The sequence below is a fragment of the Platalea leucorodia genome (genome assembly GCF_965183815.1).
Source record: "Platalea leucorodia genome assembly, chromosome: 28".
NCBI lineage: Eukaryota > Metazoa > Chordata > Aves > Pelecaniformes > Threskiornithidae > Platalea > Platalea leucorodia.
The window spans coordinates 1-267,500 of record NC_138850.1 but is presented as its reverse complement, the minus strand read 5'-3'; the positions used below and the strand labels follow the sequence as shown (position 1 = coordinate 267,500).

At 57.2% G+C, this 267,500-nt stretch overlaps 27 protein-coding genes and 1 long non-coding RNA gene across 87 annotated transcripts; 9 read left to right on the top strand and 19 right to left on the bottom strand.

Moving 5' to 3' along the window:
• Positions 1–5,468: 5,468 nt before the first annotated feature.
• Positions 5,469–15,937, bottom strand: LOC309601012 (E3 ubiquitin-protein ligase TRIM7-like). Its single transcript, XM_082333763.1, has 7 exons — positions 15,092–15,937; positions 14,199–14,294; positions 13,640–13,870; positions 11,439–11,461; positions 10,855–10,970; positions 9,960–9,995; positions 5,469–6,918 (listed from the first exon to the last, which is right to left on the bottom strand). Exons 1-7 carry the CDS (start codon positions 15,836–15,838, stop codon positions 6,404–6,406), a joined length of 1,764 nt encoding a protein of 587 aa, XP_082189889.1. The 5' UTR covers positions 15,839–15,937; the 3' UTR covers positions 5,469–6,403.
• Positions 15,938–19,747: 3,810 nt separating this feature from the next.
• On the bottom strand, positions 19,748–21,144 carry LOC309601051 (uncharacterized protein; the record flags this gene model as incomplete). The annotated part of the gene is made up of 3 exons (XM_082333885.1): positions 19,748–19,902; positions 20,334–20,453; positions 21,096–21,144. The coding sequence occupies 3 exons, from the start codon at positions 21,142–21,144 to the stop codon at positions 19,748–19,750; spliced, it is 324 nt and encodes a 107-aa protein (XP_082190011.1).
• Positions 21,145–53,507: 32,363 nt separating this feature from the next.
• On the bottom strand, positions 53,508–58,856 carry LOC309601030 (E3 ubiquitin-protein ligase TRIM39-like). Its single transcript, XM_082333838.1, has 6 exons — positions 58,390–58,856; positions 57,276–57,371; positions 56,340–56,570; positions 55,601–55,623; positions 54,750–54,865; positions 53,508–54,104 (listed from the first exon to the last, which is right to left on the bottom strand). The coding sequence occupies exons 1-6, from the start codon at positions 58,807–58,809 to the stop codon at positions 53,590–53,592; spliced, it is 1,401 nt and encodes a 466-aa protein (XP_082189964.1). The 5' UTR covers positions 58,810–58,856; the 3' UTR covers positions 53,508–53,589.
• A 4,000-nt stretch (positions 58,857–62,856) lies between these two features.
• LOC309601029 (zinc finger protein RFP-like) lies at positions 62,857–66,725 on the top strand. The gene is made up of 7 exons (XM_082333837.1): positions 62,857–63,288; positions 63,970–64,065; positions 64,423–64,653; positions 64,845–64,867; positions 65,155–65,270; positions 65,463–65,492; positions 66,036–66,725. Exons 1-7 carry the CDS (start codon positions 62,869–62,871, stop codon positions 66,548–66,550), a joined length of 1,431 nt encoding a protein of 476 aa, XP_082189963.1. The 5' UTR covers positions 62,857–62,868; the 3' UTR covers positions 66,551–66,725.
• A 415-nt stretch (positions 66,726–67,140) lies between these two features.
• On the bottom strand, positions 67,141–73,738 carry LOC309601061 (E3 ubiquitin-protein ligase TRIM39-like; the record flags this gene model as incomplete). The annotated part of the gene is made up of 6 exons (XM_082333893.1): positions 67,141–68,267; positions 69,249–69,364; positions 69,906–69,928; positions 70,869–70,988; positions 71,445–71,555; positions 73,700–73,738. The coding sequence occupies 6 exons, from the start codon at positions 73,736–73,738 to the stop codon at positions 67,747–67,749; spliced, it is 930 nt and encodes a 309-aa protein (XP_082190019.1). The 3' UTR covers positions 67,141–67,746.
• Positions 71,440–90,639, bottom strand: LOC309601060 (uncharacterized protein). Its single transcript, XM_082333892.1, has 16 exons — positions 89,991–90,639; positions 88,359–88,454; positions 86,781–87,011; positions 86,108–86,130; positions 85,600–85,715; positions 84,857–84,920; positions 83,122–83,182; positions 82,046–82,255; positions 80,493–80,792; positions 79,164–79,613; positions 77,997–78,089; positions 76,981–77,211; positions 76,710–76,732; positions 76,268–76,383; positions 75,602–75,631; positions 71,440–75,114 (listed from the first exon to the last, which is right to left on the bottom strand). The coding sequence occupies exons 1-16, from the start codon at positions 90,405–90,407 to the stop codon at positions 74,519–74,521; spliced, it is 3,057 nt and encodes a 1,018-aa protein (XP_082190018.1). The 5' UTR covers positions 90,408–90,639; the 3' UTR covers positions 71,440–74,518.
• On the bottom strand, positions 83,700–84,880 carry LOC309601042 (butyrophilin subfamily 1 member A1-like). The gene has a single exon (XM_082333864.1). It carries the CDS (start codon positions 84,700–84,702, stop codon positions 84,046–84,048), a length of 657 nt encoding a protein of 218 aa, XP_082189990.1. The 5' UTR covers positions 84,703–84,880; the 3' UTR covers positions 83,700–84,045.
• A 4,134-nt stretch (positions 90,640–94,773) lies between the features above and the next one.
• Positions 94,774–104,648, top strand: TRIM41 (tripartite motif containing 41). 2 transcript variants are annotated; one of them, XR_014230514.1, is made up of 8 exons: positions 94,774–95,906; positions 97,589–97,684; positions 98,122–98,352; positions 99,054–99,076; positions 99,698–99,825; positions 101,109–102,225; positions 103,260–103,370; positions 104,243–104,648. XR_014230514.1 is itself a non-coding variant. In XM_082333750.1 (6 exons), exons 1-6 carry the CDS (start codon positions 94,977–94,979, stop codon positions 101,624–101,626), a joined length of 1,926 nt encoding a protein of 641 aa, XP_082189876.1. In that variant the 5' UTR covers positions 94,774–94,976; the 3' UTR covers positions 101,627–103,166. The 2 variants fall into 2 exon arrangements, 1 of the variants encoding a protein (XP_082189876.1); XM_082333750.1 differs by lacking the exons at positions 103,260–103,370; positions 104,243–104,648 and having other exon boundaries at positions 101,109–103,166.
• On the bottom strand, positions 103,251–107,970 carry RACK1 (receptor for activated C kinase 1). Of its 2 annotated transcripts, XM_082333860.1 has the most exons (9): positions 107,741–107,970; positions 106,746–106,917; positions 105,979–106,126; positions 105,543–105,638; positions 105,264–105,374; positions 104,657–104,797; positions 104,135–104,245; positions 103,729–103,801; positions 103,251–103,269 (listed from the first exon to the last, which is right to left on the bottom strand). In XM_082333860.1, exons 1-8 carry the CDS (start codon positions 107,847–107,849, stop codon positions 103,736–103,738), a joined length of 954 nt encoding a protein of 317 aa, XP_082189986.1. In that variant the 5' UTR covers positions 107,850–107,970; the 3' UTR covers positions 103,251–103,269; positions 103,729–103,735. The 2 variants fall into 2 exon arrangements, with proteins under 2 accessions (XP_082189986.1, XP_082189985.1); XM_082333859.1 differs by lacking the exon at positions 103,251–103,269 and having other exon boundaries at positions 103,660–103,801.
• On the top strand, positions 107,948–126,204 carry LOC309601013 (uncharacterized protein; the record flags this gene model as incomplete). Of its 35 annotated transcripts, none has more annotated exons than XM_082333794.1 (46): positions 107,973–108,069; positions 108,309–108,800; positions 110,001–110,575; positions 111,109–111,166; positions 111,480–111,500; positions 111,778–111,798; positions 111,895–111,915; positions 112,022–112,042; positions 112,325–112,345; positions 113,639–113,659; positions 113,942–113,962; positions 114,416–114,436; positions 114,724–114,744; positions 115,015–115,035; positions 115,235–115,255; positions 115,369–115,389; positions 115,799–115,819; positions 116,432–116,452; positions 116,555–116,575; positions 116,865–116,885; positions 117,261–117,281; positions 117,411–117,431; positions 117,529–117,549; positions 117,679–117,699; positions 118,087–118,107; positions 118,547–118,567; positions 119,208–119,228; positions 119,681–119,701; positions 120,200–120,220; positions 120,488–120,508; positions 120,855–120,878; positions 121,220–121,240; positions 121,584–121,604; positions 121,706–121,726; positions 122,091–122,111; positions 122,373–122,393; positions 122,643–122,663; positions 122,959–122,979; positions 123,394–123,414; positions 123,707–123,864; positions 124,000–124,020; positions 124,131–124,151; positions 124,795–125,050; positions 125,316–125,336; positions 125,436–125,456; positions 125,693–126,204. In XM_082333794.1, the coding sequence occupies exons 4-46, from the start codon at positions 111,154–111,156 to the stop codon at positions 126,202–126,204; spliced, it is 1,761 nt and encodes a 586-aa protein (XP_082189920.1). In that variant the 5' UTR covers positions 107,973–108,069; positions 108,309–108,800; positions 110,001–110,575; positions 111,109–111,153. The 35 variants fall into 35 exon arrangements, with proteins under 35 accessions (XP_082189921.1, XP_082189920.1, XP_082189919.1 ...); XM_082333793.1 differs by having other exon boundaries at positions 108,309–108,897; XM_082333764.1 differs by having other exon boundaries at positions 108,309–109,466.
• Positions 126,205–128,717: 2,513 nt separating this feature from the next.
• LOC309601027 (E3 ubiquitin-protein ligase TRIM7-like) lies at positions 128,718–132,509 on the top strand (the record flags this gene model as incomplete). 2 transcript variants are annotated; one of them, XR_014230515.1, is made up of 8 exons in its annotated part: positions 128,718–128,820; positions 129,539–130,000; positions 130,431–130,526; positions 130,610–130,840; positions 130,953–130,975; positions 131,383–131,498; positions 131,593–131,732; positions 131,995–132,084. XR_014230515.1 is itself a non-coding variant. In XM_082333834.1 (8 exons), exons 2-8 carry the CDS (start codon positions 129,584–129,586, stop codon positions 132,507–132,509), a joined length of 1,458 nt encoding a protein of 485 aa, XP_082189960.1. In that variant the 5' UTR covers positions 128,718–128,820; positions 129,539–129,583. The 2 variants fall into 2 exon arrangements, 1 of the variants encoding a protein (XP_082189960.1); XM_082333834.1 differs by having other exon boundaries at positions 131,673–131,732; positions 131,995–132,509.
• Positions 132,510–133,359: 850 nt separating this feature from the next.
• LOC309601016 (uncharacterized protein) lies at positions 133,360–140,205 on the top strand. 4 transcript variants are annotated; one of them, XM_082333803.1, is made up of 6 exons: positions 133,360–133,455; positions 134,078–134,948; positions 135,218–135,331; positions 136,341–136,440; positions 138,193–138,297; positions 138,484–140,205. In XM_082333803.1, exons 5-6 carry the CDS (start codon positions 138,219–138,221, stop codon positions 140,118–140,120), a joined length of 1,716 nt encoding a protein of 571 aa, XP_082189929.1. In that variant the 5' UTR covers positions 133,360–133,455; positions 134,078–134,948; positions 135,218–135,331; positions 136,341–136,440; positions 138,193–138,218; the 3' UTR covers positions 140,121–140,205. The 4 variants fall into 4 exon arrangements, with proteins under 4 accessions (XP_082189929.1, XP_082189928.1, XP_082189930.1 ...); XM_082333802.1 differs by having other exon boundaries at positions 134,078–135,331; XM_082333804.1 differs by lacking the exons at positions 133,360–133,455; positions 134,078–134,948; positions 135,218–135,331; positions 136,341–136,440 and adding an exon at positions 137,150–137,191.
• A 2,012-nt stretch (positions 140,206–142,217) lies between these two features.
• Positions 142,218–150,328, bottom strand: LOC309601059 (uncharacterized protein; the record flags this gene model as incomplete). The annotated part of the gene is made up of 7 exons (XM_082333891.1): positions 142,218–143,698; positions 143,805–143,949; positions 146,145–146,169; positions 147,017–148,301; positions 148,525–148,631; positions 149,046–149,123; positions 150,033–150,328. The coding sequence occupies 7 exons, from the start codon at positions 150,326–150,328 to the stop codon at positions 142,218–142,220; spliced, it is 3,417 nt and encodes a 1,138-aa protein (XP_082190017.1).
• A 28-nt stretch (positions 150,329–150,356) lies between these two features.
• On the bottom strand, positions 150,357–156,248 carry LOC309601031 (butyrophilin subfamily 1 member A1-like). 2 transcript variants are annotated; one of them, XM_082333839.1, is made up of 7 exons: positions 154,554–156,248; positions 154,165–154,249; positions 153,632–153,979; positions 152,642–152,923; positions 152,429–152,533; positions 152,109–152,129; positions 150,357–151,219 (listed from the first exon to the last, which is right to left on the bottom strand). In XM_082333839.1, the coding sequence occupies exons 2-7, from the start codon at positions 154,235–154,237 to the stop codon at positions 150,690–150,692; spliced, it is 1,359 nt and encodes a 452-aa protein (XP_082189965.1). In that variant the 5' UTR covers positions 154,238–154,249; positions 154,554–156,248; the 3' UTR covers positions 150,357–150,689. The 2 variants fall into 2 exon arrangements, with proteins under 2 accessions (XP_082189965.1, XP_082189966.1); XM_082333840.1 differs by lacking the exon at positions 150,357–151,219 and adding an exon at positions 151,228–151,741 and having other exon boundaries at positions 154,554–156,245.
• Positions 156,249–157,410: 1,162 nt separating this feature from the next.
• Positions 157,411–161,760, bottom strand: LOC309601023 (butyrophilin subfamily 1 member A1-like). 2 transcript variants are annotated; one of them, XM_082333826.1, is made up of 8 exons: positions 161,371–161,760; positions 160,838–161,185; positions 159,848–160,129; positions 159,635–159,739; positions 159,315–159,335; positions 158,928–159,020; positions 158,775–158,807; positions 157,411–158,285 (listed from the first exon to the last, which is right to left on the bottom strand). In XM_082333826.1, exons 1-8 carry the CDS (start codon positions 161,441–161,443, stop codon positions 157,756–157,758), a joined length of 1,485 nt encoding a protein of 494 aa, XP_082189952.1. In that variant the 5' UTR covers positions 161,444–161,760; the 3' UTR covers positions 157,411–157,755. The 2 variants fall into 2 exon arrangements, with proteins under 2 accessions (XP_082189952.1, XP_082189953.1); XM_082333827.1 differs by lacking the exons at positions 158,775–158,807; positions 158,928–159,020.
• A 1,755-nt stretch (positions 161,761–163,515) lies between these two features.
• LOC309601022 (butyrophilin subfamily 1 member A1-like) lies at positions 163,516–177,818 on the bottom strand. 2 transcript variants are annotated; one of them, XM_082333825.1, is made up of 9 exons: positions 176,191–177,818; positions 175,795–175,879; positions 169,043–169,390; positions 168,053–168,334; positions 167,840–167,944; positions 167,520–167,540; positions 165,270–165,290; positions 164,871–164,903; positions 163,516–164,384 (listed from the first exon to the last, which is right to left on the bottom strand). In XM_082333825.1, exons 2-9 carry the CDS (start codon positions 175,865–175,867, stop codon positions 163,861–163,863), a joined length of 1,407 nt encoding a protein of 468 aa, XP_082189951.1. In that variant the 5' UTR covers positions 175,868–175,879; positions 176,191–177,818; the 3' UTR covers positions 163,516–163,860. The 2 variants fall into 2 exon arrangements, with proteins under 2 accessions (XP_082189951.1, XP_082189950.1); XM_082333824.1 differs by having other exon boundaries at positions 167,840–168,334.
• Positions 171,731–183,139, bottom strand: LOC309601017 (butyrophilin subfamily 1 member A1-like). 10 transcript variants are annotated; one of them, XM_082333813.1, is made up of 10 exons: positions 182,566–183,139; positions 182,170–182,254; positions 181,358–181,705; positions 180,368–180,649; positions 180,155–180,259; positions 179,835–179,855; positions 179,460–179,552; positions 179,308–179,340; positions 178,631–178,818; positions 171,731–172,414 (listed from the first exon to the last, which is right to left on the bottom strand). In XM_082333813.1, exons 2-10 carry the CDS (start codon positions 182,240–182,242, stop codon positions 172,073–172,075), a joined length of 1,485 nt encoding a protein of 494 aa, XP_082189939.1. In that variant the 5' UTR covers positions 182,243–182,254; positions 182,566–183,139; the 3' UTR covers positions 171,731–172,072. The 10 variants fall into 10 exon arrangements, with proteins under 10 accessions (XP_082189939.1, XP_082189934.1, XP_082189937.1 ...); XM_082333808.1 differs by having other exon boundaries at positions 180,155–180,649; positions 182,373–183,139; XM_082333811.1 differs by having other exon boundaries at positions 180,155–180,649; positions 181,358–181,700; positions 182,373–183,139.
• On the bottom strand, positions 174,465–175,227 carry LOC309601053. The gene is made up of 3 exons (XR_014230520.1): positions 175,154–175,227; positions 174,863–174,960; positions 174,465–174,540 (listed from the first exon to the last, which is right to left on the bottom strand). It is a non-coding gene; the product is annotated as an uncharacterized lncRNA (long non-coding RNA).
• A 237-nt stretch (positions 183,140–183,376) lies between the features above and the next one.
• On the bottom strand, positions 183,377–192,436 carry LOC309601021 (butyrophilin subfamily 1 member A1-like). Of its 5 annotated transcripts, XM_082333819.1 has the most exons (10): positions 192,315–192,436; positions 191,751–191,828; positions 188,796–188,880; positions 187,987–188,331; positions 186,997–187,278; positions 186,541–186,645; positions 186,221–186,241; positions 185,840–185,932; positions 185,687–185,719; positions 183,377–185,196 (listed from the first exon to the last, which is right to left on the bottom strand). In XM_082333819.1, exons 2-10 carry the CDS (start codon positions 191,775–191,777, stop codon positions 184,667–184,669), a joined length of 1,521 nt encoding a protein of 506 aa, XP_082189945.1. In that variant the 5' UTR covers positions 191,778–191,828; positions 192,315–192,436; the 3' UTR covers positions 183,377–184,666. The 5 variants fall into 5 exon arrangements, with proteins under 5 accessions (XP_082189945.1, XP_082189946.1, XP_082189948.1 ...); XM_082333820.1 differs by lacking the exons at positions 191,751–191,828; positions 192,315–192,436 and adding an exon at positions 189,192–190,891; XM_082333822.1 differs by lacking the exons at positions 191,751–191,828; positions 192,315–192,436 and adding an exon at positions 189,192–190,891 and having other exon boundaries at positions 187,987–188,326.
• LOC309601035 (butyrophilin subfamily 3 member A2-like) lies at positions 192,010–196,811 on the bottom strand. The gene is made up of 6 exons (XM_082333848.1): positions 195,182–196,811; positions 194,786–194,870; positions 194,237–194,584; positions 193,034–193,528; positions 192,714–192,734; positions 192,010–192,347 (listed from the first exon to the last, which is right to left on the bottom strand). The coding sequence occupies exons 2-6, from the start codon at positions 194,856–194,858 to the stop codon at positions 192,130–192,132; spliced, it is 1,155 nt and encodes a 384-aa protein (XP_082189974.1). The 5' UTR covers positions 194,859–194,870; positions 195,182–196,811; the 3' UTR covers positions 192,010–192,129.
• Positions 196,812–196,946: 135 nt separating this feature from the next.
• LOC309601026 (butyrophilin subfamily 1 member A1-like) lies at positions 196,947–203,232 on the bottom strand. 3 transcript variants are annotated; one of them, XM_082333831.1, is made up of 9 exons: positions 201,562–203,232; positions 201,167–201,251; positions 200,358–200,702; positions 199,368–199,649; positions 199,155–199,259; positions 198,835–198,855; positions 198,454–198,546; positions 198,302–198,334; positions 196,947–197,812 (listed from the first exon to the last, which is right to left on the bottom strand). In XM_082333831.1, the coding sequence occupies exons 2-9, from the start codon at positions 201,237–201,239 to the stop codon at positions 197,289–197,291; spliced, it is 1,476 nt and encodes a 491-aa protein (XP_082189957.1). In that variant the 5' UTR covers positions 201,240–201,251; positions 201,562–203,232; the 3' UTR covers positions 196,947–197,288. The 3 variants fall into 3 exon arrangements, with proteins under 3 accessions (XP_082189957.1, XP_082189958.1, XP_082189959.1); XM_082333832.1 differs by lacking the exon at positions 198,454–198,546; XM_082333833.1 differs by lacking the exons at positions 198,302–198,334; positions 198,454–198,546.
• Positions 203,233–203,327: 95 nt separating this feature from the next.
• On the bottom strand, positions 203,328–207,883 carry LOC309601024 (butyrophilin subfamily 1 member A1-like). Of its 2 annotated transcripts, XM_082333828.1 has the most exons (8): positions 207,561–207,883; positions 206,752–207,096; positions 205,762–206,043; positions 205,549–205,653; positions 205,229–205,249; positions 204,842–204,934; positions 204,689–204,721; positions 203,328–204,199 (listed from the first exon to the last, which is right to left on the bottom strand). In XM_082333828.1, the coding sequence occupies exons 1-8, from the start codon at positions 207,631–207,633 to the stop codon at positions 203,670–203,672; spliced, it is 1,482 nt and encodes a 493-aa protein (XP_082189954.1). In that variant the 5' UTR covers positions 207,634–207,883; the 3' UTR covers positions 203,328–203,669. The 2 variants fall into 2 exon arrangements, with proteins under 2 accessions (XP_082189954.1, XP_082189955.1); XM_082333829.1 differs by lacking the exons at positions 204,689–204,721; positions 204,842–204,934.
• Positions 207,884–209,715: 1,832 nt separating this feature from the next.
• LOC309601036 (butyrophilin subfamily 2 member A2-like) lies at positions 209,716–211,695 on the bottom strand. Its single transcript, XM_082333849.1, has 2 exons — positions 211,077–211,695; positions 209,716–210,587 (listed from the first exon to the last, which is right to left on the bottom strand). The coding sequence occupies exons 1-2, from the start codon at positions 211,558–211,560 to the stop codon at positions 210,058–210,060; spliced, it is 1,014 nt and encodes a 337-aa protein (XP_082189975.1). The 5' UTR covers positions 211,561–211,695; the 3' UTR covers positions 209,716–210,057.
• A 3,813-nt stretch (positions 211,696–215,508) lies between these two features.
• On the bottom strand, positions 215,509–220,200 carry LOC309601058 (uncharacterized protein; the record flags this gene model as incomplete). The annotated part of the gene is made up of 4 exons (XM_082333890.1): positions 215,509–216,859; positions 217,194–217,391; positions 219,119–219,194; positions 220,177–220,200. The coding sequence occupies 4 exons, from the start codon at positions 220,198–220,200 to the stop codon at positions 215,535–215,537; spliced, it is 1,623 nt and encodes a 540-aa protein (XP_082190016.1). The 3' UTR covers positions 215,509–215,534.
• Positions 220,201–232,237: 12,037 nt separating this feature from the next.
• On the top strand, positions 232,238–242,247 carry LOC309601019 (butyrophilin subfamily 2 member A2-like). The gene is made up of 12 exons (XM_082333817.1): positions 232,238–232,271; positions 234,240–234,445; positions 235,329–235,445; positions 236,075–236,422; positions 237,333–237,614; positions 238,254–238,361; positions 238,815–238,835; positions 239,218–239,238; positions 240,057–240,077; positions 240,422–240,442; positions 240,781–240,813; positions 241,486–242,247. Exons 3-12 carry the CDS (start codon positions 235,346–235,348, stop codon positions 242,121–242,123), a joined length of 1,593 nt encoding a protein of 530 aa, XP_082189943.1. The 5' UTR covers positions 232,238–232,271; positions 234,240–234,445; positions 235,329–235,345; the 3' UTR covers positions 242,124–242,247.
• Positions 242,248–246,246: 3,999 nt separating this feature from the next.
• On the top strand, positions 246,247–248,332 carry LOC309601083 (uncharacterized protein). Its single transcript, XM_082333915.1, has 2 exons — positions 246,247–247,046; positions 247,249–248,332. The coding sequence occupies exons 1-2, from the start codon at positions 246,260–246,262 to the stop codon at positions 247,995–247,997; spliced, it is 1,536 nt and encodes a 511-aa protein (XP_082190041.1). The 5' UTR covers positions 246,247–246,259; the 3' UTR covers positions 247,998–248,332.
• Positions 248,333–253,664: 5,332 nt separating this feature from the next.
• LSM2 (LSM2 homolog, U6 small nuclear RNA and mRNA degradation associated) lies at positions 253,665–256,874 on the top strand. The gene is given in 6 exon segments (XM_082333748.1): positions 253,665–253,717; positions 253,826–253,893; positions 254,736–254,766; positions 255,194–255,244; positions 255,246–255,254; positions 256,640–256,874. Coding segments are annotated over 6 exon segments (288 nt in total). The 5' UTR covers positions 253,665–253,714; the 3' UTR covers positions 256,766–256,874.
• Positions 256,875–258,832: 1,958 nt separating this feature from the next.
• On the top strand, positions 258,833–266,497 carry LOC309601057 (valine--tRNA ligase-like; the record flags this gene model as incomplete). The annotated part of the gene is made up of 8 exons (XM_082333889.1): positions 258,833–258,910; positions 261,048–261,108; positions 261,636–261,934; positions 262,839–262,923; positions 263,835–263,935; positions 264,150–264,277; positions 265,000–265,164; positions 266,416–266,497. Coding segments are annotated over 8 exons (999 nt in total), but the record flags the coding sequence as incomplete, so codon positions are not given.
• Positions 266,498–267,500: the final 1,003 nt, after the last annotated feature.

The following is a 267,500-nucleotide window of genomic DNA, read 5'->3' as shown; positions in this document are numbered from 1 at the left end:
TTTTCTGCAGAACGGCTCTCTGCAGCGGCCGCTGTGGCGTTTGGGTGAAGGAAAAGGAAGTTTTGCAAAAAACCGTCATAAGCTGCTGCTTCCACGACGCTGCCTTCATCCTTGGCTCCAGCACAAAAAGGTAACCTGCCGATAAAGATCAAACGCGGGATTTCTTTTCTCACAGCCCAACCGGTGGGAGATGCGTGATTCAACTGGTCTGGCTGGGGTGAAGTTGCAAGATCCCTGATTCAAAGGAAAGGGCAGGAATGTGGCCCCAAGGGAGGGTAGAACAGGAGGAGCAGTTTAACGTTAGACGGGCTTAAGCAGCTGATTCTGACTGTGGGACCTGGCTTAGGTCTGATTAGCAGAACCAGACACTGATGCTCCTCCAGAGCCAGGTGGGCAAATAGCTCCTCTCGGCCCCAGACAGCCCTGATGGCTTTCCCTGATTTATTTGCAGGAGGGTTTGGGGTGGGATGGGGGTGAGAATGGGATGGGGATGGAGGTGGGGCTGGGGCTGGGATGGAGAGTGAGATAAGGATGGGGATGGGGCTGGAGATTGGGATAGGAATGGGGATGGGGATGGGCTGGAGATTGGGATAGGAATGGGGATGAAGATGGGCTGGAGATGGGGATAGGAATGGGGATGAGGATGGGCTGGAGATGGGGATAGGAATGGGGATGGGGTGGGGATGGGAATGAGGATGGGGCTGGAGATTGGGATAAGAATGGGGATGGGGGTGGGCTGGAGACTGGGATAAGAATGGGGATGGGACAGAGGCAGAGATGGGGATGGGGATGGGGATGAGGATGAGGATGGGGATAGGGATGAAGATGAGGATGGGGATGGGGATGAGGATGGGGATGGGGATGAGGAAGGAGCCGGACAGCAAAGCAAGGCGCCAGCAGCGCCTCCCGCAGGGTAGCGTGGCCGAGCGGTCTAAGGCGCTGGATTAAGGCTCCAGTCTCTTCGGGGGCGTGGGTTCGAATCCCACCGCTGCCAGGATCTTTTTCCCCCTCCTTTTTTCTCTCCATCTTCCCCTTTATCACCCCATTATTCCCCCTTCCCTTTCCCTCCTCCTCCCCAGGCAAACCAGGCCACCTGCTTCCCCTCCCTCCTAGTCATCCCCGTCATCCTTGAAGAAAAAAAAGCAGCGCGTTGGTCCAAAGTTTGAGCTGTGGGTTTGGTGGTTTTTTTTTTTTTTTTTTTCACATCAGTCGAATCATTTTTTACCCACCAAGAACAGGGGAGGGGGAGAGGAAAAAGAAAAAAGGAGGTGTTTCTGCCCGGTCTCGAACCGGGGACCTTTCGCGTGTTAGGCGAACGTGATAACCACTACACTACAGAAACCCACGCAGGGGGCTCCCCCCTATAACGCTCTCCGCGGTCTCCTGCACCCCAGCACCAACCGAGGGGATTAAGGGGGGGGGGGTTGACCTGTTTTATCCACGTCTTCCCCCCCACTTGGCTGTTTTGGGAGGGAAAAACACGTGTGTAAGCTCCTGTGCACACACATGGCCTGTGCGCGGACGAGCGACGCTCGGGTCCCTAAACCGAGGCCAGTAACATCACGCTCAGGGCGGAAATAAAGGGGGGGGGAAATGAATTTTTGCTGCTCAGGATGAGAAATCAGCAGCTGGCGCAGCCAAAAAGAGCCGCAGGATTTGGCTGAGCTGGGAGACTCCCTGCTGCAGGGTGTAATGGAGGTTCAGCGGGTTCAAGAGGCAGAAAACCACTTGTTTTTTGCATTATTTCTGGCCGTAATTGTATTATTTCTGTGCAGTTTCCACCTTCCTGCAAGGCTGGTGGTGGCGGGGGTGTGCGCACAGCCATACACAGGCACTGGACTGCCCTTGATTATTTTTTCTGTGCTTTCGCTTGAGTAACTTAATATTCTTTATTATTCCCTATGGACTGCTTGGGAAATAATTAATAGTATATCCCTTTGGGGAAGAAGAGAGGATTATAATGCAAGTTGCAGTACCTCTTGCTCATCCTTCTTGGGCAAAGCTGTTAAAATGAGCCAGAGTTTTGTGTGTTTCTCTGGGGGGAAAAAGAATTTATTTCTCTCGCTTACCTCTTGTCCTGCCCTGGATTCACCCCCGCTCCCGAACGATTTTTATTTCTAGAGTTATACACAGCAGGAGCTGCTTATTCACTGTTGCTATTAATAATTTTTTTTTTCCATGGGGACCGAGCCAAGATCAGCACAGGAGAGGTAACAGCCCACGAGGGAAAGATCTGGAGCGTTTCTGCGTATCCACAGCTTTTCTGCAATGGGAAACGCCGAATTTACGCCGCTGTGCACAAACCGTGAGATTTATGCAAAAGCGGAGGCCCGGGGAGGCTGCCTGCAGCCATCGCCGCTTCTTTGCCTGGTTTGGGAGGGTGACGAGAGATGTGAGCAGGGAAGGGCTGATTTACAAGCCACAGGGAAACTCAGACGCCTGAGCCGCGCAACGGCACAAAGGAACCTGGTTTTTCTTTTCCTCCCTGCCGTGGGTTTTCCCAGTGAGCTGCCGAGAACGCTGCAGCTGGGATGGGACTTCAAAAAGCTGCGGAGGGAAGGGGAAATAATTAATTAAAATACTTAAAATCTTTATTTAAAAAAAAATATATTATTTAAAAAAACACCAAATGGGAAAAAGAAGGAGGGGGGGAATAAAAATCGGGCTCGTCCGGGATTTGAACCCGGGACCTCTCGCACCCAAAGCGAGAATCATACCCCTAGACCAACGAGCCGCGCTGCAAGCGCCTCTCCCGGTGCGGCTGTCGGTGCTCGGAGCGGGTCCGGCCCGGCCCCGGTCCCGACCCCCCCCGGCCGCCGCCCTCAGCTCCCCCCGCTCCCGGCGTGGAGGAAAACGATCGCGTTTTTGGGGAGGAAAAGAGCAAAGAAAAGGGCTGAGGCCCCAGCGAGATTTGAACTCGCGACCCCTGGTTTACAAGACCAGTGCTCTAACCCCTGAGCTATGGAGCCGGCACGAGGAAAACCCCCTCCGTGCTGGTCACCAGGGGGGAACCCCAAAACTGGCCGCATCGCCCCCAATCCCATCGCCCCCCAAAATTTGTCCTAAGCACCACCTTGGGCCAGCTGCGCTAAACACAAGGACAAACAGCAGCAGCGAGGAGCATGGCACAACCAGAAACCCCCGGTGCACCCCTAAACCACCAAAAACTGGGGTTCAGCCCCTACGCTGAACCACCACAACAGTCGGGGCTCAGCCCTTGGCAACTCCAGCATCTTTTTTTTTTTTTTTTGCAGGTGGTTTTGCCAAAATACAGGCAGCGAGGAAAGCCCCGCGTTGCTGCCGGCATGACCCGGGTGGTGACGCCCCTCTCTCCCCGCTAAGGCTGTCTAAAGGCAAAGGTTGGCTCGGTCTTTATCTTCAGCTTTTTATTGCAGCCCTGGCTTGAGGAATATGCAAATGTTGGGGTTGTGTTTAACATAAACAGATGTGGGGGGGGAAAAAACCCCACCCCAATACATGTGCCTTCACCCCAATATATATGTGCCTTCACTTAAATGCTTTCTTTAGACTGAAATACCGAGCAGCACAATCCTTCAAACCCCAATTCTGATGTTCTCCAGCCCGTTGGGAATAATAAACAGGAGAAGAGGAGCACAGGTAGCACCTTCACATTTTATTTCCCGCACGTGGGCTCGGAACCGTCTGGGAGGTTTCAAATCCGCTCAGGGGACGTTTTTTGCTTCCTGTGGTTTGCAGAACCAGCATTTCTCACGTACAAACAAGACAAACACAAAGTCCTGACATAAGAAATACCACATCTCCTGCTAATGCCTTTCTTATTCTTGGGGTTTTCTGTTTCTTTATACGATTTCTACAGTGGCATAGCTTCAGCAATGGATGGAGCTTAGAAAATTCAGGCATTTTGCTCACCTGTTCACAGTTTGACCTTTATAAAAGTTGCTGCAGCTTTAAATAATGTGGATTTAAAGCCAAACTCATTTAAAAAAAAGAAAAAAGTAGACTCTCAGGATAGGAAACAACCCACCAGCTGACAATGGAGACGTTCATGCCTAAATCAGTCACCCCCAGCTCTTTTTATGACTAACGGCATCGTAAATTCACCTGATCCTGCATTAATGCATCTCATAGGAGATGGATTGTGCGTCATCTCCAGTAGCTACGCCAGATTTCCGTTATTTGGGACAGAGCCAAGGGCTCAGCTGTGCTCAGAGAAAACCTTCAATGATGCATGGGAAGATACACCTGTAAACCTGGAAAAATAAGCACCTCTTCACCCAGTTAGCAACATAAAGATGTTTTCTTATGGATTCATTCCACTTCTGGTCCGTTTGGGTTTTGATGTCACCCTTTGCACGGGTCTAAGGTGGCCTTCGATAGACCACACATCTTCACAACCCAGGGCACAAGCTGGTGGAGCAATTGAAGGCGTTCAGGGCAACCACCCATCTGCACGCACGGGATCTGCGTGCCCTAGGAGGGGACTACAGCGTTTTCATCTTATTCTGCTGCCGTGGCGTGGATTTACTGCAGAGAAGGGGTTTAAAAACCCTAAAATGTAGGAAATGCACTTGTTCAACCCACAGTTTCTCAGCACTGGGGTTGAACAGGGGTTTGGCAGTAGGTTTGAGCACATATGAAGATCAACTATGCATAGAAATGTCTTTCTCACCTTAGAGCTGGCCAGGAAATGTTGTTCATAATTAAAAAAAGCTTTTCCCCTCCCCCATATTTCCTAAAGAGGTTTAACATGTTTTCTAGAAAAGGTTAAAAAGCCGCCCAACAATACCCAAAACCAGAAACCATATTTTTTCATCACTTCGGACAATAATACGCTTATTATTTTTTAAAGGCTGCTTTGTTTTGGCAAAAGCAACAGCGAACGAAGCAAGCCGGGTGTTAAACGTTTGCTGTCTTGGCGAAGAGTGAGGATTTCCAGGAAAAGAAAACAGAAGACAAAGGTAAATGGGTGATTTTGCTGACAAGTGAGCAGGAAAGAGAGCCTGAGGAAATACAAGATTCAGCACCCGAAGTCTACATTACTATGGGCAAAGCAGGACAGCCTTGAGGGGTTGGAAACAAGATCTTCTACGTAGAGGGGACCGCAGGAGGAGTTACACAGGAGCACCAAAATTCAGAAACATGGGTCTTGCTCACATCCAGTAGGACAAACACACCTGAGCAACATTAACATCTGTTGCTTCACAAAAAAAAAAAAAAAAAAAAAAGCACCTTTCAGCCTTTGCCGGAGTAGCAGCAATACCTCCCTCCTGCCCAGAGGAGCCACGGACAGAGATCTGAAGCACAGAGCACTTACACGAGCTGATGGAGAGGGCAACCAAAAGCCCACAGCATCTCTTCAACCCCAGCTTGGCTCCAAGACAGGTCAGATCTTGGTGGCCACATGGTTTAGATCACCTGGGACAGCTCAGGCCACCATCTCAACATCACAAAAATGGCCTTTGGAGTACAATTATTACCCTAGATTGTAGGAGCACCAGCTGGAATAAGCAACCAGGCACCCACCCTTCATTGGGGACCTTTCTTCTCAGCAGGAGCAAGAGGCAAAAAGCCAGGAACTCCAGCTGAGACTCTTATAACCCCTCACAGAGCCCAGCACGAGGGTGTGAGCATCCTCACTGAGCATCCTGGCTCACTGAAATCCAGCCACTCTCCAGGAGCAGTTAATAAACCTAATTACCTCCTCCTAAATCTTGGAGGAGTGAAGGCACGTGGGCAGGGTTTCTACTTTTGGCACAGAGGTTGCGACTACAGTTTGTTGGGAGCAACAGCATAATAAAACAATGGGAAAATCCCCATTAAATTCACTTCAGGGGGAGCAAAACTTTCTAATTTGGTTTCACTTGATCAAATAGAAAGGAGCTTTGCCTGTTCTGGCTTTGGATGGATGTCCAAAGTGCTCTGCTTGGTGTCACTCCCTTCACCTTTCCCCCAGGACATTTGCCCACTAAACATGTCATTTTTAAGTCATTGACACTTGTTGAAGGGGTGGAGGGTCCACTCCAAAACTTCCCACTAGCTCTAATATTGACCCTTAGACCCACACAAGAAAAGAAAAAGACCCATCCGTTATCACTTGGAGCCACAAACCGACTACCGGTGGTTTCCTTCTCACTGAAGAGGTGAGTTGGTTCAGAGATGGGTTTAAGATGGTGACCACAACTTTCTGGGGATTGCTGATGATTGCAATAGCTGTGCTCTGTTTTAAGCTGATCTGAAGACCCTCCTCGTGATCTTTTTCCCTGACTACCTGGTTGCCCATCTATCAGCTATCTGCCTGCCTATGTACCAACGAACCAGGCTGCATGGTTGATTTGAGAGTCTCTTGTGCTCATCACTGCTGTCCACGCACCATCCAGTGAAGACCGTGGAGACAGGTCCTCAGCGAAGCCCATGAGAAGTCTCAGGAGCAAAGTTTGATGTAGGTAACAGTGGAACAGACTGAAAAGAGAGGGAACACCTTCTCTTGGAAGGCGACGTTGAAGGTGAAGATGTGCTGCATGTTGTCAGCGTTGTAGAAGGAGACTTCTTCCCCTTCGTAATCCAGGTACACCCTGACCTTATTGAGTTTCTGGCTGAGGCACAGCGGGGTGCGTTGAGGCGAGGTGACCGCCCAGTAGCGACCTCCGTTTTGCTGCACTGCCCAGATCCCTTCTTCGGGGGAAAACTGCGTCAGACCTTTCCTCCTGACGGACTCCTTGGCCACGCCGAAGGCCCAACCGTCCGAGGCCCCCACCTCCACTTCCCAGTAATGTCTTCCCGACTTGAAGCCCGTGGTAGCCAGCACCCGCGAGTTCGTGTCAAATCTCTTGGGGTTATCGGGCAGCTCCTGTTTCCTACAGCCCATCCTCACGCTCTTGAGGTCTGCAGAGAGGATGAGGAGGTGGTTTGCCGAATCAGGGTCCAGGGTCAGGTCCTCTGTTGATGACAGCAATGACAGCGATAGTAACTCAATAAGAATTTTAACAGTTGAAAGCCCAAGCTGGGGATGTTTTTATCAGTTGCTGAACCACATCCCAGCCTCAAGAACTGCTCCTCTTCAGCTCCCTGGACAGTCTGTGGTGAAGGAAAGCCAAGTTCACCAAGTTCAGACATCGGTTTGGCTTTGAGGTTCTTGAGATGCCTCCTCTCACCATTGACTCTGCAGGAAGCCTGGAGGCTTGGGGCTCATTTCAAGAGGAGTAATTTTCGATGTTAACAAATATGCTGCTTCTCTCTACCAGCACACAGGGACAAGCCACGTGTGTGAGAAACTTGGAGGTGGGTGAGGAAGGTCCCAGTTAAAGATCTGGGATAAGCATCTACCTCACCTTTTCACATCCTCACTAGGGTTAAGCCCCACCAACTGAGGGTGAAGAACACCACCACAAAGCAAATCATGGTACGTTAAGGACCAAGATCCGGTTCAAAATGTCCTAGAGGGAGCCCTACAACCGTGTTGTAGTCTTTGGCTCTTTGATCAGCTCATGATCCTCCAGCAACGCCACCAGCCAGCACCCCTCAAACGCTGACCGGGGGGACTCATTTGTCCTCCCACGTTGACACCCCAAGTCCCTTCATGGGAGGGCAAAACTCATGCTGCTGCTGCTAAGAAATGGGGTAAAAACAACAACATAGGGCCATTAGGAGCAAAGAACATGATAAAACCACATGCAAATGATTAGCACTATATACAGTAAAAATGGACCTTAGATCGAGACTTTTTTCCCAAAAAAACTGATGTTTGTTTTTCTTTTTGTTTCTGGCTCATCTGATGTACAACACACAAGATGGGGTACACACACCCCTCAGATCATAAATTGCTGAGTACCTGTCCCCAAAGTACCCCATGATGACAAGTCCTCATGGAAAGCCATGACCTAAGGGCATCTTTACACACCAGATCACATCTGGGCAGCCCAAAAGAAACATGCATGTAGATGAAGTTTGATACTAACATCTTTTCCCCTTCCAAAATCAGGCTCAAAGGAAACAGTGAGCACGTTAGTGACCTCAAATTGTGGTTGTAGTCAGCAAAGTTGCCATGAATGAATGAGACCCTTTGGGGGAATCTAAGATGGGACCTTCGGAGCTGAAACGTGTTGGATACAGCACCAGAGTTTATTTAGCTAAAGGTCTTTATGTTCTTTCAAAATGCATAGATTTGGGCCTGAAAATTGCATATGGAGTCCAAAAAGACCCACGATGGGATCGAAAGCTTCATGTTGTTTCACAGGGGTCGAAAAAGTGATAGCAACCACAGGAAAGGGTAGGTCCTTTTTTCCTTTAAAACTTAAGCACCAGGTTCCTCCCCAAAACTGGGAGTTTGGCTTTAAAATAACATCTCCTGCATTTTGCACTGTTATATCAGACCAAAAGATAAGTCCTTTCCAAGTGTCCATTAGCAAAAGTTAGGGGAAATGGGTTGGATGAGCAAATTTCCTTGATGCCCATCTTATCTTTAAAAGGTGTTTTCCTTCCCTCCTCTTGCATCTCCAGCTGCTGGAGTCATTAAGATTTGGGTTTGAGCTTCGACTCAGCTGCAGGGGCTGTGAATGATGATTTGGCTTGATTTTAAAAAAAAATAATATGACTCCAGGAGCTCAGGTGTCATATAAAAAAATAAAAATAAGAGCATTCAAAGCTCTTGGAAAAGATGAACTAAGGCAGTCAGAGGAGTGGGATTCAATGACTGCTACGAGGGGTTGGCCGGTCCCTTCTTCACCCCTTGATCCCCCAGCTCTCTGCAGCATAAGCTGTGGCCCAATCTGCTTTCAGAGGGTTTGCTGGTATAATGCACCAGCCAAGTTATACCTCTACACATGCACACACACCACCATGGACATGCAGTGAGGGTCGTTTTGCCATTTTGCTTTTAAACGGTGGTCATCACCCTTTCTGCTTTTGCTTTGCCATCCCCTTGGCATTTTCCAGAGGTGTCTGGGGATGTTTGTGAGCAGAGTCTGGCCCCTCTAAGCTGGATGGTCCTCGGAAAGGATCCAACCTGTGGCTCGTCCTCCTTTGCCTTCCCCAAGGGGTCTGCAAGCCCCATGCTGAAGACCACCAGCTTAAAAGCAAGAAAAAGCCTTCTCTTCAAAAAGAGGGCTCTGCTTTGCTGGGGTGACTCTGGCTGCTCTGGGCATGGCTATGCAACCTTCACACCACGGGAGCTGGAGCTGGAGGATGGGGGCAGATTTTAACAGCATCTGCACCCACCGCAGTGCAAAGTCAGAAGGCTCAGGCTGGTGTCAGAACCACTGCAGAGCCCATCACCGTGGTTTCCCGGCCCGCTGGCATTCCCCTGTCCTCACTGCTGCTGGTGAAGCAAAGCAGAAGTTCGTCCAGCATTGAAAGAGCCAACCTGGGCTGGTTTTGCCGGTTGCAAATTCTTGACCTCTCACGTGAACTCACTCCTTTGCCAACCCAGGAGAGCCGGTGAGCAAGTCTTCTCCGGCATGGCATGATCTGAGAGCAACCGCCTGCCCACAGCCACGATTTCAACAGCTTTCCACAGAATTTAAGTCATCTGACTTTGCACTGGAGCAGATTATGGAGCGCTCACACCCTCCATCCCAAACCCTGGTGGAAACAGGAGCCCGACCATGGGCCACAGAGCACATCTGGCAGACTTAAAGCAGATTGTGACTTGAAAGGGTATGAATCCATTTTTGGGTTCAAATATCTGTTCTTTCCGTTCCGCACTGTAGTTTTGTTAAGTGTAAACAGGCAGAAAGGACCTAGCTTAGCTGTCAGATCCCCGGCGTCAGCTAGAAAAATCGTCTTTTGACTCTCGAACTGAGCAGGCTGGATCTGGAAATCATCGAGAGAGAAGAAATTAAAAAAAAAAAAGAAATCTAGAGTGCCTTTTTTCTTTTTTTTTTTCCCCCTCTCTTTGGCTTTGCAAAGCCAGCTTTGCAAATTACAACCACAATTTAAAGTCTTTGCTCCAGGGCTCTACGTCTTAAATATTTTCCTTTTACCTTTTTCACCTCTTCCCAGTTCATCTTGCAGGTTTTCTGAAAAGAAGAGACAGGCAAGTAAATGGCAACACCGAGAGCGCCAGAGGGAACCACAAAAATCCCCTTTATGGGGACATTTACACCCACACCACATTGCCAAAGTGCCGCCTTTGCCGGCATGGGACTCGACAGGCAGCAAGAGCTGAGGACGGAGCAATGCCAGCTCCCGCCAGCTTGTGCAATGGGGACAAGCAACAGGGGAAACTTCTGCTTTTTTTTTTTTTTTTTCAATTTTTAGCAAAAAAAGCCTTAAAAAAAAAAAAAAGCTTCTCAACATCAAGAGAATGCAGAATTTCTTTAAGCCTTATTTATCGTGCCCTGCCATATTTTGTTCTCCTCGTTGTCTTATGGGTTTCAAGCTTTTTGTACAATACTTTAAGCCTATTATTGCTCCAGGGCATAGTTTGCATTTAGGGATTTTCTCTTCCAGATCTGCTTTCTGGTGTTTGCTTCCTTTCCAAATCCCTCAGCACCATCTCATGGCTTTGCTGCATTACTGCAAGGGGTTGGTTTTTAAATGCAAAGCTTGGCTCTCCCGGCCTCAAACTATTTGGGATGTGAAAATTGCAGGCTTTATTGCACTAAAATCGATGTGCCAGATTCAGGGGTTTCCCTCTTTAAAAAAATCCTGCATCTCCTTCACTGGCAGCCTGACAGAGCGAGTCTCCTCCTGTTCACGCACATCTCCAGAAGTCCTTTCCAACATAATTTATTCTCCTATTTCGGGACTGCTGGCCAGGCATGTGCTAAGGGACTGCAAGACATCCGCAGCATCCCCAGCACTCCTCATCCCTTTTCCCCGACACCTGCTAAAGGCCAGGCCTATTTTAAACCTCCCGGGTTCGTTTCCACGTACCTCTGAATTTCTTTAAGACTTTCTCAAGGACGACGGTCTTGAGGGAGAAATTGCAGATGTGCATTTTCATATCCGTGCATACCGGCACGGGCTTCTGGCACTTCACATCATCACTTCTGCAAAGGAAAAAATAAAAACAATAAGAAAATCATTGCTATTCCCCTTTTTTTTTTTTTTCATTTGCAGTTGGCAGTGTGCAATGCTCCCACCCCGTCCCGCTGTTGGAAAGGGTGTCTGTGCTGGGTTGCCCTCACTCAGCTGCTCCTGTTGCAGCTTAAATTTCATTTTCAGGGCTTAAGTGGTGCCTAAACCGTTGCCCTGGGTGAATTGTGTATCAGGCAAATAAGATGACTCGGGGTTTCTGGTCTCACTTGACCTTTGAAGAAACTGCCTAGTAGGAAAGGACTTTGTGATAATGCTAAGTTTTCCAAGAAGCTGGAAGAGACCCAGGGCTTGCACCGAGTAGGAGGCAAGCTCTGTCTACCCCGGTGCCTCCCTGGGCATCTGGACTGCAAACACTGACCTTTAAACAGTGCTGGTGGGAGAAAAAAACATGAAAGAAGGGGAGAAGCAGCACTCCATACCTGCTTATGATGTTCATCACGTCCTAGAAAGGAAAAAGAGAGACTGAGTGAAATCCCTGTGCAACGTGTGCTACATCTCCCCTGGCTCAGACAGCATGAGAGCAATTCCCCTTCAGCAAACCCAGCCAGGGCAGCCATCCCTTATGGCTGCAACACGCAGGCACGGATCCATGCCTCAAGTGTTTGCTTTCAGCTTTGGAAAGCCACAGTCCCACCAAATCCCACCCAAATGTCTGCAGCAGCTAAAGACCCAGCTGCTTCTGAGGGGAACCAAGCCTCCCAGATGCTCCTGTGCGCAATACTCCAGGTTTATTATGCCCATAGAGTCATGATGTGGTTTAGGTTGGAAGGTGCCTTTGGAGGTCTCTCATCCAACGCGCTGCTCAAAGCATGCCAGCTTGCCCAGGGTGTGTTAGGAGTATCTTCTAGAGTGGTGGTAACAAAAACCTCTGTTTCCTATTCCATTATTTGATCGCTGTTGTTATGAACACAGATGTAGGCATCTGGCAGCCTTTGAGATGCTCTAAAGATCTCTCTGCTGGTCTCCCACTTCTGAGAGGGTCCTATCAACCTGTTCCATGTGAAGTCTTGAGATACAGAAAGACACCTGCAAGTATCCACCTGCCTAAGAGCCAAAGGGGCATCATCTACCGTAACTTGGCCACCTAGAAAGCTGGCATTAAACTTGCGCATCTATGTCTCCACGATATCTGGACTGCCATGGTCTGGTCACCACCAAGAAGAGTTTAGGGTGCCTCCAACAGGTGATTCATCCCACCCTGGGATGCATGTCCTGACAGTGGAAATTATTTGCCCTCAGGAAGGGTAAATTATGGAGGTAAATTATAGGTTAAAATATCTATAATAATAACTAGTTGCTACGTGGTGAAAATTCACTGAGAGGAAGCCCATGCTTAGTCCAGTCCGTGCCACCATTAGCCCTTTCTGATGCCTTTAAAATAATGTAAAGAAGAGCGTAAACTGTGGCGAGTACATTGGATGTGATCCAAAGGCGACACAAAGCCATACCCATCTCCCACGGAATGGAAAAGGACTCTGGAGCTGACTAAGGGTTTCCAAAGTGGCCTTTTAAAAAAATATCCCCTATTGTTGCAGGATCATTTCTGCGCGCATTGACGAGGGCTGAGCAAAGACCACGTGAAATGAGTTTTCACCCATAGCCAAGTACTGAAACCATCTGCAAATATTTGCAGTGCTTTCACTGCTGCCTGGGAGGGAATTTAACTCTGTAGATCTGTGTGCACCAGCAGCTCAATCTACTTAGTTTAATCAAAACATCCTCAACTAAAAGAAGGTCACCCATCTGCCATTCAGTGGGGGACAGGACTGCTTGATTTTGGGATGGGCAGCTCGGGCTTGTTTTCCAAACCTCACTTCATCTGCGAAGGAGATTTGGGTAACAGGGAGGGCTGGATTGGCTCCAGTTTCTTTCTTTGCAATGCAATCAATACCTGGACTCCATCTGCTCTCTCCCTCATACTTTCCAGCTTGGTTAATAGCTCGTTTTGACTTGAAAACCCAGCTCTGCTTTCAGGTCCCGGCCAAGCTTCTGCAGCCAGGACTCCACTGAGAAAACTGGCAAGGAGCCGTGTCCTGCTGAGCTCAGCTCCACGTGCCTCTATGCTCAACTCCATCCCCAGCCCTCACCAACGCCTGCAAGCTGGAGGAGTGGACATCTGCGACTTCGCATGCTACAAACCTTCAGCGTTGCAAACCCATCAAGACCTGGATTTGCAAAAGGAGTTGCTTGATTTAAGGATCTAGCCAGTACCGCTGTGGTGGCTCTTCATGCAAGGTCTAGTTCAGCTTTGAACACCTTGAAACAGGAATTTATGTGTGCTAGAAAGGTCCAGGCAAATTCATGGAAGAAAAATTTATCAGAAAAATTTATCAGAATTTATTTATTATAAATAATAAAATTATTTATTATTAAATATGAAGAGCACACCTCTGTGTCAGGGTGTTCCTGAGCCAGAGATAGTTGCTGTGTGTCATTGCTGGCGTAGCAGAGCTCAGGGCACTCAGACACTGCCAAGCACCATCTGCTCATTAAAGGTGTGGGGGGGAAAAAAGGACATTTATCCTCAAAATACGTCTACAGGATCCAGAAACACATTAAAAAAGGATGAAGAAGGGTCATGGCTCAGACCTGAAGGTTCATTTCATAGCAAACATCTCACCTTGAGGAACTCAAGCATGGGCTGCTGGATTTTCTCCTCCAGCTCCGTGATGAGCTTGTTGAGGAGCGTGATCTCCTTGGAGAGGTCGGTGATGTTCTCATTCTGCCTCTTGGCAATGTTCTTCTCCATCTTCTCTAGCTGTCCCAAGAGGATATGCTCCTGGTCATGCAGGAACTGCCGCAGCTTCTCAAACTCCAAGAGCAGCTTCCGCCTCTCGTTCTCGATGGTTTTCTGGGAATGAAACGCAGTAAAAAGGGTTTTAAGCTGGTGCAATGATTTTGGGGTGGAGAGGGGCCACCTGGTGACTTTGGAGCACCTGCCAGTGTCATTGCTGCTGCTTGCTGGCTTGTTTGTGAGACTGGGTGCCTTCAGTTGGAGAGGGGCGAGGGGACATTGCGTGTGGCATGCCTGGACAAAAGCCTCGAAAAGGGGTGGGGATGGGAGAGCAAAGGCCATGGGCAGTTATTCCACAAACAGCCGTTATCTTTGTTTTCCTCCACACATCCCAACCCGGACCCGTGTCCCCACCACCCCAGAGCACTGCATTGCGGGCACGCACCAAGAGCTCCTGGGTTTTCTTATCATCATTCACTTTAAACTCCAGTAGCTCTTGCCTCTCCTTTTTCAGGAAATCCAAGCGTCCCTGGATTTTCTCCTAGGAACAAAGAAAGAAGATATTATTGGATTTTCTTTCATTCTTTCACTGCATTATTCTGCCTGTGCACGGTTTGTTCTTGCAGCCGTGCAAAGACAAGCAGGATTGCAAGAAAAATTCCGGGGCCCTCTCACCGGGTGAACATGCTGGCTCAGCTCTGCCCACGCGCACCCAGACACCCACGTTTGCAACCCCCAAGGACCGCCACAAGCTTGCACGCATGCAGCGAGCACAAAGAAAGGAGACAGAGGATGCCAGGGGAGGGTACATGCGCTGTTTTCATCGGTTGCTGCTACCACCTCCTCTGCCTTTGCTCTTGGCACAAACAAAACTCAGCCTGGCTTCTATCAACTTATATTCATCTTTGGATGCTTGCCCAGACCTAAAATAGATGTGGGTGTTTGCTCCGTCACCTGTTACCCTACCGATAAGGTAGGTGCCCGCAGGTAGTGTTTGCAGCGTGATGTTCGTTTGGCTCAAACCCAGGGCTTTTGCAGGAGCTTGCACGGGAGAAACTGTGTCTCGCAGCCTCCTGGCTGCCCTGTGTTTAATCCCACGCTGCAGAGATGACATGAATTCACGAGAGGGTTTTGCATATCTGGAGGGCGTTTTCCAGGTCTTTGGAAAGCTAGAAAGCAGCAACCAGCTCTTTGCAGGGTGGCTGAGCCCAAGGCTGAGCATGGGAAAGCTGGGCGACCATGCGGGGACTTGAGCACAAACATATGGCACAACGCGTGTCGCCAGGAGGCAGAAAGACCTGGGGGGGTCTCAGGGCGGACAGACAAACAGACAGGTACCTTGTACTCCTCGGATGCCTCATCAACGGGTACCACGGCATGCGGCCGGTGCTCCCGGGACCTGTCGCACACCACGCAGATGGTTCTCCGGTCATCCTTGCAGTAGAGTTTCAGGGCTTCCCTGTGCTTCGCGCAGAGCCCATCCTCCTCGGCACCCTTGGCCCCGCGGAGGGTGAACTGGCTGATGATCTCAGACATGTTCGCCAGCTGCCGGTTGGGTCTGAAGCTCTTCTGTTGGAAGACCTCTCGGCACTGCGGGCAGGGGAAGTCCATCTCTAGGTCCTTCCAACTCTTGATGATGCACGCCCGGCAGAAGTTGTGCCCGCACTCAATGGACACAGGGTCTTTGAAGAACTCCAGGCAGACGGAGCAAGTGGCTTCATCCTGGAGATTGCCAGGCAGAAACACCGCCGCCATGGCCTCTCTCCTGCGGGTGAGGACTGATTTCACCGGGGCTGAACACGGAACATGAATGCTTGGCATCCAGCCCCAAGTGGGCGTTCCTCTTCCGGGAACGAACCCGCTGCCCGAGGTCACTTCTGCAGTGTCTGGTTTCTTTAAACTGGTAACAAAGACCTCAGCATTAGGGGACAACACATAGGTGGAAGAAAAAGAAAGCAGGAAGGTTCCTGCCCTTTGCTCCCCCACAAATCCTGGGTTCCCTGTCTTTTTTTTTTTTTTTTTTTGCAGGAGGGAGGTGGCAAAAGGGAAATCGTTTGCGATATGGCCACCAGATCTGGGTCTCATTGCTTTTGGCTGACCTGGTGCTAAATGCAAGATCCGAGTCCTCAGGCTTGTGTTTAACAGCTGCTCTAGGCTACGATCCAGGTAACCATCTGAGCTCTTGTTAAAGACCCATTTCACCCTGGAAGCTTCAGCTGGGGACTCAGATGACTTGGTTGAGCTCCAGGGCTCAAGAGGGGCCATAAAAAGCAATGGGAGAAGGGGAATACACAAGGATGCAAAGCCCATATCAAGATCTGGGGGTGAGTTTCCCAGATCCATAAAGATTAACCTCCGGATTGGGGTCCTGCATCTCAAAGCCACTGTTTGCCTTCCAAGAACATTTTGTGCAGCTTTGGAGGTCTTGCATTAAATAGGAATGATAATTAATATATGAGGACTTTTCTTGGCTGGGGTTTGTCTAGAATATGATTGTCTCCACCTGAGCAGGTCACCAAAGCTCTTGTTATGGACAACAGAGATAAAAGTGAGTGACAGTCATCTAGTTACTGGGGGGGGGGGGGCACATTACCATCAACAGAGAAATGTAGGCACTTCTGGAGTGTGATTCATCTTCTCCTAATGAGGACTTGAAAACAGATCGAGTGATCCTATCCATAAATGCCCAGTTGATCTGACATCTCCAAGTTGAGCTTTTTCCCTTGGAGACATCTGGTGCTAAGAGGAGACAAATCCCAACCCCAGAGGTTGTACTGGAGGAGTTATATGAGCAAAACAGTCTTGGTATCCTGATGCCAGGGGTCTGCAAAGGGTTTCTGATTTGTAGTAGGGGTTGTGTTCATCCCGATACCTTTGCAGCTGGGGAAGAGACTGAGGAGGGGTATCCATCCTCCACTTGAGCCTCTCTTGTAACTTTAAAACTTTTCTGGCATTTGCGTATTCTAGCATCTGCTAAACAGGAGCATCAGACTTCTGGATCAGCAGAAAATGCATGCCTGACTTGCTCATTTGGGACTGGAAATGAGCTTTTTCAGGTCAGTTTAAATACAGTTCTGGGCTTGGAAAGGAATCCCTCATCTTCTCATAGGAAAATAAAATCTGAATACCAGTGCTTGCTATGACCCACGTTAGTCTGTGAACAGAAATAACACAGAACAAATGACTCAGGCAAATAGCAGAATATATATATATTTTTATATGTATATATTCACACAGACTCATATATAGGTGCATATATATGTACACACATATATCCCTATATATGCAATATATATATATCCATTTATATGTACACAGTTCCCTACAGAAAAGGAATTTTTCTGCAGACCACCACTTCCACCTCTGTGCATATTTATCTACCTACCCCTGCTCATATACATTGAGATATAGATAGATATATATATATACACACATACACACCCCATGCCCTATGGAAGGGGAATTGTTTTCTCTTCCACTTTCCATTTCTCTTGATCTGTAAATAAACACAAACTATGTATTTTTCCCATGTCGTGCACACATTTTTCATCACATCTCTGCAGAAAGGAAGAAGTGGTGGCCTATGAGCTGGAGAGAAATCCACACGCTGTCCGGAGATGCATAAATAGCAAAGAACAAAAAAAGCGTGAGACACCTCAACAGAAACAACGGGCAGCCCAGTGGGAAAAGCAGGAGAACAAGGTGGGTAGAAGGGGAAAAAAAAAAAAAAATATATACAGATGACCTCTGGACAGACGGACAAGCACATCCCACCGCCCTCCCTATGCCCCTAGCTGACCCCGCGTACCTCGGAGCAGAGGTGTAGGAAAGGGGCATCCTCCCAAATCGCCCGACCTTTTGCATCGGGAGGGTGCTAGTGGGGGCCAGGTGGGGGCCGAGCCTGGTGGCCGAGGGGTCGAAGCGGGAGGCAGCCCGCGGCAGTCGCTCCACCATGCGCTGACGAAGGAGACCAGCTCGAAGCCTGGATGCCTCTGACATTTCAGCGCCGCTCAAGCTCCTGCTCCTTCCCAGCCCTCGGTTGCCCCATTTGTCCCCTCTGTCACCCCCCGCCCCATCTCACTTACCATTCCTTCCCCTCCCCCATTGCATCTATCCTGGGCACCCACCGATCTCTCCTTCCCTCCTCCTCCTCCTCCCGAGCCGCTCTGGCTCTGCTCTCCTTCTCTGTGCCAAAGCTCTTTTCCCTGCCCAGAGCCAGGATCGCATTTCCAGCACCTCCCTCCACCTGTCTCCCAGCCCAGACCTTCTCCACAGGACCTCTGCAGCCCTTTAATCCTCTCCAACGCCCCATCTTTCCCTCCAGAAGAGCAGGGGCTCAGAAAGGAGTGAAGTTTTTCATCCCTCCTCCAAAGCCATCAACGAATGATTCATCTCCCAGCTCATATTTGGGGCAGCACCATGCAAAGAAGGGCAGAAACATCTCCTGCAGGAGGTCTCCCACCTGCCATGGGTGGCTTCTTTAGGTGAGGAGAGGTTGGGACATCCAAAACAGGGAGGAGGGGGAAAAAAAATTCAACCCCAATAACATGGTTATTACCTGCAGGACTGGCTTTAGGTACCAAACCATCCTGGGGTTGATCGTCCTTTGAAGTTTTGTCCTATGTTAGGTGAGCCCAAGCACGTTCAGGCTCTTGTGCCTGTGTTTCCAGGTAGGACACGTGCAAGCAGTCACTGTCCTGGAGCTCCCCCTGCTTATCCCAATACTGGACCCAGCTACAAGGCTGGATGGACAGAGATTTGGGCTCAGTCCCAAAGCTGGAAGGGGTCTCCTCCAAGCTTCTCATTCCAGAAACAGGTTGGAAGTTGAACCTGGCTCCAGAAGACACCTGTATCCACACAAGCAAGCAGCCCCTACAGCCCCAAGCCACATAGGAATCTCTGTAGCCATCAGTTTATCTGAAAAAACAAACTCCTCAGGGGGTAATAATCAACAGGAATATCCCTCTGCTGCCCAGTGCAGCAGACAGGATTTTATCCTCATTAAAAAATATAATCTCTTATCTGGCTAAATAACTTCTTGCAGCACTGAGCTTCCCAGCTACAAATGCCTCAGACAAAATAAACCCTCTTCCACCCCCACCTTGTGCTGCAATAAGACAGAAAAAGTCCAAAATACCCATTTTCCCTAGACCACAGAGCGACAACAGCAGAATCTCCACCTCTACATGATCCCCACACTTTACACTCATGGTTTCTCCTCCCACCATAGACATTTTGCCCTCAAAGATATGGGTGAGCCTTAAAAAAAGCTCATTTATCTTAAAACTGCCTGTAATGAATTGCCCTCTCCTCTTCAGGGCCTTTGGGCTGCAGGCAGCAGCTACAGGTGCCCTGACCTGATAAGCTGTTCCTTTAGGTTTCATCTGAAGTCAACAGCAGGAGTTTGGTACCTCCTGAAGGACCATTTATTGTCTGCATTAGATGGATGACTCAACTTCTGTTGACTAGTAAGGGAATTTTGGGTGAGCACGGGTGAAATAAATACCTAATATCTGTTAGATATACATGTCCTTTATTTCTCTTGGCTTCCAGCAGCTCCCCGATGATCTCCTTTGCGACCCTTGGTGAAAAGTTCCCAGCAAAAAAAGTTCCCAGCCCTGCACAGTAGGAAAAAATGGGATGCAACCAGGGGAAAGCACCTTGGCTTGCCCTTGGGGTTTTAGTAGCAGGATTATGTTCAGGGCCACAGGCTGCTTCCAGACCACCAGGAATGCTGAGTCTGAAGAGCTGTTAATAGGAGCGTCTGTCTGGAGAAGGAAAACACGCACACGAGCCAAATTCAGCTGCCAGTTATAAGCCTGCGGGTTTATTGCTAGAGCTGAAACAAAATCAGGCCAGATGGGGAGCCCCGCAGACAGAGCGGGTCCAACCATCCTAATTTAAGGTGATAATCGTTCAAGATTAAATTTAGGACTCATAGCATTGAAATGGCTGGACCGCATCAGCAGCCCTGATTCCTGTCCCCGCTGCAGGCTAGTCTGTGGGGTCCTCATCCCACTCCTCATTGCAGAGGTCCGTCTCGCAGCAGGAATACCGGGATGTCAGGCGGGACTCTGCATCGGATGCCCGTTCTCGGCCGCAGTTCATCGCGGAGGTGCAGCCTTGCTGGTAATAGAGGGTCACCCTCCCTGCAGGGGTGGTGGGCAGAGAGGGAGCATGGTTAGAAGAAAGCAGCACTAAACTAAGAAAAAAATCAGTGGTGGACTTTGAAGTTACCAGGTGAGAAACCGGCCCCTTAAATAGCACCCCCAAATGAAGTCACACCTTGCTTGTTTTAATTAGGAGAAAGAGCTAAGTGAGGCATGTGCACACAGACAAAACTCACATGGCTTCCTTGGGAGACAGAGTCCCTCCTTTGCCTAAAAGGGGCTTTCTTGAACCATACATAGGGCAACCTCCATCAAGAGAATGAATTTGGCCCCTTGCGTTAGCCCTTTCCCACATCAGGTTCATCATTCCAACCTCATTCATTCTGCAAACCAATTTGGTTTTCCAAAGGCAAGGACAACCCCCACTGAACCAAAGGAAACACATGGTTTTCACCCCCCCAACTACGTACCCAGGGAGGTTTTAATGATGGCACATTTCTCTCTCCGCTCACAAGTCGTTTCGTTCGCTCCCCGGAAACATCCGACGAAGGGGATCTTGTACTTGCAGACTTTGCATTGAAGAGCCTCAACTGCAGGAGACGGAGACGAGGCAATGAACTTGGGGCTCTGTTCTGCAGAGCCATGGGGAGTTTTGCTTCAGGTGTCCCCACAATAAGATGGGGTGATCCCAGAGAAGATGTAGAGCCCACCAGGGAAGGGACCAAGCGTCACCTTCACTTACAGACCTGGTAATGAGAGCTCTCATCTGTAGGGGAGAGGCAGATGATGCCTACGGACACTTAACCCTTCTTGGCGGAGCTTTACAGACAGACGTGGCCTTAGGTGAACAAATCAAACTACAGACCCACAGAGAATAAATGCGGATGTGGGCTCTGGGGTGGGGTTCATCCAGCTGCAATGGGGTTCATCCACAGCAAGACCATCACAACATCTAGCCCAGGATCCAGCAGCCTACAGCTGAAGCTCCTGGCCCAGAGGAGGTCTCCGTGGATTTAATAGCTCCCCTGGGAAGCGAGTGGAGAGAAAAATCATTTTCATTCAAGCAATGATGAAAACAGTTGCAGAGATTCCTCTCCACTGACTGTAGACTCAGAGCAGATGACACCCAGCTCACACTGCAGACATCAAGAGCTTGGCAAGACCCATCCAACCACCATCAGTTGTTCCCCTGCCCTTTATTAAATCCCATTTAACTGTGACCCTCCACTTACCGACTCCGACGCACAAGACAAAGGTCAGCCCCACAAAGAGCACCTTCATCTTGGGAAAGGGGACAGATCCTGACCTCCCAGCTGCACCTCAGCCCAGCACAGGGTTTCCTATGAAAGAGAATGGCTCAGGCAGTTTATGAATCCCTGTAATGAGTTTCCTCAGCGATCAGCCTTCTAGCAGGGGGAAAAAACCAATCAGGCAAAAGCCGCACAGTACAGATGCTTGTGAAGTCCCTTTTGGGGCAAAACAAGTAGAGAAACTTGAAGCACATTATTAGACAATCCTCCGGTACCTTAAAAAGCTGAAATACAGGCAATTCCACCTTTCTGCTCTATTCATTTCAATAGCCATGCTTTCGAGGCAGAAATCTCCCAAGTGAATAAAATCATTTTATGAGGAAAAACACCCTCACATTTCTTAATTTCCTAAGATGCTCCCACCTCTTGCTCAGACATAGCACGGGCAATTGTCTGTGCCAGAAGCAGGCAGGTTTGGGGCAAAGGGGAAAAAATTTGAACGCCCAACGTGGGGCTCGAACCCACGACCCTGAGATTAAGAGTCTCATGCTCTACCGACTGAGCTAGCCGGGCTGCCAAAACATCCCTCTTTCCATTATTTTTCTCACCAAAAGTGTAAATTTGATGCCAATTTAGAAGAATGCCCAATTTTGTGAGTAGAAAAAGAAGGGTATTCCAATAAGTGGAAGTTCTTCCCTGGGAGATTTAAGAGGGTGTGTTGGGATGGTGCCAGCAGAGACAAAACACAGAAGGAAGACACAGAGGAGTCCCAAAGCAAAACCCCAAGAGAGGGTCCCTTACCAGACTCTGCTTTCCCCTCCGAGGTCCGAGCATCCACCGGCCACGTGTCCCCGCTGCCTTTATTCCTCTCCTGCGCTTGGGCTGACCCAGGACCTGAACGACCTCGGAGCCGATGGGGGATATTGTTTGGTGGGAACAATGCTTCTGCTCGCACCTGGGCAAACACAGCTCCTTACCGAGCCTGGACAGACCTTCCAGAGCATGGAGTCATTCATTACATGGGCAAGTCTACAGGCTCTCAGGCCTTTTAATCTCTTTGTGCAGAGAAACACCCCCAGCTCCCAATTTTGCAGTCAACGCAGGGTTAAATCTGCAGGAAAGACCCAAAGAGGCAGAGTTTATAGACCCACGAGTAAGCCTTTAGCTGCTTGTGAAGGCAGCACCTTCACAAGCCCCCTTTTGAGACCAGCTAATTTGGGGTTTCTTCCACAAATAGCACCAATATCGGGTAGAAGGATGTGCCTCATCCCATTTGGGGGTCCTGCCAAAAAGCAAACCCTCCCTTCTCTATCCCCCTCCCTGTTCAGCATCGTGTTTAATCACACCGATTTATCCCACTGGGTGCAGCTTTTCATGGAGCAGAGAAGAGAATAAAAAAACCAAGGGATGCAAAACGTTCACCTGATCCTGGAGCCCGTTTCTCCTAAGCTTGCAAGTAGGACTTTGCGTAAGAGAAGAGTTTCAGCACTTCCCATTCTCTCCCCTCCTTGCCTGTATTTTTCTTCTTTTGATTTTCTTATCCAGCCTTTCCCTCAGCTGAGCTACTCCGTGCATGGGACCTGGAACAGCCAAAACATGCTCTTCCCATACCCCTTCAAGGCAAAGACTCCTGCGGACCTGGGTTGTTGGCTTCCTTTAAAACACAGATGGATGGCAGAGCCGTGTGAACCGCTCCGTTACTCCATATGGAGCAAACAAGCTTGTGCCATGGCCTTGATGGGACACACGTAGCCGAAAGCCAGTTGACAACCCCCGTGGGTGGATGCTTGCTTAATACAACGAGAAGTGCTCCAAGAACCAACACAACTCATGGACCACACGTGCTTGAGAAATATGGCTCATAACAGAGCACAGAGGCTGGTGTCCACAGTCAGATGTCTTTTCTGGAGGGTTTAAGCTGCATGGTTACGGCCTTAAGTAATGACATGTTTAATTACGACATGATTCCAAGAAACCTGCCTAACTGCTTCAAGTTATTTCCAAGTCCTTTGGCTTCACCTGTACCATAAACACAATGTTTATGCAGCTGTTCTGGTGCTGACAGCACAAATACGGACGATACCCACATTTTCTCAAGCATGAAGCCAAGCTCACCTCCTCCAGACAGCCAGAGCCAAAGAGCAAGTGGATGAAGTTCCCAGAGGGTTGGGTCCTTGCATGGCTCCAACGCACGTCCTGGTCCAGCCAGCTCTGGAGAGAAGCGTGGTGTAACACACTCCCAGTCTGCAGCTCAACTTGTTTTCATGTCTGCTGTGCAGCACTGTTTGCCCTGCTCTTACACGTGGTGCATCCGCTGTTGTTGAGCAAAAGGCTTTGGTCTAAATCAAAAGGGATTCTGTCAATCTATGGCATTAAATATAAGAAAATAGGCTATGAAATATTTTTTTTTTCCTGTGTTTAGAAGCATTGTGCTGTAAACTGAAGAATGTGGGTTTCCTGGGATTTATCAGGCACTTTGAGAGCATTTTGGTACTGCAGGTAACACCCTGCTGTTCACCTGGGGTTGGATTTGCTCCTATTTATTACCCCGTTCCAATCCGGAGAGGTTCACACGGCTCAAAGACTGCATAAAGCAGTAATAAATAACAGTGTTAGGGCTTGAGATGAGAGCAAGTAGGAATCACTCTGCAACACTAGAGGTTGAAGGAGAATTTAAAACAGAGACAAATGATGGAAAGGGTGAGAAAGAAGATAGATGAGAAGACATTTTTCCTCCTTTCAGAGAAAGAGAAGGCCACCCTGACTCCCTGCTCCATCCTGCGTGAAACAGCCCTAAAATTTTTGCCAGGAGGAAGGGGAAAAAAGTGAAAATAAAAGCAACGCCCAACGTGGGGCTCGAACCCACGACCCTGAGATTAAGAGTCTCATGCTCTACCGACTGAGCTAGCCGGGCGCTGGTAGGAAAGGGGATGGTGCAGCTTCTGAGCAGCAGCCCAGATGCGGGCGGTGCAATGGGCGGGGGGGGGGACTTGGGGAGGGGTGGATCGGAATCAGGAGGGAGAGCGCAGCAGGAAAAGCTTCAGGCTCCAGGTTTGTTTTGTTTCTCCTCCTGTGGCTGGTGGAGTGCCAAGTGCCCTTTGGTCTGCAGCCAGCCAGGCTCTGCACCCACGCCCGGGCCACCAGGCAGCGGGGGAGGGCGGGCGGGGGTCGGGATGCTGCGCATTGCGCGGCTGGTTCCGCTAAATTTAAAAAAAAAAAAAGGGGGTAAAAAAACGCTTTTCCCTGACCGGGAATCGAACCCGGGCCGCGGCGGTGAGAGCGCCGAATCCTAACCACTAGACCACCAGGGAGCTGCAACAGAGTCTTTTCCCCCCGGCTATAGCGCCAGATACGGGGGCACGAAAGATTTGGGTTGCACTCGATGCACAGGAGGGGCTCTGCTTGTTTTCCCCCTCCTTCCTTTAGCAGCTAAATGGTAAAATCTTCCCGGACCACCAGGTCCTTGCGTTTACCTTCTGCTGCCGTCCAGCGGTCGGCCCTTCTTGGTGCCTTCTCCAACACCTGGCACTCCAGAAGTTACCCCAGAAGGGTCTTGCAGCCACTATATGACTTCTTTCCCCTCCTCCTGGGGACACCCTGTCCCCAAAGACATGGCGTTTCTCTCTGCTCCCATTAGAACTGGAAGGTCGTCCCAACTTTCCAGCTGCTGGATTCATCTCAATGCATTTAACTGGGTGGAAAACACCCCAGAAGCCACAAGTTCCTCCATTTCTTGGGTGCGACGTAGGGCTGGAAAAGAGCAGATTACTGGCATCTCAGTAGCTCTATAAAAGGTATGCAGAGCCGTGGATGATGATGTTGCTGCAAGGGGATCAGTCTGATCCTTGGGATTCACGAGAATTTCAGATCACTTACTGATTTTTCCTGATTTTTAGGCATCTTTCCCATGTTTGAACACAGTTCAGTCATTACACGGGCCTCTCTCTCCAACTACTGCACACAGATCTCCTAATTTTACAGGGAAGTCTCCATTGTCAGAAGGGATTCACTTCAACTCCTAACATGCCACACTACAGGTAGCATTATATCAGCACACATCTGCAAGTGGAATAGAAATAAGACTGGAGGAGGATGAAAACAGTTCAGCAGAAAAAGTGCTGCCGTTTCCTTTGCCAGGCTTTTTATATCTGAGTTTTTGGAAGAATGGAAATATGAACAGCAAAGAGCTTTAACAAAAGCTACAGGGCGATGTAGGTCAGCAGAGATGCAGCAAGGAGGGGAAAGCCCAGATTTAACGACAGTGGGTTCTGCTCCGGAGAGTTAATTGAATGTGGAGCCTGAGATTTTGGCTGCTATTCTAGGTCATGTCCCAAGAACAAATAATTCCATCCAGAAGCAGGAATGCATGACTGCAATCTCCCCCTCCACACAGACGTATTTTTTTCAGCTCATTCGTGGGCTGAATGAATGCAAAATGTTTTGGGGGGAAGGAAAAAAACTCATTGCTTGCTTTTGAACGTAGCAGAATCATCTCTTTGGGTACAAAGTCCAGGAATGGAGCTGAGCCATGAGACAAGCATGGGAAGAAACTCAACCTGGACAAGAGAGAGGCTGGATGGGAGAGTAAAGATGCAAGAGGAAGAGCTGAGAAATATTTAAGTAATATTTAAGTCAAAGAAAGAGCAGCATCCCAGGAACAAAACCAACGTCATGCAGGGACAGCACCAAGTTGTTCATCATCATGCAGCAGAAAAACTCTACCCCCTTGGCTGGATAATTCCCACCCTGGGCTCTCTATTCAGAGTCCGTCCCATGGTACCTGAGCGAGGGCAGCTGGGAAGGCTGTGGGCAGGAGGCAGGACTGAAGGCAAGCTGGGAATGCAGCCCGTGGGGTAGATCAGCAGTATTCATGGCCACGCATGGATACTCCTCCAAGGCAGCTTGCAAAAGGGTGAAATACTCCAGGACTGAGCTTAAATAGAGCCCCTGGACCATGGGCAGGGGGTGGGGGGTGCCAGGTGGGGCTCTTCAGGGCCGTTAATGTTCGTTAGTGCCCTCAGTTGGGCAGCTGGTCTTTCCACGTTAGGAAGAGGAGATGCTGGTCCCCACGGGCACAGCAGTATCCCTCTGTGTGAGCTCAGGATCTGACAGCACAGAGTCTTCTTTATCTCTATCTAAATGGCTGATGGAAAAAGATGAGATTTGATGAAGCCGCAGGGTGTAAATGCAAATTATTCCTCTCTTTCAGTGTAGAAAGCAAATGCTAAAAATTATGGATGTAAAAAAAATGCTGGGATGAAGCAGTCATCCCAACCCCTCCATATGCAAGTGGTCTCAGGTTCAAAACCACCCCAAAATCACCAGTAAATTAAATCTCAAAGAGCACATGGGTGTCCTGTATAAGTGCATTGGGGAAGGGTGGGAAAGGGTAAAGGAGAGGGGAAAAAAGCCTAAAAACTGTGTTTCTGCCTGGTTTCGAAGCGGGGACCTTTCACGTGTTAGGCGAACGTGATAACCGCTACACTACAGAAACCTGAAAAGGGGCCTCCTGCGCATCCCATTCCCGCAGAATGCGGAACAAGCCGCCTTTCAACCCATTCGACTCAGCAACACTGATGCTACGTGCACACCTTGGCTCCTTTTTCCCTTAGCCTCACTCTTCTCTTCTTTCACTCGCCTTCCAGCAACAACAAATGCAAAAATTCCTCCCGCACCCTTTCCCAACACCGTCAGCCATCCGCGCTTCTTCAGCAGCTCTTCAGGCTCCTCGCACCAAGGCGCGCAACATTTGGGTGAAGGGCTTGATTGGGTGAACAATGCTCTAAAGGAGCTGCTCTAAAAGCGCCCGAGAAAGGCCAAAAGAGCTGTTTCTGCCTGGTTTTGAACCAGGGACCTTTCGCGTGTGAGGCGAACGTGATAACCGCTACACTACAGAAATGGGGCCAAGGGGCCCTTTGGCACCATCTCTGCAAGAGGGGGAACCCCCTCTTCCCCAGCGGGTGCTCCCAACCACCCCACAACCCTCGGAAAAATGCACCCCTTGCCCGCATTGCTCCCCACACCCCACACCACAAAACCACTGGCCTTTACCCCATTGCCTCTTCTCAGCGCTCGACGGCTCATGGAGCGGCACCCCGAAACAGGGACCTGCTCCGCTAACTGCCAGGGCTTTGCACGCTCCGTCCCGCGTTTGCCTCACACTCAAAAGGCCCTCCGCTCAAATCCGGGCACAGACGGACTCATCTTTGTCCGCAAAACACAAAGAAACACAAGCCCCTTGCTTCTGCTGCCCCAGCCAGAGACAAGACGTGTGTGCCCTCATCGGGCATTGCACCTGATTTGGGATTGGGTTGGGTTCCTCCATGATAAACCCCAAGCGAAAGACAAGGGGTCAGTTCCGTTGCTGAATACGAATGCATTTTTTGCAAGAATCAAAGCGTTTCTACGGATATTGCGCGGGTCCCTACAGTTGTCGATGTAGGTGTGCATCGTGATATAGAAAATTCTGTTTTCCGTGGGCTGGGAGCCCTTCTGACGTTTTGCTTTGCAGCCCTGCCGCGCTGCGTTTGGAGGCACCGTTTTGGTGAAGGGCGTGCCTGGGTGAACAGTGCTCTAAAGCAGCTGGTGTAGAGCCAGCCGAGAGAGGCCAAAAGAGCTGTTTCTGCCTGGTTTCGAACCAGGGACCTTTCGCGTGTGAGGCGAACGTGATAACCGCTACACTACAGAAACCTGAAAAGGGGCCTCCTGCGCATCCCATTCCCGCAGAATGCGGAACAAGCCGCCTTTCAACCCATTCGACTCAGCAACACTGATGCTACGTGCACACCTTGGCTCCTTTTTCCCTTAGCCTCACTCTTCTCTTCTTTCACTCGCCTTCCAACAGCAACAAAGGCAAAAATTCCTCCCGCAGCCTTTCCCAACACCGTCAGCCATCCGCGCTTCTTCAGCAGCTCTTCAGGCTCCTCGCACCAATGCGCCCAAACAAGGCGATCCCAACACCCCACGCTTTGCGCACGCACAGCCAATTCCCCAACTAAAACTCCACCTGCAGGGACACAACGCACCGCAACAACGCCCGCCCCACAGGTACCCCAAAAAGCACCAGCACCCGGCAGCCATCGCTTTGCAAGGGCCACCGCCAACGCCCCTTCTCCCACTGGCCAAACCCCGGGCAAAGGACGCTCCCCTGTCACCCTCCCCACACAGAACCACCCAACGACTTGCACAGCTGCGGGACACGGAGGGAAAAGCCAGGAAAACCATGTTTCTGCCTGGTTTCGAACCAGGGACCTTTCGCGTGTTAGGCGAACGTGATAACCGCTACACTACAGAAACGGGGCCATGGGGCCATTTGGCACCATCTCTGCAAGAGGGGGAACCCTCTCTTCCCCAGCGGGTGCTCCCAACCTCCCCACAACCCTCGGAAAAATGCACCCCCCGCCCGCATTGCTCCCCACACCCCACACCACAAAACCACTGGCCTTTACCCCATTGCCTCTTCTCAGCGCTCGACGGCTCATGGAGCGGCACCCCGAAACAGGGACCTGCTCCGCTAACTGCAAGGGCTCTGCACACTCCATCCCGCGTTTGCCTCACACTCAAAAGGCCCTCCGCTCAAATCCGGGCACAGACGGACTCATCTTTGTCCGCAAAACACAAAGAAACACAAGCCCCTTGCTTCTGCTGCCCCAGCCAGAGACAAGACGTGTGTGCCCCCATCAGGCATTGCACCTGATTTGGGATTGGGTTGGGTTCCTCCATGATAAACCCCAAGCGAAAGACAAGGGGTCAGTTCCGTTGCTGAATACGAATGCATTTTTTGCAAGAATCAAAGCGTTTCTACGGATATTGCGCGGGTCCCTACAGTTGTCGATGTAGGTGTGCATCGTGATATAGAAAATTCTGTTTCCCGTGGGCTGGGAGCCCTTCTGACGTTTTGCTTTGCAGCCCTGCCGCGCTGCGTTTGGAGGCACCGTTTTGGTGAAGGGCGTGCCTGGGTGAACAATGAAGAAGGTGCTCTAAAAGTGCCCGAGAAAGGCCAAAAGAGCTGTTTCTGCCTGGTTTTGAACCAGGGACCTTTCGCGTGTGAGGCGAACGTGATAACCGCTACACTACAGAAACCTGAAAAGGGGCCTCCTGCGCATCCCATTCCCGCAGAATGCGGAACAAGCCGCCTTTCAACCCATTCGACTCAGCAACACTGATGCTACGTGCACACCTTGGCTCCTTTTTCCCTTAGCCTCACTCTTCTCTTCTTTCACTCGCCTTCCAGCAACAACAAATGCAAAAATTCCTCCCGCAGCCTTTCCCAACACCGTCAGCCATCCGCGCTTCTTCAGCAGCTCTTCAGGCTCCTCGCACCAAGGCGCGCAACATTTGGGTGAAGGGCTTGATTGGGTGAACAATGCTCTAAAGGAGCTGCTCTAGAAGTGCCCGAGAAAGGCCAAAAGAGCTGTTTCTGCCTGGTTTCGAACCAGGGACCTTTCGCGTGTTAGGCGAACGTGATAACCGCTACACTACAGAAACGGGGCCAAGGGGCCATTTGGCACCATCTCTGCAAGAGGGGGAACCCCCTCTTCCCCAGCGGGTGCTCCCAACCTCCCCACAACCCTCGGAAAAATGCACCCCTCGCCCGCATTGCTCCCCACACCACAAAACCACTGGCCTTTACCCCATTGCCTCTTCTCAGCGCTCGACGGCTCATGGAGCGGCACCCCGAAACAGGGACCTGCTCCGCTAACTGCCAGGGCTTTGCACGCTCCGTCCCACGTTTGCCTCACACTCAAAAGGCCCTCCGCTCAAGTCCGGGCACAGACGGACTCATCTTTGTCCGCAAAACACAAAGAAACACAAGCCCCTTGCTTCTGCTGCCCCAGCCAGAGACAAGACGTGTGTGCCCTCATCAGGCATTGCACCTGATTTGGGATTGGGTTGGGTTCCTCCATGATAAACCCCAAGCGAAAGACAAGGGGTCAGTTCCGTTGCTGAATACAGATGCATTTTTTGCAAGAATCAAAGCGTTTCTACGGATATTGCGCGGGTCCCTACAGTTGTCGATGTAGGTGTGCATCGTGATATAGGAAATTCTGTTTTCCGTGGGCTGGGAGCCCTTCTGACGTTTTGCTTTGCAGCCCTGCCGCGCTGCGTTTGGAGGCACCGTTTTGGTGAAGGGCGTGCCTGGGTGAACAATGAAGAAGGTGCTCTAAAAGTGCCCGAGAAAGGCCAAAAGAGCTGTTTCTGCCTGGTTTCGAACCAGGGACCTTTCGCGTGTTAGGCGAACGTGATAACCGCTACACTACAGAAACCTGAAAAGGGGCCTCCTGCGCATCCCATTCCCGCAGAATGCGGAACAAGCCGCCTTTCAACCCATTCGACTTAGCAACACTGATGCTACGTGCACACCTTTGACCCTTTTCCCCTTTTTCTCACTCTTCTTTCACTCACCTTCCAACAGCAACAAAGGCAAAAATTCCTCCCGCAGCCTTTCCCAACACCGTCAGCCATCCGCGCTTCTTCAGCAGCTCTTCAGGCTCCTCGCACCAATGCGCCCAAACAGGGCGATCCCAACACCCCACGCTTTGCGCACGCACAGCCAATTCCCCAACTAAAACTCCTCCTGCAGGGACACAACGCACCGCAACAACGCCCGCCCCACAGGTACCCCAAAAAGCACCAGCACCCGGCAGCCATCGCTTTGCAAGGGCCACCGCCAACGCCCCTTCTCCCACTGGCCAAACCCCGGGCAAAGGACGCTCCCCTGTCACCCTCCCCACACAGAACCACCCAACGACTTGCACAGCTGCGGGATGCGGAGGGAAAAGCCAGGAAAACCATGTTTCTGCCCGGTTTCGAAGCGGGGACCTTTCGCGTGTGAGGCGAACGTGATAACCGCTACACTACAGAAACCTGAAAAGGGGCCTCCTGCGCATCCCATTCCCGCAGAATGCGGAACAAGCCGCCTTTCAACCCATTCTGCTTAGCAACACTGATGCTACGTGCACACCTTGGCTCCTTTTTCCCTTAGCCTCACTCTTCTCTTCTTTCACTCGCCTTCCAGCAACAACAAATGCAAAAATTCCTCCCGCACCCTTTCCCAACACCGTCAGCCATCCGCGCTTCTTCAGCAGCTCTTCAGGCTCCTCGCACCAAGGCGCGCAACATTTGGGTGAAGGGCTTGATTGGGTGAACAATGCTCTAAAGGAGCTGCTCTAAAAGCGCCCGAGAAAGGCCAAAAGAGCTGTTTCTGCCTGGTTTCGAACCAGGGACCTTTCGCGTGTGAGGCGAACGTGATAACCGCTACACTACAGAAACGGGGCCAAGGGGCCATTTGGCACCATCTCTGCAAGAGGGGGAACCCCCTCTTCCCCAGCGGGTGCTCCCAACCTCCCCACAACCCTCGGAAAAATGCACCCCTCGCCCGCATTGCTCCCCACACCCCACACCACAAAACCACTGGCCTTTACCCCATTGCCTCTTCTCAGCGCTCGACGGCTCATGGAGCGGCACCCCGAAACAGGGACCTGCTCCGCTAACTGCCAGGGCTTTGCACGCTCCGTCCCACGTTTGCCTCACACTCAAAAGGCCCTCCGCTCAAATCCGGGCACAAACGGACTCATCTTTGTCCGCAAAACACAAAGAAACACAAGCCCCTTGCTTCTGCTGCCCCAGCCAGAGACAAGACGTGTGTGCCCCCATCAGGCATTGCACCTGATTTGGGATTGGGTTGGGTTCCTCCATGATAAACCCCAAGCGAAAGACAAGGGGTCAGTTCCGTTGCTGAATACGAATGCATTTTTTGCAAGAATCAAAGCGTTTCTATGGATATTGCGCGGGTGTCTACAGTTGTCGATGCAGGTGTGCATCGTGATATAGAAAATTCTGTTTTCCGTGGGCTGGGAGCCCTTCTGACGTTTTGCTTTGCAGCCCTGCCGCGCTGCGTTTGGAGGCACCGTTTTGGTGAAGGGCGTGCCTGGGTGAACAGTGCTCTAAAGCAGCTGGTGTAGAGCCAGCCAAGAGAGGCCAAAAGAGCTGTTTCTGCCTGGTTTCGAAGCGGGGACCTTTCGCGTGTGAGGCGAACGTGATAACCGCTACACTACAGAAACCTGAAAAGGGGCCTCCTGCGCATCCCATTCCCGCAGAATGCGGAACAAGCCGCCTTTCAACCCATTCGACTCAGCAACACTGATGCTACGTGCACACGTTGGCTCCTTTTTCCCTTATTCTCACTCTTCTTTCACTCGCCTTCCAGCAACAACAAATGCAAAAATTCCTCCCGCACCCTTTCCCAACACCGTCAGCCATCCGCGCTTCTTCAGCAGCTCTTCAGGCTCCTCGCACCAATGCGCCCAAACAAGGCGATCCCAACACCCCACGCTTTGCGCACGCACAGCCAATTCCCCAACTAAAACTCCTCCTGCAGGGACACAACGCACCGCAACAACGCCCGCCCCACAGGTACCCCAAAAAGCACCAGCACCCGGCAGCCATCGCTTTGCAAGGGCCACCGCCAACGCCCCTTCTCCCACTGGCCAAACCCCGGGCAAAGGACGCTCCCCTGTCACCCTCCCCACACAGAACCACCCAACGACTTGCACAGCTGCGGGACACGGAGGGAAAAGCCAGGAAAACCATGTTTCTGCCTGGTTTCGAACCAGGGACCTTTCGCGTGTGAGGCGAACGTGATAACCGCTACACTACAGAAACCTGAAAAGGGGCCTCCTGCGCATCCCATTCCCGCAGAATGCGGAACAAGCCGCCTTTCAACCCATTCGACTTAGCAACACTGATGCTACGTGCACACCTTTGACCCTTTTCCCCTTTTTCTCACTCTTCTTTCACTCACCTTCCAACAGCAACAAAGGCAAAAATTCCTCCCGCACCCTTTCCCAACACCGTCAGCCATCCGCGCTTCTTCAGCAGCTCTTCAGGCTCCTCGCACCAAGGCGCGCAACATTTGGGTGAAGGGCTTGAGTGGGTGAACAATGCTCTAAAGGAGCTGCTCTAAAAGCGCCCGAGAAAGGCCAAAAGAGCTGTTTCTGCCTGGTTTCGAACCAGGGACCTTTCGCGTGTTAGGCGAACGTGATAACCGCTACACTACAGAAACGGGGCCAAGGGGCCATTTGGCACCATCTCTGCAAGAGGGGGAACCCCCTCTTCCCCAGCGGGTGCTCCCAACCACCCCACAACCCTCGGAAAAATGCACCCCTCGCCCGCATTGCTCCCCACACCCCACACCACAAAACCACTGGCCTTTACCCCATTGCCTCTTCTCAGCGCTCGACGGCTCATGGAGCGGCACCCCGAAACAGGGACCTGCTCCGCTAACTGCAAGGGCTCTGCACGCTCCGTCCCACGTTTCCCTCACACTCAAAAGGCCCTCCGCTCAAGTCCGGGCACAAACGGACTCATCTTTGTCCGCAAAACACAAAGAAACACAAGCCCCTTGCTTCTGCTGCCCCAGCCAGAGACAAGACGTGTGTGCCCCCATCAGGCATTGCACCTGATTTGGGATTGGGTTGGGTTCCTCCATGATAAACCCCAAGCGAAAGACAAGGGGTCAGTTCCGTTGCTGAATACGAATGCATTTTTTGCAAGAATCAAAGCGTTTCTATGGATATTGCGCGGGTGTCTACAGTTGTCGATGCAGGTGTGCATCGTGATATAGAAAATTCTGTTTTCCGTGGGCTGGGAGCCCTTCTGACGTTTTGATTTGCAGCCCTGCCGCGCTGCGTTTGGAGGCACCGTTTTGGTGAAGGGCGTGCCTGGGTGAACAGTGCTCTAAAGCAGCTGGTGTAGAGCCAGCCGAGCGAGGCCAAAAGAGCTGTTTCTGCCTGGTTTCGAAGCGGGGACCTTTCGCGTGTGAGGCGAACGTGATAACCGCTACACTACAGAAACCTGAAAAGGGGCCTCCTGCGCATCCCATTCCCGCAGAATGCGGAACAAGCCGCCTTTCAACCCATTCGACTCAGCAACACTGATGCTACGTGCACACGTTGGCTCCTTTTTCCCTTACTCTCACTCTTCTCTTCTTTCACTCGCCTTCCAGCAACAACAAATGCAAAAATTCCTCCCGCACCCTTTCCCAACACCGTCAGCCATCCGCGCTTCTTCAGCAGCTCTTCAGGCTCCTCGCACCAATGCGCCCAAACAAGGCGATCCCAACACCCCACGCTTTGCGCACGCACAGCCAATTCCCCAACTAAAACTCCTCCTGCAGGGACACAACGCACCGCAACAACGCCCGCCCCACAGGTACCCCAAAAAGCACCAGCACCCGGCAGCCATCGCTTTGCAAGGGCCACCGCCAACGCCCCTTCTCCCACTGGCCAAACCCCGGGCAAAGGACGCTCCCCTGTCACCCTCCCCACACAGAACCACCCAACGACTTGCACAGCTGCGGGACACGGAGGGAAAAGCCAGGAAAACCATGTTTCTGCCTGGTTTCGAAGCGGGGACCTTTCGCGTGTGAGGCGAACGTGATAACCGCTACACTACAGAAACCTGAAAAGGGGCCTCCTGCGCATCCCATTCCCGCAGAATGCGGAACAAGCCGCCTTTCAACCCATTTTAGCTATCAGCACTGATGCTCCACACACACCTTTGACCCTTTTCCACTTATTCTCACTCTTCTCTTCTTTCACTCGCCTTCCAGCAACAACAAATGCAAAAATTCCTCCCGCACCCTTTCCCAACACCGTCAGCCATCCGCGCTTCTTCAGCAGCTCTTCAGGCTCCTCGCACCAAGGCGCGCAACATTTGGGTGAAGGGCTTGATTGGGTGAACAATGCTCTAAAGGAGCTGCTCTAGAAGTGCCCGAGAAAGGCCAAAAGAGCTGTTTCTGCCTGGTTTCGAACCAGGGACCTTTCGCGTGTTAGGCGAACGTGATAACCGCTACACTACAGAAACGGGGCCAAGGGGCCATTTGGCACCATCTCTGCAAGAGGGGGAACCCCCTCTTCCCCAGCGGGTGCTCCCAACCTCCCCACAACCCTCGGAAAAATGCACCCCTCGCCCGCATTGCTCCCCACACCCCACACCACAAAACCACTGGCCTTTACCCCATTGCCTCTTCTCAGCGCTCGACGGCTCATGGAGCGGCACCCCGAAACAGGGACCTGCTCCGCTAACTGCAAGGGCTCTGCACGCTCCGTCCCACGTTTGCCTCACACTCAAAAGGCCCTCCGCTCAAATCCGGGCACAGACGGACTCATCTTTGTCCGCAAAACACAAAGAAACACAAGCCCCTTGCTTCTGCTGCCCCAGCCAGAGACAAGACGTGTGTGCCCTCATCAGGCATTGCACCTGATTTGGGATTGGGTTGGGTTCCTCCATGATAAACCCCAAGCGAAAGACAAGGGGTCAGTTCCGTTGCTGAATACGAATGCATTTTTTGCAAGAATCAAAGCGTTTCTACGGATATTGCGCGGGTCCCTACAGTTGTCGATGCAGGTGTGCATCGTGATATAGAAAATTCTGTTTTCCGTGGGCTGGGAGCCCTTCTGACGTTTTGCTTTGCAGCCCTGCCGCGCTGCGTTTGGAGGCACCGTTTTGGTGAAGGGCGTGCCTGGGTGAACAGTGCTCTAAAGCAGCTGGTGTAGAGCCAGCCGAGCGAGGCCAAAAGAGCTGTTTCTGCCTGGTTTCGAAGCGGGGACCTTTCGCGTGTGAGGCGAACGTGATAACCGCTACACTACAGAAACCTGAAAAGGGGCCTCCTGCGCATCCCATTCCCGCAGAATGCGGAACAAGCCGCCTTTCAACCCATTCGACTTAGCAACACTGATGCTACGTGCACACGTTGGCTCCTTTTTCCCTTACTCTCACTCTTCTCTTCTTTCACTCGCCTTCCAGCAACAACAAATGCAAAAATTCCTCCCGCACCCTTTCCCAACACCGTCAGCCATCCGCGCTTCTTCAGCAGCTCTTCAGGCTCCTCGCACCAATGCGCCCAAACAAGGCGATCCCAACACCCCACGCTTTGCGCACGCACAGCCAATTCCCCAACTAAAACTCCTCCTGCAGGGACACAACGCACCGCAACAACGCCCGCCCCACAGGTACCCCAAAAAGCACCAGCACCCGGCAGCCATCGCTTTGCAAGGGCCACCGCCAACGCCCCTTCTCCCACTGGCCAAACCCCGGGCAAAGGACGCTCCCCTGTCACCCTCCCCACACAGAACCACCCAACGACTTGCACAGCTGCAGGACGCGGAGGGAAAAGCCAGGAAAACCATGTTTCTGCCTGGTTTCGAAGCGGGGACCTTTCGCGTGTGAGGCGAACGTGATAACCGCTACACTACAGAAACCTGAAAAGGGGCCTCCTGCGCATCCCATTCCCGCAGAATGCGGAACAAGCCGCCTTTCAACCCATTTTAGCTATCAGCACTGATGCTCCACACACACCTTTGACCCTTTTCCACTTATTCTCACTCTTCTCTTCTTTCACTCGCCTTCCAGCAACAACAAAGGCAAAAATTCCTCCCGCAGCCTTTCCCAACACCGTCAGCCATCCGCGCTTCTTCAGCAGCTCTTCAGGCTCCTCGCACCAATGCGCGCAACATTTGGGTGAAGGGCTTGAGTGGGTGAAAAACGCTCTAAAGGAGCTGCTCTAAAAGCGCCCGAGAAAGGCCAAAAGAGCTGTTTCTGCCTGGTTTCGAACCAGGGACCTTTCGCGTGTTAGGCGAACGTGATAACCGCTACACTACAGAAACGGGGCCAAGGGGCCATTTGGCACCATCTCTGCAAGAGGGGGAACCCCCTCTTCCCCAGCGGGTGCTCCCAACCTCCCCACAACCCTCGGAAAAATGCACCCCTCGCCCGCATTGCTCCCCACACCCCACACCACAAAACCACTGGCCTTTACCCCATTGCCTCTTCTCAGCGCTGAACGGCTCATGGAGCGGCACCCCGAAACAGGGACCTGCTCCGCTAACTGCCAGGGCTTTGCACGCTCCGTCCCACGTTTGCCTCACACTCAAAAGGCCCTCCGCTCAAGTCCGGGCACAGACGGACTCATCTTTGTCCGCAAAACACAAAGAAACACAAGCCCCTTGCTTCTGCTGCCCCAGCCAGAGACAAGACGTGTGTGCCCCCATCAGGCATTGCACCTGATTTGGGATTGGGTTGGGTTCCTCCATGATAAACCCCAAGCGAAAGACAAGGGGTCAGTTCCGTTGCTGAATACGAATGCATTTTTTGCAAGAATCAAAGCGTTTCTACGGATATTGCGCGGGTCCCTACAGTTGTCGATGTAGGTGTGCATCGTGATATAGAAAATTCTGTTTTCCGTGGGCTGGGAGCCCTTCTGACGTTTTGCTTTGCAGCCCTGCCGCGCTGCGTTTGGAGGCACCGTTTTGGTGAAGGGCGTGCCTGGGTGAACAATGAAGAAGGTGCTCTAAAAGTGCCCGAGAAAGGCCAAAAGAGCTGTTTCTGCCTGGTTTCGAAGCGGGGACCTTTCGCGTGTGAGGCGAACGTGATAACCGCTACACTACAGAAACCTGAAAAGGGGCCTCCTGCGCATCCCATTCCCGCAGAATGCGGAACAAGCCGCCTTTCAACCCATTCGACTCAGCAACACTGATGCTACGTGCACACCTTGGCTCCTTTTTCCCTTATTCTCACTCTTCTCTTCTTTCACTCGCCTTCCAGCAACAACAAACGCAAAAATTCCTCCCGCAGCCTTTCCCAACACCGTCAGCCATCCGCGCTTCTTCAGCAGCTCTTCAGGCTCCTCGCACCAAGGCGCGCAACATTTGGGTGAAGGGCTTGAGTGGGTGAACAATGCTCTAAAGGAGCTGCTCTAAAAGCGCCCGAGAAAGGCCAAAAGAGCTGTTTCTGCCTGGTTTCGAACCAGGGACCTTTCGCGTGTGAGGCGAACGTGATAACCGCTACACTACAGAAACGGGGCCAAGGGGCCATTTGGCACCATCTCTGCAAGAGGGGGAACCCCCTCTTCCCCAGCGGGTGCTCCCAACCTCCCCACAACCCTCGGAAAAATGCACCCCTCGCCCGCATTGCTCCCCACACCCCACACCACAAAACCACTGGCCTTTACCCCATTGCCTCTTCTCAGCGCTCGACGGCTCATGGAGCGGCACCCCGAAACAGGGACCTGCTCCGCTAACTGCAAGGGCTTTGCACAGTCACTCCCACGTTTGCCTCACACTCAAAAGGCCCTCCGCTCAAATCCGGGCACAGACGGACTCATCTTTGTCCGCAAAACACAAAGAAACACAAGCCCCTTGCTTCTGCTGCCCCAGCCAGAGACAAGACGTGTGTGCCCTCATCGGGCATTGCACCTGATTTGGGATTGGGTTGGGTTCCTCCATGATAAACCCCAAGCGAAAGACAAGGGGTCAGTTCCGTTGCTGAATACGAATGCATTTTTTGCAAGAATCAAAGCGTTTCTACGGATATTGCGCGGGTGTCTACAGTTGTCGATGCAGGTGTGCATCGTGATATAGAAAATTCTGTTTTCCGTGGGCTGGGAGCCCTTCTGACGTTTTGCTTTGCAGCCCTGCCGCGCTGCGTTTGGAGGCACCGTTTTGGTGAAGGGCGTGCCTGGGTGAACAGTGCTCTAAAGGAGCTGGTGTAGAGCCAGCCGAGCGAGGCCAAAAGAGCTGTTTCTGCCTGGTTTTGAACCAGGGACCTTTCGCGTGTGAGGCGAACGTGATAACCGCTACACTACAGAAACCTGAAAAGGGGCCTCCTGCGCATCCCATTCCCGCAGAATGCGGAACAAGCCGCCTTTCAACCCATTCGACTCAGCAACACTGATGCTACGTGCACACGTTGGCTCCTTTTTCCCATATTCTCACTCTTCTCTTCTTTCACTCGCCTTCCAGCAACAACAAAGGCAAAAATTCCTCCCGCACCCTTTCCCAACACCGTCAGCCATCCGCGCTTCTTCAGCAGCTCTTCAGGCTCCTCGCACCAATGCGCCCAAACAGGGCGATCCCAACACCCCACGCTTTGCGCACGCACAGCCAATTCCCCAACTAAAACTCCTCCTGCAGGGACACAACGCACCGCAACAACGCCCGCCCCACAGGTACCCCAAAAAGCACCAGCACCCGGCAGCCATCGCTTTGCAAGGGCCACCGCCAACGCCCCTTCTCCCACTGGCCAAACCCCGGGCAAAGGACGCTCCCCTGTCACCCTCCCCACACAGAACCACCCAACGACTTGCACAGCTGCGGGACACGGAGGGAAAAGCCAGGAAAACCATGTTTCTGCCTGGTTTCGAAGCGGGGACCTTTCGCGTGTGAGGCGAACGTGATAACCGCTACACTACAGAAACCTGAAAAGGGGCCTCCTGCGCATCCCATTCCCGCAGAATGCGGAACAAGCCGCCTTTCAACCCATTTTAGCTATCAGCACTGATGCTCCACACACACCTTTGACCCTTTTCCACTTATTCTCACTCTTCTCTTCTTTCACTCGCCTTCCAGCAACAACAAATGCAAAAATTCCTCCCGCACCCTTTCCCAACACCGTCAGCCATCCGCGCTTCTTCAGCAGCTCTTCAGGCTCCTCGCACCAAGGCGCGCAACATTTGGGTGAAGGGCTTGATTGGGTGAACAATGCTCTAAAGGAGCTGCTCTAAAAGCGCCCGAGAAAGGCCAAAAGAGCTGTTTCTGCCTGGTTTCGAACCAGGGACCTTTCGCGTGTTAGGCGAACGTGATAACCGCTACACTACAGAAACGGGGCCAAGGGGCCATTTGGCACCATCTCTGCAAGAGGGGGAACCCCCTCTTCCCCAGCGGGTGCTCCCAACCTCCCCACAACCCTCGGAAAAATGCACCCCTCGCCCGCATTGCTCCCCACACCCCACACCACAAAACCACTGGCCTTTACCCCATTGCCTCTTCTCAGCGCTCGACGGCTCATGGAGCGGCACCCCGAAACAGGGACCTGCTCCGCTAACTGCAAGGGCTCTGCACGCTCCGTCCCACGTTTGCCTCACACTCAAAAGGCCCTCCGCTCAAATCCGGGCACAGACGGACTCATCTTTGTCCGCAAAACACAAAGAAACACAAGCCCCTTGCTTCTGCTGCCCCAGCCAGAGACAAGACGTGTGTGCCCTCATCAGGCATTGCACCTGATTTGGGATTGGGTTGGGTTCCTCCATGATAAACCCCAAGCGAAAGACAAGGGGTCAGTTCCGTTGCTGAATACGAATGCATTTTTTGCAAGAATCAAAGCGTTTCTACGGATATTGCGCGGGTCCCTACAGTTGTCGATGCAGGTGTGCATCGTGATATAGAAAATTCTGTTTTCCGTGGGCTGGGAGCCCTTCTGACGTTTTGCTTTGCAGCCCTGCCGCGCTGCGTTTGGAGGCACCGTTTTGGTGAAGGGCGTGCCTGGGTGAACAGTGCTCTAAAGCAGCTGGTGTAGAGCCAGCCGAGCGAGGCCAAAAGAGCTGTTTCTGCCTGGTTTCGAAGCGGGGACCTTTCGCGTGTGAGGCGAACGTGATAACCGCTACACTACAGAAACCTGAAAAGGGGCCTCCTGCGCATCCCATTCCCGCAGAATGCGGAACAAGCCGCCTTTCAACCCATTTTAGCTATCAGCACTGATGCTCCACACACACCTTTGACCCTTTTCCACTTATTCTCACTCTTCTCTTCTTTCACTCGCCTTCCAGCAACAACAAAGGCAAAAATTCCTCCCGCAGCCTTTCCCAACACCGTCAGCCATCCGCGCTTCTTCAGCAGCTCTTCAGGCTCCTCGCACCAATGCGCGCAACATTTGGGTGAAGGGCTTGAGTGGGTGAAAAACGCTCTAAAGGAGCTGCTCTAAAAGCGCCCGAGAAAGGCCAAAAGAGCTGTTTCTGCCTGGTTTCGAACCAGGGACCTTTCGCGTGTTAGGCGAACGTGATAACCGCTACACTACAGAAACGGGGCCAAGGGGCCATTTGGCACCATCTCTGCAAGAGGGGGAACCCCCTCTTCCCCAGCGGGTGCTCCCAACCTCCCCACAACCCTCGGAAAAATGCACCCCTCGCCCGCATTGCTCCCCACACCCCACACCACAAAACCACTGGCCTTTACCCCATTGCCTCTTCTCAGCGCTGAACGGCTCATGGAGCGGCACCCCGAAACAGGGACCTGCTCCGCTAACTGCCAGGGCTTTGCACGCTCCGTCCCACGTTTGCCTCACACTCAAAAGGCCCTCCGCTCAAGTCCGGGCACAGACGGACTCATCTTTGTCCGCAAAACACAAAGAAACACAAGCCCCTTGCTTCTGCTGCCCCAGCCAGAGACAAGACGTGTGTGCCCCCATCAGGCATTGCACCTGATTTGGGATTGGGTTGGGTTCCTCCATGATAAACCCCAAGCGAAAGACAAGGGGTCAGTTCCGTTGCTGAATACGAATGCATTTTTTGCAAGAATCAAAGCGTTTCTACGGATATTGCGCGGGTCCCTACAGTTGTCGATGTAGGTGTGCATCGTGATATAGAAAATTCTGTTTTCCGTGGGCTGGGAGCCCTTCTGACGTTTTGCTTTGCAGCCCTGCCGCGCTGCGTTTGGAGGCACCGTTTTGGTGAAGGGCGTGCCTGGGTGAACAATGAAGAAGGTGCTCTAAAAGTGCCCGAGAAAGGCCAAAAGAGCTGTTTCTGCCTGGTTTCGAAGCGGGGACCTTTCGCGTGTGAGGCGAACGTGATAACCGCTACACTACAGAAACCTGAAAAGGGGCCTCCTGCGCATCCCATTCCCGCAGAATGCGGAACAAGCCGCCTTTCAACCCATTCGACTCAGCAACACTGATGCTACGTGCACACCTTGGCTCCTTTTTCCCTTATTCTCACTCTTCTCTTCTTTCACTCGCCTTCCAGCAACAACAAACGCAAAAATTCCTCCCGCAGCCTTTCCCAACACCGTCAGCCATCCGCGCTTCTTCAGCAGCTCTTCAGGCTCCTCGCACCAAGGCGCGCAACATTTGGGTGAAGGGCTTGAGTGGGTGAACAATGCTCTAAAGGAGCTGCTCTAAAAGCGCCCGAGAAAGGCCAAAAGAGCTGTTTCTGCCTGGTTTCGAACCAGGGACCTTTCGCGTGTGAGGCGAACGTGATAACCGCTACACTACAGAAACGGGGCCAAGGGGCCATTTGGCACCATCTCTGCAAGAGGGGGAACCCCCTCTTCCCCAGCGGGTGCTCCCAACCTCCCCACAACCCTCGGAAAAATGCACCCCTCGCCCGCATTGCTCCCCACACCCCACACCACAAAACCACTGGCCTTTACCCCATTGCCTCTTCTCAGCGCTCGACGGCTCATGGAGCGGCACCCCGAAACAGGGACCTGCTCCGCTAACTGCAAGGGCTTTGCACAGTCACTCCCACGTTTGCCTCACACTCAAAAGGCCCTCCGCTCAAATCCGGGCACAGACGGACTCATCTTTGTCCGCAAAACACAAAGAAACACAAGCCCCTTGCTTCTGCTGCCCCAGCCAGAGACAAGACGTGTGTGCCCTCATCGGGCATTGCACCTGATTTGGGATTGGGTTGGGTTCCTCCATGATAAACCCCAAGCGAAAGACAAGGGGTCAGTTCCGTTGCTGAATACGAATGCATTTTTTGCAAGAATCAAAGCGTTTCTACGGATATTGCGCGGGTGTCTACAGTTGTCGATGCAGGTGTGCATCGTGATATAGAAAATTCTGTTTTCCGTGGGCTGGGAGCCCTTCTGACGTTTTGCTTTGCAGCCCTGCCGCGCTGCGTTTGGAGGCACCGTTTTGGTGAAGGGCGTGCCTGGGTGAACAGTGCTCTAAAGGAGCTGGTGTAGAGCCAGCCGAGCGAGGCCAAAAGAGCTGTTTCTGCCTGGTTTTGAACCAGGGACCTTTCGCGTGTGAGGCGAACGTGATAACCGCTACACTACAGAAACCTGAAAAGGGGCCTCCTGCGCATCCCATTCCCGCAGAATGCGGAACAAGCCGCCTTTCAACCCATTCGACTCAGCAACACTGATGCTACGTGCACACGTTGGCTCCTTTTTCCCATATTCTCACTCTTCTCTTCTTTCACTCGCCTTCCAGCAACAACAAAGGCAAAAATTCCTCCCGCACCCTTTCCCAACACCGTCAGCCATCCGCGCTTCTTCAGCAGCTCTTCAGGCTCCTCGCACCAATGCGCCCAAACAGGGCGATCCCAACACCCCACGCTTTGCGCACGCACAGCCAATTCCCCAACTAAAACTCCTCCTGCAGGGACACAACGCACCGCAACAACGCCCGCCCCACAGGTACCCCAAAAAGCACCAGCACCCGGCAGCCATCGCTTTGCAAGGGCCACCGCCAACGCCCCTTCTCCCACTGGCCAAACCCCGGGCAAAGGACGCTCCCCTGTCACCCTCCCCACACAGAACCACCCAACGACTTGCACAGCTGCGGGACACGGAGGGAAAAGCCAGGAAAACCATGTTTCTGCCTGGTTTCGAAGCGGGGACCTTTCGCGTGTGAGGCGAACGTGATAACCGCTACACTACAGAAACCTGAAAAGGGGCCTCCTGCGCATCCCATTCCCGCAGAATGCGGAACAAGCCGCCTTTCAACCCATTTTAGCTATCAGCACTGATGCTCCACACACACCTTTGACCCTTTTCCACTTATTCTCACTCTTCTCTTCTTTCACTCGCCTTCCAGCAACAACAAATGCAAAAATTCCTCCCGCACCCTTTCCCAACACCGTCAGCCATCCGCGCTTCTTCAGCAGCTCTTCAGGCTCCTCGCACCAAGGCGCGCAACATTTGGGTGAAGGGCTTGATTGGGTGAACAATGCTCTAAAGGAGCTGCTCTAAAAGCGCCCGAGAAAGGCCAAAAGAGCTGTTTCTGCCTGGTTTCGAACCAGGGACCTTTCGCGTGTTAGGCGAACGTGATAACCGCTACACTACAGAAACGGGGCCAAGGGGCCATTTGGCACCATCTCTGCAAGAGGGGGAACCCCCTCTTCCCCAGCGGGTGCTCCCAACCTCCCCACAACCCTCGGAAAAATGCACCCCTCGCCCGCATTGCTCCCCACACCCCACACCACAAAACCACTGGCCTTTACCCCATTGCCTCTTCTCAGCGCTCGACGGCTCATGGAGCGGCACCCCGAAACAGGGACCTGCTCCGCTAACTGCAAGGGCTCTGCACGCTCCGTCCCACGTTTGCCTCACACTCAAAAGGCCCTCCGCTCAAATCCGGGCACAGACGGACTCATCTTTGTCCGCAAAACACAAAGAAACACAAGCCCCTTGCTTCTGCTGCCCCAGCCAGAGACAAGACGTGTGTGCCCTCATCAGGCATTGCACCTGATTTGGGATTGGGTTGGGTTCCTCCATGATAAACCCCAAGCGAAAGACAAGGGGTCAGTTCCGTTGCTGAATACGAATGCATTTTTTGCAAGAATCAAAGCGTTTCTACGGATATTGCGCGGGTCCCTACAGTTGTCGATGCAGGTGTGCATCGTGATATAGAAAATTCTGTTTTCCGTGGGCTGGGAGCCCTTCTGACGTTTTGCTTTGCAGCCCTGCCGCGCTGCGTTTGGAGGCACCGTTTTGGTGAAGGGCGTGCCTGGGTGAACAGTGCTCTAAAGCAGCTGGTGTAGAGCCAGCCGAGCGAGGCCAAAAGAGCTGTTTCTGCCTGGTTTCGAAGCGGGGACCTTTCGCGTGTGAGGCGAACGTGATAACCGCTACACTACAGAAACCTGAAAAGGGGCCTCCTGCGCATCCCATTCCCGCAGAATGCGGAACAAGCCGCCTTTCAACCCATTCGACTTAGCAACACTGATGCTACGTGCACACCTTGGCTCCTTTTTCCCTTACTCTCACTCTTCTCTTCTTTCACTCGCCTTCCAGCAACAACAAATGCAAAAATTCCTCCCGCACCCTTTCCCAACACCGTCAGCCATCCGCGCTTCTTCAGCAGCTCTTCAGGCTCCTCGCACCAATGCGCCCAAACAAGGCGATCCCAACACCCCACGCTTTGCGCACGCACAGCCAATTCCCCAACTAAAACTCCTCCTGCAGGGACACAACGCACCGCAACAACGCCCGCCCCACAGGTACCCCAAAAAGCACCAGCACCCGGCAGCCATCGCTTTGCAAGGGCCACCGCCAACGCCCCTTCTCCCACTGGCCAAACCCCGGGCAAAGGACGCTCCCCTGTCACCCTCCCCACACAGAACCACCCAACGACTTGCACAGCTGCAGGACGCGGAGGGAAAAGCCAGGAAAACCATGTTTCTGCCTGGTTTCGAAGCGGGGACCTTTCGCGTGTGAGGCGAACGTGATAACCGCTACACTACAGAAACCTGAAAAGGGGCCTCCTGCGCATCCCATTCCCGCAGAATGCGGAACAAGCCGCCTTTCAACCCATTTTAGCTATCAGCACTGATGCTCCACACACACCTTTGACCCTTTTCCACTTATTCTCACTCTTCTCTTCTTTCACTCGCCTTCCAGCAACAACAAAGGCAAAAATTCCTCCCGCAGCCTTTCCCAACACCGTCAGCCATCCGCGCTTCTTCAGCAGCTCTTCAGGCTCCTCGCACCAATGCGCGCAACATTTGGGTGAAGGGCTTGAGTGGGTGAAAAACGCTCTAAAGGAGCTGCTCTAAAAGCGCCCGAGAAAGGCCAAAAGAGCTGTTTCTGCCTGGTTTCGAACCAGGGACCTTTCGCGTGTTAGGCGAACGTGATAACCGCTACACTACAGAAACGGGGCCAAGGGGCCATTTGGCACCATCTCTGCAAGAGGGGGAACCCCCTCTTCCCCAGCGGGTGCTCCCAACCTCCCCACAACCCTCGGAAAAATGCACCCCTCGCCCGCATTGCTCCCCACACCCCACACCACAAAACCACTGGCCTTTACCCCATTGCCTCTTCTCAGCGCTGAACGGCTCATGGAGCGGCACCCCGAAACAGGGACCTGCTCCGCTAACTGCCAGGGCTTTGCACGCTCCGTCCCACGTTTGCCTCACACTCAAAAGGCCCTCCGCTCAAGTCCGGGCACAGACGGACTCATCTTTGTCCGCAAAACACAAAGAAACACAAGCCCCTTGCTTCTGCTGCCCCAGCCAGAGACAAGACGTGTGTGCCCCCATCAGGCATTGCACCTGATTTGGGATTGGGTTGGGTTCCTCCATGATAAACCCCAAGCGAAAGACAAGGGGTCAGTTCCGTTGCTGAATACGAATGCATTTTTTGCAAGAATCAAAGCGTTTCTACGGATATTGCGCGGGTCCCTACAGTTGTCGATGTAGGTGTGCATCGTGATATAGAAAATTCTGTTTTCCGTGGGCTGGGAGCCCTTCTGACGTTTTGCTTTGCAGCCCTGCCGCGCTGCGTTTGGAGGCACCGTTTTGGTGAAGGGCGTGCCTGGGTGAACAATGAAGAAGGTGCTCTAAAAGTGCCCGAGAAAGGCCAAAAGAGCTGTTTCTGCCTGGTTTCGAAGCGGGGACCTTTCGCGTGTGAGGCGAACGTGATAACCGCTACACTACAGAAACCTGAAAAGGGGCCTCCTGCGCATCCCATTCCCGCAGAATGCGGAACAAGCCGCCTTTCAACCCATTCGACTCAGCAACACTGATGCTACGTGCACACCTTGGCTCCTTTTTCCCTTAGCCTCACTCTTCTCTTCTTTCACTCGCCTTCCAGCAACAACAAAGGCAAAAATTCCTCCCGCAGCCTTTCCCAACACCGTCAGCCATCCGCGCTTCTTCAGCAGCTCTTCAGGCTCCTCGCACCAAGGCGCGCAACATTTGGGTGAAGGGCTTGAGTGGGTGAACAATGCTCTAAAGGAGCTGCTCTAAAAGCGCCCGAGAAAGGCCAAAAGAGCTGTTTCTGCCTGGTTTCGAACCAGGGACCTTTCGCGTGTGAGGCGAACGTGATAACCGCTACACTACAGAAACGGGGCCAAGGGGCCATTTGGCACCATCTCTGCAAGAGGGGGAACCCCCTCTTCCCCAGCGGGTGCTCCCAACCTCCCCACAACCCTCGGAAAAATGCACCCCTCGCCCGCATTGCTCCCCACACCCCACACCACAAAACCACTGGCCTTTACCCCATTGCCTCTTCTCAGCGCTCGACGGCTCATGGAGCGGCACCCCGAAACAGGGACCTGCTCCGCTAACTGCAAGGGCTTTGCACAGTCACTCCCACGTTTGCCTCACACTCAAAAGGCCCTCCGCTCAAATCCGGGCACAGACGGACTCATCTTTGTCCGCAAAACACAAAGAAACACAAGCCCCTTGCTTCTGCTGCCCCAGCCAGAGACAAGACGTGTGTGCCCTCATCGGGCATTGCACCTGATTTGGGATTGGGTTGGGTTCCTCCATGATAAACCCCAAGCGAAAGACAAGGGGTCAGTTCCGTTGCTGAATACGAATGCATTTTTTGCAAGAATCAAAGCGTTTCTACGGATATTGCGCGGGTGTCTACAGTTGTCGATGCAGGTGTGCATCGTGATATAGAAAATTCTGTTTTCCGTGGGCTGGGAGCCCTTCTGACGTTTTGCTTTGCAGCCCTGCCGCGCTGCGTTTGGAGGCACCGTTTTGGTGAAGGGCGTGCCTGGGTGAACAGTGCTCTAAAGGAGCTGGTGTAGAGCCAGCCGAGCGAGGCCAAAAGAGCTGTTTCTGCCTGGTTTTGAACCAGGGACCTTTCGCGTGTGAGGCGAACGTGATAACCGCTACACTACAGAAACCTGAAAAGGGGCCTCCTGCGCATCCCATTCCCGCAGAATGCGGAACAAGCCGCCTTTCAACCCATTCGACTCAGCAACACTGATGCTACGTGCACACGTTGGCTCCTTTTTCCCATATTCTCACTCTTCTCTTCTTTCACTCGCCTTCCAGCAACAACAAAGGCAAAAATTCCTCCCGCACCCTTTCCCAACACCGTCAGCCATCCGCGCTTCTTCAGCAGCTCTTCAGGCTCCTCGCACCAATGCGCCCAAACAGGGCGATCCCAACACCCCACGCTTTGCGCACGCACAGCCAATTCCCCAACTAAAACTCCTCCTGCAGGGACACAACGCACCGCAACAACGCCCGCCCCACAGGTACCCCAAAAAGCACCAGCACCCGGCAGCCATCGCTTTGCAAGGGCCACCGCCAACGCCCCTTCTCCCACTGGCCAAACCCCGGGCAAAGGACGCTCCCCTGTCACCCTCCCCACACAGAACCACCCAACGACTTGCACAGCTGCGGGACACGGAGGGAAAAGCCAGGAAAACCATGTTTCTGCCCGGTTTCGAAGCGGGGACCTTTCGCGTGTGAGGCGAACGTGATAACCGCTACACTACAGAAACCTGAAAAGGGGCCTCCTGCGCATCCCATTCCCGCAGAATGCGGAACAAGCCGCCTTTCAACCCATTCTGCTTAGCAACACTGATGCTCCACACGTGCATTTGACCCTTTTTCCCTTATTCTCACTCTTCTTTTCTTTCACTCGCCTTCCAGCAACAACAAAGGCAAAAATTCCTCCCGCAGCCTTTCCCAACACCGTCAGCCATCCGCGCTTCTTCAGCAGCTCTTCAGGCTCCTCGCACCAAGGCGCGCAACATTTGGGTGAAGGGCTTGAGTGGGTGAACAATGCTCTAAAGGAGCTGCTCTAGAAGTGCCCGAGAAAGGCCAAAAGAGCTGTTTCTGCCTGGTTTCGAACCAGGGACCTTTCGCGTGTTAGGCGAACGTGATAACCGCTACACTACAGAAACACGATGTGTGGGGCTTGGGGTGACCCAGTCGTGACAGGATGGAGCAGGTCTCCACCTTCTCCCAGCTCCTTTTATACCAAAATTCTCCTTAAATTTGCCAGTAGCATTTGGAAATTACCATATTTTGTAGCCATCCACACTCAGGGGATGAGGAAGAGGTTTTATTTGGGAGAGGACGGGGAGCAGGGGGCCGCTGCCCACACCGACGTGCAGAGGAATCCTGCGGGACTCCCGAGGAGGAAAAATAGTGATTTTTAAGGAATTTGCTTTTTTTCTACAGAGAAACTTTCCCTGACCGGGAATCGAACCCGGGCCACGGCGGTGAAAGCGCCGGATCCTAGCCACTAGACCACCAGGGAGAGCTGAAATGATGGAAAACAAATGTTTTTAATTAATTTAGCTATATTTTAAATTAATGTTATTATTTTTAATTCATTTTCTTATTCTTTTGGTAATTCTGCAGCCGGAGCAAAGCAGCTCCTGTTGGGCTGATGCGAGGCAGTAACTTTGGGGGCTAAATGTGCAGGGATAAAAGATGAGATTGGGGAAATTGAGGCCCCCATCAGCTCCCTGGTGGTCTAGTGGCTAGGATTCGGCGCTTTCACCGCCGCGGCCCGGGTTCGATTCCCGGTCAGGGAAAGATAAATTAAACCTTTTCTAAAATTAGGCTGCTTTTATAAATTCCCTCCCATCTGTACTGGCTTTCTGCCTCTCCCTAGAAAGAAACAGGCAATTCTAAAGTCATGGAAGGTTAAAACAATTGAGCTGTTTCTGTAAGAATAATATTCCTATGGTTTGGTGGGACTGAATTTGGGAGAGCGTTTACTCCGCTCCCCTTCCCTGGATCAGGGGACAGGGGATGCTGGGGGACAGGGATGCTTGAAGGGATTCCTGCACATTCCTACCCAAAAAGGACGGTTTTCCCCAGCGCAGGGGACAGGAGCAGCGATGCACCCACGACGGGGTGAGACTCCAGGCTGCGCTGAACCCGCGTGTCACCGCGTCCCCAGGGGAAATATTAACACCCAGACTAAGATACATCCCCACCTGCAACTTGTGCCGTGAATAGATACTTTTGCAACCGCGGCCATTGCAGAGTTTGGAGGAATATCGATGGACAAAGTTCATGAAAAGGAGTAAAAAGGGAAATATTTAGGGTTGTTTCTGCCCGGTTTCGAACCGGGGACCTTTCGCGTGTGAGGCGAACGTGATAACCACTACACTACAGAAACCCCCTCGGCCGTTTTTGGGGGCTCCCTCTGCCCTCTGCTGTATCCCCATCCTTACCCCCCCCCTTGGTACCAAAACACGCGTGGGAAAAAAGAGCTTTTCCACGGAATTCCCGCAGAACACCGCCTTCCTGCTGCTGGGAAGCCTTTGATAGCGTCTCATCCCCGTTTTTAATTGCAGGACCAAAAAATGGCATAAATTAACATAAATGCCAAAATTGCATCGCAGGACCTGGGAGGGGGGGGGAGATTTTCCAGCCTTTCCAACAAATTTCTCTGCTGGGGGGGTTTCGCCCCGCTCCCGGCCCCCGCAGGGGCAGGAGAGAGGGGCTGAAACCCCCCGAACCCCGCACCAAAATGAGGACAGAAAGGGGGGTTCGGGCAGCCCGGCTAGCTCAGTCGGTAGAGCATGAGACTCTTAATCTCAGGGTCGTGGGTTCGAGCCCCACGTTGGGCGCTTAACTTTTTCCCCCACGCTACCACGACTCAGCTGGAAATCATTCCCGATTTTTCAGTGCTCCCTCGCTGATAATCACCATAAAGCGTCCCTAAAAAATTTAAAAACTAAAAAAACGTACTTTTTAGCATCGCTGTATTCCCTTTTCTGGCCCAAACCCCGCGCCGTCAGGATGGCCGAGTGGTCTAAGGCGCCAGACTCAAGGCTCTGCCTTCCCGCAGCGTGGGGATTCTGGTCTCCGTGTGGAGGCGTGGGTTCAAATCCCACTCCTGACAGGTTCCCTTTTTTTTGCGGGGGGGGGAGCTCATTCCTACAAAAAAAACCCTCATTTTCCCCTTTGCGCCGCTCCCTCCGGCCGAAACCACCCCAGCGCTGCGGGGTTACATCGCCAAAAATTTCTTAAACTGGTGTTTTGTCCCGCCGTGGAGTGGGAAGGGCGGGTTTCGCTTTTTTTTTTTTAACCGAATTCAGGCTTTTTTTGCACTCCTCGGTGGTGAAACCAGCTTGTTTGCTTCAAATCAGCCGAGCGGCCCCCAAAAATAAGGTGGGGTTTGGAGCAGCCCTTGAAGGAGGCTCGGAGGGGCTCGGAGCCGACTTGGGCAGGGCGGAATGTGCAGGCAGGGTGCAGGCAGGGTGCGGGCAGGCAGGAGAGACCGGGCAGCGGTGTTTCTGTAGTGTAGTGGTTATCACGTTCGCCTCACACGCGAAAGGTCCCCGGTTCGAAACCGGGCAGAAACACTAAATTTTCCTTTTATTCTTGCTTACTTTGGGGGTTTTCTTTAAATTTTTTTTTTCCCTCTTCCCCCCCGTTTCCCCCCCCCCCGAAAATACTACCTTTCCGATTTCTCCCGGCTTATTGCACGGTTTGGATAAATATTTCTCGCTGCCACCCATATGAAATAACATTTCTAAATAGTAAATAACACCGATTAAAAAAATAAATGATATAAAAGGGGAGGCTGGGCTGCAGCACGCTGCCGGGTACCTTTGGGGATGCCTGGCGGCTGCGTTAGGGTGGAGGGAACACCCTGCCCGGGCAGGTGTGCACGCGTGGGAAGGTGTAAGAACAAGAAGAGGGGGTAAGGAATGTTTTTAGGGGGGTCGTCTTGTTATAATATGAAAAGGGTTTTCCCTAAAAAAGGGGTCTGGGAGGAGAGAAAAAAAGACTCTTCCCTGACCGGGAATGGAACCCGGGCCGCGGCGGTGAGAGCGCCGAATCCTAACCACTAGACCACCAGGGAGGCTGTGTGCAGCTCATCACACATCGCTGGATCGCAGGCAGCACCAATTATTGCATTTTTTTGACCCCTTTCCCATTTCTTTTCGGTCCTTTCCCCCTGTCCTCACCGCACCCTCCACCTCATCCCCGCTGCAGCTCAAGCAGAAGGGTCGGCCTATGGCTTTCCTTTGGGAAACAGCGGCTTTCCTTTGGGAAACAGCAGCTTTCCTGGCCGCCCAGTGATCAGATTTATCCATATCCAGGTGATTCCTGGAAGGAAAGGACACCCCGCGGCACAGCACAACAGCACAACCCCTTACTCCCCTTGCTCATTACTGGGAACCAGTTTGGAGTTGCCCATCCTGGACGTGCTCTCCCTGGGGCGCACGGCCTCGCTGTTGCATGACGAGAAGCGCCGGCTGAGCTGCTCGTGCTGTGAATTCTCCGGCATATGCAAACCAAACAAGCAGGACTGTTCTCTGCATGCAAAAAAAAAATAATTGTGGGGCGTGCGGCAGCTTTCAGAAGGGTTTTGCATAGACCTGGGTGTGTGGAGGCCTGCGAGAACACCTTCAGTCACCTCCTGCTACTTAGGGCCAAGCTCCTGAAATGCATTTTGGCTCCTAACTATGACTTAAGGACTTTTTCAGTCCTTAAACTCCTTCAGGAGTTTCAGCAGAAGCACCATAGCGTGATGCAGGAGTGGTTATTGCTACCATAAGACCTTGCCCTGCCCAGCCGGGGGTTTCGCAGAGGTTCCCACTCGCTGCCCTTGAAGTGCCAGGACAAAATAACCACAAGACCAGGCTGCAAAGGAGGCAATTTCTTATTCTCATTTCCGTAGTTTGCATTCGGCAGCTGAGGCAAACAAAGCTTTTCAAGCGAGCAAAGGCGCATCCGTACGATCGGTTTGGATATCTGAAAACACTGACTCCATCCACTGGGAAATGCTCCCATGAGCACCCTCCATCGCTCCTGGGTTCCTCCTTACACCCCCAAATATCCATTAGGCAACGGCTCGGCCCGAGCCTGTTGCTCAACAAGAGGTTAAAGCCGACTCTGCCTTGGGAAAGATTTATTTCTCTAATCAAAATCTAGTGCCATCTAATCAATCTGGGCTCCCTCTGTAATCAGAGGAGAGAAATAAATACTGCATGTGCTTGTCGAGCCATTTCTAGGTGCGATAAACTATACTTGCCACCGTTCTCCGCTGACCCTGGAGGGATCATAGCCTGAACGGCTGCACATGGAGAAGTGACGCCTTACAACGTCCCAAGGTGTGGACATCACACAGCACTAAGCACCGACCCAACACAAACTCACACCAGGGATGCAGGTACTTTTGGTGATTTAAAGTATCCTTCCACCAGACCGGGTCTTGCCTATCTCGCCCTTGGATTAGATTATTACCACCTTGATCGCATAAAACTTGAAGCCACCATGAAGCCCTCCAGGCTTTTGCATCGTCGTCCACAGCATCTATGCTCAGTCGTGCAGCTGAAAGCTCGGCGAGCCAAAAAAAGGGTCCAGCAGACAGCAGGGATGCATGAGCAGTCGGAGAGGGTGGAGGGACAGAAACTGGGAACTGGCTCAGCGCATGTTCGGCTCGGTTCCATCCCTGTCCTCTGACAGAGAAGTTTTTGGAAGGGGTTTATGGGCATGGAGGCACCAGGGCAGCATCGCCAGCAAAGCCACCCGATGACAGAGCAATGCAGTTTTTTGGGGGACAGCAAGGCAACCCCCCTCCTCTACAAGCTCTGAACCAACCAATGCTTCTTGCTGACATAAATGATTGGAAAAAGAGAATTTTCCATCCCAGACAGCGCTTTCTTCATGCTCCCAAAGCCATCTCTGGGGTGGTGAGCCCCTGCGGTCTCCCCGGACCCCGGCGAGTGAGACTCGAGCGGATGCTGTCCCATGGGAGGGTCAGGGGGAGAGCGCGAACTGGCACCCCCTCCCCAGGCAGAGCAGGGGAAGGATTTTCTCCCCGGCAAAGGATGTCGGGGGGTAGGTGAAGATCGGTGCCTCGTTATTGGAGTCAAAAAATGCCACTCGCCCCGCCTCATAGTCCAGGTAAATCCCAATCACTTTGGGGGCAGCGAGGAGGGAGATGGGGATGGTAGGAGAGGTGAGAGCCTGGTACTGGCTCCCACACTGCCCCACCGCCCAGATCCCCACCTCGGGATTGACGCTGATCCGTCCCTTCCTTCTCACCGACTCCCTGGCGACACCGACAGCCCAGGCTTCCCCATCGCCCACCTCCACCTCCCAGTAATGCCTCCCCGTGCTGAAACCCTCGCAGCCCAGGACGCAGCGAGACGAATCGAAACGCTTGGGGTTGTCGGGTACGGGCTGGCGGGTGTCTTCCCATCTCACGCGCTTGCGATCCTCGGATAGGACGAGCCGGGGATGCGCCGTCTCTGGATCCAGCGTCAAGCTTACTGGGGACAGAGAGAAGATGAGCATCACAGGCACAGCGCACTCCTCAAGGGCATTAGGGTCGTGTTTTCCCCATCTTCCCCCAGTTTAGCCTTGGGATGCTCCAGCTCCTAGTCCCTGTTTGCTGGAGCAGAGCAGGAATGGTTTTATGCCCCCAAGCAAGATCAGAAGAGTAGAAAAGACAGCTGCGTGAAGGGAGCTTGGTCTAGAGCAAAAGTAAGGCTTTGAAGTGTGGATATTTTTGCCGGGAGCCTCCAGGCCATTGAAAAGAGGAAAGGAAGCCTCAGGTATCCCATGACTTTCCTTTTTTAAGTTCCCATGTGGAAATATTTGCAATTTTCACCTTTGGTCTCATTCAGAGAGGTGATTTCCAAAGGCGACGCTGACCCTACGTGAGGTCCCACAGCACCCCAACACTTACCATGCTCCCCGAGCTCTGCCAGGAGGCAAACTCGCCCTCTCTCATGTAATCAGCTAGAGTAATTTCTTCTTGTTGTGCTAACATGGCTACAGCTCTGCAGGGCATGTTGGAAGTATGTCTCCATTTCACCAGGACTTCTCCTACCTAGCTGAGATCTCCTTCCTTAGACCTGCTGCAGACAGACCCAGCACGACCTCAAACCCTCTCCTCCCCAGTTTCTCTGTACCTTGAAATTTCATCAGCATCTCTTTGAGGGCAATATTTTTCTGAGGAGGACCGGTGGGTTTCTCTCCCAGCTCAGGCGATGTCTCTGCTGGCTTCTGGACACTGTCCTTCTCAAGCCTGGAAAGAAGGAAGACCTTTCCAACAATACTTCCTTCACTCATAATTGTCATTATGCACTGACCGATTTTCAACTGGGATTTCTTATAAAGAAATAAGTAATAGTAGGACTAGAGCAAAGGCTTGGTCCAAGGGCACTCATTAATAAGCTCCCAGAGAAGGGTTTGCTGGCCCAGAGTATGTGTCTATTTTGTTCCCAAACACCAGTGAAGAGTCCCTGGATGGTAAAGGCTAAATGACCAGTACATCAAGGGAAATGCAGGCAATAAAAAATGCCTTTTCTTGCCCGCTTTTGTCTTTCTAATAACCCACCTTCTCGATCCATGTCCAAAGAGGACATGAAGAGGTCTGTTGTAGGGGTGGAAGTTCATACTGGATTCCCTTCCACCTGGATGCACTCCTTAGTGTTTAAACATCCGCATATTTTCAGCTGCTGGCTTGCTATTTTTGACAAGGGCAGGGAGTGAAAGCTCTGCCCTCCAGGAATAGGTAGTTTTGGATGGACTATAAAGAAGCTGCAGCAGAGCTGGAGGTACCATCATCCCATCTGATACCTTTCCTGGGTCTTCAGCATCCTACTTGGAGCTTTTGCGGTGTCCTAGTTTTCTCCTATATGTCTATACAGTCCCTAGCATACGGGGATCATAAGTGGCTGGGGTTTTGGAGTCCATCAGTGTCAACACCGTAGAGATTACAACATTAACACCGCGAGAACACGTGAAAGGAGCCGCAAACCTGCTCAAGATGCTTCTGCTGTCCTACAAGGGAAAGATGAGAGAAGGAGCATTAGGTCAGAGCAAAGTCAGCCTGATAGGAAACAACAAGCAGCTACCGCAGGGCTGTGGGGTGACCTCGGGCAACTCAAGGCACCGCTCTGTCTAAATTATGGGTCTGAAATGAGTCCCTTAATAGCGATCTGCCTGCACAGTGTTTGCAGATCTGCTGGGGCGTTAGGTGAGGTCATGGCAACATCAGTTAATGAGCAACTCGTTGTAGTTATCTGCCCTCACCCACCACCTTTCATGTCCCTGCTCTTCCTGTATGGGCGTTATTGCTGCTAACGCACACCCCTGCTTCAGCATTTTGAGTGTTTTAAATCAGGAGTTCACCAGAGCCTGGAGGTGGGCTCAGCTGGTGGGTTTGGAGGACTACCTAAAGACGAGTGCCTGTTGTTTCTCCACTGCGTACGAAGGAACTTGGACAGCTGTTTTGGAGGTAGACATGTACGACCAGATGGATGAATCCCATACCCATGTAAACAGACATCGATTTAAACGGACTGTGGGTGATTTAAAATATTCAAGTGGACAGTTGGGCCATTCTTGTGATCGCTGAAGAAAATAATTTAAAAAAAAAAAAAAAAAGCTTTGAAAGATAGATTTTAAAAAGAGTATTTAGAATTAATTTGACTCCTGGACTGGTGGCACCAGTGGTGTTCAAGGCCAACGGTCTTCAGAGGGGCCTGAGGTCTCACCTGCAGGAATTCACACGCAGGCTGCTGACACTTCTCCTCCAGTTCACGGATCTGCTCGCCGACGGAGGAGATCTCCTCCAAGAGCCTGTTGATGTTCTCCTCCTGTCTCCTCATGATCTCCTGGTCCAGCTTTGCCAGCCGGTCCAAGAGGAGACGTTCCTGTCCCTCCACAAACTGGTGCAGCTCCTTGACCTCAGACACAACCTTCTGTCTCTCCGTTTCCACTTGTTCCTGCAACGAGAACCGACACACGCAAGGGAGAGGCAGGGCTGGGGACAAAAATGGTCGAGAAAAGTTGCAACGGAGCCGATTTAACGTGATGACTTATAACACAGCCATAAATTCCAGTGCCCATTGCAGAGCACAGGAATAATTAAGACTTTTTTTTTTTTCCATTTCTAGGTTGAAGTTGCTGGCAAAGGGCATTTCCCATGGACTGTAATCTTTGTACCCGAAATGCTCCAGACCTTTGAACAACAAGGGAAGACAAAAATAAAACCATAAACAGATTAGTCAGCAAAAGAAGTCAGGAAAAGGGAAAATAAGGCAAGAAAGAAGCAATTGGGTGATTCTCATTTTCTGTATGTATTAATACGGGGAATCTGGGAATATGCCCCACTTGTGAGCAAACTGAGGAAGAAAAAGATCAGCAATAACCTGGCAAAATCCAACACATGCTCCCAGCCTGCTAAGATGTACAAAGAGCAGGAGACACGGGGAAAACGGGAGTATCTTCTCATCTACTATGGGGACAGGCTGTCACGACTGCCCAGACCTTATTGCAACGGAGAGGACATTCCCGTGCACGTGCAAGGGACCGTGAAGATGTGATCTTTGGCCATGGCACATCTCATGTCTCCACATCCATCACCGTGGCCAGAGGGACAACCAAAAGGAAAGGGAGAAAGCCATTGCCACCCAGGGATAGACACTTACGAGGAAGTTCAGGCTTTTCCCTTCCTCGGCTGTTTTCAGCCCCAGCAGCTTTTCTCTCCTGTCCTTCAGGATCTGCACATGAGCCTGGAATTTCTCCTGAGTGAAGAAGAAAGATGGTTTTGGTGCATATTCTTCCCCTAGCCGGTCCATCCCTCTACCCTCATCCCACCTATCCAGGTTTCTCTCCTACAAACTCAGGTTCTTCCCTGCTTCATAACACGATAATCTGGCTCTGGGAATTCATAAGCCCTGATTTCTGGGAGAGCAGGGCAGCCAGAACTGGTTGCTTTCTCCAACAGCCAGGGTGAAATTCATGGCATAGATTGGGAAAGACTCAGGCAAAGGATGAAATCAAGGGAAAAGGAGCTTTAAATGATTGGGGAGACCCTGCTGGCATCTGCTCAGGTTCAGCCTGTGCTCAGTGCTGACCCAAAACTTATAAGCTTGGGCTGTTTGCCCAGTTCAGCTGCCAAGGAATGTGCTTTTGGTCACAACCTCGAAGTCTGGATGGGTCATTCAAGCCAGTTTATGGTGGGGAGACCATACCCTCCATCACCCTTGTGTGGTGAGACCAGGGCTACATCACACATCTGCGGTGAGAGCAAATTTTTCTCCCCACCTTCAGCAAAATCAGTTTTCACAACAACCGGCACACGCACACAGTGAAACTGGAGCCCGGACCATTAATGTGCTGGAAAACCCAACCCTGCCTTGCACACCAGCACCGTAAGACCAGATTCTGTCCTGAACATCTACATGCAGCATCTCCTGCACCCCAAATGTCCGAGACAGCATAGCTGACCCTGCTTTGAGCAGGAGGTTGGGTTAGATGATCTCCTGGGCTCCTTTCCAGCATGATTTATATGAGGACACCACGATGATATGGAAACGACCGCTTCAAGACAGTCGGGGTGACCAGCAATGTAAGCGAGGGGGAGCACAGAGCAGGCAGGGTGGGGGTGGCTGTTATCCAGTGCTCATGGCACGATGGAGAAAGCAGATTGAAAGGGGTAGAAATCCAGATGTCTGCAAGCAGAGCAACCCACAGGGCAGCTCTCTGACCCGGCCCCCTCCTCCTCCCTCATCCCCACGCCACGATCGGAGAACCTCCCACCTTGTGCTCCTCCGCAGCCTCCTCGATGGGGACCACGGCGTGGACCCGGTGAGCCTGGGACTCTCGGCAAACCAGGCAGATGGGGATCTGATCCTCCTCGCAGAAGAGTTTCAGAGCTTCCTGGTGCTTCTCGCACAGCCTCTCCCCCCCTGCCCCTCCTTTGGCTGCCTGCAAGCTCAGCCGCTTGGCTATCTCGATGATTTTTGCCAGCTCCCGGTTGGGTCTCAGGTTTCTCTCCGGGGCCGTCTCTTTGCACTGAGGGCAGGCAAAATTCTCCTCGGTTTCTTCCCAGCAACGGGTGATGCACGCCCGGCAGAAGTTGTGACCGCAATGGATGGAGACGGGGTCCTGGAAGAAGCCCAGGCAGATGGAGCAGGAGGCTTCATCGTGGAAACTTTCGGCGGGGCTGTCTGCAGCCATGGTCTCGGTGGCGAGGATGACGGGACAGCTTTCGTTTTCCGCCCCGGCTGGTCTTGCCCGTTGGCTGCTCCCCTTCCTGCAGGTGTCTCGGGCCCTGAGGGAGGTGAAAGCAAGCGGCAGAGGAGTTTTGCTGCTGAGATGCACCAGGTTTTCTCCGGGTTGCTCGACCACTGCCGAGCAAAATGCTGCACTGAGCAGCTGCAGAGGGGAAGGGAGAATCCCCCTTTCCCCAGGGACCCTGGTGGGTTGAGAAGAGATGAAATGGAAAATAAACATCCTTCATAATCTCCTGGCTTGTTAGAGATCCACCTGCAGCTTCTGTATGACACCCCCTCCCCAAAAAAATACCCAGGCAAATGGAGGGGTAGCCCCTGCCCTAAGCCTCCCCATGGGGTCTGGCACCCAGAAACCATCCTGGTTTCATTGCTCATTAATAAATGCACTTTTCATTTATTAATTGAAGGGCACAGCCATGAAGATAGAGCTTAAGCAAGTCTCCTGCTGCAGTTAAGTCTCTCTTCTTCAAGTTAAACCACCGAGACACTTCCTTTGCTGCTCATTTCAGCTCTTTATTATTTATCATACCTAACTGCCGGCTTCACCGCCATCCTGTCAGCATCCTCATTTCTGCATGTGTACGTGCGGCTATAAATACTTTTATTGTTGCTTTCGATTCTCCTTTTAAACACGATGCCATTTCTTTCATGGTTCAGGGCTGAGCCTAGAGTCAAGCGGCAGCCGATTACCACTCACCCTGTTATCTTTAATTTTCCTTTTCTTCCAAGCTTGCCTGCAATTAAGGAAGGGAGGGGATTTTCTTCCACCCTGTAAATGAAATAACTCCACAACCGGCCATACCCCTCACTCAATCTGCTCAGAAATGGGTTGTCCTTCACCCAAGATCCCACCGCGCTGCAGGAGAGCTTCCTTCCGCCCTCAGCTGCCACGTTTTGGGGAAAAAAGGTGATATTTCAGGAACAACCTTCCAGCAATGGAAATCTCTCCTCCCACAGCTGCTTTTCGATATGCAATGTCACTTTACTCCAGCTCCACTGACCTTGCACGGTCGGCTGGGTGCCTGCCTGCATAAACGTGCCTGCCCCTGCCTTTTGTGTATCAGTTTTTAAAACCCTTGGCATCTCTGCTTTTCCTGCAAAGTCCCTCACCTCAGGCTGTAGCATTGAGCCCCCAAATCCACCTAGACCTCATCCCAAACTGGGTTTCACAACACCAAAGTAGCAAATGTAGCAAATCTCCCCCCCTCCATCCCTCTGTGGCTCTCCTGGAGGGACAGCAATGTCGTTCTTCTTCCTCTTAAGACAAGAAACCCCAATCCCATGGACCTGTAGCATGTGGAAGAACCGCTCCCTGTCCAAAACCCTTCGCGTGCCGAAGCGAACGGGGCTTATTTGCATTGGGCTGAGGCTGGGTAACGAAGTGACACATTTTCTGAGAACATCAGTAAATAACTCATCCGCCGTTATTTGTTTGCAAGTGTTTTCAGGGGTCACGATTTTCCGGTGCAGCGCTCTGCGCACACGAACACTCAGACTGAAACCTGCGGTACAGTTTCATACTCAGGACACTTTTTTTTGTTGTTGTTAATCCAGAGTTAAGGGTTGATTTAGTGGGGAATGAGATGGGCAGAGAGACTGGTGTTGGGATGGATAGCCCTGAGGGACTGCTTGACTGTGACTTTTGCATTTAGGACAATGTTTTCTCTCCAGCATCATCACCTCTGCCCCAGCGCCAAAAGCCACACTTCCTCCCCAATTACCTACATGAGTCACATAATCAGAGTAATCAATCTCCCAGCGATCGCCTGCAGCTGCTTTGCTCTTTGCTGTGCCTCTTTTGGGCTTGATGTGCCTGGAAAAACATCTCAGCTTCTCCAAACCCAGCAACGTCAGCTGATTTTGTCAAGCCCCGGGGGCACTGATGAGCATTAACAGCCCTAAGCAGCCCCACTTGGGACCCTCCACTCCCTGCCCATGGACCAGGGACTCTATTTAAGCTCAGTCCTGGGGTACAGTCCTTTTGCAAGCTGCCTTGGAGGAGCATCTGTGCGTGGCTGTGGACTCTGCTGATCCATCCCTTCACGATTCATTACTGCAGTGTCCTCAGTAAGAGAATTTTACCCCCTGAAAAAATTCAGCAGAGTTTTGGTGCTGCCTCTCCCAGGATGGAGAAAATATGGGTGTTGTGGGGGTGTTTGATCCCATCGTCGGTGTGGGAGAGATCTGGGTGAGGGATGTGTATGCTAAGGGAGAGACTGAGAAGTGAGCAAAGCATCACTTGCCATGTCTAGGTGATGCTGAACTTGATCTTAAATAGCACCAAGTCATAGAGAAGGGAACCATGGAGTACTTAAGTGTATCCATCTCCCTCAATATCAAACCCAAACCTTAGGGCAAAACTCACGAAAGGCTTGATTTGACTTCGTGGATAACCTGGCTCAGCTTCTAAAGGTGGATTTGGTGCGGTTTTTTACAACTAAAGCTTTGCATTACAGCTGTCCATGCAGTAAAATGGGTTGGGCATGAGACAGACTAAAAATAATGACACTCCTCTCCAAACGAGCCCTTAATTGGCCGTGTGTAAGCAACAGGGACTGTTAGTGAGCGTGGTCTCAAGAGGGAGCTGGAGGCTCTGTTTTGAAGGTGAGGAAGACATTTGCTCAATGCCTCTGTGCAAGAGGAAAAAGAAAATTAGTAATCAAAGGTTTTCTGTGGGATTCTGCTTAATTGCTTGAAGGCATAGATACGGGGCTGGGGGCAACCACAATTAAGCATCAGGCACAAACCACCCTGCCTCAGTTTTCTCCTTTCTTTGCGTTGCGTGGTTTTGCTCCTGCCTCCCCTTCCCACAGTTTCAGGGTTAAATCTAAACACAGACCAGGGAAAGGGGTGCTTTTTCCTGTAGATCTTGCTTTCAGGGGATCAGCCAGATGAGAGAACTGCTTGGGCTGAAAAATAGGTCCATTGGGAAATGAATTATCTGTTTTCAGCCTGGTTGATGCCTGGCTGTGCAGAGGTGGAGAGGACAGGATGGCGATGGCCAAAGCTACAAATGGGTCAGCTCAAAAGGATAGTTCAAATGCTAAAGAGGTTCAAAGCCCCCCTGGTGCAGACAAAACTTTCCCAGAGGGATGTAAGGACTAAGTGTTGCTTTTCCCAGCAGGGAGCAAGGGGAGGAGGTTGCTCTTGGCTGGGGCATCCAGCCCCTTTTGTGCTGGAAATGGGATGCCTGGGGTGCTGGCATCTATCAGTACCTGGAGAAATACTATGCTAATAAACCAGGCCTTGGGGATTGATCCTGATTTGCAACACAGAAGATGGGAGCAGTTTAATGCCTGAAGCTGGAGGGAGGGGGAGGGGGGGGAGGCATGAGCTGCAAATTTTCCAGGATCAGAGGGAGCTGGATGGGGTCCCATTTCCCACCTCCCTTTCCTGCTTCCCCCCACCCCCTTTGGGCTCTCTTTGCTGCAGAGGCAGAACCGATGCTGGCCCCACATGTCCCGACAGCATTGATTTGCTGCTGAGAGGAGGACCAGACCCTCTCCCCATCCTGGGACCCTTCTCCCATTCCACGTGGGTGCCCCTCAGCCCCCACTTCTGGCTTCATTCCTCCTTCACCCTCGCTGCGATATGCAACCTCCTTCCCAAGCCATCTTCAGCCTCACCTTTTCCATGGATGCTTTTCCCCATTTTTCTATGCCAAGCCCCCTCCCCAAATCCTCTTCGCCCCCATGCCCAGCCCCCTTCCAGGATGCGGGTCTCACCCTCAGACTTGGCAGGGCTCCCTTTCCCCATCCTTCCTCCCTGCCAGTCTGTGGGTACCAGGAACTGGTACGGACTGCAAATGCCGACCTTTTTGGGTATGGAGACCACCCTGGGGGATGAAACCAGGAGGACTTTGGCCATCATCTGCTCTCTACCTTCCCACCCAGGCTCAGCTCTGTCTCTGCCCGCCCTGGGGGCGGCAGGAAGGGAAACGCCTTTCCCTTGCTCAGAGGAAAATGAAAGTGGCTGACCTCTCGCGGCTCACATCAGGGGCCCCATGGCTGCGCCGAGCCCCACCGCAGAGCTCCCCAGCGAAGCCTCCTGCCCCATCTGCCTCGAGTATTTCCGAGACCCCGTCTCCATCCACTGCGGTCACAACTTCTGCCGGGCATGCATCACCCGCTGCTGGGAGTGGTCCACGGCGAATTTCTCCTGCCCGCAGTGCCAGGAGACGGCACCGGAGAGAAACTTTCGACCCAGCCGAGAGCTGGCGCGCGTGCTCGAAATAGCCAAGCGGTTGAGTTTGCAGGTGGCCAGAGGGGAGACAGTTGAGGAGGAAGGATGCGAGAGGCACCGAGAGCCTCTGAAGGTCTTCTGCAAAGATGATGAAGCCTTCATCTGCGTGATCTGCCGGGAGTCCCGGGCGCACCGGTCTCACACGATGCTTCCTGTGCAAGATGCTGTCCAGGAATACAAGGTAAAGGGGATTTTTTTTCCATCTAGATGTGCACTAGGAGCCAGACCAGCACCATCAGGGCTTGATGTTCCCCTCACAGCACATTACCATCAGGCTGTGAAACATCTCGCCCCCCACCCAGGGCAGTAGGCTGGGGGCAAGAAACGTTGTCCCCCTCGGCATTTGCCTCTGCTCTTCCCGCAGAGCAAACTGGCCCGTTTCAAAATGACAGCGTAGACCATGCACCAGTGCTTCTGCTGTCTCAGTTCTCGTCTGAGAATCTGATGCTCTGTGGCTGAAGGGGTGAGGTCTTAATCCCCTCTTGCATGCTGCAAAATTCAAGCCTTTGCCCAGCTCTGGTGTTTACTGGACACCTGCTGATCCCAAGATGCTCTCTAAATCAGCAGGAACATGGTCCAATAAAAATAAGGATGCCTTCCTGCTGCATCAGTGAGTTAAATCAGCTCAAAGAAAGGATCCGATGCAATCAAAGGCTGGTGCAGAAAGCTTTTTCCACTATGTGGCATTTATTTCCATTTAAAGCATTCCCAGGTCTTAAGCTCGGGATCCTTCTGGACCAAGAGGGACACAAGGAGAAACTCTGGAGCTGACCACGGTGCAATCCCCTCCCCAGAGTATTTTTTTTTTAGGCTGTTTCAATCTCCAGAGACATGGGGTCCTTATTTTTTTTTTTGCCCTCAGGGACAAATCCAGGCTCATCTGCAAGCCGTGAAGGAAGACAGAGACAAACTCCTGGGGTTTCGCGAGGCTGAAATGAGGAGAAGCTGGGAGTACTTGGTAAATGTTTTCATGAGGAGGGATGTTTTCATGAGGGTCTGGATGTCTCCCCTTGGCTTTAGATGTGACGCCAGGCGGTGATCATCCTGCACTGCCTTGGGGCTGGGGTCCCTCCCCAGGTACCAAACCAAACGCTGCCTGACTTTTGTCTGCGTTGTAGGGAAAAAAAGAACAGGCAGAGCCTGGAGCCCTGCTAGGCACTCAATTGCCGAATGCAAAGCAATATATACATATATATAAAGGATATAGGATACTCGAGACGCTGACTCTTTCTAGGTGCGCAGTCACTGGCATGTGTGGGACTTTGCTGTATCCTTCTCCACCCTACTCTTCCCTTCTCGTGTCCCCTCCTTGCAGGAGAAGACTGAAGCTGAGCGGCAGAGGGTTTTCTCCAAGTTCGAAGGGTTGCGTCTCTTCCTGGAGGACCATGCCCATCACCTGCTGGCTCAGCTGGGGGACCTGGAGAGGGACATTGAGAAAATGCAGGAAGAAAACATCACTAGCCTGACAAAGGAGATCTCTCATCTGGATACCTTGATCCAGGAGATGGAGGAGAAGTGCCAGCAACCAGCAAGCAAATTTCTGCAGGTGAGGGAAAAGAGAATCCAGGTTATCACCACTGGGCTCCAGGCTATTTTCTGGCTCTGGGTGTTGCTCCGTGGTGCTGCCGAATGCAGGCTGTGCTTAGCTCCAAAGCCACATCCATGCTGTTGAGGTTTCAGTAGATGTTTTGCTGCTAAGACCCATTCACTGTTTCCTCTTCTCTCTCTCCCTTCCAGGACATCAGAGGCACCTTGAGCAGGTATGGGGCTTCCTGAGCTTCTCCTTCCATCCCAGGCTGGGGAGGGAGGTTGGACCTTGTGTTTGACAGGACAGGTACAGGAAAGCCTTTACAAAACCTCAGCCAGAAGTCAAATGTTTGGCTTTGTGGACAGAGGTTCTGAGCAAAGGGGTCTTTACCCATCGTTGAATGTGCAGCAGGTTTATTAAAGCCTGCACCAGCTCCTCTGAGCTATGGGTCTGCACAAAAGATTTCTTGGTCTCTCTCTGAGGAGATGCATCCTCACCTCTCCTGTCCTTCTTCTCTAGGTTTGAAAAGGAAAACTTCCAGCAGCCCCCCTTACTTCTTCCAGAGCTGGAAAAGAAAATCAGTCACTTCAGGGAGAAAAATGTTGTGCTAGAGGAGACTCTGAGGAGCTTCCAAGGTACTGAGTGTGGGCTGGGGAGGTGGAGCAATACCTGTGCAAGCATAAATTGTATTTATTTACTTAGAGTGTAAATTGTATTTGATTGCAATTATAGAAGTGATCTCAGCGTGGCAGAACCACCTCTCTGTTTTCATGTTCACGCTGATAGCTGCATGTTATATCAGATAATGTCTCTTCTCCCCTTTTTAGACATCCTGATGTTTGAGCTGCCTGAAAAGAGTAAGTCCGCATCTCCTGGAGGTGAGGGAGTGGGAAGGACCAAGGGAAGGCTGAGCCCAACATGGGATGGGCCATGAGTTGGAGGGTCATCTGGGGACCGCATCTGAACAAAACAATGAATGGTAGGGGGGGCCAAAAGCACCATAAGGAGTCAGGGAAGCCTCACCATAATGTGTTGATGGATTCATTTCTTTCAATGGAGCTGCTAAGCTGCATGAAGACTGAGTCTGCCCCTCGTGTCAATGTGTTAAGGGGACAAATGCCTAGTTTGGTATTTTGGGCACAAAAAAGGGTAGGGGTCTCCTACTCATCTGCTTCGGGGCTTGTTCTCTTGCTCCCTTGGGAATCTTCTGATGTTTGCCTGGGTCCTGTGGGTTGGGGAAAGCAACCAATGTCTGCCCCTGCAGCAAGGGCAGAGCATCCCGAGCAATGGGATGGATGGTGCTGCAGGACCTCCCCACTCAATCCCAGCAGTGAGGCAGAAACCGAGACCATGGGAAATGGTTTGGTTTCCTCTGATGCTCTACTCTCTGCCCCTTGCAGTGAAGGTGACCCTGGATCCATCCACGGCTCACCCCCAGCTCATCGTGTCAGCAGACGGGAGGAGCGTGAGGTGGGAAGAAGCCCAGCAGGACCCATCTGCTGAGGGGTTTGGCATCGATCCCTGTGTGCTGGGCTGCGAGGGCATCACTTCGGGGAGATGCTGCTGGGAAGTGGAGGTGACACCCGAAGGCTCCTGGGCTGTGGGGGTGGCCAGGGAGTCCCTGAGGAGGAGGGAAGAGACCGCTGTGAGCCCCGAGATGGAGCTCTGGTCTATGGGTCTCTGTGAGGGTCAGTTTTGGGCTCTCACCTCCCTTGAGCGTATCCCGCTATACCAGATCCAGGTCCCCAGAAGGGTCCGGGTCTCCCTGGACTATGAAAAGGGTCAGGTGGCATTTTTTGATGCCGATAAGAGGGCTCTGATATTCACTTTCCCAGCAGCTTCATTTAAAGGGGAGAGTATTCATCCCTGGTTCCTGGTGTGGAGCGAGGGGTCCCAGATCACATTGTGTCCCTGAAGCTCTCCCTTCTTACCCAAACACAAGTTTTATGTCCCCAACATCCGTATTTCCAGCACTTTAGAGGACTTCCGTCTACTAAAGTCCTAGCTGGCCTTTCTGGCCTCTTTCCATCCTCAGTGATGCCAAAAGGTTGAGCGTTTCTGTGGGTCAGTGTCCCAAATGGTCATCCTCAAATGGGGGTATCAGTGGCTGACAAATGGAGCCATGTCAGCCCCACAGCATCCTGCACCAGCTTGACTGCTTCTGTGGTCTTATGGTTTTAGATGAAGTAAAAGGACTTACATGCTGTAACGTTCTTCTCTGTCTGGTTATTTGCTGCTTCTGAATGTCAGGTTCAAGGCAGGGAGCTGGAGTTTTGGTTAACTAAATCCCATTCCTGGTATTTGCACAAAGCCTGTGGATTGGCTGTGCCTGCACCCAGAAAGGTCCACAAGCCCCATGCAGGTGACCTAGGGGCATCCCTGGAAGCCATGTGCCACACTGCTCTCCTGTCTGCTGGCAGTCCCAACCGAACAGAAAGACACAGAGGAGGAAAAAAAAAAATCATGTATTTTTTATTATTAATGATCTACATCACGGAGGTTTCAAATATCAGTTTTTGGAGAAGAGAGGAAACAGTTGAGGCTCAGGAGCTTTGCCATGTGCAAACTTTCCATCAGCAAAGATACCACGTTGGTAAGACTCCACATTGCAGCACTGAAGGCAGGGATAAACCTCACCTGGCATCAGAAACTCATGGTGCAGATGTCTGCATCTGAACTGGCCACCCCAGGGTCCTTTATAAGGGTGAAACTGTCTGGTTGAGGGCAATTGCACCCATGGGGAGGCTGAGAAAAAAAAGATAAAGTTTGGACCCCTTGGTCTGGAGGTGACCAGCTCAGATGGGGACGTCTATACTTAATCAGGCAAACCTTTCTACTACTCTCACTCTGAGTTTTTCCCTTTTTCCCCGCTATTTCCAATTTCCATGTCCCAGGGTTCCCTCTCCAGAGCTTTTCCTGTCTCTTTGCCTCATTTTTCTCAGGTTTATCTCTTCTCCCTGCACATCAAGCCGCCAGTCTCATGGGGAAGAAGGAAACACAAAAGCCAAAGTCCCTGTTTCTTCTGTTCCCTGTGGTCCCGGGGGTAGCATGGGGGATATGTGGTTGTCCCCTGAGGCTGTAGAAAGTGGGGGGGACACTGCTCTACGTGTCTCAGGGACACAGCCTGAGCTGGGACCTGGCCCCCACCACCCAGAGCCACGGGCGGACCCTCTCCCCTGTGAAGGAGGCACGGGAGAAAATGAACATGAGCCCACCCTCATCCGCGTCAAAGAAAGCCACTGTTCCTCCGGCGTAGTCCAGGTGGACGCTGACCCGCCGGGGCACCCAACGGAGGGGTAGGAGGGTCACCTTGCGGGTGGTGAGCGCCCGAACTTGTCCCCCCCACTTCTCTACCCCCCAGATCCCTCCTTGGGGGCAGAGGCTGAGATGCCCCTTCCGACGGATGGACTCACGGGCCACCCCCACAGCCCAATCCCCCCCGTCCCCCACCTCCACCTCCCAGCAATGCCGGCCTGCCGCGAAGCCCTGGCATCCCAGCACGAAGGGCCAGTAGTCAAATCGCTCTGGGTTATCAGGCAGGTCCCGTCGTCCTTCCCCACGTCTCACGCTCTTACGGTCCTCAGAGAGGATGAGGTCGGGGTGAGCTGTGTCGGGGTCCAGGGTCAAGATGGCTGTGGGGTGGGGGACAGGGGTGTCAGAAGTAAGGCTGAGCATCCCAGGGATGTGGGGGGCTTGGAGGGGGCCAGCAGGACCCAGGCTGGCATCCAAGGGGCAAAAGCATCCCCAAGAAGGGGAAGGGTGCTGTACGTGAAGCAGAAAAGCGGTTTCTAACCAAAAAAATCAAAAAGAAAAGGTGCACAGTAGCGGCAACAGACTCCTGCAGAAATCCCTGCAGATTTTATGCTACGTCACGTCAAAAATAAATGCTGAGGGGAGAAAAAAAATGAAGGAAAGCGATATGTGGGATGTAAAACAGCAAAGTCTCGAGCAGGTCGTCTCCTACAGCAAGCATCAACCGCAGGACAAGACCAGACTGGTTCGGCTGAGCATGTGATTGAAAAAAAAAGAGCTAAAACCTGAAGACAGGGCGACAAATTGGGTCAGTTCATTTCCATATTTGTTTCATGGAAATAGTTAGGTTTCAAGGCAAGGGCTCTGCCCTGGGGTGGGTTTTCCTCCAGCGTTACGCTGAGACTCCAGCTGCAGGGCTGAGAAAACTTGTTGGGTTGCCCTAATTTTCATATTCTTCCTTCAGCATCTATTTTTGGCCACTTTGGGCTAGATGCACCTTCATCTAACAGGTACGGCTGCTCTCACTCTCAGCAGAAGCTAATTTTGGGAAAGGCTAGGCTGGAGGGGGAGCTGAGCCAGAGAGCAGCTCATCCTTCATCCGTGAGCATCTTCCAGGACTTAGGGCAAAACACGTATAACTAAGAGAGTGATAAACGAGGCATTAAGTGGGTATCAAATTGTCATTTCTTCTGACCAGGAAAAGCCCTTTGCTCTTCTTCTCCTCCATCTCAGAGTTTCTCTCTGCAGTATTTCTGTTCCCAAAGTATATCCAGAATGAGCTAAGGGCAGCTCAGCTCTTCCAGCTCTCCCCAAAATATGGCTAGCCTATTTTTTTCTCCTCCTCAAGCCCTTCTCAGTACCTTGTAGCTTCTTCAGAGTTTCCTTCAGAGCACTGTTCCTCCATGAGAAACGACAGACTCTCTCTTCTGACTCTGGAGAAACATCCCCTGGCAGCTGGAAAGTCACCTTCCCACACCTGAGGAGAGGTAAAAAAAAACCAAAAAAACCACAAAACCAAACAACCCACACTTTTTGGAGTGATTGTCATCATTTCAGGAAATCTGATGCCACCAGAAATGAGGTGATGGTATTGCTAGAATGTTGGTTTTTTAACCTCACTCCTTTGGCAACCCAAACCTCAAGGAAAGTAAAGACCAAATTTCCCTGTTGGATTAATTTTTTTTTTTTTTTTAATTTTAGTTTTTATGTAGACCATGAGAAAGGTCCAGCTTGAGAGGACTGGGCTAGAGAAAAGAGCCAAGACTTTGCAGGGAAACTAAAGCCAGCCTTTGCCAATGTGGAGGTCATTTTGAGGCTAAAGCTCCTTTGATTAGCACATCCCCAGAAATGATCAAGAGAAGAGAGAAGCACGTAGCGGTGGTACCCAAAATACCCTTCCGGACTCTTGCAATTTCCCTGAAGCGGAGATGTATTGAGCAGCCACCGAGGACTTTTCTCCTCCATGGTCATAGCTCTTTGAAAAGCTCGTGAAACAGCCTTTCAGAGAGGCCACGTACCTGCTGATGGTGCTTTTCACATCCTAGAGAAAGAAGAGAGAAAGAAAAAATGAAGCTCAGCACGAGCTTTTCTCCTTAAATCACAGCAATGCTGAATTGTTTAGTTAGGGGTGGACCTCCTGGGTCTCTGCTCCAACCCTCTGCTCAGGGCTGTGTCCAGGCAAGGTCTGAATATGTGCGGGGATGGAGATGTCCACATCTAGAGAGACCCAGATCCAGGGAGGCACCACGCTCACAAGGAAAACGTTTTTTCCCAAAATCTAGAAAAAATGTCTCTTGCTGCACCCTGTGCTGGTTGCCTCTCATCCTTTCACTGGACAACTCTGAGACATTGGCTCTGTCTGCTCCGTAATCCCATTAGACCATTACAGATTACCAGGGCCCTCATCAGCACTAATAGACATTAATGACCCTGATCAGCCCCACCTGAGACCCCACCCACCCCCTGCCCCTGGCTCAGGGGCTCTATTTAAGCTCAGTCCTTGGGTATTTAGTCCTTCTGCAAGATGCTTTAGAGGAGCGTGGCCATGGACCCTGCTGATCCACTCTGTGGGCTGCATTTCTAGCTTGCCCCCAGCCCTGCCTCCTGCCCACGGACCTACCTGATGCTCTGGGCTGCCTCCGGCTGCTCCCCTCTCTCAGGTACCGCAAAGATGGGATAAAGGGCGATGACGCTCTTGTTCCCTACGCTATCGTGCTCAGCTCCCCATCCCACAGGGAACCACCAGCCCTCACCATTCCCTGCCACAGACAGTGATTTGATCCCCTTTTTTTCCCATCTTTCCAGGCTGCAAATCTCCCCCTCCTCATCCCCTTGGGGGTTTCAGAGTTACAGATGGAATAGGGGCAAACTGGAACTAGGAAAGCCCAACTAATTAAGCCAGTAGCTACCTGGTGGGGAGGACTCTCCCTATAGTTTTACCTTGAAAAGCTGTAAACTCTCACCTCGATGAATTCACTTACTGATTTCTGACTCTTCTCTTCTTGCCCTTGTGTCGGGGTGTCCAGCTGGGAAATCTCCTCCGAGAGTTTGGTGGCATTTTTTGCCTGCCTCTTCTCAAGCTCATTTTTCAGGTCTTCCAGCTGTGAGAGCAAGAAGAGCTCATGTCCTCCTGGGACCTGCAGAGTGCCTAAAATCTGAGCATGGTCTGCCAGGGCTCAGCTTCTATCCTCCCCTTTTAAGATGCAAATGAAGGAGCAGTGGGATGGGAAATACCATGAGGAATCCATAGAAAGGCATTTCCCACAGGAGGAGATCACCTATGAACCCAAATCCCTCCTAACTTTTCCCGAATTCCTGGAGAAATGTGGGGGGAAAAAAAAATCCAACTTGATGCAAAAAAGCAACACGGATTTGGAAGGAAAGGTGCTGATAAAAGCCACAAACACACTTGCATGAACTTGGGTAGAAAGCCATGATGTTCCTGCACTTACCAGCCCAAGAGTGGTGCAAAGCAACAAAAAAGGATCTAAAGAGATGGCCCTAAAGTCCGTGTATTACTGCCCCGGGACTGACGGGTCAGGGAGGCTGACACCTACCAGATCCTCCAGTTTTCTGCACTCCAGGGTAGCTGTCCTTCCTCGGAGACCTTCTCTCTCTTCCTTCAGAAAATATCTGTCTGAATTTCTTCCGAAGCAAACTGAAAAAACCTGTTGTTTTTATCCCTTTGATTGGGCTGGATCTTTCTCTTCCTGTTCCTTCCCAGTCCTGGCTAAAACTGCAGCATGGATGTGTCGAGCCTGCGAGTCAGCTCTTCGTGCCATGTCTCCTGGGCAGGAGGTGGTGACACCCTTGGCCTGATCTGCTGGGAGCATCATGTTTCTCCCTTGTCAACCTGCCAGCTTTTTATTCTGGGGAGCTGTTGAGGGCTGTCACCTTGCTGCTTTTGTCCCTCTCCTTTTAGGGCTGGCCATTAGGCAAAACCATCAGCCCTCCAGGAATAGGCTGGAGGCAAAAGACATTCAGGCTGCCAGGAGGGTGAGGAGCTCTTGAGGCTTGGTGGGACCATGAATGGGGAAAGCATAAGAAAACAGGGAGGGAAATGTGCAACCAGAACCTTGTAGGTGCTGGAAAAGGGGTTACAACTCAATGTACGTAACGGGGCACAAGCTGGGGTCCTTGGGACCACGGATGTGCCTATAGCTGCCCATCACTACATGCCCTCCAAGAAACACTGTCCTGACTCTGAGCTCGCAGGGAAATGTTTCTAAGCAATTTCTAACCCACTGCTCCTTTGTTAAGCTCCATGGCTAAATATAGATATTTTTTTGCATGGCAGCAACTGGGAGTTTTAGAGACAGGGGTCACTGTGACCCAGCTGAAGGGCTACCAGCTGAGATAACTCTCCCAGCTGCAATCACTTGGCCAGGTTTGGGGAAGCAAGTCTGATTTCCAGCAAACTATTCCCGTCGGGAAGAGCCGTGGGGGAGTCGCTTACTCTGGGAACAGCAGGACTGGAAGCAAACGCCCTGCAACCACTTCCCAGGGAAGCATGGCCTGGGGTGAGCAGGTTGGGAGGCAATCTGTCCTGCCAGACGCAAGAGGTGGGTGCAACCAAGTGAATGTTGGCATCTAATGAGACACCTCCACCTGAGCTGGGCTGCTTTGTTCTTCAGCGGAGAGTGGCTCCACACCGTCGGCAGAGCCTAGGGCACAGGTCCTTTCATCTCAAAATTAGGTGCCTACGGTTGGGCAAATGAGTCGCACCCTAAAAGCGTCTACAGAGTCTGGAAAACTGGCTGGGGTGGAGACATCTGCATTGCAGATTTCTAGAGTGAAGGGACACCCTGGAAGAGAGCTGGAGTTGGCAGAGAGCTGGATGGGGATCAGAGATATGGAGGGAACCTGTGGCCCTGAAGGAGTCAGAAAAACATCCAACTCTACCTCCAAGGAAAGCATCGAGTTTTACTGGGATTCAGTGTTTTGTGTCTTGCGTTTCTCAACAGGTGCCTCTGAGAGGAGTGTGGTGGGACCAGGGTGGTTCAGGGACCTCCAGCAACCCACAAATGTGTCCTTGCAGAACAGCTCGAGAGCGTTTCCCCTGATTCACCCAGGTTTTCTTCTTTGGTCCTTCCTGCACTGACAGCCTGTCTGTTCATATTCTCCTCTGCCTTCCCCAGCTGGGCTTGAATCGGTGTCAGGACACGGACCCAACATACAAAGTGACACATAGGATCACACTTCTCCCTGTCAGAGATGTGGCAAAGGGAAAGGGGATGAGATGGGAGAAAGAGCAAAAAATACTCAAGGCTTTTCGCTCGAGTCTTTCCCAGTAGCCCTGATTGCCCTTTTTTAATCAATCCTCATGCTTGAGCTCCTGCAGTGATTTCAGGTTGGATTTGCAGAAAGCCGATGTCTATCCTGCAGCAGGATCCCCCGTGTTTCCCAACTGATGAGACCAAGTGACAGCGATGCACCAGACTGAGGAGCATGGATGGAGGGGAGATGTGACAACGTGACAAAGAGCAGCACCGAAATATCAGCCGTAAGTTTGCCCCTGGTGGGACCCATGGGGATGGTGAGATGGGGCTTCATCACGGGGTGCCCATTCATATCTCATCTGTTATTCTGAGCCCAACATCGCTCCCTCCCTCCCACTCTCACTTCTGGTTCCTCTTCTCAGTTCTATAATCAATAACGTGTATTTATTTTGGTGATGCCTCTTCCTCTTTTGGGTTTTCTCAGAAGCAAATCAGCAGTTTTTGAGGGAATCAGTGTAGGTGAGTTAGGTGAAAATGCCAGAACTTGTACTTCACCTATCCACTCCTGCTTTTATAGTTGAGGAATATCTAACCGGCACAGCCACAGGAGCATCTGGTGTGATTGATCCCATCTTGTCCCTCCTGAACAGCCAACAGGGAGAAACAGGCTTTTCTTGGGCGTTATCTAGGAAGCTGGATGTGTATAATGGTGCGGAAAATTGCATTCCAGATGGGTTTGCTTCCCTTCACTGCCTGCAAAAGGGGCTTGAATGTCTGGAGGTTCATCACGAAAAGGTGGAAAGGCGAGTGAGGTGTCCCCATCCTGTGCAGCTTTTCTTAATCTTGCTGACCCAAAAGCTAAGAAATCCAGAGTAATACATCCATAGCAAGGCAGAAAGTGGAGAGTGCAAAACAAAATATTCTTTTATTTAAAATAAATATCAGAAATGTAGACAGAGAGACCAGCTCCCCAAACCAAGCCAGTTTGTAGTGAAAGGCCACCTCCCTTGGCAGAACAGACTCTGGATCTGCCTTGCAACTGATGTCAGGCAGAAAACACTTTGGAAAGAGAGATAAACAGGAGGATTCGGTCCGCTAAAGGCAAAATAAATTTTGAAAGACCACACGCTTGAAAGTCCTGAGTGCTCTCCATCCTTGATCAGCCCCTCAGTGTTCCCTTCCTTCTGATGTGCTGACTCCATCACCTCATAGCAGCTGATCCTTTCTCCTCCCCGCTGCCTGCTGGGGTCCCGTTTCCCTATCCTTGCCGTACAGGTGCCATCCCAAAGCTCCCCATGGAGATGGACACAGGAGAGAAGCAGCGTCTCAGCGAGATGCTCTGAGCAACCACAGCAAACAGCTGGCACCACGCAGGAGATGTCCCTTTCGTTAAGGTCTGATTGACAGACGTCTCAAGGACAGATTCGGAGGGGAGACTTGAAGCCTACCCAGTCCAGAAGGGACATCAGCTGCCCGGTCACCGACTGGTCCTCTGAGGGTGGGGTTTGGGTGATTTCTTGCAAACGAGCCCCCATTCCCATCTTGAACCAGGGGAAGATCCTCTCCCCGTTGAACAAGGCTCTGTTATAAACCAAGATGGAAGCATCATCATCTGTGCTGAAAAATGCCACCTGCCCCCCTTCATAGTCCAAGGAGACGCGTATCCTCCTGGGAAGCGGGTTCAGGCGCAGGTTGGCACGGGGGGATGTGAGGGAGTGATAAGCCTCCAGCGCCCAGACCCCCTCCTTGGGGGTGAAGTTCATTGGTCCCTTCCTCTTGACCGATGCTCGGGCCACCCCCAGGGCCCAGACACCCCCCTGCCCCACCTCCACCTCCCAGAAATGCCTCCCCGAGGTGAAGCCCTCGCAGCCCAGCACGCAGGGTTCAAAGTCAAATCTCTCCGGGTTGTCCGGGAGGTCCTGTTGTATCAGTTTGCCCCTGGCTTTTTTTCGGTCCTCGGAGAGATGAAGGTTGGGGTGAGCCGTGGCCGGGTCCAGGGTCACCTTGGCTGCAAGACAAGGGAGAACCAGAGTATTGGAGGTAGGGTTTGGCCCCAGGAGAGGCTGGAGATATTTCTTCTCCTCCCAGCACCTGGGACCAGCCCTGTTCTCCTGCTTCTCCCAGCTCTGGGGGTTTCATGGCAGGGTATGGGCAGGTCTGGGGCTGGCACTAGCCTCGGGGTCCCCCAGCAGAGATGCCCCTGGGTGGAAGGAGAAGGGGGAGAGGACAAAGTATGGAGCAGAGGCATGGGGAGGGGATGGTAGGAAATTCATGGGGAGGGAAGGAGAAGTGCAAATGCTCTTCTCAGGTGTTCTTTTTCTTTGGGTCCCAGAGGAACATTTGGTTTTATTAGGACCATATCTCAGCCCCTGGATACAGCAGGATGTTTTCACCCTTCCTTTCCTCTCCCTGGGGGATTGCATTGGGTTTTTTCCATGGGAATCTCTCCCACAAGCCAAAACCCCAGTCTCTCCCACCCACTACCATCAACTTACTTGGATCTTGCAATTTAAACATCAGGCTGTCTAAAGAGGAGAGAGATTTCACGGTATCAGGTTTATGTGTCAAAGAAACTGGCTGCAGCTTAGCTTTATCACGCAGGCTGGGAAGGTGAAACAGCTAATGGGAGACTTGGGAGGGAAAATATTGAGGGTGTGAGGGCTTGGCTGGGTGCAAAGGCTCTGGGTTGACTTGCTCTGGTGCAGGTATTGTTGCTGTAATCGCTATACAACTCTCCCAAAGCCAGGGGAGATGAACCTCCTGGCCAAGCTAAACTCATCTCCAGGAGACACTGCAACAGATTTCTCCCCCTGTTGTAGCATCCCCTCCCTGGCTTTGTACCTGCATGAACTTTAATTTTCCCACCAGTTTGGAAGTGATGGGAACAACTGCACCAGCAGCTCTGTTTGAATTTGCTTTTCACGTGGGACACGGGAGAGGAGACTCCTTTGCTGAGCTTGTTTTTCTCTCCTCTCCACTTCCCAACTATTTTTGCCCCAGGAAAAACTCTCAGTGTCCTTCTCTGGTTAAAAGTTTCAGCTGCATTTATTTACAACAGTTACTAGGTGGGTTTTGCATTAGCAGCCAGCACACAAGAATCCAGTTTCTCCCAGATAGCAGGCACACAAGACAACGTGCCCTCTCCTAACCCTGCGCAGTACCTTGGCATTTCCTCAGCATGCCTCTGACAAGGACGTTTCTCTGAACAAAGTCCTCAAGTCTTCTTTCCAGATCGGAGGAAATCTCCACCGGAGGCTTGAAATTCATCATCTCACAACTGCAAAGAGGGCAAAACCCATGTGTTGATATGTTTGATTGCTCATTTTGTTCTCACTAAATAATCCAGGATAAGCTATGGGATGGGTTGAGGATACTTATCCAGGAGCAAATAAAATCCCCCTTTTCCCTGCCCTGTTTCTTTGCAGTTTGTTTCCCCCAGGCAGTCGCTGGACGGACATTTCTGAACACAAAGCACCATTGTGGGAGGCTGAGCTATCGACTGCATCCATCTGGTTTGAAACCCCCACCTCAGGATTCACCCAGGTGGCATCCAGACCTCTCCAAGCATCAGAGTGTGGGGAAAGTGAGACGGAGCGACATTACCTATTCAAAAGTCTTCTGATGTCCTAAAGGTGGGAAGAGAGAGGAGAGACAGTTGGGGAAGACGAACAACAAGTGTTGTGTCTTCTCACAAAAGTTATATGTTTTTATGGCAATGCAGTAGCAAAGAAGGACCCTATGCATGTGAGGATCCCACCTGCAGCAATGCTAGAAGACACCAGGGAGCTCCCATGGGGCTGAATTTGGGCTCCCAGGTCTCAGGCTTTGCTCTATCCCTCCTTTCCCCACCAGCTCTGGTGCTTTGGGCTCTCACCTGCAGGAATTGGCTCGGCGGCTGCTGGAATTTCCCTTCCATCTCCCAGATCAGGGTGTCGAGGTGGGACATCTCCTCCAAGACCTTTGCCACTGCTTCCTCCTGGACCCTGGTGATGGCCCGGTCCAGCTCTGCCAGCTGGGTCAGGAGGAGGCGCTCTTGGACCTTCAAAAATTGTTGCAATTGCTCGAATTCACACACTATCTTCTTCCCTTCATTTTTGGTTTTCTCCTGCCAGGATCAGAGATGAGGGCAAAGGGGATGAAAGAGGGGCAGGAGACCTCCCCACGCAGCAGAAGGCATGGCGTGACCTCTCTGCGACTCTAGCACCTGAAACACTGGCAAAAACCTCCCACGCGGATTATTTTTACATCATTCTATTAGTGTCGCATCTCTGAGGCTGACACAGTCTGTGGGGCTGCAACAACCCCAGACCTTTGCGGAAGGAATCGCGGCAGTCTCAGGTGAAGCTCTGCAAGATGGGCAGGAGGTGATGGGGGCTGCCAAAAAATCCCACCGCGCCCAAGAAAAAGAGATTAGTGCTTCAGGGTGACCAGGTTGGTCTCAGGATACCATGGCCTCAGTGATATTCAGTCGATACAAGGGTGAATTTAACAGCAAACCATCTTGCTGGAGGTTTAGGTAGTAGCAGAGACTATTCAGGAGGCTTAGCCTGGATGCAGAACCAAAAGATGTAACCTCAACTGGGCTCTATAAGAGGGAGATTTATAGAGTTTAGGGGGGAAAAAAACCTTCCAGCCCATCTCTCTATACCAGGCTGGAGGCTGTCTGCCTGCCCAGCTCCCTTGCCGAGGAGCTGCAATGTTATCTCCCCGGTGCAGGCTCCAGCTGATGGGAAACCCCAGCAGATAAACACAGGGTTGGCCGGTGCCCAGAGCAAATGGCACAACACTCTGCAAACCAAATATGCACGATCTGGCCTCAAAATACACCAGCAATGCTGGGGTGATTGGAGAGACCCACAGTCTCCCAGGCTCCTGCTGGAGGGCACCTACCAGGTACGAGCTCTTCCTTACTCCCGTTTTTCTGCTTTCCAGGTACTTTTCTCTCTCCTCCTTTAAAGCCTGTAGGCGGCCTTGGATTTCTTCCTGAGGAAAAAGAAAATATGTTCTTGGAGGAGCTGAGAAAAATCCTTTTTCTCCACTAAAGTTACTTCTGCCCTCATCTTAGATGGGAGAGGCTTTGCCTGAACGCTGGCTCCTCTGCAAAGAGAAGAGCTGGAGGAGGAAGGTCCAAAAGCAACCTATAATGTTCTGAAGATCTGTGCAAAGAAAATGCAACCTGCAAACACCAATCTTGCTGCAAGCACGGGGAAAAATTCTGCAGAAGAGCAAAACACCGACAGTAATCAATAGCCCAGGTCCCGGGAAGCATGTAAGAGCAAGATAAGTGCGTCGTGAGATTTCCCTCAAAAACACTCACAGCCTCCAGAAATTGGTGGCTCTGGGATAAATATCTCTGTATTTAATAACCTTCAGTGGATTTATTTAGCATGCATTTATATAAGAGCTTTTTGAACCCACAGAAACCTTCAGCATCAGCAACATCTTGCAGCAAGGAGTTCCTCCTGTTAACGCCGTGCGATGCTGCACCGTGGTTGCACGGCTCTGCCCAGTGCTCGACTTTTTGGTGAGAAAGATGATGAGAACAGGTTTGGCTCAGCAGGAAAACAGAAAAGGAGCAGAGAAGGGGAAGAGATAGGGAAAAGTGATTTCTCTGTATTTGAAACTAAAGAAACAGTGAATAGGGGAACAAATATGCGAAATTGCCCTCAATAACTGATGTAACCATGTTTTAAAAAAAAAGGAATTTTGGGGCATTTTTACATGTTTTGAATATTTATGATGGTATTTCAGTACAGTCAAGTCAATAGCAGAGTTCAAAGAGGGAGAAGGCCAACAAGTTATTTTTTTTAATTTCTCCCAGGCTGTTGGCAAAGACGAATAAATTAAGGGGCGAGGGGAAACCCTGACAGGAACATTGTAAAAAACCAAATGTTCGTGCAATAAAATGCAAACAGGAAGCACGTGGGCAAGTGACACCCAAACATCCCCGTTTGCGGCGGTGGCACGGAGAGCGGCTGCACCTGAACGGCTGCCCTTTGCACCTGGAAGGGGATTTGCCATGAGGTGGGGAGGTGCAAGCACATCCCCAGGCTTTACCTTATATTCCTGGGCAGCTTCGTCGATGGGGACCACGGTGTGGAAGCCGTGAGCCTGGGACCTGTCGCACACCACACAGATGGGCTGCTGGTCCTCCTTGCAGAAGAGCTTCAGAGCCTCCTGGTGCTGCCTGCATAAATTCTTCCATCCCTCTTCTCCTCCTCCTGCCCGCAGGCTCAGCTGCCTGGCGATTTTGGCAATATTTGCCAGCTCCCTGCTGGGACGGAAACTCCTCTGCGAAGCCGTCTGCCTGCACTGCGGGCAGGAGAAATGTGCCTCCAGCCCTTCCCAGCAGCGGGTGATGCACGTCCGGCAGAAGTTGTGGCCGCAGTGGATGGAGACAGGGTCTTGGAAATAACCCAGGCAGATGGAGCAGGAGGCTTCACTGTGCAGGCTTTCTGCTGGGCTCTGCGTAGCCATGGCTCTTCCCAACCTACCTCTAGGATAGGATTAAATGAGCTTCGCTTTGCAGGAAGAAGAGGAGGATGTTCCTCCTTCTGGCTCGGCCGTTTTCTTGTTGCAAACGGGGGAAATCAACACCCAGCCCTAGTGCCACGAAACGGCAGCATGGGACGCTCGAAGAGGAGTGAGAAGAGAGCGAGCACGCGCAATGCTTCCTCCTCGCCTCCTGCCACCCTCCCACCGGTTTTGGTTCAGCTGACTTTCTGAGCCAGATGTGAGTTAGCAGATAGGAGGCTGGAGGGCAGGGCTGCTCTTCAGCGGGACCAGGACGGGCCGGAGAAGTGGTTGGGGAGAAATCTCATGAAAACTCGGGGCGGGATACCCTCTTGCACCAGGACCAACCATGCAGCAGGACTTTGGGGTCTTGGGAGTGACAAGCTGTCCATAAGTCAGCTGTGGGACCATGCACCAAAGCTATCAATCCCATACGGGGCTGCATTAGCAAGAGCGGAGCGGGGAGGGATTGCTCCCCTCCACCAGCACATGTGAGGCCAGATCTGGGTGTGGGGACCAGTTTGAGGCTTCCCAGTGCAAGGCAGACAGTGTCAGGCCACAAAACTGAAGCCCAGGATTGATGGGGAGAGATTGGGATTACCCAGCCTGGAAAGGAGAAGAATCAAATCACCATCTGCAACTGCCTACCAGGGTTAGAGAAAGGACAGAGCCAAACATCAGATCTCTCCATGCCTCTCATTATAACCTTTTAATTCTTTAATTGTCCATTTAGGCTGATTAAACAGAGCTCCTGGGCCCATAGTCATCCTTGCCCTGCTTTTATCTGCTTTTCTAGGCAACTACTTGTGGGGACAGGACAAGGACTCGATGGACCTTCATCTGAACCCCTGTGTCTGTTGTACGTTCTCAAGGAAAAAGTCCAGTCTCTTGCGTGACTAAAACCCGGTGTATCAGGGATCGCACTGAGCCGACACCAAAAGGAGCAGTCCCATTTCTCTGTGTTTGTTCCCAGTTCTGACTCCCCTTATACACTGAGTCAGGATCCAACTGAGCTGCAAATGACTCCAACTCCAACTCAAGTTTCCATTGACTTGCTATGTTTGACAGTGTAGAAAACTCAGGTTTATCGTCTCCTTGCGCAGTGGGTTTTAGAGAGGCATGAGGAAGATTTTTTCCTTCCTCCAGTTGTTTTAAGTAACTTCCAATATAATCCTGCAGAAAAAAAAAAAAGAAAACACACAAGGCAGAAATTGCTTAGAATTGCACACTTACTTGTCATTCCCCATCGGTGCAAGTTTGCAGGCACCCAGCAACAGTCACTTAGGGATTAAAAGATCAAAATATATTTTAAGGCACAGAAATGGTCTCATTTTCCACTAAAGGAAACGAACTTGAACACCGCTACCCTTTCATTTGAGGCTTGGGCTGGAGGGAAGGTGTTGTCCTCGATGGCAGGGCAGGTGCCAGCTCCAGCAGCTATGTGTGTATTTTGCGTTAAACATGTAAATAATCATTGAGGTTGGGATATGCCTGGGGAGTCCTCCGTCCCTTGATTCTTGTTCTAGGTTGTCCCTGGCTTATGGTCTCTCTGGTCCCACCAATTCCCTTCTGCCCAGTGGCTCCATCTCCAGCTATGGTAGCATCTGGGATGGAGAGATGGGTCTAAGGCTGTCCAGACCCTCCAGGCCAGGACAGGAATTTCTGGAGGGTCATCAGAGCGCGGAGCCATGCAAAAGCCTGGCAGAGCTCCTGCTCCACGCTACATTTTGCGTAGTCCACGTTTGTCGTAGCACCTGGAGCCACAGAGGATTATGGTGGAATTGGGGCAAAACTCAGCCCCTGGTTTGTTTCCCAGGGGTGAGTGGATGGGGCTTTTATTTTTTTTTTCCTGTGCCTTGGGAAAAAAGTCACCTCCTTTTTTTTTTTCTTGTTTTGTTTTGTTTTGTTTTTTTTAACCAAGGTCAAGGAGATTTCAGGGAGCTGTGGGGTAGGAGAAGGGCTGAGGATCTCTCTCTTTTTTTCCCCTACTGATCTTCAGCATAGCTGATCTTGATAAGGGACCCACATCCTGGAGGAGAGAGCCATTTATGGCTGCTGGATAAACAAACCCTCATGAGGCTCAGCAAACCCATGGTATTGCAAATCGTGAGGTTAAAAGGTTACATGGGGATTGTGGTGGTGAGAAATCATATGCATCTGTTTCTTACTCTTCCCTGAGCCTCTGCTCATGGCTGAACCCTGGAGGAGATGACCCCTTGGTCCCCAAGAGCATGGTGCTCCTATGTCCGCCTCTTCCTCAGGACAGGTAATGCCACCTCAATAGTTGGTATCGAGACAAGGGTAGGTGAGTCCAAAGGTGGTTTATCCCACAGCCCAAAGGCTATAGATGTTTCTGCACCCATCAAGAGCCGCAGCACCAGGAACTTCTGGCCCTTTGTGCATCAATGTGCCCCAAACCCCCTCACCTTGTACTCCTGGGCAGCCTCGTCCACGGGAACCACAGAATGGTTACGGTGCACCTTGGACCTGTCACACACCACACAGATAAGCCTCTCCTCGTCTTCGCAGCAGAGCTTCAGGGCTTCTTGGGGCTCCTTGCACAAGTTCTCCCCTCCTTCCACCTCTCTGACCGGTTGCAGGTTCAACCTCTTGGCTACTTCAATGATGCTGGCCAACTCCCAGTTGGGTCAGAGGCTCTGCTGGGGCACCGTCTCCCTGCAGCGGGGACAGGAGAAGTTGGGGGTCAGTCCTTCCCAGTTCCAGGTGATGCATGGCCGGCAAAAGCTGTGCCCGCAGTGGATGGACACAGGGTCCTGGAAAAGTTCCGGGCAGATGGAGCGGGAGGCTTCATCCTGGAGACTTTCCACGGACGTCCTGGCTGCCATGGAGAGCGACCAAGTTTGTTTCACTTTCGAATGATCAGGAAGGAGAGAGATTTCTCTTCCTGATTCTAAGCCATTGGTTAAACCGAGATCCAGCCCCTTTCTAGCAGGGCTTGAGGCAATATATTTACTTATATTGCTTTGCCAGTGCTGGGAAGTAGCGGTTAGCTGGGGAGGAAGAGAACTGGAGATGCCCATCCCATTTTTACCCTTTCCCGAAGGCACTGGGATTTTTCAGTGGCCAAAGCCTGTCCTTTGCATGAGTGGAGACCTGTGGATTTGGTGACTCAACAACAGCTAGAACAGGAGTTTCACACCCTGCTAGCACCTAAGAGAGGCTGTGGAGCAGCTGGGGTGGGAGACAGCCACTGGCTGAAAATGCTTCTGAGATATCAGGGAGTGTCAGGACCTAGCCAGGGCTTGGGAAGGATCTCAGCACCCTTCAGGACAGCATCTGTAGAGCTATTTGGGAGGACTCTAACATCTCTTGGGTGACCCTAAGGGTTCAAACGTACAATTCACTGCAGGGCAGGGCCTTCTTGGCTGTCAGAAGAAATTTCTGCCACTCCTGACCCCTGGGACATCAGCTTTGCCCTTGGGGTAAAGTGGGACATCAGACTAACACCCTGCAGAGGCTGCTGTGGATCAAAGATGCTCACATGTCCTTGGAGATTGCTGGTGCCTCCAAGACCTTGCAAGGTCCCAGCAGGTTTCTCTGATCTGCAGAGACATAACTGAGAGTCCGGACTGATGCTTTTCCTTCCTTTTCCTGCTCTTTAAATGCCCTTACTTTCAAAAATTGTTGGTGTCCCTTCTTTCCAGCATCATTCATTTGCCATTGCCTTTCAACCAGTTTCCAGTCCAGCTGGTTTTCAGGCACATAAGCAGGAAGAGTCATTGCTATTCCCTCTCACCACAGCTGTGATGAAGCAAGAGAGGATTTAAGTGCTTTCGTTTGGGCTTTACAAGAAACAGGTCAAGAGAGGGCAGCAAAGCCACCAGGGTTTGCCATGCTGGTGGTGGCACGATACCATTTTCCCAGTTTGTCTCTAACAAGAAAGAAAAAGTGGTCCTTGAAATATAGAAAGACACTTTAATACAGTCATTTTTGCATATAAAAATCCTCTTTTCCTTTCTAGCAACTAAACCAGGAACAAAAGCCAGCTTCTTCAGCCCTGCAGGAACATCATTATTGAATGTCAACAGACAACACTGCTGAATATCAAGGTAAGGAAAAACTGGAAAGGATGGGAGAAGGGATTAAAGCCGTGAAATCGGTGTCCCGGGGGATGTTGCACAAATTATAGGCTTCCTTTTCCTGCTCATCCCAGGGCGATACTCCCTGGCAAAATCTTGGAGAGTATCCAAATGTTAAAAAATCCAGAGGTCTGCCCAAGATGATCCCTTCTCACCCTGCTGCTCTTGAAAACCCCATGAGAATGAGATTCACAGTGGACACCAGGACTCATTTGCTCCACTTTATTCTTTACCGTCCATAGAATTCCGAAATATAGTGTGGTTTCCTGCATCAAACCAAAGGCTTGTCCAGAGCATGTAATGTCCATCTTGCTGCCCATGCTGTCTCAGGGAGCCAGCTGGATACTGGACTCCCAAACCCAGAAGAAAGGCAGGATTTTCTCTCCATTGAAAGAAGTCAGAGGAAAAGCAAAAGCCAAGGTCTCGGTATCAGCATCGAAGAAAGCCACGTGTCCCTTCTCGTAATCCAGAGAGACCCGGATAGTCCTTGGCCTCCCATTCAGAGGCTGAACAGTTTCGAAGGAGGTGAAAGCTTGAAACCTGTCCCCACAGATGCCAACAGCCCAAATCCCCTGGGAAGGGTCAAGGTTAATCCAACCCTTTCTCCACGCTGAGTCTCTGGCCACCCCCACAGCCCAAAATCCCCTGCTCCCCAGCTGCACTTCCCAGTAGTGCCTCCCCACCGTGAAGCCTTCAGAACCCAACACGGAGCAGTAGGTATCAAATCTCTGGGGACTGTTGGGCAAATTCTGGGGCGTTTCATCCCACCTCACGCTCCTCCGGTCCTCGGAGAGGACGAGGTGGGGGTTTGCTGTGTCTGGATCCAGAGTCACGTTTGCTGATGGGAAGGAAAGCATGAGAGAAGAAAAACAGCAGGTCAGAGGGAGGGCGATGGATATTTCTCTCCATCTGCACCCTCCTGTTTTTTTTCCAGGGGTGAAATCTTGGCCTGACCAAAGCTGTTTAGTAAGGGCTTTCTCCATGAAATATGCCGTACAGATCTATTTAAAGGCTCTAATGATTTGTACTATTTTTAATTCCAGTCAAAGGGGAATAGAAATGCATCTTGCCAGCCCACCAGGAAAACGTGAATTCCCTGCTTTTGCTGTCTTTTCTTGCTTGGGTCCCCTTTTTTACCCCAGTATACCTCCAGTCTCCCGTGACTTACCCCATTGCACATCCAGTTCAACTGGAAGACTCTCTGGAAGGAGAGAGGAGGAGAGAAGTGCTGTTAGTTTGTTTGTTGTTTTTTTTTTTATGGGGGAGAGGCAGTCTATTAGAAATGGGTAAATGTGAGGAGGTGCACTTTTCCCCTCACAAAACAAAATCACCAGGTGAACAAGTCCAGCTCGTGGATAGATGGACCTTCAAGCCCAATATGACCAGCTTTATGAGGGTATTTCTTTAATTCAGAGTTGACTGCACCAATTACTAATTGGGGATCAGAGGAGGGAATGGGACAGTTATCTGAACATGGAGAACGGTCTCAAAATAGCTCATTCAGGGCTTATCGACGTATGCACCACCATCCGTTTGCAATATGTTGACTTTTCATGCTGACTCCCTCGCAGATGGCTAGACATTACCTACAGCCTGTTTAGTTTAACTGGGCCTGGAATCAAGATTTTGATTCATTTCCTTCGTGTAGCTAAAGGGAGGGGCTTGCTCTAGTCCTTCACATTACTCAAGCATTCAGACACATGTGCAAATATGCCCGGGAACACAGTTACCCTCCCTCTTCCAGCTCCAGCCCCAGATAGGAGGGTTATTGAGTAACTCATCGTTAGCATTCCTTAGCTAGGGCTTTATGCTGGTAATTGGCTAGTGTCCACTCCTTTCCAGCTGCAGAAATGTGTTTAGATTTTCCCCTTCCTTTGTACCTTTGAATTTCCTCAGGGCTTCCTTCAGAACGATGTTTTTCTGAGATAAATCCTTGAGTCTCTCTTCCACTCTGGGAAACTTCTCTGTTAGTTGCTGGGAAGTCCTTGCTTCACACCTGGAAGGAGAAGACTTTTGTATTCCTTCCTTGCTGAATGAGCTACATAGAAACCCTGCTTAGAAAAGCTGCCGGGTGAGCTTGTTTCTCCCCAAGCATCAGGTTGAGTCGGTTGAGACATTGCTGGGCGTATCGGTGGTCCCAATGTCCCTGTGGAGGACACACGCTTGCTCTGGACCTCCTCGATGGTGGGTATTGGCTTCCTCCAGCTGAATGGAGAAGGTGGTGGGACGTGATCTCATCCCAGGCCCATCTTCTCCCCAGCTTCTTCCTCACCCTGAGCACTGGGGACCCTGGTAGAGAGGACAACCCCTCCTGCTCCCCCATTCCTGTCCGCTTTGTGACACTGTGCTGGGGACAACCGTCCCCTCCAGAAAGGGAGGGCCACGTACCTGGTCAAGGCACTCCTGGCATCCTAAAGGAGAGAGAAGATGGGAATTAAACTTTGAACAATCTTCAGGCCCGTTTATATCTCTTATCTCCCTCAGCTGTTGTTTGCAAGCACTCTTTGCTTGATTTGGGCTTTCTTGTGCCAGCACAGAGCAAGATCAGGGTACCTCTCGTGCTCATGCAGTGGCCGGTTTGGTCCCTGACTAGAACAAACGCTCAAATACAGCTGGTGGAATATCATGTCCACTTCCAAACACTGCTTCTGCTTGTGTCCTGCCTGATGTGGTCTCCTGGGGAGGGAAAGTGGGGTCCTATGCTGGGTGGCCTCGTCTTGGACTTAAGCCAGGATTCATTTATTAGCTCTTGCCACAGTCCTGCAAGATGCGCATCGATCTCCCTTGCTTTGCCTAGGGTTGGGAGGGAAATAGGTGGTGGACACTTCCAAGATGCTGAAAGACTGATTCTGTGGTCTTCCTCCTCGTGGGTTAGATATGACATAGCATAGCTCATTAACGTTGACATACAATGTACAATACGGCTTCTTCATGCAATGAGCATCTAAATAAACTACTCAAAATGTCAAGGCAAAGAGGCTGGGGAGAGGGGGAAGAGACCACCACCTCAAGGGCACAGTCAGAGCATGGCAGACTCCATTGCCCAACTCCTCGCTCTCACCTGCAGGGATTTATTCTCTGGCTGTGGGCTCATCCCTTCCAGCTCCCGGATGAGGTTGCCCAGGTGGGAGATCTCCACGGAGATCTTCCTATCGTTCTCAGTCTGGGTCTGCACTATCTGCTTCTCCACCTCTTCCAGCCACATCAGGAGGAGACGTTCCTGCTCATCCTGGAACTGGTGCAGCTGTTTAAACACCAACTTGATTTTCCACCTCTCGGCTCTTGTCTGCTGCTGCAAGGAACAGATGGGGAGGGATGAGAACAGAAGAAATGGGAGACCTACAAAACCTAGTTAAATAAAACAGGAGCAAGGACTGGCCCTGAGGCCAGCCTAAGCCCATAGCACGTGGCTCTGGATCCCCTTTGAGCTTTGTGATGTGACACCCTGTGGAGTTATAAAATACTTCTGGCCTTTTTGGGGGGTTGTTTTTATTTTTCAGCTCGAGAAACATGAGGGCAGTGTTGCTTCATGTTTTTCCCACAGCCTGGAGGAGACCAGGCGTTGCATGCAGGCATCTGCGAGTGTTTGATGGGACAAATCCTGCTGGGATAGTGTTTGAGGACACTGGGGTGAGAGAAGGATCCAATGGTGAGGTCCTGCGGAGGCTGTTGGAAACAATCTCTGGTATGTGCAATTGCCCAAAACTCCCGGGTGTTGGCATTGAGGGCAGTCGCTGGATGGGACAGGACCAAATCCAGGCCAGGGACTGCGGGACGAGCAACCAGCAGCACGTTCATGGTGTTTTCTTTGCATCCCCACTTTATTTAGCAGGAAAACCATTGCCCGTCTCTCTCACCTTCGCCCCGGCAGCCTTCCCCGTTCTCATGAAGCTGCAATGAAACATCTGTCATGCTTTCTGCTTCTGCTTTTGAGGAAATCACCATCTTTCGCTTCCTTAGAGCTACGGATCCATCCCCCAACCTCTGGTAGCCCAAAACAGGGCTGGGAGGTGGTGGAAACATCACTTTTCAAAAAAGATGTGTCTGCAGCTGGATGTTCGGCTGCCCCAAGCTGCCACGAGAGCCACCACCCTCACCAGGACCCAGACAGCTACGCAGCAGTAGAAAAGCCCTTTCAGGGTCCGAGTTGGACACAAAGCATGCCCATGGACCTCATGCTTGGCGTGGCTGACCCATCTCCAGGGCTGGAGGGCAGAAAGCAGCTCCTGGGGTGCAGCGGTCTGCGGCGAAGACGGAGAGGTCTGAAGCACCATCCCTCTGGAGCACCATCCCACCACCCCGTCGTGCAAATCTGCCCAGGAGGACCCACGTGCCCATCTCCTCTGTCCGAAACACGGCTCAGCTAAGCTGCAAGCACCTCCCTTCAACCCTTCGGAAACCACCTCGCTCCCCACTAGCGTTTTGTGGCTGCCGATTTCCCCTCGAGAAACATCTGCGTTTCATTCACGGCTGTTTCACCGAGATGGAGCAAGTGCAAGAGAGATGGGCCCACCTGGGTGCAGCAGCTGGAGGTGTTTTCTTCCTCACTGTAAATTTAGGTGCCAATCCAACATCTTTTAATCTGCAGATCAGACCTGCAGAAGACCCCTCCGTGCATACAGAAGCAGCGAGTACCTACCAGATGCTTCTGGCTTCTCTTCACCCCAGTCAGTTTTAAACCTTGGAGCCTTTCTCTTTCATCCTTGAGGCTCTTCAGTTTGCTTTGGATTTGCTCCTGGGCACAAAAAATTAATAATATTAATCTGCAAGTTGTTGGGGAGAGGGATGCACGGCTTCAATGTTGCTCTAGCTAATTCCTGGTGTGTTTGAGCACCAGAACTTGGAAATATTTAAATATTCTTTAGTCTGTTGCCCCTCTTCACCTCAGACCTTTTCTATGAAGCATCTTGTGAATGAAGAGTCAAATAAAGCCGGTATTTAATATTGCAGCCTCATTTACATCCCTATTCTGGTCTTTACCAGTTCCTTCTCCCAGTGTATTTGTGGCCAGTTAATTTCTGCAGTCACCGTAATCTCTTCTGCCTTGGCTCATTTTATCCCCTCGTGAGCACGACATCCATTTTTTACCCTTAATCAGGTCCCTCAAATTGCTGCAGCTTCCCACTATCTGCAGAATCAGCGTTTCTGCCCAGCCTTGTCACCTTCAGCTCCTTCTGCAGCCCAAGGAATAATATGAAGAACGTCCGCAGAGTTTGTTTTTAGGAGGAGGTGAATTGCACCTCAGAAATACCTGGTTTTTAACATCTGCTCCCAAAAGACTCTCCCACGACAAATGCCGATGGACGTTTGCAGCGCACACATCCCACTCTGACCCCCTCTTATTTTTCATCAGCTTTTCTCCTCCCTCACTTCTTCTTCCCCCCTCCTTGTTTCATGCTCACAGCATGACTAATGTCACCTTTCACCTCCCCATTCCCAGTCATTTCTTCCCCTGTGGGCAGGATGAAATGTCACCCAGCTTCCTCCGCACAAGCACCGACTCCGACTCCTCCTCTTGACCCCGTCCTCCCTCAAGGGAATTAAAAATGCCTCCCGGCATCGTCGCGGTTATCCTGAGATAGTTGCTCAGAAAGAAATTCCTTCGGGGAGAGATTTACAGCGGAAAGGACAACTCATCTGGGATTTCCAAGGCAATTCTTGCACAAAAATCAGCAGCAAGAGCCCTGCCTGTGCACAAGGGAGTGAAGGTGCAGTCCAGCCCTGCTAATTTGGATATTTTCTATGAGCTACCGGCCTCAGCTTCCTTTGTGGTCCCCGGAGGGGGTGACAGCAAATAAAGCGGTGGCTTTTCGTAAAGAGATCCAAGCTGGTCACTCTGCGAAGCTTAAACTGAAATCCCACTTTGGAGGTTGTGGTGAAAATCAGGCTTTAATCAATTCGTGCCATCTGGGGGTGACCCTAAGAGTGGATTTTGCTGGTGGACTGGGTCTGACCCAGCACCCTGAGGTCTCTGCTCGCCCCTGCATGCCCCCAAGCCGAGCCGTGCCCCTCACCATGCATCTGGGCGCCTGCAGACCCGGGTGGCTGCATCACATCCAGGCAGGGCTGGAGCCAAGGCAGCGATGCAAAGCAACCCCAGCTAGATGATCTACCAGCTCAGCCCAACCTCCTACATCCCAAATCTTGGGAAATCCTACAGGACATCCTTTGCCGTGTCCTTGGGAAGGTGGAGAAGCCCCCGGCTAGTGGACCTCAGCCTCTGATGGGCCAAAAAACCCCCAAAACATTAGACTGCGCTGTGGTTCCTTACTTTGCACTCCTGGGCGGCTTCTTCGATGGGAGCGACAGTGTGAGCACGGTGAGCGTGGGAGCGGTCGCACACCACGCAGATGGCCGTCCGGTCCTCCTGGCAGAAGAGCTTGAGCGGTTCCTGATGCTTCGGGCACAGGCTGCCCGCTCCGACCGCGTACCCTGCCCTCGAGCTCAGCTTCTTGGCGATCTCCGCCAGGTTCCTCAGCTCACGGTTTGGTCTAAATTTTCTTTTCTGGGCAATTCCTCGGCACTGGGGGCAAGCGAACCTCCGGTCCGATTTTCCTGAGCATCGCGTGATGCAGTCCCGGCAGAAGCTGTGCCCACAGTTGATGGACACTGGGTCGCTGAAATAATCCAGGCAGATGGAGCAAGATGCTTCTTTCTGCAGACTCTCCAGTGGGTCACACTCGGCCATGGCTGGAGAAGAATGACACGATTACTTTCGCTTCATTGAATATTTTTTTTTTATCTTTCGGCAGCAGCTGGGAGTTTCCTTCTCGCTTAGCCTTTGCTATCTGAACTGGGAGGTCTTGTTTGAAAAGTGCAGCCTCGTAAAGGATGTAAAAGGAAGGAGGGGCGGAGAAAGGGGAATTTCAGGCTGTTTTCTGTGCGAAACGCAGTTTTGCAACACCCCTCTGAAACCTGAGTCACTCCAAAAGGCGTTTCAAGGTCTTCAAAAGTTTGCTGCTAAAGAGAGAAGAGGGAAAAGCAGTTCCTCGCCCTGACCCGTGGCCTCCGAGTCCCAAATAACGAGTTGACGGTGGGGAGCATTCGGCAGAAAGCACAGCTTATGGATGCCACCGCTCTCCCCTTCCCCCTCACCAGCATCTCTGCGCAGCCAAAACACAAAATTACAGGGAAAAAAAATCCCTTTCCTCCCTCTTTTTCCCAGCTGTTTTTGAGCCCAGCTGGAGGAAGAGCCATGAGGTTGATCGGCAATACCCGAGCTGGATACTCCGTATTGCAGAGCTCAGCATCCTCGCTGCTCATTTAGGAGGTGATCCCAGCCCGCAGGAGGGCAGGACGCTCCCACGTAACCACCAGGACCGGGAATAAACCCGGTCTGAGAGATCTCCAGGTCAAACCCTGCCCAAGCTGAATCAGCTCGGTGTATATTTTAATTTTCAGCCAGAGCTGATTGGCCAAAGCAGGTTACAACCCTGCGATACATTCGTGCATCGTCATGTACCTCTTTCCTTCCTCCGTACGTGCTCAAGCCAAGGAGTTTCTGGTTTAATTGCAAATGAGTAATCAAAGCTTTGCTTTCTTCTCGGCCACCTCTGCAGCTGCAGCTCCGGCCGCGCAGGACGCCTGCAGCTCCCGAGCTGCAAGAAGTGACTCGATGGAGGAAATGAATCACGCAGCGCCAAAAAAAATGAGAGAAGTGCTTCAGACGTCCTCGGTGAGATAAGTCAGGGCATGCTCGGGGGGTCACCGCGGTCGTTCCCGGCCCCCGAGGTCAAGCACCCGGGATCGGACCCATCCTGAAAGGGTTTTGGTCGAGATGCTCTTACAGACACCTCTGGGCAATTTTCCACCTGGGAGAAAAGCTTTTCCCATGCCAAAAATACTCCTGCCTGTGTGCTCGGGCACGGGATCCTCGTTCCCTGGTAGCAGATAAATGCTCGTCTTGTGCCGTTGCCCACCGATGCAAGCGCTGATCCCAACCTTCAGCATCCTCCCTTGTGTCTCCGACCTGCGAATCCAGCAATCCCACCTCCTTCGGCCAAAGCTGTTGGGGAAATATTAATTAACACCAGGCTCACGACAGGCTTACGCACGGCCCAGCCCTCGGCAAACCCACCCAGCTGGACGCCGGGTTTCGATGCTCAGCATTGAACTATCAGCAAGTCCACGGTCCCCTCGTTTGCTGTACGAGAGTTTCAAAACCCCGGTCCATCTAGATTTAAAATCTCCATTTTTCTCCTCCCCGCGAGGGAAGGAACTCAACGCACCACAAAGCCACCTCGGTTATTTTTTAGGTGATGAGCAGCTTAGATATTTTTTTTCCAGTACATTGCAGGAAACGAAGCCACGCGGGCCAGTCTCTAAATTCACCGCTATCTCCCTCCTTCCCCCTTTTTAAGACGAGCAAACTTGACCTTTTTTTCCAGCGGCTTCCCCACCGTCCTCCACCACTTCTGACGTCGCCTCGGCCACCTCCCTGACCCCGTGGCTCATTACCACTAATCCAAGATGATTTGAAAACCGCTAATTCAGCTGAGAAGACGCTGATCTCCTTTTTTATTCCGCTGCGGCCGGAATTTTGGTACCGTGGTGTGGTACCTGTGGGTATGATACACGGGACTGGTCAGTACCTATGGGTGAGTTAGCTATAAGATCACAGCAAGCCCTTTTCATGAAGGCTACAATAAAATAAAATGTCCATTTCCATTTCTCGCAAGCGTGGTAACAATTCGGCCTCAGTTCAAGCTCCTTGGGGTCTCTCCAGGACAGCAGGTTTTTATTTCATCTGTGTCGCTGCTACGATGCTGCAGCTCTTGCTTTCCTTGCGCGTTGCCTTCGCGCATTGATGTGAGCTCTTCTCCAAATTATGAGTTTAAAGAAATGTATATATACCGCCACAAACCAGAGGGAAGATGAAGGGGAAAAAAAAAAGGGACAAATAAAAACAAGGAAATGGATGTAGAGGGACAAAGTGGCGGTGAGGGGAATTGGCATTGCAGTCCTTTCTGCTTCGAAAAGGGCATAAGAAATGGGCCGTGATGGGGCCTCGATTCCCTGCGTGAGGCAAACTGGGTTTGGAAAACTTATAGAAAGGGAAAATTATGGAAAAACGGCAAGGATTAAAACTTAGGTAAAGGGAAAATGATGGAAGAAGAGCTGTGATTAAAACATATAAAGGAAAAATGATGGAAGAAGGGCTGTGATTAAAACACACATAAAGGAAAAATGGAAGAAGGGCTGTCATTAAAACATATAAAAAATGATGGAAGAAGGGCTGTGATTAAAACACACATGAAGGAAAAATGGAAGAAGGGCTGTGATTAAAACATATATAAAAGAAAACTGATGGATGAAGGGCTGTGATTAAAATTTATAAAGGAAAACTGATGGAAGAAGGGCTGTGATTAAAATTTATGAAGGAAAAACAGTGGAAGAAGGGCTGTGATTCTCATCACTGGTTGCAGATCTTTTCCCTCCTTCTGCAAACCCCAACCCTTTGCTTTTAATAAAAGACGAGGAGCCGGGGCTCAGCCGCTTTCGCGAGTGGGTTTTGGGGCGACGGGTGCAGTTTTGTGCCCCGCGGGAAGGAAAAGAGCGAAGCGCCCAACGTGGGGCTCGAACCCACGACCCTGAGATTAAGAGTCTCATGCTCTACCGACTGAGCTAGCCGGGCTGCGGGGAGGGGCCCCCCGCGGCCCGAACCGGCCCTGCGGCCCCCGGCAGCCCGGGGCGATCGTGGGGGTTAACGGCACCGGGAACCGGTACCGGGAGCCCGCAGGGCCCCGGGGAAGAGCCGCTCCCCGCGGGGGGTGCAGCCGTGCGTTACCCAGCGGCTCCCGCCCAGCCCTGCTGCGGGGCCAAGGCGCTTGTAAAAGCTAAAAGTGCTCGTGTGAGGGTGAGGAACAGAGAAAAAGAGGGGAAAAAAGGCAAAACTCAGTGTTTCTGCCCGGTTTCGAACCGGGGACCTTTCGCGTGTGAGGCGAACGTGATAACCACTACACTACAGAAACGCCGTGGCAGCGCACCCGCCCCGCGGGGCTACGGCTGCGCAGCCGCTGCCGTGCGGCGGGCACCGAGGGTCGGGGTCTCGCCGGGGGCCCCGCGGCTCCGGCGGAGGAAGAATCCGGTGAGGCGGCAAAAAAGAGAGAGAGGGAGGGTTTAAAAAAAATTTAAGGGCGCCCAACGTGGGGCTCGAACCCACGACCCTGAGATTAAGAGTCTCATGCTCTACCGACTGAGCTAGCCGGGCGGTGAGAGGCGCGCCCGCCCGCCCCCCAGGTAGCCACGCCCCTCCCGCCGAGGCACCGCCCACTCCCCCTCAAGCCCCGCCCCTACAGCGCCGGCTCCTTCCCCTCCCGCAGACCTCCAAGAGCAACGAGTTGGGGGGGTAGACAAGCCCGCCGCCGGGCGGCGGCGGAGACCATAGAGAGCGCGGGGGCGCCGTGGCCTCTGTCGCCGCCTCCCTCGGCGCTGACGGCACGGAACAAGGCGGCGCCTCGGTTCCCGCGGCAACGCGGGCGGCGGAGGCGGGAGGGGGGCGGCTGAAGGGGCGGGCCCGGTTCCTTTCCGCCCACCCGGTAACTTAGCAACCCGCCGCCGGCGTTTGGCGCGCCACTTCCGGTCATGTGACGGTAAAGGGGCGGGGTTTGCAGCGGGGGGCCCGGAAAGCGGAAGCGTTGCGGCGTTTCCCGTCTGTTGGCGGAGCTCGTACCATAGAGAGCGGCGGCGGCGGCGGGGGCGGGAGAGGGGATAGAGCGTCTCCCCCGGGCCCGGGCCGCGGTCGGCGAGCAGCGGGGCGGTGACGGGGCAGCGGCCTAGCCAGGGCGGCACCTCCGGGCCCGGCGGGGCTGAGGCTGGGGCCAGGCCCGGCGGCGGGGTTCGCTGTGGGGAGCGGTGAGGCCTAGAGCCCGGCCCCGCTGCGGCGTGGGGGGGGAAGGCCGTTGTTTGGGAGAGGAGCGAGGCCTCCACCGGGGCCCGGTTGGGCCTGGGGGGTGTTGTGGGGTGGGGAGCAGGGCCAGGCTCGGCTTCGGGGGGGCCGGGACAGGGCAGGACCGGGGCCAGCCCCCGGTTTTGGGGGACGGGGGGGGGTGCTGGAACGAAGCAGCAGCGAGGGGCAGGCCCTGGAGGGGGGGAAAGGGGGGGCTGAAGGAGGAAGAGACACCCCAAGGCCTTGGTGGCACCTGGGTGGGGACCGGCCACCCCTCTGGGTCCAAACTGGTGCCCACCCCAGCGTAGGGAGGACCTGGGGGTCGACAGGGCTCTGTGAGGAAGAGGAGAATCTCTCAGCCCCCTCCCCATGGCGGCCACGGCGGTTTTAGGCGATGGGGTCCCTTCGGGGGGCTCCAGCGGGCGGCTGAACCCGGTGGAGACGCTGCAGGAGGAAGCCATTTGCGCCATCTGCTTGGACTATTTTGTGGACCCCGTTTCCATCGGTTGCGGGCACAATTTTTGCCGCGTCTGCATCTCGCAGCTGTGGGGCGGCGAGGCCGAGTACGAGGTGGCCCCCGGGGCCGCGGCGGTGGGCGGCGGAGAGGTGGGGATGGGCGACGTGCTGGAAGAGGACCTGGAGGATGAGGAGGACGAGCTGGATGAGGACGAGCTGGATGTGGAGCAGGAGGAGGAGGAGGAGGATGGCGGCGCGGAGGAGGAGGAAGACGACATGTGGAGCGAGGAAGAAGACGACGCCGACCTGTGGGAAGATCCCGTGGAGGAGGACATGTGGGACGGTGGGGTCGGGGGAGAGCTTTACTTTGGGGACGAGGACTATGACGAGGACGTGATGGAGGAAGACGTGGAGGAAGAGGAGGAGGTGGAAGAGGAGGAAGAAGAGGTGCAGACCCCTCCTCCCCCTGTCCTGGCCACGCGGCCTCGACGCCTCCAGACCTTCACCTGCCCGCAATGCCGAAAAACCTTTTTCCAGAGGAATTTCCGACCCAACCTTCAGCTGGCCAACATGGTGCAAATCATCCGCCAGCTGCACCCGCACCCCCAGCGCCTCGCGCCGCCCGCCGCCGGTCCCTCGGTGTCGGGAGCCGCGGTGGGGGTCCCGGGGGTCCTGGTAGCGGTGGGGGGTCAGGGGCCACCGAATCTGTGCGAGAAGCACCAGGAACCCCTCAAACTCTTCTGCGAGGTGGACGAACAAGCCATCTGCGTGGTGTGCAGGGAGTCGCGGAGCCACAAGCATCACAGCGTCGTCCCTCTCGAGGAGGTCGTGCAGGATTACAAGGTACCGGGGTTTCGGGGTCGGGATAACGGGGTGGTTTGGGGTTTTTTGGGGGGGAAGACGGAGCTGTCGGCGCTGGCAGGAGCCGACGGCGCGGGCTGGGTCATGCTGGCGGCAGGCAGACGGCGTTGGGTGGTTGGAGGCGGCGTACGGGTGGGTCTCGCCGGGCTGGTTCGGCGAGCGGAGAGAGGAGGGGGGAGAGGAACAGGCTGCGTGGGTTGGGGTGCAGGAGGCCGGGAAGCCATGAACCCGGCGGCTGGGTTGGTTTGGATGGGGAGGGTCTGGTTAACCGCAGGGAGGGAGGTTTGGGACCAGGCGGTGACGGTAACGAAGGCAAAGCCGGCTGGATGGTGGAGAAATCATCCTGCTGAGGAACGGGTGAGCTCAGCTGGTCCCGCCGGGCTGGTTTTGGGTGAAACGCCTCCAGGCTGCGGCGGGTTGAAACGAGCACCCACGTCGTGGTGAGTCCCCGCCTTACAAAGCCTTTCCCGAGCGGCTCTCCAGCCTCGCTCGGCCCAGAGCCCGACCCCGAATCCCCAGCGGCAGAGACCCTTCGTTAGGGGCTTTAACGGGGCAGCTTTGCTGTCTCAAAGGCGTCGCTTCCCACTCGGATGCGACCGGGGACCCTGCAACGAAGCACGGCGGGAGGACAGGGGACGATGGTCGCTGAGCCCTTCAGGCTGCTGCTTACCTCTTGCGGCTTCGGTTTCTCCGCGAGGTCGTGTCTCGGTTTTTGGCGTCTTCTGGAAGGAAGGAGTGGGTTTTTTTCATTCCTTTAATATCCAAAGGCGTCTTGGAGGAGTTGCTGCCGCACGTGGTTGCGTCTCACCTCATCCTCCCTCGCTGGAAGCTCTCCGGAGCTCTGGCCATGGCTGATAACGTTGGCAGCTCCCATTGGTGTCGCCGCCCTTTGAGCCCCTGGAGATTTTTTTGGGGGGTTTGGCAGCCAGGAGGAGGCTTGGGGTGATGGAGGGGGTTCGGGGGGGGGGGGAAGGACAGCGATGAGGTGTCTCGTCCCTGCGTCGGGCTGTTTCGTGGTGGGTTGTCAGAGCGCGGCCGGCTGCGCTGTTTGCTCTTAGGTTGGCTCAGTCCATTTTCCCCTTTCCTTTGACGTGGGAAAGACGCTGCAAATACTCGAGAAGGCAGAAAAATTGATTTCTAAAGGGCCGAGCTGTTTGTGAAGGGCAGAGGGAGCATCTTGGGAGGGCGGCAAGGCAGAAGCGGTTGGATTTTTGGAAATGCCCGAGCTTATTCAGCGCAGGGAATCACGACTGATGAAGCAGGTGGTGGTTTTGGCGTTGGCTTAAGCTGATCTAGGACCACGCTGCTACCGAAAGGCGCAGCCTTGATGGTCTAAGCCTGCCCTAGGTTTGCGCTGAGTTTAGGAGCGCAGATCCCTCTCTGGGTCCCGATCCCAACCCAGCGGGACGCGTGCGCGATGGCTCGAGCCGCGCAGCGAACAGCCTGCGCTTGGCGACTGCGGATGTTCCCCGATCCGCGCGGGGCAGGATTTGGGGCTTTCTAATTAAAACCACTTCCCAGAACGAGCACTTACGGAAAGCGGGCTGAAATCTGGGCGGGAGGTTTTGTTCTCAGCCCTGCCATGGAGTTAGGGACCGAAAGAGGAGAGGAAGGAGGGGATTCCCTGAGCCAGGGATGCCTGAGATGCGTTTTTTTTCTCTCAGAACAAACTCCAGAGCCACCTGGAGCCACTGAAGAAGAAGCTGGACGCGGTCCTGAAGCAGAAATCCAACGAGGAGGAGAAGATCACGGAGCTGAGGGTAAGAGCCGGCTGCTCCTGGCACAGCGAATGATCCTGCGCATGATTCCTTTCCACACTTATTCATTTCCCATTTCTCTGCCTTCCACCTTTCGCCCTGCCAAAAAATAATCAGCCCTCGGCTAAGGAGGACGCTGAAACACCAGCACCGGGAGCGTTTCTTGGCCCGAAGTCTGGTGAGGGGGATGAGCAGGGAAGCTTTTCCCCCTCTGCCTTGCCGATTTGAGCTCTCACGGAGGCGTTGCGGTCCCTTTGCTGCAGTCGTTGGGATCGCAAGGGCTGGAAGCTGTTTCCCTGCTGAATTAGAGCTTAATTAAGGGGGTTTTGTGCCTGAATGCGTTGAGGGAATCGGTAGCCTGGGAGAGAGAACAAACTGATGTCCTTTGGGTCTGCCACTCGAGCTGAGGATGCCTTTCCTCCCTCTTCCCCGCTCCGCAGGACAAGATGAAGCTGGAAATCAAGGAATTCGAGTCGGACTTCGAGGTGCTGCACCAGTTCCTCATCGGGGAGCAGGTCCTGCTCTTACACCAGCTGGAGGAACGCTACGAGAGCTTGCTGGCCCGTCAGAGCAGCAACATCAGCCAGCTGGAAGAGCAGAGCGCTGCCCTCAGCCGCCTCATCGCCGAGGCGGAGGACAAGAGCAAACAGGACGGGCTGCAACTGCTCAAGGTCTTTTATTGATTATTTTTTTTTTTTATTTCTTTCCTATCCCTGGGATGGGAAGAGGGGAAAGTCGCCACCGGGGATCCCAGGAGGAGGGCAGAGCCCTGCTGCCGTGCCGGCTTCTCCCAGGTGTTTTTGAACCTTCCCAAAGAGCTGTAAATTGGGACGAATCACGTAGTTGATCTCTGGACCGTGAACCCTCGCTCGGCTCTGCGCCGGCAGCCGTAGGAACTCCGGCCTCGCTTTATGGCGAGGAGATAACGTTAGCGGTGGGAATTAAGCAGAGCTGCCAAGAGGGGAGCGGACCTCGCTTCAAAAAGGGTCGTCTTCGTGGGAGAACGTCCTTAGCTGGTGGGCCGGATCCTTCCCCATCCCCCCTGTCGGGGATCCCGCAGCATCTGCGGGATCCGAGGGGAAAAACGGGACGAGAAGGGGACGCCCCAAGAGATTTGGGGTTTGCTGGGGTGCCCGTGTTGGTGGGAGAAGCCTCTACCAAGGGGTGAATCCATGGGATCTGTCTCTCCGTGGGATATTCCCATCGCCTGACTGTGGGAGGGGACTCATCCTGATCGTTGGGGTGGTTGGCTCGTTGCAGCTCAGCACGGTGCTGAGCCGTGGCTACTGGGAGCCGGTGGGATCGGCCTCAGTCCTCCCTAAGCTTTTCTTTTCTTTCTCCCCGCTTCCCTCCCGGCTGCCTCCTTCTGCAGGACATCAAAGGCACTTTTATCAGGTCAGTGACTTGCCGGGGGCGTCGTCTCGCTGTAAATTGCTTTTGTGGGGGGGAAAAAAAAAGCCCACGAGCTTTTGTTTTAAACCCCGTGCGGTGGGGTAACGCGAGGGAAACCCGGTGGGGAATAAATGGGATTTTTGGGATGATTGGGGATATGCGGGAGAGGAGGAAGGAGGGGAAGAGATCCGGGAATCCCTCGCCGCACCTGGCAGCCGCTTTTTGGGAGCGGAGCGGGGTCTGCCTGCGCAGAACTCGTCGCCCGGGGAAGCGGGAGCCGCCGGTAAGCGTGGAGGGATTGGTTTTTTCCCCCCATCTTTAAATCGGACAAGCGGCCGCTCTTCTAAATCAGCCCCCGGCCGCTCGCCGGCAGGTAACGGAGCTGTGCCGGAGCGCGGCCTGGCTCTCCCCGGCGCTGGGTGGACGCGGCTCCATCCCTGCCCGAGATTCGGCCGAGACAGGGTGGGAACCGCCGGCTGTACCAGCGTAACCGGTTCAGCCGATCTCTGCCCCGCTCTGGGTTTGGTTTGGTTTTTTTTTTTGGCTGTTTGCTGGGCATCTGGTTTCTCCTGTTGTGCCTTTACCTCCCCCCTGAGCGCACCGAATCCCCGCTTTTTTTTCCAGATGCGAAAACATCAAATTCCAGGAGCCTGAGATGGTGCCGGTGGACGTGGGGAAAAAATACCGCAACTACTTTCTGCAGGACGTGGTGATGAGGAAGATGGAGAAAGTCTTCAGTAAAGTCCCTCAAGGTGAGCGGGACCTGGCTCCTCTGCCCGAGGGGGCGACGCGGCTTCTCAGCGGGGTCCTGGGGAACGGACGCTGGGCTCTTCCCACCCTCCCAGTCCGGGATCGCTCGTGCATCCCCAGCCTTTTTGGGGTTCCCCCTCCAGCTCTGTCTTCCCAGGATTTTCACCCCTTTTTTTTCTGCCGGTTCCCTCAATACTGCCCTCTTCTCTCCTTCCTCTCCACGCCTTGCTCCGTCCTTTGATCCGCATCCTCCCCCTAACGCAGCTGTCTCTGCCCGTCCCAAAAGCAGAGCTGGATCCGGAGTCGCTGACAGCTCTGTGTGGGGCCGGGATGGGAGCTGGGAGGGAATTTGGAGCTGGGATGGGAGCTGGGAGGGAATTTGGAGCTGTTGGGGGGAGCTGGGAGGGAATTTGGAGCTGGGATAGGAGCTGGGAGGGAATTTGGAGCTGGGAGGGAATTTGGAGCTGTTGGGGGGGAGCTGGGAGGGAATTTGGAGCTGTTGGGGGGGAGCTGGGAGGGAATTTGGAGCTGTTGGGGGGGAGCTGGGAGGGAATTTGGAGCTGTTGGGGGGGAGCTGGAAGGGAATTTGGAGCTGTTGGGGGGGAGCTGGGAGGGAATTTGGAGCTGTTGGGGGGGAGCTGGAAGGGAATTTGGAGCTGTTGGGGGGGAGCTGGAAGGGAATTTGGAGCTGTTGGGGGGGAGCTGGAAGGGAATTTGGAGCTGTTGGGGGGGAGCTGGGAGGGAATTTGGAGCTGTTGGGGGGAGCTGGAAGGGAATTTGGAGCTGGGATAGGAGCTGGGAGGGAATTTGGAGCTGTTGGGGGGGAGCTGGGAGGGAATTTGGAGCTGTTGGGGGGAGCTGGAAGGGAATTTGGAGCTGTTGGGGGGAGCTGGAAGGGAATTTGGAGCTGGGATAGGAGCTGGGAGGGAATTTGGAGCTGTTGGGGGGAGCTGGAAGGGAATTTGGAGCTGGGATAGGAGCTGGGAGGGAATTTGGAGCTGTTGGGGGGAGCTGGGAGGGAATTTGGAGCTGTTGGGGGGAGCTGGAAGGGAATTTGGAGCTGTTGGGGGGAGCTAAATTTCTTTTAACTCTATCCCAGTCAAAACCAGTACAGACCCAGGGTGGGGGCTATCGGTCGCGATAGCCACGGGTGCTACAGGCGCGCACGCGGGTGAGGATTTGGGGTTGGGATCTAAGAGGAGAGGGAAAAAAAAATCTTGGGATTGGGATCTGCGGGGAGATAGAGGTGACCAGCGAGCCCCTAACGCCCCCGTCTCCCTTCCAGCCGACATCACCCTGGACCCCGACACGGCCCACCCGCGCCTCAGCCTCTCCCTGGACCGACGCAGCGTCAAGCTGGGCGAGCGCCGGCAGGATCTGCCGGACAACCCCAAACGTTTCGATTCGGATTATTGCGTGCTGGGTTCCCAGGGTTTCACCGCCGGCCGTCACTACTGGGAGGTAGAGGTGGGAGGCCGACGAGGTTGGGCGGTGGGCGCAGCCCGCGAAACGGCTCGTCGCAAAGAGAAAACCGTGGGTCCTCACCAAAAACGAGAAATTTGGTGCGTGGGCACCAACGGGAAGAAATACCAGGCGTTGACGGCCACGGAGCAGACGGCCCTGTCGCCCAGCGAACGGCCCCGGCGCTTCGGCGTCTACCTGGACTACGAGCGGGGCCAACTCTGCTTCTACAACGCCGAGAGCATGACCCACATCCACACCTTCAACGCCTCCTTCCACGAGCGCATCTTCCCCTTCTTTCGCATCTTAGCCAAGGGCACCCGCATCAAAATCTGTGCCTGACCGGCCGTCCCTCGCCGTCCCCGCCGGCCGCCTCTATCCACACCGGATCCGGCCTCGCCCCGGGATCCGGCCTTGCACACGGCCACGCTCCTTCCCCCTCGAATCCCTCGGATCCCGTTTTGGGATCCAACGCTGCACTTGTCTTCTTGCACCTGCTTGCTCACAAGGCCTCTTCCCTCAACCTCCCGCCGATCCCAAGCTGGTTTGGTTTGGAATCGGGAAGGATCCGCCTCGGAGGCGTTTTCACTTCGGCTCTTGCTGCTAGGAGCTCCTCTCTCCCGCTTCCCAGTCGACTCCTGAAGCTTCCCAGCGCGTTCTCCGCCCGCCGTCGAGTTTCGAGGCGCGTCTTGGCTCTCTTCGGACGCGGAGCTCGAGCCCTCGAGCTCCCGGGGCGGGGGGGGGGTCCGTACGTCGAGGAGCTCTCGGCTTCTTGAAATTCCCATCATCGTCCTTCCAAAAATCATCGGCTTTCGTATCCCGGTTGCGCCGAGGTGCCTGGATTTCTTGGGATTCACCTTCAGACCCCAGCTGGACCCAGAGTCGAACCCCCGCTTTAACCCGCAATCTTCTCCCGTTCTTCCCTCGCTTTCCCCGTCATGGTTTTTGTTTTTTTTTTTGGGGGGGGGTCTCAGATCTCCGAACCGCCCCCCCAATTCCCTTCGGAATCATTTTCTTGTGGGCCTGGCACTTTATTCGGGGCCGAGGAGGGCGCGAAGAGCTGGTTTCCTCCTCCAGAGCCTCGCGTCCCGGCCGCGGGGGTAGGAACCGGCCTCCCGTTTTCCCCTTGCAGCTTGAGAGCTCTCCGAGATGGGGATATTTATTTTCTCTCCCCCCCTTTTATTTTTTGTTTTTCTCGGCTGTTGTTGAGTTTCCAGCTGAATCCTGTCCCACTCGAGAGACTCTGACCGCACCGGTTGTGTTTTATTCTTCTTTCTTTTTTTTTTTTTGTTGGTGGATTGGTATTAATTAATTTTTTTTTTTCCTGTTGGCATTACAGAGCTAGTTCAAAATATTTTTGGCTAAAATGAGAATTAAATGGAGATTTAGTTTTATGAAATGTCAAAAAATAATAATAATAATAATAATAAAGAATAAGGTTGTAAACCCGAGTCTCTGGCTTGCTGAGATCCCGGTGGAGGTTTGAAAGATCCGGGAGCCGTTCCCAAATGAGCCTGGCTTAAATTGGGCCGCGTCGGGGGCCGTGCTCTTAGCGTCACCTGGTAAACAGATGCGCTTTAAATCTTGCCTCGTTAATCTTGACCTAATCCTTCCTAATTAGATTAGGTCAGGCCCAGAGCCGCGTGTCCAGATCCCTTCCCCAAGCAGCCGCCTCGCTCTTAGCCGTCACGGGCAGCACCCGGCGGCCGAGCTGGCGCTGCCGAGGGACCAAAGTCCCGTCTGGCTCGGTGACGCCGGTCTGCCAGCCAGGAAAGAGCAAAAAAATAAGCCCTAAATCCGTAAAAAAACGGCCCGTTTGTGCCTGGAGGCTGCCGGGTTGGGAAGTTCCGCGTTCAAACCTCTCCTTCCTTCACAGCCGCTCTGAAAATCCAAGGCCTGGCTTTTGTAACCACCACTGCTTCTCCAATTTTATCTGCTTTCTGGCTTTTCTTGGGAATCGTGTTTGTTTTCCCAGGTCTGCAGGTCTTTTCGCAGTGACGCCACGCGTGGGAGAAGAAACACCGAGTCCCTCGTTAGCCAGAAGGACAGAGGACGCCTTCCAGTCCTACCACCCCCCTGCAACCACGTAATTATTTCCCTCCGCTGTTATTTTTCCGCGCCGTGGGTTTTAACTCGTGCTCGCCTCTCCAAGCTCTGCTGTCCTCCCCCCCCCAAGCCCTCTCCCACTGCCACGTCCCCAACCTTGAAGGCGTGGGGGACAACTTCTTGCGGAGATAAAGCCCTCCCCGTCGGGGATGTTGGGTTTTTTGCCTCTCCCTTAAGGTTCCCGATCTGCATCCGGCTGGAGGAAAGCTCCAACCCCAGATCTTCCGTGAACCTCCGGGTTGTGGGATGACCCAACAGTGGACACGAGGTGGCCACGAGCTCGATAGAGCGCTTTTATTGATTTATTTTTGTACACAAAATTTACGGTTTCTCGCTACCGTGTCCTCATCTGGTCCCGATGGTGACTTGCCACACCCGGACGAGGTTATCTGTGTAGCCGGCAAACAGGGTCTGCGGAGAGAAACGGAGTCGGGTCACGGGATGGGTTGGATGGCCGGCGAGGTGGGACCTCAGGACGAGGGACTGCGGTCCTCAGAGGGCAAATCCCGAAGCAGAGAGGGCCACCATCAGCCCCAGAGGTTGGGGAGATAAAGGAGAAGAGCTCCAAGGTTGAGAAGGGGCCCAGGGAAGGAAGGGACCCAGGGAAGTCCCTGCCCTCGCTGGCAGGGATGGCTCCAGGAGCGTCCTCGCGGTCCCTGCGCCCCAAGAGCGGCAGGAGGGTCCCCAAAATCCTCGCTCCCCAGGGCTGGGGTGGCGGGGCGGGGAGAAGGGGATGGTTTTTACCTGCCCGTCCGCGGACCAGGCCAGGGAAGTGCACTGGGGTGGTTCGGCTTTGCTGCTGGTGCTGATCACCTCCTGCTTCAGCTCATCCACGATGATTTTGCCTTCCAGGTCCTGCAGGAGAAAGAAGAACGTGAAGGAACGAGGGGTCCTGCAGGGAGACTCCCACGGCCAAATCCAACCCACGTCCGGAACGCCCTGAGGGTCGCTCAGAAACAGCCTCTGGATTTCCGCACGGATGCAGTCAGATGGCAATCAAGTGTTTCATCACGGCGCGGTGGCCCTGCGGCCACCGCAACCCTCCTCGGCCGGGGGACGAGGCCGCGGGCGCCGCTGCGCGACCCGCCTCGGTGGGGACAATCCTCCACGAGAGCTCCTCCGAGATCCGTGATGTAAAGTGAGGATCTCCACCACGAAGGTGACCCCAAACCCGGCACAACCCCGAAGCTGAAGGAAGTGGAGTCTTCTGGAGGAGCCCTGCCCAGGTGGGGACAGAGAGGGGACGAGGACCGAGCGGTGACATACCCAGATCTTGATGCTGGGTCCGGTGGCGGCGCAGAGCCAGTAGCGGTTGGGGCTGAAGCAGAGGGCGTTGATGATGTCTCCTCCGTCCAAGGTGTAGAGGTGTTTGCCTTCGTTCAGGTCCCACAGCATGGCCTGGCCGTCCTGCGGGGCAGGAGGAGGGGTCAGAGCGAGCCCCAGCACGCGTCACCCGCCCCGGGGAGGCCTTTTTCTGCCCCCGGGGAGGCCTTTTTCCACCCCAACCGCGGTTAAGCCGGAGCACTTTGCCTCAAGCCAGCGCGGATACAGAAAAGCGAAAGGACGCAGCAAGAAAATGCAAAAATAAAAGAAAAAAAAAGAAAAAAACCACATCGAGGGCTGAAATAGAAGAGCTAAAGAAGGTTCCCGGAGCTGGGTGAGCGTCTTTCTCGTGGTCTTCTCCCCTCGCTTGACATCTGCTACTCGGACCATCAAGTCAGGCCAGAATTTCGGGCTGTTATCACCCCACTTCGAGCCGTGACCACGGCGTGGAGCCCGTCCTCAGGGTGGGCGACGCAGAAATGAGCCCCAACTGCTGGTAGGACGCCAAGATCTCGTCTCAGGGCCTCGGCCTTCCCCCCGTGACACGTACCTTGCCACCGGAGGCACAGAGGGAGCCGTCGGGGGAGACGGTCACCGTGTTCAGGTAGCCCGTGTGCCCGATGTGGTTAGTCTTCAGCTTGCAGTTAGCCAAATTCCAAACCTGGGTGGGGAAAAACACGGGGGTCAGAAGAAAAGGGGGTTAAACTCTGCTACTGCACCCCAATTCTGGGGATGCGGGGGGGGGGAAAAACCCTTCCCCAAGCGCTCTGGCTGCTCCAATCCTCCCCTACCGTTGCCGATCAGCCGGGGGAAGCCGATCCCACCTCACCTTCACCAGCTTGTCCCAGCCGCAGGAGACGATGATGGGGTTGCTGCTGTTCGGGGAGAAACGCACGCACGACACCCACTCCGAGTGACTCTCGTCCTGGGGAAGAGGAACGACGCCGGGTTCACGGCGAGGAAACGCGGCCGGGTCTTCCCCGCCCCGTCCACGGGGCGCTGCAAGATCAGACCTGCCGCATCCCGTCGTTCCGCAGCTTTCCCAGGTCTCCCTCTCATCCCCCATCCCTCATCATTGCAGGACTTGTCCTCAGACCCCCCCCCAGGGAGAGGTCAGCAGGAAACATTTCACTTCTAATCATTAGGACAGGGCTGGGAGACCTGGATTCCCCATCAAAAGCGGTGGGAGCGGACCTAAAACCAAGTCCACGGAGGCGGTTTCTCACGGAGGCGCGATCTGGAAGCTCGCACCTTCCCCAGCTCACCTGCACCGTGTACTTGCAGACGCCCAAGGTGTTCCAGAGCTTGATGGTCTTGTCCCTGGAGCCCGAAACGATCTGGCGGTTGTCGGAGGAGAAGGCCACGCTCAGGACGTCCTTGGTGTGGCCTACGAAGCGACGGGTGGTGGTGCCGCTGCGGGAAGACGGAGACGAGAGGACATCTCACAGACAAATTCCGCCAAGGAGGGGGGAAAAAGTCAAATATTTGAAGGAAAAAGAAACTCCGAGTGGTCTACAAAAGGGTAAGGAGCGATGGTTCCCTTTTTCCTTCAAAAGAAGAAATCTGGAGAAGGATTGGGGGAATCGGGATGAGTTTGGCACACGTCCATGCCTGGCTCTGCAAATCTCAATTCTCTTCTCCTGGTTGTACCAATTCAGCCCAAAACGACCCCAAAAGAAGAGCCGTGAGCCCTCCCGCTGCTTTCTCCCATGCTTCTCTCCCATCATAATTGCAGGACGTGTCCTCAGATCCCAGAGGATCAGCAGACTTCGTGTCAGGTCTAATCATCAGGAGCGGGAGCCGAGGAAGAGCAGCCGAACACCCCAATTCCCGCCTCCGTTCCAAACCGTGGCACCGGCCACAGAAAAATCCCCCCTCCGCCCCCCGCTGGGATCTATCTTCCAACCCAAGAGCAAATCACCCCGTTTTCAAGCTGCGTGGATGACCTCATCCCCTCTCCCAGCACCCAAACGAAGCAGAGACGCCCGCTACGCCCCCCCCCACCCACAACCCCCTCGTCCCCGCCGCTCACGTGGTGAGGTCCCAGAGCCGCAGGGTGCCGTCCCAGGAGCCCGAGAGAGCAAACTGCCCGTCGGAGGAGATGACCACGTCGCTGACAAAGTGCGAGTGACCGCGCAGAGCTCGCTGCGGGATCCCGTAGTTGGTCTCGTCACGGGTCAGCTTCCACATGATGATGGTTTTGTCTGCAGGGGAGGCAGAGAGAGGTAAGGTGGGCGTCACCTCGGGGACCGCAGCCCCCTGCCCGTCCTTCTCCTCACCCATGGGAATGGGGAACTGCCAAAGAAAACGGGGTGACCGAGTCTCCGCTCCTTTGCCCCCTCCTGCCTATCGCAAAGACCCCCTGCCTCCTCTGCCCTCCTCCTCCTCAGCACCCCTGCCCTGCCACCCCCCAGCCCCATCCCTAGGCCGGGCTGCCCTCATGGGGGGGCTCCAGCCTGTGCCCCCCATCCCTAGGCCCACGGTCTCCCCGCTTGCCTCACAGCCTCCCCTCACCCCTCGCAGGCTCACGGTATCCCTGGCACCCCCAGATCGTGGTCTCTCTCCCCTCCCGAGCCCCACAGCCTCCCCTTGCCCCCTCCCTCCCTGATGGTCTCCCTGGGTGCCCTACATCATGGTCTCTCCTCGCTCCTCTCCTCTCCCAAGCCCCACAGAAGCTCCACAACCTTCCTTGCCCCTCTCCCCTCCACGCTCATGGCCTCCCCTTGCCCCCTCTCCCCGTGATGGTCTCCCTGGGTGCCCTACATCATGGTCTCTCCTTCCTCCTCTCCCCTCCCAAGCCCCATAGAAGCCCCACGGCCTTCCCTGCCCCTCTCCCCTCCGCGTTCACGGCCTCCCCTTGCCCCCCTCTCCCCCCGCCTCGATCTATGGTCTCTCCCCGCTCCTCTCCTCAACCAAGCCAATGGTCTCCCCCTGCCCCAGGCCGATGGTCTCCTCCTGACACCCCCCCCCCCCCCCCGCTCCCGATGGTCTCCCCCCGCTCCGCCCCGGTCGGGGTGCGGCCCTCACCGCGCGAGGCGGAAAGAATCATGTCCGGGAATTGCGGCGTGGTGGCGATCTGCGTCACCCAGCCGTTGTGGCCCTTCAGGGTGCCCCGCAGGGTCATCTGCTCCGTCATGGCGGCGGCGGGACGGGAGGATGGCGGCGGATTCAGCGGAGGCCACGGCCCGGTCCCCTCCGGCCGCCCACAGCAGCCGCCAGCGCGGGGAGAGAAAGAGAGCGAGGCGGCTTCCGGCGGAAGCGGAAATAACGCGGGAGCCGTACGGCAGCATGGCGGCGCGCAGGGATGCGGGGCAACATGGCGGCGCGCACGGCACTGTACGGAAAGAGGTGTAGGGGTGAGTGCTGGTAATGGGGGGACATAGGGAGGGTCCTGGGGGGCTGGGTGTGGGGGACAGGAGGGGCTGGGGGGGCTGGAGGTGGGGTAGGGGGCTTGAGGGGGTCAGGGAGGGACTTGGGGGGCTGGCGGTGGGGTAGGGGGGCTGTGGGGAACAGGGCCTCGGGGGGCTGGCAGTGGAGCAGAGGGTTAAATTTAGGAATAAAGCAATTTTAAGTTCCTGCGTGTTTTAAAATCCAGGCGCATAAGAAAATCGCCTAGGAAATAGACACAACTCGACAGGCACGATCAGACCTCGGGGAAATAGTTTGGCTAGGCAGCCCCGGCGATGAAAAGCCCTCCGCCGCCGATTTGCACAGCCCTTGGAGCCCGGCATCTTAACTTTCAGCCCAGGCATCCGAACCGGTGCCGCTCAGAGTCCTCAAAGGCCAAAGCTTCAGCTTCTCACGCCAAAGAAACCTCTCCCGCTGCGTTGCACGGGTTGCCTTTGGAGGATTTGCTTATCGACGCCGACGAGGAATTTCGGAGCCCGTCGCGGGGCGCGACTGGCGAGCGATTTTTCCAAAATATCTTGCAAGCGCTGCCGACCGTCCTTGTGTCACGCTGCAAGGCTCCTCTCTTGGCAGAGCCCCCGGGAGGACGCCGCTTATTTGGCCTTCTCCAAATGCCAGACCTCCGCTGCCAAAAAGAACTGGCATCTCCTTCGCCGTGATCCCCTTTTCCCTTGCTCAGGTTTCCCCGAGACAAGCACCCTCTGTTTCTTTACCGCATGGCAATGTTTTTTCCTCTTGCAAATCCAGAGGATTTAGTCGCCGGAGTTGGGTGCCAGGTCGCGGTCTCTCGTCCTCAGCTTTAACCTTAACCCTCTCCCATCCTCAGCATCGCCTGCCCTTTTCACCGCTCGAAACCAGGGCTGCCCCTGCAGTGATGCCCCTTTTTTCCAGGGAAGAATTCTCCTTTTTAGCATCATCGCAGACCCCTTCTCCGTCAGCCCGTGGCCTTTGCTGGGGTTTGGAGATCGAGGAGGCCCCTCTGAATTTCACGGTGTTGTTCGTGTGTCCTTAACTCCTTAATTTTCAGGCTTTGGAAAGGAAGCTGCCAGCTCGTGTGTCTTGCGGACAGAGCTCCCAGCAAAGATACCGCATCCCGGTCCTTAGGGTTCAAGAGCTGGCATCTACTTCTCCGAGCCTCTGAGTGAGGTTTTTTGGTTTCAGCCCATTTTCTCAGCGTTTCTGGGGTGGGAAATACCACTTGGCAGAAGCCCAGCCCAGAATGCTCCTTCCTAGTTAAACATCTGCCCCAGTCTGGGTCGTAACACCCTGGAAATGTCTCGTTTGTCTTCGTTAACCACGTTTGAGAGTTTAGGCAACTGACTCAGAGACATCTGAGAGAGATCAGGTGAACAGCACCGTCAAAATCTATTTTCTTTCTGTTGACTAATTAAAAAAATGCCAGGTGACTAGTTCAGGGCGAGATCAACAACTTTAGATGTCTTTCACTAACTTCACGCTGCTCTAAGCAGAGTTAACTGGTGAAAATGAGTCTTCTAGGGATATATCTATGGGAGCGGTCTGCATTTTAATGCTTATTTGTCTGGTTGAAGGAAAACTTGTTGTAGAGCTTTGTTAAAAAAAAGAAAAAAAAAGTCCCCTTCAGCAAAAGAAAACAAATTTCACTTTCAAATCTGCATCTCATCACTATGGGGGAAGTGGGAGAGCTGTGTCTCTTTGAAGCAAGCTGAGATATATGGGGAGAGGCTAAGCTGGATGCATTTCATGAGCTGGCTTTTTTTTTTTTTATTTTAAAATAAGGCAAAGTGATGAGAAATCTTGGCCACAGGAGGAGACTCACTCTTGCTTCGTCCTGGTGAGCAGCAGCAACAGAAAGGAAGGAGAAAAGCACAAGCTTATTTCGCATCTCTCTTTATTTTAGGGCAATGCAAACCAGAAATCGATGCCGTCCCTCTTTGGAGAGGGAAGATTTCTGCACAAACAGGAGCTCCTCGAGATCGTCACGCATCCGAAATGCCCGGTGCTATCCACCCCGCTATCTATAGACGCTGAGCTCGCAGACCCAGCTACCGTGTCCCCCAACCAACCCCTGGGAGATGCCGGCACCTCCGGAGGGTGGCCCAATGTCACCAGGTCAGACCTCTGTTTCTATTCCTCCTCCGGAGGACCCTGTTCCTGCGATGACTATATAGGGATCCTCCAGCCCTCCCTCCACCTCGGTATTTAAACCGGCTAAAATTAGGCGGTGAAAGGTCCCCTCCCCGCTGCCAGCACAGCTGTCGTGCCCGTGACGGCTCTTCCAGCCCGGTGCGGACACACAAAGTCTCCGGCGAGTCTGGGTACCTGTTTCCCAGGGCACTGCAGCCCCAGGACCTGCCAAAATCTCCACGACGGACAACCCCCACGTACGCAACCATCGCCGCCCGCGTGCCCTGGGAGCAAAACGGCCCCAGTTGAGCCAACTTCAGCATTACAGAAAATCAACTGCAGGTCTTGGTAAGTTGGTTTTGGGTTTTTTGTTTTTCCACAAGTGCCGGAGAGGCAGGGAAAGCGTAATTTGTGGGTATCCTATTCCCGGATGCCGGTCTGGCTGCGCAGGTTCTTTCATGAAAGGCTGGGACGTGCGTTTAGAAAGCAGAAGAAACACGATACGTTCGTGATAGCTGGGAGAAACCTAGAACAAAATGATCTTTTATTCCTATATATGAATCTGATGATACTGAATAAATAATTTATTTAAATAATTTATGAGACGTAGAGGGGAAATTAAGCTCATGCTACTTCAGACAACTAAAATTAGATGTTTAAGTCTGGGCTGTTTGCCCTGGACCCCTTCTGTGATCAGCGGGGCGACTGATGTCGATGGAGGTCCATCACACCTGTAGCAGCTCCCTCTTTCCTACCATTCGTCCAGCTGTAGACCAGAAAACATCTCAAATAACAAAGTCTAATAACTGGGAAAAATGGGGGGAAAGGCCTGGTTTTCCCTGGACGTGATGTTTTAACGATGCTCCCTCTCGTCCCACCAGGTTGACAAAACTCTCGGAGGTGGTTCCGCTTCAGAAGCGAACGTGATGACGGAGTCAGGTACGTGAAAACATATTTATTAACAAAGCCTGTGCCAAGTCCCGGCTCCGTTGGCACCCAAAACCCCGCTTTGCCGTGCCCGAGGGTGTTCAGTCCTTGCTCTGCTTGCTTTTGGGCTGCTTTTTTGATGTTTCCTGAAGCCAGCTTTTCTAGTTCGATGCTCTTCTTGGCTGACAATAAGTAATAAAAAATATTAATGTTTAACTCCAGAGGGGTGCAGCTAGGTTGCTAGGTGAGCCACTCCAGTTGTACCCAGTGTGAAAAACATTTACCTATTTTTTTTTTTCCCCCCTCTTTATTTCTTCTTTTTAAGGGAAAAGGAATGCGGATCTTGGTAAGTGATTTTTCCTTCTTCCATCAAAACAAGTCTCGCTGATAGACATCTCCTCTGGCCTTTCTCGGCTGGGTGTGTGGCTTAGTTATACTACCGTGTGTTCTAGACCACATTAGATAAGCTCATAACCAGCGTAATTTTTGGAAGATTATGGTCAATAAGAAAAAAAAAAAAAAGTCAGTACATAATCATTTTTTAAGACAAGTCCTATAGAGCAAGCCAAACAAACACAGAAGGCCCCGCTGGGGGCTAAATTCTCTCTCTGTTTCTTTTTTAGAAGAATGGGATGCAAAAATCAGTAAGTGTCTCTTTTTTTTCCCCTGTTTTTTTTCCCCCTCCCCCAATGGTAAAACCTTGGTGCTAAAGACTTGACCTAATATTACTTTATTTTAAGGGAAGTTAACCGAAGAATTTGGTAAGTCGCTTACCTTCCTTACGCGTGCCTGAGTTTGGACGCGCGTTTCTGCAGCTGTAGCATTAGCAGTGACCGACGTCTCTCTATTTCTCTTTATTTCATTTAGAAGAAAGCGACACAGAGCTCGGTGAGTGTGGTTTTGGGGTTGTTTGGGGGGGTTTTTTTTTGCTGCCACTGAAAATGGAAACAGTCAAGGCACACAAGTTAAGGGGAAGGGACCCGAACCACCAGCGCAGTACAAGCTATCCCTGTTATGCTAGGCATCTCGCTTTGGAGGAGACGCGCTGTCTCCCTGCGATCCAGCGGCATTCCCTAATCTCTTCTTCGGGGCTCTTGCTCGCTCGTTGAAGCACGTCAGAGGCGGAGAGCTCTTAGGACTAACCCGCGTTTATTTCTCTCTTATTTTTAGAGGAATGTGACACAGAAAATGGTAAGTGTCCTTCTTCAATTTAAAAGCTCTTCTAAATAATAGTGCCCCTCGACACCAAACAGCCTCAATCGCCCATCGTTGGAATAAAATACTTTTTACAATACGTATTTTAACAATACATACCTTCTTTTTTTTTTTAAATAAATACTTTTCCCTGTATTTAGGAATTTTTCCTGCGATGCTCGGCGAGTCCTGTTCCTTCTGCAAAGGCTTTGGGCAGGGCTGCTGATAGCAAGCTGCCGTTTGTGCATATTTTTCCATTTCAGCTTCAAAAAGTGCAGAAGTGGAAAGGTCTTAAAAAATAAAACTAATTGGAAATGCCTGTAATAAATAGAATAAGTCCGGATAGAACAGAGGTTATTTTGTGCCTTTAATATTAAGAACAAAATAAATGTATGGAAGCGGTGGAAAGTAACTTAAAGCCATTTCCCTTCTCTTTCTCTTTTTTTTGGGGGGGACAAAATGCAGAAATAGGTAAGTATCACTTTCTTACCTTTGTCAAATTGATTCTGATAAGGGAGTTTCTTGCTTAACGAGCCCTGGAGGAACAGCCAGGATGATACGTGGTCCCGTCCGCGCTGGGGCCTGCCCTTGACCCTGCGTGGTTATTTAAATGCCAAGTCTGTAAACGGCAGGCTCAAGGTCAGCCAGAGAACAGGTTTAAGCAGTCCTTTAACGTGCATCCTGATGGATTTCTCTGTTTTAAGGTGAACTTACAGCAGAGATCGGTAAGTCATGTCTTCACGTCCCGTCCGATAGATTTCCGTAGAGCTTTGAGTCATGTTTTAGCTGATTTGCCTGGGGTTTACTCCCTTTCTCTTGCCTATTTTTAAAAAAGCGGGAGGTATAGTCATTTTTAACAAGAACTAATATTAAAAAAGAAAAAAAACCACAACAGAAAAGAGGGGGCTCGCAGGTTGCTCCAGCGAGGAAGGCAATACTAAAGAGAATAAAGGGAATTTCTGAGCCAAAGCCAATACGAGCGTAGTTGGTGCAAAGCCCCGAGACGCAGGAGGGAGCCTTGGGGGATTTGGGGCCGTTGAGACCCAGCACGTGCGAAGTGCAAGACTTAACCCCTCTCAACAGATACTTAAACCTTGCAAAAACTCCTTTTCCAGTTCTGACTCTCCCATCTTTCGTGGCAGATGTTGCAAAGAGGGGAGACGGGCCGAGCGTTGGGCGCAGAATAGCTTTGTTTTCCAAGCAGAGGAAGGACCGAGCAGGGTACGTGCATCCCTGGAGGTCCTTGAGAAAACCAGTATTTATTTTTCTCTTTTTTTTCTTTATTTTTAGACACTCTGACTGCAGAGCTTGGTAAGTGGTTCCCTTCCTTTTTGTCTTTATTTCGCTGTGGGTTTTTAGGGAGAAAGAGGGGGTTATTCCCCCCCCACGCATACATAACCCTGCATGTGTCCAATCTGGCCTAGAAATAAAGTCAATTAATTTAAAAAAAAAAAAAAAAAGCGTAATTTCAAATGATAATGACAAGTAAAATCAAAATTTGGAGGCGGAGGATGATGCGAAGTTCACAAGCGTGATGGAGAGCCGGCGAGCACTCACTGACCATCGATATTTCCTCTTTATTTTCTCTTTTAGAGGAACGTGATAGAAAAATCAGTAAGTTTTGCTTTTCTCTTCTGGTAGAAGTAAAAGCCCCGGGCGATGCCGGATCGCCCCGGGGGCCCCTGTGTGTTTCGGGGTCCGGTTATTAAATTATTTTTTGAATATATGGGAGGTTTTGAGTTTGCACCAAGCTGCGGAATTTGGGCTTTCTGGCTACGTGCCGCCTCTCTAATCTCTCTCGCGTGTAAAGGCAGCCCCGTTTCCCTTATTTCCATCGGTGCCGAAATGCAGGGACCGATTCTTTACCCATAATATAAAGCTGTCGCCAGCAACCCCTTCCCTGTTCTTAATTACCAGCTCCTTGGTCTCGTTAGCGTCAACACGGCGCAGCTAGGTTATAACTTGACCCTGGGGAAAGCCAAAGGCAGCGCGAGCCACGGTATCGGTGTTCGTGGAGAAATAAAGGTCGATTTAAAGCTAATATTCATTTATTTCCTTTGGTTTAAGGCAAGCTTACGTCAGACCTGGGTAAGACGTTTTATTTCCTTAAAATGAAAATTATCCTTAATTCTGCCAAAGTGCTGGGTATAGAAAAAATTTAAAAAAGAGAAGATTTTGTGGTTTCATCTGCTTTAGGGCTGGGTGGCTTATAGGGGGATTTCTTCCTCAACAAGCCTTATTTTTAAAATATTATAAGGGAAAGAGTCTGTGGCATAAAATGTCCATCGGGTGTGAGCTTTATGGTGTGAAGGCGGCGCCGCGGGAGGAGGCGCTTTGCATTTCTCTGTATTTATTCATCGTTTCTTGGTTTTTAGGCGAGCGCGACGCAAAGATCAGTAAGTGCGATTCCTCCGCGGATGGGCGCCGTGGGCGGAGAGGGGGTTTCTTGCTGCAAACCTTAGGATTTCTTTTTGTAGATCGAGTACCATTCATAACAGCTTAATTTCAAAGTATAATTATCAGTATAAAGGCAATATTGGGGGGAAAAAAGCAATATTCCTGATCTAAGAGCTCTAGGGATGCTATAGACCCAATCCACAGAAAGGAAGGAAATATTTAATAATCATTTTCCTGCTTTTTTTCCCCTCCCCTCCTTTTCTTTCCAGAGGAACGTGATAGAAAAATTAGTAAGTGTCATTCTTCATTGTGCTTTTGACGTAAAAACCCCTTGTTTTGGGGGAGGGGAGCCGCTCTGATGCCCTGTCCTTGCAAAGTGGCAAATAAGAACATTTCCTTTTTTTCCCCCCAAGTTTCAGCCCGGGCTTCTGCATTTCCCAAAAAAAAAAAACCCACCCGAATAAACACAAGTATTTTTTCTCTTTGCAGCCAAGCTCTCAGCAGAAATACGTAAGTCCTTTTCTTTTTGAAACAAAAATTTTAGGGTTAGAAACCTCTTTTCTAGGGTCAATTTTTGTCGCTTTACTTGAACTAATACCTATTTCTTTTTTCTTATCTCAAAGGTAGACTCACTGCGCTGCTTGGTAAGTCTAATTTTTGTACGGAACCTCCCGTGAGGATTGTTTTAATTACAGTCTTTGCGTGGGTTTATGCATTTAGTTGGAGGTCCTTGGTCCAACCTCCTGGTCCTCACCAGGGCTCGTGCCAAGGTGAGACCGCGTCGCTCGGGGCCAGCCTCAGCTGGACATCTTGTTTCTCCCCAGGCTCGGGCGTTTCCCTTATTCCTTACAAAAATATCAACTCAAAGTGGAAATTTTTGGGGGTTCTTTAATGAAATGTAATTAGAAAAATGAGCAAAATCAGCTTTGCAGCAGAAAGTCTTTGAGCTTTGGCTTCAGGACCTGTTGTCCTGGGGGGAAGAGGGCAGCGCCGTGTAAAAAACCGACCAAAAAAAATGCTGGATTTTATTCTTTTTCTTTCTTTTTCATTCAGGAGACCGAGACTCGAGGCTTCGTAAGTGCTGTTCTCCTCCTGACGCGTAAAATCTTGGTCTAAAGGTGGATCTTGCTCCCTGGGCTGGTGTGTTTCCAGAAGGCGCTCTCCTCCCGGGCACCACTATTATAGATCCACTATTATAGATCCACTATTATAGATCCACCATTATAGATCCACCATTATAGATCCACCATTATAGATCCACCATTATAGATCCACCATTATAGATCCACCATTATAGATCCACCATTATAGATCCACCATTATAGATCCACCATTATAGATCCACCATTATAGATCCACCATTATAGATCCACCATTATAGATCCACCATTATAGATCCACCATTATAGATCCACCATTATAGATCCACCATTATAGATCCACCATTATAGATCCACCATTATAGATCCACCATTATAGATCCACCATTATAGATCCACCATTATAGATCCACCATTATAGATCCTATTTTATACTATCACACTATACATTTTTATTACCTATTTTATACTACTATACACTATATTATTTTCTAAAACACTGCGTAAGCTTACACCAGAGAATTATTTACACTGTGTCCAGAGAGAAACATCTATTTAAAATAAACTTATCTTTCTCTCCCTTTAGGGAAACTCACTGCAGAACTTTGTAAGTCATTTTTTTTCCCGTATTATGGGAGGAAGGGGCAGCCGGAGGCACTGAAAACTCATCGCTATATATTTTTCTTTATTTCTTTTTTTTTTTTTTAAGCAAAGTGTGATGCGACCATTAGTAAGTGACATTTCCTCCTCGCACGCCTCGGGGTGGTTTGGTTGGTGTTTCAGCGTTGAAGGGATGCTGGAATTTCTTAATTAAACTAAATTTTGGGTCGTGAGAAGAAATGATCCTGTGGTTTTCAAGCCTGGGGGAGCCCGAAGCCCAAGTTCAAGGGGAAAAAGGAGAATACGATGGGGGGAAGGTGCCGTGGGAAGAGCCGAGATGGGCTGGAGAGGTGAAGGTTTGACTCGTGTTGCGGAATTTGGGAAACCTAACGGGAGCTAATGTTGTTTTCTGTTTGAAGGAATATTTACGGTGGAGCTTGGTAAGTCCATTTCCTTCCTTTTTGCGTTTTTGATTAAATTTTAAAAATTATTAAATTGCAAAAAAAAAAAAAAATTAAATTACCAAAAAATTATTACATTGCAAACAAATTCTTAAATTGCGTTTAGAAAAATGCAATTCTAAAACCAAACCCCAAGCTCCTTTCTGCCTGTTTCATCTCCCTGCTGAAAAACAGCACCTTAAAGGCAGTAACAGAGAAATTTTAAACCCCAAAATAATCAGAAACAGGGACAACGGGGCTAGAACAGAAACCGTCTTGTATTCCAAATTATGCGAACAGAGATGAAGATGTAACGTGTGAAAGGCAGAAACGATGGGAAATAACACACGATTGGTTTTTTTCCCTTATTTTTAGGAGAGCGGCACACAAAAATAGGTAGGTTTTGTGTTCCTCTGCCCGGCAAGTCTCTGGATGAATTTCTCGGGAGGAAATCTTGTGTTTTTACAGGGAAATAAAAAAGCTCTGCCTTAAAACTAACTTTTCTTTTTCCCCCTCTTGTTTCAGGTGAACTTACTGCAGACGTCGGTAAGTCATTTTCCCGTTAATCTTGAGTTCGGTGGAAATGATACGTGAAGACAGGCACGGAGCGAGGTAATAATCATTTATTTCTGTTTATTTTCAGGGGAGTGCACTCGAAAACTTCGTAAGTGCCTTTTTTTTTTAATTGCGAGCATTAACCCTACGAATTTTGTCATCTATTAGGTCATCGAGAAAAGCCGAATGTCATGAAATTCCTGTTTTGTTTTTTTTTTTTTTTTTCCTCTCTTTTAAGGGAAACACGCGGCAGAACTTGGTAAGGAATTTCCCTGCTTTGCTCAAAATGGATTTTTTTTTTTTTTGCCATTATCTCTGCATAGCTGAAGTTTTTAATTTCTATTTTAATCAAGTTTAGCAGCATGTATGCAAAAGCTAAGATAAATATATATTATTATGTGGTAGTTTATATGGTAGCTTATATATATATATATATATATATATATATATATATATATATAAAATATAATAAATATTCCACAAAATATAATTTCCAAGCAACATTATAAAAAATGTAATTATATTTCATAAATTTTATAAACATTATAAAAACCAGCTCCAGAATAAACCCTCAGCAGAGCTTGACTTCAACGCTTGTAGAACGCAACCGCGCACTAATTTATTTTTATTTCTTTATCATTTTTAGAGGAACGGGACGTGAAAATCAGTGAGTATCACCCCGCTTTGCGAGCCACGTGGCCGGGCTCGTTTGCTATTTTCATGGATGAGCTCATAGGCAACACGAGCTCGTAACTGCCCGGGAGGAAGGGAATAAATATAAAATATCGGCTGCAGGAAGCAACAACGAAATCTGCAGAGCAGCAAAACCCAACTCGCGACCGATATTTGCGGGTTTTGCCAGCTATGGCATTCTCTTTCCTCCCATAAAAACCCACTTATTGCGTTATATTGGGATTTGCGGGGTTGCTTGAGCCTGTTTTTTGCCTGCAGATATTAATTTAGTGGAGGCTAGATGCATTTGGAAGCATGTGAAAAGAATAAAATCATTTAAAGACCCAAAAAGCTGCGCTGATAATATAGGGACGTGGTGTGAAGACAAAAGCGGTGGTTCCTTCTTATTTATTCCCATTTTTTTTTTCTTTTAGGGGAAAATGAAGCGGAGATAAGTAAGTGTCGTTTTCCGTACTCCATGGTTTGAGGGGGTCTCTCGCTTAACCCAAGTGTGAGTGAGCAGTCGGTTTAAAATCCAATATACAGAACAGAAAAGGGATTTCTTTCTGCGGAAATTCCCTTCGAAAGCCGTACACGGGAATGAGAAAAACAAGAATTTGCAGCTGGAATGGTCCAGGCTGTTTCACTTCCTTGCTAAAAGTGAACGGAAAGGGGGGGGGGGAAAAGTAAAAATTATGTTTTTTCCTGTGACTCTGCTGTGAAATGGGGTTGGGGCTGCACAGGGGCCCCCAAATTTTGCTGCTGTCAAATTGGCTTTGGGCTCAGTGAGGGAACAACCCCAGCAGGTCACCAGCCTTTATCATCTATATTATATGTTAATTATATTTATATTTTGTATAGTGTTTTTATATATAATATAAATATAAAATAATATATAATATATATTTGTATAGTATATTTTAAATAGATATCACTTGTGTATTATAAACATTTTATATATATTTGTGTATTATAAACATATAATTCTAACAATAATTTATATATTGTAAATATATAACTGTAAATTGTATAATATATATAATTCTGGTGTTAAAAAGCTCTGCTTCGAACTAATAAGTCCATCTTTGCTTTCAGGGCGCCTGACTGAGCTGCTCGGTAAGTGCGTTTCCTTGCCCCCCCCCCATAAATTTGTTTTACGAATTGTAAATTTGTTTTACGAATTGTAAATTTGTTTTACGAATTGTAAATTTGTTTTACGAATTGTAAATTTGTTTTACGAATTGTAAATTTGTTTTACGAATTGTAAATTTGTTTTACGAATTGTAAATCTGTAAGTGCGTTTCCTTGCCCGCCCCCGTCAGTGAATTCCGCGTACAGGGACCGCAGAAGCTGCCACTTGGGATTCGGGGGTGCCGACGGCTTTTGCATCCCTTTTAGCAGAAATGCCGCTACGCCGAAGGCAGCTGTAACTTATCGAGGTGTAATTTGGCAAAAATAACAGCTAGGAAATGCAGGAGCGCTGGGGTCGAGGCTTTGGGAGAGGTGCTTTAGCGAAATCCCGCAGAAAAAATGGTAATAATTGGTCATAATTTCTGTTCTGTTTGCAGAGGAACGAGATTCGGAAGTTCGTAAGTCCGTTTGCGCGTCTCGGAGAAGTGAATCCTCTGTGGGAAGCGGGATCCCCTAAATGAGTTGTGCTGGTGCTCGCTTTCACCAAAGAAGTATGTTCGATTTAGTTATTAATTCAAAAATATATCTATATTTGGAGAAAATACTCCATGAAACACATCAGGTATTAGAGGAAAACGCCCCGGAGATCTGATTCGCTGTCCTAAATTACGGCAAGAGTTTCTATTCATTTTTTTATTTGCGAGATTTTTATCGCCAAGATTTTTTTTTCTTGCCCTTTCATGGAGCGATGCGCACAAAATTTTGGAGTCTCCCCCAACAAGTGTCCTTGATGCAAAAATAAAAAGAGAAATATCCGTAGTTGCGTGTGCGTAAGCAGTGCTTTTTCGCTAAGCGGGGCGGCTTTCTTCTGCAGAGCTCGTGGTGTAGGCAAAATCTAAAATTGGAGAAGAACGGGGTTTCATTCATTTCGATTCCTTTTTTTGTTTTATTTTTAGGAAAACAGGATGCTGTCATTAGTAAGTGTCATTCTTATTTTCTGAGAAACTCAGGCCCTTGGGGGTCACAAGCAGGATGATGTTGCTGCTACTGTTTTGGCTTAGTATTTTGAGCAAAATACTGTAAATTAATTCAATTAAGTAAAAAAAAAATTGAATTAAGAGGCATGAGAGTATCTGCCCGCGTTAGAGGATTTGGTTACCTTGAGTTCCCCCCGTCAAGACCCTCTCGCATCCGTGGGAAGGAAATGCACTGATGAGAACAAATCCTATTTTCCCTTTTTTAAGGAAAATTGACGGAAGAGCTTGGTAAGCCATTTTTATTCCTTTCACAAAGCTGATTGGGGATTTTTTTTTTTTGCTGGGTTTTTTGTTTTTCCTCATAATTTGGGTTGGCTGGTTGTATATAGTCTTTGAGATAACTGTAGAAGCGGATGGATAAAGGGCTAGTGCGGGTGACTTTTAAAAATAAAATACTAACAGTATTTTAAAATTATATTTAAAAATATATTTAAAAATAAAATTTATTTTAAAATAATATACTAACAGTATTTATACGGCGATGGAATAGGAATGAGCTTGTATCCTGATACAAAAACCTGGGGTACGAAAGGAAAACCCGTGTTTCACCTTTTCTTTTTCTCTTTTTTCTTAGAGGAATTAAAGGATCGGAAAGCTGGTAAGTGATACTTTCCTTCTCCTCTAAAAAATTTAGGAAGTTCAAGGGAGTTTGTAATTATATAATATTTTATTCATATTTATTTGTGTGTGTATGTATATATATATATATAAAAAAAAGCCATACGTATGCATGTATATATAAATAAACATATACACACACATACATTCTATGTTAGATTCCAGACTAAAAATCTAATTTATTTATGGGACTGAAGCAAAAACGATAGGAGTCATGATTTTTTTTAAAATGCCTTCGAAGCGGTAGGAGGTAAAACGCTCGGACGGAGGGCGTATCTAGGGCTGGCGATGCCAAATTCGTTCTTCTCATTCCTTTTGCAGATGAATCTTCTGAGGAGCCGGGTAAAGCATTTTGTTTTCCTTTTAATTTGACCAAAAACGGGTGGGTCAAGTTTTGTGATGCAAATCTTGTTGCGTCCACGTTAGGTTGATGCGGCTGGATTTTTTTTTTTCTTTAAAAAAAAAAAATTTTCTTTAAAAAAAAAAAATTTTTCATTTTCTTTAAAAAAAAAAAATGAATGTGGTGTTTAATATAAGTTGCAAACTCATTTGCAATCATAGTAACGAATGCAAATAATATCTGGGAGAGGGATGCTGCTAAAATGGCAGAGGATAATAAGAATTCTGATTTTTTTTTCCTCTCTTCCCCCCCGTTGTTTTTTTTTTTTTCTTCCTTTCCTCCCAGAGGAGAGTGACCTGGAAAGGGGTAAGCATCATTTTCCTTCCTGCCAAGGCAGAAAATCCTTTTGATTCGAAGGAATCCTCCTTAAGCACGCGATGAAAACTTCCTATTTTTCCTCTTTTAAGATGAACTCACTGAAGACCTGGGTAAGTCGTTTCCTTCCTTTGCCAACAGCAAATACCCAACATTTTTTATTTTTTTTATTTTTATTTTATTTTATTTTACATTCAATTTGTTGAGTTGGAGTTTGGTCAGAAGCTTTGTGGTCTGTTGTCGCAACACATGAACGAAGCAGGCGTCAGCAAAGTTCAACACTGAAAAATTATAAAAGAAACTGCATTTTACATCAGCAGCAGAAGCAGCTTTTTACATTTCTCCACAATTTAACTGCAGAAGTGGGAGGAAATTTGGGTCTTCTAATAGTGAAGGAGATCAATAATAGTAGAGAAGGAGAAAATATCTGGGGAATAAACAGATCCTAATGGAAATCCATTTTTTTTCTCTCTTAAGATGAAGTCACTGAAGAACTTGGTATGTGATTATTTGGGTTTTTTCTTTTTAACCTTTAACAAAAGCTTTTCTAAAGCCTTCTGAGTTTTCTTTGTTGCCCAGATATTAACTTTTAACCTAACAAGAAATAGAGGCTCAGACAGAGGGAAATGAGAGCCAGCAGAAAATGAAATTTCAAATAATAAACGACTCATAGGAAGGTGTTTGGGGACAATTCCTGCCTCTGATATAACATCAACCGATGCTTTTAAAGGATTTTAATCTTGTTTTTCTTGTTTTTAGGGGAACGTGATAAAAAAATAGGTGAGTTTTGTTCTCATTTCCCGGTCCTTTGGGGCGTATTTGGGGGCTCCGGATGGGTTCGGCGGGGAGGGATGCTGGCTGGCTTATCCCGATCCCCAGAACAGCCGAGGGAGCTGCTTTTCCACCCCGAAATACCAAATTCCCATACGGTGGTTGGAATATTGGGAGAGTTCGTGAGATTTCTGTTGGAATCTCGTATTCTTTTGAGCAAAGAAATTCTAATTATTTCATTTCTTTCTTTCCTTTAAGAGGAAATCACTGAAGAGCTTGGTAAGTCATTTCGCTTTCCTTCCTCCCTTATTTTTTTCCCTCCCTTGTATTTTTTTTCCTCTCCTGTATTTTTTTTTTCCCCTCCCTGTTACTTTTTTACATTGCTTTGAGTTTTGTGAGGTTTTTTAATCTCAGTTTAGAAAAAAAAAAATCATGGTTAAAGTAAAAATAACAAGCAACAGTACAGCCTTGCGGGGAAATTGTCCAGTTGCAATTTGTAGGTGATGCAAAACCACAAAAAAATGATGAGCGATACTTTTAAGGTTTTATTTTTTCCTTTTTTTCCCCTTTTCAGCGGAACAGACTGCACGGATCGGTAAGCGCTGTTCTCTCTGCGAGCCTTCTGCCTTTAATGGGACGGGAAAGCACGTGGGGGTGCAAATATTGCTCTGAAATAGAGGTTTTTTTCCTTAATATGAGAGAAAAGAACAGTTCAAAAACTTCACATCCTTGGACGCTACTTGTTTGCTTCTCTCCGCTCTCCCTGGGCAGCCCAAATGCCCTTCTGTGTTACGTTTTGGCTAACAAGGAGCTATTTTGGGTTGGTTTTCTGTTGCCGAGGGCTCTCTTCAGTTCAGCGACGCTTAATTCTACTGAGAGCAATTAAAATTAAAAATCCGTAAACGTGTTCTTGAGGAGAAACGTAGAATCCCCCAGTGAACCATTCAGTGCGTATCTGTAGGGGAAAAATATTCATAATTAAAACCCGTTTTCCTTTCGCTCTTCCTAGGTGAACTCGCTGCAGAGCTGGGTAAGTCCTTTTTGAAAAAAATCCAATTTGTGCGAATATCGTGTTTATATTTAGTTTGGGTTTTGGTAGGAGCAAGTCGTGACCTTTGCTTTAAGATTAGGAAAGTGAATTAGGGGATGGGTTAATCCATATAAAATTAGAGGCAAAATGCAAATTACAATTATAATTCTCTGTGCGGAATGGAAAAAGAGCAGATTTGTCTCCAGATGATGAACACACACAGCGAAGGGGAGAGTACTTAGGAATAATTTTTCTTTTTTTCCCCCTTTCCTTTCTATTTTTCCTTATTTAGGAGAACGTGATGCCAAAATTGGTACGTGTCCATCTCCTTCCCAAATCCCGTGGAACTCGGTGCATGGAATCATGACTTTTATTTTAATTATAACAATGATGATGATGAAAACAAGTATTTTTTTTTTCTCTCTTAAGATGAACTGTCTGCAGAAATCGGTGAGTGTCTTTCTCTGCCTTCCAACAAGATAAATATACGCAGGTTATGGTCTGTATTTTAGCCTTATTTTTTATATGAAGGAAAAAAATAGATTATAACAACTTTGATTTCTTTTCTTGTTTTCCTTTATTTAGAAAAACGTGATAGAAAAATTGGTGAGTATCAGACTTCTTCCCGAGAAACGAACTGTGGGTGTTCGTAAGAGCCGTAGGATCGCCTTGGTGTGAATCGTAACGGAAATCTTTTCTTTCTTCTCTCTTTTCAGATGAACTCGCTGCAGAGCTCGGTAAGTCACTCTGATTGCGGGAAAGAAAGATAGACGCGTCTACGTCTGTCTCCTGTATATATATCTTTTTATTATTATTTTTTTATGCCTTTTTCTGAGCTACTTTGGGGAATTTTATGGAAGCCTGGGCTAATGGGGTAAAGTAGAAAGATGCAGCATTATAATTATAGATAGATAGATAGATATAATTATTTTATATACAACTACATAGATACTACTATATATACAATTATTTTATATACAACTACAATTGTAATACATGCCATCTATAATAATTATATAAAGATCTATATTATAATTATAGAAAATATATATTATAATTATATAAGATCTATATTATAATTATAGAAAATATATAATTATAGAAAATATATAATTATAGAAAATATATAATTATAGAAAATATATATTATAATTATAGAAAATATATAATTATAGAAAATATATATTATATAGAAAGATTGTGTAATTACACAATTGTATATAGTAATATATTATTAATACAGTCATAATAATGCAAGCAATAATAATCACTAGGCGCAGAAATGTATTTTTGCTTTGGGAGCCAAGAAAGTCTTAGAAAGTCAGAACTCAAACAGGAAGAAAAATGTGCAATAACCATTTCCATCGCTTCTCTTTTCAGAGGAATACAAGGCAAAAATGCGTGAGTGTCCTTCTCCTCGCCTTCTGGAGCAGTACAAGACCTGTGGGGTTTGGGGGGCATTTTGGAAGGGGCGAGCTGGCGGATTTTTGTCTTTGTCGCCTCCGGGGACTTCAGCATCGCAGATATCACCCACAAAAAGTGAAAATATTGGTCAGGACTTTCCAGAGCCCCCACGCACCTTCCTCCCTCTGCAGACTGTACAAGCGATGCCCTCTAATTGTAGCAGAAATTCCTGGTATGGCCTAGTACGGCTTTTTTTTTTCTGCGCGGCGACTTCTGCCTGTTAGTTTAAAGCATCTGTATTTTTTTCTGAGGTTTAATCGAAATGGCAAGTCTTGTTACAGACACAAGTCTCTATAAGGCCTTATTTCGCAACAGTTTAAGGGGGAAAAAAAAAAGCACCGTTTCGGGGGAAGGAAGGAAATAAAAATCGGCATGAACTGGAGGCATCTTTGGAATAAAAAAATTCATTAATTTTTTTTTTTTTTTTTTCTTTTAAGGAAAATGCATTGAACAGCACAGTAAGTGCATTTTTCTCCCTTTTACAAATACCCCTTGGGCTTTTGGCTTTAAGTTTACATCACCATTAATAATTTATTTTTTTTATTGTGCATTTTTAGGGAAAGAGGAGGAAAAAATGGGTAAGTAATTTAGAGAAAGATGAAGAAGAAAAAAAAAGGGTGAGTAATGTGGTCCCCTCGTTTGCTGGATGGTGTCACGTACATGTGTAGGGAACGTTGCACATCAGGTTATCGAGCCTTGAACTACAGAAAGACAAAACACCCTATTAGATTTCCAAGAAGACGCCAGCCCCTGGGCGAAAGGCAGGTTAAATAAGTTTAATTCTCTTTCTCGCCCTCTTTTTCCTCCTCCGCAGCGAACGTGACGCTGGACCCGGAGACAGCCCACCCGCGCCTCATCCTCTCCAAGGATCAGAAGAGCGTGAGATGGGAATACATGCTGCAGGAGTCTCCCGACAGCCCCGAGCGGTTTGACGCCGATCCTTGCGTGCTGGGTTGCGAAGCCTTCACCTCCGGGAGACACTACTGGGTGGTGGATCTAGAAGAGGGACAGTACTGCGCCGTTGGGGTCAGCAAGGAGTCTCTGCGGAGGAAGGGACCCATCAGCTTTAATCCCGAGGAAGGGATCTGGGCGGTGCAGCAATGGGGATTTAAGAACCGCGCCCTCACCTCCCCTCCAACCCTCCTTAACCTGCCGCGGGTCCCCAGAAAGATCCGGATCTCTCTAGACTACGAATGGGGAGAGGTGGCGTTTTTTGACGTCGAGAACAAAATGCCGATCTTCACTTTTCCTCCGGCTTCCTTTGCCGGGGAGCGAATCCGGCCATGGTTCTGGGTGGAGCTGGGCTCGCTCTCTCTGGTCCGATGACCCTTGCGTTCCTCCTTGGCGCGGAGAGCTCAGCGCCGGCGGCGAGCGGGTGGCTTGAGGGGCAGGAGGAGTGGTGGAAGCACCTTGCTCCATCCAGACACCAACAGCCAGGTGGTTAAGAGCAGCAGGATAGAGACCAGGATAGAAATGCTCTCGGGAAGAGCAGCGTCAAACCTCATTTTCCCCCCTTCCCAATCGAGCGCTCCAGCCGTTATCATGCAAAGGAAAGGCAGCCCATCCTGCACGTCCTCAACATAAGGTGGCAGAAGGTCTGCCCAGCCTCAGCCCTTGGCCCGATGTCTCATAGCTGCAGTTCCAGCGTACAGGAACATCAAGTGACCTACAGAGAGCCGTAGGCTCCTCCTTTGGTTGATGGAAAGAGGTGGGCACCAGGGTAAGTCACTGTTCACGCTGCCCCCATCACCCGAGTGGGAGTCCAGGCTCCCACCAGCATTTTCTTCTCATCAGTTGGTGGTTGACGTGTCGGTTTCAACCATTTGAGCCACTTTTATAGTAGGCAGAGGGAAATAAGCACTTCTGGTGGGCAACTCCTCTCGTCCAGACATAGGCATCGAAACAGGACAGGCAAATCGTGCTTTCTGTGTGCCTATCTCTCTTCATCAACTGTTGAAGGACTCTCTTCATCAACTGTTGTTGAAGGAGTCTACACTTGGAAGAGATTAAACAACTCTCCTTCACCCAACCTGCATACAAATTCAGGCCCTTTGCCCTTGGCCAGAGAAAGGACGTGGCAAACCCTCCGTGACTGTGCTCAGAGCTCCAAGGCGCCTGGTCCATGCTGTCAGCTTTCTGCACCAACATCTCCACCGGTTTCCTCCCCAAATGCTCCAGCCGCTGCGCTGCTGGTCAGGGCGTTGCTCCTGTAATCCTTTATACCAGAGCCGGACGCAGCCATGTCCTCCAGCAGGACTAAATTTGACTCAAATCTGGCCTGGGCAGATGATCTTACTCCAGCTGGGTTAGTCAGAGTCCCTGAGTTTAGCTCAGCCTTTGGGTGATGAGATAAGCCTGGATTCAAGACCAAGCTGGCATGATGCCCTCAGGTGAAAATCGGGGTGCCAAACATCCAGACCATGTGGATTAAAGGTTCGAAGAGGCTCACACCAGCATGGAGCTCCGCACCGTGTTGCCATAAAGCTTCCAGTGAGGTACTGGGAGCTCTAAAATGGAAGGGGTCAAGCCAGTGCTTGAGGTCAGCATGAGGCAAGCCATGCTGGAAGGTGGGTGACTAGGGACATCACTGAAGCTACTGGGGGGGGGACACACCATGGTCTTCACCTTTCGTGACATCTCACTGCACTTTAATAGCGCCAATGAATTCCTCTTTAATCCCTGCTTGCTCTTAGCCACCTGTAAAGCCTTAAATCTTGCCTTTTGCCCCACCGTGGGGTGGCCAACGGGTACTTCCCATCTGACAATAAATCACTTGAGACTCTCCAGAGCATTTGATTTCTTTTTCCAGCTGGTTCAACGCGGAGCCCTCCTGGTCCTTTTGGATGATGCCTGCAGCCGCTGTGATATCGCCTTGCAGCATCTTGCCCTGCTTACCCTCCTAAAATGGGGGACATCTTGAGGTGGATCCCATCAGGGTGGGATGCTCTCATCTCCCACCCACGAGCAACGGCCAGAGCATCTCGGGGTCTCAGCCCTGTGGTTTGGGGTTTTTCTTCCTGCAGTTCATCGGGCCAAAAACCTTCATTATTGCCCTTGCAACCCACGCTTTTGGTGGCCCTGGTGTAGGGTAGGCAGGAGAAGACCCAAGCGGGGAGGAGAGGGACAGATCGTTCGTGTCTGAGGGCTTCAAGGTGATGATAATATATTAGCTAAGAAAGCACGCTTGCTGTAGCAGCACAAAATACCACTCCTTCTGCCAGCAGGCAGAAATTGGGAGAGGAAATACATAATAATATAATAATATATAATCATTTTTTTAAAAAAATCCTCTTTTCTAAGTAACTATCCACGTGGGAAACACTACAGGCGAGGAGCTGCCCTTCCTCAATGCTGGAAATCACCACCGGCGCCTTTGAAGCACCCGTTTATAAAGCTGGTTTTGCTATAATTAAAAATTGCAATGGGGAAGGTGTCCCTGTGCTGCTTGTAACCCATGGAAGAGGCCGGCCGCAAGATGAAAAAGGTGCCCAGCTCTTTATTTAAAGCAGTCGGATGACCACTGTGCTTATTTTTTGCCCTGGTGATGGCCAAGGCGGGCGGTGAAGCCCTGGCGGTGGCTGTGCTTGGATGGTCCCTGTGTTGCATGGTGGCATCTTGGCCGATAGCCAAAGATATTTTATCCTATAGCTGAAAAGGATGAAGTGTTTTCAATCCAAGCTTTATCTTGGATTGAAAAAGCCAAGCTGGGGACGCTGATCCGCAGAGGGATGTAAATGAGCCTGTCCCTGGCAGGGAGACGCCGAGCAGCGCATTCCTCTCCCTGTTTCCTTAAATAGGGCTGATATTTTCCCTCTGTCCTCCATGTGATCCGGCTCTGAGCTCGAACAGCCCTGGGGTGGCTGGAGAGGAGCCCTGTGGACTAAATCACCCCACGCTTAAAAAAAAAAAAATCTGCAAAGACCTTGTGGTGCTGCCTAAGGGGTAAGTCTCTCTTTTGGGGACGGTCAAGGACGTCCCGGCGAAGGGAACCGGCAGCGTCCGGCCACCCTGGCACTGCCGAGATGTTTTTCCGAGCGTAAAGATGAAGGGCTGTTAAATTTGGGGTTGCTGTGGTCCGTCCGTGCGGTGCGAGCTGTCGAGAGGGGGTTGCGTTGCCGAGCCTGCTTCGGGCGCGCTTTCAGGCTCTGCATCTGCTGCGTGGATAAATTAAAATGGGTTCCAAATAAAAGGAAAGCAGCAAGAAGACATAAAAACTGCTTTCCACCACGGTTTCTGAGCGCATGTGCACCACCGGAGGGTTTCTGCGTTGGCCAGTGCACCCTAAGGCTTCGCTCCGTGCTTTGAAGGGTGGGGAGCGGCCGCGGGGGGACACCAGGTCGTGTACCAGCAAGGGAGCAGGTTAGAGCCGGAGCTTTGGAGACGAAATGCCGGTTCCCACCAGGTGGGAAGGTTGCCTCCTTCTCCTTTGGCCATCCCAGGAGTGGAGATGCCAACCTGAGACGTCAACGCCCGTGGTGCAGACTTGCACGTAGGCGAGAAAAACCTCCATGCCCAAGAGATGGACCTTAAAGTCCAAGCCTTGCTAGAGAGCAATTCATCCCTTCCTAAAATGAACATCTAAAAGAGATTAGAGCTTCTCTCTGCTGCTCCTCCTTCCTCCACCGGTGCTGAGACCTTTTGTATGTTCACTCCGCTGCAGGCCGCAAGGGGACAGGGAACCAGAGAGGCTGGAGAAGCTGCTGCCATGGCCTCCGGTTCATCTACAGCAAGGGAAGGAGGAGAAGAAAGCACCCACCGCGCCATCCCGCAGCATCGGCCGGATCCTGGGCGCCTGGGCTGTGACCCCACCAGCTGCGGAGTCGGCACAGCCCGATCCTGGCCGGAGCGAGGAAGGCTTGGAGATGCCGAGGCAGTCGGCCACCGAAGCCGGCTCAGGAAAGGGAATTTCCAGCCAAAACTGCATTTGGAGCATTTAGAGGAGAAGCTGAAGCTCTTGCATCTGGAAGGAGGCAGGGAGGAGAAGGAGAACCTCTGCTCCTGGCACAAGAGGACGTTCACCTTCAAGGGTGGTGCAAAAGCATCTGGCTCCAGCTGTGATGGACCAAGGGCTCGTGGGGGTCCCACCACAGCCTACGTAGAGGAATCGGCCCAAGAGGACAAGGTCAGGTCCATGACCAAGCTTGGGTTATTCCTTTTCTGAAATTTTTCTCACCACCTTAAGGGATGCTGCAGTTCCTTTGAGCTTCTCGGGATCACAGGCTTCCAGCCAGCTGGAAGTTCTCTATTTTTTCCACCAAGAAAATAAATAAATGGAAATAACTGGGGAGAGCTAGGGAGGGGGAAAAAAACCAAACAAACAAACAACAACAAAAAAAAAACACCAACTTTTTTAGTTTCACTAAAAAGTTGAAAATATTAATTTTCAGACTAAACCCTTTGCCCCAAATCAGCCAACAGGTATTTTCCAATTTCTCTCATGTGAGAATGAAGCAATTTTTTTTTTCCCCCCAAAGGACGAGGGGAGCGTTTCCAAGCATCCCATCCCTTCCCCATTCCCGCCTAACCCTCCCAAACCATTTTTCTTCTTCCAGGAGCAAACACACAGTGACCTGGAGAAGCTCAAGAAACAAAGGGAAGAGATTTTGGAATTGAAAATAAGTGGAGAGAGGCGATGCCAGGACTATTTGGTAAGTAGCTGTTGCCATCATCCAGGAAAAATAGAGGTGTTGGACCAGTGTGGTCCATGGCGTTGCCTTTCCATGTCCTGCAGATGCAGACGGAGGTTGAGAGGCAGAAGATTGTGTCCGAATTTCGGCAGCTGCGCCGGTTTCTGAAGGACCAGGAGCTCGTCCTGCTGGCCCGGCTGGGAGAACTGGACAGAGAGATGATGAGGAGGCAGGAGGAAGAAGAGAACAAGATGTCAGGGGAGGTTTCACTCCTCGACATCCTCATCTGCGAGATAGAGAAGATGCTTGAGCAACCTGCGAGCAGATTCCTGCAGGTCGGATCCTCTACCGGGCAAGACAGAAGAGGGTCTGGCGTTGCCTTGGCTGGAGCCTTCCTCCAATTTGGGGTGGGAGTCTGAGGCTTTTTTCTCTCTCTTTCTGTTCCAGGATGCCCGAAGCGCTGTGGACAGGTACGTGCTCTTCCACCGCCCGCATCTCAACGGGGGGGGGGAAGGCTCGCAGGCAGCATCCACGTAGTTTCTAGAACACAGATGGAAATTTTGGCAGCTCAGGCTTGAAGCGAGGCTTGGAGAGGTGTGGAGACAAGAAGGTGCCCCTAAACCCCGGCGTGGGGATGCCATGAGAGAAAGCACCCTAAGACCAGAGGTCGTCTTGGCCACCAGGGCAACGGAGACCCAAGTGTTCTCCTGCGCTGAGCTGCTTGGCATCTCCGAGCCTGGGACAGAGGGACATTTTGGGGACAGCCAGCTCATCCACCATCCCCAAATTGCCTGGAGTGCAGGGGGAGGAGGGATGGTCCCGGCATCTCCTGCCATCACGACGAGTCCCATATCTAAGGGGAAAGGTTTGCATCCAGGTGGGAGATGGGCAGCGCTCGGAGGATGATGGAGACCTTCTCGGACCTGGAGCGGAGGCTCCGTGTCATTTCTCGACAAAACGATGTCCTCAGAGAGACGCTGGGGAGATTTCAAGGTACTGTGGAGCACGACTGGGTTCCTGGGGGGGGTTATCCCCCCATTATGGGAGGGGGCACCTCTGCCTGCTGCTGTTTTTCCTGTTTTCCCAGGAGAAAAATGACAGGGGCAAGAGCGAGCAGAATTACTAGCCAGAGAGCGTGATGTCCAACCTTTGTTCTTCATCCCCTAGACATTTTGCCATCGGAACTGGAGAAAGAGCAAGGACCATCTCTAGGAGGAGGCGGAAAAGGTGAGGCTCCTTGGAGGAGCAGCTGCAAAGTCATTTTTAGCCAAAATAGTGCTTAAAATAGCTGGGAAATGAGGAGTTGAGCTCGCTTTGGGGTTCCTGAAGATAGAAAGGAGCTCTGCCCCAGCATCAGGCAAGGCTTTCCCAAGCAGGAAGACGTGGAGATGCCTCTGGACAGAGGCAGATGAGTGATGCTGGGGCTTGCAGGGCTTTTTTGGGGGGTGATGTCCTCCTCCAACACCACTTTCTTCTCCATCCCTGGCAGCATGCGTGACTCTGGACCCTGACACCGCCAACGCCCGGCTCGTCCTGTCCCGGGACCGGCGGGGGGTGAGGTGGACGGATGCGGGGCAGGATCTGCCCCCCACCCCCCAGCGCTTCGATGCCTCCGGCTGCGTGCTGGGCTGCCGGGGCTTCACCGCAGGGAGACACTGCTGGGAGGTGGAGGTGGCCGGAGGAAGGACCTGGGCGCTGGGGGTGGCCCGACGCTCCCTTCCGAGGAAGGGCTGGCTTGAGTTTCGGCCGGAGAAGGGGATCTGGGCGATGGGATGGTGCGGGAATCGCTACCGTGCCTTCACGTCCCCCATCACCACCTTCCCCGCCGCTGGGGAAGCTGGGAGGGTGTGGGTGGCTCTGGACTATGGAGGGGGGCAAGTGGCATTTTACCTCGCCAAGCGTGAGCCCCCCATCTTTACATTCCAAAAAGCCTCGTTCGGGGGGGAGAGCATCTTCCCTTTCTTCTGGGTGGGGAGAGGCTCCCACCTCCGCCTCTGCCCATGAGCTGTCGCCCCGTCCAGCTTCGGGGGGGGGGGGGGGGGGTCTGCTCGTTGTGCACCTTCCCCTTTTTTTTTTTTTTTTTTATGATGCTGCAATAGAATTTAAAAAATGGAATTTTCTTTCCTTGTTTAATGTCGTCTGGCAGCTCCTGGGGCTGTGGGAAGGGCTGAGCCTTGGGCTGCAGCTCCAGGCAGGGACTGGGATCACGTCCCCCTCTTTTCCCTAGGGAAAAGCGGGACTTTTCCCTGCTCCATCCTTCCCGGTGAGGGTGTGCAAGAGAGCCAAGGGCCCTGGGGTGGAAATGCAGGGGGTTGAGTTCCTTCGAGCCAGCAAGTGCGGAGCAAGAAGAGGGGTGCAGATATTTGCCCCCCAGCCTGCAGGGGCAGGGCCGGAGCAGCCATAGGCTGCCAGCATCTTTCTCGTAGCCCTCGGAGCGGATCTGGGAGCCTTTCACCAGGGCCCAGCTGCTTGGGGAAACCTGCAAGAGGGGCTATTTTAAAATCGATATTTAGCAATAGCGATGATTGCTGCTGCTCCAGGCTTTGGTGTTGCAGTGGAGCCGGGGGACGGGGTGCTGCGGGGGTGGGATGCTCCGGGGGCCGTGGGGTGGGATGCTCCGGGGCCCGGGAGATGGGATGCTCCGGGGGCCGCGGGCCGGGATGCTCCGGGGGCCGGGGGTGGGACGCTCCGGGGGCCGGGATGCTCCGGGGGCCGCGGGACGGGATGCTCCGGGGGCCGGGATGCTCCGGGGGCCGCGGGACGGGATGCTCCGGGGGCCGGGATGCTCCGGGGGCCGGGCCCCGGGGGGGGCCGGGCCCGGGAAGGGGCGGGGGACTCGCAGGAAGGGGTTGGGGCTGCGGGAACCGAGAAGAAAGCGGAGCCCGGGCAGCCGCGCTCCCCGGAGCCGGTACCGCCGCTCGGAGCCGCTCCCGGTGCCGCCGCCCCGCAGGTAACGGCCTGAGGATGCTCGGGGCTGGGTACCGGACCCCCCGCTCCACCGACCCGGGGGTGGATGGGGAGGGGGGGGCTACGGGCTCTGCTTCGACCCCCCCTGCTCCTCCCGGACCCCCCCGGACCCCCCCCGGGGCTGGGTCCGGGCTCCCCGACACCCCTCGGGGTAGGGCCGGGCCGGCCCCTGGTCCCCCTCCCTAGGTCTGGGTACGACCCCCGGCGCTGGGTGTGACCCCCCCCCCCCCCGGCACCCTGGTCCCCATCCCCTGCCATGGGTGCAGCCCCTCGGACCCCCCGGCGCCCCTTATTCTGGGTATGGGCTCCCCCTGCATGAGAAGGGGACGCTGGGGGCAGCAGGGGACAGGTCCTCCCCAGGGCTCTGAGGTCCCCAGGGTGACAGGGCAAAGCTGGGGTGTCCCCATCGCTCAAAGTCCCCCCCCCCCCCCCATCTTGTCCCCTTCTCCTCCACTTCCCACGAGCTCCTGGCTGTTGTAGGGCTGCAGGGAGCTGCTGGGCTCCTCCGAGATGCCCCAAAATCACAACGAAACCAAGTTTTGCACAACTAACCGCAAATAAACATCCTTTTTTCCCCTCCTTTTTTCCCCTTTCTTGTTTCCTAGGAGTGACGGGCGACTGCGTTTTGCTCCGGAATAGACAAATGTCCTGAAACACCAAAAAAAACCCAAAGAGATGGACACAGCGGAACTGGCTCAGGTGGACAATTCATCAGGGTCTGGTTGGGGGTTTGCTCCTTCCTGCATGGTCATAGGCATGAAAATCAGCCCTTTTGGGGAAAGGAAACAGGTATTTATGGGTAAAAAAACCCCACCTCGTGCTGTGCCCCCGCACAGGCTGCCGGGCACGGCGCAGCCCTGGGAAAAGCCACCTTCACCACCTCCCATTGCGGCGGGCACGGGGAGGTCAATGGTTTCCCTTTGGTATTTTGTCCTTGGAGGTTTATTCTCAGGTCCGTGAACCTCAGTCCCTTCCTGGCAGCTCCTCGTTTTCCTTCCCTGATGCCCCACGCTCTCCTCGGTTGCTTGGGATGGGCTTGAGCATCTCTGCTTCATCCCAGCACCTCTGGTGGTTTTTATTCTTCTCCCTCTTGAACGGTGGGGCTGTGGCTCCGGTCCCACGTACTGAAGGTCTCTTGCTGCTGCTGCAGGAGCCTGTGACCTTCGAGGAGGTGGCCCTGCATTTCACCGAGGAGCAACGGGCCCTGCTGGACCGGGCACAGAGGACTCTATGCGGGCGTCGTGCTGGCGATCTACAAGACCATGATGTCCTGTCCCCGCCAGTGTGGGAGCCAAGAGCTCCTGAAGCTTTGGCTCATGGCCTTTGTGTTGTAGATGCTCTCAATTTTCAGATGGTTTGAGCTCTGCAGCACTCAGGAGTGAGACAGGCCATCTCCTGGATGCTCCTCCTGGGAGACTGAGTGAGGAGGAACGTTGAGGAAAAGCCCTTTTTTCTTCTCTTCTGTGTAATTTTCCAGTAGGTGGAAATATCCGTCTTCCCCGCGGGGATCTTTTCCCGGACTATCTCCATCCCAACGATTGGGTTTGGGCCAATGTTTGATGTTTGCCCTCTGGGGGGCTTGGGTGGAGGACGCACGTTCCCCCAGGCACCTGGTCTGGATGACCGTCCCCCCATCCATCCCACCCTGCGTCCCTCAGGAAGTTTGAATGTCTTTAACTTTGCAAATACTCTACAATTCTCAAGTCCCTCATGCCGTTATCTCCCGATTTCACCCTCTGGAACAGGTTTTCTCGCGGCCAAGCCAGACTTGCTCACCCGGATGCAAGAACGAGGAAAGCGCTGGGGCCCTGATCTTCAAGAAAGGGAGAAAAAAGAAGCCCTGAGCAGCAGACACGCAGGTGAGGATGGGGTGCCTGTGCTCACGACCACCGACACCAGTGCACGCCGTTACATCCCATCAAACCCGCACCAGGATTTTAGCCAAAGCTAAATGCTTGGCATTTAAACGTACGTTGAAGAACATTTTGTAGGCGCGAAAGCTCGGAAAATCATGCAGCGAAAATGAAACTCCATTAAAAACGAGCTGGTCCGCAGGCAGGCAGGTCTATTAAATTATTAAATTATTATTAAATATTTCAGAGGGTGGGGTCGAGGAGGAACCGCAGTTGCTGGGTGTAGGGTGGTTGGGCTCGCCAAGCGCGGCGGGCGTTGTGCAACCTGCATGGATCTCGTATTGAAATAGGCTGGTTTGTCCCTGGGAAAACCAGCTCTTCCGTGGTCCTCATCATCTTCCTCGTGATGTTCGGCCGGTCGGCGCGTCCCCTCCCGTGTCCGAACCCCCTCCAAGCTGGTAGGGACCCAGGTGTTGGGTGAAGGAACCAAAAGCAGGGAAAGAAAACAAGAAACCGCAGCCCGTGCGTGGCTGGGGGGCTGCGGAGGTGGAAGGAGCCCGGTGTTTCCTGTTGTTCTGCTGCAGGAAGCCTCGGGCGGGCAGCACGCTCGCCGCCGCCTGGGGTGCAGCAAGGCGCAGGAGCAAACGGCGCAGGCAGGCTCGTGCCTGCGCTCCTCGGGGTGGGCTAGCTCTCGTTCCGTCAGAAATACCTTGGCAAGACCTTTCTGGAGCCGCCCAAACGAGGATAACGAACGGTGGGGACCTCCCTGGCAGACGTAGCCCCAGCCTCTCCCCAGTTTGGGGAGGGAAAGAGCCCTCCCAGTATGCCCAGATGCTGGGAGCCGCGCTGCGAGGGTTGGAGGAGGCCGGGCGGGAGGACGGCCCCACTGGCCAAGGGCAAGAACAAAGACCTCGGGGAACGTTTGGGTTCGCTCCACGTGGCTGTTTGTTATTTTCCTCTATATTCCCCCTCCCCAAATTTCCCAGAAAGCACAAAAGAAGGTCATTTCCTCCAGTAAAGGTCTCCTGCGGGTGTCTGTTGTCTCCTGCATCCCTCAGCATCTCCAGATGTTTCACTCTACCGTGCAGCGAGATGGGAGGATTTTCACGGCACTGGTGAGACCGCGTCTGGGCACTGGGTCCAGTTTGGGGCTCCGTGGGGGGCCGCGAGCCCCGCGGGATGCTCAGAGCAGGGCGCCAGGGCTCCAAGCGGGATTGCGGCCATCCCAAAGTCCCTTCTAGCCTCAATTAGTCCCTGATTCTGTTCAGAGCGGCTTCAGGATGACTTCTAATGCTTTTAATCCGGTGGGGTCCTCACCTCCCGTGGTGGTGGTGGTGGTGGTGGTGGTGGCGTGGCTCCGGCAGCCATCCACGCGAAGAAGACGAGCCGAGGCTTTGGCATAGGTGACCTCCAAACGCCACCAACCCGCACGCGGGATGTGAAACGCCCGTAGCGTGGACGCCGGGAGCCGGGTGTAACTTCAGCGGTAACTTCTGTCCTCGTCCGAGGCGCGAGTGGGAAGAAACAGCGAAGGGCACAAACCCCCACTGAGCCCGGCCGCTTCTCAGCCACCAAATCCCTTCCGGAGAATATTAACGCGAGGGGGAAAAAAATGATATAATTAAAAAAAAAAAAAAGAAAGGCGCGCATCCCAGCCGGGGCTGCTGGAGCCTCCTTCCCCGGCTGCCCCCCAGCTGCAGGCCCCCGTCTCTTCCCCCCCACCCGGGTTTTTCCCCCGCGGATCTCCGGGCTGCCGGGGCCGGGGATGCGCTGGGAGCCGGCGGCCGGGGCCGGTGCGCAGGAAGGGGCGGGAGCAGCGCGGAGCGGCCGCGGCTGCTGCGGGCAGAGGCGGGGAGGCCGCCGGAGGTGGGAGAGGGGCGGCAGCGGGGGGGCAGCGCCGGGGGGAGGACCGGGGGATGCGGAGGGGCGGCCGGGGCAGCACTAGGACGGCACCGGGGGCAGCACCGGGAGCGGCTGTGGGTAGGACCGGGGGATGCGGAGGGGCGGCCGGGAGCAGCACCGAGGGCGGCACCGGGGACGGGACCGGGGGATGCGGAGGGGCGGCCGGGAGCAGCACCGAGGGCGGCACCGGGGACGGGACCGGGGGATGCGGAGGGGCGGCCGGGGCAGCACCGAGGGCGGCACCGGGGACGGGACCGGGGGTAGCACGGGGGGATGCGGAGGGGCGGCCGGGGGGGGACCGGGGACGGTAGCGGGGGTAGCACCGGGGGTAGGACCGGGGGACGCGGAGGGGTGGCTGGGGCAGCACCGGGGAGCACCGGGGACGGTACCGGGAGTGGGACCGGGGGTGGGACCGGGGGGATGCGGAGGGGCGGCCGGGGGAGCACTAGGACGGTACCGGCGGCAGCACCGGGAGCAGCCGGGAGTAGGACCCGGGATAGGACCCGGGATAGCACCGGGGGGATGCGGAGGGGCGGCCGGGGGGGGACCGGGGACGGTAGCGGGGGTGGCCGGGGGTAGGACCGGGGATAGCACCGGGGGGATGCGGGGAGGGGACCGGGGGCAGCCCCGGGACCCTGGAGGGGCGGCTGGGAGCAGCACCGGGGACGGTAGCGGGGTTTGGCCGGGGGTAGGACCAGGGGCAGCACCGGGGGATGCGGGGGGAGGACCAGGGGCAGCACCGGAGGGAGGCAGGATTCGGACCGGGGGCAGCACCAGGGAATGGGGAAAGGCGGCACCGGGGGCCGGTGGGGGCATCACCGGGGGTCAGTACCGGAGCCCACGGGGGGCTCTGCCCGCCACGCCGGGGTGCAAGGCCGAGGTTTGCTGGGGGCTTGCTGTCAGCGCAGCCCCTGCGAGCGACACCACGGCGGGGGCGGCTTTGCTGATTTCAGCCCTTGGAGCAGGGGTTCCCGTTCCAAAGACGCCTTGGATGGAGCGAGCTGAAGAGCTGCCAGACCCCAATCTCCGGGGCGGGAAAGAAGGGGAGCCCCTGGGAGACCCCCTTGCAGGTGAGGAGCTCATTCCCGTGGAAGGACCAGCCTGTGCCCCCCACTTTCACCCTCCCTCAAGCGGTTGGGGTTGAGGGCGAAGCGGCGGCACGGCTCTGCCCTTGCTTGTGCTTTTATTCACCATCCCCCACCGCGACGCGGTTTCCCTTCGCGAAACGAGACGTTGCTCTTGTTTGCGACCCGCAGCAGGATGCGCCGCCAGAAGAACGAAGGAAGAGCCAAACCTGAAACGAGAAAGCGCTGAGCGAGGGGGAGGGCACGGAGTCGCAGCAGCGAAACGGGAAGGAAACGTTTTGGAGAGCCCTCGGTGGGAGGCAGCTCCCGAGAGCGAGACGGGGCCAGGAGGGGATAAACTCATCCCTCATGGAGGAAACCAAAAGGTCCTCGAAGAATCCAAAGCCCAGTACAGAACCGCCACCAGGGAGAAGAAGTACACGTGCAACGAGTGCGGAAGAAGCTTTGGACAGAGCTCCAACCTTATCGTGCATCAGCGGATCCACACCGGAGAGAAACCTTATAAATGCCACGAGTGCGGGAAGTGCTTCAGGCAGAGCTCAAACCTCATCGTCCACCAGAAGACTCACACGGGAGAAAAGCTCTACGAGTGCCCCAAATGCCAAAAGTGCTTCCCGGACAGGTCGCTGCTCATCAGGCACAAGAGGGTCCACGTAGGAGAAAAACCTTTTAAATGCCAGCAGTGTGGGAAAAGCTTCATTCACCAATCGAGGCTTCTTGTCCATGAGAAGGTGCACGTAGGAGAACAACTCTACCAGTGTCCCGAGTGCGGGAAGTGCTTCAGGGACAAATCAAAGCTCCTCCAGCATCAGCGGCGGCACGTGGGAGAGCGGCGTTACAAGTGCTACGAGTGCGGGGAGGAGTTTGGGCAGAGCTCGGACCTCAACCTCCACCAGAGGATCCACGTGGAGGAGAAGCTCTACCAGTGCTCCACGTGCGAGAAGTGCTTCAAGGACAGGTCCACCCTCATCAGACACGAGACGGTGCACACGGGAGAGAAACCCTACAAATGCCACGAGTGCGGGAAGAGGTTCACCCGCAGCTCGGACATCATCGTCCATCAGCGGACGCACACGGGGGAGAAACCCTTCCAGTGTCCCGAGTGCGGGAAGAGCTTCAGCCACCGGTCAAATCTTTTCCGACACCAAAGGATGCACACAGGGGAGAAGCCATATAAGTGCGAAGAGTGCGGGAAGCGATTCGGGCAAAGCTCGGAGCTTATCGTCCACCAGCGGACCCACACCGGGGAGAAACCCTACCACTGCTCCGAGTGCGAGAAGTTCTTCAGGGGGAGGTCAACCCTCTTCAGGCACGAGAGGCTGCACACGGGGATCAAGCCGTACGAATGCAGCGAGTGCGGGAAGAGCTTCGGGCAGAGCGGGGACCTCATCGCACATCAGCGTTTCCATACGGGCGAGAAGCCTTACCAGTGCTCCCAGTGCAGAAAGTTCTTCAGCAACAGATCCAGCCTCGTGCGGCATCAGCGGCTGCACGCGGGCGAGAAGCCCTACAAGTGCCACGAGTGTGAGAAGAGCTTCGGGCAGAGCTCGGACCTCATCGCTCACCAGCGGACCCACACCGGGGAGAAGCCTTACCCCTGCCCGGTCTGTGGGAAGAGCTTCAGCAGGAGATCCAACCTCATCGTGCATCAGAGGGTGCACAGAGGGCTTTGCAAGTGCCAGAAGTGCGGGAGAAGCTTCCAGCCCAACTCACATTTTGGCGCGACGGCGGGGCAGGACTCCCTCCAGTGCCCCCAGTGTGCAGAGGGTTTCAAGGAGGGGTCGAACCCCATCGAACACCAGAGATAACACTGGGGAGAAACGGCTTTGTAAGTGCTCGGAGCAGGGAGGGAGTTTTGGGAAGAGTTGAGACATTGTACGTGAAAGAGGGGAAAAAAAATCAGCGCTTCTCCTAGGTAAAATTCTTTAAAACAGACTGCAAAAGTGGAAAAAAAAAAACAAAAACAAAAAAACATGCAAATGATCTAAAGTAGGCTGATCAGTAAATAATATACTTTTTTTTTTTCTTTTTTTGCTAATTGTTTCCTCTTATTATTGAGTTTGCTCAAAGGGCTTGATGTGTTGGGCCACGATCCACTCACTCCCATCATTCCCCAGTCAAACCATCTGCTGTTTTAGGCTGTCCGTCATCCCATCGTCTGCTTTTAAAGCCCTTCCTTAAATCCTTTGACATTTTCCAGGCTGGGTCCCCATCAGCACCCCAGAGATACTGTAGAAATCTGTCTTCCCCTGCTCATCCTTTCCTCCCCCTTGTATGTATGCAACCTCAATAAAAAAAAGGCCCTCTGTTCCTAAGGAATATCATGTTTTCCTTGTATTTTTCTGCGAGCTAAATAGCTATATGTTAAATTTTTATTTGCTCCTGCGTGGCAGAGAGAAGTTGCTGCTGTTAAAAAGCAAAGAGGGGAAAATTGCAAAGAGCTTCGTTGGTGACCGGGGGACGGGAGCTGACTGTTTGTAACCTAAGAGAAGACAGGGAGATCTTGGTGAAACCATGATTGCAGTGAACTGGCCTGAGGCCGGTCCTCGTCCCTTCCAGCTCTGCATCCTGGAGGAAAGCAGCTTTTGGGGAAATCGCACTTTCCCAACAGGTTCTTGGACAGTTGGGTGTTTTTTTTTTTTGAGGGAGCAGGGCGGGTTTTTCTTGTTCCTGAGCTGGGGTTGAGCTCGGAAGCTGCTCAGGTTTGGTTAGTGGACCCAAACCAAGCCTTGGTGCAGGAAACTCCAGTTAAAGCCTGGCCATGACTGGGGAAACTGGTGTCTTTGGCCAGATGGTTTCTGCCTTGGTTTCCAGAAGAGCCAGCGTCTGCTTGGCTTTGCTGTGCTAGACACAGGCTCACAGGGATGAAGACGACCTGAAGAAGTCCCTTACCAGGCTTCCATTTCCTAGCGTGAGAGAAGGTCCACAGCCATCGGAGTGCTCCAGGTATTTCACTAAGAGCTTGGCTCTTTGGCTTTGTCTTCCTCTTCCCTTTCCTCCTCTCTGTGCAGTGGGACTTACCTCCCATTCCCTTTTAGCTCCTTATCTCCCCCTTTCCTCCAAAGACTTGAAGCTGCCCATGGTGGCCACCACAGCAAAGATCTGGGGGAACACCACGGAAATGGCATCACCTCTGCTTGCTGGGGTGGTTGTTTCCACCTTTTACTTTGATGTAGCTGTCCTATAACTTTCTGACCTTAAATCGGCACAAATCTCTGATGTGTTTAGACCCCAGATGGTCCGTTGGGGCAGTCAATATATCACTGACAGCCAAAACTGAGTATCTGAGCCAAAATTGTGGTACCACAGTGCTGCTTTAATATAGAAAGAGGGTTGGTTGATTGCTCCTATGCTGTTCCCTGCATGGTTGGGTTGGAGTTGCATTAATAGGTGATGGGACCATCCCATCTAGCGATGGGTCACCTAGCCCAAGGCAAGAGGACGGGGTGGTCCAACCACAGCCCTCAGAGATGTAGAGGAGGTACCAAAACAGCAGGAGCATCAGCAGTGCCGCACCAACAGTGTCGCTCTGAGGCCACCAATGTCCCCAGACTGTGTACAGCGTCCTGATCCCAGGACAAGGAAAGAAGGTAAAGGAGGTGCCTGGGGACTACATTTCTATGATGGAAGGGGCCATCAGAAGAGGGATGCACGGGAGCTACGCAGCAAATGCCAAGCCCATTCCGTGTGCTTGCAATAATACACGTTATTTAGTAAATACGTTCATGTTTTACTCTAAAACATATATACAGGTATTCCCCCCCCCCCCCGCCCCGTCCTTGCTGATGCCACACAAAGATCCTGCACTTTCCATACGCCAGCGGCTGTTTCTTCTGTGCTTTTCCTTCTAGATATAGGAAGGTCTGAGATTTTTCTCCATCCTGTCTCTTTTTTTCCCCAGGAATTTAATGATTTTTCTCCTCTGCATCACTGCTGATGCTCAGCGGGGCTGAGCACGGGGCAACATTGTCCTCCACCAAGACGTGATGGACTGAAAGAGCCGAGTTCTCCAGGAAGCTTTTCCCACGCTGCCGGCGTTTGCAGAGTCCGTCCACTCCGTGCACTCGCTGGTGCACCACGAGGTTGGATTTCCTACCGAACCGCTTCCCGCACGCCGGGCACAGGTAGGGCTTCTCCCCGGTGTGGGTTCGCCGATGCGCGATGAGGTCCGTGCTCTGCCCGAAGCTCTTCCCGCACTCGTGGCACTTGTAGGGCTTCTCGCCCACGTGCTGTCGTCGATGCCGCACGAGGCTGGAGCTGTTGCTGAAGACCTTCCCGCACTCGGGGCACTTGTAGGGTTTTTCCCCCGTATGGAAACGCTGGTGGGCAACGAGGTCCCCGCTCAGCCCGAAGCTCTTCCCACACTCGGGACACTGATACGGTCTCTCCCCCGTGTGCAACCTCTCATGTCTCATGAGCGTGGAGCGACCCTTGAAGCATTTCCCACACTCGGAGCAGCGGTAGGGCTTTTCGCCGGTGTGGGTCCTTTGGTGGACAACCAGATCTGCCCTGTGGCCAAAGCTTTTCCCGCACTCTTGGCACGGGAAAGGCTTCTCGCCCGTGTGCCTCCTCTGATGAGTAAAAAGGTTCGACCGATGGTTGAAGCTTTTCCCACACTCGGAGCAAGCGAAGGGTTTCTCCCCGGTGTGGATTCTCTGATGGACCGTAAGGTCCGATTTGCGGGTGAATCTCTTCTCGCACTCGTGACACTTGTAGGGCTTCTCCCCCGTGTGCAGCGTCTCGTGCCTGATGAGGGTCGCCCGGTCTTTGAACCATTTCTCGCACCTGGGGCACTTGTAGACTTTTTCCCTCGCGTGCAATTCCTGGTGCAGAGCGAGCTTCCCGCTCTGCCCGAACCTTTTCCCGCACTGGCAGCATCTGAACGCTCTGTCCCCCGCGTGCGTTTGCTGATGCTCGAGGAAATCCAGGTCGTTCCCAAAGCTTTTCTTGCACTCGCGGCACCTCAAGGGCTTTTTCTCGGTGTGCAGCCGCTGATGCTTCGCGAGGTTAGATCTGTCGCTGAAGAACTTCTCGCACCCGCAGCATTTGTAAGGCTTTTCCCCGGTGTGTGTCCTGCGGTGCACAATAAGGTTTGAGCTCTGCCTGAAGCTTTTCCCGCACGCGGTGCATATATATTTCTTTTCTTGGGCGAGGGCTCTGTACGGGGCGGTGGGTTCCTTGAGGACTTTGCAGTTTCCTTCATGATGCACAAAGGTGCTCACGTCCTTCCCTGGGTATCCTTGCAGCCCGTGGGCATTTACACCCGCTTTTCTCTGCTGAAACCCCCCCGAAAAATTTCCTTCTGGGTTTACGAATGATGAGCTGCTCATTTCAGGACGTTCCTGCTGGGGACTTTTCTCATTCTCTCTCTCCATCCCATGTCCTGCTGGGGTAGAAGTAATAATATCACTTAGGAGCAGAAATACGGCATGGCAGAAAGGGGAAAAGACAGACGATAAAGCACCTCTTGGATGGGACCCTGGAGCTCTCACCTCTGCGAGGGTCTCCCGGGGTCTCCGACTCCTCTGTTGGTTGGGGATCGCCTTCCCGCGCTCCTTCCCATCGCTCCATCCCCTCGGCTCGCTCTGGCTCTGGAGCGGGCAGGGTCACTGCCGCCCTCGGGGACAAACTGCTTGCCTGAGGGGAGAGAAAAAATAAGCATACGATAAATCCTTCTTATGCACGAGATGCTGCTACGTTATAACTCTCCATGTCACCGTACCCGCCGGAGAAATAGCATTTTGGACAATCAAGCGGTGGATTTATCACAGCAGCGGGAAATCCTGGAGTAATCCAAGGCAGAGCTGACACCATCGCTTTGCTCCGAGCCGTGTCCAGGTGAGGGTTGAACGTCTCCAAGGATGGAGACACCCCCCCAATAATCTGGGGGTCTCACCACCCACGTGATTATTTTTCTTTTTCCCCCATTGGCGTAATTATCTCTTGGTGGAGCATGGGGGCTCCATCACCTCTGCAACCCCCCCCACAACCCCCCGGGGTGGCTGCAAGCAGTGATGCCCCCCCCCCCCTTCCCCATCTCTCCAGGCTGAAAACCCCCATAAGCAGCTAGGACACCCCCCCCCCCCAAAAAAAAAAAAAAAAACCCACCTAAAAACCCATAAAAACACCTTGGAAAGGGTTTAATTTTTTTGCAAGGGGAACTTTTCCCAACTCTGTGCCGGGCTGGGGTAAGCGGGACCGCCGGTGCTGAGCATCCCAGGAGCGGTGCTGGATCCGGCCCCCGCCCTCCCCCGGTACCGGCGGCCGCCCCGGGCCGGAGCGGGCAGCGATGCCCGGGCAGCTCCGGCTCCGCCTCGGTCCTTCCCTGCCTGTACCGGCAACCGCTCCGCGATGCTCCCGCCCCTTCCTGTCTGCCGGTCCCCCGGACGCCTGGGTCCCCCCCTTGGATGCCTGGTCCCTCCCCCGGACGCCTGGGTCCCCCCCTTGGATGCCTGGTCCCTCCCCAGGATGCCTGGTCCCCCCCCTTGGATGCCTGGTCCCTCCCCAGATGCCTGGGTCCCCCCCCTTGGATGCCTGGGTCCCCCCCTCGGACGCCTGGGTCCCCCCCTTGGTTGCCTGGTCCCTCCTCAGATGCCTGGTCCCCTCCCCAGGATGCCTGGTCCCTCCCCAGATGCCTGGGTCCCCCCCTTGGATGCCTGGTCCCTCCCCATATGCCTGGGTCCCCTCCCCAGGATGCCTGGTCCCTCCCCATATGCCTGGGTCCCCCCCTTGGTTGCCTGGTCCCTCCCCAGATGCCTGGGTCCCCCCCTTGGATGCCTGGTCCCTCCCCAGATGCCTGGGTCCCCCCCTTGGATGCCTGGTCCCTCCCCAGATGCCTGGGTCCCCTCCCCAGGATGCCTGGTCCCTCCCCAGGCGCCTGGGTCCCCTCCCCAGATGCCTGGCTTCCCCCCCTCGATGTCTGGTCCCTCCCCAGACGCCTGGGTCCCCCCCTTGGATGCCTGGTCCCTCCCCAGATGCCTGGGTCCCCTCCCCAGGACGCCTGGGTTCCCCCTCAGACGCCTGGGTCCCCATCCCAGCTCTTTGCAGCCCCCCGCTGCTCCCAGCACGGAGCCCTGGGGTTGTGGAAGGTGGTTTTTAGAGGGGTTGGTGACCCCCCCCCCAACCTGGGGTCGCGGGTGGCCTTAGCAGGACCCCGGCATCCCTCCTTGGTGACCCTCCTGCCATCATGGAGCATCTACAGGGGGGTCCACCCCATCCTCTTGCTGTGACCAGCTGCCGGGTGGGGACATCACGAAGATGTCGGTGCATCACTCGGGGACACCCCCCCCCCCCCCCCCCCCCCCCCCCCCAAATTCCTCCAAGCCCACTGTGGGGCCACCAGCCTGGTTGTGCTGGAGGAACATCGGGCTCCTCCAGATGTTGCCTCACCCCATGGGCTGCCTTCCCGGCGTGTTCCCCGCCACATCATCCTTCACCACCAGCAGAATCGGTGGCGCTGGAGGTGCTGGATGCCCACCAAGGTCCATGCTGCACTGTGGGCATAGAGAGGTAGGTGCAAGTCCCCTAATTTTGGGCACAGGCATGAAAGTTTTGAACCGGTATCATCAAGCGTGGCCTCTGGGATTTGCCGCAGAGCAGCTTCACACCACCAGAAGTTGAATCTGGCTGCACACACCAGTACTGAGGAAGTACTGGGACCAGTTTGGCCCCAGCGCAATGAGAAGAGAGGCAGGGAGAGGCAGGCACATGGGCATGGAGGGTGCCCGAGATGGGGAGAGTGGAGACCTGCGTCCCCAGACCGCCGTGTCCTCCCAGTAAAACCCAGCACAGTGTTCCCACTGGTGTTTCTCGTGGTGGCACATTCATCCCACCCACGGCACCAGCACAATCGTCCTCCTGCAAGCAGCAACGATGACCCAGAGCAAAGGAAAGAAATGGGTTATTTATTAAACATTTGATATAAATTGTGTCCAACGGTTTCCTTTTGGAATGCCGATCCTTTCACATCGTGCTCCTTTCACTGAAATCTCACGGTTTTGCCCTTGGATCAGGTGGAGCGGACACTCTCCGCTCCCCAACATCCACAGTGGAGACCTTTTGATTCTCTCCATCATTGAAAACATCTACACCTTCCGGAGGGAAAATGCTCATTCCTCTAATATTCCTCTAGCAATATAAAATGTCCTTAAATTTTTATCGTATGCACAAATATCTCATATGAAAATAAAAATCTCCTCAGGAACAACCAACCTGTTTTTTTTTTTTTAAGTCAAGGTTTAATGCATCGAGGCTGGACATGCGACAGACACTTGGACAGGAGCAGGGACCATGTCTCAGCTAACCTCAAAAAAATATAACAGCAAGATGTTGAAAAAAAGAGGGGATAAGATGATAGAAGGGCTCTCACCAGGGAGCAGCTTGGATGAAGCTGCTGGAGGAGCAAAGTGAAGACTATTAAACGATCCACGCGATAAGGTGAGGAATTAGCCTTTTTCCATCACTGATGAACCCACGCTGTAGCGTTTAACTCTTTTCTTCCCCTGAGTAGTCTCTGATACACACACACACAAAAAAAAAAGGTTAAATCTCACATGGGAGGATGCCCATGGTCTCATTTCTTCTCATCTTGCATGATCTTGGTACCAAGGCAAGCCAAGGCAAGCCAAGGCACGCCAAGGCACGCCAAGGCAAGCCGTTTCTCCTCTTCCAGGCACTTGGGAGGTTTTTTTCTCCTCTGCATCACCTCTGCCGGTCAAGGAGGCTTGATGCCTCCTCGAGGGGCTTTGCACACTCAGAGCACGGGGACAAGCCGTCTTCCATGCCCACGCTCACGGGAGCATCAGTGCTGGAGTCTTCCTCCGAGCTCTTCCCACATTTTGAGCGTTGTCCAGTTTTCTGTCCTCTGTGTCCCCGCTGGTGGACGATGAGGCTGGATTTCCTGGTGAACCTCTTCCCACACTCGGCGCAGGGGTAAGGCTTCTCGCCCGTGTGGGTTCGCTGATGGGCAATGAGGTCCGAGCTCTGCCCGAAGCTCTTCCCACACTCGTGGCACTTGTAGGGCTTCTCCCCCAAATGCCATTTCTGGTGTTTAACGAGGCTGGATTTATTGCAGAAGAACTTCCCGCACTCAGAGCAGTGGTAGGGCTTCTCCCCCGTGTGGAAGCGTTGGTGGGTGATAAGGTCCCCGCTCTGGCCAAAGCTCTTCCCGCACTCAGAGCACTCATAGGGTTTCTCCCCCGTGTGCAACCGCTCATGCCTGAAGAGTCCGTACCTCCCCCGGAAGGATTTTTCACACTGGGAGCACTGGTAGGGCTTCTCCTCGGTGTGCGTTCGCTGATGGATGGTGAGCTCCGATCTCCGGGCGAAGGTTTTCCCGCACTCGTGGCAGGTGAAGGGTTTCTCCCCCGTGTGGACGATCTGATGGGTGAAGAGGTTGGACCGTTGGCTGAACCTCTTCCCGCACTCAGAGCACTCGAAGGGTTTCTCCCCCGTGTGAATGCGCTGATGGACGATGATGTCCGAGCTGCGGGTGAACCTCTTCCCGCATTCCAGACACTTGTAGGGTTTCTCTCCCGTGTGCACTCTCTCGTGCCTGATGAGGGTGGACCTGTCCTTGAAGAACTTCTCGCACGTGGAGCACTGGTAGGGCTTTTCCGCCATGTGGCTTTTCTGATGGGAACTAAGGTCCGAGCTCTTCCCAAACTCCTTTCCGCACTCTTGGCATTTAAACGTCTTTCCTCCTCTGTGCAACCTCTGATGGCAAATGAGCTCTGACCTGTCCTGGAAGCATTTCTTGCAGTGGGAACATTCATAGAGACTTTCTTCTGAAAAGAGATGTCGATCCCCCTTGCCATGGACTAATTCATCCATCTGCTGCATCCCTGGGCATCCCTCCATTCCCCGGTCGCTCTCACAAGCTTTTCCATGGTTATTCTCTTCAGATTTTACCGCTGTTTCACCCACTTTGGCTCCCTCAGGACATCCCTGCTCCACGCAGCATCCTTCATCCTCCCTCCGCATCCCGTCTCCTGCAGGGTTAGATGGAGATTAAGTTATGTTTTGCCCCGGGATGGAACGGTACCTGATACATCGGCAACTGTTTCCAGGGACCGTCGAGGAGCTGTGGGATGGAGGAATGACCGCGGAGGGATGATTTCCAAAGGACCACCCCACCGGTATGATCCTCGTCCGTTGGCGGGGTGAAACGAAGGCAATGCCTGGTGGCTCCTCTCCCACACCCCAACTTCTCACCTGTCCGGATGCGCCTGGGGCCGCCCATCTCCTCTCTCCCCGTGGGACCAGGTGCCACTGTCTCTCCCCCTTCTTCCATCCAGAGGGTGATTTGGGGCTGGAAAGCCCTGTTTTGGGGGGCAGACACACCGCCGTCAGCGCCCCCTTCCCCAGCAGTGCTACGGCCAAATCGTGGGTGGGACAACCCGCTCTCCCCCGGGGCTGAGGGATTATTTTCCACCGCCCTCCGCTTTCAATCTCGCAGCCCCCTGCATGACTCTTTATCCTCTCCTTGGGATGAGGGATGCTGGGGGTCACCGGACCCCGGGGCTGGGGGATGCTGGCCTGTCCCCCCTTGCTCTCCCTGCGGTCCCCGGGATGCTCAGCCTGGCTCAGGCCGGCTCTGCCTGCGGCAGACGCGGCCGCTCAGCGTTGCTGGCCGAGTTGCTGTGCAGAGGCACAGGAAAAAGCCAGGGGGGAGGCGGGGGGGGGACAGTTCCGGCTGCGCCGAGGCTGTTTGGGAGATGCCTGTGCTTATTTACCAGCTCCCTTCATCCCCAGCTGCTCTCCATCCCTTGGCCACAGATGGGAGAGGAGATGAGGACCAGCAAGATGCACCTCTGCAAAAAATAAAAAATAACTGAGGGGGACGGAAACACGGTAAAGGCTGTTCCGCCGCCTCGCTGCGGCGTGGGTGTGAGTGCCGTGCCGTGGGGCGAGAGAGAGGCCCGCAACAGGGCTTTGGGCTTTTGTTCATAAATAAACCATATGGCTTTCTGCAGAACCCTGGGTTTTCTGGAAGCGATGAGGACCCCTGTCCCAAACGTCCTGAGGCTTTTCCAAGGTACGATGGCGACTTGCTCGATTCCCAGCCTGCAGGATGGCCTTACCTGCACCAGTCGGGCTGGAAATAAGCAGCTTGCTTTAACTCCTCTCCCGGGAGCGTGTCCTTGAGTGCAGGCTGGAGCAAAAGCATCGCTGTACCCCTTTTGCTCGGGCTCCAACAACTCACTGGCGCTCCAAGGGGGTCGGATGCCGGCCCTTCCCTCTGAGCGCTGCCTGGCTCCATTGCACCCTTTGCTGCTTGCACACAGCTTTAATAACCAGCTTATTTCCCACCCCACAACCTTCACGGTGCCCATCCCACCCGGCATATTGTACCCTCTCCCCGGTCCCTGCAGCACCCAGCCAGGGGCTGCCCGTGGGACGCGGAGAAGAGGTTTGCAGAGCAGTGCAGTGCGGTGGGGTGCTGGGAAGTGCAGTGCAATGCAGCAGGGTGCTGAGCAGCGCAATGCAGTGCAGTGGGGTGCTGGGCAGAGCGCACTGAGCAGGCTGACATGGTCCCTGCCCCGGGAATAACCCTTAGCTCTTTCAGAATCTTGAGCTTCCCTGTCCAGGGCGGACACAGAGCCCACCATGGTGCTTCGAACCCTTTTCACGCCACCGGCCCCCTACCCAAACCCCCATCCCGACAGCGGGTGCCTGCAATGGGATGGATCAGGACCCTGAGCTGCACTGCTGGGGCTCACCTGTGTGTGATACACCCCTCTGCGCTGGGATTGGGACTGCTGCACAGCCTCGGGGGGCAGCAGTAGCTCCCCAGCAGCATTGGTCTGGCTGATGGAGAATGAGGATGACTACACCATGCTGCACTTCTGGACAAAACGCAGTGCCCTGGGAACAACTGCAGCCTGCTGGCAGGTGCCCAGCCGTGGTCCAGGCCTCTGACCCCCCAGCGCTCATCCTGCAGGGAGCTGCCCCCAGGCGCCTGCTCCCACCACTGCTCCAACGCCTCTGCAAAACCCCTCCACAGGAGGCAAGGCATCAGGACAAAAAGCCCTCAGGAACCATCGCAGACAGGTTTCACCTTTATTGAAGCCCAGGCTGCTGCTCCTGGGCAGGATACAGTGCGTACAAGGGAAACAAGAGCCCAAATCCAGCACCAAGAACATATCCCCAAACTCCAACCCAACCAACCAATGCTGGTTGCGATGCCACACACTGTGGCCAGGCAGCCCCTGTCCCCCTGCCCCTCACTCCCTCTCGCCTCCCCGCCCTTGGGCAGGGCAGAGAGGGACAGCGGCTCCCGCGGGATGGAGGAGAGGAGAGCGGGCAGGGACTGGAGAAGGGCAGCATCTGCTGGAGGCGGTGGAGGAGATGGAAGGGGGGCCGATGGTCTGGGTGTTTTAGCCCCTGAGGCGCAGCTCGGTTTCCTCTGTCCCCACCCAAAACCAGGGACGGATGATCTCCCCGTTGAACAAGGCTGGTGGGAAAGTGAAGATCTCGCCCCCACTCTCGGCATTGATGAAAGTCACCAGCCCCTGTGTGCAGTCCAGACAGACCAGGATTCTCCTGGGGACCGGGAACAGGGACAGGGCTGTGCGAGGAGAGGTAAGGGCTGCAAACTGCCCTTTACGGTGCCTCAGCGCCCAGATCCCTCCGTTAGGGCTCCTGTCTGTATACCCCTTCCTCCTCACAGACTCCTTGGCCACCCCCACAGCCCACCATGAGTCACCTCCAACCTTCCCCTCCACCTCCACCTCCCAGCAGTGCCTCCCCTCCTTGAACCCCTCCCTGCCCAGCACACAGCACCAATAATCAAATCTCTCAGGGATGTCAGGCAGGTTCGGCCGATTCCTTTCCTGTGTGGCTCTTCTCAAATCATTCGACAGGACAAGATCAGAACGAGCTGTGTCCGGATCCAGGGTCACCACATCTGCAGGGGACAGGAGGAGCCAGAGCATCAGGGGCAGAGCTGAGTGCTGGGCAGGGTTTCCACAGCCTGGGGCCGGGATGTGCCCCGCGGGGCAGGAGACCGGGCATCTCCTTCCCCCAAAGCATCCCCATCACGGGGCCGGCCCCAGCGCTGCCACGGCTGAGCTCGGTCCCGTGGGAAGGGGCAACGGTGGGGCCGCAGCCCCGGCAGGCAGGAGCGGGATGGGGAGGCAGTGGCTGGCTCTGGGCAGTGCGCGCGGTGCCACGGCGGGACGTGGCTCCTCTGGGCCCAAGGGTGCAACTCAGAGAGGGTTGGAAATTTGAGAAAATGGGGCGAGAGAGAGGCTGGGGCCGTGGTGCGGCGGGGGGTCTGAGTCACCAACCACAGCCAGGCACGGCCAGTCCCTTGCACCGGCCAGCCCAGTTCCGCCTCGCACAGAGGGAAAGGCAGGAAAGCGGCACCCAAAGGGGCAAGCAAAGAGACAATTACCTGGATTTGCAGGAAGCAGAAACTTTCTCCACGCTACAAGGAGAGACAAGAGCTGGTCACATCCCGCAGCCGCTGCCCAGCAGCTCTGGGCAGGAGAGAGGGGCCAGCCCTGGGCTGCTCTCCCTGAGCTGCCCACCCGCCCAGGCCCATCGCCTTGGGCTTGCCCAGGGCCAGGCGACGCAGGGATGGAGAGGACGGGCAAGGAGGGAAAGGGCTCCAAGGAAAAGGAAAAGACCCCCTTGCTGCCGGGAAAGGCTCCCTGCCAGCCTGTCCCCCCATCAGCCCCGCCAGGCACTCGGGAGCTAAGTCCCAACTTCAGGAGCCATCCAAAGCCAAGTCCCTCCCAGGGGGGCTCCTTGCCCAGGACGTTTTGCCGGTGGAAGGGGCCAGAAGGACTCACCCAGCTCTCTGGACAGCTTCGCTGCAAAGCAGAGGCAGAGGAAGAGGTGGTCAGGAGAGCAGCTTGGTTCACCCGTGGCAACATCTCAAGAGGGTCTCTTGGACCTTCCCACCAGCCACACGGCCCGGCCGTGCTCCCTGCCCTCCCACCCGCACCCCGTGTCCTCTTCCCCTGCCCTCCTTTGCCCAAAGACCTTCTTCATGAAGGCAAAACCATTGCTCGCACACAACCCTCGGGCCCTTCGGCATGCGTCCATGGGCCAGGGCTCGGCCTCACTCCGCACCCATCCCCTCCCTCCATCCCCGCCATTCCAAACTCACCTTTCCTTTGGAACAGATAAGCACTGAGGCCGGCGAACACAGCTGAGAGCACGAGGAACACACCCAGAGCTACCATCCAGGGACGGGCGTTGTGGAAAAAGGGAGCTGAGAAAGAAAAAACCATCAGGAGCCCGGGATCAAAGCTGCTCAAAGCAGCGCGGCAAACCCCAGCCCTGCTGCCCGCGCCGCAGGGGCTGCCTGCAGTCGTTGCACCTGAGATGTGCAGGGACGACGCCTGCTCCTGGTCGAGGCGGCTGTTCCTGACCACGCAGGTCCGCTTCCCATCTCCCTTCCCGCTGACAACGATGACATCTTCGATGTCAAACAGGCCCCTCTCATCCGGGGAACGTCTCTGGGCGAGCGAGGGGAGATGCTGACCGCCGGCATCTTTCCACAGCACCTGCGGTTGCGGGTACCAGCCGGACGATCGACACACCACGCGGATGCCTCCGTCCTCGTAAGCCTCCAGAGAGAGGTGAGGGACAGAGCCTGCGGCTGGGGGAAGAGCCCGTGGTTGGGGGTGAGTTAGGGATGGACTCGGCTCAAAGGCGAAGACTGGACGCGATGCCAGACACCTCACAGGTCCCCAAGGGGCTGTGGGAGCGGGCACGGCCCATGCTCCTCACACCACCCAAACCACCCCAACCCGTGCGGGAACCGGAGAGCACTGATGCCAAACGCCCCCACAGCCCCCATAAAACAGCCTGGCCGAGGAAGACCGAGCTGCCCAACATCAGCACCTCAAGCCTTCCAGACAACACCCCAGGTCTGCTACGGCACACAAAGCAAAGCAAAGCCAAGCCCCAGCTGGTCGCACCTGGGAAGAGCTCTCTTCCCAACTCCAGACACAGCGTTCGGTGCCATCCTTGGCACGGTTGGCAGCCCGGGCTCTGAGGCGGAGGAGCGGCTCAGCAGCTTGTCCCCAGTGCCTTCACAACATCCTGAGGACACCCTTCACGGACACCGCAGGGAGCCAGCAAAGCCCTCGCGTCCATGCAGCTCTGCCCCCAGAAACACCTCCAGCCCCACGGGCGTGCTCCCTCCTGGGGAAGAGCCCCCTCGGACCCGACCGCTTTCAACGGCTCTTGGCCTTCAGCACTTCATCAACAGACGTGAGGATGGGACAGAGGTGCGGGCGGGACACACAGGGACAACCCAGGGACACCTGGACCATCCCCTGGAAACACCGCGCCGGCCACAAACCTGCCACCTCCAGGTGCACTGTAGCTTCTCCATAAGAGGCAGCGTCTTGCACCGTGCAGACGTACTGGCCATCGTCAGAGGGTCTCAACCCGGTGATTTGCAAGTTCAGGATTCCATTGGAGAGACCACCTCTGGCCAACTCTGTCCTCCCAGCGTATTGCTGCATCTGCTCCACATACCGGTCCTCTCCGTTTTGGTAGTGGTGCACCGTTTCAGACAACTGGTGCCGGATCCACCTGATCTCGAAGCTCCGAGCGTCCACGCTGGGGTACAAACGACATGGCAGCACGACGTCCTCCCCCACGGTGGCACGGAGATGGGGGGCTGGTCCCTCCACTCTGAACTGAGCTTGGTGACGGAGAAGGACACAGAGACACGGAGATTGTGCCTGCGTTAATTTAGGGGCATTGCATGGCGTGAAACCCATTTGCGGCCGAGCTCTGGGCTCGGCTCCCGCCCCACGGCAGCTCCCCTGCCCCACAGCTGCCCCCACGAGCAGGCAGAAGCCCCCGCCAGCCCTTTAGGATCCCTACCTGATCCCAGCCGGAGGACATGGAGAGCCACAAAAGAAGTCAGGAGGCCCCTGAAGCTCATGGGGAACCACATCTGCGGCCGGAGCTGGAGAAGAGGGTGGGGACGGGAGGCAGAGGGAGGGCAGTGGGGGGTTACAGCCACGGGAGAGGGGATGGGGGAGAAGGGCTGCACCTGCCCCCAAAAGAGGCTCCAGAAATCCCACCAAACCGCCTGCACGAGCACCCTGACGCCGGAGGAAACCGTTGCTCCGGGGCAGGACGGGACCACGCGCGGCTCCCCAGTGCAGCCCCCAGCTCTGCCCCGCTCCCCCTCATTCTTCTACGTCCCTTACAAGGCTCTAAATTCAATTAAATAGTCTAAATGCCCTGCGGAAAGAGCAGTCACTCACCGGACGGGTACGAGCTGCGAGAGGCACCAGGCTAAAGGCTCAACCCAACGTCTCCAACTTTCTCGCAGTTTCTGGGTGCAGCACTACTGGCTCTGGAGTGCAATGAGATAAGGGGAAAACCCCCTTAATCTCCTGCTGACAGCACAGCTCCTGATGCCCCTCGATGTCATTTGCAGTCCCCTCCTTGGCACTGGCTCCGAGCAGAAAAACAACACTTGCCCAACAAGCCTCTGGGCTGGGCTCCTGCCCTGCAGCTCGGTGGGGTCTTCCCAGGCAGGGCTGAGCAGGACCTGCCACGCCCCAACGGGGACATTAAGAGATGGGGTTCATTGCCAGCCCAGCAACAGCCTGCTTGGTGCTATGCCCGACACGCGCCCCGCTTTCACACGCGGTGCCGCTGCCACACTCGCCCAGCTGCTCCCAGTTGCCAACGGAAAAGGCTCTCTGCGTGCAAGATCCACGCCACGCGGTCCAAAATCAGCCAGGCGTCCCCACGAGGCTCCGTCTGTCCGCCAGACCTCGTCCAGGGACGCTCGTGCAGAGAGACGCTCTTGCTTTGCGGGGATAACGCGTTCCTTTTCTCTCATCAGTCGGGATACGTCCGTGGGTGCAGGACACAGCTCCTGTTGCCTTCTGCTCTCTCCGGAGGCCTCTTTCTTCCAGCACTTCCCTTGGCTCGCACTTCCTGAGGATGCCCCAGGCTCCCACGCGTGCTTCTCAAGGATGCGCGGGGCTCCTGGGCCGGCAGACATCTTCTGTCGCTCTTTTTCCCCACGATAACCAGGTGGCCTTTAGGGCTGCGGCCATGGGGGGGGCCCCCATGTCTCCTGCCGCCCCCGTCTCCGGCTGCTCCAGGCGCTGCCCTGAGCAGGTACGATGCTCTCAGGTGGCAAAAAGTCAAGCTGCGTTGGAGGTTGAGCGCGCACGAGGGGTACGGGCATGGGGAAATGGTCTTGGGGAGACACCTGCACCCCAAAAGAAGCTGGGGAACCTGGTGGTGGGGCTGGAGAAGCGGATGGCGGAGCTGGAGGGGACGTGCCAGCGGCTGGCACCCAAGTTGCTGCAGGTGGAGCGGCCTCAGGGTGCTCCTGTGCCCGGGGAGAGCTGCGCTGGGTCCAAATTGCCACCGGTCCCAGCATCAAGGGCACGTTGGGGTTGCGGGATGGCAGGGACAGGCTCTGGGATGTGCCCCAGCCGCGGCGCAATGGGGCTGTCCCTGGCCCCGCTGTGGGGTGGCTGTGCCCCCCAGGGCTCCCCGTGTGGGACCAGGCACTGACTCTGCTCTGCTCCCCTTCCCCAGCACGGCCCATGCTGGGCATCCTCAGCAGGGGGGGCACGGGTGGGGGGTCTCCCATCGCGGTGCAAAGAGTCTTGCCGAGTGCAGCTTGGCCACTGGACCCAGCGTGCCCACGCTCCTCTGGTACTGGGGGAGCCCGGAAGCGGGCACAGGGCTCCTCCAGATGTGCTCTCCCCTGCCCTGCCTGCTCCAGCTGTGGCACCACGCCACGCTCCAGCTGTGCTCCCCGCAGAGCCCAAAAGGGCCCTGGCAGCGGTGGGACTCGAACCCACGCCCCCAAAGAGACTGGAGCCTTAATCCAGCGCCTTAGACCGCTCGGCCACGCTACCCTGCGGCAAACCTTGCGCTCCTTAGGGCAAACCATCAAACCCCAAACTCGGCCAATTCTGCAAAATTCACAAGGGGCTGGTTTAAAGGGGGGGGTGGGGGACGGCACAGGAAGGGGGGCTCGGCCCTGCCCTGCCACCCCGCGGCTCACGCTCCCCTCCTCGGCCCTTTGGCAGACAAAGCACCGACCTCCGCGCAGGTGACACCCACGACGGAGGACTTCACGGCTGCCTCTCAACGGACAAGAAGGCCAAGGGGGGCTTCAAGCACAAGGACGTCCCAGCTCCGCCCCGGCCCTCGGCCCTGTCGCCTTGGGGACCTCGGCTCCCTGGGGAGGACGTGTGCCCTGCTTTCCCCAACGCCCCCTCCTCATCCATAGCCAAACTAAGGGGTTCGGGGGGGCCGAGGGGCTGCACCCATAGCAGGGGACGGGTAGCGGGGTGCCAGAGGGGTGATCCCCATCTGCAGGGGGCCTGGGGGCCACAGGCAGACCTGGGGAGGGGCAGCAGGGGCCAGCCCGTATCTACCGCAAAGGGTGTCCGGGAGCCCATGGCTGAGCCTGGGGGGCTGAGGAAGGAGCAGGGGGGGCTGAGGAGGAGCAGGGGGGACCGTACCCCCCCAGGTCCGTCGAGCAGGGAGGTCCCGTACGCGGCTGCGGGTAGCCCTAACACCCGGTCCCTGGTCCCAGCACCAGCCCACCCCACAGCCCCCGTCCCCACTTCCAAACCAAACCCCGCAGCAGCAGCAGCAGCAGCAAGCCATAGTGCTAACTAGCGCTTTAAAGCAGCCCCAGCTTGGGAAAGTCTTTCTACCTGCAGAACTTTCCTCCTCCTCTTCCCCACCTACGGCCGCTCTGTTACCAAGATGCTTTCGCGCCCCGAGCCAAAGCCCTGAAATAAGCAAAGAGGCGCAGCCGTCTCTCCCGAGCGCCCAGCTGGGACGGGGGTGCCGGCAAGAAAAGTCAGGGTTGTGCCGAAAAGGCTTGTGCGGCGTGGAAGGATGCTAACAGAGCGGGGGCATCGCGGGGAGACGGGGTGCTGGCCGAGTCCGGGGCTGCCCAGAACGAAGAGAAGGGGGTGCCTGAGGCCTGAGTGCCCCCCACCTCCGACCCCCCAGCGCTCATCCTGCAGGGAGCTGCCCCCACGCGCCTGCTCCCACCACCGCTCCAACTCCCTGCAAAGCCCCTGCGCAGGCAGCAAGGCATCAGCACAAAAAGACCCCAGGACCCATCGCGGACACGCTCCACCTTCACCTTTATTCAAGCCCAGGCTGCTGCTCCTGGGCACGACGACGGGCCTACAAGGGAAACAAGAGCCCAAACCCGCGGCTCAGCACCGACAACGTGGCCACAAACTCCAACCCAAACAACCAATGCTGCTTGCGATGCCACACATCGTGGCCGCGCAGACCCTGGCCCCCTGCCCCTCGCTCCCTCTCGCCTCCCCGCCCTTGGGCAGGGCAGAGAGGGACAGCGGCTCCCGAGGGATGGAGGAGAGGAGAGCGGGCAGGGACTGGAGAAGGGCAGCATCTGCTGGAGGCGGTGGAGGAGATGGAAGGGGGGCCGATGGTCTGGGTGTTTTAGCCCCTGAGGCGCAGCTCGGTTTCCTCTGTCTCCAGCCGAAACCAGGGACGGATGATCTCCCCGTTGAACGAGGCTGGTGGGAAAGTGAAGATCTCGCCCCCACTCTCGGCATTGATGAAAGTCACCAGCCCCTGTGTGCAGTCCAGACAGACCAGGATTCTCCTGGGGACCAGGAACAGGGACAGGGCTGTGCGAGGAGAGGTAAGGGCTGCAAACTGTCCATTATCGTTCTCTACCGCCCAGATCCGTCTGTTAGGGCTCAAGCCCAAATCCCAATCCCTCCACACAGACTCCCTGGCCACCCCCACAGCCCACTCTGCATCACCTCCAACCTTCCCCTCCACCTCCACCTCCCAGCAGTGCCTCCCCTCCTTGAACCCCTCCCGGCCCAGCACACAGCGCCTAAAATTAAATCTCTTAGGATTATAAAGCAGCTGCTGCCATATTCTTTCCCGTGTGACTCTTCTCAAATCATTCGACAGGACAAGATGGGAATGAGCCGTGTCCGGATCCAGGGTCACCACATCTGCAGGGGACAGGAGGAGCCAGAGCATCAGGGGCAGAGCTGAGTGCTGGGCAGGGTTTCCCCAGCCTGGGGCCGGGATGTGCCCCGCAGGGCAGGAGACCGGGCATCTCCTTCCCCCAAAGCATCCCCATCACGGGGCCGGCCCCAGCGCTGCCACGGCTGAGCTCGGTCCCGTGGGAAGGGGCAACGGTGGGGCTGCAGCCCCGGCAGGCAGGAGCGGGATGGGGAGGCAGTGGCTGGCTCTGGGCAGTGCGCGCGGTGCCACGGCGGGACGTGGCTCCTCTGGGCCCAAGGGTGCAACTCAGAGAGGGTTGGAAATTTGAGAAAATGGGGCGAGAGAGAGGCTGGGGCCGTGGTGCGGCGGGGGGTCTGAGTCACCAACCACAGCCAGGCACGGCCAGTCCCTTGCACCGGCCAGCCCAGTTCCGCCTCGCACAGAGGGAAAGGCAGGAAAGCGGCACCCAAAGGGGCAAGCAAAGAGACAATTACCTGGATCTGCAGGAAGCAGAAACTTTCTCCATGCTACAAGGAGAGACAAGAGCTGGTCACATCCCGCAGCCGCTGCCCAGCAGCTCTGGGCAGGAGAGAGGGGCCAGCCCTGGGCTGCTCTCCCTGAGCTGCCCACCCTCCCAGGCACATTACCTTCGGGTCCCCCAGGGCCAGGCGATGCAGGGACGCCGGGCAAGGAGGGACAGGACTGAGCAGAGAGCTGCGAGGAGAGGACCTCATGCTGTGCTGGATCAAAGCAAAAGCAAAAGCAAAAGCAATGTTTGAGCAGAAGGGGCCAGCTTCTCATCCCACGGCTGCTCCTGCAAGAGCTTGGGCAGACCGCAAACTCCTTGACTTTGGGGAGTGGGAACAGACCCCCTTGCTCCCAGGAAGGGCTCCCTGCCAGCCTGTCCCCCCATCAGCCCCGCCAGGCACTCGGGAGCTAAGTCCCAACTTCAGGAGCCATCCAAAGCCAAGTCCCTCCCAGGGGGGCTCCTTGCCCAGGACGTTTTGCCGGTGGAAGGGGCCAGAAGGACTCACCCAGCTCTCTGGACAGCTTCGCTGCAAAGCAAAGGCAGAGGAAGAGGTGGTCAGGAGAGCAGCTTGGTTCATCCGTGGCAACATCTCAAGAGGGTCTCTTGGACCTTCCCACCAGCCACACGGCCCGGCCGTGCTCCCTGCCCTCCCACCCGCACCCCGTGTCCTCTTCCCCTGCCCTCCTTTGCCCAAAGACCTTCTTCATGAAGGCAAAACCATTGCTCGCACAAAACCCTCGGGCCCTTCGGCATGCGTCCATGGGCCAGGGCTCGGCCTCACTCCGCACCCATCCCCTCCCTCCATCCCCGCCATTCCAAACTCACCTTTCCTTCGGAAGAGATAAGCACTGAGGCCGGCGAACACAGCTGAGAGCACGAGGAACACACCCAGAGCTACCATCCAGGGACGGGCGTTGTGGAAAAAGGGAGCTGAGAAAGAAAAAACCATCAGGAGCCCGGGATCAAAGCTGCTCAAAGCAGCGCAGCAAACCCCAGCCCTGCTGCCCGCGCCGCAGGGGCTGCCTGCAGTCGTTGCACCTGAGATGTGCAGGGACGACGCCTGCTCCTGGTCGAGGCGGCTGTTCCTGACCACGCAGGTCCGCTTCCCATCTCCCTTCCCGCTGACAACGATGACATCTTCGATGTCAAACAGGCCCCTCTCATCCGGGGAACGTCTCTGGGCGAGCGAGGGGAGGTGCTGACCGCCGGCATCTTTCCACAGCACCTGCGGTTGCGGGTACCAGCCGGACGATCGACACACCACGCGGATGCCTCCGTCCTCGTAAGCCTCCAGAGAGAGGTGAGGGACAGAGCCTGCGGCTGGGGGAAGAGCCCGTGGTTGGGGGTGAGTTAGGGATGGACTCGGCTCAAAGGCGAAGACTGGACGCGATGCCAGACACCTCACAGGTCCCCAAGGGGCTGTGGGAGCGGGCACGGCCCATGCTCCTCACACCACCCAAACCACCCCAACCTGTGCGGGAACCGGAGAGCACTGATGCCAAACGCCCCCACAGCCCCCATAAAACAGCCTGGCCGAGGAAGACCGAGCTGCCCAACATCAGCACCTCAAGCCTTCCAGACAACACCCCAGGTCTGCTACGGCACACAAAGCAAAGCAAAGCCAAGCCCCAGCTGGTCGCACCTGGGAAGAGCTCTCTTCCCAACTCCAGACACAGCGTTCGGTGCCATCCTTGGCACGGTTGGCAGCCCGGGCTCTGAGGCGGAGGAGCGGCTCAGCAGCTTGTCCCCCGTGCCTTCACAACATCCTGAGGACACCCTTCACGGACACCGCAGGGAGCCAGCAAAGCCCTCGCGTCCATGCAGCTCTGCCCCCAGAAACACCTCCAGCCCCACGGGCGTGCTCCCTCCTGGGGAAGAGCCCCCTCGGACCCGACCTCCTTCAACGGCTCTTGGCCTTCAGCACTTCATCGACAGACGTGAGGATGGGACAGAGGTGCGGGAGGGACACACAGGGACAACCCAGGGACACCTGGACCATCCCCTGGAAACACCGCGCCGGCCACAAACCTGCCACCTCCAGGTGCACTGTAGCTTCTCCATAAGAGGCAGCGCCTTGCACCATGCAGACGTACTGGCCATCGTCAGAGGGTCTCAACCCGGTGATTTGCAAGTTCAGGATTCCATTGGAGAGATCATCTCTGGCCAGCACTGTCCTCCCAGCGTATTGCTGCATCTGCTCCACATACCGGTCCTCTCCGTTTCGGTAGTGGTGCACCGTTTCAGACAACTGGTGCCGGATCCACCTGATCTCGAAGCTCCGAGCGTCCACGCTGGGGTACAAACGACATGGCAGCACGACGTCCTCCCCCACGGTGGCACGGAGATGGGGGGCTGGTCCCTCCACTCTGAACTGAGCTTGGTGACGGAGAAGGACACAGAGACACGGAGATTGTGCCTGCGTTAATTTAGGGGCATTGCATGGCGTGAAACCCATTTGCGGCCGAGCTCTGGGCTCGGCTCCCGCCCCACGGTGGCTCCCCTGCCCCACAGCTGCCCCCCCGAGCAGGCAGAAGCCCCCGCCAGCCCTTTAGGATCCCTACCTGATCCCAGCCGGAGGACATGGAGAGCCACAAAAGAAGTCAGGAGGCCCCTGAAGCTCATGGGGAACCACATCTGCGGCCGGAGCTGGAGAAGAGGGTGGGGAAGGGAGGCAGAGGGAGGGCAGTGGGGGGTTACAGCCACGGGAGAGGGGATGGGGGAGAAGGGCTGCACCTGCCCCCAAAAGAGGCTCCAGAAATCCCACCAAACCGCCTGCACGAGCACCCTGACGTCGGAGGAAACCGTTGCTCCAGGGCAGGACGGGACCACGCGCGGCTCCCCAGTGCAGCCCCCAGCTCTGCCCCGCTCCCCCTCACCAGGATTTCTTCTACGTCCCTTACAAGGCTCTAAATTCAATTAAATAGTCTAAATGCCCTGCGGAAAGAGCAGTCCCTCACCGGACGGGTACGAGCTGTGGGAGGAACCAGGAAAAAGGCTATGGCCAAAGTCCAACTTTCTCGCAGTTTCTGGGTGCAGCACTACTGGCTCTGGAGTGCAATGAGATAAGGAGAAAACTCAATCTCCTGCTGACAGCACAGCTCCTGATGCCCCTCGGTGTCATTTGCAGTCCCCTCCTTGGCACTGGCTCCGAGCAGAAAAACAACACTTGCCCAACAAGCCTCTGGGCTGGGCTCCTGCCCTGCAGCTCGGTGGGGTCTTCCCAGGCAGGGCTGAGCAGGACCTGCCACGCCCCAACGGGGACATTAAGAGATGGGGTTCATTGCCAGCCCAGCAACAGCCTGCTTGGTGCTATGCCCGACACGCGCCCCGCTTTCGCACGCGGTGCCGCTGCCACACTCGCCCAGCTGCTCCCAGTTGCCAACGGAAAAGGCTCTCTGCCTGCAAGATCCACGCCACGCGGTCCAAAATCAGCCAGGCGTCCCCACGAGGCTCCGTCTGTCCGCCAGACCTCGTCCAGGGACGCTCGTGCAGAGAGACGCTCTTGCTTTGCGGGGATAACGCGTTCCTTTTCTCTCATCAGTCGGGATACGTCCGTGGGTGCAGGACACAGCTCCTGTTGCCTTCTGCTCTCTCCGGAGGCCTCTTTCTTCCAGCACTTCCCTTGGCTCGCACTTCCTGAGGATGCCCCAGGCTCCCACGCGTGCTTCTCAGGGATGCGCGGGGCTCCTGGGCCGGCAGACATCTTCTGTCGCTCTTTTTCCCCACGATAACCAGGTGGCCTTTAGGGCTGCTGCCATGGGGGGGCCCCATGTCTCCTGCCGCCCCCGTCTCCGGCTGCTCCAGGCGCTGCCCTGAGCAGGTACGATGCTCTCAGGTGGCAAAAAGTCAAGCTGCGTTGGAGGTTGAGCGCGCCCGAGGGGTACGGGCATGGGGAAATGGTCTTGGGGAGACACCTGCACCCCAAAAGAAGCTGGGGAACCTGGTGGTGGGGCTGGAGAAGCGGATGGCGGAGCTGGAGGGGACGTGCCAGCGGCTGGCACCCAAGTTGCTGCAGGTGGGGCGGCCTCAGGGTGCTCCTGTGCCTGGGGAGGGCTGCGCTGGGTCCAAATTGCCACCGGTCCCAGCATCAAGGGCACGTTGGGGTTGCGGGATGGCAGGGACAGGCTCTGGGATGTGCCCCAGCCGCGGCGCAATGGGGCTGTCCCTGGCCCCGCTGTGGGGTGGCTGTGCCCCCCAGGGCTCCCCGTGTGGGACCAGGCACTGACTCTGCTCTGCTCCCCTTCCCCAGCACGGCCCATGCTGGGCATCCTCAGCAGGGGGGGCACGGGTGGGGGGTCTCCCATCGTGGTGCAAAGAGTCTTGCCGAGTGCAGCTTGGCCACTGGGCCCAGCGTGCCCACGCTCCTCTGGTACTGGGGGAGCCCGGAAGCGGGCACAGGGCTCCTCCAGATGTGCTCTCCCCTTCCCTGCCTGCTCCAGCTGTGGCACCACGCCACGCTCCAGCTGTGCTCCCCGCAGAGCCCAAAAGGGCCCTGGCAGCGGTGGGACTCAAACCCACGCCCCCAAAGAGCCTTAATCCAGCGCCTTAGACCGCTCGGCCACGCTACCCTGCGGCAAACCTTGCGCTCCTTAGGGCAAACCATCAAACCCCAAAGTCGCCAAAGTCTGCAAAATTCATCCAACTCCCTCCAAAGACCCTGCGCAGGCAGCAAGGCATCAGCACAAAAAGACCCCAGGACCCATCGCGGACACGCTCCACCTTCACCTTTATTCAAGCCCAGGCTGCTGCTCCTGGGCACGACGACGGGCCTACAAGGGAAACAAGAGCCCAAACCCGCGGCTCAGCACCGACAACGTGGCCACAAACTCCAACCCAAACAACCAATGCTGCTTGCGATGCCACACATCGTGGCCGCGCAGACCCTGGCCCCCTGCCCCTCGCTCCCTCTCGCCTCCCCGCCCTTGGGCAGGGCAGAGAGGGACAGCGGCTCCTGCGGGATGGAGGAGAGGAGAGCGGGCAGGGACTGGAGAAGGGCAGCATCTGCTGGAGGCGGTGGAGGAGATGGAAGGGGGGCCGATGGTCTGGGTGTTTTAGCCCCTGAGGTAAAGCTGGGTTTTCTGGGTCCCCAGCCAAAACCAGGGACGGATGATCTCCCCGTTGAACGAGGCTGGTGGGAAAGTGAAGATCTCGCCCCCGCTCTCGGCATTGATGAAAGTCACCAGCCCCTGTGTGCAGTCCAGACAGACCAGGATTCTCCTGGGGACCGGGAACAGGGACAGGGCTGTGCAAGGAGAGGTGAGAGCTTCAAACTGCCCGTTATAGTGCTCTAGTGCCCAGATCCCTCTGTTAGGACTCCTGTCCGTATACCCCTTCCTCCTCACAGACTCCCTGGCCACCCCCACAGCCCACCATGAGTCACCTCCAACCTTCCCCTCCACCTCCCAGCAGTGCCTCCCCTCCTTGAACCCCTCCCGGCCCAGCACAGAGCACCAAAAATTAAATCTCTCAGGGATGTCAGGCAGGTTCGGCCGATCCCTTTCACGTGTGACTCTTCTCAAATCATTCGACAGGACAAGATCGGAATGAGCCGTGTCCGGATCCAGGGTCACCACATCTGCAGGGGACAGGAGGAGCCAGAGCATCAGGGGCAGAGCGGAGTGCTGGGCAGGGTTTCCCCAGCCTGGGGCCGGGATGTGCCCCGCGGGGCAGGAGACCGGGCATCTCCTTCCTCCAAAGCATCCCCATCACGGGGCCGGCCCCAGCGCTGCCGCGGCTGAGCTCGGTCCCGTGGGAAGGGGCAACGGTGGGGCTGCAGCCCCGGCAGGCAGGAGCGGGATGGGGAGGCAGTGGCTGGCTCTGGGCAGTGCGCGCGGTGCCACGGCGGGACGTGGCTCCTCTGGGCCCAAGGGTGCAACTCAGAGAGGGTTGGAAATTTGAGAAAATGGGGCGAGAGAGAGGCTGGGGCCGTGGTGCGGGGGGTCTGAGTCACCAACCACAGCCAGGCACGGCCAGTCCCTTGCACCGGCCAGCCCAGTTCCGCCTCGCACAGAGGGAAAGGCAGGAAAGCGGCACCCAAAGGGGCAAGCAAAGAGACAATTACCTGGATCTGCAGGAAGCAGAAACTTTCTCCATGCTACAAGGAGAGACAAGAGCTGGTCACATCCCGCAGCCGCTGCCCAGCAGCTCTGGGCAGGAGAGAGGGGCCAGCCCTGGGCTGCTCTCCCTGAGCTGCCCACCCACCCAGGCCCATCGCCTTGGGCTTGCCCAGGGCCAGGCGACGCAGGGATGGAGAGGACGGGCAAGGAGGGAAAGGGCTCCAAGGAAAAGGAAAAGACCCCCTTGCTGCCGGGAAGGGCTCCCTGCCAGCCTGTCCCCCCATCAGCCCCGCCAGGCACTCGGGAGCTAAGTCCCAACTTCAGGAGCCATCCAAAGCCAAGTCCCTCCCAGGGGGCTCCTTGCCCAGGACGTTTTGCCGGTGGAAGGGGCCAGAAGGACTCACCCAGCTCTCTGGACAGCTTCGCTGCAAAGCAGAGGCAGAGGAAGAGGTGGTCAGGAGAGCAGCTTGGTTCATCCGTGGCAACATCTCAAGAGGGTCTCTTGGACCTTCCCACCAGCCACACGGCCCGGCCATGCTCCCTGCCCTCCCACCCGCACCCCGTGTCCTCTTCCCCTGCCCTCCTTTGCCCAAAGACCTTCTTCATGAAGGCAAAACCATTGCTCGCACACAACCGACAGGTGGCAAAAAGTCAAGCTGCGTTGGAGGTTGAGCGCGCACGAGGGGTACGGGCATGGGGAAATGGTCTTGGGGAGACACCTGCACCCCAAAAGAAGCTGGGGAACCTGGTGGTGGGGCTGGAGAAGCGGATGGCGGAGCTGGAGGGGACGTGCCAGCGGCTGGCACCCAAGTTGCTGCAGGTGGGGCGGCCTCAGGGTGCTCCTGTGCCTGGGGAGGGCTGCGCTGGGTCCAAATTGCCACCGGTCCCAGCATCAAGGGCACGTTGGGGTTGCGGGATGGCAGGGACAGGCTCTGGGATGTGCCCCAGCCGCGGCGCAATGGGGCTGTCCCTGGCCCCGCTGTGGGGTGGCTGTGCCCCCCAGGGCTCCCCGTGTGGGACCAGGCACTGACTCTGCTCTGCTCCCCTTCCCCAGCACGGCCCATGCTGGGCATCCTCAGCAGGGGGGGCACGGGTGGGGGGTCTCCCATCGCGGTGCAAAGAGTCTTGCCGAGTGCAGCTTGGCCACTGGACCCAGCGTGCCCACGCTCCTCTGGTACTGCGGGAGCCCGGAAGCGGGCACAGGGCTCCTCCAGCTGTGCTCTCCCCTGCCCTGCCTGCTCCAGCTGTGGCACCACGCCACGCTCCAGCTGTGCTCCCGCAGAGCCCAAAAGGGCCCTGGCAGCGGTGGGACTCGAACCCACGCCCCCAAAGAGACTGGAGCCTTAATCCAGCGCCTTAGACCGCTCGGCCACGCTACCCTGCGGCAAACCTTGCGCTCCTTAGGGCAAACCATCAAACCCCAAACTCGGCCAATTCTGCAAAATTCACAAGGGGCTGGTTTAAAGGGGGGGGATGGGGGACGGCACAGGAAGGGGGGCTCAGCCCTGCCCTGCCACCCCGCGGCTCACGCTCCCCTCCTCGGCCCTTTGGCAGACAAAGCACCGACCTCTGCGCAGGTGACACCCACGACGGAGGACTTCACGGCTGCCTCTCAACGGACAAGAAGGCCAAGGGGGGCTTCAAGCACAAGGACGTCCCAGCTCCGCCCCGGCCCTCGGCCCTGTCGCCTTGGGGACCTCGGCTCCCTGGGGAGGACGTGTGCCCTGCTTTCCCCAACGCCCCCTCCTCATCCATAGCCAAACTAAGGGGTTCGGGGGGGCCGAGGGGCTGCACCCATAGCAGGGGACGGGTAGCGGGGTGCCGGATGGGCGATCCCCAGCTGCGGGGGGCCTGGGGGCCACAGGCAGACCTGGGGAGGGGCAGCAGGGGCCAGCCCGTATCTACCGCAAAGGGTGTCCGGGAGCCCATGGCTGAGCCTGGGGGGCTGAGGAAGGAGCAGGGGGGGCTGAGGAGGAGCAGGGGGGACCGTACCCCCCCAGGTCCATCGAGCAGAGAGGTCCCGTACGCGGCTGCGGGTAGCCCTAACACCCGGTCCCTGGTCCCAGCACCAGCCCACCCCACAGCCCCCGTCCCCACTTCCAAACCAAACCCCGCAGCAGCAGCAGCAGCAGCAAGCCATAGTGCTAACTAGCGCTTTAAAGCAGCCCCAGCTTGGGAAAGTCTTTCTACCTGCAGAACTTCCCTCCTCCTCTTCCCCACCTACGGCCGCTCTGTTACCAAGATGCTTTCACGCCCCGAGCCAAAGCCCTGAAATAAGCAAAGAGGCGCAGCCGTCTCTCCCGAGCGCCCAGCTGGGACGGGGGTGCCGGCAAGAAAAGTCAGGGTTGTGCCGAAAAGGCTTGTGCGGCGTGGAAGGATGCTAACAGAGCGGGGGCATCGCGGGGAGACGGGGTGCTGGCCGAGTCCGGGGCTGCCCAGAACGAAGAGAAGGGGGTGCCTGAGGCCTGAGTGCCCCCCACCTCCGACCCCCCAGCGCTCATCCTGCAGGGAGCTGCCCCCACGCGCCTGCTCCCACCACCGCTCCAACTCCCTGCAAAGCCCCTGCGCAGACAGCAAGGCATCAGCACAAAAAGCCCCCAGGGGGGCTCCTTGCCCAGGAGGTTTTGCCGGTGGAAGGGGCCAGAAGGACTCACCCAGCTCTCTGGACAGCTTCGCTGCAAAGCAGAGGCAGAGGAAGAGGTGGTCAGGAGAGCAGCTTGGTTCATCCGTGGCAACATCTCAAGAGGGTCTCTTGGACCTTCCCACCAGCCACACGGCCCGGCCGTGCTCCCTGCCCTCCCACCCGCACCCCGTGTCCTCTTCCCCTGCCCTCCTTTGCCCAAAGACCTTCTTCATGAAGGCAAAACCATTGCTCGCACACAACCCTCGGGCCCTTCGACATGCGTCCATGGGCCAGGGCTCGGCCTCACTCCGCACCGATCCCCTCGCTCCATCCCTGCCATTCCAAACTCACCTTTCCTTTGGAACAGATAAGCACTGAGGCCGGCGAACACAGCTGAAAGCACGAGGAACACACCCAGAGCTACCATCCAGTGCTGGGCGTTGTGGAAAAAGGGAGCTGAGAAAGAAAAAACCATCAGGAGCCCGGGATCAAAGCTGCTCAAAGCAGCGCAGCAAACCCCAGCCCTGCTGCCCGCGCCGCAGGGGCTGCCTGCAGTCGTTGCACCTGAGATGTGCAGGGACGACGCCTGCTCCTGGTCGAGGCGGCTGTTCCTGACCACGCAGGTCCGCTTCCCATCTCCCTTCCCGCTGACAACGATGACATCTTCGATGTCAAACAGGCCCCTCTCATCCGGGGAACGTCTCTGGGCGAGCGAGGGGAGATGCTGACCGCCGGCATCTTTCCACAGCACCTGCGGTTGCGGGTACCAGCCGGACGATCGACACACCACGCGGATGCCTCCGTCCTCGTAAGCCTCCAGAGAGAGGCGAGGGACAGAGCCTGCGGCTGGGGGAAGAGCCCGTGGTTGGGGGTGAGTTAGGGATGGACTCGGCTCAAAGGCGAAGACTGGACGCGATGCCAGACACCTCACAGGTCCCCAAGGGGCTGTGGGAGCGGGCACGGCCCATGCTCCTCACACCACCCAAACCACCCCAACCCGTGCGGGAACCGGAGAGCACTGATGCCAAACGCCCCCACAGCCCCCATAAAACAGCCTGGCCGAGGAAGACCGAGCTGCCCAACATCAGCACCTCAAGCCTTCCAGACAACACCCCAGGTCTGCTACGGCACACAAAGCAAAGCAAAGCCAAGCCCCAGCTGGTCACACCTGGGAAGAGCTCTCTTCCCAACTCCAGACACAGCGTTCGGTGCCATCCTTGGCACGGTTGGCAGCCCGGGCTCTGAGGCGGAGGAGCGGCTCAGCAGCTTGTCCCCAGTGCCTTCACAACATCCTGAGGACACCCTTCACGGACACCGCAGGGACCCAGCAAAGCCCTCGCGTCCATGCAGCTCTGCCCCCAGAAACACCTCCAGCCCCACGGGCGTGCTCCCTCCTGGGGAAGAGCCCCCTCGGACCCGACCTCTTTCAACGGCCCTTGGCCTTCAGCACTTCATCGACAGACGTGAGGATGGGACAGAGGTGCGGGAGGGACACACAGGGACAACCCAGGGACACCTGGACCATCCCCTGGAAACACCGCGCCGGCCACAAACCTGCCACCTCCAGGTCCACTGTAGCTTCTCCATAAGAGGCAGCGTCTTGCACCGTGCAGACGTACTCGCCATCGTCAGAGGGTCTCAACCCGGTGATTTGCAAGTCCAGGATTCCATTGGAGAGACCACCTCTGGCCAACTCTGTCCTCCCAGCGTATTGCTGCATCTGCTCCACATACCGGTCCTCTCCGTTTCGGTAGTGGTGCACCGTTTCAGACAACTGGTGCCGGATCCACCTGATCTCGAAGCTCCGAGCGTCCACGCTGGGGGACAAGTGACATGGCAGCACGACGTCCTCCCCCACGGTGGCACGGAGATGGGGGGCTGGTCCCTCCACTCTGAACTGAGCTTGGTGACGGAGAAGGACACAGAGACACAGAGATTGTGCCTGCGTTAATTTAGGGGCATTGCATGGCATGAAACCCATTTGCGGCCAAGCTCTGTGCTTGGCTCCCGCCCCACGGTGGCTCCCCTGCCCCACAGCTGCCCCCCCGAGCAGGCAGAAGCCCCCGCCAGCCCTTTAGGATCCCTACCTGATCCCAGCTGGAGGACATGGAGAGCCACAAAAGAAGTCAGGAGGCCCCTGAAGCTCGTGGGGAACCACATCTGCCGCCCGGAGCTGGAGAAGAGGGTGGGGAAGGGAGGCAGAGGGAGGGCAGTGGGGGGTTACAGCCACGGGAGAGGGGATGGGGGAGAAGGGCTGCACCTGTCCCCAAAAGAGGCTCCAGAAATCCCACCAAACCGCCTGCACGAGCACCCTGACGTCGGAGGAAACCGTTGCTCCAGGGCAGGACGGGACCACGCGCGGCTCCCCAGTGCAGCCCCCAGCTCTGCCCCGCTCCCCCTCATTCTTCTACGTCCCTTACAAGGCTCTAAATTCAGGTAAATAGTCTAAATGCCCTGCGGAAAGAGCAGTCCCTCACCGGACGGGTACGAGCTGCGAGAGGCACCAGGCTAAAGGCTACACCCAACGTCTCCAACTTTCTCGCAGTTTCTGGGTGCAGCACTACTGGCTTTGGAGTGCAATGAGATAAGGGGAAAACCCCCTTAATCTCCTGCTGACAGCACAGCTCCTGATGCCCCTCGGTGTCATTTGCAGTCCCCTCCTTGGCACTGGCTCCAAGCAGAAAAACAACACTTGCCCAACAAGCCTCTGGGCTGGGCTCCTGCCCTGCAGCTCGGTGGGGTCTTCCCAGGCAGGGCTGAGCAGGACCTGCCACGCCCCAACGGGGACATTAAGAGATGGGGTTCATTGCCAGCCCAGCAACAGCCTGCTTGGTGCTATGCCCGACACGCGCCCCGCTTTCGCACGCGGTGCCGCTGCCACACTCGCCCAGCTGCTCCCAGTTGCCAACGGAAAAGGCTCTCTGCCTGCAAGATCCACGCCACGCGGTCCAAAATCAGCCAGGCGTCCCCACGAGGCTCCGTCTGTCCGCCAGACCTCGTCCAGGGACGCTCGTGCAGAGAGACGCTCTTGCTTTGCAGGGATAACGCGTTCCTTTTCTCTCATGAGTCGGGATACGTCCGTGGGTGCAGGACACAGCTCCTGTTGCCTTCTGCTCTCTCCGGAGGCCTCTTTCTTCCAGCACTTCCCTTGGCTCGCACTTCCTGAGGATGCCCCAGGCTCCCACGCGTGCTTCTCAAGGATGCGCGGGGCTCCTGGGCCGGCAGACATCTTCTGTCGCTCTTTTTCCCCACGATAACCAGGTGGCCTTTAGGGCTGCGGCCATGGGGGGGGCCCCATGTCTCCTGCCGCCCCCGTCTCCGGCTGCTCCAGGCGCTGCCCTGAGCAGGTACGATGCTCTCAGGTGGCAAAAAGTCAAGCTGCGTTGGAGGTTGAGCGCGCACGAGGGGTACGGGCATGGGGAAATGGTCTTGGGGAGACACCTGCACCCCAAAAGAAGCTGGGGAACCTGGTGGTGGGGCTGGAGAAGCGGATGGCGGAGCTGGAGGGGACGTGCCAGCGGCTGGCAACCAAGTTGCTGCAGGTGGGGCGGCCTCAGGGTGCTCCTGTGCCCGGGGAGGGCTGCGCTGGGTCCAAATTGCCACCGGTCCCAGCATCAAGGGCACGTTGGGGTTGCGGGATGGCAGGGACAGGCTCTGGGATGTGCCCCAGCCGCGGCGCAATGGGGCTGTCCCTGGCCCCGCTGTGGGGTGGCTGTGCCCCCCAGGGCTCCCCGTGTGGGACCAGGCACTGACTCTGCTCTGCTCCCCTTCCCCAGCACGGCCCATGCTGGGCATCCTCAGCAGGGGGGGCACGGGTGGGGGGTCTCCCATCGCGGTGCAAAGAGTCTTGCCGAGTGCAGCTTGGCCACTGGACCCAGCGTGCCCACGCTCCTCTGGTACTGGGGGAGCCCGGAAGCGGGCACAGGGCTCCTCCAGATGTGCTCTCCCCTTCCCTGCCTGCTCCAGCTGTGGCACCACGCCACGCTCCAGCTGTGCTCCCACAGAGCCCAAAAGGGCCCTGGCAGCGGTGGGACTCAAACCCACGCCCCCAAAGAGACTGGAGCCTTAATCCAGCGCCTTAGACCGCTCGGCCACGCTACCCTGCGGCAAACCTTGCGCTCCTTAGGGCAAACCATCAAACCCCAAACTCGCCAAAGTCTGCAAAATTCATCCAACTCCCTCCAAAGACCCTCCGCAGGCACCAAGGCATCAGCACAAAAAGACCCCAGGACCCATCGCACACACGCTCCACCTTCACCTTTATTCAAGCCCAGGCTGCTGCTCCTGGGCACGACGACGGGCCTACAAGGGAAACAAGAGCCCAAACCCGCGGCTCAGCACCCACAACGTGGCCACAAACTCCAACCCAAACAACCAATGCTGCTTGCGATGCCACACATCGTGGCCGCGCAGACCCTGGCCCCCTGCCCCTCGCTCCCTCTCGCCTCCCCGCCCTTGGGCAGGGCAGAGAGGGACAGCGGCTCCCGCGGGATGGAGGAGAGGAGAGCGGGCAGGGACTGGAGAAGGGCAGCATCTGCTGGAGGCGGTGGAGGAGATGGAAGGGGGGCCGATGGTCTGGGTGTTTTAGCCCCTGAGGCGCAGCTCGGTTTCCTCTGTCTCCAGCCAAAACCAGGGGCGGATGATCTCCCCATTGAACGAGGCTGGTGGGAAAGTGAAGATCTCGCCCCCACTCTCGACATTGATAAAAGTCACCAGCCCCTGTGTGCAGTCCAGACAGACCAGGATTCTCCTGGGGACCGGGAACAGGGACAGGGCTGTGCGAGGAGAGGTAAGGGCTGCAAACTGCCCTTTACGGTGCCTCAGCGCCCAGATCCCTCCGTTAGGGCTCAAGTCCGTGTAGCACTTCCTCCTCACAGACTCCCTGGCCACCCCCACAGCCCACCATGAATCACCTCCAACCTTCCCCTCCACCTCCCAGTAGTGCTTCCCCTCCTTGAACCCCTCGCAGCCCAGCACACAGCACCAACAATCAAATCTCTTAGGATTATAAGGCAGCTGCTGCCATGTTCTTTCCCATGTGACTCTTCTGAAATCATTCGACAGGACAAGATCGGAATGAGCCGTGTCCGGATCCAGGGTCACCACATCTGCAGGGGACAGGAGGAGCCAGAGCATCAGGGGCAGAGCTGAGTGCTGGGCAGGGTTTCCCCAGCCTGGGGCCGGGATGTGCCCCGCAGGGCAGGAGACCGGGCATCTCCTTCCTCCAAAGCATCCCCATCACGGGGCCGGCCCCAGCGCTGCCACGGCTGAGCTCGGTCCCGTGGGAAGGGGCAACGGTGGGGCTGCAGCCCCGGCAGGCAGGAGCGGGATGGGGAGGCAGTGGCTGGCTCTGGGCAGTGCGCGCGGTGCCACGGCGGGACGTGGCTCCTCTGGGCCCAAGGGTGCAACTCAGAGAGGGTTGGAAATTTGAGAAAATGGGGCGAGAGAGAGGCTGGGGCCCTGGTGCGGGGGGTCTGAGTCACCAACCACAGCCAGGCACGGCCAGTCCCTTGCACCGGCCAGCCCAGTTCCGCCTCGCACAGAGGGAAAGGCAGGAAAGCGGCACCCAAAGGGGCAAGCAAAGAGACAATTACCTGGATCTGCAGGAAGCAGAAACTTTCTCCATGCTACAAGGAGAGACAAGAGCTGGTCACATCCCGCAGCCGCTGCCCAGCAGCTCTGGGCAGGAGAGAGGGGCCAGCCCTGGGCTGCTCTCCCTGAGCTGCCCACCCACCCAGGCCCATCGCCTTGGGCTTGCCCAGGGCCAGGCGACGCAGGGATGGAGAGGACGGGCAAGGAGGGAAAGGGCTCCAAGGAAAAGGAACAGACCCCCTTGCTGCCGGGAAGGGCTCCCTGCCAGCCTGTCCCCCCATCAGCCCCGCCAGGCACTCGGGAGCTAAGTCCCAACTTCAGGAGCCATCCAAAGCCAAGTCCCTCCCAGGGGGGCTCCTTGCCCAGGACGTTTTGCCGGTGGAAGGGGCCAGAAGGACTCACCCAGCTCTCTGGACAGCTTCGCTGCAAAGCAAAGGCAGAGGAAGAGGTGGTCAGGAGAGCAGCTTGGTTCATCCGTGGCAACATCTCAAGAGGGTCTCTTGGACCTTCCCACCAGCCACACGGCCCGGCCGTGCTCCCTGCCCTCCCACCCGCACCCCGTGTCCTCTTCCCCTGCCCTCCTTTGCCCAAAGACCTTCTTCATGAAGGCAAAACCATTGCTCGCACACAACCCTCGGGCCCTTCGGCATGCGTCCATGGGCCAGGGCTCGGCCTCACTCCGCACCCATCCCCTCGCTCCATCCCCGCCATTCCAAACTCACCTTTCCTTCGGAACAGATAAGCACTGAGGCCGGCGAACACAGCTGAGAGCACGAGGAACACACCCAGAGCTACCATCCAGTGCTGGGCGTTGTGGAAAAAGGGAGCTGAGAAACAAAAAACCATCAGGAAAAGGGCTCATTTTACACTGCCGTGCAGGAGGAGAAGGAAAAATAGAAAAAAATCCCCAAACTTGTAGCTCATCAAAACCTTGTCCTGGGAGCCCTGGGCTGAAGGGGACAGAGTCCTCTCTGTCCCACGGAGATACCGATGCTAACCTGAAGCACACCAGGCTCCGGTTGTCTCGGGGGCTAAAAGCCATGGGACGGGGCACAGCCCTCCCGTTCCCCCAGAGCCCGCACGCTTCACCAGGAGCCCGGGATCAAAGCTGCTCAAAGCAGCGCAGCAAACCCCAGCCCTGCTGCCCGCGCCGCAGGGGCTGCCTGCAGGCGTTGCACCTGAGATGTGCAGGGACGACGCCTGCTCCTGGTCGAGGCGGCTGTTCCTGACCACGCAGGTCCGCTTCCCATCTCCCTTCCCGCTGACAACGATGACATCTTCGATGTCAAACAGGCCCCTCTCATCCGGGGAACGTCTCTGGGCGAGCGAGGGGAGATGCTGACCGCCGGCATCTTTCCACAGCACCTGCGGTTGCGGGTACCAGCCAGACGATCGACACACCACGCGGATGCCTCCGTCCTCGTAAGCCTCCAGAGAGAGGTGAGGGACAGAGCCTGCGGCTGGGGGAAGAGCCCGTGGTTGGGGGTGAGTTAGGGATGGACTCGGCTCAAAGGCGAAGACTGGACGCGATGCCAGACACCTCACAGGTCCCCAAGGGGCTGTGGGAGCGGGCACGGCCCATGCTCCTCACACCACCCAAACCACCCCAACCCGTGCGGGAACCGGAGAGCACTGATGCCAAACGCCCCCACAGCCCCCATAAAACAGCCTGGCCGAGGAAGACCGAGCTGCCCAACATCAGCACCTCAAGCCTTCCAGACAACACCCCAGGTCTGCTACGGCACACAAAGCAAAGCAAAGCCAAGCCCCAGCTGGTCGCACCTGGGAAGAGCTCTCTTCCCAACTCCAGACACAGCGTTCGGTGCCATCCTTGGCACGGTTGGCAGCCCGGGCTCTGAGGCGGAGGAGCGACTCAGCAGCTTGTCCCCAGTGCCTTCACAACATCCTGAGGACACCCTTCACAGACACCGCAGGGACCCAGCAAAGCCCTCGCGTCCATGCAGCTCTGCCCCCAGAAACACCTCCAGCCCCACGGGCGTGCTCCCTCCTGGGGAAGAGCCCCCTCGGACCCGACCTCTTTCAACGGCTCTTGGCCTTCAGCACTTCATTGACAGACATGAGGATGGGACAGAGGTGCGGGAGGGACACACAGGGACAACCCAGGGACACCTGGACCATCCCCTGGAAACACCGCACCGGCCACAAACCTGCCACCTCCAGGTGCACTGTAGCTTCTCCATAAGAGGCAGCGTCTTGCACCGTGCAGACGTACTGGCCATCGTCAGAGGGTCTCAACCCAGTGATTTGCAAGTCGAGGATTCCATTGGAGAGATCATCTCTGGCCAGCACTGTCCTCCCAGCGTATTGCTGCATCTGCTCCACATACCAGTCCTCTCCGTTTCGGTAGTGGTGCACCGTTTCAGACTGGTGCCGGATCCACCTGATCTCGAAGCTCCGAGCGTCCACGCTGGGGGACAAGTGACATGGCAGCACGACGTCCTCCCCCACGGTGGCACGGAGAGGGTAGATTGGTCCAACCACTCTGAACTGAGCTTGGTGATGGAGAAGGACACAGAGACACGGAGATTGTGCCTGCGTTAATTTAGGGGCATTGCATGGCAAGGGGCGAGCCCGGCGTGAAACCCATCCGCGGCCAAGCTCTGGGCTCGGCTCCCGCCCCACGGCAGCTCCCCTGCCCCACAGCTGCCCCCCCGAGCAGGCAGAAGCCCCCGCCAGCCCTTTAGGATCCCTACCTGATCCCAGCCGGAGGACATGGAGAGCCACAAAAGAAGTCAGGAGGCCCCTGAAGCTCATGGGGAACCACATCTGCGGCCGGAGCTGGAGAAGAGGGTGGGGAAGGGAGGCAGAGGGAGGGCAGTGGGGGGTTACAGCCACGGGAGAGGGGATGGGGAAGAAGGGCTGCACCTGCCCCCAAAAGAGGCTCCAGAAATCCCACCAAACCGCCTGCACGAGCACCCTGACGTCGGAGGAAACCGTTGCTCCGGGGCAGGACGGGACCACGCGCGGCTCCCCAGTGCAGCCCCCAGCTCTGCCCCGCTCCCCCTCACCAGGATTTCTTCTACGTCCCTTACAAGGCTCTAAATTTAATTAAATAGTCTAAATGCCCTGCGGAAAGAGCAGTCACTCACCGGACGGGTACGAGCTGCGAGAGGCACCAGGCTAAAGGCTCCACCCAACGTCTCCAACTTTCTCGCAGTTTCTGGGTGCAGCACTACTGGCTTTGGAGTGCAATGAGATAAGGGGAAAACTCAATCTCCTGCTGACAGCACAGCTCCTGATGCCCCTCGGTGTCATTTGCACTCCCCTCCTTGGCACTGGCTCCGAGCAGAAAAACAGCACTTGCCCAACAAGCCTCTGGGCTGGGCTCCTGCCCTGCAGCTCGGTGGGGTCTTCCCAGGCAGGGCTGAGCAGGACCTGCCACGCCCCAACGGGGACATTAAGAGATGGGGTTCATTGCCAGCCCAGCAACAGCCTGCTTTGTGCTACGCCCGACACGCGCCCCGCTTTTGCACGCGGTGCCGCTGCCACACTCGCCCAGCTGCTCCCAGTTGCCAACGGAAAAGGCTCTCTGCGTGCAAGATCCACGCCACGCGGTCCAAAATCAGCCAGGCGTCCCCACGAGGCTCCGTCTGTCCGCCAGACCTCGTCCAGGGACGCTCGTGCAGAGAGACGCTCTTGCTTTGCGGGGATAACGCGTTCCTTTTCTCTCATCAGTCGGGATACGTCCGTGGGTGCAGGACACAGCTCCTGTTGCCTTCTGCTCTCTCCGGAGGCCTCTTTCTTCCAGCACTTCCCTTGGCTCGCACTTCCTGAGGATGCCCCAGGCTCCCACGCGTGCTTCTCAAGGATGCGCGGGGCTCCTGGGCCGGCAGACATCTTCTGTCGCTCTTTTTCCCCACGATAACCAGGTGGCCTTTAGGGCTGCGGCCATGGGGGGGCCCCCATGTCTCCTGCCGCCCCCGTCTCTGGCTGCTCCAGGCGCTGCCCTGAGCAGGTACGATGCTCTCAGGGGGCAAAAAGTCAAGCTGCGTTGGAGGTTGAGCGCGCACGAGGGGTACGGGCATGGGGAAATGGTCTTGGGGAGACACCTGCACCCCAAAAGAAGCTGGGGAACCTGGTGGTGGGGCTGGAGAAGCGGATGGTGGAGCTGGAGGGGACGTGCCAGCGGCTGGCACCCAAGTTGCTGCAGGTGGGGCGGCCTCAGGGTGCTCCTGTGCCCGGGGAGGGCTGCGCTGGGTCCAAATTGCCACCGGTCCCAGCATCAAGGGCACGTTGGGGTTGCGGGATGGCAGGGACAGGCTCTGGGATGTGCCCCAGCCGCGGCGCAACGGGGCTGTCCCTGGCCCCGCTGTGGGGTGGCTGTGCCCCCCAGGGCTCCCCGTGTGGGACCAGGCACTGACTCTGCTCTGCTCCCCTTCCCCAGCACGGCCCATGCTGGGCATCCTCAGCAGGGGGGGCACGGGTGGGGGGTCTCCCATCGCGGTGCAAAGAGTCTTGCCGAGTGCAGCTTGGCCACTGGACCCAGCGTGCCCACGCTCCTCTGGTACTGGGGGAGCCCGGAAGCGGGCACAGGGCTCCTCCAGATGTGCTCTCCCCTTCCCTGCCTGCTCCAGCTGTGGCACCACGCCACGCTCCAGCTGTGCTCCCCGCAGAGCCCAAAAGGGCCCTGGCAGCGGTGGGATTCGAACCCACGCCCCCAAAGAGACTGGAGCCTTAATCCAGCGCCTTAGACCGCTCGGCCACGCTACCCTGTGGCAAACCTTGCGCTCCTTAGGGCAAACCATCAAACCCCAAACTCGCCAAAGTCTGCAAAATTCATCCAACTCCCTCCAAAGACCCTGCGCAGGCACCAAGGCATCAGCACAAAAAGACCCCAGGACCCATCGCGGACACGCTCCACCTTCACCTTTATTCAAGCCCAGGCTGCTGCTCCTGGGCACGACGACGGGCCTACAAGGGAAACAAGAGCCCAAACCCGCGGCTCAGCACCGACAACGTGGCCACAAACTCCAACCCAAACAACCAATGCTGCTTGCGATGCCACACATCGTGGCCGCGCAGACCCTGGCCCCCTGCCCCTCGCTCCCTCTCGCCTCCCCGCCCTTGGGCAGGGCAGAGAGGGACAGCGGCTCCCGCGGGATGGAGGAGAGGAGAGCGGGCAGGGACTGGAGAAGGGCAGCATCTGCTGGAGGCGGTGGAGGAGATGGAAGGGGGGCCGATGGTCTGGGTGTTTTAGCCCCTGAGGCGCAGCTCGGTTTCCTCTGTCTCCAGCCAAAACCAGGGGCGGATGATCTCCCCGTTGAACGAGGCTGGTGGGAAAGTGAAGATCTCGACCCCACTCTCGGCATTGATGAAAGTCACCAGCCCCTGTGTGCAGTCCAGACAGACCAGGATTCTCCTGGGGACCGGGAACAGGGACAGGGCTGTGCAAGGAGAGGTGAGAGCTTCAAACTGCCCGTTATAGTGCTCTAGTGCCCAGATCCCTCTGTTAGGACTCCTGTCCGTATACCCCTTCCTCCTCACAGACTCCCTGGCCACCCCCACAGCCCACCATGAATCACCTCCAACCTTCCCCTCCACCTCCCAGCAGTGCCTCCCCTCCTTGAACCCCTCCCGGCCCAGCACAGAGCACCAAAAATTAAATCTCTCAGGGATGTCAGGCAGGTTCAGCAATGTAATGTCCCATGTTACTGTTCTCAAATCATTCGACAGGACAAGATCGGAATGAGCCGTGTCCGGATCCAGGGTCACCACATCTGCAGGGGACAGGAGGAGCCAGAGCATCAGGGGCAGAGCTGAGTGCTGGGCAGGGTTTCCGCAGCCTGGGGCCGGGATGTGCCCCGCGGGGCAGGAGACCGGGCATCTCCTTCCTCCAAAGCATCCCCATCACGGGGCCGGCCCCAGCGCTGCCACGGCTGAGCTCGGTCCCGTGGGAAGGGGCAACGGTGGGGCTGCAGCCCCGGCAGGCAGGAGCGGGATGGGGAGGCAGTGGCTGGCTCTGGGCAGTGCGCGCGGTGCCACGGCGGGACGTGGCTCCTCTGGGCCCAAGGGTGCAACTCAGAGAGGGTTGGAAATTTGAGAAAATGGGGCGAGAGAGAGGCTGGGGCCGTGGTGCGGCGGGGGGTCTGAGTCACCAACCACAGCCAGGCACGGCCAGTCCCTTGCACCGGCCAGCCCAGTTCCGCCTCGCACAGAGGGAAAGGCAGGAAAGCGGCACCCAAAGGGGCAAGCAAAGAGACAATTACCTGGATTTGCAGGAAGCAGAAACTTTCTCCACGCTACAAGGAGAGACAAGAGCTGGTCACATCCCGCAGCCGCTGCCCAGCAGCTCTGGGCAGGAGAGCGGGGCCAGCCCTGGGCTGCTCTCCCTGAGCTGCCCACCCCCCCAGCACGTTACCTTCGGGTCCCCCAGGGGCAGGCAATGCAGGGACGCCAGGCAAGGAGGGAAAGGACTGAGCAGAGAGCTGCGAGGAGAGGACCTCATGCTGTGCTGGATCAGAGCAAAAGCAATGTTTGAGCAGTGGGGGCCAGCTTCTCATCCCACGGCTGCTCCTGCAAGAGCTTGGGCAGACCCCAAACTCCTTGCCTTTGGGGAGTGGGAACAGACCCCCTTGCTGCCAGGAAGGGCTCCCTGCCAGCCTGTCCCCCCATCAGCCCCGCCAGGCACTCGGGAGCTAAGTCCCAACTTCAGGAGCCATCCAAAGCCAAGTCCCTCCCAGGGGGGCTCCTTGCCCAGGACGTTTTGCCGGTGGAAGGGGCCAGAAGGACTCACCCAGCTCTCTGGACAGCTTCGCTGCAAAGCAGAGGCAGAGGAAGAGGTGGTCAGGAGAGCAGCTTGGTTCATCCGTGGCAACATCTCAAGAGGGTCTCTTGGACCTTCCCACCAGCCACACGGCCCGGCCGTGCTCCCTGCCCTCCCACCCGCACCCCGTGTCCTCTTCCCCTGCCCTCCTTTGCCCAAAGACCTTCTTCATGAAGGCAAAACCATTGCTCGCACACAACCCTCGGGCCCTTCGGCATGCGTCCATGGGCCAGGGCTCGGCCTCACTCCGCACCGATCCCCTCCCTCCATCCCCGCCATTCAAAACTCACCTTTCCTTCGGAACAGATAAGCACTGAGGCCGGCGAACACAGCTGAAAGCACGAGGAACACACCCAGAGCTACCATCCAGGGACGGGCGTTGTGGAAAAAGGGAGCTGAGAAAGAAAAAACCATCAGGAGCCCGGGATCAAAGCTGCTCAAAGCAGCGCAGCAAACCCCAGCCCTGCTGCCCGCGCCGCAGGGGCTGCCTGCAGTCGTTGCACCTGAGATGTGCAGGGACGACGCCTGCTCCTGGTCGAGGCGGCTGTTCCTGACCACGCAGGTCCGCTTCCCATCTCCCTTCCCGCTGACAACGATGACATCTTCGATGTCAAACAGGCCCCTCTCATCCGGGGAACGTCTCTGGGCGAGCGAGGGGAGATGCTGACCGCCGGCATCTTTCCACAGCACCTGCGGTTGCGGGTACCAGCCGGACGATCGACACACCACGCGGATGCCTCCGTCCTCGTAAGCCTCCAGAGAGAGGCGAGGGACAGAGCCTGCGGCTGGGGGAAGAGCCCGTGGTTGGGGGTGAGTTAGGGATGGACTCGGCTCAAAGGCGAAGACTGGACGCGATGCCAGACACCTCACAGGTCCCCAAGGGGCTGTGGGAGCGGGCACGGCCCATGCTCCTCACACCACCCAAACCACCCCAACCCGTGCGGGAACCGGAGAGCACTGATGCCAAACGCCCCCACAGCCCCCATAAAACAGCCTGGCCGAGGAAGACCGAGCTGCCCAACATCAGCACCTCAAGCCTTCCAGACAACACCCCAGGTCTGCTACGGCACACAAAGCAAAGCAAAGCCAAGCCCCAGCTGGTCACACCTGGGAAGAGCTCTCTTCCCAACTCCAGACACAGCGTTCGGTGCCATCCTTGGCACGGTTGGCAGCCCGGGCTCTGAGGCGGAGGAGCGGCTCAGCAGCTTGTCCCCAGTGCCTTCACAACATCCTGAGGACACCCTTCACAGACACCGCAGGGAGCCAGCAAAGCCCTCGCGTCCATGCAGCTCTGCCCCCAGAAACACCTCCAGCCCCACGGGCGTGCTCCCTCCTGGGGAAGAGCCCCCTTGGACCCGACCGCTTTCAACGGCTCTTGGCCTTCAGCACTTCATTGACAGACATGAGGATGGGACAGAGGTGCGGGAGGGACACACAGGGACAACCCAGGGACACCTGGACCATCCCCTGGAAACACCACGCCGGCCACAAACCTGCCACCTCCAGGTGCACTGTAGCTTCTCCATAAGAGGCAGCGTCTTGCACCGTGCAGACGTACTGGCCATCGTCAGAGGGTCTCAACCCAGTGATTCGCAAGTTCAGGATTCCATTTGAGAGACCACCTCTGAGCAACTCTGTCCTCCCAGTGTATTGCGGCATCTGCTCCACATACCGGTCCTCTCCGTTACGGTAGTCGTGCACCGTTTCAGACAACTGGTGCCGGATCCACCTGATCTCGAAGCTCCGAGCGCCCACACCGGGGGACAAGTGACATGGCAGCACGACGTCCTCCCCCACGGTGGCACGGAGAGTGGAGGCTGGTCCCTCCACTCTGAACTGAGCTTGGTGACGGAGAAGGACACAGAGACACAGAGATTGTGCCTGCGTTAATTTAGGGGCATTGCATGGCAAGGGGCGAGCCTGGCGTGAGCCGTGCGCGCTCCATCCCATGGGCGTTGCTTTGCCTCCCCGTGCTCCAAAGACAGTGGAGAAAGTGGAGAAAGTGGAGAGGGAGGGGGGGGACTGGGAGGAGAAGGAGGTTTGCTGGGAGTGGGAACCTGCGCCAGAGAATGACCTGCACCCCAGCCAGCCCCGGTACAAGCGACAAAGGTTTTAGGGGAGCAGTGCAGGACGGGACTGAAGATGGACCCAGGGCAATGGACGGACTGCGTAAAGAGCCCAAGGGAAAGTGAAACCCATCCGCGGCCGAGCTCTGGGCTCGGCTCCCGCCCCACGGCGGCTCCCCTGCCCCACAGCTGCCCCCCCGAGCAGGCAGAAGCCCCCGCCAGCCCTTTAGGATCCCTACCTGATCCCAGCCGGAGGACATGGAGAGCCACAAAAGAAGTCAGGAGGCCCCTGAAGCTCGTGGGGAACCACATCTGCAGCCGGAGCTGGAGAAGAGGGTGGGGAAGGGAGGCAGAGGGAGGGCAGTGCGGGGTTACAGCCACGGGAGAGGGGATGGGGAAGAAGGGCTGCACCTGCCCCCAAAAGAGACTCCAGAAATCCCACCAAACCGCCTGCACGAGCACCCTGACGCCGGAGGAAACCGTTGCTCCGGGGCAGGACGGGACCACGCGCGGCTCCCCAGTGCAGCCCCCAGCTCTGCCCCGCTCCCCCTCACCAGGATTTCTTCTACGTCCCTTACAAGGCTCTGAATTCAATTAAATAGTCTAAATGCCCTGCGGAAAGAGCAGTCACTCACCGGACGGGTACGAGCTGCGAGAGGCACCAGGATAAAGTCTATGGCCAAAGTCCAACTTTCTCCCAGTTTCTGGGTGCAGCACTACTGGCTTTGGAGTGCAGTGAATCAAGGAGAAAACTCAATCTCCTGCTGACAGCACAGCTCCTGATGCCCCACGGTGTCATTTGCAGTCCCCTCCTTGGCACTGGCTCCGAGCAGAAAAACAACACTTGCCCAACAAGCCTCTGGGCTGGGCTCCTGCCCTGCAGCTCAGTGGGGTCTTCCCAGGCAGGGCTGAGCAGGACCTGCCACGCCCCAACGGGGACATTAAGAGATGGGGTTCATTGCCAGCCCAGCAACAGCCTGCTTGGTGCTATGCCCGACACGCGCCCCGCTTTCGCACGCGGTGCCGCTGCCACACTCGCCCAGCTGCTCCCAGTTGCCAACGGAAAAGGCTCTCTGCGTGCAAGATCCACGCCACGCGGTCCAAAATCAGCCAGGCGTCCCCACGAGGCTCCGTCTGTCCGCCAGACCTCGTCCAGGGATGCTCGTGCAGAGAGACGCTCTTGCTTTGCGGGGATAACGCGTTCCTTTTCTCTCATCAGTCGGGATACGTCCGTGGGTGCAGGACACAGCTCCTGTTGCCTTCTGCTCTCTCCGGAGGCCTCTTTCTTCCAGCACTTCCCTGGCTCGCACTTCCTGAGGATGCCCCAGGCTCCCACGCGCGCTTCTCAAGGATGCGCGGGGCTCCTGGGCCGGCAGACATCTTCTGTCGCTCTTTTTCCCCACGATAACCAGGTGGCCTTTAGGGCTGCGGCCATGGGGGGGCCCCCATGTCTCCTGCCGCCCCCGTCTCCGGCTGCTCCAGGCGCTGCCCTGAGCAGGTACGATGCTCTCAGGTGGCAAAAAGTCAAGCTGCGTTGGAGGTTGAGCGCGCCCGAGGGGTACGGGCATGGGGAAATGGTCTTGGGGAGACACCTGCACCCCAAAAGAAGCTGGGGAACCTGGTGGTGGGGCTGGAGAAGCGGATGGTGGAGCTGGAGGGGACGTGCCAGCGGCTGGCACCCAAGTTGCTGCAGGTGGGGCGGCCTCAGGGTGCTCCTGTGCCCGGGGAGGGCTGCGCTGGGTCCAAATTGCCACCGGTCCCAGCATCAAGGGCACGTTGGGGTTGCGGGATGGCAGGGACAGGCTCTGGGATGTGCCCCAGCCGCGGCGCAATGGGGCTGTCCCTGGCCCCGCTGTGGGGTGGCTGTGCCCCCCAGGGCTCCCCGTGTGGGACCAGGCACTGACTCTGCTCTGCTCCCCTTCCCCAGCACGGCCCATGCTGGGCATCCTCAGCAGGGGGGGCACGGGTGGGGGGTCTCCCATCGCGGTGCAAAGAGTCTTGCCGAGTGCAGCTTGGCCACTGGGCCCAGCGTGCCCACGCTCCTCTGGTACTGGGGGAGCCCGGAAGCGGGCACAGGGCTCCTCCAGCTGTGCTCTCCCCTGCCCTGCCTGCTCCAGCTGTGGCACCACGCCACGCTCCAGCTGTGCTCCCCGCAGAGCCCAAAAGGGCCCTGGCAGCGGTGGGACTCGAACCCACGCCCCCAAAGAGACTGGAGCCTTAATCCAGCGCCTTAGACCGCTCGGCCACGCTACCCTGCGGCAAACCTTGCGCTCCTTAGGGCAAACCATCAAACCCCAAACTCGGCCAATTCTGCAAAATTCATCCAACTCCCCCCAAAGACCCTCCGCAGGCACCAAGGCATCAGCACAAAAAGACCCCAGGACCCATCGCACACACGCTCCACCTTCACCTTTATTCAAGCCCAGGCTGCTGCTCCTGGGCACGACGACGGGCCTACAAGGGAAACAAGAGCCCAAACCCGCGGCTCAGCACCCACAACGTGGCCACAAACTCCAACCCAAACAACCAATGCTGCTTGCGATGCCACACACCGTGGCCGCGCAGACCCTGGCCCCCTGCCCCTCGCTCCCTCTCGCCTCCCCGCCCTTGGGCAGGGCAGAGAGGGACAGCAGCTCCCGCGGGATGGAGGAGAGGAGAGCGGGCAGGGACTGGAGAAGGGCAGCATCTGCTGGAGGCGGTGGAGGAGATGGAAGGGGGGCCGATGGTCTGGGTGTTTTAGCCCCTGAGGTAAAGCTGGGTTTTCTTGGTCCCCACCCAAAACCAGGGACGGATGATCTCCCCGTTGAACGAGGCTGGTGGGAAAGTGAAGATCTCGCCCCCACTCTCGGCATTGATGAAAGTCACCAGCCCCTGTGTGCAGTCCAGACAGACCAGGATTCTCCTGGGGACCAGGAACAGGGACAGGGCTGTGCGAGGAGAGGTGAGAGCTTCAAACTGCCCTTTAAGATGCCTCACTGCCCAGATCCCATCCTTAGGGCTCCTGAACAACCACCATTTCCTCATAACAGACTCCTTGGCCACCCCCACAGCCCACCTTGAATCACCTCCAACCTTCCCCTCCACCTCCACCTCCCAGCAGTGCCTCCCCTCCTTGAACCCTTCCCGGCCCAGCACACAGCCCCAAAAATTAAGTCTCTTCAGGATGTTGGGCAGGTTCAGCCATGTACTTTCCCGTGTGATTCTTCTCAAATCATTTAGCAGGGCAAGATCGGAATGAGCCGTGTCCGGATCCAGGGTCACCACATCTGCAGGGGACAGGAGGAGCCAGAGCATCAGGGGCAGAGCTGAGTGCTGGGCAGGGTTTCCCCAGCCTGGGGCCGGGATGTGCCCCGCGGGGCAGGAGACCGGGCATCTCCTTCCTCCAAAGCATCCCCATCACGGGGCCGGCCCCAGCGCTGCCACGGCTGAGCTCGGTCCCGTGGGAAGGGGCAACGGTGGGGCTGCAGCCCCGGCAGGCAGGAGCGGGATGGGGAGGCAGTGGCTGGCTCTGGGCAGTGCGCGCGGTGCCACGGCGGGACGTGGCTCCTCTGGGCCCAAGGGTGCAACTCAGAGAGGGTTGGAAATTTGAGAAAATGGGGCGAGAGAGAGGCTGGGGCCCTGGATGTGGCGGAGGGTCTGAGTCACCAACCACAGCCAGGCACGGCCAGTCCCTTGCACCGGCCAGCCCAGTTCCGCCTCGCACAGAGGGAAAGGCAGGAAAGCGACACCCAAAGGGGCAAGCAAAGAGACAATTACCTGGATTTGCAGGAAGCAGAAACTTTCTCCACGCTACAAGGAGAGACAAGAGCTGGTCACATCCCGCAGCCGCTGCCCAGCAGCTCTGGGCAGGAGAGAGGGGCCAGCCCTGGGCTGCTCTCCCTGAGCTGCCCACCCTCCCAGGCACATTACCTTCGGGTTCCCCAGGGGCAGGCGATGCAGGGACGCCAGGCAAGGAGGGACAGGACTGAGCAGAGTGCTCGAAGAAGAGGACCTCATGCTGTGCTGGATCAAAGCAAAAGCAAAAGCAATGTTTGAGCAGTGGGGGCCAGCTTCTCATCCCACGGCTGCTCCTGCAAGAGCTTGGGCAGACCCCAAACTCCTTGCCTTTGGGGAGTGGGAACAGACCCCCTTGCTGCCGGGAAGGGCTCCCTGCCAGCCTGTCCCCCCATCAGCCCCGCCAGGCACTCGGGAGCTAAGTCCCAACTGCAGGAGCCATCCAAAGCCAAGTCCCTCCCAGGGGGGCTCCTTGCCCAGGAGGTTTTGCCGGTGGAAGGGGCCAGAAGGACTCACCCAGCTCTCTGATCAGCATCACTGCAAAGCAAAGGCAGAGGAAGAGGTGGTCAGGAGAGCAGCTTGGTTCGTCCGTGGCAACATCTCAAGAGGGTCTCTTGGACCTTCCCACCAGCCACACGGCCCGGCCGTGCTCCCTGCCCTCCCACCCGCACCCCGTGTCCTCTTCCCCTGCCCTCCTTTGCCCAAAGACCTTCTTCATGAAGGCAAAACCATTGCTCGCACACAACCCTCGGGCCCTTCGGCATGCGTCCATGGGCCAGGGCTCGGCCTCACTCCGCACCGATCCCCTCCCTCCATCCCCGCCATTCAAAACTCACCTTTCCTTCGGAACAGATAAGCACTGAGGCCGGCGAACACAGCTGAGAGCACGAGGAACACACCCAGAGCTACCATCCAGTGCTGGGCGTTGTGGAAAAAGGGAGCTGAGAAACAAAAAACCATCAGGAAAAGGGCTCATTTTACACTGCCGCGCAGGAGGAGAAGGAATAAAAGAAAAAAACCCCCAAACTTGTAGCTCATCAAAACCTTGTCCTGGGAGCCCTGGGCTGAAGGGGACAGAGTCCTCTCTGTCCCACGGAGATACCGATGCTAACCTGAAGCACACCAGGCTCCGGTTGTCTCGGGGGCTAAGAGCCATCGGACGGGGCACAGCCCTCCCGTTCCCCCACAGCCCGCACGCTTCACCAGGAGCCCGGGATCAAAGCTGCTCAAAGCAGCGCAGCAAACCCCAGCCCTGCTGCCCGCGCCGCAGGGGCTGCCTGCAGGCGTTGCACCTGAGATGTGCAGGGACGACGCCTGCTCCTGGTCGAGGCGGCTGTTCCTGACCACGCAGGTCCGCTTCCCATCTCCCTTCCCGCTGACAACGATGACATCTTCGATGTCAAACAGGCCCCTCTCATCCGGGGAACGTCTCTGGGCGAGCGAGGGGAGATGCTGACCGCCGGCATCTTTCCACAGCACCTGCGGTTGCGGGTACCAGCCGGACGATCGACACACCACGCGGATGCCTCCGTCCTCGTAAGCCTCCAGAGAGAGGTGAGGGACAGAGCCTGCGGCTGGGGGAAGAGCCCGTGGTTGGGGGTGAGTTAGGGATGGACTCGGCTCAAAGGCGAAGACTGGACGCGATGCCAGGCACCTCACAGGTCCCCAAGGGGCTGTGGGAGCGGGCACGGCCCATGCTCCTCACACCACCCAAACCACCCCAACCCGTGCGGGAACCGGAGAGCACTGATGCCAAACGCCCCCACAGCCCCCATAAAACAGCCTGGCCGAGGAAGACCGAGCTGCCCAACATCAGCACCTCAAGCCTTCCAGACAACACCCCAGGTCTGCTACGGCACACAAAGCAAAGCAAAGCCAAGCCCCAGCTGGTCGCACCTGGGAAGAGCTCTCTTCCCAACTCCAGACACAGCGTTCGGTGCCATCCTTGGCACGGTTGGCAGCCCGGGCTCTGAGGCGGAGGAGCGGCTCAGCAGCTTGTCCCCAGTGCCTTCACAACATCCTGAGGACACCCTTCACGGACACCGCAGGGAGCCAGCAAAGCCCGCGCGTCCATGCAGCTCTGCCCCCAGAAACACCTCCAGCCCCACGGGCGTGCTCCCTCCTGGGGAAGAGCCCCCTCGGACCCGACCGCTTTCAACGGCTCTTGGCCTTCAGCACTTCATCGACAGACGTGAGGATGGGACAGAGGTGCGGGAGGGACACACAGGGACAACCCAGGGACACCTGGACCATCCCCTGGAAACACCGCGCCGGCCACAAACCTGCCACCTCCAGGTGCACTGTAGCTTCTCCATAAGAGGCAGCGTCTTGCACCGTGCAGACGTACTGGCCATCGTCAGAGGGTCTCAACCCAGTGATTTGCAAGTCGAGGATTCCATTGGAGAGATCATCTCTGGCCAGCACTGTCCTCCCAGCGTATTGCTGCATCTGCTCCACATACCGGTCCTCTCCGTTTCGGTAGTGGTGCACCGTTTCAGACTGGTGCCGGATCCACCTGATCTCGAAGCTCCGAGCGTCCACGCTGGGGGACAAGTGACATGGCAGCACGACGTCCTCCCCCACAGTGGCACGGAGAGGGTAGATTGGTCCAACCACTCTGAACTGAGCTGGGTGATGGAGAAGGACACAGAGACACGGAGATTGTGCCTGCGTTAATTTAGGGGCATTGCATGGCAAGGGGCGAGCCTGGCGTGAGCCGTGCGCGCTCCATCCCATGGGCGTTGCTTTGCCTCCCCGTGCTCCAAAGACACTGGAGAAAGTGGAGAAAGTGGAGAGGGAGGGGGGGCACTGGGAGGAGAAGGAGGTTTGCTGGGAGTGGGAACCTGCGCCAGAGAATGACCTGCACCCCAGGCAGCCCCGGTACAAGCGACAAAGGTTTTAGGGGAGCAGTGCAGGACGGGACTGAAGATGGACCCAGGGCAATGGACGGACTGCGTAAAGAGCCCAAGGGAAAGTGAAACCTATCCGCGGCCGAGCTCTGGGCTCGGCTCCCGCCCCACGGTGGCTCCCCAGCCCCACAGCTGCCCCCCCGAGCAGGCAGAAGCCCCCGCCAGCCCTTTAGGATCCCTACCTGATCCCAGCCGGAGGACATGGAGAGCCACAAAAGAAGTCAGGAGACCCCTGAAGCTCGTGGGGAACCACATCTGCGGCCGGAGCTGGAGAAGAGGGTGGGGAAGGGAGGCAGAGGGAGGGCAGTGGGGGGTTACAGCCACGGGAGAGGGGATGGAGGAGAAGGGCTGCACCTGCCCCCAAAAGAGGCTCCAGAAATCCCACCAAACCGCCTGCACGAGCACCCTGACGTCGGAGGAAACCGTTGCTCCAGGGCAGGACGGGACCACGCGCGGCTCCCAAGTGCAGCCCCCAGCTCTGCCCCGCTCCCCCTCACCAGGATTTCTTCTACGTCCCTTACAAGGCTCTAAATTCAATTAAATAGTCTAAATGCCCTGCGGAAAGAGCAGTCACTCACCGGACGGGTACGAGCTGCAGGAGGAACCAGGAAAAAGGCTATGGCCAAAGTCCAACTTTCTCGCAGTTTCTGGGTGCAGCACTACTGGCTCTGGAGTGCAATGAGATAAGGGGAAAACCCCCTTAATCTCCTGCTGACAGCACAGCTCCTGATGCCCCTCGGTGTCATTTGCAGTCCCCTCCTTGGCACTGGCTCCGAGCAGAAAAACAGCACTTGCCCAACAAGCCTCTGGGCTGGGCTCCTGCCCTGCAGCTCGGTGGGGTCTTCCCAGGCAGGGCTGAGCAGGACCTGCCACGCCCCAACGGGGACATTAAGAGATGGGGTTCATTGCCAGCCCAGCAACAGCCTGCTTGGTGCTATGCCCGACACGCGCCCCGCTTTCGCACGCGGTGCCGCTGCCACACTCGCCCAGCTGCTCCCAGTTGCCAACGGAAAAGGCTCTCTGCCTGCAAGATCCACGCCACGCGGTCCAAAATCAGCCAGGCGTCCCCACGAGGCTCCGTCTGTCCGCCAGACCTCGTCCAGGGACGCTCGTGCAGAGAGACGCTCTTGCTTTGCAGGGATAACGCGTTCCTTTTCTCTCATGAGTCGGGATACGTCCGTGGGTGCAGGACACAGCTCCTGTTGCCTTCTGCTCTCTCCGGAGGCCTCGTTCTTCCAGCACTTCCCTTGGCTCGCACTTCCTGAGGATGCCCCAGGCTCCCACGCGTGCTTCTCAAGGATGCGCGGGGCTCCTGGGCCGGCAGACATCTTCTGTCGCTCTTTTTCCCCACGATAACCAGGTGGCCTTTAGGGCTGCGGCCATGGGGGGGGCCCCCATGTCTCCTGCCGCCCCCGTCTCCGGCTGCTCCAGGCGCTGCCCTGAGCAGGTACGATGCTCTCAGGTGGCAAAAAGTCAAGCTGCGTTGGAGGTTGAGCGCGCCCGAGGGGTACGGGCATGGGGAAATGGTCTTGGGGAGACACCTGCACCCCAAAAGAAGCTGGGGAACCTGGTGGTGGGGCTGGAGAAGCGGATGGTGGAGCTGGAGGGGACGTGCCAGCGGCTGGCACCCAAGTTGCTGCAGGTGGGGCGGCCTCAGGGTGCTCCTGTGCCCGGGGAGGGCTGCGCTGGGTCCAAATTGCCACCGGTCCCAGCATCAAGGGCACGTTGGGGTTGCGGGATGGCAGGGACAGGCTCTGGGATGTGCCCCAGCCGCGGCGCAATGGGGCTGTCCCTGGCCCCGCTGTGGGGTGGCTGTGCCCCCCAGGGCTCCCCGTGTGGGACCAGGCACTGACTCTGCTCTGCTCCCCTTCCCCAGCACGGCCCATGCTGGGCATCCTCAGCAGGGGGGGCACGGGTGGGGGGTCTCCCATCGCGGTGCAAAGAGTCTTGCCGAGTGCAGCTTGGCCACTGGACCCAGCGTGCCCACGCTCCTCTGGTACTGGGGGAGCCCGGAAGCGGGCACAGGGCTCCTCCAGCTGTGCTCTCCCCTGCCCTGCCTGCTCCAGCTGTGGCACCACGCCACGCTCCAGCTGTGCTCCCCGCAGAGCCCAAAAGGGCCCTGGCAGCGGTGGGATTCGAACCCACGCCCCCAAAGAGACTGGAGCCTTAATCCAGCGCCTTAGACCGCTCGGCCACGCTACCCTGCGGCAAACCTTGCGCTCCTTAGGGCAAACCATCAAACCCCAAACTCGCCAAAGTCTGCAAAATTCCTCCAGCTCCCTCCAAAGACCCTGCGCAGGCAGCAAGGCATCAGCACAAAAAGACCCCAGGACCCATCGCGGACACGCTCCACCTTCACCTTTATTCAAGCCCAGGCTGCTGCTCCTGGGCACGACGACGGGCCTACAAGGGAAACAAGAGCCCAAACCCACGGCTCAGCACCCACAACGTGGCCACAAACTCCAACCCAACCAACCAATGCTGCTTGCGATGCCACACATCGTGGCCGCGCAGACCCTGGCCCCCTGCCCCTCGCTCCCTCTCGCCTCCCCGCCCTTGGGCAGGGCAGAGAGGGACAGCGGCTCCCGCGGGATGGAGGAGAGGAGAGCGGGCAGGGACTGGAGAAGGGCAGCATCTGCTGGAGGCGGTGGAGGAGATGGAAGGGGGGCCGATGGTCTGGGTGTTTTAGCCCCTGAGGTAAAGCTGGGTTTTCTGGGTCCCCAGCCAAAACCAGGGACGGATAAACTCCCCGTTGAACGAGGCTGGTGGGAAAGTGAAGATCTCGACCCCGCTCTCGGCATTGATGAAAGTCACCAGCCCCTGTGTGCAGTCCAGACAGACCAGGATTCTCCTGGGGACCGGGAACAGGGACAGGGCTGTGCGAGGAGAGGTAAGGGCTGCAAACTGCCCTTTACGGTGCCTCAGCGCCCAGATCCCTCCGTTAGGGCTCCTGTCCATATTCTTCTTCATCCTCACAGACTCCCTGGCCACCCCCACAGCCCACTCTGAATCACCTCCAACCTTCCCCTCCACCTCCACCTCCCAGCAGTGCCTCCCCTCCTTGAACCCTTCCCGGCCCAGCACAAAGCACCAATAATCAAATCTCTCAGGGATGTCAGGCAGGTTCGGCCGATTACTTTGCCATGTGACTCTTCTGAAATCATTCGAGAGGACAGGATCGGAAAGAGCCGTGTCCAGATCCAGGGTCACCACATCTGCAGGGGACAGGAGGAGCCAGAGCATCAGGGGCAGAGCTGAGTGCTGGGCAGGGTTTCCCCAGCCTGGGGCCGGGATGTGCCCCGTGGGGCAGGAGACCGGGCATCTCCTTCCTCCAAAGCATCCCCATCACGGGGCTGGCCCCAGCGCTGCCGCGCCTGAGCTCGGTCCCGTGGGAAGGGGCAATGGTGGGGCTGCAGCCCCAGCAGGCAGGAGCGGGATGGGGAGGCAGTGGCTGGCTCTGGGCAGTGCGCGCGGTGCCACGGCGGGACGTGGCTCCTCTGGGCCCAAGGGTGCAACTCAGAGAGGGTTGGAAATTTGAGAAAATGGGGCGAGAGAGAGGCTGGGGCCCTGGTGCGGGGGGTCTGAGTCACCAACCACAGCCAGGCACGGCCAGTCCCTTGCACCGGCCAGCCCAGTTCCGCCTCGCACAGAGGGAAAGGCAGGAAAGCGGCACCCAAAGGGGCAAGCAAAGAGACAATTACCTGGATTTGCAGGAAGCAGAAACTTTCTCCATGCTACAAGGAGAGACAAGAGCTGGTCACATCCCGCAGCCGCTGCCCAGCAGCTCTGGGCAGGAGAGAGGGGCCAGCCCTGGGCTGCTCTCCCTGAGCTGCCCACCCTCCCAGGCCCATCGCCTTGGGCTTGCCCAGGGCCAGGCGACGAGGGATGGAGAGGATGGGCAAGGAGGGAAAGGGCTCGAAGGAAAAGGAAAAGACCCCCTTGCTGCTGGGAAGGGCTCCCTGCCAGCCTGTCCCCCCATCAGCCCCGCCAGGCACTCGGGAGCTAAGTCCCAACTTCAGGAGCCATCCAAAGCCAAGTCCCTCCCAGGGGGGCTCCTTGCCCAGGACGTTTTGCCGGTGGAAGGGGCCAGAAGGACTCACCCAGCTCTCTGGACAGCTTCGCTGCAAAGCAGAGGCAGAGGAAGAGGTGGTCAGGAGAGCAGCTTGGTTCATCCGTGGCAACATCTCAAGAGGGTCTCTTGGACCTTCCCACCAGCCACACGGCCCGGCCGTGCTCCCTGCCCTCCCACCCGCACCCCGTGTCCTCTTCCCCTGCCCTCCTTTGCCCAAAGACCTTCTTCATGAAGGCAAAACCATTGCTCGCACACAACCCTCGGGCCCTTCGGCATGCGTCCATGGGCCAGGGCTCGGCCTCACTCCGCACCCATCCCCTCCCTCCTTCCCCGCCATTCCAAACTCACCTTTCCTTCGGAACAGATAAGCACTGAGGCCGGCGAACACAGCTGAGAGCACGAGGAACACACCCAGAGCTACCATCCAGTGCTGGGCGTTGTGGAAAAAGGGAGCTGAGAAAGAAAAAACCATCAGGAGCCCGGGATCAAAGCTGCTCAAAGCAGCGCAGCAAACCCCAGCCCTGCTGCCCGCGCCGCAGGGGCTGCCTGCAGTCGTTGCACCTGAGATGTGCAGGGACGACGCCTGCTCCTGGTCGAGGCGGCTGTTCCTGACCACGCAGGTCCGCTTCCCATCTCCCTTCCCGCTGACAACGATGACATCTTCGATGTCAAACAGGCCCCTCTCATCCGGGGAACGTCTCTGGGCGAGCGAGGGGAGATGCTGACCGCCGGCATCTTTCCACAGCACCTGCGGTTGCGGGTACCAGCCGGACGATCGACACACCACGCGGATGCCTCCGTCCTCGTAAGCCTCCAGAGAGAGGCGAGGGACAGAGCCTGCGGCTGGGGGAAGAGCCCGTGGTTGGGGGTGAGTTAGGGATGGACTCGGCTCAAAGGCGAAGACTGGACGCGATGCCAGACACCTCACAGGTCCCCAAGGGGCTGTGGGAGCGGGCACGGCCCATGCTCCTCACACCACCCAAACCACCCCAACCTGTGCGGGAACCGGAGAGCACTGATGCCAAACGCCCCCACAGCCCCCATAAAACAGCCTGGCCGAGCAAGACCGAGCTGCCCAACATCAGCACCTCAAGCCTTCCAGACAACACCCCAGGGCTGCTACGGCACAAAAAGCAAAGCAAAGCCAAGCCCCAGCTGGTCGCACCTGGGAAGAGCTCTCTTCCCAACTCCAGACACAGCGTTCGGTGCCATCCTTGGCACGGTTGGCAGCCCGGGCTCTGAGGCGGAGGAGCGGCTCAGCAGCTTGTCCCCAGTGCCTTCACAACATCCTGAGGACACCCTTCACGGACACCGCAGGGAGCCAGCAAAGCCCTCGCGTCCATGGAGCTCTGCCCCCAGAAACACCTCCAGCCCCACGGGCGTGCTCCCTCCTGGGGAAGAGCCCCCTCAGACCCGACCGCTTTCAACGGCTCTTGGCCTTCAGCACTTCATCAACAGACGTGAGGATGGGACAGAGGTGCGGGCGGGACACACAGGGACAACCCAGGGACACCTGGACCATCCCCTGGAAACACCGCGCCGGCCACAAACCTGCCACCTCCAGGTCCACTGTAGCTTCTCCATAAGAGGCAGCGTCTTGCACCGTGCAGACGTACTGGCCATCGTCAGAGGGTCTCAGCCCAGTGATTCGCAAGTTCAGGGTTCCATTGGAGAGACCACCTCTGGCCAACTCTGTCCTCCCAGCGTATTGCTGCATCTGCTCCACATACCGGTCCTCTCCGTTTCGGTAGTGGTGCACCGTTTCAGACAACTGGTGCCGGATCCACCTGATCTCGAAGCTCCGAGCGTCCACGCTGGGGGACAAGTGACATGGCAACACGATGTCCTCCCCCACGGTGGCACGGAGATGGGGGGCTGGTCCCACCACTCTGAACTGAGCTTGGTGATGGAGAAGGACACAGAGACACGGAGATTGTGCCTGCGTTAATTTAGGGGCATTGCATGGCAAGGGGCGAGCCCGGCGTGAAACCCATCCGCGGCCAAGCTCTGGGCTCGTCTCCCGCCCCACGGCGGCTCCCCGGCCCCACAGCTGCCCCCCCGAGCAGGCAGAAGCCCCCGCCAGCCCTTTAGGATCCCTACCTGATCCCAGCCGGAGGACATGGAGAGCCACAAAAGAAGTCAGGAGGCCCCTGAAGCTCGTGGGGAACCACATCAGCGGCCGGAGCTGGAGAAGAGGGTGGGGAAGGGAGGCAGAGGGAGGGCAGTGGGGGGTTACAGCCACGGGAGAGGGGATGGGGAAGAAGGGCTGCACCTGCCCCCAAAAGAGGCTCCAGAAATCCCACCAAACCGCCTGCACGAGCACCCTGATGTCGGAGGAAACCGTTGCTCCAGGGCAGGACGGGACCACGCGCGGCTCCCCAGTGCAGCCCCCAGCTCTGCCCCGCTCCCCCTCACCAGGATTTCTTCTACGTCCCTTACAAGGCTCTAAATTCAGGTAAATAGTCTAAATGCCCTGCGGAAAGAGCAGTCACTCACCAGACGGGTACGAGCTGCGAGAGGCACCAGGCTAAAGGCTACACCCAACGTCTCCAACTTTCTCGCAGTTTCTGGGTGCAGCACTACTGGCTCTGGAGTGCAATGAGATAAGGGGAAAACCCCCTTAATCTCCTGCTGACAGCACAGCTCCTGATGCCCCTCGGTGTCATTTGCAGTCCCCTCCTTGGCACTGGCTCCGAGCAGAAAAACAGCACTTGCCCAACAAGCCTCTGGGCTGGGCTCCTGCCCTGCAGCTCGGTGGGGTCTTCCCAGGCAGGGCTGAGCAGGACCTGCCACGCCCCAACGGGGACATTAAGAGATGGGGTTCATTGCCAGCCCAGCAACAGCCTGCTTTGTGCTACGCCCGACACGCGCCCCGCTTTCGCACGCGGTGCCGCTGCCACACTCGCCCAGCTGCTCCCAGTTGCCAACGGAAAAGGCTCTCTGCCTGCAAGATCCACGCCACGCGGTCCAAAATCAGCCAGGCGTCCCCACGAGGCTCCGTCTGTCCGCCAGACCTCGTCCAGGGACGCTCGTGCAGAGAGACGCTCTTGCTTTGCGGGGATAACGCGTTCCTTTTCTCTCATCAGTCGGGATACGTCCGTGGGTGCAGGACACAGCTCCTGTTGCCTTCTGCTCTCTCCGGAGGCCTCTGTCTTCCAGCACTTCCCTTGGCTCGCACTTCCTGAGGATGCCCCAGGCTCCCACGCGTGCTTCTCAAGGATGCGCGGGGCTCCTGGGCCGGCAGACATCTTCTGTCGCTCTTTTTCCCCACGATAACCAGGTGGCCTTTAGGGCTGCGGCCATGGGGGGGCCCCATGTCTCCTGCCGCCCCCGTCTCCGGCTGCTCCAGGCGCTGCCCTGAGCAGGTACGATGCTCTCAGGTGGCAAAAAGTCAAGCTGCGTTGGAGGTTGAGCGCGCCCGAGGGGTACGGGCATGGGGAAATGGTCTTGGGGAGACACCTGCACCCCAAAAGAAGCTGGGGAACCTGGTGGTGGGGCTGGAGAAGCGGGTGGTGGAGCTGGAGGGGACGTGCCAGCGGCTGGCACCCAAGTTGCTGCAGGTGGGGCGGCCTCAGGGTGCTCCTGTGCCCGGGGAGGGCTGCGCTGGGTCCAAATTGCCACCGGTCCCAGCATCAAGGGCACGTTGGGGTTGCGGGATGGCAGGGACAGGCTCTGGGATGTGCCCCAGCCGCGGCGCAATGGGGCTGTCCCTGGCCCCGCTGTGGGGTGGCTGTGCCCCCCAGGGCTCCCCGTGTGGGACCAGGCACTGACTCTGCTCTGCTCCCCTTCCCCAGCACGGCCCATGCTGGGCATCCTCAGCAGGGGGGGCACGGGTGGGGGGTCTCCCATCACGGTGCAAAGAGTCTTGCCGAGTGCAGCTTGGCCACTGGACCCAGCGTGCCCACGCTCCTCTGGTACTGGGGGAGCCTGCAAGCGGGCACAGGGCTCCTCCAGATGTGCTCTCCCCTTCCCTGCCTGCTCCAGCTGTGGCACCACGCCACGCTCCAGCTGTGCTCCCCGCAGAGCCCAGAAGGGCCCTGGCAGCGGTGGGACTCGAACCCACGCCCCCAAAGAGACTGGAGCCTTAATCCAGCGCCTTAGACCGCTCGGCCACGCTACCCTGCGGCAAACCTTGCGCTCCTTAGGGCAAACCATCAAACCCCAAACTCGCCAAAGTCTGCAAAATTCATCCAACTCCCTCCAAAGACCCTGCGCAGGCACCAAGGCATCAGCACAAAAAGACCCCAGGACCCATCGCACACACGCTCCACCTTCACCTTTATTCAAGCCCAGGCTGCTGCTCCTGGGCACGACGACGGGCCTACAAGGGAAACAAGAGCCCAAACCCGCGGCTCAGCACCCACAACGTGGCCACAAACTCCAACCCAACCAACCAATGCTGCTTGCGATGCCACACATCGTGGCCGCGCAGACCCTGGCCCCCTGCCCCTCGCTCCCTCTCGCCTCCCCGCCCTTGGGCAGGGCAGAGAGGGACAGCGGCTCCCGCGGGATGGAGGAGAGGAGAGCGGGCAGGGACTGGAGAAGGGCAGCATCTGCTGGAGGCGGTGGAGGAGATGGAAGGGGGGCCGATGGTCTGGGTGTTTTAGCCCCTGAGGCGCAGCTCGGTTTCCTCTGTCTCCAGCCAAAACCAGGGGCGGATGATCTCCCCGTTGAACGAGGCTGGTGGGAAAGTGAAGATCTCGACCCCACTCTCGGCATTGATGAAAGTCACCAGCCCCTGTGTGCAGTCCAGACAGACCAGGATTCTCCTGGGGACCGGGAACAGGGACAGGGCTGTGCAAGGAGAGGTGAGAGCTTCAAACTGCCCGTTATAGTGCTCTAGTGCCCAGATCCCTCTGTTAGGACTCCTGTCCGTATACCCCTTCCTCCTCACAGACTCCCTGGCCACCCCCACAGCCCACCATGAATCACCTCCAACCTTCCCCTCCACCTCCCAGCAGTGCCTCCCCTCCTTGAACCCCTCCCGGCCCAGCACACAGCCCCAAAAATTAAATCTCTCAGGGATGTCAGGCAGGTTCAGCAATGTAATGTCCCATGTTACTGTTCTCAAATCATTCGACAGGACAAGATCGGAATGAGCCGTGTCCGGATCCAGGGTCACCACATCTGCAGGGGACAGGAGGAGCCAGAGCATCAGGGGCAGAGCTGAGTGCTGGGCAGGGTTTCCCCAGCCTGGGGCCGGGATGTGCCCCGCGGGGCAGGAGACCGGGCATCTCCTTCCTCCAAAGCATCCCCATCACGGGGCCGGCCCCAGCGCTGCCACGGCTGAGCTCGGTCCCGTGGGAAGGGGCAACGGTGGGGCTGCAGCCCCGGCAGGCAGGAGCGGGATGGGGAGGCAGTGGCTGGCTCTGGGCAGTGCGCGCGGTGCCACGGCGGGACGTGGCTCCTCTGGGCCCAAGGGTGCAACTCAGAGAGGGTTGGAAATTTGAGAAAATGGGGCGAGAGAGAGGCTGGGGCCGTGGTGCGGCGGGGGGTCTGAGTCACCAACCACAGCCAGGCACGGCCAGTCCCTTGCACCGGCCAGCCCAGTTCCGCCTCGCACAGAGGGAAAGGCAGGAAAGCGGCACCCAAAGGGGCAAGCAAAGAGACAATTACCTGGATTTGCAGGAAGCAGAAACTTTCTCCACGCTACAAGGAGAGACAAGAGCTGGTCACATCCCGCAGCCGCTGCCCAGCAGCTCTGGGCAGGAGAGAGGGGCCAGCCCTGGGCTGCTCTCCCTGAGCTGCCCACCCCCCCAGCACGTTACCTTCGGGTCCCCCAGGGGCAGGCGATGCAGGGACGCCAGGCAAGGAGGGACAGGACTGAGCAGAGAGCTGCGAGGAGAGGACCTCATGCTGTGCTGGATCAGAGCAAAAGCAAAAGCAATGTTTGAGCAGAGGGGGCCAGCTTCTCATCCCACGGCTGCTCCTGCAAGAGCTTGGGCAGACCCCAAACTCCTTGCCTTTGGGGAGTGGGAAAAGACCCCCTTGCTCCCAGGAAGGGCTCCCTGCCAGCCTGTCCCCCCATCAGCCCCGCCAGGCACTCGGGAGCTAAGTCCCAACTTCAGGAGCCATCCAAAGCCAAGTCCCTCCCAGGGGGGCTCCTTGCCCAGGACGTTTTGCCGGTGGAAGGGGCCAGAAGGACTCACCCAGCTCTCTGGACAGCTTCGCTGCAAAGCAGAGGCAGAGGAAGAGGTGGTCAGGAGAGCAGCTTGGTTCATCCGTGGCAACATCTCAAGAGGGTCTCTTGGACCTTCCCACCAGCCACACGGCCCGGCCGTGCTCCCTGCCCTCCCACCCGCACCCCGTGTCCTCTTCCCCTGCCCTCCTTTGCCCAAAGACCTTCTTCATGAAGGCAAAACCATTGCTCGCACACAACCCTCGGGCCCTTCGGCATGCGTCCATGGGCCAGGGCTCGGCCTCACTCCGCACCGATCCCCTCGCTCCATCCCCGCCATTCCAAACTCACCTTTCCTTCGGAACAGATAAGCACTGAGGCCGGCGAACACAGCTGAAAGCACGAGGAACACACCCAGAGCTACCATCCAGGGACGGGCGTTGTGGAAAAAGGGAGCTGAGAAACAAAAAACCATCAGGAGCCCGGGATCAAAGCTGCTCAAAGCAGCGCAGCAAACCCCAGCCCTGCTGCCCGCGCCGCAGGGGCTGCCTGCAGTCGTTGCACCTGAGATGTGCAGGGACGACGCCTGCTCCTGGTCGAGGCGGCTGTTCCTGACCACGCAGGTCCGCTTCCCATCTCCCTTCCCGCTGACAACGATGACATCTTCGATGTCAAACAGGCCCCTCTCATCCGGGGAACGTCTCTGGGCGAGCGAGGGGAGGTGCTGACCGCCGGCATCTTTCCACAGCACCTGCGGTTGCGGGTACCAGCCGGACGATCGACACACCACGCGGATGCCTCCGTCCTCGTAAGCCTCCAGAGAGAGGCGAGGGACAGAGCCTGCGGCTGGGGGAAGAGCCCGTGGTTGGGGGTGAGTTAGGGATGGACTCGGCTCAAAGGCGAAGACTGGACGCGATGCCAGACACCTCACAGGTCCCCAAGGGGCTGTGGGAGCGGGCACGGCCCATGCTCCTCACACCACCCAAACCACCCCAACCTGTGCGGGAACCGGAGAGCACTGATGCCAAACGCCCCCACAGCCCCCATAAAACAGCCTGGCCGAGGAAGACCGAGCTGCCCAACATCAGCACCTCAAGCCTTCCAGACAACACCCCAGGGCTGCTACGGCACAAAAAGCAAAGCAGAGCCAAGCCCCAGCTGGTCACACCTGGGAAGAGCTCTCTTCCCAACTCCAGACACAGCGTTCGGTGCCATCCTTGGCACGGTTGGCAGCCCGGGCTCTGAGGCGGAGGAGCGACTCAGCAGCTTGTCCCCAGTGCCTTCACAACATCCTGAGGACACCCTTCACGGACACCGCAGGGACCCAGCAAAGCCCTCGCGTCCATGCAGCTCTGCCCCCAGAAACACCTCCAGCCCCACGGGCGTGCTCCCTCCTGGGGAAGAGCCCCCTCGGACCCGACCTCTTTCAACGGCTCTTGGCCTTCAGCACTTCATTGACAGACATGAGGATGGGACAGAGGTGCGGGAGGGACACACAGGGACAACCCAGGGACACCTGGACCATCCCCTGGAAACACCGCACCGGCCACAAACCTGCCACCTCCAGGTGCACTGTAGCTTCTCCATAAGAGGCAGCGTCTTGCACCGTGCAGACGTACTGGCCATCGTCAGAGGGTCTCAACCCAGTGATTTGCAAGTCCAGGATTCCATTGGAGAGATCATCTCTGGCCAGCACTGTCCTCCCAGCGTATTGCTGCATCTGCTCCACATACCAGTCCTCTCCGTTTCGGTAGTGGTGCACCGTTTCAGACTGGTGCCGGATCCACCTGATCTCGAAGCTCCGAGCGTCCACGCTGGGGGACAAGTGACATGGCAGCACGACATCCTCCCCCACGGTGGCACGGAGAGGGTAGATTGGTCCAACCACTCTGAACTGAGCTTGGTGATGGAGAAGGACACAGAGACACGGAGATTGTGCCTGCGTTAATTTAGGGGTATTGCATGGCAAGGGGCGAGCCTGGCGTGAGCCGTGCGCGCTCCATCCCATGGGCGCTGCTTTGCCTCCCCGTGCTCCAAAGACACTGGAGAAAGTGGAGAAAGTGGAGAGGGAGGGGGGGGACTGGGAGGAGAAGGAGGTTTGCTGGGAGTGGGAACCTGCGCCAGAGAATGACCTGCACCCCAGCCAGCCCCGGTACAAGCGACAAAGGTTTTAGGGGAGCAGTGCAGGACGGGACTGAAGATGGACCCAGGGCAATGGACGGACTGCGTAAAGAGCCCAAGGGAAAGTGAAACCCATCCGCGGCCGAGCTCTGGGCTCGGCTCCCGCCCCACGGCGGCTCCCCGGCCCCACAGCTGCCCCCCCGAGCAGGCAGAAGCCCCCGCCAGCCCTTTAGGATCCCTACCTGATCCCAGCCGGAGGACATGGAGAGCCACAAAAGAAGTCAGGAGGCCCCTGAAGCTCGTGGGGAACCACATCTGCGGCCGGAGCTGGAGAAGAGGGTGGGGAAGGGAGGCAGAGGGAGGGCAGTGGGGGGTTACAGCCACGGGAGAGGGGATGGGGAAGAAGGGCTGCACCTGCCCCCAAAGAGGCTCCAGAAATCCCACCAAACCGCCTGCACGAGCACCCTGACGCCGGAGGAAACCGTTGCTCCGGGGCAGGACGGGACCACGCGCGGCTCCCCAGTGTGGCCCCCAGCTCTGCCCCGCTCCCCCTCACCAGGATTTCTTCTACGTCCCTTACAAGGCTCTAAATTCAATTAAATAGTCTAAATGCCCTGCGGAAAGAGCAGTCCCTCACCGGACGGGTACGAGCTGCGAGAGGCACCAGGCTAAAGGCTACACCCAACGTCTCCAACTTTCTCGCAGTTTCTGGGTGCAGCACTACTGGCTTTGGAGTGCAATGAGATAAGGGGAAAACCCCCTTAATCTCCTGCTGACAGCACAGCTCCTGATGCCCCTCGGTGTCATTTGCAGTCCCCTCCTGTGCACTGGCTCCGAGCAGAAAAACAACACTTGCCCAACAAGCCTCTGGGCTGGGCTCCTGCCCTGCAGCTCGGTGGGGTCTTCCCAGGCAGGGCTGAGCAGGACCTGCCACGCCCCAACGGGGACATTAAGAGATGGGGTTCATTGCCAGCCCAGCAACAGCCTGCTTGGTGCTATGCCCGACACGCGCCCCGCTTTCGCACGCGGTGCCGCTGCCACACTCGCCCAGCTGCTCCCAGTTGCCAACGGAAAAGGCTCTCTGCCTGCAAGATCCACGCCACGCGGTCCAAAATCAGCCAGGCGTCCCCACGAGGCTCCGTCTGTCCGCCAGACCTCGTCCAGGGACGCTCGTGCAGAGAGACGCTCTTGCTTTGCGGGGATAACGCGTTCCTTTTCTCTCATCAGTCGGGATACGTCCGTGGGTGCAGGACACAGCTCCTGTTGCCTTCTGCTCTCTCCGGAGGCCTCTTTCTTCCAGCACTTCCCTTGGCTCGCACTTCCTGAGGATGCCCCAGGCTCCCACGCGTGCTTCTCAAGGATGCGCGGGGCTCCTGGGCCGGCAGACATCTTCTGTCGCTCTTTTTCCCCACGATAACCAGGTGGCCTTTAGGGCTGCGGCCATGGGGGGGCCCCCATGTCTCCTGCCGCCCCCGTCTCCGGCTGCTCCAGGCGCTGCCCTGAGCAGGTACGATGCTCTCAGGGGGCAAAAAGTCAAGCTGCGTTGGAGGTTGAGCGCGCACGAGGGGTACGGGCATGGGGAAATGGTCTTGGGGAGACACCTGCACCCCAAAAGAAGCTGGGGAACCTGGTGGTGGGGCTGGAGAAGCGGATGGTGGAGCTGGAGGGGACGTGCCAGCGGCTGGCACCCAAGTTGCTGCAGGTGGGGCGGCCTCAGGGTGCTCCTGTGCCCGGGGAGGGCTGCGCTGGGTCCAAATTGCCACCGGTCCCAGCATCAAGGGCACGTTGGGGTTGCGGGATGGCAGGGACAGGCTCTGGGATGTGCCCCAGCCGCGGCACAATGGGGCTGTCCCTGGCCCCGCTGTGGGGTGGCTGTGCCCCCCAGGGCTCCCCGTGTGGGACCAGGCACTGACTCTGCTCTGCTCCCCTTCCCCAGCACGGCCCATGCTGGGCATCCTCAGCAGGGGGGGCACGGGTGGGGGGTCTCCCATCGCGGTGCAAAGAGTCTTGCCGAGTGCAGCTTGGCCACTGGGCCCAGCGTGCCCACGCTCCTCTGGTACTGGGGGAGCCCGGACGCGGGCACAGGGCTCCTCCAGCTGTGCTCTCCCCTTCCCTGCCTGCTCCAGCTGTGGCACCACGCCACGCTCCAGCTGTGCTCCCCGCAGAGCCCAAAAGGGCCCTGGCAGCGGTGGGACTCGAACCCACGCCCCCAAAGAGACCGGAGCCTTAATCCAGCGCCTTAGACCGCTCGGCCACGCTACCCTGCGGCAAACCTTGCGCTCCTTAGGGCAAACCATCAAACCCCAAACTCGCCAAAGTCTGCAAAATTCATACAACTCCCTCCAAAGACCCTCCGCAGGCACCAAGGCATCAGCACAAAAAGACCCCAGGACCCATCGCACACACGCTCCACCTTCACCTTTATTCAAGCCCAGGCTGCTGCTCCTGGGCACGACGACGGGCCTACAAGGGAAACAAGAGCCCAAACCCGCGGCTCAGCACCCACAACGTGGCCACAAACTCCAACCCAAACAACCAATGCTGCTTGCGATGCCACACATCGTGGCCGCGCAGACCCTGGCCCCCTGCCCCTCGCTCCCTCTCGCCTCCCCGCCCTTGGGCAGGGCAGAGAGGGACAGCGGCTCCCGCGGGATGGAGGAGAGGAGAGCGGGCAGGGACTGGAGAAGGGCAGCATCTGCTGGAGGCGGTGGAGGAGATGGAAGGGGGGCCGATGGTCTGGGTGTTTTAGCCCCTGAGGTAAAGCTGGGTTTTCTGGGTCCCCACCCAAAACCAGGGACGGATGATCTCCCCGTTGAACGAGGCTGGTGGGAAAGTGAAGATCTCGCCCCCGCTCTCGGCATTGATGAAAGTCACCAGCCCCTGTGTGCAGTCCAGACAGACCAGGATTCTCCTGGGGACCAGGAACAGGGACAGGGGTGTGCGAGGAGAGGTGAGAGCTTCAAACTGCCCTTTAAGATGCCTCACTGCCCAGATCCCTCCATTAGGGCTCCTGAACAACCACCATTTCCTCATAACAGACTCCCTGGCCACCCCCACAGCCCACCTTGAATCACCTCCAACCTTCCCCTCCACCTCCACCTCCCAGCAGTGCCTCCCCTCCTTGAACCCCTCCCGGCCCAACACACAGCCCCAAAAATTAAGTCTCTTCAGGATGTTGGGCAGGTTCAGCCATGTTCTTTCCCGTGTGATTCTTCTCAAATCATTTAGCAGGGCAAGATCGGAATGAGCCGTGTCTGGATCCAGGGTCACCACATCTGCAGGGAACAGGAGGAGCCAGAGCATCAGGGGCAGAGCTGAGTGCTGGGCAGGGTTTCCCCAGCCTGGGGCCGGGATGTGCCCCGCGGGGCAGGAGACCGGGCATCTCCTTCCTCCAAAGCATCCCCATCACGGGGCCGGCCCCAGCGCTGCCACGGCTGAGCTCAGTCCCGTGGGAAGGGGCAACGGTGGGGCTGCAGCCCCGGCAGGCAGGAGCGGGATGGGGAGGCAGTGGCTGGCTCTGGGCAGTGCGCGCGGTGCCACGGCGGGACGTGGCTCCTCTGGGCCCAAGGGTGCAACTCAGAGAGGGTTGGAAATTTGAGAAAATGGGGCGAGAGAGAGGCTGGGGCCGTGGTGCGGCGGGGGGTCTGAGTCACCAACCACAGCCAGGCACGGCCAGTCCCTTGCACCGGCCAGCCCAGTTCCGCCTCGCACAGAGGGAAAGGCAGGAAAGCGGCACCCAAAGGGGCAAGCAAAGAGACAATTACCTGGATTTGCAGGAAGCAGAAACTTTCTCCACGCTACAAGGAGAGACAAGAGCTGGTCACATCCCGCAGCCGCTGCCCAGCAGCTCTGGGCAGGAGAGAGGGGCCAGCCCTGGGCTGCTCTCCCTGAGCTGCCCACCCTCCCAGGCACATTACCTTCGGGTTCCCCAGGGGCAGGCGATGCAGGGACGCCAGGCAAGGAGGGACAGGACTGAGCAGAGAGCTGCGAGGAGAGGACCTCATGCTGTGCTGGATCAAAGCAAAAGCAAAAGCAAAAGCAATGTTTGAGCAGTGGGGGTCAGCTTCTCATCCCACGGCTGCTCCTGCAAGAGCTTGGGCAGACCCCAAACTCCTTGCCTTTGGGGAGTGGGAACAGACCCCCTTGCTGCCGGGAAGGGCTCCCTGCCAGCCTGTCCCCCCATCAGCCCCGCCAGGCACTCGGGAGCTAAGTCCCAACTTCAGGAGCCATCCAAAGCCAAGTCCCTCCCAGGGGGGCTCCTTGCCCAGGAGGTTTTGCCGGTGGAAGGGGCCAGAAGGACTCACCCAGCTCTCTGGACAGCTTCGCTGCAAAGCAAAGGCAGAGGAAGAGGTGGTCAGGAGAGCAGCTTGGTTCATCCGTGGCAACATCTCAAGAGGGTCTCTTGGACCTTCCCACCAGCCACACGGCCCGGCCGTGCTCCCTGCCCTCCCACCCGCACCCCGTGTCCTCTTCCCCTGCCCTCCTTTGCCCAAAGACCTTCTTCATGAAGGCAAAACCATTGCTCGCACACAACCCTCGGGCCCTTCGGCATGCGTCCATGGGCCAGGGCTCGGCCTCACTCCGCACCGATCCCCTCGCTCCATCCCTGCCATTCCAAACTCACCTTTCCTTCGGAACAGATAAGCACTGAGGCCGGCGAACACAGCTGAGAGCACGAGGAACACACCCAGAGCTACCATCCAGGGACGGGCGTTGTGGAAAAAGGGAGCTGAGAAACAAAAAACCATCAGGAGCCCGGGATCAAAGCTGCTCAAAGCAGCGCAGCAAACCCCAGCCCTGCTGCCCGCGCCGCAGGGGCTGCCTGCAGTCGTTGCACCTGAGATGTGCAGGGACGACGCCTGCTCCTGGTCGAGGCGGCTGTTCCTGACCACGCAGGTCCGCTTCCCATCTCCCTTCCCGCTGACAACGATGACATCTTCGATGTCAAACAGGCCCCTCTCATCCGGGGAACGTCTCTGGGCGAGCGAGGGGAGATGCTGACCGCCGGCATCTTTCCACAGCACCTGCGGTTGCGGGTACCAGCCGGACGATCGACACACCACGCGGATGCCTCCGTCCTCGTAAGCCTCCAGAGAGAGGTGAGGGACAGAGCCTGCGGCTGGGGGAAGAGCCCGTGGTTGGGGGTGAGTTAGGGATGGACTCGGCTCAAAGGCGAAGACTGGACGCGATGCCAGACACCTCACAGGTCCCCAAGGGGCTGTGGGAGCGGGCACGGCCCATGCTCCTCACACCACCCAAACCACCCCAACCCGTGCGGGAACCGGAGAGCACTGATGCCAAACGCCCCCACAGCCCCCATAAAACAGCCTGGCCGAGGAAGACCGAGCTGCCCAACATCAGCACCTCAAGCCTTCCAGACAACACCCCAGGTCTGCTACGGCACACAAAGCAAAGCAAAGCCAAGCCCCAGCTGGTCGCACCTGGGAAGAGCTCTCTTCCCAACTCCAGACACAGCGTTCGGTGCCATCCTTGGCACGGTTGGCAGCCCGGGCTCTGAGGCGGAGGCGCGGCTCAGCAGCTTGTCCCCAGTGCCTTCACAACATCCTGAGGACACCCTTCACGGACACCGCAGGGAGCCAGCAAAGCCCTCGCGTCCATGGAGCTCTGCCCCCAGAAACACCTCCAGCCCCACGGGCGTGCTCCCTCCTGGGGAAGAGCCCCCTCGGACCCGACCGCTTTCAACGGCTCTTGGCCTTCAGCACTTCATCGACAGACGTGAGGATGGGACAGAGGTGCGGGCGGGACACACAGGGACAACCCAGGGACACCTGGACCATCCCCTGGAAACACCACGCCGGCCACAAACCTGCCACCTCCAGGTGCACTGTAGCTTCTCCATAAGAGGCAGCGTCTTGCACCGTGCAGACGTACTGGCCATCGTCAGAGGGTCTCAACCCAGTGATTTGCAAGTCGAGGATTCCATTGGAGAGATCATCTCTGGCCAGCACTGTCCTCCCAGCGTATTGCTGCATCTGCTCCACATACCGGTCCTCTCCGTTTCGGTAGTGGTGCACCGTTTCAGACTGGTGCCGGATCCACCTGATCTCGAAGCTCCGAGCGTCCACGCTGGGGGACAAGTGACATGGCAGCACGACGTCCTCCCCCACGGTGGCACGGAGAGGGAGGGCTGGTCCCACCACTCTGAACTGAGCTTGGTGACGGAGAAGGACACAGAGACACGGAGATTGTGCCTGCGTTAATTTAGGGGCATTGCATGGCAAGGGGCGAGCCTGGCGTGAGCCGTGCGCGCTCCATCCCATGGGCGCTGCTTTGCCTCCCCGTGCTCCAAAGTCACTGGAGACAGTGGAGAAAGTGGAGAGGGAGGGGGGGGACTGGGAGGAGAAGGAGATTTGCTGGGAGTGGGAACCTGCGCCAGAGAATGACCTGCACCCCAGCCAGCCCCGGTACAAGCGACAAAGGTTTTAGGGGAGCAGTGCAGGACGGGACTGAAGATGGACCCAGGGCAATGGACGGACTGCGTAAAGAGCCCAAGGGAAAGTGAAACCCATCCGCGGCCGAGCTCTGGGCTCGGCTCCCGCCCCACGGCGGCTCCCCTGCCCCACAGCTGCCCCCCCGAGCAGGCAGAAGCCCCCGCCAGCCCTTTAGGATCCCTACCTGATCCCAGCCGGAGGACATGGAGAGCCACAAAAGAAGTCAGGAGGCCCCTGAAGCTCGTGGGGAACCACATCTGCGGCCGGAGCTGGAGAAGAGGGTGGGGACGGGAGGCAGAGGGAGGGCAGTGGGGGGTTACAGCCACGGGAGAGGGGATGGGGAAGAAGGGCTGCACCTGCCCCCAAAAGAGGCTCCAGAAATCCCACCAAACCGCCTGCACGAGCACCCTGACGTCGGAGGAAACCGTTGCTCCGGGGCAGGACGGGACCACGTGCGGCTCCCCAGTGCAGCCCCCAGCTCTGCCCCGCTCCCCCTCATTCTTCTACGTCCCTTACAAGGCTCTAAATTCAGGTAAATAGTCTAAATGCCCTGCGGAAAGAGCAGTCCCTCACCGGACGGATACGAGCTGCGAGAGGCACCAGGCTAAAGGCTACACCCAACGTCTCCAACTTTCTCGCAGTTTCTGGGTGCAGCACTACTGGCTTTGGAGTGCAATGAGATAAGGGGAAAACCCCCTTAATCTCCTGCTGACAGCACAGCTCCTGATGCCCCTCGGTGTCATTTGCAGTCCCCTCCTTGGCACTGGCTCCGAGCAGAAAAACAACACTTGCCCAACAAGCCTCTGGGCTGGGCTCCTGCCCTGCAGCTCGGTGGGGTCTTCCCAGGCAGGGCTGAGCAGGACCTGCCACGCCCCAACGGGGACATTAAGAGATGGGGTTCATTGCCAGCCCAGCAACAGCCTGCTTGGTGCTATGCCCGACACGCGCCCCGCTTTCGCACGCGGTGCCGCTGCCACACTCGCCCAGCTGCTCCCAGTTGCCAACGGAAAAGGCTCTCTGCGTGCAAGATCCACGCCACGCGGTCCAAAATCAGCCAGGCGTCCCCACGAGGCTCCGTCTGTCCGCCAGACCTCGTCCAGGGACGCTCGTGCAGAGAGACGCTCTTGCTTTGCGGGGATAACGCGTTCCTTTTCTCTCATCAGTCGGGATACGTCCGTGGGTGCAGGACACAGCTCCTGTTGCCTTCTGCTCTCTCCGGAGGCCTCTTTCTTCCAGCACTTCCCTTGGCTCGCACTTCCTGAGGATGCCCCAGGCTCCCACGCGTGCTTCTCAAGGATGCGCGGGGCTCCTGGGCCGGCAGACATCTTCTGTCGCTCTTTTTCCCCACGATAACCAGGTGGCCTTTAGGGCTGCGGCCATGGGAGGGGCCCCATGTCTCCTGCCGCCCCCGTCTCCGGCTGCTCCAGGCGCTGCCCTGAGCAGGTACGATGCTCTCAGGTGGCAAAAAGTCAAGCTGCGTTGGAGGTTGAGCGCGCCCGAGGGGTACGGGCATGGGGAAATGGTCTTGGGGAGACACCTGCACCCCAAAAGAAGCTGGGGAACCTGGTGGTGGGGCTGGAGAAGCGGATGGTGGAGCTGGAGGGGACGTGCCAGCGGCTGGCACCCAAGTTGCTGCAGGTGGGGCGGCCTCAGGGTGCTCCTGTGCCCGGGGAGGGCTGCGCTGGGTCCAAATTGCCACCGGTCCCAGCATCAAGGGCACGTTGGGGTTGCGGGATGGCAGGGACAGGCTCTGGGATGTGCCCCAGCCGCGGCGCAATGGGGCTGTCCCTGGCCCCGCTGTGGGGTGGCTGTGCCCCCCAGGGCTCCCCGTGTGGGACCAGGCACTGACTCTGCTCTGCTCCCCTTCCCCAGCACGGCCCATGCTGGGCATCCTCAGCAGGGGGGGCACGGGTGGGGGGTCTCCCATCGCGGTGCAAAGAGTCTTGCCGAGTGCAGCTTGGCCACTGGACCCAGCGTGCCCACGCTCCTCTGGTACTGGGGGAGCCCGGAAGCAGGCACAGGGCTCCTCCAGCTGTGCTCTCCCCTTCCCTGCCTGCTCCAGCTGTGGCACCACGCCACGCTCCAGCTGTGCTCCCCGCAGAGCCCAAAAGGGCCCTGGCAGCGGTGGGACTCGAACCCACGCCCCCAAAGAGACTGGAGCCTTAATCCAGCGCCTTAGACCGCTCGGCCACGCTACCCTGCGGCAAACCTTGCGCTCCTTAGGGCAAACCATCAAACCCCAAACTCGGCCAATTCTGCAAAATTCATCCAACTCCCTCCAAAGACCCTCCGCAGGCACCAAGGCATCAGCACAAAAAGACCCCAGGACCCATCGCACACACGCTCCACCTTCACCTTTATTCAAGCCCAGGCTGCTGCTCCTGGGCACGACGACGGGCCTACAAGGGAAACAAGAGCCCAAACCCGCGGCTCAGCACCCACAACGTGGCCACAAACTCCAACCCAAACAACCAATGCTGCTTGCGATGCCACACACCGTGGCCGCGCAGACCCTGGCCCCCTGCCCCTCGCTCCCTCTCGCCTCCCCGCCCTTGGGCAGGGCAGAGAGGGACAGCGGCTCCCGCGGGATGGAGGAGAGGAGAGCGGGCAGGGACTGGAGAAGGGCAGCATCTGCTGGAGGCGGTGGAGGAGATGGAAGGGGGGCCGATGGTCTGGGTGTTTTAGCCCCTGAGGCGCAGCTTGGTTTCCTCTGTCTCCAGCAAAAACCAGGGACGGATGATCTCCCCGTTGAACGAGGCTGGTGGGAAAGTGAAGATCTCGCCCCCACTCTTGGCATTGATGAAAGTCACCAGCCCCTGTGTGCAGTCCAGACAGACCAGGATTCTCCTGGGGACCGGGAACAGGGACAGGGCTGTGCGAGGAGAGGTAAGGGCTGCAAACTGCCCTTTACGGTGCCTCAGCGCCCAGATCCCTCCGTTAGGGCTCCTGTCCATATTCTTCTTCATCCTCACAGACTCCCTGGCCACCCCCACAGCCCACTCTGAATCACCTCCAACCTTCCCCTCCACCTCCACCTCCCAGCAGTGCCTCCCCTCCTTGAACCCTTCCCGGCCCAGCACAAAGCACCAATAATCAAATCTCTCAGGGATGTCAGGCAGGTTCGGCCGATTACTTTGCCATGTGACTCTTCTGAAATCATTCGAGAGGACAGGATCGGAAAGAGCCGTGTCCAGATCCAGGGTCACCACATCTGCAGGGGACAGGAGGAGCCAGAGCATCAGGGGCAGAGCTGAGTGCTGGGCAGGGTTTCCCCAGCCTGGGGCCGGGATGTGCCCCGCGGGGCAGGAGACCGGGCATCTCCTTCCCCCAAAGCATCCCCATCACGGGGCCGGCCCCAGCGCTGCCGCGGCTGAGCTCGGTCCCGTGGGAAGGGGCAACGGTGGGGCTGCAGCCCCAGCAGGCAGGAGCGGGATGGGGAGGCAGTGGCTGGCTCTGGGCAGTGCGCGCGGTGCCACGGCGGGACGTGGCTCCTCTGGGCCCAAGGGTGCAACTCAGAGAGGGTTGGAAATTTGAGAAAATGGGGCGAGAGAGAGGCTGGGGCCGTGGTGCGGCGGGGGGTCTGAGTCACCAACCACAGCCAGGCACGGCCAGTCCCTTGCACCGGCCAGCCCAGTTCCGCCTCGCACAGAGGGAAAGGCAGGAAAGCGGCACCCAAAGGGGCAAGCAAAGAGACAATTACCTGGATTTGCAGGAAGCAGAAACTTTCTCCACGCTACAAGGAGAGACAAGAGCTGGTCACATCGCGCAGCCGCTGCCCAGCAGCTCTGGGCAGGAGAGAGGGGCCAGCCCTGGGCTGCTCTCCCTGAGCTGCCCACCCGCCCAGGCCCATCGCCTTGGGCTTGCCCAGGGCCAGGCGACGCAGGGATGGAGAGGACGGGCAAGGAGGGAAAGGGCTCCAAGGAAAAGGAAAAGACCCCCTTGCTGCCGGGAAGGGCTCCCTGCCAGCCTGTCCCCCCATCAGCCCCGCCAGGCACTCGGGAGCTAAGTCCCAACTTCAGGAGCCATCCAAAGCCAAGTCCCTCCCAGGGGGGCTCCTTGCCCAGGACGTTTTGCCGGTGGAAGGGGCCAGAAGGACTCACCCAGCTCTCTGGACAGCTTCGCTGCAAAGCAAAGGCAGAGGAAGAGGTGGTCAGGAGAGCAGCTTGGTTCGTCCGTGGCAACATCTCAAGAGGGTCTCTTGGACCTTCCCACCAGCCACACGGCCCGGCCGTGCTCCCTGCCCTCCCACCCGCACCCCGTGTCCTCTTCCCCTGCCCTCCTTTGCCCAAAGACCTTCTTCATGAAGGCAAAACCATTGCTCGCACACAACCGTCAGGTGGCAAAAAGTCAAGCTGCGTTGGAGGTTGAGCGCGCACGAGGGGTACGGGCATGGGGAAATGGTCTTGGGGAGACACCTGCACCCCAAAAGAAGCTGGGGAACCTGGTGGTGGGGCTGGAGAAGCGGATGGCGGAGCTGGAGGGGACGTGCCAGCGGCTGGCACCCAAGTTGCTGCAGGTGGGGCGGCCTCAGGGTGCTCCTGTGCCTGGGGAGGGCTGCGCTGGGTCCAAATTGCCACCGGTCCCAGCATCAAGGGCACGTTGGGGTTGCGGGATGGCAGGGACAGGCTCTGGGATGTGCCCCGGTCGCGGCGCAATGGGGCTGTCCCTGGCCCCGCTGTGGGGTGGCTGTGCCCCCCAGGGCTCCCCGTGTGGGACCAGGCACTGACTCTGCTCTGCTCCCCTTCCCCAGCACGGCCCATGCTGGGCATCCTCAGCGGGGGGGCACGGGTGGGGGGTCTCCCATCGCGGTGCAAAGAGTCTTGCCGAGTGCAGCTTGGCCACTGGACCCAGCGTGCCCACGCTCCTCTGGTACTGGGGGAGCCCGGAAGCGGGCACAGGGCTCCTCCAGCTGTGCTCTCCCCTGCCCTGCCTGCTCCAGCTGTGGCACCACGCCACGCTCCAGCTGTGCTCCCCGCAGAGCCCAAAAGGGCCCTGGCAGCGGTGGGACTCGAACCCACGCCCCCAAAGAGACTGGAGCCTTAATCCAGCGCCTTAGACCGCTCGGCCACGCTACCCTGCGGCAAACCTTGCGCTCCTTAGGGCAAACCATCAAACCCCAAACTCGGCCAATTCTGCAAAATTCACAAGGGGCTGGTTTAAAGGGGGGGGTGGGGGACGGCACAGGAAGGGGGGCTCGGCGCTGCCCTGCCACCCCGCGGCTCACGCTCCCCTCCTCGGCCCTTTGGCAGACAAAGCACCGACCTCTGCGCAGGTGACACCCACGAGGGAGCTGGGGGACACTTCCCAGATGCCCAGAGCCTCGTAGTTTTGGTCTCTTCCCCCAATTTTCTGCCCAGCTTCACTTTCCCAACTTACACAAAAACCCTGGCAGCCTTTTACTTTTTTAATGCATTAAATAAACCCTGGAATTTCCAAAGAAACACTGGATGTTTACAGACACTTATCCCAAATGCCCATGGTTGGTTTTTTCCGCAAATACAGGTGAATTAAAATTGCATCGGCCCCCCAGGAAAAAGAAACTGAAGAGTTTCATAAAGGAAAAATAAAATATTATTTTCTGCAGTGGTCCAGTTGTCATCTTTTTTGGGGAAACGCCACTGCTCTAACCCCAACATCCCACCAACGATGGGACCCGAGCTAAGCCCTCCCAGGATTTGGAGGTGGGGACGGGCAGGCGGCTGCCCTCGTTCCCGCTCCGCAGCCGGGCAGACCTCGAGGGGCTCGGCGCCGTTCCCTCCCTGGGAACTCCCTTCCCCGGCTACAAGACCCCGGCAGGGGCTGGTCCTCCTGGGCACGGGTGCAGGCAGCCCCTTGCCCCCCACCTTTCAGGCGCGGAGGTCAGCAGCACCCTCCGTACCTTGTACTTCTCGGCAGCCTCCTCAAGCGGAATGGCAGCGTGGGCCTGGTGAGCCTGCGACCCGGCACAGCGCTGGCAGACGGGGCTTCGGTCCTCCATGCAGAACATCTCCAGGGCTTCCTGGCATGTCTCCCTGGGGGGCTCTGCCAGCCGGATTCCAACCTCCTCTCCATCCATCCGTCCCTTGTCCTCGCCGTCCTTCCCTGCCGGAGGGTGCAGGCAGCACCGAGGGCATCGTGCGGCCGAGCCTACGTGGAGTTGGCTGGTGCAAGAGCTGCAGATCCCATGCTTGCACCCTGTCGAGGCCAGCAGAGTCTTGAAGGGCTCCCAGCAAAAGGTGTGCAAAGTCATCTCCCACCGTTGCCGAGCTGCCATCGCTCCTCCCAGCAGCTTCCTTTCATTTTCTGGGTCAACGTCCAGGGAGGCCAAAGGCCGGCAGGGGGTTGACCACTCAAGAAATGAACCTTTGCTGCTACCAGAGCTCTGGAGGCTTTTCCTGCCCTGGGCTCGATGAGGACATCCCCATCGGCAGCGCAGCTGCAACCCTGCCTGCTCTATGTGGGTGGAAGCACATCTGGAGCAGCCTGAGGGCGAGAGAACATCTGGAGCGGTGCATGATGCCACATCTAGAGCACGGTGTGGTGCCACATCTGGAGCACGCGGAGGGGTGAGACCACATCTGGAGAGCTCTGCCCACCTCTGGGCTCCCCAGTACCAGACAAGCGTGGGCATGATACATCCAGGGGACAAGTTGGACCCAGCCAGACTCTTCCCAGCGACACCCAGGGGAAGGATCCAGTCCAGATCCTTCTCCTGCCTCTGCCCCACCATCCTCCCCCCCTCCCTCCATTCTTCTGGCTCCAGACCATTTTATGGGAACCCATTCTGCGCTCTCCCAACGGGGAGGTGAAGCACCCCAGGGCACCGCGATGGGTGACTTTCACCCCACGCAGCAGCTCCTGCCTTCCCTAAACCTCCCCTGCCTGTCCCTGCAGCTGCAGTGCCCACCGCCCTGCCTCTCCCCACCCTGGGCTCCCTCTCGGACCTCTCTGGGAGACCACCCACCCATGCCAGCCCCTCCGGTGAGGATGGCCAGGATGGGACGTACCTGCTCGTGGTGGTCTTGACGTCCTGGAGAAGGGAAGCACAGCAGACTCAGTGCCTGGTCCCACGTGGAGCCACCCCACAGCGATGCCGGTGCCACCGGGGCTGGGACACATCCCAGAGCCTGTCCCCACCATCCCACAATTCCAACATGCCCTCCATGCTGGGATCCACAGGAATTCAGACTCATCACAGCCCTCCCCACGTGCAGGAACACCCCAAGGCCACCCCACCTGCAGGCACGTCCCCTCCAGCTCCACGATCAGGGGGCTCCAGCTCCACAGGTTCTCCAGCTGCCGGCTGGGGTGCAGGTGGCTCCCCAGGACCATGTTCCCAGCCTTGTCCTCACGTACCCCACGCGCTAAACCTCCAACGCAGCTCAGCTTTCTGCCAACTGAGAGCATCCTACCTGCTCAGGACAGCGCCAGGAGATGTGGGGTGGAGGAGCCATGGGGGCCCCCCATCTCTCCCCCAGCCTTCCCAACCGCGAGCAATGAAATAACGATCCCGCACTCCCGGAAACCCAGTTCCACTTTATTGCACCTCATTTTAAAGCAGGTACCCACAAACAAGCTGTCGCAGCCGAGCCAAATTCATCGTGGTGTATTTGGAAGGCGGCAGCATAGAAATCAGATGAGAGACAGCGAGCACGAGGGAGAAATTGGGGAAGGAAATGTGTATTTGGAAAACGCTGCATCTGATAAAAGCAGATGATCCAAAGGGACCGAACCTCAGGGGGACGGAGACCCCTCGGTTTCAGGATGGGCTCTTAAAATATTTAAATGTTTTTGAAGGTGGGAAGCTAAAAAGAGGCTTTTTAGCCTCTAAAGGAGGACCGAGATGTTCTCCTCCAGCGGGTTCCCAATGCACGAGCCAAGCTGAGCGGTCCCCAAACCCCACGGCCCTCCATCCCATCGGGGCATCAGCATCCCTGCAGCCACCCCAGGGGCTGGTTCCCGAGCAGCCACCACCGTCCCCCGGCACGGTGCCGCAACCCACCGCTGCACGCCTGGTCCTGAGAACGTCGTCTGCCGTTAAGTGTGTTTGGAGGAAGGGTGAAAATTACGCTGAAATGCGTTTCTGGGACGGATGGGGCGCGGAAGGGGGTATCCATCCATCCATCCATCGCTGAGGTGGGCACCCAAAGGCGCCTTGAAGGCGTTGGGCAAAACAAAGTCACTGACTGGGACCCACCAGCAGCTCCTTGCGGAGATGCGTCCGCAGATGCTTCATCAGGGAAGAGCTGGACATGAAGCACTTGGTGCATTTGGTGCATTTATAAGGTTTCTCCCCGGTGTGGATCCTTCGGTGGATGATGAGGGTGGAGCTGGCCCGAAAGCTCTTCTCGCAGTAAGAGCACCGGTAGGGTTTCTCACCCGTATGGATACGCTGGTGCCTACGGAGGGTGGTGCTCTCCCGAAAAGCTTTCCCGCAGTCGGAGCAGACGTAGGGCCTGGGTCCCACGTGGCTCTTCTGATGGAGGAGGAGGGCTGAGGGGACAGTGAAGCCGATCCCGCAGTCGGAGCACTGATAGGGTTTCTCTGCCAAGTGCTTTTTCCGGTGTTGCTTAAAAGACGAGCTTTCAAAGAAGGCTTCCCCGCAGTCGGAGCACGGATACGGGGGCTGGCCCCTGTGGGTCCTGAGGTGGGCTACGAAGGCTGAGTTTTTTGGGAAGGTTTCCCCGCACTCGGGACACTTATAGGTCCCCTCCTCCATGTGAGTCTTGCGATGCTTGCTGAGCGATTTGTTGGCCATGAAGCTTTTCCCGCAGTCGGGGCACTCGTAGGGTCTCTCCCCCGTGTGTATTCGACGGTGGATGACGAGGGTGGCCTTGGAAGTGAGTTTTTTCCCGCAGTCCGGACAGACGAAGAACGCGCCTTCCGTGTGGCTCTTGCGGTGCTTGTTGAGGGACTTGGTGGCCATGAAGCTCTTCCCGCAGTCGGGGCACTTGTAGGGTCTCTCCCCGGTGTGTATCCTCCGATGGATGATAAGGGTCGAGTTGGAAGTGAGGTTTTTCCCGCAGTCGGAGCACTGGTACGGCCCGTTCTCCAGGTGGAGCTTGCGATGTTTTTTGAGAGACTTGGTGGAAGCGAAGCGTTTCTCACAGCTGGGGCATTTGTAGGGTTTCTCCTGGCAGCGGGTCTTCTGATGGTCCTTAAGGGTGGAGCTGCACGTGAAACTTCTCCTGCAGTTGGAGCAGGTGAAGGGTTTCTCCCCCACATGGACCCTCTGATGCCGGCTGAGGGACGAACCACGGCTGAAGCTCTTCCCACACTTGCCGCAGGCGTGTTTGTGCTGCTCCAGCCGTATTCTCGAGGGGCTCTTGGTATTGGGTTTTCTCCCGTTGTGGCTGGAAGAAGCCGATCTCCTTCCCGAGTGGTTCTTGTGGTGCTCATAGCCCAGGGAGATGCCACCTTTGGGCTTCCTCGCTGACCCGCTGCGCAGCTCTCCGTCTTCCTCCTGGGAACCGTCCTCCTCCGTCTCGCTCGTCCACCCATCGTCTGCCGGGAAAAGCAGAAAGAAAAAGGAAGGGGATCCACCTCTGCCTCCACCCTGAACGTGCCCGGAGGGAGCTCGAGGAGGGATGGAGAGGAGCACCACAAAACGTGATTGATTTCACCCCTCAATCGTGTCTGGCAACACTGATCCAGAAGCAGCAGCATCCCTCTGCCAGGAGAAGTATTTGGCATCTCTGGCTGCCGATGCCCACATGGGTCCTCACCCCCCTGCAACCCCCTCCTCCCAGTTACACCAGTTTCCAGGATCATCTTGCTTGCTGGAGGCAAGGAGCGATGCCTGGCATCTCCATTTTGGGGTGGAAAACAAGTCCCTTACCTGAGTAAGAGGAGTTGGAGCCGGAGGAGCTCCCGGCATCTCGGCAGCTTCTCCACCGTTTCCTTTTCCTTGACCACAGCCTCAAGAGGGGTCTCGCCAGTTGTTCCTCCTCCTCCTCCGAGCTCTGGATGTCGGGGATCCAAACCTCCTCCCCTTGCTCCAGCCGAGCAAGCGGGTCGGGGTTATACACGGGGAAGCCTGCTCAGGTAGACAGCGGTGGATTACTGGGTAAGTAACAACCGTCTGCGATCCCTCGTTACAGGAGACAGAGGTTTGACCTTAAAACTCATCCCTCTTCAAAAAGAGAAAGAAAATCCAGGTGCTCAGGGCCCCGAGGAGAGAAGCGCCAGCAGGGTTTGCTGAGGGTATCTACAAGAGCTTTCCAGGTGATGGAGAAGGCATCCCAGGGAATAAGAAGCTTGAACCAGAGAGGAATCAGCCCCAAGACCACTTTTCAAGAAGACAGAAAAGCCCAGTGAGATCAAGAGCAGTTGAGAAAGGCAGAGATTGCCCGTCTGGAAAGACTTGGGGAATGTCGAGGAAGAGGAAGGCTGGAAAAACCCAGGATTAAAACCAGGCGTGCCAGCCGCACGGCTCGGATGCTTCTCGCCCAAGTGACCTGCTCCCTGATTTTACTTGGAGAAAAATCTTTGCTGGGGGCACGGTGGACAAGCCAGGCGCCCAAATTAAGGGGCCGCGTCCTGGTAAATCAGACACTCGGGTCCGTTGAACATCAGCTCCACGAGCAGGACGCTGGGGAAGGAGCACGCGAAGGAAGAGACGACGCTCGAGGACTGAGCTGCGCGCGAAAGCGTGACTTTTATCCGCTCTATCAGTGCCCTTCGAGGCCGAGTCGTTGCCATTAATTACTTCTTCAGCTCAGCGTGCCCAGGGGTGGCACGATCTCCTCATGGGCATCGTCTAGAAAATCAGCAGCAACCTGAAAGGGTTAAGCACTGATGCTACCCAGTCCCAAAACTCAATCAGATTAGAAAAGAGCAAGAAGGACCATAAAAAAAAAAAAATGGGAAACCTGTGGCACGGCGAGATGAAGTTCACGTTGATTCACCTGATGATCAAGCAACTCTAAAAGCCGCGCGAACCAGACCCCGACGCCTTCCTCACCCGCCCAAGCGCCCTAAAAACTCAACTCGAGTCCCCTTTCCATCTTGCCCGCTCCCCTCCCGGACCCACAACTCCGTGCCATGGCTGGAGGAGACCTGGGGACTTCTCCGTCCCCCAGTGCCCCTTCTCAGGTGGCCAGGAGCTGTCAGGAGAGGGCAGTGTCAGCCCGAAGGAGCCGCCGCGCCCCGGGCAGGACATCCCTCCAGCAGATCGCCTCCCGTATTTTAACTCATTTCTGGCAATTTTACTCATGCGTAGGGGGGAGAAGAGCATCCACCTGCCCAGGCCGGGATGCTTGGAGCCCCTCAAGGGGTGCCCGAGGGGCTTGGGCGTTGAGGAGAGCCCCCAGGGATCCCACCCACCTCCTGCTGAGGGCGAAGGCAGGGCTGAGGCACTTAAGCCAGGTTCTCAGCTAAGTTTCAGGGGCAGCATTAATTAAAACCACCCAATTATAAAGCCTCGCGCACAGAGCGAGCCAAGGAAGATGCGCGAGCTGCCCCCCGGAGCAGACCGAGGGAAACCCAACAAGATTTAGGGTTGGTCCCACCATTCCCGGCATCACCCTCACCTTTCCCGCTATCCGCGTACGTCACCCTTGGAAAAATGGGATTTATCCCGGGAATTGAGGTGGGAAGAGCAAACAGAAGGGATTGGCTCGGGCATCCCGACGGGGACGGAACCTGGGAGCCCACCACGACTCTCCGAGCCACAAAACAAGAAAAACGAGGAGAAAAAGCAGGATTTCGTTTAAAAGGAGCCTTGTTGGTCAAAGCGCGGAGCTGCTGGGGAGGGGGCCCTACCTGCCGGGAGGCGGGCGGCGAGCGGCCAGGCCTTCTCGGTGGCGGCGACGGTGACCTCCTGCAGGGCCTCGGGCACCTGGGGGATGAGATGAATTAAACGGGCAGCGAAGGGGCAGCGGTGGAAAAATGTAAAAAAATAAAAGCGAAGACCGAAAATTGAAAGAGACAAAGAGAGGGGAAAAAAAAAAAAAAAGAAAGAACCAAAATTAAAAAATCACAAAGTAAAAACGAAAAATTAAAAACGGTAAGAACTAAAACAAAAAAAAAGGTAAGGACTAAAACAAACAAAAAAAAAAAGTAAGAACTAAACCAAAAAAAAGTAAGAACTAAAACAAACAAAAAAAAGTAAGAACTAAAACCAAAAAAAGTAAGAATTAAAAAAAAAGTAAGAACTAAAACAAAAAAACAAGAACTAAACCAAAAAAAACAAAAGAACTAAAACAAACAAAATAACTAAAATTAAAAAAAATAAGGAAACAAAACCCAAAGTAATAACTAAAATAAAAAAAAACCAAAGTAAGAAATAAAATTTAAAGATGAAGTACGAAAATTTTAAAATACGAAATAAAAACGCAAAGTAAGAAATAAAATTAAAATACAAAGTAAGAACTAAAATAAAAACCAAAGAACTAAAATTAAAAAAAAACGAAGAAATCAAATTTTTAAAAGAAAAAGAAATAAAATAAAAAACCAAAGTAAGAACTAAAATTAAGCAAGAAATAAAATAACAAAGTAAGAACAAAAATAAAAAACGAAGTAAGAAATTAAAAAGTGAGAAATAAAGAGTGGGAAATAAAGTTTAAAAGTGAGAAATAAAGTTTAAAAGTGAGAAATAAAGTTTAAAAGTGAGAAATAAAGTTTAAAAGTGAGAAATAAAGTTTAAAAGTGAGAAATAAAGTTTAAAAGTGAGAAATAAAGTTAAAAAAACCAAAGTAAGGAATAAAAAAAAGCAAGAAATGTTTGGAAAAAGCCAAGTCAGAGCTGAACTTTTACAAGTCACGAAAAGCCCGAAGCAAACCCGAAGGGGAAGGGGAAGCCCCCGCCGCCCCCGGCCCCACCTGGGCCGGCTCCAGCGCAGCCATGGCCGGGCTCTGCGCCGCGCATCCCCCGCGCTACCTGCGCGCCCGCCGCTGCCTGCGCGGGGCGGGGCGGCCCCGGCGGGGCGGGGCGGGGCGGGGCGGGGGCAGCGCCCTTCCCACGCCTCCCCTTCCCCCCCCTTTTGCCCCCTTCCCCCCTCCTTTCCCCTTTTTGCCCCTTCCCCCCCTTTTCGCCCCCTTTTTCCCCTTCTTTCCCCCCTTCTTTTCCCCTTTTCGCCCCCTTTTTCCCCTTCTTTTCCCCCCTTCTTTTGCCCTTTTCCCCCTTCTTTTCCCCCCTTCTTTTGCCCTTTTCGCCCCCTTTTTCCCCTTCTTTTCCCCCTTCTTTTGCCCTTTTCGCCCCCTTTTTCCCCTTCTTTTCCCCCTTCTTTTGCCCTTTTCGCCCCCTTTTTCCCCTTCTTTTCCCCCTTCTTTTGCCCTTTTCGCCCCCTTTTTCCCCTTCTTTTCCCCCTTCTTTTGCCCTTTTCGCCCCCTTTTTCCCCTTCTTTTCCCCCTTCTTTTGCCCTTTTCGCCCCCTTTTTCCCCTTCTTTTCCCCCTTCTTTTGCCCTTTTCGCCCCCTTTTTCCCCTTCTTTTCCCCCTTCTCTTGCCCTTTTCGCCCCCTTTTTCCCCTTCTTTTCCCCCTTCTCTTGCCCTTTTCGCCCCCTTTTTCCCCTTCTTTTCCCCTTCTTTTCCCCTTTTCGCCCCATTTTTCCCCTTCTCTTCCCTTTTCGCCCCCTTTTTCCCCTTCTCTTCCCTTTTCGCCCCCTTTTTCCCCTTCTTTTCCCCCTTCTTTTGCCCTTTTCGCCCCCTTTTTCCCCTTCTTTTTCCCCTTCTCTTGCCCTTTTCGCCCCCTTTTTCCCCTTCTTTTCCCCCTTCTCTTGCCCTTTTCGCCCCCTTTTTCCCCTTCTTTTCCCCCTTCTCTTGCCCTTTTTGCCCCCTTTTTCCCCTTCTTTTCCCCTTCTCTTCCCCTTTTCGCCCCCTTTTTCCCCTTCTCTTCCCCTTTTCGCCCCTTTTTCCCCTTCTCTTCCCCTTTTCGCCCCCTTTTCCCCTTCTCTTCCCCTTTTCGCCCCCTTTTTCCCCTTCTCTTCCCTTTTCGCCCCCTTTTTCCCCTTCTCTTCCCTTTTCGCCCCCTTTTTCCCCTTCTCTTCCCCTTTTCGCCCCCTTTTTCCCCTTTTCGCCCCCTTTTTCCCCTTCTCTTCCCCTTTTCGCCCCCTTTTTCCCCTTCTCTTCCCCTTTTCGCCCCCTTTTTCCCCTTCTCTTCCCCTTTTCGCCCCCTTTTTCCCCTTCTCTTCCCCTTTTCGCCCCCTTTTTCCCCTTCTCTTCCCCTTTTCGCCCCCTTTTTCCCCTTCTCTTCCCCTTTTCGCCCCCTTTTTCCCCTTCTCTTCCCCTTTTCGCCCCCTTTTTCCCCTTCTCTTCCCCTTTTCGCCCCCTTTTTCCCCTTCTCTTCCCCTTTTCGCCCCTCACCCCCTTTTTCCCTTCTCCCCCTCCTTTTTCCCCTCTTCCCCCCTTGTTTTGCCCCCTTCCCCCTTCTTTCCCCCCTTCTTTTTCATTTTCCCTTTTCCCCTCCTCTTTTTCCCTTCTCCCCCTTCCCCCCTTGTTTTGCCCCGTTCCCTCTTTTTTCCCTTTTTTCCCCTTTTCCCCTTCTTTTTCCTTTTTTCCCCTTCTCTTCCCCCCTTCTTTCTCACCTTTTTCTTCCTTTTTTTTTCCTCTCCTTTTTTCCTTTTCCCCTTTTTTTTTTGTAGCCACAGTGCCTGAAAGTTCCCTTCAAAAATAAGAAATTTGGGGGGCTGAGAAACGCAGATCAGAGCCCAAAATCCGCCCTGGCCGAGGAGGGAAGAGCTAAAAGCTGAGAAACTGGGGGCAGCCTGCCCGGCTCGGGATATATTGCTCTTATTTTAAAGCTAAAACGGGGGGTTATTCCCGCACCTCTGGTCTGACAATGAAAATATCCAAAGTAAAGGAAAAAAAATGAAAAAAAAAAAAAAATCCCTTTGAAGCCATTTTTTCCTGTCCCTGGGGGATCTCGGCGCAGGGTGGGAGGCGAAGCAGCTCCAGGCAGCAAAAACTCCCTAAGGAAACTCATTTACTCTGTGCAAGAAAAAAAACAAAATCAATCCTTAAAAAAAAAAAAAGTCATTTTTTTTCTGTCCCAAATTTTTCCTCCAAAAAAAAAAAAAATGACATTGCTCAAATTTTGTTGAAAAACCCTTAAATTTCGGGTGGCAAGAGGGAGGTTTTCAGCTGCATTGTGGAGTTAAAGGGTTATTTGGGATTCCCCCCCTCCTCGGTTTTAACACCTTCAGCAGGCGCCGACCCCTTTTTTCCTGGAAAAAATTAAAAAAAAGGAAAATCCCCCCCACGTTTGTCTGGGGAAGCGCCGTCGTTTCTTCCTCGCCCGCGGTTTCCCACCGGCCCCGGGTCCTCCCCCGCCACCTGAACCAAACAGGGCCCATTTTTAGATTTTTACTCAAATTTAGGAACGAAACATCCCCGGGCGCTTCCAAAAGTGAGAAAACAGCGTAGAAAAATATTTCCCTCTAGATATAAATTCCTTAGGCAGAGGCTTAATCCCATCTCATCCGCCTCAAACTGCATAAAATTGCAGCTGCAGAAAGACTAATAAATAATAGTGTAATAATAAATATTAATATTATACGAGGATAATAAAATAGAATGTAATTATATAATACAGGAATTAAAAATACTAAGATACCAGTGAAATAATAAATCATAACTTAAATATTTAACAACATAATAAATAACTTTTCATCATCCTACATTCTCATCATCAATAAACTCTTCATTCACCACGTGAGCAGCTTTGCCACTTATTTACCCCAAAATTAAATTTAAGGAAGCCTCCGCATCGTTTATCTTTCAAAACACCGCACTTTCTTCATGAAATAAATTAATTTACCCCAATAAACTGGTGCGGACACAGTTTGGACTGGTTTCTCCCCAGCCGTTTTCAGCCTTTTCCAGTTGCAGCCATTCGTAGGACATTTCTCCCTCCTCCAGCCCTGAGGTCACGGTTGCATCACGACCGCGCTCGTTAGTCGCGAGTCCCGATTCGCTGTCTTGAGGTTGGGCTCCTGGATCAAAAATTCAGAGTCCGCGGAGGAGCGTCAAGCCACCAAGCCTTCCCTGGTGGGACGAGAGAGGGAACAGCCACGAGCAGATCCACGGTCAAGGGGATGGAGGAGGTCGACCTCCAAGAGGAGCAAGACAGCAGAAGACTTCCCAAGACTGAAAATCAAACCCAAGCCCATCCCGTCCTTCCCTGGGATGGTTTGAGGCGTTCTCCTCCCCGTAACAGGGCTGGAGACCTTCATTTGGTGGAGAACCTGTCCCGATAGAGACGCTTCTCCTTGCTAAAAGCGTGGGAGATGGCATCTCATGGGTGGAAAGGACAACTCGCGCCCCATCGCTCCACTCATCGGCTCCTCTTCCATCCGTGGGTGGAGAGCTGGCGGTGCAGGAGTCCATCCTGGAGATGCTCATCCCCGGGGAAACGGGGCCGGCCGACACGGGGCTCCCGTGGGCATCCCTGAAAATCAAAGCCACCGGGAAGAGGGAGCTGGTTTGGGGGGGCTGGAGAAGAGACGTGATGAAGCAAGACCTTCCTCATCAGGGTGGATGGGGGGTGTAGGGCACGAGAGAGGACCCGGGATGGGAAAGGGGGAATCACCCACCGAAAGGAATCAACGCCCAGAGAATACGGGTCAAAAAAAGGGAATTTGAGCTCTGCAAAATGCCCGTTTTCCTGTGTCTCCCTGGAAAAACTCCTCCTCTTCCCTGAGGGGGGAAAAGAAATAAATCCACCTTATCAGGTGCCAACTGCCCTTTCTTCCCCAGATCACCCAGCCTCCCCAGGCCACCCCAGGGCGGAGGGGAGGGGTCTGCGCTGCTCCCCCCCAGTTAAGGCAGTGGAAGCCCGCAGAGGTCCCCTGCTTGGATCAGTTCCCTTTTTTCAGGCGGAAAACATCCACAAGCTGGGGTTATTCCCTTTTTTCCCCCAGCTTTTTGCTGTTTTCCGTGCTCACGTGAGCAACGAAAATTGAGATTTCCCCCCCCCAGCCCCCATTTCTGGGGTTATCCCAGAATTCCCCTGGGGTGGGGGGCTTCCCCCAGGGATACCCCAGAAGCTTCGGCTTCATCAGAAGAAAGGATGGGCTGCATCAAGGATGCCTACCCCCCAAAAAAAGGATCTTCTCCCCCCAACCCAAGAGGATGGCGTGGGGCAGAGAGGGGCTGCACAGCCCTGCCAGGCTCCCTGGCCTCCAAAGGTATCCCAGAAAGCATCTCCCGGTGGGGAAAATCACCTTCCCACCCTCCTTGGACACCTCGGAGACATCTTGTGGGTGCTACAGACGTCCCACGCTTGGCCAAGGGGAGACCGTCGCCACGTCGCCCTGAGCCCTTCACCCCTTTGGGAATGGAGGGAATTCCCCCGGGAACCAGCCCCAATCCTGCCCATGGCTCCGGTCTGCGCAGGGCACCGACACAGCGTCAGGGTGGCCGTGGGGAACCTCAAACCCCTCCAAGGCTGGTGGTCACGGCACCTTGGTGGTGACCTCTCCAATGGCCGCACCCACCTCCTGCCTGCAGCCGGTCCTCTCCTCCCACCTCCGCCGTTTCTGGTCTCGAGGAATCATTTTTGCAGCCAAGGAGAAGACCTGAGCGGAGGAAAACCCCTCCAGAAGCTCCTCCTGGAGGAGCATCACGGTCAGTAGTTGCAGTTGGGGCACTCTCAACCCAAACCGTTAGCGTGGACCACGCAGAATCCCAAATCGCCCAACGTTTCTTTTGCTGAGGCTTTAAATCTCCTTTCCCCCTTTTTCCATCCCAGCCCTGGTGCCTGCTCAGGCCCCGCAGCTTTCACCAACTTCCTCACAACTCTTCCTCGTCGCCTCCTTCTTCACCGAAAAGGTCATAAATTTCAGTTTGTCGTCCCAGCAGCACGCGGGGCTCAACTGCTCCCTTCTTATCGCAACAGCCCCTCTAAGCAGAAAGACATCCTCTGCCGATTAAAACTAATAAAAATCAGGTATTTTGGCATCTTTTCTCACTAGCTCCATGCCCGTATAACGTCATGGCTCTTGCGTATCCAGACCAGCTCACGGAGGAGCTCTGGATGTCTTGGACGCTTAGCAAAAAGCGTGAGCATGAACCAGCTGGACATCGGTTGGTTCAAGCGTGTCCATCGGAAGCGATTCCTCGTGGGTTTGGGGATGGTTTTCCCAAGGGAATGCGGTGGGTAGAGGTTGCTCCAGGGTGGGCAGCTGGTGGTACCTCGGGGCTACCCCGAGGTGTTGAGGATGAGCACGGCACGGGGGGCTGGGACCCTTGGGTGGGCAAACCTGGACCTTTGCAGGGACGCAGGAGCATCAGGGATGGAGGGAAAGCTGGGAGGAGACCCTCCCCCTCCAGAGAGGTGGGATGCGGGAAGAGCCCCCGCCCCGGGCAGCGAGGATGGGGACAGGGTGCAACATTTAACGCCGAATTCAATAGCACCTTCCCATCCCCCGTAGCAGATTTCTCCAGACCGAGGAGCTCGGCCGCTCGGTTGACCCACCGCGTTGCATCGCCGGGTCTCCCATCCCGGCTCCAACGCGGCGGATCAATCCCCTTGGGCATCACAACCGCAACGCGGCATCATAAACTATCCCAGCGCAACAAACGCCTTTATTCCGCCACGGATAAGGCAAATTTAATTTGCTCTTTCAGACCCCTTAACTCTTACTAACGTATTTATCAGCGTATTCATAGCAAGATGCTGCAGCGAGATCTTCACCCAAAGCACGAGGAAAGCCTTCATAATTACACCCCTTCCTTGCTGACAATTAATTAATTAGTACCAAACCAAGAGGAACCCTCTCCCACCTCCCGGAGCTGGGTTTGGCCGAGTGTTTCGGGATGCGTTTGCCCTTTATACGGAGCATCCCATGGGGTCTCCAAACCGTGACCCAAAAGCCACGCTCCCACGTCCACGGTGGCTTCATCCCCTTGCTCTGGTTGCAATTTAGGGACACGCAGCATGTGCAAGGGGGGGTCACCTGCACCAGGGAGGGAGATGGGGGCTGCAGAGCACCCACACCCCTAAAACCCCTTCCCCAGCCTCCAGAACGGGGCTGATGCAGCCAAATGACTCATTGGGAGCAAAACCCGGGGTGCTCTAACCCCCAAAGTCACCCCAAAGATGGGGTTTTGGGGGGGGTTCTCTGCCAAAGCCCCACAGCATCCCAGGGACCCTGGCACCTCCGGGGCCGGGATCCTCCCAGGGACCCCAGCACCTCCAGGGCTGCAGGGCTGGGATCCACCCCAGGGACCCCGGCACCTCCAGGGCTGGGATCCACCCCAGGGACCCCGGCACCTCCAGGGCTGGGATCCACCCCAGGGACCCCGGCACCTCCAGGGCTGGGATCCACCCCAGGGACCCCGGCACCTCCAGGGCTGGGATCCACCCCAGGGACCCCGGCACCTCCAGGGCTGGGATCCACCCCAGGGACCCCGGCACCTCCAGGGCTGGGATCCACCCCAGGGACCCCGGCACCTCCAGGGCTGCAGGGCTGGGATCCACCCCAGGGACCCGGGCACCTCCAGGGCTGCAGGGCTGGGATCCACCCCAGGGACCCCGGCACCTCCAGGGGCTGGGATCCTCCCAGGGACCCCGGCACCTCCAGGGGCTGGGATCCACCCCAGGGACCCCGGCACCTCCAGGGCTGCAGGGCTGGGATCCACCCCAGGGACCCCAGCACCTCCAGGGGCTGAGATCCTCCCAGGGACCCCAGCACCTCCGGGGCTGGGATCCACCCCAGGGACCCCGGCACCTCCAGGGCTGCAGGGCTGGGATCCACCCCAGGGACCCCGGCACCTCCAGGGGCTGGGATCCACCCCAGGGACCCCCGCACCTCCAGGGCTGCAGGGCTGGGGTCCATCCCAGGGACCCCAGCACCTCCAGGGGCTGGGATCCACCCCAGGGACCCCGGCACCTCCAGGGCTGGGATCCACCCCAGGGACCCCGGCACCTCCAGGGCTGGGATCCACCCCAGGGACCCCGGCACCTCCAGGGGCTGGGATCCACCCCAGGGACCCCGGCACCTCCAGGGGCTGGGATCCACCCCAGGGACCCCGGCACCTCCAGGGCTGCAGGGCTGGGGTCCATCCCAGGGACCCCGGCACCTCCAGGGCTGGGATCCTCCCAGGGACCCCGGCACCTCCAGGGGCTGGGATCCACCCCAGGGACCCCGGCACCTCCAGGGGCTGGGATCCACCCCAGGGACCCCGGCACCTCCAGGGCTGCAGGGCTGGGATCCACCCCAGGGACCCCGGCACCTCCAGGGGCTGGGATCCTCCCAGGGACCCCGGCACCTCCAGGGGCTGGGATCCACCCCAGGGACCCCGGCACCTCCAGGGCTGCAGGGCTGGGATCCACCCCAGGGACCCCAGCACCTCCGGGGCTGGGATCCACCCCAGGGACCCCGGCACCTCCAGGGCTGCAGGGCTGGGATCCACCCCAGGGACCCCGGCACCTCCAGGGGCTGGGATCCACCCCAGGGACCCCGGCACCTCCAGGGCTGCAGGGCTGGGATCCACCCCAGGGACCCCAGCACCTCCAGGGCCGGGGTCCTCCCAGGGACCCCCGCACCTCCAGGGCTGGGATCCACCCCAGGGACCCCGGCACCTCCAGGGCTGCAGGGCTGGGATCCACCCCAGGGACCCCCGCACCTCCAGGGCTGGGATCCACCCCAGGGACCCCCGCACCTCCAGGGCCGGGTCAGAGGCGGTTTCTCCCCCCTCGGGGGGTCTTTACCCCCCGGGGGGTAAATCTGCCATCGGGGCCGTTCCTGCCCATTGTGCCAAGCATGGGCCCCATTAGCTTCCCAATGGCCCCTCCAGGGGGGATGGCCTTAACCCTTTCCTCCCAGCCCCAGCCAGGAGGCGAAGGAAAACATCACTGCAACAGCAAAGGGGTGGGAACAGCCTCCAAAACCAGCTGCTTTTACCCCAAAATGAGCCCCAGCCCCGAAGATGAACCCTCCTCTCCCCAAATTATCCTTAACCTCATCCCCTTGGCACAAGGACACGCACCTGGAAGGGACTCGATGAGAAAATAAATCTGGAGAAAAGCCTATAAATTTAATTACTCCCCTCCATCCGTTTACCCTCCCCCATTGCAAATATAAACATATAAATTTGCCAAAGAGCCTTATTTTGGCTTGCCCCCCTCCTGGCGCCCAGGGATCGTCCCTCTAGCGAAGGAGCCGAGGATGAGGATGGAGGCGGAGGGAGAAAGCGGGGCGCCCAGGAGGCTTCCAGGTCCTGATGGGGGGGGGAAATAACCTCAATTCTTCCAATTTATAATTAATTTATCATTGAATAATTTATAATTATATAAATTTATAATTAATCTGTATACAATAGATATTGAAATGTGTTGAAGACCCGTTAAAAGCTTTTCCTACACGCGGGTGTTTCGTATTCCCGAGGAGCAGGATTGGGTTAACGGAGGCGGGAGTGATATTTCCTCGGGAATTGAAGGTCCTCAAGATGAATTGCACGCCTTAAGGTGGGTTCTTGCGCATCCATTTGAAATTTTAAATACCCGAGTGAAGAGATAAGGGGAAAATAAGCAATTTTCTGCCCCAGAGCGGGGGATCCCGGCCTGAACCCCGAATTTCTGCCCTGCTCCTGGTTGGCAGCCAAGGAAATATCTGGACTCGGCAAAGGCAGGTGAGAGCCCTCAGCTGGGGGGAGCAGATCCTGCACTTTTCCTCCCCGAGCCCTGGTTTAGCCCATTTTCCCCTGATTTTCCACCAAAGCACAGGCCTGATGCGCCGGCGCGGGGCCGGAGCCCCAGGTCTTGCAGCAGCGCTTAAATCCCCCGAGTCCCCGCTCGCGGCGGCTTCGCTTCTCCTGGGGTTCATCATCCAGGGACAAATTGATCCTCATCAGGCTGCAAAAACCCAAAGCCTTTCCTCTTTGTTTTGCCTGGTTTTAGCAATTTAGGGATTTTTTTTTTTTTTTCCTGGGATTCCCTAGGGCTTCGGCTGCCTCCTGCCAGCGGGATGCGGAGGGGAGACGGGACCGGCAAAGGGCGTTTTGGGGATGGAGGCACAAGGATGCTTTACCCCAGGTGGGATCCTGCTCCCAGCTCCATCTCCAGCCCAGTACAACCAGTTTGCTGGGCCAAATGGGATGTAACGGGGCAGGAAAGGGTGTCCGGAGGCTGGTGAGTGGCCCTACAGAGGGGCTTTGCGACACTCAATCAACTCAATCCCGGCTGGGAAATTTGGAAAAGGGGGGGGGAAAGGGATCCTACACCCACCCAGGCAGCAGGAGGAGACCACGGACCCACGGTGCCTCGCCGCCCTGGGGTACGGGGGGGAGCAGGGTGCCTGGGGTCCCCCCTCCAGACCCCGTTTCGGGCGCACGTTGCAGCCCGGGTTGGGTACGGAGGAACACGGGAAGCTGGGAAAAAAAAACAACCGGAGTCAGCACAAGCGGCTCCGGGATGATGCTGCTGCCTTTGCCAATGTCACCCCCAAATCAGACCTCCCCCCCCCAGGGAACGGTGAGCACAGGAACCCCCCCACTGCCCGCCGGCACTGGGGACCCCAGTTTGGGCATCCCCCGGGAGCAACTGGGAGAGCTGGGAGCGGCCACGGCCGGTGGCGGAGGGCTCAGTCGAGGGGGACGCGGGGATGAAGGCGTGAGGCAAAGAGGGGTTTTGGGGAGAAAAGGGGCAGAAAGGGGAAGGCAGGAGCTGGATCGAGAGGGGGGACAACGACCGCCAAACCCCGCTGCTCCCCATCGCATCCCCGGCCTCGGGACCAGCGCGCTCCGCTGACTGGCTGAAGAGCTCCGATATACCCAATTTCAGACTATTTACTGTTTAAGGCTGGTTTTTCTTCCACCGCCCCCCCAGACGCAAAATTACCTTGCTCCATGCCTTCACGTGTGTGCATACACACATCTAATACATCAAATTTAACACTATTTTACCAGCTAAGATTATTTTTTCTTCTGCCACCCCCCAAGACACAAAACGCCCTTGCTCCATACCCTGCACGTGTGTATATGCATATATATATACACACACACACATTCTTGCATGCTATTAAATCCCCCCTCCTTTAATCTCTTTTCATCTAAACCCTCCAATTATTGGATTTCCTCTCTGAGGCTGCCTTCTCCCCCGCCCCCGATTCCCTTGGGAATCCCCCGATTCCCTTGGGAAATCCAGCAGGCAAGCTTTTCCTCTGCCTCTTTCTGTTTGGCCAGGATTTGGGTCTAACCAGGACATCACCCTGAGAAGCCTAGCCAAATTTTAAGGCTGGGACTAACCAGGACATCACCCTGAGAAGCCCAGACAGGTTTTGAAGCTAGGATTAACCAGGACATCACCCTGAGAAGCCTAGCCAAATGTTAAGGCTGGGACTAACCAGGACATCACCCTGAGGAGCCCAGCCAGGTTTTGAAGCTGGGTCTAACCAGGATCTGACCCTGTGGAACCGAGCCAAGTTTTGAAGCCAAGTCTAACCAGGATATCACCCTGTAGAACCCTAGACAAGTTTTGAAGCTAGGACTAACCAGGACACCAGCCTGAGAAGCCTAGCCAAATGTTAAGGCTGGGACTAACCAGGACATCACCCTGAGGAGCCCAGCCAGGTTTTGAAGCTAGGATTAACCAGGACACCAGCCTGAGAAGCCTAGCCAAATTTTAAGGCTGGGACTAACCAGGACATCACCCTGAGGAGCCCAGCCAGGTTTTGAAGCTGGGTCTAACCCGGACACCACCCTGAAGACCCTAGCCAAATGTTAAGGCTGGGACTAACCAGGACACCACCCTGAGAAGCCCAGCCAGGTTTTGAAGCTAGGATTAACCAGGACACCAGCCTGAGAAGCCTAGCCAAATGTTAAGGCTGGGACTAACCAGGACATCACCCTGAGGAGCCCAGCCAGGTTTTGAAGCTGGGTCTAACCAGGACACCACCCTGAAGACCCTAGCCAAATGTTAAGGCTGGGACTAACCAGGACACCACCCTGAGAAGCCCAGCCAGGTTTTGAAGCTAGGATTAACCAGGACACCAGCCTGAGAAGCCTAGCCAAATGTTAAGGCTGGGACTAACCAGGACATCACCCTGAGGAGCCCAGCCAGGTTTTGAAGCTGGGTCTAACCAGGACACCACCCTGAAGACCCTAGCCAAATGTTAAGGCTGGGACTAACCAGGACACCACCCTGAGAAGCCCAGCCAGGTTTTGAAGCTAGGATTAACCAGGACACCAGCCTGAGAAGCCTAGCCAAATATTAAGGCTGGGACTAACCAGGACACCACCCTGAGGAGCCCAGCCAGGTTTTGAAGCTGGGCCTAACTGCAAAGCTGGCGCTGCTTCAAGGGAGGAATTAACATCTGACGTACCTGAGCGAGGGGAGCAGGCAGGGCTGGGCATCAGGCAAGCCCGCAGGCAGGAGGCGAGCCCACGGGGCGGATCAGCGAGGTCCACAGCCACACACGGATGCTCCTCCAAGGCAGCTTACAAAAGGACTAACCACCCCAAGGCTGAGCTTAAATAGAGCCCCCGGACCACGGGCGGGGCTTCCCAAGTGGGGCTAATCAGGGCTGTTAATTAACTTAATTAATCTCCAGCCCCTTCCAACCTCAGCTGTTCTCTTTCTCAGGATGGGGAGGAAAAAGCACTGGGGAGCGATGGGGACCAATGCATCCCCCCCAGAATTTTCCCTGCCATTTCTCTTATCCCAGTAGGTTCCAGTTCACTGCGATCGTCCCAGTCTGCAGGAGGGCAGCAAATGGCCACAGCAGATCCAGCTCAGGCGGGGGCTTGGGGTCCTGCTGGAGAAGCATCCGGGAGAGGCAAAAAAAATGGGGGAAAATGAGGCAAAAAAATGGGGAAAGATGAGCGTTTGCTGGGGACGGAGAAGCCGCTGGGATCTGAGCTGCTCCCATCAAGAAGCCGCTTCTCTTCGCTTCCAGGAGCCCTCGTCCTCGGCGGAGGTGGACGCGTGTTTCGGCAGGGAGCTGATGCTGGGGACCCACGAGGCCGTGGCAGCGCCGGGTAAGGGCTTTGCTGCTTCTCCTCTTTTCTAGGGCACCTTTGGCCGTGCAAAACGGTTCCTTCATCATCCCACGTCAATTTTTTATTGTTTTTCCCTCTTAAACCCTCAACCCACTCACAGCCTCCATCTCTTCGGTCGTAGCTTTGCCTTCCTTAAGCTCCGGTTAATAAACGGGGTTGTACTCTTATTTTTGCTCCCATCCCTACTTGGTCTGGAGGAGATGCAGCTGAGGAGCGTGGTCTTGATGGTCCAAAATGGGCCGACGATGGTTTCTGCCTCGTCGCCGCTGATGCCAACCGGCGACGTGCGACGATTTCAGCACAGCCAGGCAAAGCAAGCTGATTTTCAGCAATTATTTCCGCATGATTTTTTTGCTGGAAGAGCTTCCTTCTCCACATAATTTGGGTTTAATGGGAGGGGAAAAAAAGGCTTGAAGCAGACCTGGGATGGAGCTGAGCTTTGTGGTGACCGAGCCGCCTTCCCGGGAGGTTTGCAGCGATGGCCCGTGGGCGCGGAGCGATGCTCAGCCCTCCTGGCCCCTCGGTTCGAAAGGACCCATCGCAAGTAGGAAAACCCCTATTTTTCTGCAGCAAAACCCGAGCGTTTCTGCCGCGGGCGGGGGCGACGGGGCAGCTCCTCCTCGCCTGGTTGCTCCACGTTTTTGGGGAAGGCTGAGCTGAGTCCGGCGGGCGTTGAGTGCTCGAGATGCACTCGGATGCTGCACCTTCATTCCAAGGGGGACGGTGGGAAAACGCGTATCTCTCCGTTTGGAATTTGATTCTGATTTTAAAAGGGAAAAAAAAAAAAAAAAAGTGAATTTGCAGAGCTGTGCGTTTTTAATAAACGTAAATAAAACCAAACCTGGGCTGTGCACGATGCCAGCGAGGTGGGGGCGGCTTGAGGGCAACGCGGTTGCACCCAGGGAATAGGTGTGAATACACGAAATAAAGGGGGGGTATTTTTCTCTTCTGCTGTGTTTTTTTTTTAACCTGTTGGTGGGGGTTTTTTAACCTTGTTTTGCTCCTCTACTCATAAAACTGATAATTGCATCCATGTCTGGCAAATGCCCTTTCCCGGGGTGTAAAATGGGAAAGAATAAAATATCCGGGCTGCTCCCACGCTTCTGGTTTTATTTGGGCTCTGTTTTATTAAAGCAAGAGATGGGGGGAAGGTGCAACGAAAGGTTTATTTCTGGTGCCGGCTCCAGCCCGGTGCTGGCTTCCAACCTCATCACCCATCCTAAATCCGCCGCACGTTGGACGCATGGAGATGGAGGCGTGGACGGCGGCAAAGCTGTCATGGGAAATTAAGCTCGTTGCAGCCGATCCCAAGGATTTAGCCTTCCTAAAAAGCTGTTTTCCCTATTTTTTGCACGGAAGGCATCCCGGGAGATACCCTTGCCCCGTTCAAAGGGGTTCGGGAAAGGTCCCGGCGCTGTCTCGGTGCAAAGGAGAGGAGCGAAGCCGTGACTTATGCCCTTATCCGCCGGCAGCTTTCCAAACCACGGGCGCGTTTGCTTTAGGACGAGCTCGGGTGTTGTCCTCCCGAGCTTCGACGGTCCCTGCTGCTCAATAAAATCAAAACCCACGGCTTCGAGGGGAAAAAAAAAAAAAAAGACTTGTGCAAAGGTGATGCCTGCACTGGGAGGGGACCAAACGCCCCCAGTGTGTGTGATACACCGGGAAAAAATAATAATAATAATAATAATAATGTGCATTTAAAATGTGCATTAAAAAATACCTGCATGGCTTTTTCTTCCTAAATGCAACAGCCCACGTTTCTGGAAGGGGGAAAAACCCAAATACGTATATATTGCAGACCCAGGAGCCAGCGTGTACGCTCGGCCCCTGGGCAGCAGCAGTGCACCAGGGCCAGGAGGGATGGATGGAGGAGGAGATTTGACCTTGAGGATTTTTTTTGCTTTGACCTTGAGGACTTTTTTTGCTTTAACCTTGGCTCGGGGGCAGTTATGGCTTCACGTCCACCGGATTCAGCTCCACCCTCCCTTCTCAGAAACCATAAAGCAGGAAGCGGACGAGGCTTTCGGTTGCAGATGTCTCGACGGGCTCCGTTTTTCTCTTAACCCTCCCAGCCCCAAGGCGGGGGGGGGACGGGACCATCGCATCCCACCCCCCGAGGAGCGATGCCGCCTGCATCCCGGCAGGCAGGACTGGTAGGGCAGGGTGCTGGGGGGGGATTTGGGGGATGCCCGGGGCAGATGGGGTCCCCAGGGATGCAGAGGGGTGCAGCCTGCGATGGGGATCCCCACACGGGGCATTTGGAGACCCCCCCAGGACCAGGGGACCCCAGCCCAGGGGTGGAGCTGGGATGGATGTTGGTTTGGGGGGGGATTTATGGGGGTTTTATTGTTCTTTTTAAGACTGCAGCCTGTTAAACCCTGTCCCATGGTGCCAGGCACATGTCACCCCCCTCTCCCAGGTCCTCCCACAACGTGACGCCGATGTGACAGCTTCATCTGGTGTCACCACATCCTCAGAGCCGCGCAGGACTGAGGAGGGCTTTCCCTCTCTTTCCCCCCCCCCAAAAACCTCATTTTAACTTGCAGATTCCCCCTGCCTTTGAAGGAGCACCACAAATTGGAAAATCGGCTCCCCCTGCCCCAAACTTCCCCGTTTTTCCCTCCTTTCCTTCTGCTGGGAAGCCCTGAGGCCCTGCAGAGTCGTGGCAGATCTGAGCCCGGGCTGCGGGAACAGGAGCATCGGGGACACCACAATGTTTTGGTTTGGGTTTTTTTCCCCCGTAGGTGGGTGGGAAAAGGTCCCTGGAGGAGGGGGATCTCCATCCTCGGAGGTACCAGCCTCACCCGGACAGGACCCAGAGCTACCCAACCTCCGTGGCCCCGCCGTGAGCAGGGCTTGGGCCAGAGATCCCAGCGGTCCCATCCAACCTATATTTTTTTTTGCTATTGCCTAGTTCTCCAGCTTTTTCTAATCAGTTTTCATCTAGAAACTCTTCTTCAAATTGATATTCTCTGCACCACCCTCGGCTTTCTGTTAATTTAATTGATTTCTTTTTCCCCGTTCATCTTCTCCCAGTGAAATTGCATGGGAAGATGTGGGTTTCCTCACGCTCCTGCCCCCCTCGCATCACCTCTGTCCTGGCTTGCGTCACGATTTTCTTCTTTGGCTTTCACGTCCGTGAGCTGGGCTGCGGTAAGGATCTCCAGTGCTTCTGCTTCTTCCGTGACATCCATCCGTCGTTATATATTTTTCTCCCCCGGCTTGTTAATACAATACAATAATATTAAAATAATACTACGCAAAAGGTGGTTTTTAAAAGCTGGGTGGGATAAATAGCAAATTCTGGGGACTCGCAGGGGGACAAGTGCCCTACCAAGAGAGTTTGGGGATCCATCATCTCCATGCGTGAAGGTCAAGAGCCAGCTCACTCCTAGACCATCTCGAAAGACCCCAAGCTCTGTCTTGCAGCACTCCTGTGCCCCCGAAATCTGTCCTTTCTCCCTCTGTACCTTCGCCTCCATCATTTGTGTAGCTTTCAGGTGGCTTCTTCCTCTCACAAGAGCATTCCCATCTCAGCACGCTTGACCTCATCTGCTTGGGGTACTTTCCAGACCCAGCTGTGACGGCAGCTGGACGCAGGGTCCTCGCGCCCACCATGATGCTCTTTCATGCTTGGTTGATGGTTGCTTCCAGATGTGCCACGAGCCCAACCAGAAACCTTAAAAAAAATAAAATAAATTCAATTATTTGCCCAGAGGATGTAGCAGCAGAACCGCTTGTGCCCGTGCATCTCAGGCGTGTCTTCTTCTCACCTTTCGCAGCCCAGTTCAGAGTCCTGGGACCCGACCACCCCATCACTGCCGTCATGGGAGAAGACGTCGTGCTGCCGTGCCACCTCTCCCCCAGGCTGAACGCCGAGAACATGGAGGTGAGGTGGTTTCGGTCCAGGTTCTCCGTCTACGTCCACCTCTACCACAGCAGGCAGGACCACTACTCCTCCCAGATGCCCGAATACCAGGAGAGGACAGAGTTTTTAAAAGAGGGCATCTCTGCTGGGAACGTTTCCTTGAGGGTCCTCAGGACCAGGCTGAGCGATGAGGGACAGTACCAGTGTCTCATCAAAGACGGGAATTTTTACGAAGAAGCCACGGTGGAGCTGAAGGTAGCAGGTAACAACCAGGAGTCAGGGTTGTCTACATCTCTGCCCACTACAACTCAGAAATCCCTTTTGATTTTTCTCTGCTTGGTAGCCCAGCTCCTCGCGAGCATCTCCTGCCCTGCCTGGCCTCGCATCCCGGCAGAACATGGACTGTCCCGTCACCAGGCCCCTAAAGTCTCACAAACACAGCAACACCACCCTCTAACCCAGGAGAAACCTCCTGGCTGCCCCAGGTCAACCATCTCAGACCGCAGCCCCGGGGTCTGAGGCTCTACTTGGCTCGCTTCAAAAGAGGTGACACGCAAGGAGCGGGAGATGACGCAGCTGAACCCAAAGATGCATCCTTGTGCGCTTTTGTCCTGTTAAGGATGGGGTCTCCAAATTGTCCCAAGGTGGGACACGAGCAGACGTGAACACGGGCACCAGACGTTTCCCAGCTGGAGAACATTGACCTTGCAGTTGGCCAAGCGTCTCCCGTGTCCCAAAGGCAGCGCTTTCCTCCCTAAACCCGTCGGGTCTCACGTTGCGTGGTCCGCAGAGGGGATGAGCGTCCTTCTGGGCGGAGGTGGCTTCATCTCATGACCTTGCGTCTGCCGCACCTTTCTCTCTAGGAGAGGCTGTGCTGGATGGGTTGCAGGGTTTCGCGGTTGTCCTCAGAGTCACAGGACATCGCTGAGGGTAAATAAATCGGGCTCGGGCTGTGCCCGAAACTGAAAGTTCATGAGGTTTTGGGTTCATTTGAGGAAGGAGGAAAATCAGAATAAATAACATCAGTTCCACCCCAAGCTCAGATGTTTTCCATGAGTCTTTCACCAGCGCTGCCCTGATTTTGTGGCTGTGAACGGGAAAAGCTTGGAGAAGGTCTCCTCCGGGATGGACGCTCAGTTTGGCTGATAGAGGTGGGGTTTTTTTGGTCCCAGTTTCAGGTTCCAGCCCCTTCCTCTCCGTGGAGGATTACCAAGATGGGGGAATCCGAGTGGGATGTCGAGCAACCGGCTGGTACCCAAAGCCTGAGATGCTGTGGAGAGATTTCCAGGGCCAGCAGCTCCCGTCCTTCGCCCAGGCCGACTCCCAAGACCAGAACGGCTTCTTTGAAGTGGAGAGGTCCATCGTCATCCAAAGAAACGCAAAACGAAACGTGTCCTGTTCCATCAGGAACACGCGGCTTCCCCAGGAGAAGGACTCGACCATTTATATATCAGGTGATTTACCGCCAGAATTAAAGTTTTAAAAGCCCTACCTGGGAAATAAGGGGTTTCTTCCCCTAATTTTATGCACCCAATCGTTGTTGGCTGCATCTGAGGAGGATTCTGGGCACGGGGGACCTGTTGCATCCCCAGATGGGCACCTCTGGCTGCGGCGCTCCGTGCATCCTGAGCGTGCGATGGAGGAGGAACTGGTTGCTGGACCATCGGGGATCAAATCAGGGATGTTCAGCATTATTTTTTTAGTAGAAAGTTGGTTTCAGCACAGTTTTCTTAAGAACTGTCACTAAAGCAGGAATTTTCTAATAAAATTTTTTAAATTTCTATTAAAAAGCAGCCTCAGGACTAAATATCTCAATAAAGATGCTCAGAGGAGAGCGAGCACTTACAAGACGCCATTTTCCTACATATTCCCATCGCAGAACGTTAAATGCAAAAACATTTTAGATTTTTTTTTTTTTAATGGGGATTTCTTTTCAGTTTTGAATTTCCAACGGGCTCAGGTTAATAAACCACTTTTATATAAGAGCACAACACCACCCCGCGTTTACGTAGAGCCACGTTCACCCCAACGCGCAACCGATACGTATAATTGCATCCCAGATTAACACAGTTTGGGGAATTTTTCTATTCCAGACGCCATTTTTCCAAAGGACTCTCCCTGGATGGCAGCTTTGTTCGCGACCCTGGCCGCCTGCTTCGTTTCGCCGGTCGTCTTCTTTCTTTGTATCTTACGGCTACGAGGTAAGGCCTTAGGAAAGGGCAAGAGGACTTTGGGGCACCCAGGAGGGTATTTGGGCACCCAAGACCACACTGAATTGATATGGACCTGCTCAAAGGAGGACCTACTGCCCCCAGGCCTTTGAGACTCACCAGAGCTCTATCCCATTGAAATATTCCAAAAATATCACTTTTTAGGGACCGGCAGCATAATCTCCATCCCTGATAGCTCGTGGCCTTGACCACGGTGACCATCAAAGCCTCTAAAGAAAACCGCGAGGACGGGATGCAAAGGAAGAAGAGCTCCAACGCGAGCGAACATCCCCATTTCACACCAAAAACCCCCCTCCAGCATCAACCAAGCCAAAAAATTCCTGATGTTCAGCCAACGCCCCCATCGCGGGTCACCCTCGCGCGACGTAGGCGTGGGAGAAACCTTCCTTTAACCCACACGACGTTCTCTGTTCTTTCTTACAGCCCAACACACCGCAGAACTTGGTAAGAAACGCTTTTCCCCCCCCTTTTAAAACTATTTTTATTGGTAGCGAAGGAGGGTTGGGTCTCGCATGCGGGGCATCTCCTAAATTTGCTTTTAAAACGGCGTTTGCTGGGTAATTTCACACCCAAAAGCCGTTTGTAAGGATTATGAGGAGTGGGAAATGGTTGCAAAGATTTCATTTAAACTCTGAGCACACACCAAAAAACCACAGAACTGGGCAAACCCCTGTTTTTTCCTGTTTTTCCCCCGTTTTTTAACCAAGCTTTGCCAGTTCTATTATTGATGGTGAGCTTCTACACCGTTCTCCGTACCCCAGGCCGCCGATAATTTCCCGTGAGAAAGGAAACTTCCTCTTACGCTTATTTCTGCTTTTCCTTTCAGAGAAACGCGATGCCAAAATTCGTAAGTAATGTGGTTTGGGTTTTTCTTTTTGGTCACTGAGGGAAAAATAAGAGGTGCGGACAGATGCTCACTTCATCACGGGAGCTCATAAACCAGCGGGGAGGAAGCGGGAAAATTGGGGACCCAATAAAGCGCATGACTTCACCCGAGTTGGCCAACTTGGGTAACCGACCCCGGGGAAGACCAAATCTCTTTATTTTCCTATAACAAACCTCTGAGGAGCCGGGCTGCGGCTTACGAAGCCCGCCTACAGCCCGCACGTTTGTAGCGGATTAATTCTGACTTTGGTATGGCCTTCGAGGAGAGCTTAGGTTTGGAGTAATAACATTTCGGAATAATAAAAATAAGCTTCCTTGGTTTTGGAGGAGTAAAATTTGGAGTAATAAGAACGAGCTTCCTTGTTTTCTCAGGAATAAAATTCAAATTTGCATATTTCTCCCCAAAGGCCACCTGAGAAAGCAATAAATCCCCAACTTCTCTTCTTTCCCACATTAAAATCGCTAGCTTCGATGGCTAACGAAGAAGCGACAAGCAAGAGAAGGACCGAGAAACTCTTTTGCTCTTAGAATAAGACCACGCCACCCACCAAAATCCCATTTAGGGCAACCAATTCAGCAGTTTTTCCCCCAAAAAGAACCCTGCAGGACCTTCCAACATCAACCCAACCCTTCCTTCAACTCCACTTCCAAAGGCCCAGGCAGGAGGAACACAAGAAGGTCCTCGGGCGCCTGGGCAAGTTGCCAGCACCAAATTAGCCTTTTTCCAGCGATCCCATGTATTTCTTCCTGCTTTTATTTATATTTTTGTTTCCCTTCCAGGGGAACGCGATATGGAAATAGGTAAGTATTGCTTTGCTTCTTCCACCCACAAAGCCCGGGACAAAGACGACCTTCCCCGAACCTTCTTCATCCAGCTTCGGATGAGGTTGAGCCCAACTTCTTGGCGTCACCGACCCCACAAACTCCTTCCAGCCCATTGGGGCGCCCCAAAACCCCTCCCTCCGAGCCAGTTTTCCCTCCCATCTGCTTTCCCCTCTCTGGGCAGATTTTGGAGGTCTGGCAGCATAAAAGGACCTCTTACCACACCCTTGGGTTTGGGGCTACGTAGGGATCAAAGCCTGAGGTTTTGACCCCCAAAATCACAAGCTTTTACTAAAACCATCTATTTTTCTTTTCTTTTTCAGAGAAACACACTGCAGAACTGCGTAAGTTTGATCCTTGCTCTTCCCCCAGCTCCGCGGTCTTTCAAACAGCGCCTGGTTTTGGGGGGGTGGGATGGGTCCTGCTCGGTTTTATTACCAAGACCCCACCGACATTGATTGCAAAACCCTCCCAGGGTCTAAAAGATGATGAACTGGACCAGAAAGGGTGGCCAGGTTCCCATTTTGATGCCTCTATGTCGTAAAATAAATTATATTTGAGTATATTAAACCGAAGCACGCCTGGGAGCGGTCTGCAGCCCTGGGGACCACCACCCCAAATCACCCCACATCCCCTCGCCACGGCAGAGGACCCGCTGGCGATCACATCTCTTTGGTTTCAGGGTGGCGAAACACCATCGTCCCGGTGGAAGAAGGTACCTGGGTCCCGTGTGTTGCCGCTCCGTGGGGCTCTTCCCCCGCGCTGCTGGGGGGAAACGTGGAGAAGTCGAGGGCTGAGCCTCCACGCCCCAGCTGCTCCGATGCTTTCTGCTTCCTTTTCCCACTAAATAAGCGGTTTTCTGCCTTTTTTGGGGGGCTGCTTGTAAAGACCCAGGGTCTCGACGCCCAGCACAGCGAGCGTGGAAGCCACGTTAGAAGGGGGTACAGAGCTGGGGTGCTCTCAGCCAAACTCCCCTGGGAAAAGGGTTGCGGGATGGGGAAACTCAAAGCATCTCCACCCAGGGTGAAGCTCTTGGTTCCTCCCCAAGAGGTAGACCCAGGTGTTTAATAAGGCTCCTCCTAAATTCATTGAGTTTGGGTCCGTGCTCTGCACCGGCACGGAGCAGCCCACGTCCGCACCGCAAGGTCCCTTCGCTCCCGAAACGGGGCGGCCGCATCCCAGCCAGCGCTTGGCCAACGCGGTCTCCCAGAGGAGGCATCTTCTGGGACCACGCTGGAGGTAGCGGGAGAGAGGAGCCAGCTCTGGCTGCGCTGAGCACTTGAGGTCCCACAAAACGTTTCTCCACGGAGGAGCCAACCTTAAGAGACCCCAAAGGCAACGGCGGGGGGGGGGTGTCTCCGGCTGAGCTCTCCGCCTCTCCCTGCAGTGCTCGTCACGCTGGACGCGGACACGGCGCACCCCCAGCTCATCCTCTCGGCGGGCGGGAGGAGCGTACGGCGCGGAGACACGCGGCAGGCCATGCCGGATAACCCCGAGAGATACGACACCTACCACTGCGTCCTGGGCCAGGAGGGATTCGTCTCGGGGAGATGCTTCTGGGAGGTGGACGTGGGGACGGAGGAAGGAGGGGTCTGGGCGATGGGGGTGGCCAAGGAGTCCATGAAGAGGAAGGGGTGGATCAACCCGGCTCCTCAAGATGGGATCTTGGCTCTTTTCCACTGCGGGGGCAAGTACTGGGCTCTGACCTCCCCTGACCACACAGCGCTCGTCCTCACCCAGATGCCCCGGAGGATTAGGGTTTACCTGGACTTTGAGGGACAGAAGGTCGCCTTCTTCAACGCTGACAGCCAAGACCTGCTCTTCACCTTCCCGCTGGCCCCCTTGAGCGGGGAGAGGATCCGTCCCTGGTTCCGCGTGGGGCCGATCGCCCAACTCAACCTGAAGTCGCCTCCTTCGCCCCCACGCGTCCCCAGCGCGGAGGAGCCTCTGCTCCCTTCGTGCTTCCCCCTGCAGAGCCTCCCGACGGGAGGAGGGGCCCCGCGCATGCCGGAGAGCGGGACGTGACCAGGACGGGGAAACCCACGCTGCCGTCCGCAAGCGGCCATGATCAACGCTCAAGACTCTTCCAGTCGCATCGTGCCACCAGGGCGTCCCAAGACCCCTCCGGTCGCATCGTGCCACCAGGGCGTCCCAAGACCCCTCCGGTCGCATCGTGCCACCAGGGCGTCCCAAGACCCCTCCGGTCGCATCGTGCCACCAGGGCGTCCAAAGACCCCTCCGGTCGCATCGTGCCACCGAGGCGTCCCAAGACCCCTCCGGTCGCATCGTGCCACCAGGGCGTCCCAAGACCCCTCCGGTCGCATCGTGCCACCGAGGCGTCCCAAGACCCCTCCGGTCGCATCGTGCCACCAGGGCGTCCCAAGACCCCTCCGGTCGCATCGTGCCACCAGGGCGTCCCAAGACCCCTCCGGTCGCATCGTGCCACCAGGGCGTCCCAAAGACCCCTCCGGTCGCATCGTGCCACCAGGGCGTCCCAAGACCCCTCCGGTCGCATCGTGCCACCAGGGCGTCCCAAGACCCCTCCGATCGCATCGTGCCACCAGGGCGTCCCAAGACCCCTCCGGTCGCATCGTGCCACCGAGGCGTCCCAAGACCCCTCCGGTCGCATCGTGCCACCGAGGCGTCCCAAGACCCCTCCGGTCGCATCGTGCCACCAGGGCGTCCCAAAGACCCCTCCGGTCGCATCGTGCCACCGAGGCGTCCCAAGACCCCTCCGGTCGCATCGTGCCACCAGGGCGTCCCAAGACTCTCCCGTTTAAGCCATGGTGGCATCTCCACCTGAGCAGAGCGATCCCTGCTCCCGTCGGAGCTTGCGACGAGATGTAGCGGCGGCTAAGACACCTTTGTCTTCTCCTAAGGCGATGTCCCCAAGCGAGCGGCCTGCTCCCAGATGTCCTTGTCCTTCAGCTACGGGCAGAGCCCAAACCAACAAGGGTGTTGGGATCCAAGGGTGGCAGAACCCACCTGAGATACGGGAAGGAAAAGCCCACGGTGCCAGCGCCAAGATGAGAGTCTGGGAAGAAGGAGCCGCGCATCTGCACCCTCTTCTCGTCCACTTCATCTCCAGTCCCTAAAGTCTCGTGAAACGTGGCCAGTTTGGGGGGCGGGGGGTCTCTGTTGTGCCGTTCCTGTAGCAGGGGGATTGGTGGTTCCCGACGTCCGCCTCCTCCCCGGGTGTCGCAACGTGTTTACGTGTATTTACAAAATACGCCGGTCCGATAAAAAAAATCTCTTCTTGACGCCTTTGTGGGTTATTTGATGGGGAGGAAAGGTCCCGCGGAGCGGCCAGGTTCAGCCGAGGGTCCGGATCGTCGGGCAAATCCACAGGAATGAGGCCGATCCGGGGTCAAACCGAGTCCGCAGATCAGGAGGAGCCAAGGCTGAGCTGTGGCCCGCGGTTCCTCCAGCAGGGTGGAGCACCCTGGGCTGGGCTTACGTAGCCTCCCTGGGCCATCAGCCGCTCCTAGGTGGGGCTGATCAGGGTCATCAACGCTAATTAGCACCCTCGCGGTCCTGATTACGCTGCCTGGTGATGGAGTTGGGTCTCCTGACCCCTCCGCTGGCGCCATCTGAGCGCCGTGGGCATCTCCAAGGGGTCGGCGCCCCGGTCCCCTCCAGGCGCGGCGCGGCCAAAGGGAGCTCCGCTTCGGCTTCGGCTTTCGGCTGGGCGGAGGGAAGCCGGCAGCGAAGCCCCGACCTCCCCGGCAGCGGCTTTTAAACCCAAAATCTCACCGACCGCCGCCACCTTCGCAGACGCCGGGGGGGAAATAAAACCCAGCGGACGCCGGTTCTCCCTTCCCGTCACCCAAAGATGGGTCAAGAAACCCAACGACGGGCTGCACCCAGCGGGGGCTCGCTGAACCCCTCGGAGATGCTCCCCCGGAGATGTTCGCCGTTGGAGGATGCTCTCCCGGAGGCGATGCTCCCCCAGGGACGACGCTCTCCCAGGGGTGACGATCCCCTGGGGGTGACGCTCTTCTGGGGGTGAGGGTCGCCCGAGGATGAGCCCCTCCCAGGGGTGATGCTCCCCCGGGGATGATGCTCCCCAGAGGACGATGCTCCCCCGGGGATGATGCTCTCCTGGGGGTGACGATGGCCACCCGAGGACGATCCCCTCCCCGGGGCGCTGCTCTCCCAGCGACGCTGCTCTCCCAGGGGGTTGATGCTTCCCCAGGGATGATGATCCCGCGGGGGGGATGCTCTCCCGGGGGTGATGCTCACCCCGGGGGGGGATGCTGCTCCCCCAGGGACGATGCTCTCCCATGGGTGCTGCTCCCCCATGGGTGCTGCTCCCCCATGGGTGCTGCTCCCCCAGGGACGATGCTCTCCCATGGGTGCTGCTCCCCCAAGGGTGCTGCTCCCCCAGGGACGATGCTCCCCCATGGGTGCTGCTCCCCCAAGGGTGCTGCTCCCCCAGGGACGATGCTCTCCCATGGGTGCTGCTCCCCCAGGGACGATGCTCTCCCATGGGTGCTGCTCCCCCAAGGGTGCTGCTCCCCCAGGGACGATGCTCCCCCATGGGTGCTGCTCCCCCAAGGGTGCTGCTCCCCCAGGGACGATGCTCTCCCATGGGTGCTGCTCCCCCAAGGGTGCTGCTCCCCCAGGGACGATGCTCTCCCATGGGTGCTGCTCCCCCATGGGTGCTGCTCCCCCAGGGACGATGCTCTCCCATGGGTGCTGCTCCCCCATGGGTGCTGCTCCCCCAGGGACGATGCTCTCCCATGGGTGCTGCTCCCCCATGGGTGCTGCTCCCCCAGGGACGATGCTCTCCCATGGGTGCTGCTCCCCCAAGGGTGCTGCTCCCCCAGGGACGATGCTCTCCCATGGGTGCTGCTCTCCCATGGGTGCTGCTCCCCCAAGGGTGCTGCTCCCCCAGGGACGATGCTCTCCCATGGGTGCTGCTCCCCCATGGGTGCTGCTCCCCCAGGGACGATGCTCTCCCATGGGTGCTGCTCCCCCAAGGGTGCTGCTCCCCCAGGGACGATGCTCTCCCATGGGTGCTGCTCCCCCAAGGGTGCTGCTCCCCCAGGGACGATGCTCTCCCATGGGTGCTGCTCTCCCATGGGTGCTGCTCCCCCAAGGGTGCTGCTCCCCCAGGGACGATGCTCTCCCATGGGTGCTGCTCCCCCATGGGTGCTGCTCCCCCAAGGACGATGCTCTCCCATGGGTGCTGCTCCCCCAAGGGTGCTGCTCCCCCAGGGACGATGCTCTCCCATGGGTGCTGCTCTCCCATGGGTGCTGCTCCCCCAGGGACGATGCTCCCCCGGGGCTGGTCCTTGCTCGGGGGGTGATGGTCACCCGAGGACGACCCCCCCCCATGGGCGATGCCCCCCCAGGGACGCTGCTCCCCCAAGGACGCTGCCCTCCCACGGGTGATGCCCCCCCCCCCCCCCCCCCCAGGGACGCTGCTCCCCGGCGGCTGCTCCCCTCCCCCCCGGGGGTCGGACGATTCCCTGCCCGATTCCCTGCCCGGGGTGGGGGTGGGGTGATGATGCTGCCCCCCCCCCCCCCCCTTCGCGCAGGGCGGAAAGGCGAAGGATGGGGGGGGGGATGGAGGGGGGATGGAGGGGGGATGGGGGGGGGGTGAGGGGGGATGAGGGGGGGTGAGGGGGGGTGAGGGGGACCCCGGCCCCCGCTCCCCGCCGCCCGGGGCCGGTTGCCGCCCGGCCGGGTGTGCGCAGGCACAGGAAGGGGCTGGGACGGGGCCGCGGCGCCGCGGCCGTGGGAGGGGGCGGCCCCGGCTGCGGGGGGCGGTGGGCACCGGCCGGGGGGGGAGGGGGGGGGGGGGATGGGCACCTCCCGGGGGTCGCGTCCCCCCATCAGGGCCCCCCCCAGCGCGGATGGGGGGGGGGGGGATGCGCACCGCCCCCCCCCCCGCGCGGAGCGTGGGAAAAAAACCCCTTTTCCCCCTTTTTTCTGTTTTTATTTTGGGGTGGGGGCGATGCCGAGGGCGGCTGAGGGTGGGGGAGGGCGGGCAGGGAGGCGCCGGAGAAATACGGAATGGGGGGAAGGGGTCTGCTGGGCCGGGGGCCCCCGTCCCACCGCCATGGGGCCGCTGGGCCGGGAGCCCCTCGCCCGCGGTGGCCGCGGCGGCGGCCGCGGCGGCGGCCGCGTCGGTGACGGCCGTTGTCCCCGCAGGTATGGGGTGGGCGAGCAAGGAGAACCCCGAGAGCGTCCGGGTGAAGGCGGAGCGAGGCGATGGAGAGGACGAGGAGGCGACGCGGGACGAAGGCCGCGAGAACCGGAGGCGGGAAGGCGGCGGAATCGGGGAGGAATGGGGAGAAAGCCCCGGCGGCGGGAATCGGGGCGAGCGGAGCGAAAGCGAGCCCCAGGCGAAAGCCAAAGGCAAGCGGAAGCCCCACGCCTGCGAGGAGTGCGGCCGGGTTTTCAACTGGAGGAACCACCTCGTCCGCCACCGCCGCCTCCACACGGGCGAGAGGCCCTACAAGTGCTCGGTCTGCGGGAAGGGCTTCAACGACGGCTCCCCGCTGCTCATCCACGAGATGCTGCACCGGGGCGAGAAGCCCTACAAGTGCTTGGTTTGCGGGAAGAGCTTCAGCCAAAGCTCCCACCTCATTTCCCACCAAGTGGTCCACACCGACGAGAAACCCTACGTCTGCCCCGACTGCGGGAAGAGCTTCGCCCGGCAGCAATACCTCCTCATGCATCGCCGGGTCCACACGGGCGAGAGGCCCTACGAGTGCCGGGATTGCGGGAAGAGCTTCCGGAAGAGTTCCGACCTGGTCAGGCACAAGACGGTCCATACGGGCGAGAAGCCCTTCAAGTGTCCCATCTGCGGGAAGGGTTTCACCCAAAATTTCCGCTGTAACGCCCACAAGAAGGCCCACGGCAAGGAGGAGGTCGACCAGCCGACGGCTCCGTCCCGGGACGCCCGGCAGAGCGGCCGGGAGACCGCGGTTCCGCCAGGTAACCTTGGCTTTCTCCCGGTCTTTGCTCCGTCCCCCGGCTCGGGTCCGTCCTCGAGGACCTGGGCTCGCTTGGGTCGGAGCCGTGGCCGTGCGTGGGGCGGGAAGGCCCTTGGGGCGTGGAGACCCCCGTTTTTTCCCCGGGGGGACCCCTAATTTTCTGTGGGGGGTTCCACATCTCGGCCCTGTTGCTCTCTCGGCAGGCGACGGCGGCCGCCAAGAGGAGAATTCCCGGCCCGCGGACTCCCGGCAGGGAGAACCCGACGGATCCAGCCGGAGGATGGAGGAGGGCGGCGGGCGGCGGGGTGCGGAGGGGGACGACGTCCCGGAGGAGCCGCCGAGAGCCGGAGCCGAGGAGCGGCTGCCCCCCGGCGCGGGCGTCCCGGAGGAGACGTTCGGCGCCGAAGAGCGGGCGGGCGAGTGCCGGAAAACCTTCGGTTGTAGGAACGGCCGGAGCCAACGCCAGCAGCTTCACCCGCAGGAGCAGCCCCGCCGGCGCGGGAAGGGCTTCGGCGACGGCTCCCACCTCGCGTCCCACCAGCCGGAGACGCCCGGCGCCCGGCCCGGCCCGGCGATAAGCCCGGAGTTTTTCCAGCAGAACCCGCGCCGGGCTGAGAAATCCCATCTCTGCTCCGAGTGCGGGAAGGGCTTCACCCGGCGGTTCAACCTCAAGCTCCACAAGAAGCTCCACACCGGGGAGAGACCCCACAAATGCCCCGAGTGCGGCTTGAGCTTCACCAACACCTCCCACCTCATCGTCCACCAGCGGATCCACACCGGGGAGAGGCCCTACCGCTGCCACCTCTGCGGGAAGGGCTTCACCATGAGCTCCAAATGCCTGGAACACGAGCGGACCCACACCGGGGAAGCTCCCTACCGCTGCTCCGACTGCGGGAATTGCTACAGGACCAGGGTCTCCCTGGTCTCCCACATGAAGACGCACGTGGATTGAGGACGGAGGAGGTCGGGGCCGGCGGCCGCCCGCAGACGGGCCCGCGAGGTCGGGTTCAAGCGTCCGGCGAGGACGGGAAGGCGGACGCCGCTTCGGCGTTCCCGGACCTCCCGGGAGAGGAGGAGGAAGAGGAGCCTCAGGGAGCCGCGGGCGCTGAGCGTCGCCGCCGTCCTCGCCCTTTTCCGGGGCCAAAAGGGGCGAATTGGAGCGAGCTTCTCCTCCCGCCGGCCGCGGAGCGCGACGGGGCCGCGCGGCCCGGGCAGCTCCCGCCATGCCGGGCGGCGGGGGGCGGGGCTCGCCCGCCTTCTTTGCCTTTTTCCCTTCTTTTTCCGCGACCGCCGTCGTTTTTTAAGGCTGAATAAAAGCTCCCGAGGGGCGACGGCGAGCGTGGGCCCGGCTCCTGCGGGGGAGGGCGGGGAAGCTGCCGGGGTGCGGCTGGGGGGAGGGGATGGGGTGAGGAGGAGGAGGGGATGGGGATGAAGATGGGGATGGGGATGAAGATGGGGATGGGGATGAAGATGAGGATGGGGATGGGGTGGGGATGGGGATGAAGATGGGGATGGGATGAGGATGAGGAGGGAATGAAGATGGGGATGGGGTGAGGAAGAGGATGGGGATGAAGATGAGGATGGGATGGGGATGAAGATGGGGATGGGGATCAGGGTGGGATGGGGGTGAGGAAGAGGATGGGATGAAGATGTGGATGAGGATGGGATGAAGATGGGGATGGGGATGAAGATGAGGATGGGGATGGGGGTGAGGAAGAGGATGGGGATGAAGAGGAGGATGGGATGGGGATGGGGATGAAGATGGGGATGGGGATGAAGATGAGGATGGGGATGAAGAGGAGGATGGGATGGGGATGGGGATGAAGATGGGGATGGGGATGAAGATGAGGATGGGGATGAAGAGGAGGATGGGATGGGGATGGGGATGAAGATGGGGATGGGGATGAAGATGAGGATGGGGATGGGGGTGAGGAAGAGGATGGGGATGAAGAGGAGGATGGGATGGGGATGGGGATGAAGATGAGGATGGGGATGGGGGTGAGGAAGAGGATGGGGATGAAGAGGAGGATGGGATGGGGATGGGGATGAAGAAGATGGGGATGGGGATGAAGATGAGGATGGGGATGAGGAAGAGGATGGCGTGGGGATGGGGATGAAGATGGGGATGGGGATGAGGAAGAGGATGGCGTGGGGATGGGGATGGGGATGAAGATGGGGATGGGATGAGGATGAGGAGGGGATGGGGATGGGATGGGGATCAGGGTGGGATGGGGGTGAGGAGGAGGAGGGGATGAAGATGAGGATGGGGATGGGATGAAGATGGGGATGGGATGAAGATGGGGATGGGGATGAAGATGAGGATGGGGATGAAGATGGGGATGGGGATGAAGATGAGGATGGGGATGAAGATGGGGATGGGGATGAACATGAGGATGAAGACGGGGATGGGGATGAAGATGAGGATGGGGATGAGGAAGAGGATGGGGTGGGGATGGGGATGAAGATGAGGATGGGGATGAAGATAAAGATAGGGATGGGGATGAAGACAGCGATGGGATAAAGGTGAGGAAGAGGATGGGGGTGAGGAAGAGGATGGGATGAAGATGAGGATGGGGTGGGGATGGGATGAAGACGGGGATGGGGGTGAGGATGAGGGTGGGGTGAGGGTGAGGATGAGGATGGGGTGGGATGAAGATGCGGACGGGATTGCCTGGGTGGCAGGACGCTCTCGGAGGAGCACCGTGCTGTGGACCCCCCCCGCCCCCCCCCCGCCCTTGGAGCCCCTCAAAGACCCTGCCCCCCCCAGCCCTCCCCAACCCCCCGCCCCCCCCCCCGCCCCCCCCAAAGACAGACGCGGCCACGGGTTCAAGGGCGTTTATTCACGGGGGGGGGGCGGTTGGGGGCCCCGGGGGTTGGGGGGGGCCCTGGGGTTTGGGGGGGGGCCCCAGGGGTTGGGGGGCCCCGGGGGTTGGGGGGGGGCCCTGGGGTTTGGGGGGGGGCCCCAGGGGTTGGGGGGCCCCGGGGGTTGGGGGGGGCCCTGGGGTTTGGGGGGGGCCCCAGGGGTTGGGGGGCCCCGGGGGTCTCAGTCCTCTTTGCCGGGAACCAGCGTCGTCCTCTCGGCCGGGGGGGGGCGGGGGGCTCGCTGGAGGGGGGAGGGGAAAAGGGGGGGGGTGGTCAGTGGTGACCTTTGACCTCGTCCCAGGCCCCGACCTTGACCCCTGACCCGGCCGGGTGGCGGCTGCGGGCGGGAAGTGGGGACAGCGGTGGCCCCACCCCCCCCTCCCCACGTCCCCCCCCCCCCTCCCCCCGTGTCCCCATGTCCCCCCCCCGGGGGTCCCAAGTGTCCCCCAAGACCCAGGTGCCCCCCCCATGGGACCCAGATGTCCCCCCCCCCCATGTCCCCGTGTCCCCACACCCCCCCGTGTCCCCCCCCATCCCCATGCCCCCCATGTCCCCCCCATGCCCCCAATGTCCCCATGTCCCCCCCCGTGTCCCCCCATGTCCTCCTGCGTCCCCCCCATGCCCCTGTGTCCCCCCCCTGTGTCCCCCCGTGTCCCCCCGTGTCCCCGTGTCCCCGTGTGTCCCCCCCCTGTCCCCCCCATGTCCCCCCGCATCCCCCCATGCCCCTGTGTCCCCCCCTGTGTCCCCCTGTCCCCCCATCCCCCCATCCCCCCGTGTCCCCCCCGTCCCCCTGTCCCCCCGTGTCCCCGTGTCCCCGTGTCCCCCCCCATCCCCCCATCCCCCCATCCCCCGTGCCCCCCGTCCCCCCCCCCGTGCCCCCCCGTCCCCCCGTGCCCCCCGTGCCCCCCGCGGCCCCTCACCGCCGCGGCACCCCCAGAGGCCCCGCAGGACCCCCCAGGCCCAGCGCAGGAGGTTGAGCAGACACTGGGCACCCGCACACATCCTGCCTGCGGGGACGCGGGGACGCGGGGACGCGGGGACGGCGTCAGCAGCGGCGGGGGGGGGGACGGGCCCCAGGCCCCAGCCCCCCCCCGCCCCCGAGTCCCTTCTCCGCGTCCCCACGGCCCCCGTGGCCCCCGGCCCCCCCCGGCCCCATGTCCCTGTCCCATCCCCGTGGTCCCCGTCCCCACGTCCCCCCACGTCCCCCTGTCCCCATCCCGTCCCCACGTCCCATCCCTGTGTCCCCATCCCATCCTGTCCCCATGTTCCTGTCCCCATGTCCCCATCCCGTCCCTGTGTCCCCATCCCCATGTCCCCATCCCGTCCCTGTGTCCCCATCCCCATCCCAATGTCCCCATCCCGTCCCAATGTCCCCATCCCATCCCATCCTGTCCCTATGTCCCGTCCCCATGTCCCTGTCCCCGTCCCCATCCCATCCTGTGTCCCCGTGTCCCTGTGTCCCCGTCCCCATCCCCGTGTCCCCATCCCTGTGTCTCCGTGTCCCCATCCCCATCCCCGTGTCCCCATCCCCACGTCCCCATCCCCACATCCCCATCCCCGTGTCCCCATCCCAGTGTCCCCATCCCAGTGTCCCCATCCCCGTGTCCCCGTCCCCGTTCCCGTGTCCCCGTCCCCTGTCCCCACTCACACACAAGCTCCCGTCGGTGCCGCGGGGCCCCGGGGCCGCCCTTAAATCCCCGGGCCGGGGCCGGGGCCGGTGACGGGGCCGGGGCCGGTGACGGTGACGGTGTTGTCACGGGGCCGCGGGGCCGGTCGGCCCGGTCCCCACCCGGCCCCAGCCCAGCGTGGGTGGCCGTGGCCTGGGAGGGGACACAGGGACGTGGGGACACGGGACGTGGGGACACATGGGGCTGTGGGGACACGGGGACATGGGGTGACACATGGGGCTGTGGGGACATGGGGACGTGGGGACACGGCGGACATGGGGACACATGGGGCTGTGGGGACACGGGGACGTGGGGACATGGGGGACGTGGGGACACATGGGGCTGTGGGGACATGGGGACGTGGGGACACGGCGGACATGGGGACACATGGGGCTGTGGGGACACGGGGGACGTGGGGACATGGGGGACGTGGGGACACATGGGGCTGTGGGGACACGGGGACGTGGGGACATGGGGGACGTGGGGACACATGGGGCTGCGGGGACACGGGGGACGTGGGGACATGGGGACACGGGGGACACATGGGGCTGCGGGGACACAGCGGACATGGGGACACATGGGGCTGTGGGGACACGGGGGACGTGGGGACACGGCGGACGTGGGGACACATGGGGCTGTGGGGACACATGGGGACACATGGGGCTGTGGGGACACGGGGGACGTGGGGACACATGGGGACACGGGGGACACATGGGGCTGTGGGGACACAGCGGACATGGGAACACATGGGGCTGTGGGGACATGGGGGACGTGGGGACACGGGGACGTGGGGACACATGGGGCTGTGGGGACACGGGGGACATGGGGACACATGGGGCTGTGGGGACACGGGGACATGGGGACATGGGGGACATGGGGACACGGGGACATGGGGGGACACATGGGGCTGTGGGGACACGGGGACGTGGGGACACATGGGGCTGTGGGGACACATGGGGACATGGGGACACATGGGGCTGCGGGGACACGGGGGACGTGGGGACACATGGGGCTGTGGGGACACATGGGGACATGGGGACACATGGGGCTGTGGGGACACGGGGGACGTGGGGCTGTGGGGCCATGGGGGACGTGGGGACACACGGGGGACGTAAGGGACACGGGGACACATGGGGACACGGGGACACGGGGGACGCAGGACGTGGGGATGTGGGGACACCTGAGGAACACGGGGGACACCGAGGGGACGTGGGGACGGGGGGACGGGGGACAGGGGGACACGTAAGGGACGTGGGGGACCCGTGGGGGACACGGGGGGGGCCCGTGGGGACAGGGAGATGTGGGGACAGGGGGAGATGGGGGACGGGGGGGGACAGAGGACTCAAGGGACACAGGAGGGACACGGGGGGCTTGGGGACACGGGGGACGGGGGACAGAGGGACGGGGACGGACGGACGGACGGGGGACGCGGAGATGTGGGACACGAGGGACGCGGGGACACGGGGGGGGGGGCGGGAACGGCGGGGACGGCGGAACGCGGGGACGGGGACACGGGGGCGGGGGGGACGCGGGGACGGGGGGACATAGGAACGCGGGGGACGGCGGAACGCGGGGACGGGGGACACGGGGGCGGGGGGGACGCGGGGACGGGGGGGACCGGGGGGACACCGGACACGGGGGGGGGGGCCCGGGGGACGCGGGGTGAGAGGGGGGGGCGGGGCCGGGGGCACCGGGGGGGCGCGGGGGGGGGGGGGACGGGACCGGGGGGGGGGGGGTCCCGGTCCGACCGGTCCCCTCCGGCCCCGCCCCTCGACCTTTGCCCCGGCGCGGGGGGCGGGTGAGTCACTTCCGGCCGCTGCCCCCGCGGGGGCGGGGTGGGCGGGGCCTGGGCGGAGTGGGCGGGGGCCTCCGTACGGGCGGTACCTTGCGAGGGGGTGGGCGGGGTCTGTGGGGTGGGTGGGCGTGGCCTCGGGAGGGGTGGGCGGGGCTCCGGCGGGGGCGGGGTCTGTGAGCGGGGCTGGGCGGAGCCTCGGGGGCGGGTGAGGCGAGCGGGGGCGGTGGGCGGAGACTCGGGGCGGGCCAATAGGAAAGGGGGGGAGTGGGCGGGGGCCAGGGAAAGGGGGGGCGTGGCCTGCGTGGCGCGCGCGCGGCGGGGCGGGCGGGGGAGGCGGCGGCCGCGATGGTGAGCGGGGGGGGGGGGGGGGTGGGGAGAGGGGGGGATCTCGGGGACCCCGCGACCCCCCCGCGACCCCCCGCGACCTCTGACCCCCCCCGTCCCCCCCCCCCCCAGCTCTTCTACTCCTTCTTCAAGTCCCTGGTGGGGAAGGACGTGGTGGTGGAGCTGAAGAACGACCTCAGGTGAGGGGGGGCCCCCCGGGACCCCCCAGAGGCCCCCCCGGATCCCCCGGGACCCCCCCAGACCCCCCCGGACCCCCCCTGACCGCCCATACCCCCCCCCCCCCCAGACCCCTCCGGACCCCCCCCGACCCCCCCATAGACTCCCCCGGAACCCCCCTGGCCCCCCAGTCCCCCCTGGACCCCCCGACCCCTCCATAACACCCCCAGGCCCCCCCCCAGCCCCCCCAGAGGCCCCCCCAGCCCCATCAGAACCCCCCCAGACCCCCCCCAGAGTCCCCTGGACCCCCCATAGACCCCCATACACGCCCCCCAGACCCCCCATAACCCCCCCAGACCCCTCATAGACCCCCCCAGAGCCCCCATAACCCCCCATAGACCCCCCCAGAGCCCCCATAACCCCCCATAGACCCCCCCAGAGCCCCCCCAGCCCCAGGAGACCCCCCCCAGACCCCCCGTAACCCCCCATAGACCCCCCCAGAGCCCCCCGGACCCCCCCCAGACCCCACATAACCCCCCATAGACCCCCCCCCAGAGCCCCCCCAGCCCCATTAGACCCCCCCAGACCCCCCCAGAGCCCCCTGGACCCCCCATAACCCCCCCAGAGCCCCCCCAGCCCCATTAGACCCCCCATAACCCCCCCAGAGCCCCCTGGACCCCCCATAACCCCCCAGAGCCCCCCCAGACCCCTCATAGACCCCCCCAGAGCCCCCCGGACCCCCCCCAGACCCCCCATAACCCCCCATAGAGCCCCCGGACCCCCCCCCCCCATGGACCCCCCCCATCTGGGACCCCCCCTCACAGTTCCTCCCCCCCCCACCCCCCCCTGTTTCTCCCCTCTGCAGCATCTGCGGGACCCTGCACTCGGTGGATCAGGTGAGGGGGGGCGGGGGGGGGCTGGGGGGGCTCGGGGGGGCTCTGGGGGGCAGGAGGGGGGGGCTGGGCTCTGGGGGGGGCTGGGGGGGCTCTGGGGGGTGGGAGGGGTCTGGTTTATGGGGGGGCTCTGTGGGGTGGGGGGGGTTCTGTGCTCTTGGGGGGCTCTGGGGGTCTGGGGGGGCTCTGTGGGGCGGGGGGGCTCTGTGGGGCAGGAAGGGGGGGTCTGGGCTCTGGGGGGGCTCTGGGGGGCAGGGGGGGGCTGGGGGGGGTCTGGGTTCTGGGGGGGCTCTGTGGGGTGGGGGGGCTCTGCACTCTTGGGGGGGCTCTGGGGGGCAGGAGGGGGGGGGTCTTTGGGGGGCAGGGGGGCCTCTGCGCTCTTGGGGGGCTCCGGGGGGGCTCGGGGGGGCTCTGACCGTGCCCCCCCCAGTACCTGAACATCAAGCTGACGGACATCAGCGTCACCGACCCCGAGAAGTACCCCCCACATGGTGAGGGGCCCCGGGGGGGGCCGGGGGGGTCTCACACCCCCATGGGGGGGGTCCCGGGCGTCTGATGCCTGGATCTGGGGGTCCCGGGGGGTCCCGGGGGGTCCTGGGGTCCCTCGCCACGGCCATGGGGGTCCTGGGGGGGGCCGGGGGGGGTCCCTGAGGTCTCCCCCTGGCCATGGGGCTCCCGGGGGGTCTCTGGGGGTTCTGGGGGGGGGCCCTGGAGGTTCTGGGGGGGTCCCGGGATCTGGGGGGGTCCCTGGGGTCTCTCCCCCAGCCATGGGGGTCCTGGGGAGTCTCTGGAGGTTCTGGGGGGGTCCCAGGGGGGTCCGGGGGGATCCTGGGGTCCCTCACCGTGGCCATGGGGGTCCCTGGGGGTCTCTGGAGGGGTCCCAGGGGGTTCTGGGGGTCCCTGGGTGTCTCCGGGGGGTCCCTGGGTGTCTCTAGGGGGGTCTGGGGGTCCCTGGGTGTCTCCGGGGGGTCCCTGGGTGTCCCTGGGGGGGTCTGGGGGTCCCTGGGTGTCTTGGGGGTCCCTGGGTGTCTTGGGGGGGGGGTCTGGGGGTCCCTGTGGGTTCTGGGTGTCCCTGGGGGGGTCCCTTGGGGTTCTGGGGGTCCCTGGGGGGATCTGGGGGTCCTGGGGTGTCCCTGGGGGGCTCTGGGTGTCTTGGGGGGTCCCTGGGTGACTTGGGGGGGGTCCAGGAGTCCCTGGGGGTCCCCTGGGGGGTCCCTGGGTGTCCCTGGGTGTCTCTGGGGGTCCCTGGGTGTCTCTGGGGGGGTCTGGGTGTCTCTGGGTGTCCCTGGGTGACTTAGGGGGGGTCCAGGGGTCCCTGGGTGTCTCTGGGGGTCCCTGCGTGTCCCTGGGGGGGGGTCTGGGGGTCCCTGGGGGTCCCTGGGTGTCTCTGGGGGGGTCTGGGTGTCTCTGGGGGGGTCCCTGGGTGACTTTGGGGGGGGTCCAGGGGTCCCTGGGTGTCTCTGGGGGTCCCTGGGGGGGTCTGGGGGTCCCTGTGGGTTCTGGAGGTCCCTGGGGGGGGTCCCTGGGGGGTCTCGGGGGGGTCTCTGGGGGTCCCTGGGTGTCTCGGGGGGGGCTCTGGGGGTCCCTGGGGGGGTCCCTGGGTGTCTCGGGGGGGTCCCCTGGGGGTTCTGGGTGTCTCTGGGGGGGTCCCTGGTGTCTCGGGGGGTCCCTGGGGGTCTCAAGGGTCCCTGGGGGTTCTGGGTGTCTCTGGGGGGGGTCCCTGGGTGTCTCGGGGGGTCCCTGGGGGTCTCAAGGGTCCCTGGGGGTTCTGGGTGTCTCTGGGGGGGTCCCTGGGGGTCTCAAGGGTCCCTGGGGGTCCCGGGGGGGTCCCGGGGGGGTCCCCGGGGTTCCCCGGGCGCTGACGGGCTCCCGGCAGCTGTCGGTGAAGAACTGCTTCATCCGGGGCTCGGTGGTCCGCTACGTCCAGCTGCCGGCCGACGAGGTGGACACCCAGCTGCTGCAGGACGCCGCCCGCAAGGAGGCCCTGCAGCAGAAGCAGTGACCCCCCCGGCCCCCCAAAACCCCGCGGGACCCCCCCCGGTGCTGGGGGCACCCCCCCACCCCCCCGCGCCCGCTGCCTGGGGGGGGGGGGGCTCAATAAACACCGTGACCCCCCCCCAGCTGGGTGCGGCGCCGCGCCTGGGTCCGTTTTGGGGGGTCGCCAACTCCGGGGTCCCCTTTTGGGGGGGGTTGGGGGGTCCCTTTTGGGGGGGTCCTGAACTCCTGGGCCCCTTTTGGGGGGGTCCCCAACTCCAGGGTCCCTTTTGGGGGGGGATTTGGGGGTCCCTGGGGGGTCCCAGACCCCTGGGTCCCTTTTTGGGGGGTCCCTGGGGGTCCTGAACTCCTGGGTCCCTTTTTGGGGGGGGGGGGATTTGGGGGTCCCCGATGCCTGGGTCCCTTTTTGGGGGGTCCCTGGGGGTCCCAGACCCCTGGGCCCCCTTTTGGGGGGGGGATTTGGGGGTCCCTGATGCCTGGGTCCCTTTTTGGGGGGTCCCAAACCCCTGACTCCTTCGGGGGGGGGGGAGGGGAAATTGGGGGGGTCCCAAATTCCGGGGTTCCCCTTTTTGGGGGGGTCCTCAGAGGGGTCCCTAATTCCTGGGTCCCCTTTTTGGGGGGTCCTGGACCCCTGGGTCCCTTTTTGGGGGGGTCCCTGGGGGTCCCCAACTCCTGGGTCCCTTTTTGGGGGGGTCCCGGACACCTGGGTCCCCTTTGGGGGGGGGTTGGGGGGTCCCCAGCTGCTGGGTCCCGTTGAGGGGGGGCCCTGGGGGGTCCCCGCCGCCTGGGTCCCTTTTTGGGGGGTTTGGGGTCCGTTTTTGGGGGGTTTGGGGTCCGTTTTTGGGGGGTTTGGGGCTCCTGGGGAGGAGCCGCCCCTCCGCGCCGCCAGGGGGCGCCGCACCGCCCCGCCGAGGCGCCGCTCCGCCCCCCCCCCGCCGCGCTCGCTGGTAGAGGCCGAGCCCCGCCCACTCCCGCCGCCTCAGCCAATGGCCGGGCGCGGCTGCGCGCATGCGCCGCACGCACGCACGCACGCACGCACCACGTGTCTGCTCCTCTGCTCCTCACGCCGCGGCAGCAGCAGGTACCGGGGGGGGGCGGGGCCGCGACCCCCCCCAACCCCCCCCGGGCCCCCCCCCCCGCGGCCCCGGTGACCCCTGACCCCCCCCGGGACCCCCCCACCCCCCGCCCCCCGCGGCCCCGGTGACCCCTGACCCCCCCCGGGACCCCCAACCCCCCCCCGGGGCCTCCCCACCCCCCCCCCCCTCCGGGAGCCCCCCCGCCCCCCCCCCAGGCCCCCGGGACCCCCCCCCGCCCCCCAATTCCCCCCCCTCCGGGAGCCCCCCGCCCCCTGGCGCCCCCCAGGCCCCTCCCCCAGCCCCCCAATTCCCCCCCCTCCGCGTGCCCCCAACCCCCCCAGTGCCCCCCACTGACCCCCCCTTTCTCTCCCCCCCTTTCTCCCCCCCATTTCTCCCCCCTCCCCCCCATTTACTCTCCCCCCCCCATTTCTCCCCCCCCATTTCTGCCCCCTCCCCCCCATTTACTCTGCCCCCCCATTTCTCTCCCCCCTCCCCCCCATTTCTCTCCCCCCCCCATTTACTCCCCCCCCCTTCTCCCCCCCAGGCCATGGCGGCCCCCCCGCCCCCCCCGCTGCTCTTCCTCCCGCCGCCCCCCGCCGACGCCCCCTCGCTGCCGGTGCTGATCGCCGCCCGCTACGGCCCGCGCCCCCCCCGCCTGCAGCGGCTGGGCCCGGGGGCGGCGCCGCCGGGGGGGCTGCGGCCCGGCGCCCCCCTGCCCGCGCTCCGCACCCCCGCCGGGGCGCTGCTGGCCGGGCCCGGCCCCGCCGCCATCTTCCTCAGCCCCCCCGCGCTGCTGGGCGCCCGCCCCCCCCCAGGCCGCCCTGGTCCGGCAGTGGCTGGCGTTTGCCCAGGGCGAGCTGGCCCCGGCGGCCGCCATCCTGGAGAGGGGCCCCGAGGAGGTGAGGGGGCGGGGGGGGCCATGGGGGGGCTATAGGGGGGGTATGGGGGGGCTATGGGGGCTGTAGGGGTCTATGGGGGCCATGGGGAGGGGGGGGGCTATGGGGGGCAGTGGCTGGCGTTTTGCCCAGGGTGAGCTGGCCCCGGCGGCCGCCATCCTGGAGAGGGGCCCCGAGGAGGTGAGGGGGGCGGGGGGGCCATGGGGGGGCTATGGGGGGGTATGGGGGGGCTATAGGGGCTGTAGGGGGTCTATGGGGGCCATGGGGAGGGGGGGGGCTATGGGGGGCAGTGGCTGGCGTTTGCCCAGGGTGAGCTGGCCCCGGCGGCCGCCATCCTGGAGAGGGGCCCCGAGGAGGTGAGGGGGCGGGGGGGGCCGGGGGGGGCCATGGGGGGGCTATAGGGGGTCTATAGAGGGGCTATGGGGGTCTGTAGGGGCCCCAGGAGGGGCTATGGGTGCCTATGGGGGGGCTATGGGGTCCATAGCGGCCGTGGGGGGGCCATGGGGGGGCCATGGGTGTCTATAGGGGGGCTATAGAGGCCATGGGGGGGGCTATAGGGGGTCTATAGAGGGGCTATGGGTGCCTATAGAGGGGGTATGGGGGGGGCTATTAGGGGGCTATGGGGTCCATAGGGGCGGTGGGGGGGGCCATGGGTGTCTATAGGGGAGCTATAGAGGCCACGGGGGGGGCTATAGGGGCTATGGGGTCCATAGGGGCTGCAGGAGGGACCGTGGGTGTCTATAAGGGGGCTATAGCTGCCGTGGGGGGTCTATAGGGGGTCTATAGGGGCCATGGGGTGTCTATAGGGGGGCTATGGGGTCCAGAGGGGCCGTGGGAGGGGCCATGGGTGTCTGTAGGGGGGCTCTGGAGGCCATAGAGGGCTATAGGGGGGCTATGGAGGTCATGGAGAGGCTATAGGGGCCTATAGCGGGTCTATAGGGGCGCTATGGAGATCACGGAGAGGCTATAGGGGCCATGGGGCCATAGGGGCTGTGGGAGGGGCTGTGGGGGGGGCTATGGGGTCCATAGGGGCTATGGGGGGGCTATGGGGGCCATGGGGGGTCTATAGGGCATCTATAGGGGGGCTATAGGGGCCGTGGGGGGTCTATAGGGGGGCTGTAGGGGGGGCTATAGGGGCCATGGGGGGGCTATAGGGGCCGTGGGGCCCGTGGGGGGGCTATAGGGGGGCTATAGGGGGCCATGGGGGGGGCTATCGGGGGGCTACAGGGGCCGTGGGGCCCGTGGGGGGGGCTATAGGGGGGCTATAGGAGCTATAGGGGCCGTGGGGCCCGTGGGGGCCGCGCGGCCCCTCCCGACGCCCTGTGCCCCCCCCGCAGGCGCGGCGCCGGGCGGGGGAGGAGCTGCGGCGGGGGCTGGGGGCCCTGGAGGCGGCGCTGGGGGGAGGGGGCTTCCTGGCGGGGGAGGGGCTCACCCTGGCCGACGTCGCCGTCACCTGCGCCCTCCTGCGCCCCTTCCAGCACGTGAGTGGCCCCCCCCGCACCGCGCCGCCCCCGGCGTCGCCCCCGCGTCACCCCGGGACCCCCCCCCCGGCCCCCAGTGTCCCCACGGGGCCCCCCATGTCCCCCCACGGCCCCACAGGGACCCCCCGGGTCCCCCCCCCGGGACCCCCCATGTCCCCACGGGGCCACCAACGTGTCCCCATGTCACCCCAGCGACCCGCTCCCCACGTCCCCGTGGGGCCACCCCACGTCCCCCTGTGTCCCCCCCACATCCCCATGGGGCCACCCCACGTCCCCCCGTGTCCCCATGGGGCCACCCCACATCCCTCTGTGTCCCCCCCCGTGTCCCTATGGGGCCACCCCCACGTCCCCCCGTGTCCCCCCACGTCCCCATGGGGCCACCCCACGTCCCCCCCGTGTCCCCCATGGGGCCACACCACATCCCCCGTGTCCCCCTGTGTCCCCATGGGGCCACCCCACATCCCCCCATGTCCCCCCACATCCCCATGGGGCCACCCCATGTCCCCCCATGTCCCCCCATGTCCCTATGGGGCCACCCCACATCCCCCCCGTGTCCCCCCCGTGTCCCCATGGGGCCACCCCACGTCCCCCCATGTCCCCCCCACATCCCTATGGGGCCACCCCCCCCGTGTCCCCCACGTCCCCCCGCGTCCCCATGGGGTCCCCCCGTGTCCCTATGGGGCCACCCCCCGTGTCCCCCCGTCCCCCCGTGTCCCCATGGGGTCCCCCCCGTGTCCCTATGGGGCCACCCCCCGTGTCCCCCCGTCCCCCGTGTCCCCATGGGGTCCCCCCGTGTCCCCCCGTGTCCCCATGGGGCCACCCCCTGTCCCCCCCAGGTGCTGGACGCGGCCGCCCGCGCCCCCCTTCCCCCGCGTCACCCGCTGGTTCCTGACCTGCGTGGGGCAGCCCCCACTTCCGCGCCGTCCTGGGGGACGTGGGGCTCTGCGGGGAGGCCGCCCCCGCCCCCCCCCGTGAGTCGGGGGGCTGGGGGGGGACGGGGGGGATGTGGGGCTGGGGGCGTGGGGGCCGTGGGGGGCACGGGGTGGCTGGGGGGGATGGGGGGGATGTGGGGCTGGGGGGGACGGGGGGGGGCCGTGGGGCTGGGGGCGTGGGGGGCCGTGGGGGGCACGGGGGGCTGGGGGGGACCTGGGGGGGCTGGCGGGGATGGGGGGGATGTGGGGCTGGGACATGGGGCTGTGGGGCTGGGGGGGGGGCGGCTGGGGGGGACATGGGGCATGGGGAGGGACCTGGGGGGCACGGGGGGCTGGGGGGGCCATGGGGGGTGTGGGGGGTGAGGGGCTGGGGGGGCCCATGGGGCTGGGGGGGCCGTGGGGCTCTGGGGGGTGGCCCCGCCCCCCGGCTGAGTCGCTGGGGGGCTGGGGGCCGTGGGGCCGGGGACCGAGGCCTGGCCCTGCCCCCCCCAGGGGAGCTGGGGCCCGTGGGGCCGGAGGCCCACCGAGCCGGACGCCGTGGGGCAGGAGGCCACCGAGCCGGACGCCGTGGGGCAGGAGGCCGCCGTGGGGCTGGAGGCCACGGAGCCGGACGCCGTGGGGCAGGAGGCCGCCGTGGGGCAGGAGGCCGCCGTGGGGCAGGAGGCTGCCGTGGGGGCAGGAGGCCGCCGCCCCCCCCGGCCAAGAGCGCGGTGCAGCTGAAGAAGGAGGCGAAAAAACGGGAGAAACTGGAGAAATTCCAGCAGAAGCAGGAGAAGAACCGGGAGCAGCAGGTGGGCGCCCCCCCCCCACCCCCGGCCACCCCCACCCACGGCGGGGCGGGACCCACGGCGGGGCGGGACCCACGGCCACCCCCACCCCCGGCGGGGCGGGACGGGACCGATGGTGGGGTGGGGGGACAGGGGTACAAGGATGGGACCCCCAGTGGGGTGTGGTGGGGCGCAGTGGGGCGCCGTGGGTCGTGGTAGGGTGCTGTGGGGTGCCATGGGTCGCAGTGGGGTGCTGTGGGTCGCGGTGGGGTGTGGTGGGGCATCGTGGGGTGCCATGGGGGTGCCATGGGGCGCGGTGGGTCATGGTGGGTCGCAGTGGGGTCGCCATGGGGTGTGGTGGGTCACGGTGGGGTGCCGTGGGGCGCGGTGGGTGTCCGTGGGTCGCGGTGGGTCGCGGTGGGTCACGGTGGGGTCGCGGTGGGGGTGCGGTGGGGGCGCGGCGGGGCGCTGTGGGTGTCCGTGGGTCGCGGTGGGTCACCGTGGGGCGCGGTGGGGCGCGGTGGGTGTCCGTGGGGTCGCGGCGGGGGCGCGGCGGGGCGCGGTGGGTCGCGGCGGGGCTCCGTGGGTCGCGGCGGGGCGCCGTGGGTCGCGGTGGGTGTCCGTGGGTCGCGGCGGGGCCGCCGTGGGGCACGGTGGGGTCGCGGCGGGGCTCCGTGGGTGTCCGTGGGTCGCGGTGGGGTCGCGGCAGGGCGCCGTGGGTCGCGGCGGGGCTCCGTGGGTCACCGTGGGGCTCCATGGGTCGCGGCGGGGTGCCATGGGGCACGGTGGGTGTCCGTGGGTCGCGGCGGGGGCGCGGTGGGGCATGGTGGGTGTCCGTGGGGCGCGGTGGGGCATGGTGGGTGTCCGTGGGTCGCGGCGGGGCTCCGTGGGGCGCGGCGGGGGCGGTGACGGGGCTCCCTGCGCGCAGGCGAAGGCGAGGGCGCCGAGGAAGGAGCGGCGGGACCCCGGGGTGCTGACGTACGACCTGCCCACCCCCCCGGGGGAGAAGAAGGGTGGAGGGGGCGGGGGGGGGATGGGGGGGACAGGGGGGGACACGGGGGGCATGGGGGGGGACACAGGGGGGGATGGGGGACATGGGGGGATGGGGGGACACGGGGACACACGGGGGGGGGCGGGGGGACATGGGGGGGGGGACATGGGGGGGGACACGGGGGGGGACCACGGGGGGGGCCGGGGCCGGTTGGCCGCGGTGCTGAGGCGTCCCTCTGTCCCTGTCCCCCCCCCCCCCCCCCCCCGCCATCTCGTCCCCCCCCCCGTCCCCCCCCCGTCCCCCCCCATGTCCCCACCGTGTCCCCGTCCCCGTCGTCCCCCTCCCCACCGTGTCCCCGTCCCGTGTCCCTGTCACATCCCTGTCCCCCATCTCTGCCACGTCCCCACCGCGCGTCCCCGTTGTCCCCATCCTCACCGTGTCCCTGTCCTTGTCCCTGTCCCCCCTGTCCCCGCCACGTCCCCACCGTGTCCCCATCCCTGCCACGTCCCTGTCCCCATCCCTCCCCATCCCCGCCGTGTCCCCGTCCCCGTTGTCCCCCTCCCCGCCACGTCCCTGTCCTTGTCCCTGTCCCTGCCGTGTCCCTGTCCCCCTCGTCCCCCCTCCCCACCGTGTCCCTGTCCTTGTCCCCGTCCCCACCACGTCCCCACCGTGTCCCTGTCCCCATCCCCACCGTGTCCCTGTCCCTGTCCTCACGCCCCCACTGCGTCCCCGTCCCCGTTGTCCCCCTCCCCGCTGTGCCCTTGTCCCCGTCCCCGCCACATCCCTGTTGTCCCTGTCCCCCGTGTCCCTGTCGTCCCCCCCGTGTCCCTGTCGTCCCCCCCTGTGTCCCCGTGTCCCCTGTCCCCCCCCGTGTCCCTGTTGTCCCCCCCCGTGTCCCCGTGTCCCTGTCCCCCCCCCCCCGTGTCCCCCCAGACGTCTCGGTGCCGCTGCCGGAGTCCTACAGCCCGCGCTACGTGGAGGCGGCCTGGTACAGCTGGTGGGAGCGGCAGGGCTTCTTCAAGCCCGAGTACGGGGTGAGCGCCGCCCTCGTGCGAGGCCCTCGTGCGAGGAGCCCTCGTGCGAGGGGCCCTCGTGCAAAGCCCTCGTGCGCGGGAGCCCCGTGCGAGGCTCTCATGCGAGGGAGCCCCGTGCGAGGGGACCTTGTGCAAGGCCCCCCCGTGCAAGGGCCCTCGTGCGAGGGGCCCTCGTGCGAGGGATCCTGGTGCAAGCCCCTCCCCTCCCCCGCAGCGCTCCAGCGTGGCGGAGCCCAACCCCCGCGGCGTCTTCATGATGTGCGTCCCCCCCCCCAACGTCACCGGCTCCCTGCACCTGGGCCACGCCCTCACCAGCGCCATCCAGGACAGCCTCGCCCGCTGGTGAGCGCGCCCCACGGCGACCCGCGGCGCCCCACGGCGACCCACAGCGACCCACGGCGCCCCACGGCGACCCACGGCCACCTGCGGGCCCCCGGCCCCCTGCCCCACGGCGCGGCCCCGCCCCCCCCCCCCCCCCGCCCCCCACCGTCCTGTTCCCTGCCCCCCAGTCCCCCCCCAGCCCCACGGCGCAGCCCCCAGCCCCACGGCGTGCACCCCAGTCCCCCCCCAGCCCCACGGCGCAGCCCCCAGCCCCACGGCGTGCCCCCCCAAGTCCCCCCCAGCCCCACGGCGCAGCCCCCAGTGCCATGGTGAGGCCTCCAGCCCCATGGCAAAACCCCCAAGTCCCCCCCAGCCCCACGGCAGGCCTCCCCAGCCCCACGCCATGCCCCCTAAGCCTCCCCCAGCCCCATAGTGAGGCCCCCAGCCCCACAGCGTGCCCCCCAACCCCTCCCCCAGCCCCATGGTGAGGCCCCCACCCCCATGGCGTGCCCCCCCAAGTCCCCCCCAGCCCCACGCCATGCCCCCTAAGCCTCCCCCAGCCCCCATAGTGAGGCCCCCAGCCCCACAGCGTGCCCCCCAACCCCTCCCCCAGCCCCACGGTGAGGCCCCCCACCCCCACGGCGTGCCCCCCAACCCCTCCCCCAGCCCCACGGTGAGGCCCCCACCCCCACGGCGTGCCCCCCAAGTCTCCCCCCGCCCCCACGGCGGCTCCCCCCCCGCAGGCACCGGATGCGCGGGGCGACGACGCTGTGGAACCCGGGCTGCGACCACGCCGGCATCGCCACGCAGGTGGTGGTGGAGCGGCAGCTCTGGCGGCAGCGGGGGCTGACGCGGCACCAGCTGGGGCGCGAGGCCTTTCTGCAGGAGGTCTGGCGCTGGAAGGAGGAGTGAGTGCTGCCCCACACCGCCCCACACCGCCCCCCGCGCCCCACACCCGCCCCCCCGCGCCCCGCAGCCAGCCCCCCGGTGCCCCACAGGGTCCCCCTGGTGCCCCACACCGGCCCCCGGTGCCCCACAGGGACCCCCCTGGTGCCCCACACCGGCCCCCCTGTGCCCCACAGCCAGCCCCCCGGTGCCCCACACCGGCCCCCGGTGCCCCACAGGGTCCCCCCGGTGCCCCACACCGGCCCCCCGGTGCCCCACAGCCAGCCCCCGGTGCCCCACAGGGACCCCCTGGTGCCCCACACCGCCCCCCCGCGCCCCACAGCCAGCCCCCGGTGCCCCACAGGGTCCCCCCGGTGCCCCACACCGGCCCCCGGTGCCCCACAGGGCCCCCCCCGGTGCCCCACACCAGCCCCCGGTGCCCCACAGGGTCCCCCCGGTGCCCCACACCGGCCCCCGGTGCCCCACAGGGCCCCCCCGGTGCCCCACACCAGCCCCTGGTGCCCCCACAGGGCTCCCCCGGTGCCCCACAGCCAGCCCCGTGACGCCCCACAGCCTCTCGTGGCACCCTAGAGAGCCCCACAGCCAGCCCCACGGCACCTCGCGGTGCCCCACGGCACCCCATGGAGCCCCACGGCACCCCCCAGTGTCCTGTGGTGCCCTAGAGAGCCCCACAGCCAGCCCCACGGCACCCCATAGAGCCCTACAGCACCCTATAGAGCCCCACAGTGCCCCATAGAGCCCCACATCCAGCCCCACAGTGCTCCACGGCACCCCACAGTGTCCCGTGGTGCCCTATAGAACCCCACAGCCAGCCCCACAGCACCCCATAGGGACCCGCATCCAGCCCCCATGGTGCCCTGTAGAGCCCCACAGCCCCACAGCCGCCCTGTAGCCGCCCCACAGCTGCCCCACAGCCGCCCCACAGCCCGCCCCATAGCTGCCCCACAGCCGCCCCACAGCCGCCCCCACAGCCCCACAGCCGCCCCACAGCCGCCCCACAGCCCCACAGCTGCCCCACAGCCGCCCCATAGCTGCCCCACAGCCGCCCCACAGCCGCCCCACAGCCCCACAGCCGCCCCACAGCTGCCCCACAGCCGCCCCACAGCCGCCCCATAGCTGCCCCACAGCCGCCCCCACAGCCGCCCCGTAGCTGCCCCACAGCCACCCCCACAGCCGCCCCACAGCCCCACAGCTGCCCCACAGCCGCCCACAGCCGCCCCACAGCCGCCCCCACAGCCGCCCCTCTCCCCCAGGAAGGGCGACCGCATCTACCAGCAGCTGCGGCGCCTGGGGGCCTCCATGGACTGGGACCGGGCCTGCTTCACCATGGACCCGGTGAGGGGGGGGCTGGGGGGGGTGTGGGGGTGGTGGGGAGGGGTGTGTGGGATCTGGGGGGGCTATAGGGGCTCTGCGGGGCAGCTGGGGGGGGCTGGGGTGCTGTATGGGGGGCTGGGGGGGGTTAAGGGATTTGGGGGGGCTATAGGGGGTCTGAGGGGCTATAGGGGCTGGGGGGGGCTATAGGGGCTGTGGGGGGGCTATAGGGGCTGTGGGGGGGGCTATAGGGGCTGGGGGAGGCTATAGGGGGGCTATAGGGGGCTATAGGGGCTGTGGGGGGGCTATGGGGGGGCTGGGGAGGGCTATAGGGGCTATGGGGGGGCTATAAGGGAGCTATGGGGACTATAGGGGGGCTATAGGAGGCTATAGGGGCTTGGGGGGGCTATAGCGGGGCTATGGGGGCTATACGGGGGCTGTGGGGGGGCTATAGGGGGGCTATAGGGGCTGTGGGGGGGCTGTGGGGGGGCTATAGGGGCTCTGGGGGGCTGGGGGGGGCTATAGGGGGGCTATAGGGGCTCTGGGGGGCTGGGGGGGGCTATGGGGGGCTATAGGGGCTGTGGGGGGCTATGGGGGGCTATAGGGGCTATGGGGGGCTATAGCGGCTGTAGGGGGGCTATAGGGGCTGTGGGGGGGCTATGGGGGGCTATAGGGGCTGTAGGGGGGCTATAGGGGCTGGGGGGGGCTGTGGGGGGCTATAGGGGGCTGTAGGGGGGCTATAGGGGGCTATGGGGGGCTATAGGGGCTGTGGGGGGCTATAGGGGCTGTAGGGGGGCTATAGGGGCTCTGGGGGGCTGGGGGGGGCTATGGGGGGCTATAGGGGCTGTGGGGGGCTATAGGGGCTGTAGGGGGGCTATAGGGGCTCTGGGGGGCTGGGGGGGGCTGTGGGGGGGCTATAGGGGCTGTAGGGGGGCTATAGGGGCTGGGGGGGGGCTATAGGGGCTGTGGGGGGGCTATGGGGGGCTATAGGGGCTGTGGGGGGGCTGTGGGGGGGCTATGGGGGGCT

Coding starts and splice junctions, on each gene's coding strand:
- LOC309601012 (XM_082333763.1), bottom strand. CDS start 15,838: ATGAGACCCAGATCTGGTGGCCATATCGCAAACGATTTCCCTTTTGCC. Junction 13,871..14,198: donor AGAAAACCCAGGAGCTCTTG/GTGCGTGCCCGC, acceptor TTTCATTCCCAG/AAAACCATCGAGAACGAGAG. Junction 9,996..10,854: donor AGTCTTAAAGAAATTCAGAG/GTACGTGGAAAC, acceptor TCTTCTTTTCAG/AAAACCTGCAAGATGAACTG.
- LOC309601030 (XM_082333838.1), bottom strand. CDS start 58,809: ATGGCTGCAGACAGCCCCGCCGAAAGTTTCCACGATGAAGCCTCCTGC. Junction 56,571..57,275: donor GGAAAAGCCTGAACTTCCTC/GTAAGTGTCTAT, acceptor TTCTCGTTGCAG/GAACAAGTGGAAACGGAGAG. Junction 54,866..55,600: donor AGCAGAAGCATCTTGAGCAG/GTTTGCGGCTCC, acceptor CCTTCTTTCCAG/GCTTGAGAAGGACAGTGTCC.
- LOC309601029 (XM_082333837.1), top strand. CDS start 62,869: ATGGCTGCGCCGAGCCCCACCGCAGAGCTCCCCAGCGAAGCCTCCTGC. Junction 64,066..64,422: donor GGAGAAGCTGGGAGTACTTG/GTAAATGTTTTC, acceptor CCCTCCTTGCAG/GAGAAGACTGAAGCTGAGCG. Junction 65,271..65,462: donor GACTCTGAGGAGCTTCCAAG/GTACTGAGTGTG, acceptor TCCCCTTTTTAG/ACATCCTGATGTTTGAGCTG.
- LOC309601042 (XM_082333864.1), bottom strand. CDS start 84,702: ATGGAGAAAGCCCTTACTAAACAGCTTTGGTCAGGCCAAGATTTCACC.
- LOC309601060 (XM_082333892.1), bottom strand. CDS start 90,407: ATGGCCGAGTGTGACCCACTGGAGAGTCTGCAGAAAGAAGCATCTTGC. Junction 83,183..84,856: donor GAGACTGGAGGTATACTGGG/GTAAAAAAGGGG, acceptor ATGTCTCTGCAG/ATCAGAGAAACCTGCTGGGA. Junction 77,212..77,996: donor TAAGGAAGAGCTCGTACCTG/GTAGGTGCCCTC, acceptor TGATCCTGGCAG/GAGAAAACCAAAAATGAAGG.
- TRIM41 (XM_082333750.1), top strand. CDS start 94,977: ATGGCGGCCACGGCGGTTTTAGGCGATGGGGTCCCTTCGGGGGGCTCC. Junction 95,907..97,588: donor AGGTCGTGCAGGATTACAAG/GTACCGGGGTTT, acceptor TTTTTCTCTCAG/AACAAACTCCAGAGCCACCT. Junction 98,353..99,053: donor ACGGGCTGCAACTGCTCAAG/GTCTTTTATTGA, acceptor CTCCTTCTGCAG/GACATCAAAGGCACTTTTAT.
- RACK1 (XM_082333860.1), bottom strand. CDS start 107,849: ATGACGGAGCAGATGACCCTGCGGGGCACCCTGAAGGGCCACAACGGC. Junction 105,375..105,542: donor GCTGGGACAAGCTGGTGAAG/GTGAGGTGGGAT, acceptor TTCCCCACCCAG/GTTTGGAATTTGGCTAACTG. Junction 103,802..104,134: donor CCTGGTCCGCGGACGGGCAG/GTAAAAACCATC, acceptor TTCTCTCCGCAG/ACCCTGTTTGCCGGCTACAC.
- LOC309601016 (XM_082333803.1), top strand. CDS start 138,219: ATGGAGCGAGCTGAAGAGCTGCCAGACCCCAATCTCCGGGGCGGGAAA. Junction 138,298..138,483: donor CCTGGGAGACCCCCTTGCAG/GTGAGGAGCTCA, acceptor TGCGACCCGCAG/CAGGATGCGCCGCCAGAAGA.
- LOC309601031 (XM_082333839.1), bottom strand. CDS start 154,237: ATGTGGTTCCCCATGAGCTTCAGGGGCCTCCTGACTTCTTTTGTGGCT. Junction 153,980..154,164: donor TGTCCTCCGGCTGGGATCAG/GTAGGGATCCTA, acceptor TCCGTCACCAAG/CTCAGTTCAGAGTGGAGGGA. Junction 152,534..152,641: donor GTCGTCCCTGCACATCTCAG/GTGCAACGACTG, acceptor TTTCTTTCTCAG/CTCCCTTTTTCCACAACGCC.
- LOC309601023 (XM_082333826.1), bottom strand. CDS start 161,443: ATGTGGTTCCCCATGAGCTTCAGGGGCCTCCTGACTTCTTTTGTGGCT. Junction 160,130..160,837: donor AGTGCACCTGGAGGTGGCAG/GTTTGTGGCCGG, acceptor CTCTTCCCCCAG/CCGCAGGCTCTGTCCCTCAC. Junction 159,021..159,314: donor GAAGCTGTCCAGAGAGCTGG/GTGAGTCCTTCT, acceptor GCTTTGATCCAG/CACAGCATGAGGTCCTCTCC.
- LOC309601022 (XM_082333824.1), bottom strand. CDS start 175,867: ATGTGGTTCCCCATGAGCTTCAGGGGCCTCCTGACTTCTTTTGTGGCT. Junction 167,541..167,839: donor TTATCTGTTCCAAAGGAAAG/GTGAGTTTGGAA, acceptor TCTGCTTTGCAG/CGAAGCTGTCCAGAGAGCTG. Junction 164,385..164,870: donor TCTGCTTCCTGCAGATCCAG/GTAATTGTCTCT, acceptor TGTCCCCTGCAG/ATGTGGTGACCCTGGATCCG.
- LOC309601017 (XM_082333808.1), bottom strand. CDS start 182,242: ATGTGGTTCCCCACGAGCTTCAGGGGCCTCCTGACTTCTTTTGTGGCT. Junction 179,341..179,459: donor TGCCCCTGGGGGACCCGAAG/GTAACGTGCTGG, acceptor CTCTCCTTGTAG/CGTGGAGAAAGTTTCTGCTT. Junction 178,819..179,307: donor TCTGCTTCCTGCAAATCCAG/GTAATTGTCTCT, acceptor TGTCCCCTGCAG/ATGTGGTGACCCTGGATCCG.
- LOC309601021 (XM_082333819.1), bottom strand. CDS start 191,777: ATGATTTCAGAAGAGTCACATGGCAAA. Junction 186,242..186,540: donor TTATCTGTTCCGAAGGAAAG/GTGAGTTTTGAA, acceptor TTTGCTTTGCAG/TGATGCTGATCAGAGAGCTG. Junction 185,933..186,220: donor GATGCTGATCAGAGAGCTGG/GTGAGTCCTTCT, acceptor GCTTTGATCCAG/CACAGCATGAGGTCCTCTTC.
- LOC309601035 (XM_082333848.1), bottom strand. CDS start 194,858: ATGTGGTTCCCCACGAGCTTCAGGGGCCTCCTGACTTCTTTTGTGGCT. Junction 192,735..193,033: donor TTATCTGTTCCGAAGGAAAG/GTGAGTTTGGAA, acceptor TCTGCTTTGCAG/CGAAGCTGTCCAGAGAGCTG. Junction 192,348..192,713: donor GAAGCTGTCCAGAGAGCTGG/GTGAGTCCTTCT, acceptor CTCTCCTTGTAG/CATGGAGAAAGTTTCTGCTT.
- LOC309601026 (XM_082333831.1), bottom strand. CDS start 201,239: ATGTGGTTCCCCACGAGCTTCAGGGGCCTCCTGACTTCTTTTGTGGCT. Junction 199,260..199,367: donor GTCGTCCCTGCACATCTCAG/GTGCAACGACTG, acceptor TTTGTTTCTCAG/CTCCCTTTTTCCACAACGCC. Junction 198,335..198,453: donor TGCCCCTGGGGGACCCGAAG/GTAACGTGCTGG, acceptor CTCTCCTTGTAG/CGTGGAGAAAGTTTCTGCTT.
- LOC309601024 (XM_082333828.1), bottom strand. CDS start 207,633: ATGTGGTTCCCCACGAGCTTCAGGGGCCTCCTGACTTCTTTTGTGGCT. Junction 206,044..206,751: donor AGTGCACCTGGAGGTGGCAG/GTTTGTGGCCGG, acceptor CTCTTCCCCCAG/CCGCAGGCTCTGTCCCTCAC. Junction 205,654..205,761: donor GTCGTCCCTGCACATCTCAG/GTGCAACGACTG, acceptor TTTGTTTCTCAG/CTCCCTTTTTCCACAACGCC.
- LOC309601036 (XM_082333849.1), bottom strand. CDS start 211,560: ATGTTGCCACGGACGAACCAAGCTGCTCTCCTGACCACCTCTTCCTCT. Junction 210,588..211,076: donor TCTGCTTCCTGCAAATCCAG/GTAATTGTCTCT, acceptor TGTCCCCTGCAG/ATGTGGTGACCCTGGATCTG.
- LOC309601019 (XM_082333817.1), top strand. CDS start 235,346: ATGTGGGTTTCCTCACGCTCCTGCCCCCCTCGCATCACCTCTGTCCTG. Junction 237,615..238,253: donor CTCGACCATTTATATATCAG/GTGATTTACCGC, acceptor TTTCTATTCCAG/ACGCCATTTTTCCAAAGGAC. Junction 240,443..240,780: donor GAAACACACTGCAGAACTGC/GTAAGTTTGATC, acceptor CTTTGGTTTCAG/GGTGGCGAAACACCATCGTC.
- LOC309601083 (XM_082333915.1), top strand. CDS start 246,260: ATGGGGTGGGCGAGCAAGGAGAACCCCGAGAGCGTCCGGGTGAAGGCG. Junction 247,047..247,248: donor GGAGACCGCGGTTCCGCCAG/GTAACCTTGGCT, acceptor CTCTCTCGGCAG/GCGACGGCGGCCGCCAAGAG.